Below are 241,795 nucleotides of genomic sequence, written 5' to 3' on the forward strand. Positions count from 1 at the left end.
TTCTACATTATAAACCTGAACAATTCAACCAGGGGTGAAATGTACAATTTGTTACTACCTGTTCTGTGGGCGTGGCTTGGTGGGGTGGGGTAATGTGACTGGGTGGGCGTGGCCAATTTTTTTTTTTTTTAACTTTTCAAAGCAATTTTTCTAATGCTTTGAAAAGCCTCTGCTGATCAGGCAACTCAGCTGGGATCGTCAGAGACTTTTCAAAGCATTTTTTTTACCACCTCTTCGGCCAAGAGGTTGCAGAAAAAAATGCTTTGAAAAGCCTCTGACTATCCCAGCTGAGCCACGCGATCATCAGAGGCTTTTTTTTTTACTTTTAAAAGCATTTTTTCATCAGAAGAGGTTGTAGAAAAAATGCTTTTGAAAGTAAAAAAAAAAAAAAAAGCCTCTGATGATCGTGCGACTCAGCTGGGCATGGTGGGATGGGTGCAGGGATTTTTGCTACCCGTTCTCTGAACCACCCGCCACCATCACTACCGGATCGGGCGAACCCGGAGCATTTCACCCCTGAATTCAACCCTGTGTGATGACCTTCGAGTGAGTGTGATGAAAGCAATGATCAGTTGCTCATTCCTCGTCAACGCTGAGCAGGGGAAGTTGGCTGGGGAATTCTGGGAGTTGAAGTCCAAACACCTTAGCACAGCCAAGGTTGAGAAATACAGGGCTAGCTTAAGCTGTAGGATTTCAAGGGGCCTCCCATACCCATTCTTTGCCAAGTCCAACATTGCTTACCTTTTTCGACATTTGGAAAGTCTTGCAGTGGTGGGTTACTACTGGTTCGCACAGGATTGGGTAAACTGGTAGTGGCAGTGGCGGCAGGCTCTGCCCACCTGCCCGGACACATCAGCGCAGAAGCACCCCGTGCGCACGCACAAGGAAACCAGTAGTAATGGGATTTCAAACCCACCCCTGAAGTCTTGATTGCACCAGACTACACATTAGTAGCCAGATATAAACAGAGGCATAGAGTCAAAATCACGTGAAGTATTAGTAAAGCCTTAGTAAGGCCCACCTGGAATACTGCATCCAGTTTTGGCCACCCCATTACAAAAAAGATGTTGAGACTTTGGAAAAAGTGCAGAGAAGAGCAACCAAGATGATTTTTTTTTTTTTTGCTTTAATTTATATGCTGCCCTTCTCCGGAGACTCAGGGCAGCTTACAATGCGTTAAGCAATAGCCTTCATACTGTTGTATATTTATACAAAGTCAGCTTATTGCCCCCACAATCTGGGTCCTCATTTCACCTACCTTTGAAAGGATGGAAGGCTGAGTCAACCTTGAGCCTGGTGAGATTTGAACTTGCAGTAATTGCAGGCAGCAGATGTTAATAACAGTGCTTTAGTCCACTGTACTACAGGCTCTGTATTACAGGCTCTGATTAAGGGCCTGGAGAATAAAACATATGAAGAACAATTGCAGGATTTGGGTTTGGCAAATCTAGAGAAAAGATGGACTGGGGGGGGGGACAGGATAGCAGTGTTCCAGTATTTGAGGGGCTGTCACAAAAAGAGGGGGTCAATTTATTTTCCAAAGTACCAGAAGGCAAGACAAGAAACCATGGATGGAAACTAATCAAGGAGAGAAGCAACCTAGAATTAAGGAGAAACTTCCTGACAGTGAGGACAATTAACCAGTGGAACAGTTTTGCCTTCAGAAGTTGTAGGTGTTTCATCACTGGAGGTTTTTAAGATGAGATTGGTCTGTAGGGCCGTGATGGCGAACCTATGGCACGCGTGCCCGAAGTGGCACACGCAGCTATGTCGCCTGGCACGCCAGCCATTACCCCAGCTCAGCTCCACCGCCCGTGTGGAAAACCTGCCAGCCAGCTGGTTTTCGGGTCTCTGTCGCACATGCGTGGGGGAGGGTGGAGTGCATGTGCAGGGGGCACTTGCATTGCATTTTGGGGGTTCACACATGTGCACCCACACCCCACCCCATGTTTTGGGCCTGGAAGACTTCCTGTACCAACCTGGAAGCCAAAACAGGGCGCAGGGGGTCCTGGGGCGCATGCACAGGGAGAGCGGGGCACATGTGCAGGGGGTCATGTGCGGGGATGCGTGTGCATATGCGGGGGTGGGGCGCATGCGTGTGGGGCACTCGCATTGGATTTGGGGAGGGGTCTGGGCATGCACGCGTGCATTTGCGTGCACGCATGCGCGCTTTGGGCACTCGGCACCAAAAAGGTTAACCATCACTGGTATAGGGTCTCCTGCTTGAGCAGGGGGTTGGACTAGATGACCAACAAGGTCCCTTCCAACTCTGTTATTCTATTCTATTCTATTCTATTCTCATTCTCTTTTAATTCTTATTCTATTCTCATTCTATTCTCATACTTCTCTTCTCTTCTCATTCTATTCTATTCTATTTTATTTCTATTCTATTCTATCCTAATTCTATTCTATTCTCATTATTTTTTCTCTTCTAATTCTTCTTCTCCTCATTCTCTTCTCATTCTTCTTCTCTTTCTCTTATTCTATTCTCATTCTATTCTCTTCTAATTCTTATTATATTCTCATTCTCTTCTCATTTTTCTTCTCTTTCTATTCTATTCTAATCGATTCTCATTCTTTCTTTCTCTTCTCTTCTAATTCTTATTCTCTTCTCATTCTCTTCTCATTCTTCTCTTCTCTTCTCTATTCTATTCTATTCTATTCTCATTCTCTTCTCTTCTAATCTATTCTCATTCTCTTCTAATTTTTATTCTATTCTCATTCTATTCTCATTCTTCTTCTCTTCTCATTCTCATTCTCTTCTAATTCTATTCTCATTCTATTCTCTTCTAATTCTTATTCTATTCTCATTCTATTCTCATTCTTTTCTTCTTTACTTTACTTTACTTTTATTGGATTTGTATACCGCCCTACTCCCGAAGGACTCAGGGCGGTGAACAGCCACAAAATAAAACACATAAATACAAAATTTAAAAACAGAATAAAACCGAATTAAACAATTTGGCCGAGACAAATTAAAAACACCCAATAATTTTAAAAACAAATTAAAATTTACATTTTTAAAGGGGAAAGATTTAGGCCAGGCCGGCTTGATGGAATAAAAAAGTCTTAAGAGCGCGACAGAAGGTGTGCAGATCTTCTCTCCTCTCCTTTTCTTATTCTATCTCTCCTCTCCTCTCCCTCTTATCCTATCCTATGATTCCATTCCATTCCATTTCCATTTTGTATATTGGAAGTGCTCCCCCTTTTTGAGAGCTGTATGCAACGAAATTTCCTTTTAATCTATGCCGATTGGCGTGCATTTAAAGGGACAGTAAAGTTATTCTCTTATTCTCTTATTCTCCTACTAATAAGAGAACAGATCTAGGGGGAAATCTCCGATTGCTTTCCCAGGGCAGACCAGAATTGGGGAGGGGTGGGGTGGGGTGGGGAGACAGAAAGAGAGGGAGGGAGGGAGGGAGGGAGGCACCCTCCCCTCTCTCCCTCTTGCACAGTTTCCTCCCCTTTTGCAGGAAGTGACACACACGTTCGCAACCGGGTCAGGCTGGGATTCCGCTTTCCTCGCCGCCCACCCTTCGCAACTTCGCAAAAACCCTGGGCTATCAGGAGGGCGCATGGGATTCCTGCAATGGGAAGGTGGAGGGCGTTGTGGCGGCCTTGGGGCTGCGGCCAGAGCAACCACTCGGCGCCTACGGTCAGTACAAAAAACATTCTCCTCCGTTGCCCCTTCTCTTTTCTTGTTGGTTTTTTGTTTGTTGTTGTTGTTTTTTGCAAAGGTTTGCAGTGCAAAAGTTAAGGCGGGGTTTGTTTTTGCAACAATTGCCACTCTGCGCGCGGACGTGCAGAAGGCGGCAACGCTTGCCCGTAGAGGCTGGGGTCGAACCTGCGATTTGGGAGGGGGGTGGGGGTGGGAATCCCCCAAAGGAGTTTAAAGGGGAAACGGGGGAGTCGCGTGCAAGACCGTCCTGGAAAGCGATCCCGTGCAAAAAGCAGCCGGGATCGCGTGCAAGAGGCTTTTGCGTGCAGAGAGCGCAGCGCAGCCACCTCACCTCCCCCTACCGGTTCGCTTTGCTGAAGCGCGAAACCTCTGAAGATCCAGATGGCTGGCAGGCAGGCAGGCAAGCAAATGGCTTTGTCCATTGCGTGGGGAAGAGAAGTGGTTCCTTTCCCCCACCCCCACCCCCTTTGAAGGTGGTAGTAGCTCCCGTTTTATAAAATTAAAACGCATTTAATGCCATTATCTTTCCGATTATGGTATCTGGAAGAGCCTTTGATTTCGCCGCGCGGTCTGGAAGGGCGAAGTTTGCTCTCGGGGGTTTTCCGCATTATAAGGTGTTGTATTCTTCTTTCCCCTTAACGTCTTTAGTTAATTTAATTAATTAACTAAAGTTAGTCAGTTAATTTAGTTAATTTATCTAATTCTGCGCGTTCCAGAATTTTCTTAAATTAAATCCTTAATTAAATCCTTTGAAGAATCAAAGTACTATAAGGCATGGAGTAGATGGTATGAATGGTTGAAAAAATAAGGAAACACGGTAAATGAATGAAGAAAGGAGGGGGGAAATGTGTACGATCAATTGATAGGATCCGATAGAAGGATTGATAGAAAGCAGAAAATGAACGTCAAATAAGTTAATACTAAATTATCTGTAAATATTGATGTGTAGAAAGAATGGACCGCTGCACCTAACTGAAAAGAAAAATAATATTAATTTTTTTTATTATTATTCTATAAATGTATGTCTATGTTTGGTTTTTAATGTGTTTAAAATAAAAAAACTTTTTATAAAAAAAAAGAATTGAAAAAAAAATAAGGCATTGTATTATTTGCACATTATTATTCTGGTCCTTAGAACCATATTATAAATAATGCAGTTCTAATAATAGAGTGGCATATGGCCGTGCTCTGTTTGTATTCAATCGTGGGTTTAAGTTACCTTTCGGGAAGCAGATCAAACCCGTTTTAAATACAGGTTTGCTGCTGGAGATCGCGTTAAAATGAGATCTGCTGGGGAAAAAGAAAACGAATGCGGGGGGGGGGGGAGGAGAGATAAAAGTCAAATAATCGGCATAAAATTTTTGTGGTTTGGATGTTGAAGATCAAGGTACAAAATAGACGAAATAAAGAAAGATGGTAAACAAGGTAGAGTAAGATAAGGTTACAATATGTGTAAATATGTATAAAGAGTAAGAAAGGATCACTTTGAAAGAGCTGTAAAAAAAAGCGATATGCCTATAAATGTTGTATATTTGCGTCTTGTTTTAATGTATTCATAATAAAAAACTTTTTAAAAAGTAAAAAAAAAAAACTTCAGTGGTTTGGTAAAAAAAGGTTTGTTAAGTTTTCCTTAATAGACGTAGAGATGCCTCCATTCGCCACCGGACTTTAAATCTTTTTCATTCCAATTTCCCCTCTTATAACCAAATTAGAGTCTGCTAAATAAGCAATGATGCCCTCTCGATTTGTGTCTGGGATGTGGATAGGTACAGAAAAACAAATTTCGGGAAGTAGGTGGGAGGGTGGGTGGGGAGGCTGCTTCTCTGAAGTCTTTGAAATTTTAGTTGTCTCTCTAGTTCTTGAGACTTGGGAGGTGTACAACTTTAATAGATGTATCTAATATACAGTAATAATTTTATCTCATATGTATTGTAAGAGATCTCTCGGCCTCTGTGTACAAGCAATTTAAGGATCTTTCCTCCCCCCCCATTAAGAAAACATGTAATAGTCAAAGTTTTAGTTGAGGATAGTTGAAGTCGTAGGTGTTGTGCTAAGCCATGGTTTTAATCATGGTTTATTGAACTTTATTGAGTCCACATATAATATTAAGCCCTTAGCCACCCATTAATGAGAAATTCCCTCACTAAACCAGAGGAGCCAAATTCTATATTTAAAAAAAAAGTTTATTGGGGAAATACAGGAACAAGGAAAAGGATGGTTACATAAAAACTCAATAAAATCAATATAATCTGTTTAAATAAACATTTTTTTTACCTCCTTGAATTAAGATGTTGGATTCCCAAACATGTTGGAGGTTCATTGACCAGAATACAGTTGGAAAAATGTCATCAGGGCCTCCTGCGTGTGGAAGTTGATAGGCAGGCAGGGACGTCTTTCCTGGTTCTTCTTTGGAGTGCTTCTCTGTTTTACGGAAGGTGGGCAGGTAGATCAGAGCCAACCTCTTTGGGCAGAGTGACTTGTGTTTTGTCCAATCAAAGCCAGTCCTCTTTCTCTGATGCCTTAGATCTAGCTAGCAAATCAGAAATTACCTTAATGGTTAGACCTACCTTCATAGCAAGGTGGAATGTGAAGACATAGTTTAGTGTTTAGTTTGTACTATATCAGTGGAAATCTCATTTGAGGAAACAAAGTCTGAATCCAGAAGAGAAGAGAAGAGAGAAAAATAACAGAGTTAGAAGCAGGGTGGATTTGATTTAAATCGAGTCGATTTAAATCATGATTTAAATCATGATTTAAATCACTAGTAAAAAGACTTGATTTAAATCAACTCGATTTAAATCATAATTTTTAAACAGCAACTGTCATCTCTGCTACTCCTTTGATCTGCTGTTGACTCACCGATAGTCCCAGTGTTGCAGAATATACAGCCTTGTGCTACATAACTAAGCTCCATTTCATGCGGAATAAACTAAATTATTTATGTATCTTAAATAGAAAACTATCTTACGATAGATTTTTACCCCAAAAGTTTTTTATTAAAAGAAATTCAATAAAAATCAAAAAAATCTGATTTAAATAAAAAATCTGATTTAAATTTAAAAAATCCAATTTGATTTTTATCCACCCTGGTTGGAAGGGACCTTGGAGGTCTTCTAGCCCAACCCCTTGCTCAGGCAGGAACCTATACCTGAGATGGCGAACCTATGGCACGCGTGCCACAGGTGGCACGCAGAGTCATATTGATGGGCATGCAAACTCAGTTCTGGTGCACATGTGCATGCCAGTCAGCTGATTTTTGGGCCTTCTGGGCCCACTGGAAGTTGGCAAACAGCCATTTCCAGCCTTTGGAGGGCCTCTGGAGGGGTGGGGAAGGCAGTTTTCGCCCTCCCAGGCTCCTAGAAAGGCTCTGGAGCCTGGGGAGGATGAAAAACGGGCCTGCCGGGCCCACTGTGCCATCACAGTGAAGCACCGGGGGGGGGGGGTCGTGCAGACATGCATGGGGGCGGGGCGCATAGAATTATGGGTGTGGGCATGCGTGCGCCCGCTCCCCCCACTTTTGGCACGCAATGGCAAAAAGGTTAACCATCACTGATCTATACCATTTCAGACAAATGGTAGTCCAATCTTTTCTTAACTGTTGGGCAGTTAAGATAGCATAGTATCTAATGCCTAAAGAGTTTAATCAGTTACATGTTTAAAAAAAATGACGAATGTTTCCCTTTCACTCAGCAGAGGAGCCATTGTTTTTCCATGATTTTGTGACTTTTCTTCCATCATTATCCTGTGGGAAATCCAAGTTGGGATAAAGGGGGAGGTATCTCTCCAAACATTAGCTCAACCCTGAACTCTGTCCATTTCATCAAGATGGCTGCGTCGTGGGCCTTATTTCATGATGCCTCTTTCTCCAGGCCCGTCTCTTACACCCTGCTCTTTAATGGTAGTTCAGAGCAAGGTAGATGGGGCAGTCGTTTTAATGAATTGATACTGAGAAAGCATCGCCTGCTATTCCTAGAGCAGGGCTCCAGCCATCTCCGATCAATGGCGAGGGGTATGAGAGTTGTAGACAGAAAATATCTGGAGAGAGCGTAGAGAACAAGCTTGAACGACAGAAGGGTTGAGCTGCTAAGGTCAGATAAGAAGGGCCTGAACCCAGGCCAAGAATGTAAGGTGAGTAAACATTTCAAAGAAGCCCCTCCCAAATTCACATGAAGATAAAGTGAGGGAGGTGGAAGCACGTTGAGACTTGGGAAGGTTCTGTTAACTACAGCTATTATAATAACTGATTCTGATCTACATGGCTATAGGACAGGGGTCCTCAAACTACGGCCTGTGGGCTGGATATGGCCCGCCGAAGCCATTAATCCGGCTTGCGTGGGAACACGAGGCTGCCTTGTCCACATCACCCCCGCTGGCCGCCACCTGCCTTCTGGAGGCCAAGGTGGCCAAAAACGGGCCTGTTTTTGGCCTCCAGAGAGAGGGAGGGAGGGACACTCACCCACACACAGAGAGAAGTCCCTCACACACACATCAAGGCAGCCACATCCCTTCACTAATCTGCTTTCCACCCCCAGGAGCATAACAAAATTTAATTTGTGTGTATTGTTTAATGGACTGCTAAATTGGCCACACCCACCCAGTCACAAGACCACCTAGCCAAACCTATCCAGCCAGTCTGGGCCCCCCAACAGCCTGAGGGACCGTGAATTGGCCCCCTGTTTAAAAAGTTTGAGGACTCCTGCTATAGGATTTGACCAAGACGAGCCTGAGGGTGGGATCAAATACATCATTAGTTTAGAGTCTCTAATGCCCCTGTAAGAGACCTAAGTCCCCCTTGAAATCCGTTGACTCTTACCTAATGCCAATTTGCCTTGACTAGATTCTTAACGTATTGGTACCCTGTTTCCCCAAAAATAAGACATCCCCTGATAATAAGCCCAATCAAGCTTTTGAGCGCATGCGCTAAAATAAGCCTCCCCCCGGAAATAAACCCTCCCCAAAAATATTTAAACGCAGAGCTGGAAATCAGGTGAGATGGCAAGAGGAGCCCCATCTTGCTCCACACACCCCAAAATAATAAGACCTCCCGAAAAGAAGGCCAAGCGCTTATTTCAGGGTTCAGAAAAATATAAGACAGGGTCTTATTTTCGGGGAAACACGGTAGGATGAAATAAACCTGTAGTACGTTTGAACTCTTATCTTGGCTTCTGACTTCTTGCACCTGACAATGGCCTTGGTTTCTTAATCTGGTCTACCTGGTAGAGCTGACACTAGGTTTCCTACACAAATCGGTACAAGATAAGTCTATACAGGTTGTCCTTGGCTTACGACCATAAACTGAGCCTGCAATTTTGGGCAGAAGTCGTCATGTTCCTTAAGCGGATTGCCAAGTGACTGTTTTTTGCAATCTTTTTGTGGCAGTTGTTTAGCAATGATGTTACAACCCTTTTTTGTGTGTGTGTGGTGGTCATTAAGTGAACACTGTTAGGACTATGACTATTACCTAATTGGTTGGGTTGGCAATATAATAACCATCAATATATGTTCGCAGTGAAAATGTATGTATGTATTGTATAGCTTTAAGATTGCTGTATTGCATCATACTATGTCCTGATTGGTTAGCTCTGTTGTCAATGTCCTTAAGAGGGAGCTAGAAACATGGTTTGTTCTCTTTGTTGTTCTTGCTCTCTGATATCTCTGTCTGGTACTGTTTGCAAATCCAGAAGAACTGTTTACTGTGAATGACTTTGACGACTGGTAAGAAGACTTTGTTATTGGATTATCCCTGTCATTTTGGCTGTCTCCTGATTTATATATGTATGATCTGGACTGTTTATTGGACTGTGTTTTACTGTTTCCTGAAAAGTAAACTAGAACACAACTCGGTGTATCTGTGTGGTGACTGTGCTTATTCATAACTATTCTCAATCGTTTTCATGTGCACACCCTTGCTACTCAAGGGTTACTCTGCAAATTCCTTAACAAACACTACAATCTTTAATCCAATCCATTGTATCCTATGGGATTTTTCCTTTTTTGCCAGAAACCAGACATAAACACCAGTTTCCAGCAAAAAAACCCATCATGAAATGCGGTCACATGACTGCAGGATGCCACAAACAGTAGTAAATGCGGGCCAGTTGCCCACCCTCTGAATTTTGATCATGTGACCGCGGGAATGCTGCGACGGTCATAAGTATGAAAAATGAGTCATTTAAAAAAAAATAAAAAAAAAACTTTTTAACTAAAGGAATGGTTGTAAATCCAGGACTACCTGTGATTGGGTGTTGTGGGTATGGATCGATGGGTTATGAGAACCCAGCTTCAAGGAAGAAAAAGTGTTGATTAAGCAAATATGCTAAGTTCTCTCTTGCCTCCTTTTGATTTTCTAGGTATTCCACTACCGAAATGCCTCTTCCCTTGCCCTCCCGCGTCAACCTGTGCCATCATTGGCTCAAACCATGAACCAATACCTGCGCTCCCTGGAGCCCCTGGTGAACCCCAAAGACCTGGAGCAGACGCGGCAGCTAGTGGCAGCCTTCGAGGCCCCAGGCGGAGAAGGCGAGAGGCTCCAGGTGCGGCTGAAATGCAGGGCTGCCCGCATGGAGAACTGGGTAAGGAAGGGGACTCTGGAGGGCAGAGGGAAACCACGGAGCCCTGGTTGGTGGTGGGGTGGGGTGCAGTGGCTGGAATGCAGTATTGCAGGCAAACTTTGCCTACAGCCTGGAGTTCGATCCTGACGGAACTCAAAGTTGACTCAGTCTTCTAAACTGAGGAGATGAAGGGATGACTTGTCTTCTTAATGTTGAAGAGATTTGGACCACTTTCTTCTTTTCAGTCCTTCCTCCAGAGCAGCAGGTGACCTGGGAAATTTTTTGTCCTTCACATTTTTTGTGCTTCATTTTTTGTGCTGCTTAGGAGAAGCTGGAGAAAGTTGCTAGAAGATGAAAAGGTTTCTCCCTAAACAAGGTCTTTCCCATCCCCTCTTTTGAGCGTCATCAAAGCATTAGAAAAGCAGTGGTTGCGCAGTGGTTAGAGTGCAGTATTGCAGGCTAACTGCCCACTGCCAGCAGTTCGATCCTGACGGAACTCAAAGTTGACTCAGTCTTCTATCCTTCTGAGGTTGGTAAAATGAGGACCCAGATGGTTGGGGGCAATGTGCTGACGTTGTAAACTGCCCAGAGAGTGATGTAAACCAGGAGTCTCCAACCCCTGTTGGAGAGACGTGGAGAGGAACTCCAGGGTAATGGTGCAACATAAGCTCCCATTTTGCTTTCCTGGGAATGGCTCCTTTCTCCCATTTGGTGCCTACCAGATGTATTCCAACTGCAGCCCCCCCCCCAAATTCTACAACCACATAATGGCCTGTGAACCAGATGTTCCCAAAGATGCTAAATTCTAGATTCCCAAAGATGTCTATGGAGTTTCTCAGTCATCCAGGTCCTGTCCCAAAGGTGTTTTTCAAGAGGCAACTGGACTTTCTTGGTTTTTCTTTGAAGACGTTTCGCTTCTCATCCAAGAAGCTTCTTCAGCTTCAATCCTTCCATTCCCCACTATACTGTCAGAGCTGAAGGAGTTTCTTTTTTTCTTTCAGTGCCAAAGAATTTGAAAGAATACAAAAATTTTTGTAAATAAAAATGGTGACAAAACAAGAGCCTGGTGGCCTGGGCCTGGTGGCTCAGCAGACTGATAGCATTGTGATTAACACCAGCTGTCTGCAATTACTGTAAGTTCAAATCTCACCAGGCTCAAGGTTGACTCAGCCTTCCATCCTTTCTAAGGTAGGTAAATTGAGGACCCAGATTGTGGGGGCAATAAGCTGACTTTGTATAAATATACAAAAGTATGAAGGCTATTGCTTAACGCACTGTAAGCCGCCCTGAGTCTCCGGAGAAGGGTGGCATATAAATCAAATTTAAAAAAAAAAAAAAGAGTCCTCTCCATGCCAAAACCTTAATGGTTTGTTCAGCTAATTCGTACTAATGGGGAAAGCGGTGAGGGAACTACTGGGCACTGCTGCTCCAAGTTGTTTATTTGATGGTATGGGAACTAAAGAGCTTGCTCTGTACTTACCTTGTCACAGAAATGAGCCACCAAGTGGATGCCAAGTTCGTAATGATCAATATAGGATCTACTTAGGAGCATTTGCTGGGGAAAAGGGGAGAACAGATAAAATGGATGTGACAAGTGTCACAACTCAGATACTTGTACCCAATGTTGTACCTCAGGTACACAGTGGCAGTGTTTGCACGACGATTCATTGCATGGGATTCACTGCATAACCTAAGAATCATTTGTAGTTTGCGCTAGATTCTGTCGGGTCTTCCCACAGCACCTGGTGACCTCCAGATGTATTGGACCAATCTCTGCACATCTGGAGGACATTAAGCAGGGGAAGGCTGCCATAACTATATACTACTAAAACCCTCATGTCTGTTTGATTGTAACCTTCAATTGGGTGAAACTCTGCATCATAGGGCAACAATTTTTGAATCAACCTTGACCTCAGATTGAATCAACCAATCAAAATCGACCTCAGATAGGTTAACTTATAAAAGGCACCCACAATCCAGGATCAGTGATACTTGGCTAAGTTGTGACTAATTCAGTGCTGCCACTCTGTCCCACCATCGCAGTAAGCTGCAGTCATACCTTCATCATTTTCAGTGCTCCCTGCCAGCTTCCCACAAGGAAAGTCAGTGGGGAAGCCAGCAGGAAGTCCAAAGTTTGTTTCTTTGTTATATTTATATGCTAACCATCACACTGTGGAATGAATCTATGGGTGGCTTACAACACCATAAAACAGAAATATAATTCAATTTCAATTTAATTCAATTTATATGCCGCCCCTCTCCGAAGACTCAGGGCCGCTCACAATACATTTAAAATCCTAACAAAAAACATTTAAAAATTTAAAACATTAAAACATTAAAACTCATTCATACCATTCATGGACGGATCTCGCCAGATCGCAAGAGCGAGATCAGCGGCACGAGGCCTGCCGGAAAAGCCAGGTCTTCACCGCTTTTCGGAAGGCCAATAGGGTGGGAATGGTCCGGACCTCAGGAGGTAACTGGTTCCAGAGAGCCGGGACAACCACAGAGAAGGCCCTCCCCCGCGGGCCCCCCAGCCGGCATTGTTTAGCTGACGGGGCCCGGAGGAGACCAATTCTGTGGGATCTTACCGGTCGCTGGGAGCTATGCGGTAGAAGGCAGTCTCGAAGATAACCTGGCCCTGAGCCATGTAGGGCTTTAAAGGTAATAACCAACACCTTGAATTGTGCCCGGAGACCAATAGGGAGCCAGTGCACCTCGCGGAGAATTGGTGTAATGTGGATGTACCTAGGTGCACCCACGACAGCTCACACGGCTGCATTCTAGACCAACTAGTCTCTGAACACTTTTCAAGGGTAGCCCCATGTAGAGCGCGTTGCAATAATCTAACCGTGAGGTGACAAGGGCATGAGTGACCGTGAGGAGAGCCTCCCGATCCAAGTAGGGTCGCAATTGGTGCACCAGGCGAACCTGTGCAAAGGTCCCCCTAGCCACAGCTGTCAGATGTTGCTCTAATCTTAGCTGTGAGTCTAGGAGGACACCCAAATTGCGAGCCGGTTCTGAAGGGGACAATTTCTCCTTCCCCCAGAACCAAGGATGGACAGTCAACATAGTGAACATAGTCAATATAGTCTTTAAGAGGCAATACCCACAGCCATTCGGTCTTGTCTGGGTTAAGTCTGAGCCTGTTGACTCCCATCCAGACCCTCAGAGCTTCCAGGCACTGGCACATCACATCCACTGCATCACTGTTCTAAAGCAATTAGAACATTAAAACATTAAAAACATTGAATGTTAAAAGTTGCTTCCTACTCCTAGCAGTGTTCCAATATCTCAGGGGTTGCCACAAAGAAGAGGGAGTTAAGCTAGTCTCCAAAACACCTGAGGGCAGGACAAGAAGCAGTAGGTGGGAACTAATCAAGGAGAGAAGCAGCCTAGAACTAAGGAGAAATTCAGTGGAACAACTTGCCTCCAGAAGTTGTGAATGCTCCAACACTGGAAGTTTATAAGAAGAGATTGGACAACCATTTCTCTGAAATGGCATTGGGTTTCCTGCATAAGCAGGGAGTTGGACTAGATGACCTCCAAGGTCCCTTCCAACTCTGTTACTCTATTCCTATTCCTATTCCTATTCTTATTCCTATTCCACCCTACCCTACCCTACTTTACTCTCTATTCTATTCTACTCTACTCTCCTCTCCTCTCCTCTCCTCTCTCTGTTCTGTTCTGTTCTGTTCTATTCTATTCTATTCTATTCTATTCTATTCTATTCTATTCTATTCTATTCTATTCTATTCTATTCTATTCTACTCTACTCTACTCAACTCTCTCTTTACTCTACACTCTACTCTACTCTACTCTACTCTACTCTTTTGCCTAGCTGTGGTCATTCAGTTTCTATGTTTAAATAAGGAAATATTTCTGAAACAATGACCCAGTGGGTCACGGGTTGTCTAGCTTGAATTAGACAATCGAACCTCTAACACATCCAAGTGTGCAAACAAGCAAACATGATAAATCTTACTAGACTTTGTCTTCAGTGCTCACCACACAGTGTTCTTGTCCTTGTTGTTTTAAGGATCCTTTGCGTCAGTGGGGAGCTGATAATTAATAGTTTGGAGAAAAAATATTAAAGCTTTCTCTGTTTTGGTTCACTGAAGCTGGACTTTCCTTTCAGGCAGAAAGTAGAATGTTTCAATCCATGCCTGACCGACTTTATTAATGATCCCAGCTGGACGTGGCACTAACGCAAAAATTCAGCTGATGCAATTTATATAACTTCTTTTTGTTGCTATATAAAATTTTATTATTTTTTAATCCTAAAAAGATGGCATGTTCCCTCCGCCCTTGGAATTTACAAATATAAATTCCTTGATGCAGAAACTTAACAGTCTGCAAAAACGGTTTTATGTATTGCTTGAAAAGTTTTCACATATTTTAAATTTCTTCTTGCTCTGGGGGTTTTTGGCTTTATTTATCTACTAACAGCATTTATTGGCTGCCCCCATGTGGCCAGTTCAGGGCAGTGCACATCGGAATATCTCTCGATAATTAAAAACAACTGAAAACTCATTAACAAAACAATAAACAAGCACAAAATGAGATGAGCTATTCTAATCACCCTGAAATAAGAACGTTTTTTAACAGCCATCCTGAGCACAAGGAATTATTCCTTAATTATGGGGCTGTCAGCATGAAAGCCCACCTCTTGTCTTCTTATGGAAAAAGCACTGATATTAGAAATGAATTTTTCTTCATTACAACCAAAAGTCAAAATCCTATTTGGTAAGTCAGTTCCTAATATATCTGTGTGCATAGTATTTTGGTCTGTTAAAAAAAAACATGTTTGCTATCATTGTAAATGGAATAGGAATAATTTCAACAATATAAATAGCAATAATGAATTTCCCTGGGTCTATTGATCTATTTAATTAATTTATTTAAGGGACGCGGTGGCTCAGTGGCTAAGACGCTGAGCTTCTCGAGTGAAAGGTCGGCAGTTCAGCGGTTCGAATCCCTAAGTGCCGCGTAACAGGGTGAGCTCCCATTACTTGTCCCAGCTTCTGCCAACCTAGCAGTTTGAAAGCACGTAAAAAATGCAAGTAGAAAAAATAGGGACCACCTTTGGTGGGAAGGTAACAGCGTTTCATGCACCTTTGGCATTTAGTCATGCCGGCCACATGACCACGGAGACGTCTTCTGACAGCGCTGGCTCTTCGGCTTTGAAACTGAGATGAGCACCATCCCCTAGAGCACATATGTGCCAGGGGAACCTTTACCTTTATCTATTGATCTATTTAAGCTTACAGAAATACTTATGAGACTTAATAAAACTGTCCAATTCCAGAGGCTGTAGGGTTTTTTTTGTAGTTTCATATATTTTTTACTTATTAGAAGGACGACCGCAATTGACCCCAAAATTTCTGTTGCTAAGCAAGACAGTCGTTAAGTGAATTTTGCCCCATTTTACAACCTTTCTTGTTATGAAGTGTATCACTGCAGTTTAGTTAGGAACATGTCTGTTAAGTGAACGTGGCTTTCCATTGACTTTGCCAGAAGCTCACAAAAGGAGATCACATGACCCTGGGACACTGCAGCCATCATAAATAGGAGTCAGTTGCCAAGCGTCTGAATTTTGATGATTTAGGGATGCTGCAACAGTCATCAGTGTGAAAAATAATCATATATCATTTTTTTTCCCCATTGCCATTGTAACTTTGAATGGTCACTAAAGGAATTGTTGTAAGTCAAGGACTACCCCTATGTCCTTTTACCTAATGGCAACAGGATAGAAATCGGGATCAGGGTAGGGTAGGGATGTATACCAGAGGCCTCAATGGAGGTGGGACAGGGAGCAGATTGCAAATTTACCAGGTTTCCCAGAAAATAAGACCGGGTCTTATATTAATTTTGGCTCCAAAAGATGCATTAGGGCTTATTTTCTGGTTAGGTCTTATTTTGGGGAGAAATACGGCACTAAATCTATCCATCTGGCTGACAATCTTAACACGGGCTTATTTTGTGAGTAGGGCTTATATTACGAACATCCTGAAAAATCATGCTAGGATTTATTTTCCGGTTGGGTCTTATTTTCGGGGAAACAGAGTAGTTACGTGTTGCATCCTGATGCAGTTGATGCAAGTTCTATAATCTGGGGTTTGTGTGATGACATCTTGAGAGAGGTATCTTCACTGTGGCTTCTACCATGTTTCCCCGAAAATAAGACCCTGTCTTATATTTTTTTGAAATAAGCACTTGGCCTTATCGCCATGCACTCAAAAGCCCGATTGGGCTTATTATCTTAGGACGATTGGGCTTATTGGCTTAGGACCTGTTTATCTACGGGACCGCCTGCTACCACCAATAGCCTCCCACCGGCCAGTACGCTCCCATAGAGAGGGGCTCCTCCGGGTGACGTCGGCCAAACAATGTCAACTGGCGGCCCCTAGGGGGAGAGCTTTCTCTGTGGGGGCACCTACGATCTGGAACGAGCTCCCCCCGCAGATACGGAGGATCCCAGATCTGCGCACCTTCCGTCGCGCGATTAAGACTTTTTTATTTCATCAAGCCGGCCTGGCCTAAATCTTCTCCCCCTTTTTAAATGAAAATTTTAAATTTTAATTTGTTTTTAAATTATGGGGTATTTTAAATTTGTTCAGCCAAATTATTTAATTCGTTTTTATTCTATTTTAAAGTTTTGTACTTATGTATTTTATCCTGTGGCTGTTCACTGCCCTGAGTCCTTTAGGGAGTAGGGCGGTATAGAAATTTAAATAAAATAAAATAAAAATAAAAAATTATCAGGGGATGTCTTATTTTGGGGGAAACAAGGTAACAATTGCCTATACATCCCATAGACCTTCCTCCTTCACACATTCTGACGATTGATTGATGACACCTATTCTAACCTTATCCAATTCATCCTAGGTCAGAGATTGGTGGATTCAGACAGCCTACTTGGAGAATCACCTTCCCTTGGTAGTTCACTCAAGCCCAGCTGTTGTCCTGCCCAAGCAGGATTTCAATGACTGGAGAGGACAATTGAGGTGAGACATCTGGTGTGGGATTTAAAAAAAAATGGCTTGGGTTAAGAAGTGGAGGTGTCGTGGCTGTTGAAGGAAGAATCAAGCCTTTGGGAAGAAAAGGGAATGACGAAGACAATGATTGAATTGATAGATGGGATTCAATCATGGTTTAAGCAGTGTCCCAAAGGCGCTTTTTCAAGAGGCTTCCTTGTTTTTCTTTGAAGACGTTTCGCTTCTCATCCAAGAAGCTTCTTCTGCTCTGACTGGATGTTGGGCGATGGAAGGATTTATACTCCTTGCAGACGGCTGGTCATTTGCATTCTTTTTAGAGGATCATTGAGGCCCCTTGGAGGTTTACCAGTGTCCTCAGGGTCATCTGAGTGGTGCAAATGGGTGTGGAGCCTTCTTGGAACTTCAAGGACTGTGTTGTAGACTGGAGATAGATGATATTGTATCCTTCCCCCTCTGTTGATAGAGGACTGATCGATTTTGACATAGATGGCCCCTTTGACCCCTCTTTCAAACCAGCGATCCTCTCTGTCCAAAATGTGGACTTTGCTGCCTTCCAAATAAACCTCCAGGTGGCCTCAACGACTCGCTGAAAGAATGCAAATGACCAGCTGTCTGCAAGGAACATAAATCCTTCCATTCCCCACCATCCAGTCAGAGCCGAAGAAGCTTCTTGGATGAGAAGCGAAACGTCTTCAAAGAAAAAAAAAAAAGAAAGTTTAGTTGCATCTTGAAAAAAAAAAAAACACCTTTGGGACAACTATTTGTTGTCCTATTTGGATGACGGAGAATCTCCATAGATGTTTAACCAATGTTTTTGGAATAAACCGTAATTTGCTTAGATTTGTTTTGTTTAACATGCTGAACATAAGCATAATGTTTTACATATTCCCGTGCCTGGGCTTTCAAGAATATATTATCCCACAAACAAAATATGGGACATTTTGGAAATGCATTGACCTATTTTTAAGATCTCCAGGATCGCCTTATTTTATGTTAGGGGCTCTGTTGTGTAACATGACTTGGATGTGGTTTAGCAAATTGGGTGAGCTAGCCAATTAGGTTTCCAAACTATGGTTGATGGTTTAGCGTGTGGCAAAAAACTTAGCCAGTTGTGGCTCCCATCAGTCCATTTGCAGCATGTCAACATCTCAAGATAAGGTCGTGAATTTTTTTTTTTTATTGAGCTGGTTTCAAGAATACAAATGGGAGATTCCTGCTCTATCCCATCATTAAAATGAAAAGTGATCAAAGAATGGACTGAGAAAAATGTCCATAAGTCCTCCAGGGACATCAAGGCATCTGTAGAGCGGAATGGGACAATGTGCCACAGCCAACTGAATAGAGTAGGATAGGGTAGGGTAGGGTAGGGTAGGGTAGGGTAGGGTAGGGTGGAATAGGAATAATTTAATTTAATTTAATTTAATTTAATTTAATTTAATTTAATTTAATTTAATTTAATTTAATTTAATTTAATTTAATTTAATTTAATTTAATTTAATTTAATTTAATTTATCATATTTCTATGCCGCCCAACTCCCAAGGGACTCTGGGAATAGGAATAGGAATAGGAATAGGAATAGAACACAACACAACACAACAGAATAGAATCATAGGGTAGGATAGGATAGGATAGGGTAGGATAAGAATAAGGATAGGATAGGATAGGGTAACAGAACAGAACAGAATAGAATAGTAGCGTTGGAAGGGACCTTATAGGTCATCTAGTCCAACCCCCCGCCCAAGCAGGAGACCCTACACCATTTCTGACAGATGGCAGTCCAGTCTCTTCTTGAAAGCTTCCAGTGATGAAGCTCCCACAACTTACGAAAGCAACTTCTGTTCCACTGGTTGATTGCTCTCACTGTAGGACAACTTAACAATTTATTTAATTATTATATATATATATATATATATATATATATATATATATATATATATATATATATATATATATATATATATATATATATATATATATTTCATTCACATTTCATTCTGTCCCTCCTTTTGCATCCTTTCCTTCATTATCCTGTTCCGCCATTTCTTTAATATTAGTGGAACTCTCGTCCTGCAATGAGTTGGTGGCAGTGAGTTGGCCGTGGCAAGTTGTCCTGCGGCCAGTTGGCCATGGCAAGTTGTCATAGACCCCTATAGAGGCCCTCTGAGGTCCTCAAAGGACGGGGTTGAAGCCCCAACCTCTAAAAACCGAGGTCCTCATTATTAAGGCAACGCACTAATCCAGACTGAAGGCTGAACCGGCACTGGCAAATCACCAGCAGGAATGCTAAGAGGGACAATAGGTCTGCAGTGCGCGCTGAACACAAATTGCTTTGAAGCTGGGAGCATTGTTTGAAGAGCTCTTTATCCAAAGACACATCGAGCTGAGTCTGGCGTAAAATGAAGTGTAATTAAAACTTGCATGGGTAGCCAGTCAAACAGGGATCACTTCACATAAGTACACCTCTGGCTGGCAGCTGCTGGAAAGGGGTGTGGCTTAATGAGTATCCTTAACCAGATTGCTGGAGAGGAACAAGTGTGGGGGTATAGCTCAGCGGTAGAGCATTTGACTGCAGATCAAGAGGTCCCTGGTTCAAGTCCGGGTGCCCCCTTATTTTAGGGGAAAAAAACCTTTTGGGCACTATCCCAAAGGTGCTTTTTCAGGAAGCAACTGGACTTTCTGTTGTTGTTGTTGTTTTTTTCATTTGAAGACGTTTCACTTCTCATCCAAGAAGCTTCTTCAGCTCTGACAGGATAGTGGGGAATGGAAGGATTTATACTCCTTGCAGACAGCTGGTCATTTGAATCTTTTTAGAGCAGGGGTATCAGACTCGATTTCATTGAGGGCTGCATCAGGGTTGTGTTTGACCTTGGAGGCCCGGGGTGGGTGTGGCCAGCTCGACGTCACTTATGTCAGGGGTGCCTGTGGTGGCCCAAGTGCTCTGCCAGTGAAAATGGGTTTCTGAGCTCCATTTTTGGCTGCGACGGCCTCCTGCAATCCTCTTCCGGCAAAGACGGAGCTCAGGAGGGCCACATGCAGCCCTCCCGAGCTTTGCTGGCAGAGGCACCGTGAGCCGGTCCTTGGCTGTTTCCAGAGTTGGCCCCACAGGCCAGATCTAAACACTCTGTGGGCCGAATCTGGCCCCTGGGCCTTGAGTTTGATACTCCTGCTTTAGAGGGTCGTTGAAGCACCTTTGGGACAACGCTGACCTGGACGACTAAGAATCTACAGATTTTTAGCTATACAATTTGGGATGAGCACCCTTTGAATGGTGTGGGAGTAGGAATGGATTTCCAGAGGAGGAAAAATAGCAGACTACAGGAACCATTTGCACTCCTCAGGTGACCCTGAGGACACAGATAAACCTCCAAGTGGCCTCAACGACTCTCTAAAAGGCTGCAAATGACCAGTTTTGTCTGCAAGGAGTATAAACCCTTCCATTCCCCACTATCCTGTGAGAGCTGAAGAAGCTTCTTGGATGAGAAGCGAAAAGTCTTCAAAAGAAAAAACAAGAAAATCCAGTTGGCTCCTAAAAAAGGACCTTTGGGACTATCATGACCTGGATGACTGAGAATCTCTATAGGCCTTTTGAGCATTAGGGACCAGTTCCATGGAGAGAGGGCGTGGTCTCGTGTGCTGTCTACATCCCATGGATGGGGCTTTGCTTGTTTGTGTGGTCCGGTTTCTGGCATGCTGTGGCCTGGTGCCAGTCCATGGACCGGAGGTTGGGGACCCATTTTCTATGCCACCAAAATGAGTGGAAAATAAGTATTGAGACAGTTCCCCGAGACCAAGTTCTGAATTTGTCATTCTTAGTTATTGGGGGTAGACGTTGGTTGCTTTCCAAGCAAGTGATATCATTCTCGGCTACACCACTTCTTGGGCAAGAAGGAATATATTTCTAATTTAAACTATTTGGATGTAAGGGTTTGTTGTTGTTAGTTGTGAAGTCATGTCTGACCCATCGAGACCCCATGGACAACGTTCCTCCAGGCCTTCTTGTCCTCTACCATCCTCTGGAGTCCATTTAAGCTCACGCCGATGGCTTCAGTGACTCCATCCAGCCACCTCATTCTCTGCCATCTCCTTCTTTTGCCCTCACTCTTTCCCAGCATTAGGCTCTTCTCCAGTGAGCCCTTCCTTCTCATTAGATGGCCAAAGTATTTGAGTTTCATCTTCAGGATCTGGCCTTCTAAAGAGCAGTCAGGGTTGATCTCCTCTAGGACTGACCGGTTTGATCGCCTTGCAGTCCAAGGGACTCGCAGGAGTCTTCTCCAGCACCAGAGTTCAAAGGCCTCAATTCTTTGGCGCTCAGCCTTCCTTATGGTCCAACTTTAACAGCTATATATTGCAACTGGGAAAACCATAGCCTTGACTATATGCACTTTTGTTGGCAGGGTGATGTCTCTGCTTTTTAGAATGCTGCCTAGATTTGCCATAGTTTTCCTCCCCAGGAGCAAGCGTCTTTTAATTTCTTGGCTGCAGTCCCCATCTGCGGTGATCTTGGAGCCCAGGAAAATAAAATCTGTCACTACCTCCATTTCTTCTCCATCTATTTGCCAGGAATTGAGAGGGACGGATGCCATGATCTTAGTTTTCTTAATATTGAGTTTCAAGCCAACTTTTGCACTCTCCTTCTTCACCCCCATTAAGAGGCTCTTCAGTTCCTCTTCGCTTTCTGCCATTAGAGTGGTATCATCTGCATATCTGAGGTTGTTGATACTTCTCCCGGCAATCTTAATTCCAACTTTTGATTCATCTAGCCCCGCCTTTCTCATGATGTAAGGGTTGGTACTTGGTAAAACCTGGAGGACTTTAAACAGCAGGGAATGTGTTGTGAAATTTATTTTCCTCAATCTACATGGAGAAACAAGAACGGCCTGTTTATTTTTTAAAAGAAAGAGGCCCATCATTTATTATAGGCAGTCCTCGACTTACAACCACAGCTGAGGTTTCCATTCCATTCCAATTTCCGTTGCTAAGCAAGAGGGCTGTTAAGTAAGCTTTGCCCCCCTTTTATGACCTTTCTTGCCACAGTTTTCTTAACTGAATCACCACAGCTGTTAAGGTAGCAAATACGGTGATTAAGTGAACCTGGTTTCCTCCTTGACTTTACTTAGAGTCAGAAGATACCAAAAGGGGATCACATGACCCCATCATAAATACATGCCAGTTGCCAAACATCCAGATTTTGATCATGTGACCACAGAGATGCTGCAATGGTCGTAAGTGTGAAAAATGGTCATAGGTCACTTTTTCCAGTGATATTGTGTAGAAAATCAATGTCCAGTCATTTGCTCTGATCAAAGATGTTTTTCTCGCTCTCGCAGAAAGCTTTATTTTTTATACAGTTTTTACAGGCAGACAAAAAGGCAGGCAAGCAACAGCATCCTAATTGGTAGAAACTATTCACCCCCCTCTCAAGATGCCATCCTCTGAAGGCAAGGTGAGATAATGCAGATCAGAGCCAAAATGAGATCATATAAGCAAGCAAGATCCACAGCGCATGAGCTAAGGCAGTATGCTGCTCTCAGCCTGGCACAATTATTATTATTATTATTATTATACTCCCGAAGGACTCAGGGCGGTGAACAGCCATGAAATAAAACACATACATATACAAAATTTAAAATCGAATAAAATGAATTAAATAAATTTGGCTGAATTGATACCCATAATTTAAAATACCCATATTTTAAAATACAGTAAAAATTTAAAATTTACACTTAAAAGTGAGAAGATTTAGGCGAGGCCAGCTTGATGAAATAAAAGAGTCTTCAGCTCATGGCGGAAGGTGCGCAGATCCGGAATCCTCCGTATCTCTGGGGGGAGCTCATTCCAGATCGTCGGTGCCCCCGACATTGTTTGGCCGACGGCACCTGGAGGAGCCCCTCTCTGTGGGAGCTTACTGGTCGGTGGGAGGCTATTGATGGTAGTAGGCGGTCCCGTAAGTAACCAGGTCCTAAGCCATGGAGCACTTTAAAGGTGGTAACCAGAACCTTGAAGCGCACCCGGAAGACCACCGGGAGCCAGTGCAGCTCGCTCAGGAGAGGTGTTACATGGGAGCTCCACGCTGCTCCCATAACCACCTTTGACCTACCTCTATAACATTGTAACTTCGAATGATCACTAAGTGAATAGATGTAAGTCGAGGACTACCTGTACTAGGTGGGGTTAAGGTGGGGAGTCTTACAAAAAATATAAATTTTTTAAATGGCCTGGGTATCCCACCAGATGTCACCTTGATTTCTCCAAGGCAGAAAGGAAATTGATGCTAAACTAAAAGAGACAGCTGGAAATTCTTCCTGCTCAGGGAAAGATCCTGGATTTTCCCCAGTTCTAAACTGAGGAGATGAAGGGATGACTTGTCTTCTTAATGTTGAAGAGATTTGGACCACTTTCTTCTTTTCAGTCCTTCCTCCAGAGCAGCAGGTGACCTGGGAAATTTTTTGTCCTTCACATTTTTTGTGCTTCATTTTTTGTGCTGCTTAGGAGAAAGTTGCTAGAAGATGAAAAGATTTCTCCCTAAGCAAGGTCTTTCCCATCTCCTCTTTTGAACGTCATCAAAGCATTAGAAAAGCAGTGGTTGCGCAGTGGTTAGAGTGCAGTATTGCAGGCTAACTCTGCCCACTGCCAGCAGTTCGATCCTAATGGATTCAAGGTTGACTCAGCCTTCCATCCTTCCGAGGTCGGTAAAATGAGGACCCAGGTTGTTGGGGGGCAATATGCTGACTCTGTAAACCGCTTAGAGAGAGCTGTAAAGCACGGTGAAGCGGTATATAAGTCTATGTGCTATTGCTGTTATTTTCTTTACTTAAGACCAGGATGGGAAATGCCATTCTCCAGACACTGATGAATGTCCTATCTTGGTGATGCTCACTATTGAGGATCTTGGTTGCAGGTGTCATTCAGCAAACGCCAGCCAGGCTTTTCAGTGTATATCTGAAGACATATTATTGGCAGAAGTGATGCTCGCCATCCTTCCCCCAGAGAGACCATCCATTGAAAGTTAGGACCTTTTTTGAAGATTAGAAGGTCTGATGGAAAAGACAGTGCTTTTCAGACTGTCTCCCAGACTAGATCTCAGAAGGTTGTTCTGCTCCGGGAAAATTGTTGTGGAATTATAGGTGTAACATTTGAAAACGATTACTCATAAATTTAGGGAAGAGAAACATGCAGTAAAACCAGTACTCAAAAGTAGACCTCAGGTGAGGCTTACCTATGTGCTGGGGGTATAGCTCAGCGGTAGAGCATTTGACTGCAGATCAAGAGGTCCCTGGTTCAAGTCCGGGTGCCCCCTTATTTTTTTCCCCTCCTCCACTAAAAGGCTTGTTCCTTACTCCTTTTTCCAGAGGTGTTCTGGGGTCATGTGACCCGCTTTTGCGACTTTCTGACAAGCAAGGTCAAGGGGGAAACTAGATTCACTTAACAACCAGGTTACTAACTTACAAACTGCAGTGATTTACCAATGTTGGTCCATAGATTGGGGGTTGGGGACCCCTGCGCTAAGGGACAAAGGAAATCAATGTTAAACTAACGGAGGCAGCCTGAAGTCCTTCCTGATGAAGCCAAGACCAGAAGTGGTATTCAGGCGGTTCGCACCGGTTCGGATGAGCCGGTAACGGTGATTGTGGGCTCCAAGCCATGCTATTTAGACATGTTTTTGAGGCCAGGTGCATGCGCGGAAGGCACGCGAGCGAGCAAAGCACATGCACGGAAGGCCAGGCGCATGCATGGACTGCTCGTGAAGCGAGCGGGCATGCGTGCGGCGAACCGATGGTAAAGGTAAGCAAAACCCACCCCTGGCCAAGAGCATGGATTCCTCCCAGTTCTAAAGGTGACGAAGAGAAGACTCACCTTCTCAATGTTGAAGGGAATTGGACCACTTGCTCCTCACTGCCCCTTTCTCCAGAGTGGCAGGAAACCTTGGGAGATGTTTTGAGCCTCACAACAGTCACTCATGCTCTCGTCACTTCTCGCCTGGACTACGGCAACGCTCTCTACATGGGGCTCCCCTTGAGGAGCACCTGGAGGCTCCAACTGGTCCAGAATGTGGCCGCGCGGGTGATTACAGGAGCGACATGGCGCTCCCATATAACACCTCTCCTGCGCGAGCTGCACTGGCTCCTGGTGGTCTTCCGGGTGCGCTTCAAGGTGTTGGTTCTCACCTTTAAAGCACTCCATGGCTTAGGGCCAGGGTATTTACGAGACCGCCTTCTGCTACCGATAACCTCCCACCGGCCAATATGCTCTCACAGAGAGGGCCTCCTCAGGGTGCCATCGGTCAAGCAATGTCGGCTGGCGGCCCCCAAGGGGAGAGCCTTCTCTGTGGGAGCACCCGCCCTCTGGAACGAACTACCTCCCGGAATATGGCTGATTCCGGATCTCCGCACTTTCCCTAAGGCCCTGAAGACGTTTTTATTTCAGCAAGCCGGCCTGGCCTGAATAGGTTTTATGGGTTAGTTTTTTAATTGTATAGCTAGGGGTTTTAAATTGGGAGGCCGATTAATTTAATTTATTTTTAATTATCTTAACTTTTATATTGTATTTTATTTTAATTCTCGGCTGTTCACCGCCCTGAGTCCCTTCGGGGAGAAGGGCGGGATATAAATTCAATAAATCATCATCATCATCATCATCATCATCATCATCATCAGGAGAAGCTAGACAAAGTTGCCAGAAGATTAAAATGTTTCTCCATAAGCAAATGAACAAGAGTCCTTCCCAGGCTTCTCTCTGAGCATCAATTATTCTATTCTATTTTATTTTATTTTATAATTGGATTTATATACCGCCCTATTCCCGAAGGACTCAGGTGGTGATCATCAAAGAGTTATCCTCTTTCTTTTAAGACCAAGATGGGAAATGCCATTCTCCAGTCACTGCATTGATGAATGGCCAATCTTGATGGTGCTTGCTATTCGGTGGTTTAGTTGCAAGTCTAATTCAGCATTATCACCCAGGTTTTTCTGTTTATGTCTGAAGAAAGGCATTGATGGCAGACATGGTGCTCACCGTCCTTATCCCAAAAGTGCTTTTTTGAGAGGCAACTGGACTTCCTGGTTTTTCTTTGAAGACGTTTTGCTTCTCATTCAAGAAGCTTCTTCAGCTCAAGAGCTGAAGCTGAACCAGGACCTGGATGACTGAGAATCTCCATAGACATTTAGTGATCACCAGGGGTGGATTTCATTTACCTTCACCACCGTTTCACCACGTGTGTGCACACTCGCTTCGTACACATGTGCGCTGTCCGTGCATGTGCTTTGCTTGCTCACTGTTGTGGCCCGTCAGTGGCCTGTGCAGTTAGTAGCTGATTCCGACAGCGAGGAGGCTGGTGTGGTGCTGCGCCAGCAGCCTGTGCAGTTGATGCTCGAGTCAGACAATGAGGAGGCTGGAGAAGATGTGGTGCCAGAGGCAGGGATTCAGCCAGGGCTTTCAGAACCTCCAGAAGCTCCCATAAGTGAAGAGGAAGAAGAGGAGGAGCCTCTTCTCAATGCATGAGCGCGCAGAGCTGTTAAAAGGCAGGAGTGGCTCCTCAGAAGGAGGTCTCCTCGAGAGTAAGGCTTGGGGCTTATTGGCCACTCCCCTAGCCTATTTAAGGAAGGACGACAACTGATGCAATTTGCAGGAAACAACTTCGTTCATATTCCTTTGCGTTTTGATTCTAGAAACATTTGATTCGGCTCTTGTTTCTCGTCAGTTTTTCTGCAAATTGCTTCTGGGCATTCTGCCAACCACAGTAAGATTACGGTTATCTGAAATACTGTGCCTCAGAATTGAGTTATTATTCTTTGGATTCTTGTTGGTTGTTAATGAAGTTAAATTAACAGCCCTTGTTCAGAAAAGACTGATTTACACCGTACTTGTGTTCAAACTACTATTAAGAAAGCTCATTAGTAGTCCTTAATTAGTAAACTAAGGTTTGTACGGACTTTGTGTGTGCTGCGTTCTTTGGGGTCCGTAGCTGGGGCAGAACACTCGCCTTCCGTGCATGCGCCTGCCATCGAAAACATGCCCAAATAGCACAACTTGGAGCCAGGGCAGGTGGGTGGCCACCCATGATCGGTGCTACCGGTTCGCCTGAACTGGTGCAAACCGGCTGAATACCACCTCTGGCGATCACAATCCTTATCTTCCTGTAGAGAGCGCTTCCATGGAATTTTAGCATCCTTTTTTTCAGACAGCCTTGAAGGTCCGATGGATAAAATTTTGTTGCCATTCAGACTGTATCCCAGAATTATAAAGAGGATTGTTCTACTCCAGGGAACTTGTTACGGAATTACAGGTGTAACATTTGAATGTGATTACTCATAAATTTAGGGAACAAAAATTTCCAGTAAAACCAGTATCCAAAACAGAGCTTAGGTGAGGCCTTCCTAGGTGTTGGGGGTATAGCTCAGCGGTAGAGCATTTGACTGCAGATCAAGAGGTCCCTGGTTCAAGTCCGGGTGCCCCCTCCTTTTTGTTTTATTTTTCCAAACAATTTATATTTTGAAATCCCTGTGGATGTCATGTAGGAAGAAATAACTCCTACTGAAAGCTTGAAGGAATAATAGAAATTATTAGGAGAATAATTTCAAGTCCTTTATGAAAAAAAATGGATTACCATGTTGGATTACCCCCCAAAATAAGACCTCCCTGGATAATAAGACCTCCCCCGAAAATAAGCCCTCCCCAAAATATTTAAGCACATGCGCAGCGGGTTCCCACCATTTCCTCTGGTTAGGGTTAGGGAGACAGAGCTGGAAATCAGGTAAGACAGCAAGAAGAGCCCCGTCTTGCTCCATGCACCCCCAAATAATAAGACCTCCCCAAAATAAGGCCAAGTGCTTATTTCGGGGTGCAGAAAAATATAAGACAGGGTCTTATTTTTGCGGAAACACAGTACTTTTTTATTTCTAAACTACATACATAGCTTTTACTAGAATGACTGGAAAATAAATATGGAGACATATCCCATATCCAAAACTTAAGGTTTTAATTCTATATTCCTGTCTTTTAGGAGTGGAGGTCAATTGCTTGCCAATCAAGAGATACCACTCTCAGCTACACCTGCTTTGAGGAATATGGAATATTTTTTTCTAATTTAAACTATTTGGATCTAAGGATTGGTTGTTGGTCACACTTCGAAGAGCTTAAACAATAGCTAACGTGCTTTGAAATGTATTTTCTCATCCATGTGTGAGAAAAAGGAATGGTTTCTTTCTTTTTAAAATAAGGTAGTTCATTGTTTATACCAGATTGGAGTGGGATGGGAAGTCTTGTAGAATGGAATGGAATGGAATAGAATAGAGAGTAGAGTATAATAGAGTAGAGTAGAGTAGAGTAGAGTAGAGTAGAGTAGAGTAGAGTAGAGTAGAGTAGAATAGAATAGAATAGAATAGAATAGAATAGAATAGAATAGAATAGAATAGAATAGAATAGAATAGAATAGAATACTTTATTGGCCAAGTGTGATTGGACACACAAGGAATTTGTCTTTGGTGCATATGCTCTCAGTGTACATAAAGAAAAATAAAATACATTCATCAAGAATCGTAAGATACAACACTTAGTGATAATCATCAGTTACTAATAAGCAATCAAATCACACTAGGAAACAAACAGAACAATATAAATCGTAAAAATACAAGCAACATGGTTACAGTCATTAAGTGGGAGGAGGTAGGTAATAGGAAGGATGAAAAAAATAATAGTAATACAGTCTTAGTAAATGGACAGTGTTGTGGGAATTAGTTGTTTAGCAGAGTGATGGCATTTGGGGGGGGGAAGTTGTCCTTGTGTCTAGTTGTTCTAGTGTGCAGTGCCCTATAGCTTCCTTTTTTGAGGGTAGAAGTTGAAACAATTTATGTTGAAACTATTTATTTAAGTTGAAAGTTGAAACAATTTCTTTAACTGGGTATCTTGCCAGAAGTCAGCCTGATCTCCCAAGGAGAATGAAAATTGATGCTAGGCTAGAAGCAACCGGAAGTTCTTGTTGAGCAGGGCGAGATCCTGGATTTTCCCCAGTTCTATACTGAGGGGATGAAGGGATGATTTGTCTTCTCAATGTTGAAGAGATTTGGATCACTTGCTCCTCAAGGCCCTTTCTCCAGAGTGGTGGGAAGCCTGGGAGATCTTGTATGTTTCATGACCCTCAGGAGAAGGTTAAAAGGTTTCCCCACACACACAAGCAAGGGGTAGAGTCCTCTCCAACCCCTCTTGTAGCATCATCAAAGCATTATCCTTTTTCCTTAAGACCAGGGTGGAAAATGACATTCTCCAGGCCCCGAGGAAGACCTTACTTGGTGCTTGCTATTTAGGATCTTGGTTGCACGTGTAGTTCAGCATCCTCTGGAGGGCCAAGAGTTTTCCGTTTATGTCTGAAGAAGGGCGTTGATGGAAAAATAATTATGCTCCCTATCCCAATCTTCCCTTGAAGAGGACCTCCATAGAAAGTTAGGATATTTTTTCCAGCTTAGAAGGTTCGATGTAGATGTAGTCGCCGTACAGGCTGTCCTCCTGATGGTGTCCCAAAATAATAGACAGACATTTTGCTCCGGGAAAGTTGTTGTTGAATTATAGGTGTAACATTTGAAAATTACTCATAGATTCAAGGAACAGAAATAACCAGTCAAACCAACACCCACAACTAGACCTTAGGTGAGCATAATTTATGTGCTGGGGGTATAGCTCAGTGGTAGAGCATTTGACTGCAGATCAAGAGGTCCCTGGTTCAAGTCCGGGTGCCCCCTCCTTTTAATTTTAAGGGTGGGAAAACAACCATTTTTATTATTTGGGGCAGGGGGGGGGGCGGGAGAGAATCATTTACATTATTCCCAAACTAGATATTTTGTTAGAATAAGTAGAAAATAGATATTGAGCAGATTCCATATCTGAAGCTAAGGTTTTCATCCCATACTCCTCTGTCTTCGGAATAGAGATTAGTTGCTTGCCAATCAAGAGGTAACATTTTCAGCTATATTCCCCCTTTTGGGGAAGAAGGAATATCTCTGTAATTTAAATTTTTGGGTGGGTCTGAGGGTTGGTAGACGGTGAAATCTGGAAGAATTTCAAAACCATTTTTCCCATCCATGCAGATAAATATGAATGGCTTCCCTTCGTTTTAAAAGACAGCTGTTCGTTTGAACTAGATTGGAGTAGGGTGGGGGAATGTATTTTAATTGGCCTGGATATCCCACCAGAAAAACCAAATGCACAGGTACAGTATAAGTGGTACCTCGCTCAATAGTAGCAACTCTGAGAGGGATCTTGGGAGTCCTGGTGGACAGTCACTTAAATATGAGCCAGCGGTGTGCTGCAGCTGCCAAAAAAGCCAACACAGTTCTAGGCTGTATTAATAGACAGAATCAAGATCACGTGAAGTGTTAATACCGCTTTGTAATGCTTTAGTAAGGCCACACTCGGAATACGGCATCCAGTTTTGGTTGCCAGGATGTAAAAAAGATGTTGAGATTCTAGAACATGGGTGTCAAACTCAAGGCCCCTGGGCCAAATTCGGCCCGCAGGGTGCTTGGATCTGGCCCGTGGGGCCGCCCTGGAAACGGCAAAGGACCAACCTGTGATACCTCTGCCAGTGAAAATGGAGCTCCATTTTCCTCCCTAAACAAGGGGACAAGGCCCTTCTCAGTTCCTCTTTCTGAGCATTGTCAAAGAGTTATCCTCTTTCCTTAAGACTGGGATGGAAAATGCTGTTCTCCAATGCCGATAAATTCCATCTTTTGGTGGTGCTCACTGTTCATGAAGTTGATTGCCTGTAGTTGGTGGCGCAGCAGACTAAAGTACTGTTAAGTAACAGCAGCTGCCTGCAATTACTGCTAGTTCAAATCTCACCAGGCTCAAGGTTGACTCAGCCTTCCATCCTTTTGAGGTAGGTAAAATAAGGACCCGGATTGTGGGGGCAATAAGCTGACTTTGTATAAAAAAGAACACCGCTTAGGGGGGGCCTAAAGCCCTACTAAGCAGGTATATACAAAAGTATGAAAGCTATTGCTTAACGCATTGTAAGCCGCCCTGAGTCTCCGGAGAAGGGCGGCATATAAATCGAACCAATAAATAAATAAATAAGTCAGCATCACCTGGATCATCTTCTCTGGGTCTTGATTCTAGGAAGGAAAGCTTGCTTACTATGCTAATTGTACTCTCTGCTTTCCAACCATGAAATATTTAGAATCTATTTTCGGCTAAGAAGGGCTTCATTGTGAAGAAACCATAGCCCTTCAGATTGCATCCCAGAATAATACGGAGATCATTGTTCTCTTCCACAAAAGGCGTCGTGAAATCCTGGGTGCCATATTTGGAAACTGGTGCGCATACATTTATAAATCAGTGTGTTTGTTGGCAACTTTAAAATGCGTAGACTTCAAACCTGACCCCTGTAAGATGTGTTGACTTTTAACACCTACACAACTTGCTTTTTTCAAACTTGGTGTTACGCTCTGGCTGGGGAATTCTGGGAGTTGAAGTTGACACATCTTAAAAGTTTGGAAAACACTGGTCTAGGGCACCTTTTCAGACTGATTTAATGATAAGGCCTACTCTTTTGGGAGCTGAAGGAGAAGCCATGCAGAGGCCTGGATAGTTATGCAAATGAAGGTCTGGGATGGAGAAGGGCAGGGGTGGGTTCTAAATTTTTTTACTACCGGTTCTGTGGGCGTGGCTTATTTTGTGGGTGTGGCTTGGAGGTCATGTGACTAGGTGGGCCTGGCTAGCTGGTCAGAGTCATTTCTGGAAGGTCCTCGCACTTACGACCAGTCCTCGCACTTACGACCCGACTCATTTGTTTGCTTTTAACACTGATCAGCTGTAGGACGGCCCTTTGAAGCCCGTGGCAAGAGTTTAAACAGTTTTTTTCCCTCTAGTCTTCAGCTGGGACTCAGGAGGCACCAATAGATTGGGGGTGGGACCAAATAAAAGGTAAGAATAACGGACTATTGCAATGCTCTCTACATGGGGCTCCCCTTGAGGAGCACCCGGAGGCTCCAACTGGCGCAGAGTGCGGCCGCGCGGGTGGTAATGGGAGCGACATGGCGTTCCCATGTAACACCTCTCCTGCGCGAGCTGCACTGGCTCCCAGTGGTCTTCCGGGTGCGCTTCAAGGTTTTGATTACCACCTTTAAAGGGCTCCATGGCTTAGGACCTGGGTACTTGCGGGACCACCTACTACCACCAATAGCCTCCCACCGGCCGGTACGCTCCCATAGAGAGGGGCTCCTCCGGGTGCCGTCGGCCAAACAATGTCGACTGGCGGCCCCCAGGGGGAGAGCCTTCTCTGTGGGGGCACCTACTATCTGGAACGAGCTCCCCCCGGAGATACGGAGGATCCTGGATCTGCGCACCTTCCGCCGCGCTTTAAAGACCTTATTATTTCACCAGGTGGGCCTGGCCTAATTTTCTTCCTCTTTCATAAAAGATTTTTAATTTTTAAATATCTTTTAGTATTTTATACATTCAATTTTTAAATTGGTTTTAAATAGTTCGGGGTTTTAAATTTGTCGGAGGCAAAATTATTTAATTTGATTTTATTCTACTTTTAAATTTTGTATGGATGTGTTTTATTGTTTGGCTGTGCACCGCCCTGAGTCCTTCGGGAGTAGGGCGGTATAGAAATTGAATAAAATAAAATAAAATAAAATAAAATAAATAAAATAATAAAATAAAATAAATAAAATAATAAAATAAAATAAAATAAAATAAAATAAAATAATAAAATAAATAAAATAAAATAAAATAAAATAAAATAATAAAATAAAATAAAATAAAATAAATAAAATAAAATAAAATAAAATAAATAAAATAAATAAAATAATAAAATAATAAAATAAAATAAATAAAATAAATAAAATAAATAAAATAAAATAAAATAAAATAAAATAAAATAAAATAAAATAAAATAAAATAAAATAAAATAAATAAATAACGTACGTGGGAGGGAGGGAGGGAGGGCGGGGGGGGAGAACCGGTTCGGTGACATCATATCGTCACTGCTACTGGCTCTGCCGAACCAGACCGAACCGGGAGGAACCCACCACTGGAGAAGGGGAGATTAGAGGTATCCTATCAGTTAACAACACTAAGTTTGTTAAAAGCCCATTGTGTTTGTTCAAACCTTTTGAGATAAGCCTGACCTCTTTTGATAGATGTGAGTTCAGTTACCTCCCACTCAATTGTGCTGCTGAAGTTTCTTTGTTCCAAAATTGTTACCTGAGATCTATAATGGAAGGTCCTAGGAGTTTAAAACACATTTGATCAAGTGACCTTCAGTTTGCAGAGATTTATTCATTGCCTTATAATAAAATTTGCTAGGATTGAAATGGCTACCAGACTTTCTAATTTTGGCCTACCAAAAATTAAATACACCCTCTTCCTGCCTTGTCATTAATTTATGGGAGGAAACTAGGCAGTAAAACCAGTATCCAAAACTAGATATTAAGGGAGGCATACTTGTGTGCTGGGGGTATAGCTCAGTGGTAGAGCATTTGACTGCAGATCAAGAGGTCCCTGGTTCAAGTCCGGGTGCCCCCTTATTTTGTTTTATTTTTCCAAACAATTTATATTTTAAAATCCCTGAAGACACACAGTGGATGTTATGTAGGAAGAAATCTACTGACAGCTTGAAGGAATAATAGTAATTATTATTATGAGAACAAGTGTGATACAAGCTATTTAAATTACAGATAATCTTGATTTACGGCTAGAATTGGGACCAGAGTTTCCATTTCTAAGCAAGGCAGTTGTTAAGTGAGTCGCATCTGATTTCATGACCCTTTTTTTGCCACAATTGTTCAGCGAATTGCTGCAGTTGTTAAGTGAATCGTCTCATTAAGTGAAACCAGCTTCCCCCATTGACTTCACTTGTTGGAAGCTGTCCAGGAAGGTCCTAAATGGGGATTACATGATCCCGGGATGCCTGCAGCCATTGGAAATACTGGCAGGTTGCCAAGCGCCCAAATTTTGATCGCATGAGCTTGCGGATGCTGCAAAGATTGTAAGTGCGGGGTGACTGACCAGTTGTCAGTCACTTTTCACTGCTGTTGTAACTTGGAACATTTGTTAAATGAATGGTTGTAAGTCAAGGATTACCTGTATTTAAGTTTCCCCACATAGCTGGGGTTCTCTATTCGTAGATGGATAATAGAAGAAGAATAATAGAATAGAGCTGGAAGGGACTTTGGAGGTCTTCTAGTCCAACCCCCTGCTCAAGCAGGAGAGCCTATACCAGTGATGGCTAACCTTTTTGCTGTCTCGTGCCAAAAATGGGGGGAGTGCGGGGGGGTCGCACGTGTGTGCCCAGATCCATAATTCAATGCGCCCTGCCCCCCCCCACGTATATGTGTGTGACCCCCTGCGCTCCCCTGCTTTTGGCATGTGATGGCCCGGTAGGACTGTTTTTTGCTCTCCCCAGGATCCAGAGCCTTTCTAGGAGCCTGGGGAGGGCAAAAACGGCCTTCCCCATCCCCCCGGAGACAGGAAACAGCCCGTTTCCCGACTTCTGGTGGGCCCGGAAGGCCCGAAAATCAGCTGGCCGGTGTGCGCATGTGCGCTGGAGCTTAGCTTGGGCAACACTCGTGTGCCCACAGGTATGGCTCCACGTGCCACCTGTGGCACGCGTGCCATAGGTTTGCCATCACGGCCCTATACCATTTCAGACAATTGGCTGTCCAGTCTCTTCTCAAAAACCTCCAGTGATGTATAGTCCAATTTGTGGCAGCCCCTCAAATATTGGAATACTGCTATCATGTCACCCATAATTCTTCTTTTCTCTAGACTGGCCATACCCAATTCTTGCAACCGTTCTTCATATGTTTTAGTCTCCAGGCCTTTAATCGTTTTAGTAGCTCTTCTTTGCACTTTTTCCCAAAGTCTCAACATCTTTTATATATAGATAAAAACCAGTGGTGAAATGTAAAATTCGTTACTACCGGTTCTGTGGGCGTGCTTGGGGGGGGGGAATTTGACTGGGTGGGCGTGGCCAACTTTTTTTTTTTTTAACTTTTCAAAGCATTTTTTCTGCAAATGCAAAAAAATGCTTTGAAAAGCCTCTGCCGATCAGGCAACACAGCTGGGATTGTCAGAGCCTTTTCAAAGCAATTTTTTAACCACCTCTTCCCCTGGGATCTCAGAGGCTTTTCAAAAATGCTTTGAAAAGCCTCTGAGATCCCAGCTGAGCCGCGCGATCATCAGAGGCTTTTTTTTACTTTTAAAAGCATTTTTTCGGCGGAAGAAGTTGTAGAAAAAATGCTTTTAAAAGTAAAAAAAAAAGCCTCTGATGATCGTGCGGCTCAGCTGGGCATGAGGGGGGGGGCGCAGGGATTTTTGCTACCGGTTCTCCAAACTACCCGCCTCCATCGCTACCGGATCTGGTGATCCGGTCCGAACCGGGAGCATTTCACCCCTGATAAAAACATCTGGAAACATAGGAGATGGGATGTCTATGAATATCCTCAGTTATCCAGGTCATGGTTGTCTCAGAGATTCTTTTTCAAGAGGCAACTTGATTTCCATTGTTTTCCTTTGAAGATGTTTCACTTCTCATCCAAGAAATTTTTTCAGAAGAGGGGATGCTGGGATAATCCTTTTAAATAAAATTCTTAGAGGTAGGATAATTCGGGTTTTAAGTACAGGTAGTCCTCGACTTATGACCACAATTGGTCCTAAAATTTCTGTTACTAAGCGAGGCACTTGTTAAGTGAGTTTTGCCCCATTTAACAACTTTTCTTGCCACGGTTGTTAAGTGAATCACTGCAGTTCTTCAGGTAGTATCCCAGTTGTAAAGTGAATCTGGCTTCCCCATTGATGTTGCTTGTCAGAAGGCCGCAAAAGGTGATCTCATTGACCCAAGGGCATTGCAGCCGTCATAATCAGCCGTCATTGCAGCCGTATTTTAAAATTCAGCCTAAATTATTTAATTTGTTTTAATCTATTTTAAATTTTGTATCTCTGTGTTTTATCCTCTGGCTGTTCACCGCCCTGAGTCCTTCGGGAGAAGGGCAGTATAGAAATTTAATAAAATAAATAATAAATAAATAAATAAATATGAGTCAGTTGCCAAGCGTCTTGAGTTTTGATCGCATGGGGATGCAGCAACGGTCATAAGTGTGGAGAACGGTCATATGTCGCTTTTTTTTCAGTGCCTTTGTAACTTTGAGCGGTCGCTAAATGAGCAGTTGAAAGTCAAGGATTACCTGTAATTATGGTAATGTCAGGGTTCCAAGTAACATCCCCAACGAAAAAAGACTCCGAGGCTTGAAGTTCCTCAAAGTTCCATTTTATTAGAGATGTCATATTGGCACATCTGGGAAAACCCGAATCTGAAAGCTTCCAGGTTTTCCCCACCCAAAGGAAAGTCCAAGTCCCTTCCCCTGCACCCACATGGTCCTCACATGGTCCAATCAAAGCACCTTCCCAACTGGAGATGTCTCCCACTCACACCACTCCAGGCGCAGGGCAAGATGTCCTTGACTTTATGAGAAAAGAATGTTATTATGACTACATATCACCCTGGCTCCATACAATCCCCCCTCCCAGCACTAAATGTGGCAGGCCTGAAGATCCAATGCAAAAGATGGCTTCCAGGCCTATCCTCCCTTCCTGATTGGAGGAAGAAGAATTGATTGAATAAATGTCTGTTTCTAGTCCTCCCAAGCCTCCAAATGTTCTTGGTTGGGAACATTAAAAGAATCCTATTTGGTGACATCAAATATCCATTGTCGTCCTCGCCCTACATGGACAACAATATGCCTCCAGGTTACGCCCAAGAAAGACGAAGAAAGAAAGAACAGTTTTATGCCTCTACTCATGTTCCTCTTAAACTGGTACAGGCAGTCCTCGATTTACGACCACAGTCGAGCCCAAAATCTCTTGTTGTTAAGCGAGATGTTTTTTAAGGGGGGGTTTGCCCCGTTTTACGACTTTCCTTGCCACCGTTGTTAAGTGGATCTGGTTTCCCCATTGACTTTGCTCGTCAGAAGGTCCCAGAAGGGGATCACATGACCCGGGGACACTGCGACCGTCATAATAAATATGAAATGACTGACAAGCGATTGAATTTTGATCACCTGATCATGGGGACGCTACAAAGGTCGTAACTATGAAACGTTACGGTCATAAGTCACATTTTTCAGTGCTGTTGTAACTTTGAACAAACTAAACAAATTACTGTACCTCAAGAACCACCTGCATTACCTTTGACTCCGGAAGCAATATACATGACCTGGTGAGATTGTCTGTGAGCGCTTGATGGCCTCTTTTTCCTTAAATCTGGCTGATGCCTTCTTTAAAAAGTCAAGAGTTGGCTGCCTTTTTTTTCCATGGTCCAAAAACTTTGCAACGTGAATGCATATGCAAAAATTTGTTCCTGGGCTGACACCTGGAAGAGGAGAAGTTTGCTTTGGGAGGAAGGCTTAAAACTCATTTTGTTTGTGGTAGGCAAATATGTAACCAAACCAGTATACATGAGTAAACTTCCTGGAGCCACATAGGATGTGCTGGGGGTATAGCTCAGCGGTAGAGCATTTGACTGCAGATCAAGAGGTCCCTGGTTCAAGTCCGGGTGCCCCCTCTTTTTTTTTGTTTTTTCCCCAAAAAGGATTTTAACTTGATTTGTTTCCTTTTTAGAATTGGTTTAATCCTAGCAACATAGTAAAATTAGGAAAGCCAACTTGTAACCAAAAACGTGGCTTTTCCTATATACCTCATGGGCCAATATCATGGTTAGTAATTATGGCGTTTAAGCACGACCTGTCTATGTATCGTTTCATGAAAAGAGATGTATCAATTCCATAAGAAATATTCAGTAGCAATAAAAAAAATAATTCGGATTGTGAGTGGAAAGGACTGAAATACCAATTGACTTCTTTTTTCAACGAAGCCAAAAAGAAAGCTAGATTTTGAAAATCAATTTTACCAAAACAATATTAAACCTTTCCCCAACCTTTTTACCGCCGTTGGTAAATGATCAAAACATTGTTAATAGGGTACTTTAATTCAGTTTCCAAATTTTAAAAGAGTTGGCAGGATTGTGTTTTATTTAGTTGAGCTTTAAACTGCATTGCTAAATCATTTTCTATTAGGAAAGAGTCCGTGAAATTGTGAAATTGCACTGTTTAGAATAGTCCCATCCCTTATAGGTATTCTTGCCTTAAATTCCTCTAATTTCTAGGCTTGTGAGCACCCAGAAGGGGGGTACAGGTAGTCCTCAACTTAACAACCACAATTGATCCTAACATTTTTGTTGCTAAGCGAGACATTTGTTAAATGAGTTTTGACCCATTTTACGATCTTCCTCAACACAGTTGTTAAGTGAATCGCTGCGGTTCTTAAGTTAGTCACACCGTTGTTAAGTGAATCTGGCTTCCCGATCAGAAGGTCGCAGAAAGGGGATGACATGACCCCTAGGACACTGCAACCGTCATAAGTATGAGCCAGTTGCTAAGCGTCTGAGCTTTGATCAGGGACCATGGGGATGCGGCAATGGTCGTAAGTGTGAAAAATGGTCACAAGTCAAGTTCGAATGGTCACTAAATGAACTGTTGTAACTTGAGGACTACCTGTACAATGCTGTCTGAGTTATAACTCTGTTCTCTGTTGGCCTTGTATTTTAGCTTGGATTTTTTTTCAGTCCTTATGTTCCCATGTATAAGGGCAATAATCAGGTATTGAAGCGATTGGTTCTTATGGATCCAATAAGCACACCAGTAAATAAAGAGATTTTAAGCTTTATTTAAGCTAAAAGAAACAGATTGAAAGGCATAATATACAAAGCATACATACCAACCAAAATAATACTCAAATTTCTTACAAACTTCCAGGAACTCCTTAATAAAAACAACTATAGAGATTTTATTATTAATATTTTTGGAGGGTGACCAGTTTATACAATTCAGGTAATCCTCAAGTTCCAACAGTTTGTTTAGTGACTGTTCAAAGTTATAACAGCACTGAAAAATAGGACTTATGACCGGTTTTTGACACAACCATTGCAGTGTCCCCGTGATCATTTGATCAAAATTCAGACGCTTGGTGACTGACTCATATTTATGACGGCTGCAGGGGTCCTGTGATCCCCTTTTGCGACATTTTGACAATCAGAATCAATGGGGAAGCTGTGAGTAACTTAACAACTGCAATGATTCACTCAGCAACTGTGGCAAGGAAGGCCGTGAAATGGGGCAAAACTTACTTAAGAAATTTTTCACTTCGTAACAGACATTTGGGGCTCGATTGTGGTCGTATGTCAAGAACTACCCGTACTCAAATGTCTTAAAAACTGCCAGGATCTCCTTAATAACAAAAACAGAAATTTATTTTATTTTTTGGGGGGGGGCACTCAGTTTGCACAGTATCTATTGCTAGATTTCATGCAGAAACTCCCCGCAAACAACAGAATTCCTACTGTTTTGATCATGACCTGGCACCAGAATGTCATGGCCCTGTTACGGAGACTAGAAGACCTGACCTTCACTGATTGGCACCTGGCTCCAGGTGGAAATTGAAAGCCTGAGACTTTCACAGCTTTGAAGTTACATGATATTTACACACACACACACACACACACAGCCTTCTCTTTTGTTCAGCAACCAACCAAGAGTGTAAACAAGCAGGCTAGCTCAGAATGAGCTCTAAACTTCTAGACCCATGATGGCGAATCTATGGCACGCGTGCCACAGGTGGCACATGGAGCCATATCTGTGCGCACACGAACTTTGCCCTAGCTCAGCTCCAGTGTGCGTGCGCGTGCCAGCCAGCTGATTTTTGGGCCTTCCGGGCCCACCGGAAGTCGGGAAGCGGGCCATTTCTGGCCTCCGAAGAGCCTCCAGGGGGGTGGGGGAGGCCGTTTTCGCCCTCCCCAGGCTCCAAGAAAGCCTCTGGAGCCTGGGGAGGGCGAAAAAAGGGCCTACCGGGCCCACCGGCAACCTTTATGCCATCGCGTGCCAAAAGCGGGGGGAGCACAGGGGGCAGGGTGGAGAGGGCATTGAATAATGGGTGAGTGCACGCACGCGATACCCCCGCACTCCCGCGCTTTTGGCACGCGACGGCAAAAAGATTAGCCATTACTGTTCTAGACTTTTCTTAATATGAAGGAGTAATCAAAATAGGCCATCGACTCCTCACAGTAACTATGGCCTTTCTGCATTGCCATATTGTAATCGTCTTGCCTCTTTTGGTTTTTTTACTAAATCACCAAAATCTTGCCTGATGTAAGATTTATAACATGTGAAAAGAAGCTTTATCCCCCACAAAAACTTGGATATCTATATTTGGGGAATTGGTAACAAACACCAGGCAGAAGAACAGAGGCCAGATTGCATTAAAATGTCTTGAAGAATATAATTAACCTTTCTCTCCTTGATTAGTTTCCATCCATTGCTTCTTGTCCTGCCTTCAAGTGCTTTGGAGAATAGGTTGACCCCCTCTTCTTCTTCTTCTTTTTTTGAATTTTTTTTAATTTAAAACAAAAACAAAACATAAAACCACCATCATTCAAATACAATCACAGACAGTGTGTCGATCGGTTAAAATTCTTTTGTGCACAATCCCATATCCAAAATTACCAATTATTTAATTTCTCTTATTTTACAGTTTTATATATCCCTTCATATTATTATATTCATTTAACCATTATTTTACAAAGGCTTAACTCCCAGAAGAAAACACTTCATATATTTTATCATTACATTAATTTCATTTTTCATATTCATATTTTATTACCTAGCCATTGGTAGAACAAATCCCAAATCAAATAATATTGTTTATCTTCCTGTTCTCTAATTTCAAATGTCAATTTACTCATTTCAGCACAGTCCATAATTTTCTTAATAACTTCATCATCAGTAGGTATCTTCTCGCCTTTCCAATTTTTAGCAAAAACAATTCTAGCCGCTGTTAAAACATTCACAATTAAATATCTCAGTTCTTTGTTATACATTTCTGGTAAAATCCCTAATAAAAATATCTCTGGTTTAAAGTCAATGTGTTTGTCATTTTTTCCAACCATGTGTGGATTTTAGTCCAATATCTTTTAGCTTCTGCACATGTCCACTACATATGGTAATGTGATCCTGGAGTCTGATGACATTTCCAACATTTCTCCGATTTGTTGACCCCCTCTTCTTTTGTGGCAGTCCTTCAAATACTGGAACACTGCTATCATGCCACCCCTAGTCGTTCTTTTCATTAGACTTCACATACCCCAATCCCTGCAACCATGCTTCAAATGTTTTAGACTCCAGCCCCCTAATCATCTTTGTTATTCTTTGCACTTTTTCCCGAGTCACGGCATCTTTTTAATATTGTGTTGACCAAAACTGGATGCAGGATTCCAAATACGGTCTTACCAAGGCATTATAAAGCACTACTAACTTGTTTTTCATTTCTCCTCATCCTCTCACAGATTTGCAGCTAAGCTCATTGCGGGTGTGCTGGATTTCAAGGCAAAGATTGACCGGTGAGTAAGTTCCTTTGGATCTACTGGCCCAGTACGTGGGGTATCCATGCAAATTGAAACCCACTGGGCAAATCTGGAAGACAAATTCTATCTCCAGTGGAAATTAGAAGAGGAAGTTGGTTGCGGTGGCACAGTGGTTAGAATGCAGTATTGCAGGCTAACTCTGCCCATTGACAGGAGTTTGATTCTCACCAGGCTCAAGGTTGACTTAGCCTTCCATCCTTCTGAGGTTGGTAAAATGAGGATCCAGATTGTTGGGGGCAAATATGCTGACTCTGTAAACCACTTAGAGAGCGCTGTCAAGCACTGTGAAGCGGTATATAAGTCTAAGTGCTATTGCTGTTTTGCCTGGGAAGAGCATGGGACCCTTCTTGGGGAAGCCTGAATGGGTCAAAAATGGTAAATGGCTCCAGATGTGCCTGTGATTCCCAGGGACAAGGAGACTTTGGGTGTTGCTGCTCCTGGGTGAAGAACAGAGTGGACTGGGAAGAGGGTGGCAGCTGGCAGAGTCAGAAAGTTATAGTTCCCTTTTTTTTTCTGTACTGCCAAATGGACTATTTCAGGGGTTGGGGGCAGGGGTGAAATTCTACCGGTTCACTCCAATTCGGGCGAACCAGTAGTGATAAAAACTACCAGTTCGGGAGAAGCAGTAGTAAAAAAATGCTTTAAAAAGTAAAAAAAAAAAAAAGATTCCAACGATCACAGCTGTGCTGCGCGATCGTGGGAACCTTTTTTTTTTTACTTTTTAAAAGCATTTTTTACTACCTATTCACCTAAACAGGTAGTAAAAAAAATGCTTTAAAAAAGTAAAAAAAAAAAAAAAAAAGAGGTTCCAATGATCACGCAGCACAGCTGGTAGGTAGTAGAAAAATGCTTTAAAAAAGTTAAAAAAAAAAAAAGGTTCGGACGATCAGCTGTGCCGCAGGATGGTGGGAACCTTTTCATTACTTTTTTAAAGCATTTTTTTACTACCTGTTCGGGCAAATAGGTAGTAAAAATGCTTTAAAAAGTTTTTTTTTAAATTGGCCATGCCCACCCAGTCACATGACCTCCCCCATCAAGCCACACCCACAGAACCTGTAGCAAAAATTTTTGCATTTCACCACTGGTTGGGGGTTCTCGTGTTCCCCAAACTTTTATCTTCTGGCTTACCTGTGCAAGTGGAGAACAATCAAACCTTCCAGACCAGATATGTTTCTCCTCCTTTCACGACTGCCCAGAGGGCCAGAGTGCACAGAGATGAAGGTCACCCCCAAGCAAAATAAACCTGTGCTTTGGACCCCAAGGGGAAAGGGGGCACCCTAGAGTTCTCCCCCTTCCCCAGCTATCATACACTTAACTCTTTCCTTTCCACACTGCATTTATAGCCAATTGTTTTGGAAGCGGTCTTCAACTTTAACCGGCCTTGTTCAAAATATCTTCTTTGGCACAGTAAAAGTTTGGTTTGCAGGTTTTGGCAACGTCACTTTTTTTTCTGTCTGATGGCATCCCAAATTTTGCTTCTGTGCTAGACTAGAAGTGGGAAGACCTGGGTTCTTGTTCTCCTCTGAGCCACAGAAGCTCTCTGGGAGAAGTACCATATTTTTCAGAGTATAAGACGCACTTCCCCCCCCTAAAAGAGCGTGAAAATTTGGGTGCGTCTTATACATCGAATGTAGCTAAAACACAAGGCATAAAGGAGGCGATGGTCGATGGCAATACCAGGGGGTATTGCAGGGGGTATTCCAGGAGGCCGATTCACCCGCCAATCAGCTGCTCATGCTGAATCAGGCTGCAATAATATGTTGAAGCTGACCTGGCTGTTCGCTATTTGTTGCAAGGACTGTCAGAGTTTGCAGAGCAAGCAAAACACAAGCAGAGGAGAGGAGTTTCAGTTTTAGTTTCAGAGATCAGCACAGCATGCAGCTTTAGAATACGCCCAGGCTCCTTGCTGTCTCCTTCCTTGTTGCTCACACAGCAAATACTGTTTCAGTTTCCAAACAGTCTCACACACTGACAGGACACTAGCCAGATGAATACTGATGGATGCTGGTAGGCCGAGGCAGAATTTTTTTTCTTATTTTCCTCCTCCAAAAGTAAGGTGCGTCTTATACTCTGGAGCGTCTTACATCTGAAAAATATGGTAATTCATTCATTTTATTTGAACCAGAATAACAGAGTTGGAAGGGACCTTATAGGTCTTCTAGTACAAGCCCCTGCTCAAGCAGGAGACTATACCAGGCCTGTCAAACTGGTGGCCTGTGGACCGGATACAACCCGCAGAGGCCACACCGGCCCCAGCTCCGCAAAGGCAAAAAACATCCCGATACGGCCTGCAATGCGATCGGGTTTGACACCCCTGCTCTATACCATTTCAGACAAGTGGTTGTCCAGTCTCTTTTTAAAAACCTCCAGTCTTGGATCACCGACAACTTCCCGAGGCAAGTCGTTCCACTGATAAATTGTTCTCACTTTTAGGAAATTCCTCCTTAGTTCTAGGCTGCTCTCCTCAATTAGTTTCCACCCATTGCTTCTTGTCCGGCCTTCAGGTGCTTTGGAGAATAGATTGACTCCCTCTTCTTTGTGGCATCCCCTTAGATATTGGAACCCTGCTATCCTGTTACCCCAGTCCTTCTTTTCATTAAACTAGACAGACCCAATTCCTGCAACTGTTCTTCATATGTTTTAGCCCCTAGTTCCCTAATCCTATTTATGACAGGCCTGGAAACCATCTTGGGCATTGGATCTTCAGGCCTGCCACATTTAATGCAGTGGGAAATTGGGAGGGGGGATTGTATAGAACTGGGGAGTTACGTAGTCAAAATAACATTCTTTTCTCCGAGAGTCAAGGCCACTCTTCCCTGCACCTCGAGGGGTGTGACTGGGAGTCATCTCCAGTTGGGATGGTGCATTGACTGGACAATGTGATGGACATCTGGGTGCTGGGGCAGGAACTTGGGCTTTCTTTTGGGTGGGGAAAACCCGGAAGGTTTCAGATTCGGGTTTTCCCAGATGTGCCAATATGACATCTCTAATGAAATGGAACTTTGAGGAAACTCGAGCCTCGGAGTTTTCTTTCATTGGGGGTGTTACTTGGAACCCTGACATTTTGTTGCTCTTCTCTGCACTCTTTGCAGCCTTTATATAGACTTTGGGCCACTCCATCCTTCCTAGCCAACCTAGTTCAAAGGGGGGGAAATTGAATTCTAAGGCCTGTCTTCAACTTCTGGATGAAAAGGGGGGCAAAAGACTGTCAGAAATTCATATGCAGGTATGCCCACGGCTTTCTTGTGGACTGACATTGAGAGAGAAAGCTGATTTGTTACCTATTTCTTTCCATCCACCATGGCAGCCAGACCCTGCTAGTTGAGTATTCCCACGGTCACCCTCTCAGCATGGACTGCTATTCTCGCCTCTTTGCCTCTTGCCGACTTCCTGGACGAAAACGTGACACTATTTTACTGCCTCCACCTGGACGGAAACCCCCAAATTATATTACCGTTGTTCGCAACTTCCAGGTAAAATACCTTCATGTTGGTCCAACCTTTGATCCCTGGATCTGTTGGGAGCAATTCTTGGGGGGGCCTGAATAGAAGACCCCATATTTCTTTACTACTACATAAGAAAAAGAGATAAAATACTATTTTAATATTTTAAAAGTGCAATGTTCTAGTTCAGTGTTGACGCGTAATTGGAGACATCCAGATTCTAGTCTCCTTTCAACCACGGAAATTCCCTGGATTACTTTGGATCAGTCACGTGACATCTTAATCCTCTTAATCCACTGTACCCCATAGAATTGTTTTTGGATACCATGGAGTGCAGTTTGGATGCCCCCTTAAGCTCCCAAATGAAGAGGGGTATATAAATCTAATGCAGTCATTAAGGTATATCATGGTTATAGGATTGGAGGCAGTGTGCTAAGGTCCAGGAATGTGAAGCTCCTGTGAGGCCCCCCCTCTCCTTTCAGAAACCGCTGTGGTAGGTGATCTTAGAGTAAGGGTCTCCAAACTTGGCAACTTTAAGACATGTGGATTTCAATTCCCAGAATTCCCCAGCCACCATGGCTGGCTGGGGAATTCTGGGAGTTGAAGTCCACAAGTCTTAAAAGTGTGGACTTCAGACATGTGGGCTCACTTAAAGATGTGTGGACTTCAGTTCCCAGAATTCCCATGCTGGCTGGGGAATTCTGGGAGTTGAAGTCCACAAGTCTTATAGTTGCCAAGTTTGGAGACCCCTGCCTTAGAGGAAGGATACAGGTTGTTCTGGATTTACAACTGCAATAGAGACTGGAAAATTCATTAAGTGATGCAATCATTAAGTTGAGGTATCACATGACAGTACCCAACTTTATGACCTGTTTGCCGTGGCTGTTAACTGAGATGCCAGGCGACCATGACTTATGACCTTCACTGCCTGCTTCCCCATTGACACTGCTTGTCGGAAGCCAGCTGGGAAAATTGCAAATGATGATCACCTAGGACATTGGGACCATCATATATGTACAACGGTTGCCAAGCACCCAAATTGTAATTATATGACTGATGCGACAGTTATCAACGCAAGTTGGTTTTTTCCAGTTGTTAAATGAATTGCCATAACTCAAAGACTACCTATATAGCAGTACTCAGGGCCTTTGGATGATAGAGGGTCGTTCTAGGTTCTTAGGTCCCTGGATGGGTGTGAACCCCAAAACATTTGGGGACTTTCTCAAAGAAACCAGAAGTGAACAGCTCCTTGGTGTGATGGGGTACCCCTCACTTCTCTGCTTAAGATAGCCTTTATTGTCATTTTTGTGCGTGGGCACCTTAGCACAAATTAAAAGTGAAATTCTGTTGCCTGCTCTCAAAAGTGTACGCATACATAATACCCATAGAGACATGCTATATACATACATATCAGTGGTGGGTTGCTCCCGGTTCGCAAGAACCGGTAGTAATAATTTGTAATAGTTCGGAGAACCGGTAATAACATTGGCTGGCTACACTCCCGGACCGGTCCCCGGCCTGGTTGCTGCTCGCTTACCCCGCCCACCTCATCAGAGGCTTTTTTTTTTTTTAACTTTTAAAAGCATTTTTTCTACAACCTCTTCGGCTGAAAAAATGCTTTTAAAAGTAAAAAAAAAAAAGCCTCTGATGATCGCGCGGCTCAGCTGAGATCGTCAGAGGCTTTTAAAAGCATTTTTTTCTACAACCTCTTAAGGTTGTAGAAAAAATGCTTTTAAAAGTAAAAAAAAAAAGTTGGTCACGCCCCTCCTCTCCCACCAAGCCATGCCCACAAAAGAAGCCACGCCCACAGAACCGGTAGTAAAAACTTTTAGAACCCACCCCTGATACATATGTATATACCTACACCCTAACTAATACATAGTTAGAGCTCTATCAAGAGCCTTGATAGTACAGTGGTTTACGCACCCTGTTATTAACACAGCTGCCTGCAATTTCTGCTGGTTCGAATCTCTCCAAGGCTCAAGGTTGACTCAGCCTTCTATCCTTTCTAAGGTAGGTGAAATGAGGACCCAGTTTGTGGGGGCAATAAGCTGACTTTGTATAAAATATACAAAAGTATGAAGGCTATTGCTTAACATATTGTAAGCCGCCCTGAGTCTCCGGAGAAGGGCGGCATATAAATCAAATTTTATATATATATATATATATATATATATATATATATATATAAAAAAATATTGATCACTGTCCATCTTGAATACATAGCGGAAAAAGGAAAGTTGAGAGTTCACGAGGTTGATATTGTATGGAACAAAACACTGGCTGAATCTGGATGTTCTGCTTCGGATACCATGAAGCTTCCTCCCAGGAGGTTATCTGCTATGTCCTGGATAGCAGCCAATAATCTTTTCTGCTGTCCTCGCCACTCTCTGCATCGCCTTCCTGTCTGAAGCTGTAATGCTTCCAAACCAGACTGTCATGCTATAGGACAGGTTGTTCTCGATCATCCCTCTATAGAAGGTGGTAAGGACAGGGGAAGGAAGATGAACTTTTCTTAGGTGACACAGAAAATGCAAGCTCTGCTGTGTCCGCTTCACCACTGTCTCGCTGTTGAGCGACCAAGCTAACCTACTTGTTAGCTGCACCCCCAGAAATTGGATGCTGCTAATCATCTCCACAGGTGAATCATTAATACACAAGAGGTGTGTGGCTGTGCCTGCCTTTTCTGAAATCGACAATGATCTCTTGAGTTTTTCCAATGTTTAAAACAAGGCTGCTTAAGAAAAACACTAGCAAACTCTCAACCTCAGGGGTCAGCAACCTGTGGTTCTGGAGCCGCATGTGGCTCTTTCACCCCTCTGCTGTAGCTCCCTGTCACTCAAAATATGCGTCGCAACTGCCAATGTGTGACACCCGCTGGCACACGATTTATTGAGCTTTTCAACCCCCGGTAGGCCAACCATGGATAAATCCAAGAAAAGTTTCAGAAGAAAACAGAACGTTTAATTCAACTACATATGCTAGTTTTGTGGCCGCTCCAGAAATAGTCAGGCATGGGAAGGGTTTTGTGGCTCCCGGTGTTTTCTTTTCCGTGGGAAATGGATCCAAATGGCTCTTTGAATGTTTTAAGGTTGCAGACTCCTGCTCTACCTCCTTGCGATAAGCATCCTTATTGTCATTCTTTGTTCCTTTCTCAGTTCTTCCAGCTTGAAGTATACAACAGTGATGGGACACCGCTGACCATCGACCAGCTCTATCTCCAGCTCCTAAAAATCCGCTCCTTTTCTTGGAAGTTGGATAAAGAGCCCTTGGGAGTCCTCACCAGTGACCACCGACATACCTGGGGAGAAGCCTTCACTAGTCTCATGAAAGGTATGGGGAGCCACGTTTTGGTAGGTAGAAGTTATGGGCCTTCGATCATCAAGCCTCCATGCAGGAATCCAGATTAAAGTATCCATGTTAGATGGCTGTTCATTCTCCATTTTGAGGGAAGGGGAGCCCTGCCTCTCAAGGTCCTCTGTCAAAGTGCTCCTAATTTTATTATCTTGCCATTCCCCAGTGACTGGATCGAGATGTAACAAATGGCTTCTTTAAAACACATTAAGGCAGGGGTGTCAAACACGATTTCATTGAGAGTCGTATCAGGGATGTGTTTGACCATGGATGGTCAGGGGTGGTGGTGGCCGGAGTTGGGCATGACCATGGTGGCCGTTTGACTTTCTTTCCACAGTTCTTTACTATAAAGAACTACTCTCTCTTCTATCAGATATTACTGGCAAACATTTATTACTTATTCTTCATATTCCACTAAACTTTCTATTTCTAAATTTATACCCCATTGTTTAAAAGTAAATTGCTTTTCCAGGCAGAAAAGCTATTTATACAATTGTATTTTTATTATTCAACTAATAATAAAAATACAATAGCATAAATAACATAATATAAACTCTTAACAGCAGAGGTAAATTTCCAGGACAGTAAATAGAAATGGCTGTCAATTATAGATAGACAATAGAATACAGAATAGATTGCTGATTGTAGATTAAATGGACCTACAGTATGTAAAATCTGGCATTAAACTATAGTATTACCATAGGATGTTGCTTGTTTTCAATCCAGATCAGACGCTTACTTGAGGCCACATACCGTATTTTTCAGAGTGTAAGACACACCTTTTTCCCCCCTAAAAGGGGGTGAAAATTTAGGTGTGTTTTATACACCAAATGTAGCCCCGCCCACCCACTGGCCCCCACCCTTTGGCCTCTGCCTCCCAACAATTTAACTCCTTGCAGCAAGAAGAAACAGCTCGTTTCAGCTTCAGCACAGTCTAATTAGTACAAGTTGATTGGATTGGCCTCCCGACTCAGCTGTTTTGTGCGGGCCTCTGCTGCTTGCTGCAAGGAGGTAAATTGCTGGGAGCAGATTTTTTTTTCTTGTGCTAATCAAGCTATGCTGAAAACAAAAATGAAAGTAAAGCAAGCTATTTGCTGTTTGCTGCAACGAGACAAAATTGCTGGGAGGCAGAGGCAGATTTCTTTTTCTTGTTTTCCTCACCAAAAAAGGTAGGTGCGTCTTATAGTCCGGAGCGTCTTATAAAACTATATGTTTTTATGCCAAGAATTCAAACCTGCTGTTTATTTTTTGGAACTGTACGACGTTTAGCTTAGTAAATCCACGTCTGATCATACACCCCGCAAAAATCTCTTGTAACCCAAACGCTGTTAATTTTATCTCCTCAAAATTACACCTTGTGCTACAAAAATTAAAGTTTATTTTCCTGAATGAATCTTACCTAGCTAAGCAAAATAATAATAATAATAATAATCCATGCAATCCATAAACTAACATCAGAAAGCAATGATCTGAGTTACAAAATTGTTTAAGGGACTTTCGTCAAGTCTTGGTTTGATTCGACATCAGTCGCCAACTTGCTTCTTGGCCTTTGATATGACCCTCACGTTTCTCATCGGCTTGTTACTTCTGTGACCTGTTTCACACCTCTCTCTATTGATTGGGAATGACAGGGCCACTGTGGTACTTGCATTTTTCCCTCAGTGAACTTCTTTATTTCTGCTGTAGTCAGTTTGCATGTCAAACGTGGCTCATATACATCTTCAGACCAGTCAATCAGGATTAAACATTTGATGGGAGGGTACAGTGTAGTCATATTAAATATACCATATTTTTTGGACGATAAAACCCACTGGAGTATAACACGCACCAAGATTTCGAAGAGGTAAACAAGAAAAAAAAAGTTTTTGCCCTCACCGGCTCCCAGGAGCACTCTGCAGGCCTCCCAAACCCTCTGCGCCAGTGGTGGGTTGCCCCCGGTTCAGACCGGTTTGCAAGAACTGGTAGTAAAACCAGCCAGAGGCTCCACCCACTGACCCCGACGTCATCAGGAAGCTTCTGTGTATGCGCAGAAGTGCGAGCGAAGCGAGCCCACGAGCGCGGCCCCGTTGCAAACCGGTAGTAAAGGTAAGTAGAACCCACCCCTGCTTTGCGCGTCCCATTTTTGCAAAAAATGGGATGTGTAGAGGGTTTAGGAGGCCTGCAGAGTGCTCCTAGGGGCTGGGGAGGGCAAAAACGTGCATGGGGGGTTTGGGAGGCCAAAAGCGGGTTTGTTTTTTGCAAGAACGGGGCCTGCAGAGGGTTTGGGAGGCCTGTAGAGTGCTCCTGGGGGCTGGGGAGGGCCCCCGTTTCTGAAAAAAATGGACCCGTTTTTGTGAAAAACGGACCTATTTTTGGCTTACCACACGTGTCATGTTTTTGCCCTCCCCAGCCACCAGGAGCACTCCTTCTACGCATCCCGTTATTGCAAAAAACGGGCCTGTTTTTGACGAAAACGGGACACAAGGGGCGGGGGTTCAGGAGGCCAAAAATGGCTGTATTTGGTATATAAGACGCACCAACATTTTCACCCTCTCTTAGTGGGCGGGGGGCAAGGTGCGTCTTATACTCCAAAAAGTACGGCATGTTCAGTTTACTTTAATTTTAACTATATGTAAATGAAAAAAGGAATGAAGTCAGGTTAAATTTTTTTAAGGTTGCCCCCTGTTTTCTGACCCCCTTTCCCCCTCCAGAGAATGAATTTGAGCTCTGTCCTGTGCTACAACACAACTATGTCGGGAATTAAATCTGGCGTTTCTTGTTCCAGACAAGCTGAACCAGGAATCGGCTCTCAAGATCCAACGTAGCCTCTTTACCGTCTGTCTGGATGCCCCTATCTTGAAGGTGTCCGATGCCCACGTCCAAAGCCGTTTAGCAGCTCAGATGTTGCATGGTGGAGGAAGCTACTCCAACAGTGGCAATCGCTGGTTTGACAAGACGCTGCAGGTGAGAATCAAAGCAGGACTTAGGAAGCAGGAATTAGGCTTCAGTTTGGAAGCCTAAAGACATATGATCCTCAGTTGTACAGTAATAAATAAAAGTAAGGTTAAAAAGATATAGATAAAAGTAAGGTTCTACACTTAGGTAAGAAAAAAACAACAACTATACAAGTATAGATTAGGTGAAACTAGGCTCAATGCCAGTAACTGTGAGAAGGATCTTGGAGTCTTAGTGGACAACCACTTAAATATGAGCCAACAGTGTGCGGCGGCAGCCAAAAAAGCCAATGCATTCCTAGGCTGCATCAATTGTGGGATAGAATCAAAATCTTGTGAAGTTCTAGTAGTTCTACGAAGCCTTAGTAAGACCACACTCTGGTCATCACAATGCAAAAAGATGTTGAGACTTTGGAAAGCGTGCAGAGAAGAGCAGCAAAACTGATTAGAGGGCTGGAGGCTAAAATGTACGAAAAAACAGAGGAATTGGGTATGTCTAATCTAATGGAAAGGGACACGGTGGCTCAGCGGCTAAGATGCTGAGCTTGTCAATCAGAAGGTTCGAATCCGTAGTGCCGCGTAACGGGGTGAGCTCCCGTTACTTGTCCCAGCTTCTGCCAACCTAGCAGTTCGAAAGCATGTAAAAAATGCAAGTAGAAAAATAGGGAGCACTTTGGTGGGAAGGTAACAGCTCTCCGTGCGCCTTCGACGTTTAGTCATGCCGGCCACAGAGACGTCTTTAGACAGCGCTGGCTCTTCGGCTTTGAAACGGAGATGAGCACTGCCCCCTAGAGCTGGAAACAAGTAGCACGCATCTGTGAGGGGACCTTTACCCTTACCTTAGTCTAATGGAAAGAAGCATTAGGGAGGACATGATAGCACTGTTCCAATATTTGAGGGGTTCCTACAAAGATGTTGGGGGTCAAACTATTTTCCAAAGCACCAGAAGGCAAAACAAGAAACAATGGTTGGAAACTAACCAAGGAGAGAAGCAACCTTAGAACTAAGGAAAAATTTCCTAACGGTGAGAGCAATCAACCAATGAAACAACTTGCCTTCAGAAGTTGTGGGTGCTCCATCACTGAAGGCTTTCAAAAAGAGACTGGACAACCATTTGTCTGAAAGGATATAGGGCAGTGATGGCTAACCTTCTTGCTGTTGCGTGCCAAAAGTGGGCAGAGCATGGGGGGGGGTCACATGTGCGTATGCCCACACCCATAATTCAATGACCCCACCCACCCCCGCGCATGCGTGTGCAACCCCCCCGCACTCCCCGCGCTTTTGACATGTGATGGCACAGTAGGCCCGGTACGCCCATTTTTCACCCTCCCCATGCTCCAGAGGCTTTCTTGGAGCCTGGGGAGGGCGAAAACGGCCTTCCCCACCCCCCTGGAGGACCTCCGGAGACCAGAAATTGCCTGTTCCCCAACTTCCAGTGGGACTGGAAGGCCGGTTTTTTGCCCTCCCCAGGTTTCAGAGCCTTTCTAGGAGCCTGCGGAGGGCAAAAGCGGCCTTTCCCCCCCACCCGGAGGCCGGAAACAGCCCGTTTCTCAATTTCCAGTGGGCATAGAAGGCCCGAAAATCAGCTGGCAGAGCTGACGTAAGGCAACGCTCGCGTGCCCACAGATATGACTCCACGTGCCACCTGTGGCACGCGTGCCATAGGTTCGCCATCACAGATATAGGGTCTCCTGCTTGAGCAAGGGGTTGGATTAGAAGACCTCCGAGGTCCCTTCCAACTATTATTCTATGTTCTCGGTAATCAATAATGTGCCATTAAGAAGGAAGCATCTCAAAAAGCTTCCAAGTTTCAGTTACATCATAACCGTTTTGAACATTTTTAGAATTATATTTTTAAAAAGATGGGATGGCTTCCGCAGGCCAAATCCTAGATCAAAATTTAGGCATTTAGAGTTTTGTCCATTTCTCTTGATACGAACAGAACGAGACTTGGCCTGTGTGCTGTGTCGATCTCTATTTAATGGCACAGTTTTTTAAAAAAATGATTTAAGAAAGCTACATGGCTACCTAACAAACACTAACTTGGGTTGGTAAGCAGTCAGCCAGTGACAAGTAAAGAATACATTTAAAAATTGTATTTGGGAATACACATTATTTTATTCTGCTTTTTTCATCATCCAAAATAAAAAAGATGAGAAAAGCTCAGCAGTCCCCAACCTTAATGGCTTGGCAGCCTGGCGGGGACGAGAAAAGGGAACTGACCTGTGTAAGCAATGCACTGGTGCGTGCATGTGTCTGCCAGCCCGCCTCGCGTAAATAGAGCTGCATGCACCGGCCCACCACTTGCACGGCCCACTTCTGAACTGGCCATGGACCAGTAATGGGCCACGTCCTGGGGTGGGCTGCTGGGGGTTCACAGGGGTTCGGGAGAACCTCTAGCTAAGATTCTGTGCAGTTTGGAGAACCCCCAAATCTGACTCCTGGCTGGCCCCGCCCACCCCACCCCTCCCAGTAGTCCCCACGTGGCCCGTTTTGGATGCAGGTAAGTGAAGAGTGCGCATGGAGGCTCGGGGAGGGCGAAAAACAAAAAAAAAAAGGAGCCTTGGTGGCGCAGCAGACTAAAGTGCTGTTAAGTAGCACCAGCTGCCTGCAATTACTACAAGTTCAAATCTCACCAGGCTCAAGGTTGACTCAGCCTTCCATCCTTCTGAGGTAGGTAAAATGAGGACCCGGATTGTGGGGGCAATAAGCTGACTTTGTATAAAAAAGAACACCGCTTAGGGGGGCCCGAAAGCCCTACTAAGCAGGTATATACAAAAGTATGAAGGCTATTGCTTAACGCCCTGAGTCTCCGGAAAAGGGCAGCATATAAATCAAACCAATAAATAAATAAATAAACAAACAAATAAATACGGGTTTCCGGCCTGAGGAGACCGTTTTTGCCCTCCCAGAGGCTCGAGGAAAGCCTCCAGAGCCAGGGAGGCCCCCTCCCATGGTGCAGGAGGCAGACATGGCCATGCCCACCCAGCAACTGGGCAGAGAACCCCTTGATAAAATTTTTAAAATCCAACCCTGGCCACGGCCTAGGAGTTGTGGTTCCCTGCTGTAGCTGGAACCAGCTTTTTAATTGTATCTTTTCCGTGCCTAACAAACCATTTCTATTCCTTCTTTCCACTCGTTCTTTTTCCCTGGCCTTCAGTTCATCATCGGAGAAGATGGCACCTGTGGAGTCCTTTACGAACAAGCCATCGCTGAGGGGCCACTGATTGCCACAGTCATCGATTACGTCATGGATTATTGGTAATGTCCCTTATTGGGGGAAGAAGATGAAGCTGTGGGGATAGATAGCCTGACTTGACTCCCGTGAGCAGATTTCGAACCGGTGCTACAAAAAGCGTTCAGAAAACCATAGTCCTTGAGATGCAGCTTTGAACTCAATAGCCAGTGACCAGGAATGGTAAACTCCACCCATAACTGCATGGCAGAATGAAATTTATTTATTTTTATTTATTTAATTGAATTTGTATACCGCCCTACTCCCGAAGGACTCAGGGCGGTGAACAGCCATAGAATAAAACATATAAATACAAAATTTAAAATAAACTAAAACGAATTAAATAATTTGGCTGAACAAATTTTAAACCCCAATAATTTAAAACCAAATTTAAAATTTCCATTTAAAAAGGGGAAAGACAGGTCAGGCCAGCTTGATGAAATAGGAAAGTCTTGAGCGCGTGACGGAAGGTACGCAGATCCGGGATCCTCTGTATCTCCAGGGGGAGCTCGTTCCAGATAGTAGGTGCCCCTACAGAGAAGGCTCTCCCCCTGGGGGCCGCCAGTCGACATTGTTTGGCCAACGGCACCCGGAGGAGCCCCTCTCTATGGGAGCGTACTGGTCGGTGGGAGGCTATTGGTGGTAGCAGGCGGTTCCGTAAATAACCAGTCCTAAGTATATAACATGGTCCATAAACCATGTTAAGGCTTAGTTCATGGGTATGAACCTGGCTAGAGGGATGTTGCTTTCATATAACAGAGTAGTCCTTTTTTTAAAAAAAAAAACAATCTTTATTAAGTATAAAAAGATAAAATATCACATTAACTACATACATTATAAAATATGAAATAAAGAAAGATAAAAGAACAATAAAAACAAAAGAAAAAGACATAAAAAGGGAGAGACACACAAAAGAAAGAAAAAGAAAAAAAAAGAAAAATAGAAAATACAATATAATAATACAAACTACAATATATAAATATCTATATACGTATACGTTGTTGACAGTGTCTAGTTGTTAATTTTGTTATCTTACAAACTTTGTTTTTGATTTATCCATTCATGCTATTTGTTCCATACCATAAAATATTTCGAGTCTACCTTATCCTTTAATTCCAGTGTTAGCCTGTCCATTTCAACGCAATTGTAATTTTTTTGAATTACTAATTAGTAATTAGTTACAATTACAATTAGTAATTAGTAGTCCTAAAGGTGCTTTTTCAGGTGGCAACTGGATTTCCTTGGTTTTTTTTTTTCTTTTGAAAAAAAAATTCTTTTGATGTTTCGCTTCTCATCCAAGAAGCTTTTTCAGCTGCTTAAGAAGCAAAACGTCTTCAAAAGAAAAACCAGAAAGCCCAGCGGCCTTTTGCAAAAAGCACCTTTGGGGAGAATTTTAATTAGGTGCCTGTTTGTTTTAGTTTTATTAATCACATTTATATGGCCACAACTGGGAAACCTTGACCTCCGAATGTTCAGCTTGGAGGCTAAAGACACAGCGTGGCCTTCTCCAATTCGAAGAGACACTTGTTCGGCAGGCTGAGGCATAGAGGCAGTCCCGGAACCAGTGAAATCTGGGGGCTGGGCAGGGGACAGAATGTATCTGCCCTCAGTGTGGAAGGGGTTGCCACTCTCAAATTGGCCTTTTTAGTCACAATAGATGCTGTTTTAGGATCTCTTTCCAGAGCACGACACCATAGTCTCTTGAGACTGAAGGATGCCAATATGGCCACCTATCTCACGAGAAGCGACTCTGGGCATCGTGCAATCATCAGCAAAAGCAGGCCCTATATAAAAACTTATAAAAATATAAAAAGTCATTATTAAAAATGAAAACATTAAAAAAAAACTTAAAACGTGATGCATCTTTCCTCCCTTTCTTTTCCCTCAGCAAAGATCCAGTCATGACACGCAGCCCAATGATCCCTCTACAGTTACCCCAAAAACTGTATTTTTCCATCACTCCAGAAGTCAAGCGGGACCTGGAGCGTGCAAAGCAGAATCTGGATGTGTGAGTAAGCAGGGCGTGTGCTCCGGGGTGGCCGTGGCCTGTTTTGGTAGCGCACCTTGTCAGCCCCACTGAAGGGGTGGAAAACACCAGTAGTCCTCGACGTACAACAGTTCATTTAGTGACCATTCAAGGCTACAACGCCACTGAAAAAAGTGACTCTTTTTCACCCTTATGACCATTGCAGCATCCCCCAAGGTCACGTGATCAAAATTCAGACTCATATTTATGACGGTTGCAGTGTCCCGGGGTCCAGGGGTGGGTTCTACTTACCTTTACTACCGGTTCGCAGCAGGGCTGCGCGCTCTTCTGCGCATGCGCAGAGGCATTTTGATGATGTCGGGGTTGGTGGGCGGAGCCTCCTGCCAGTTTTACTACCGGTTCTATAGAACCGGTGCGAACCAGGGGCAACCCACCACTGCTGGGGTCACGTGATCCCCTTTTGGGGCCTTCTGACAAGCAAAGCCAATGGGGAAACCAGATTCACTTAACAACCGGGTTACTAACATAACAACTGCAGTGGTTCACTTAACAATTGTGACAATGAAAGATTGGGCAAAATTCACTTTAAAAATGTTTCACTTAGCAACAGAAATTTTAGGCTCAATTGTGGCTGTAAGTCGAGGACTCCCTGGTTCTTTTGTTTCTTGCTCTGGAACTTTTTTTTTTCTTGATTGATTATGCACCATTAAGTCATCTTATCAATCATATAGAACAGGGGTGAAATGCTCCCGGTTCGGACCAGATTGCCTGATCCAGTAGCGATGGAGGCAGGTGGTTCAGAGAACCGGTAGCAAAAATCCCTGCCCCTCCCCATTGCCCAGCTGAGCCGCGCAATCATCAGAGGCTTTTATTTTAATTTTTAAAAGCATTTTTTCTACAACCTCTTCGGCCGAAGAGGTTATAGAAAAAATGTTTTTAAAGGGAAAAAAAGCCTCTGCTGATCAGGCAAGTCAGCTGGGATCGTCAGAGGCTTTAAAAGCATGCCCACTCAGTCATATTACCCCACCACCAAGCCACGCCCACAGAACCGGTAGTAACAAATTTTACATTTCACCACTGATATAGAGAGAGTTTTTTTCCCCAGTCCTTCAGCTCTTCCGATAGTGCCTCCACCACCACTCTAACAACAGAGTCCATCCATCTTGCTGGTCATCTTCTCTTTTCTTCTGCCTTTCCCAAAATAACCTTTGGCTCTTTTCTAGATAAATTAACAGAGTTGGAAGGGACCTTGTAGGTCATCTAGTCCAACCCCCCCCTGCCCAAGCAGGAGAACGTACCCCATTTCTGACAGATGGCAGTCCAGGGTAACCCTATCTCCCAAAAGGGTTAATTTTAGTTTTCCCTCATTTGATGGTGTTTTATTTTGTGGCTGCAGACTTCCCTCTATAATAGTTGTTTTTAATTAAAATACTGTAATGTCAAACAAATGTAATACATCTATGGGGCAGGGAGCAGGGTGGGCCTCAGGAGACGACACCATACAGTAGTGGTCAAAATTGTGGAAACCTTTTGGGAAAAGTGTATTTTCTAAAACTAGCTAATAACACCATTTTTTGGGGGGGAGTAGTACCATAAAATTATATATCAATGGAAAGATAATTTAATCAAGAATGTAATGCAATAACTTTTATGAAGGATTTGCTATTAGAATAGCAGTTACAGAATAAAGAAGAAAAGTGAAACACGTAGAAAAAATGAGATATACAAAAATTATAACCATGTCAGTTAATACTTAGTTGGGGAACCTTTAAGCATGAATTACAGCCTTACAGCGTCTTCCCATGGAGTGAACCAAGTCTTTTAGTTCTGCAGCTGTTCTAATGTGAAACCAAGATTGAAGGATTGCTTCTATTAACTGAGTTTTATTGCTGGGTCGCTTCTGACTACCAAGTTTCTTTAGTTGGCTCCATAGATTTTCAATTGGGTTAAAGTCTGGGCTATTCCCAGGCCATTCTAGCAGCGGAATAGGATTATCTTGAAACACCCCCCCCCCCAAAAGTAGTGTTATTAGCCATCAAACCTCAAAAATACACTTTTCCCAAAAGGTTTCCACAATTTTGGCCACTACTGTAGGTATCCCATCAAGGGCCTACAGGAGAAAATTGTTTCTCTGCATCTGACACTGCATCTGCCTGAGCTCTGAGTCTCTCTCTCTTTCTCTTTCAGCCTGATCAGCGATCTGGACATCCGTTGTTTCACCTATGACGGCTTTGGGAAGGAGTTTCTCAAAAGCCAAAACTTGAGGCCTGACTCGGTCATGCAGGTAGTGCTGCAGCTGGCGCATTACAGGTGAGCTGGCAGGTGAAGTCAAAGGATGACTTGGAGAAGCGGGAGGACGAGGGTAGGATCCAGAATTTGAAACAGAAGCGTCCAATCTCGGGTGCCTGCAGATGGATTTTCAGGGGCTGCGACTAAGAGTGGTTTTGGGTATCCCTTAATCAGGGGTGGGCTTCAAAAATTTTAGCAAGGGGTTCTCTGCCCGGTTGCTGGGTGGATGTGGCCATGGTGGCATTGGCCTAGCCGGCCTTCTGCATCATGGGGAGGGGGAAGCATTTTTGCCCTCCCCAGGCTCCAGAGGCTTTCCTTGAGTCTCCGGGAGGGTGAAAACGGCCTCCCCAGGCTCTGGAAGCCCACAGGAGGCCAGAAACAGGCCCGTTTCTGGCCAACCTGAACTTCCGGTAGGCCCGTTTTTTGCCCTCCCCGAGCCTCTGCACACACCCTGCACTTACCTACATCCAAAACAGGCCGCTTGGGGACTCCTGGGAGGAGCAGAATGGTATGGGGGGGTCAGCCAGGAGTGGGATTTGGGGGTTTTCCAAACTGCACAAAATCTTAACTAGAGTTTCTCCCGAAATGCTTTTAAAAGCCTCTGACGATCAGGCAACTCAGCTGGGATCGTCAGAGGCTTTTAAAAGCATTTTTTCTACAACCTCTTCAGCCGATCAATCCCAGCTGAGCCGCGCGATCATCAGAGGCTTTTTTTTTTACTTTTAAAAGCATTTTTTCAGCCGAAGAGGTTGTAGAAAAAAATGCTTTTAAAATTTTTTAAAAAAGACTCTGATGATTGCGTGCCTCAGCTGGGCATGGGGGGGAGGCAGGGATTTTTGCTACCGGTTCTCCGAACCACTGGCCGCCATCGCTACCGAATCGGGCTATCTGGTCCGAACCGGGAGCATTTCACCCCTGGACTGAAGGGATGGGTTTCTAATTCCTTTATCTTAACTGTATTGCCTGAGGGAATTCAGAGTTTGCTTTTCTTTTGTCTTGTTGTCACTCCAGTTCAATAAAAGCTTCCTTTTGAAATGCTAAAGTTTCAAGAGCCTTTGCTTTCTTGAACGAGGAGGAGAGGCTGGACCTTACGGTCACCTTCTCAGCTCAAAATTCTCACAACAACTTCACACCTGTGGATTGGCTTACCTCCGACTGGACAGAGGGAAGGGATTTCTACAACTTTTAACCTAACGGTTTTGAGTGGGAACTTCAGATCCTGCCTGTCCTCCTTGCTATCACTGTCTCCCCATAAAAGTTCCTTTTGAAATGCTGCCAGTTTCAAGAGTTCCGCTTTCTTGAGGGGACAGGAGAGACAAGTCCTTACAGAACCTTTTCACTGCGTGTGTGGGGGGGAAATCTCCTTTTGTACCCGTAAGGTTTCTCACCTAAGAGGCATAGTTCTGATGGTGCACGTAGAGTGTGTATTACAACTGACCTTTTTCCCTTTTCTAGAGCACACGGGCAATTGTGTCCCACCGCAGAGACAGCTTCGCTTCGTCGCTTCCATCAGGGCCGGTCAGAAATCATACGCTCTGCTACCTCAGCTGTGCTGGCCTTTGCCCAGGCAATGGGTGATGAGAACTGCCAGGTATTCAGCTTTCCACCTTGATGCCTTGGTGGTCTTTTTTTTTTTTTTTTTTTTAAGTTTGGGGTGACAACCCACTTCATCAAGTCCCCATTTTATTTCAACCAGAATAACAGAGTTGGAAAGGACCTTGGAGGTCTTCTAGTCCAACCCCTTGCTCAGGCAGGAAACCCTATACCAGTGATGGTTAACCTTTTTGGCACCAAGTGCCGAAACTGGAGTGCATGCACGCGTGTGCAGGCCAGAGCGCCAGAAACCGGAAGAGCAGTTAGTGATGGTGCTCCTGCCCACAAAGAGGGCTCTGTGTGCCACCATCACCATCATGGCGAATAGTACCGCCAATTATTGAAAGAAATTCTACCGTGTTCCCCCGAAAATAAGACCTCCCCGGATAATAAGCCCTCCCCCCAAAATAAACCCTTTCTGGAAAATAAGCCCTCCCCGAAAATATTTAAACGCATGCACTGCCATTTCCTCTGGTTAGGGTTAGGGAGACAGAGCTGGAAATCAGATAGATGGCAAGGGGAGCCCTATCTTGCTCCACGCGCCCCAAACTAATAAGACCTCCTCAAAAAATAAGGCCTAGCGCTTATTTCGGGGTTCAACAAAATATAAGAGAGGGTCTTATTTTCGGGGAAACACGGTACCTCATCATATTTGAGGGCCTTCAGATTCATTTCTGGATTAGTCATATGGGGTGGAATTTGATTCTGCCAATCCTGCTAGTTTCTGTATGTGGAGAAGTCCATTTTTCTCTTCAAGTAGTCTTGGCCTTGTTCTGGCCTTGGTCTTGGGACAAGTAGGAAAGTCTCTGTTACCGACAACAATCTCTTTTCCATGCATCTTGAAATTAAGAGTACAGATAGTCCTCGATTTATAACAGTAACTGGACCCAGAATTAGGGACACAAGTCATGCTAGTCATTAAACGAGTCACTACACGACCATGCCTGTTTTTACAACCTTTTTTTGTGGCGGTTATTAAGCAACTGCAGTGGTTATTAAGCGAACACAGCAGTCATTAAGTAAATCCATTGTCTGCAATGGGTGTTCTTTGCCAGAAACCAGAAGTAAACAACCATTTCCAGCAAAAAAAATGTTGTAAATCATGGTTCCATGATTACGGGATGCTGTAAATCAGCGGTCACCAACTGGTGGTCCGTGGACCACTGGTGGTCCGCGAGAAAATTTTGGTGATCCACAGAAAAATTACTTGCATTTTTTATATTGTACTAAATCAGGGCTCCTACGGCCCCTGGGCCGGATATGTGCAATGAACGCTTGTGTTACTGCAGAGAGTCTCCACCTTCTGGGTGTTTTGGTGTGGGTTGAAGGGGGGCAGAAATTCCAACTTGGGGTCTGCTTCAGCCTCTTGGTGTGGAGCTTTGGGTGAAGGCCGCTGGTGGCAAAGAGCCGGAGGGCCTTGTTCCAGTGGGACAGCATCATGGCCTGGAACTGGCTGACCATCTCAGCCCGCTGAGCCTCCAGGTGCCTATACCTGGCCTTGCACTCCCGCAGGTCTTCCCTCTGCTTGGAAAGCCTATGCTCCTAGTCCTCAGTGAGGTGCTTCTGCTGAGCCTCCTTCTTGTTCAGATCCAATTTGAACTGAGCTGTTTTGCCAACTCTTTCTCATGGGTGGCTGCTTAGCTCCAACAACTGCTTCCTATTGGGGCCCTAAGGAGCCCGGGCGGGCAGGTTAATAGTAGCGAGTAGAGGCTGGCAAGGCGCCCCTCAATGTGATTGACATTGAGTCGGCCACGCCCACTCAGTCACATGACCACCTTGCCACGCCCACCCAGCTGGTCATTAGGCAGATCATATTGGTGGTCTGCGGGATTTAAAATTATGAATTTAGTGGTCCCTGAGGTCCGAAAGGTTGGTGACCCCTGCTGTAAATGACCACAAATGTGGGTTGGTTGCTCAGTGTCCTAAATATGATCATGTGACCACAGGGTGGTGGCAGCAACCATCAGAACTTCGAATTTTGATCGTAACTCAACGCTCGAGAGGTTCATCATAACTTTGAACGGGCGCTAAACCAGTTGTAAGTCAAGGACTGCCTCTATCCATGTCAACATTTAGATTTCTCTACATACAGGTAGTCCACGACTTACGGCAGTTCATTTAGCGACCGTTCAAAGTTACGACGGCACTGAAAAAAGTGACTTATGACCATTTTTCACACTTACGACCTTTGCAGCATCCCCCATAATCACGTGATCAAAATCCAAATGCCTGTCACCTGCTTCCTATTTAGGTCCGTTGCTGTGTGCCAAGGCCCTGTGGTCACCTTTTGTGATCCTTTGACAAGCAAAGTCAATTGGGGAGCAGATTCACTTAACAACCGGTTACTAACTTATCAACTGCGGTGATTCACTTAGCAACTGTGCCAAGAAATGGAGCAGAATTCACTTAACAAATGCCTCACTTACCAACCAAAATGTCTACCTGCATTGTGGTCATAAGTTGAGGACTACCTGTATGTTAGTAGTGAGACTTTCAATGAGTTCTTGGAACGTTCTTCAGAGTGTATGGTCTGAAGGTTCCTGTGTCTTGCAGGCCTCTTCTGGTATCTAAAATCCACGTCTCTTTTTTTTCACTAGGCCCCTGAAAGATTATCTCTCCTGAGACAAGCAGTTGAATTCCACAGCACCCTGACAGAGCAGGTAACTTGTCTCCCGGGAGGGAGTGTTGGGTAGGAATATTTATTTTTAATGTCTTCAAGTCAGCCTTGAAGTTGGCAACGTTTTCCTTGACAACATTTTCAAAAATGGTTTGCCATTGCTGGCTTCTTATGGCTGAGAAAAAGTGACTGGCCCAAATTCAACAAGTTGGTTTCACACGTAAAGTTTTCCCCCTCCGGGTTTTACCCTGGTAGTTGCGACCGACTTTTTTGGGGGGGGGGTGATCTCTGTTTCTTAAGCCAAAGAGCCAGCACTGTAACCAGCATAATAACATGCTGCAGTGGACAGCATATGGCGAAACATGGAACGCTGTTACCTTCCCGCATACTTAGATGTGGTACCTATTCATCTACTCGCGTTTGCATGTTTTCGAACTGTTAGGTAGGCAGGAGCTGGGACAAGTGACAGGAACTCACTTTGTCTTGCGGCACTCGGGTCTTGAACTGCTAAACTATAGACCTTTAACAGTCGTAAGACTCGGCATCCTAACCACTGAGCCACCCACCACGTCTCTTATTTCATGCACAAGGCAAGACTAGAATGTAAAGTTTTCCCTATTTTTAGCCCAACACCTTTAACCACCACGCAACTCTCCAATATGAATTGCTGACCCTCAAATCTTCAGAGTTCGCCTTGTTCTGCAGAAATAATTTTAGAACCTTAGAAATGTGAGATGTCACCTTCTTTAGGACAATGAAGGACAGCAATATTTTTTGGGGCAAGGAAAATGGAATAAATGTTGGGAGGTTTATTTATTTATTAATGAAGTATTTGTTTACTAGTTTAGAGCTGTGTTTCTCAACTTTAGCAACTTTTAACACATGTGGATTTCAAGTCCCAGAATTCCCCCCTCCCCCCGGTCAGCCATGTTGGCTAGAGAATTCTGGGAATTGAAGTCCATCCATCTTAAAGTTGCCAAGGATAAGGAGCACTGGTTCAGAGGGTGCCAACTCTAAATAACTGGGTGGCTCATATTGAAGAAAAGCAAGAACAAGAAAAATAAGCAACAAATATCAAAATGTTCCACATGAGTTCAATCAGCACTGTGCCCCAAGCCCTGAGAAAAAAACCATGGTTTTTAAAGACTTTTGGAACACCATCAGTGTAGGAGCCATATACATATCAGAGGATGCTGTTCCAGAAGGCAGGTGCCGCAACAGAGGGAGTGTACTTCTTATGTCTGGATCAGGGGTGTCAAACTCAAGGCCCAGAGGCCGGATTTGGCCTGTGGGGTGCTTAGATCTGGCCCACAGGGCCGCTCTGGAAACAGTGAAGGACTGGCCCATGGTGCTTCTGCCAGCGAAAACAGGCTGCTGATCTCCGTTTTCAGCTGGGACTGCCTCCTGCAACTCTCTGCCAGTGAAAACGGAGCTCGGGAGGACTGTAAGTTCCATTTTTACAGGCTGAGGGTTGCAGGAGGCCATCCCAGCCGAAAACAGAGATCGGCAGCCCGTTTTTGCTGGCAGAGGCACCACAGGCCACCAGAGGCGCCCTCGACACAAGTGACGTCAAGCTGGCCATACCCACTCCAGTACCCTGAGGTCAAATACAACCCTGATGCGGCCCTCAACGAAATCGAGTTTGACACCCCTGGTCTAGATGAATCACAGTGTTTTCTTGAAGGGGTACCAAAGACACCCAGCCTGCTGAATTTCACTGAAAGAACAGAGGCTATAGGTAGTCCTTCCTTAATGACAGATTGCTTAGTGTCCATTCAGAATTTGCATTCGTGGCTGTTTGCAATGTTCTGTGGCCATGTGATTGTGATTTTCAGTGTTTTTTGTTGTTGTTGTTGTTGTTGTTGTTTTGCAGTTTCTGGTGTTTACTTTCAGTTTCTGGCAAAAAAAAAGCCCATTTCCCTTTGGCTTAACATACTGTATAAAACATCAGGTTATTAATAAACATGGTTTAAACCAGGGATCTCCAAACTTGGCGACTTTTAAGACTTGTGGTCTTCAACTCCCAGCATTCCTCAGCCAGCCATGAAAGTTGGATTCTGGGAGTTGAAGTCCACAAATCTTTAAAGTTGCCAAGTTTGGAGACCCCCGATTTAATGTGTGGAGCATATATGAGTTCACTCCATCTTCCAGGGATAGCTGATTTTGTGCAATGTCTTGCAGGCTCTGGATGGACAAGGCATCGACTGCCATTTGCTTGGGCTGAAAATGGAGGCCATCGCGGATGGTTTCCATGTGCCCGAGCTTTTTATGGATATTTCCTACACCATGGCTTCATACTGGAAACTCTCCACAGGACAGGTACAAACAGCCTGCTCCAAATTTGTACTTCTTTGCTATATTCCTGTATTACTCAGGTTATGATATCTCCGTATAGGTAGTCCCTGTTTGTTGACTGTCTTTGATAGCAACCATTGGCAAATACAATGATAATAAATGCTAATAAAACATTCATTTTCCCCACAACAAAAGCCAATGCGAAACTGATTAAGGCCCAGTCAGTTTCAGGAAGCAATTGTGAGACAAGGCTGCTGAAAAAAACAGCTCAGGAAGAGATTCCTTGTTTTTAACAGGATTGGGGGGGGGGAAATGATTTATGACCATTTTTCACACTTATGACCATTGCAGCATCCCCTTGGTCACCTAATCAAAAATTCAGACTTTTGGCACCTGAACTCATATTTATGACAGTTGCAATCATGTGATCACTTTTTGGGACCTTCTGACCAGCAAAGTCGATGGGGAAGCCAGATTCATTGAACAACAGTGTTTCTAACTTAACAACGCAATGATTCACTTAGCAACTGTGGCAAGAAAAGTCGTAAAACAAGGCAAAACTCTCTTAATGAATGTTTCACTTTTTTTTTTACAGTCAAGTTTTTTATTTATATATAAATATTTTGAAGGCAGTGTATTGTCCAGGCATTTTGTTTTACAAAAAAAGAAAATAACAGATATACTGATAGTGATAATAATAATATGCATAATAATTATAACAATATTTATAATTATATTAATTTATGATCATAGTAATTGTACTATTATGCTTATAATTATAATAATTGTAATTATATTTTACATACATATAACAATAATCTTTCTTCGTCTAACTTCTACCTCTTATCTTATCCAACCATTGATAAAACCTATTCCCACATTGAATAGTACTCTGTATCTCCTTTATCTTTCATTTTCAATGTTACTCTATCCATCTCTGCACAATCCAATATTTTCCGAATTATATTTTCATCTGGTGGGGTGTTCTCATTTTTCCAATATTGTACGAATACAATTCTCGCTGCTGTCAATACATGTAGCATCAAGTATATAGTCCCTTTATCATAGGTTTCATATACCGTATTTTTCAGAGAATAGGTCGCACTGGAGTATAAGATGCATCTTAGTTTTTGGGGAGGAAAGTAGGAGGGGAAATTCTCTCTACCAGGTATTCATCTGGCTAGTATCCTTAGTCTGGTCAGCTTCAGCACATTAGTTCACTGGTTTTGAGCGTGCATACTCAAAATTTTATCCCCTGGTAGGGGATAAAAACCAGGTTCTAAAGCACAGCTGATCATCGGAGGGAGCAGCAATGAGAAAAGCAGGCGAAGCTCGGAAGATCGCTTCACTTGCTAACGCCTCGTTAGGGCTGAAAAAAAGCTTCGAAAAAGCTACATTCGGAGTATAAGACGCACCCAAATTTTCAGCCTCTTTTAGGGTGGGAAAAAGTGCGTCTTATACTCCTAAAAATATTTCACTTAAAAACAGAAATTGTTGGGCTCAATTGTGGCTGTAAATTGGAGGACTACCTGTGTTCAGATGTGTTTTTTTGACCCCACTTTCCTTTGTCTTTCAGGTCGCTTCCCGCACGGACTGCATCATGTGTTACGGGCCCCTCGTGCCTGACGGCTACGCTGTTTGCTATAACCCTTTGCCTACCCACGTTAATTTTGCCATCACCGCCTTCAACTGCTGTGAGGAAACCAATGCCACTTACTTAGCCGGAAACATCCAGAACGCCCTGGCTGATGTGAGGGCCTTGTTGGGGAACTTTGGAGAGGGCCAGCCTGAAAGACTCTGAGAAATATTTTGAACTTCACTTCAGACTTCAACGTGACTGAGGGCGTCTCTCTAGTTTGGCCAACAGATGACCCGTCGTCGTTGCTGAGAAATCCCCAATCTCTCCCTTGCTTTCCTTTGGGCCAAAATTTGGGATGCGGCATCCATCAGCACTCCTAATCCATAATGTCCTTTGCTAGCCCTTAACAGGGTTTGTGGGGAAGTGGCTGTCTTTATATAAATATATATATACATACATCTTCTAAATGCAAGATCAGATCCTAATTTATTTCCAGAATAAAGACATTTAAAATATATATATATCTCTCTCACAGGAAAGGTGCTGAGTTAATTTCTTGTTTAGATCAGTGAAAGATTTTTTTAAAAAAAAACAAAAATTATGACTGAGTTGCCAGTCCATTCCAAACTGACCTTTACAGCATGGTGAACTTTGATTGTGATTCATGTTCACATTGTGCCTTACTTTAGCTGTCCCCAATTTTTTGAGCACCTAGGACCGCTACTGGGGGTGGGTGGGGGGGCGGGGTATAATTTCCTGAGCTACCTATCTCCTGCGCATGCGCAGATGAAACTTCACTCACTTGTGTGGCCTAGTTTCTAATGGGCCATGGCCTGGTACTGGTTTACAGCCTGGGGTTTGGGGATCCCTGCCTTACATGCTTTTTCCCCAGGGGTTCTCAAACGTTTGGGGTAGGATGACCTTCTGAAACGATGAATTGATTTCTGGGTCTTCCACCCCTTAAAAGAAATTGCTTTCATTTGGGATGAGGTTTGGCAAAAGAAATAAAAGGCATCACGGTTAAAAATCTAATCTGTATCCAAAAGGGATTCTTAAACTTTGCAGGGTTACAAAAGGCGGACGTGAGGAGCAATGACTTGTGGCATCTTCCATTCTGTCAACCTAGCTCTGTTTTTTGTTTGTTTGTTTGTTTTAAAAAAGTCAATCACTGTCAAGTTTCTATTCAGGATTGCAAGATCCAGGAAGAAAGATTTCCATTGACATTTTAATTTTATTTCAGATTTAATGCTGGCAAAATCAATGATGGTAAAGGTGTGTGTGTGTGACTGATTACCAAAAACTGAAGAAGGAAAACTTCAGCTGTCATTCATTAGCAAATTCATTAAAACAGGATCTCTATGAATTACGTGAACTTCTTCCTGCCAATATTGCATAACTCTATGTTTCCTAAACTTTCCCCTTTGTTTGTTTTTTGCAAAAAGTTTTTTTTTATTTTTCTCAACACACAAATTACATCTTTTTGGAACAGAGCCCTCATCCGGTCATCAATTTATACAATTTTTTATCATCTTTTAACAAGATTTCATATATTCTATTTTGCCATAATACTTATTTCTTAATCTTAAATCACCTATCTCAACTAATACCATCTTAAAAAGATTTATTCAAATTTACTTAATCAAAACAATTACCCTTCTATTAATCCCCCTTAAATCTTAATTCAATTAATACCTCATAGTACATTTCACAATTCTTACCCTAAATCCTCACTATTAACAATACTTAATCTTAAATCACCTATCTCCCCTATTACCATTTTATAAAAAGTTTACTCTTATTTATTTAATCAAAACGATTACCCTTCTATTAACCCACTTTAGATCTCAATTCAATTAATAACTCATAATACATTTCACAATACTTAGCCTAAATCCTCACAATTAACAATACAGGTCACACATGTTTATATTCCAAAATCTTATTTCAGTTTCTAAAACTTCCCCATATTTATTATTACTTCATATAATGCTCATTAAATCTTTATTTCCTTATTACTTCACCAAATTTAGATCCTATCTCTAATCCCAAAAATATAGCAATTTAACATTGAAACATAGTTCTTAATTCAAATAAAACTACAATACAATTTCAATCATTTCCCACAATTCTATCTCTTTAACCATATCATTTATATAAAAACTTTCCCCTTTGTTATCCAAAACCACTTTGGATACAGATTTTGGGGACTGGTCCTAAGCCCTTCCTTTCAGCACCATCATAACTTCAAACAGTCGCTGAACGAATGGTCAAGTCCTCGAAGACTATGCAGGTAGTCCTTGACTTACGACCACAATTGAGCCCAGAATTTATGTTGCTAAGTGGGAAATTCGTTAAGTGAGTTTTGCCCCATTTTACGATTTTTCTTGCCACGGTTGCTAAGTGAATCACTGCACTGTGTTAACTTAGTAACATGGTTGTTAAGTGAATCTGGCTTCCCCATTGTCAGAACGTCATAAAAGATGATCACATAAGACACTGCAACGGTCATAAATATGAATAGGTTGTCAAGCATGTCAATTGCGTGACCGTGGGGATGCTGCAACGGTCATAAGTGTGAAAAATGATCATGTCGCTTTTTTCAGTGCCGTTGTAACTTCAAACGGTCACTAAATGAACTTTGTAAGTCGAGGACTAAGACTCCTGGTGGTGCAGTTGTTAAAGTGCAGTACAGATAGTCCTCAACATACAACTGTTCATTTAGTGACTGAGCGGACACTAAATGAACTGGTGTAAGTCGAGGACTATCAGTATTATACAAGAAAAATATCACTGATTTTCATGTCATTTCAATCGCCATTGGTAATTTCATCCATTTTCCCTTGAGAGGAAAAGTTCGGCATTTTCAAATATACACGTGTACATATATACAAAATATACAAAAGTACATGTGGCAAATGTCCCTGTTGCAATTGGGCAATATGGTTTGTGTGTTCTTACCCAAAGAAAAGTCACTTTTATCCAATATACCCCACTTTGGGAAGCATTAGTTTAACTGAAAAGCTTTACCAGATAATACATCAATTTGTTCTTCATTTGCCATATTTTGAAGCACTTTCCCCCCTCCCCTTTATATTTTCTCTGGCACCTCCCTTATAAATAATTTGGGGTTCCTATTGGGATCTAGATTTCCGGTTTGTGAACTAGATTAATTGGGTAGAAATGCCCATGGAAGCATCAACAGAGCCGCGGTGGCGCAGTGGTTCGAATGCAGTACTGCAGGCAAATTCTGCCCAGTGTCAGGCGTTCGATTCTGACCAGCTCAAGGTTGACTCAGTCTCCCATCCTTCCAGGTTGGTAAACTGAGGAGCCAAATTGTTGGGAGCAATAGGCTGACTCTGTAAACCTCTTAGAGAGGGCTGTAAGGGAGCAGCCCCCAACCTGTTGAGCACCAGAGACCAGTTCCACGGACTGGAGGGGGCATGGTTGCTGCCTGCATCCTGCAGATGTGGCTTTGCTTGCTTGTGCGGCCTAGTTTCTGGCATGCCACGACTCAGTGCCAGTCCACGGTGGTTTGGGGACTCCCGCTGTAAAGCACTATGAAGCGGTATATATGTCTTAAGTGCTATCGCTATCTGGGATACGAGTGTGTAGTTCTGACCCCTCACAGGACGGTAATTAGGAGCTGGGTTATAATAACAATATCCTGTCCGTCATCTGATGTAAATTGTGACTTGGCAAAGCTTTTCTCGGATTTCTCGGCCCTGCTGCTTGAGATTCTGCAAGATTTGATTACTTTCGTCTTTTTTTTTTTTAATTTGATTTATATGCCGCCCTTCTCCGAAGACTCAAGGCGGCTTACAATGCGTTAAGCAATAGCCTTCATACTTTTGTATATTTATACAAAGCTTATTGCCCCCACAAATTGGGTCCTCAATTTACCTACCTTAGAAAGGATGGAAGGCTGAGTCAACCTTGAGCCTGGTGAGATTTGAACTTACAGTAATTGCAGACAGCTGGTGTTAATCACAATGCTTTAGTCTGCTGCGCTACCAGGGCTCTCTGAAGGAGAGAAAGGGCTCCAGTGAGGGCAAAGAAATTGCATGAGATTTGGCAACATTTTAAATGATGTTAAATGTTTCCTCACCCCGCCCCCAAAAATATTATTTTAGAAGTCCATAGGCAACACCTAGAGATGTTTGAGGGGAACTGGCATTTGGGGTTCCTGCTCTCTGCTCTGATCAACGGAGCCACAGTCCAACTTCTCCCAAGGCGTCCTGTTCTGACATTTTCTGTCCTGTTCTGACATTTTCTGCTGCCTTTCTCAGAAGAAGAAAAACAAACAAGAAGCCATCTTTGGAGTAACCCCCAAGCTCTTGTAGGGACATTGAGCCTGTCTGTTCAGCTGCAATCTATTGGGGAGAACCTGCTAAAACGTATCTTGGTTAACAGCCTGGAATTGAGATGGTGATAGATGTAGAATCAAAAAAAATAAAAATAAAATAGAATTTTTATTTTTTATTTTTTTTGTCTGCCTTCAAGTCAAATCTTGATTCTTGGCAACTTGGCATGGAGAGGTTCATGCCGTTTCCTAGGTAACGTTGCAGAAGTGATTTGCCACTTCCTTCTGGGATATAGATAGATAGATAGATAGATAGATAGATAGATAGATAGATGGATGGATGGATAGATAGATAGATAGATAGATAGATAGATAGATAGATAGATAGATAGATATAGATAGATAGATTCTTCAATTAGGACTGAGAGTGGGTGAATGCCCAGAGTCCCCTAGCTCAGGGGTGGGCAACTGTGGCCCTTTTACAACCTGTGGACTTCAACTCCCAGTGTTGCAGGAAAAGAAACGGGACCAGGCCAAGCTCTTCAATGCAGGAAAGAGTTTATTGTGCACTGTTCAAACAGCCCAAAGGCAAACAAAAGTTTGAACCCCGATGGCTTCTTCGGGCCATGTATTTATACAATTTAAAGGCAGAGTCATTACAGAGAGTGATACATTTCACACGTAGAAGCTGCCCTTTCATCTATCTCTAAGAAAGGAAATAACAATCCTCTTCTCACATACTCAGGTTTTCTGCTCCGGAGCTCAAGACATAACAAAGGGAGATAAGAGGCTTGGGGACGCCTCAAGAGCAGTAAAGGAAGCAGCACTTCTTATCTAGGGATATACATGACATTTGGGATGCAATAAACAGTAAACAGCAGAATATATCTGTTTAGGGTCAGTTTGCCCTTTTACAATTCTGTACCTACGTCAAATACCTTTTGCCAGCTTAGCACCTTGGCACGGAAGAGGCACTTCTGTCTTGACCAAAGATTTATGAATTATAATATTTGAATTTTGTCCCAATATCGGATCTTAGCCTAGCTCACCAGAATTTCTGAGATAGCTCAGGAATTCTGGGAGTTGAAGTCCACAGGTTGTAAAAGGGCCACAGTTGCCCACCTCTGCCTTAGCTGTCTATGTCCAGAGTCCCCTAGTCCCCTAACTTCCACAGCTGAGAGAGGTCTAGATCAGTGATGGCGAACCTATGGCATGTGTGCCGGAAATGGCACGCAGAGCCATCTCTCCAGGCATGCCAGCCGTTTCCCGTTGCTCTTCCAGGTTCGGTCAGCTGGTTAATGTGTGTGTGGGAACGCCAGAAACCGGAACAGAAGCGAATGCGAATGCACACGCCGGGAAGCTGGTCTTCCGGTTTTTGGTGTGCGCATGTGCGCTGGCCAGCTGGTCTTTGCATGCACACACGCATGCGTACCAGAAACGGGAAGACATTTAGCAACTGATTCATATTTATGATGGTTGCGGTGTCCTGTGACCTTCTGACAAGCCAAGTCAATGGGGAAGCCAGATTCACTTCACAAAAGATATTACTAACTTCACAACTGCAGTGATTCACTTAACGACTGTGGCAGGAAAGGTCGTAAAAGGGGGCAAAATTCACTTAACAACTGTCTCGCTTAGCAGCAGAAAATTGGGGCTCAATTGTGGTCGTACGTCGAGGATACTACCCGTCTTGTCATAAATCAAGGACTATCTGTAGACCATTCTGGGTCTTGGGATGAGAGGTTGGCTTAAGAGTTTCCCAGGGAGTTTCTGTGCTCTCGGGGACAACTATGATCTGGGTCTCCCCACTCCTCCTTCAGCAACTTCACTCCTACCACACCCTGATTCTCATGAACAAAGTTAAAGTGGAGAGAATCGGAGCTTCCACTAGCCAATTAAGGAAGTAGAACATTTCTCAAAGAACGAAACAAGACAATGCCGTAGGTCCAGTGTTGGTGAACCTTTTCGGCACCGAGTACCGAAACGGGTGTGTGCGCACAGGGGAGCACTGGAAAGGAGAAGAGCAGCTCCCTGGCGCGCATGCACGGGAGTGCCGGAAACTAGAACAGTTCCCCCTTGTGCATACATGCGCCAGGAAGCTGATCTTCCAGTGTCTGGTGCGCGCATGCGTTCTAGTCACCTGATCTTCCGGTTTCTGGTGTGCATGCACATGCGAAGACCAGCTGACCAGCATGCATGCATGCACCGGAAACCGGAAGACCAGCTTCCCAGCGCGAGCATGCACACTAGGGAGCTTCTCTTCCGGTTTCTGGTGCTCCACGCATGTTGACCAGCTGGCCTGCGTGCATGTGCCTGCCAGAACCCGGAAGAGCAACAGGCAACAGCTGGCGTGCCCAGAGAGATGGCTTTGCGTGCCACTTCCAGCACACATGCCATAGGTTCACCATCACTGCCGTAGGAGTTAAGAGCACAAGAGGGATGACAAAACAGTAGCAGTCTGAATCCAGATAGCAGGCAAAGCAGCTAATGTTAAAGTGGCTTGTTCATCTGAGCCTGCATTTAAAATGTCTCATTGGCCGTTAGATCCCCTAGCACCCACCCCCCAAAAAAAACCAAAAGGAAAAGGAAGGACAGAATGCAACGCATCTGAGAGCCAAGAAAGAGAACATTTCTTTGTACTGACAATAAATTATATTAAACCATGATGTCAGATGGACGACCCTTTGCTGCTCTATTTCAGATGGGAGTGAAAGTTGGAGGGTGGTTATTTTTTGTGGTGGTTATTTTCGTTTTTATGGTTATGTGGTGCTCCGGTTGTTTGGCTCATGAGATCTCAAAGGGCATCATGACTTCTGTAGATTACCTCGAGCATAAATGACCAGACTCAAAATTATCCTATTTTGGACACATTCTGTGAAGACTCAGCTGTCTGGAGAAGGCTCCTAATGTTGGGAAAGGTGGAAGCAGGAGAAGACCAGTAGCAAGAGGAGTGAGTTGTCGTCCGGCGAGTTGACCTCAGCAAGTTGGTTATGGCGAGTTGGCCATGGTGTGCTGGAGTAGATCAACATTAAGAAAATCTATTTATGTGGTTGCTAGGAGTTGAGAAGGGATGCGGTGGCTCAGTGGCTAAGATGCTGAGCTTGTCGATCGAAAGGTTGGCAGTTCAGCGGTTCGAATCCCTAGTGCCGCATAACAGAGTGAGCTCCCGTTACTTGTCCCAGCTTCTGCCAACCTAGCAGTTCGAAAGCCCGTAAAAAAATGCAAGTTGGTGCATTTTCCCCCTTTGGTGGGAAGGTAACAGCGTTCGTTGTGCCTTTGGCGTTTAGTCATCTTCGGACAACACTGGCTCCTCGGCTTTGAAAAGGAGATGAGCACCACCCCCTAGAGTTGGTTACGACTAGCACATACGCGCGAGGGGAACCTTTACCTTTTAGGAGTTGAGAATGACTTGATGGCACATAATCATCATTTGTCCCCAAATAGGACAAAAATATAGGGGCATAGGCAGGGTGGATTTGATTTAAATCGAGTTGATTTAAATCACAATTTAAATTATGATTTAAATCACTAGAAAAAAGGCTTGATTTAAATCAACTCGATTTAAATCATAATTTTTAAAGGGCAACTGTCATCTCTGCTACTCCTTTGACCCGCTGTTGACTCACCGATAGTCCCAGTGTTGCAGAATATACAGCCTCATGCTACATAACTAAGCTCCATTTCATGCTGAATAAACTAAATTATTTCTGTATCTTAAATAGAAAACTATCTTACGATAGATTTTTACCCTAAAAGTTTTTTATTAAAATAAATTCGATAAAAATAAAAAAAATCCGATTTAAATTAAAAAAATCTGATTTTTTGATTTTTTTAAAAAAATAATTGATTTTTATCCACCCTGGGCATAGGGAGAACAGCCCAGCCTCCCATAATGGCAACTAGTTCCATGGCAGCCACTTTTTAAAGAAAGGAAATCTCCCCACAGATAGTCCCAAATGTGCTTTTTTAGGACGCAACTGTACTTTGTTTTTTCGTTGAAGGCAGGATAGTGGGGAATGGAAGGGTTTATATTCTTTTCAGACAGCTGGTCATTTGCATCCTTTTAAAGGGTCCTTGAAACACTTGGGAGGTTTTTCTGTATCTCCAGGGTCATCTGAGTAATGCAAACGGTTCCTGTAGTCCGCTATTTTTCCTCCTCTGGAAATCCATTCCTACTCACCATTCGAAGGGTGCTCATCCCAAATTGTATAGCTCAGGGATGGTGAACCTATGGCACGCGTGCCGGAAGTAGCATGCAGAGCCATCTCTCCAGGCATGTCAGCCATCACCCGTTGCTCTTCCGGGTTCTTGGCATGTATATGTGCGCAGGCCAGCTGGTCAACACGCACGCGGGAGTGCCAGGAACCGGAAGCTGGTCTTCCGGTTTCTGGTGCTTGCATAGACGCCGGCCGGCTGATCTTCGCATGCACACAAAAAACTGGAAGACCAGGTGATTAGTGTGCAGGCATACACCGGAAACTGGAAGCTCAGCTTCCTGGCATGTGTATGCACACCGGGAAGCTGCTCCTCCGGTTTCCAGTACTCCCCCTTGCGCATGCTCCCGTTTCGGCACTGGGTGCCAAAAAAGTTCGCCAATACTAGTAGAGCTAAAATTCTTTTGCTTCTCATGAATGATGTGGGAGTAGGAATGGATTTCCAGAAGGGAAAAAAAACTGCAGACTACACAGGGCCGGATTTAGATGAAAAGAGGCCCTAGGCTATTCCACTTATGAGGCCCTTTCACCTATAGTGAAAGTGTAATTTTAATTTTGCTAACAATTTGAATGTAGGCCCCTCTTGATCTTGAGGCCCTAGGCTGAAGCCTAGTTAGCCTATAGGAAAATCCGGCCCTGAGTCTACAGGAACCAGGAGCACTACTGAGGACACAGATAAACCACAAGCGCTTCAACGACACTCTAAAAAGATGCAAATGACCAGCTGTCTGCAAGGAATATAAATCCTTCCATTCCCTACCCCCCAGTCAGAGCTGAAGAAGCTTCTTAGATGAGAAGTGAAATGTCTTCAAAAGAAAAAAACAAAGTCCAATTGCCTCCTGAAATAGCACCTTTGGGACAACCATGACCTGGGTGACTGAGAATCTCTACAGACTCCCCACAGATATTTCGCACAAGTGTCTGAAGACTTGTCCAGAATTGCTACCTTGGCCCCCAGCATCTACACTCCATACATCTGTGGCAGGGGTGAAATCTACTTACCTTCCCAACCGGTTCGGAAGTGCCCGCTTGGGCCCCCTGTGCATGCACAAACCCTTCTGTGCATGTGCAGAGGGTAAAAAAAGGTTACTTCCTAGTTTTAACCAGGAAGTAAAAACGACCGGATGGGTGGGCGGAGCCTCGTGCCACCATCGCTACTGTTTCAAACCACCAGTCGCCATCACTACCGGTTCGGCCGAACTGGTCCAAATGGGAGCATTTCACCCCTGATCTGTGGAGTGTACATGCGCTTCTGTGTCTGAAGGAGGACCAGAGTCGAGGTCACCCTACTACAGTGGTGAGTTGCCCCCGGTTCACACCGGTTCTATAGAACCGGTAGTAAAATTGGCGGGAGGCTCCGCCCACTGGCCCCGACATAATCTAAACGCTTCTGCGCTTGCGCAGAAGAGCGCGCGTGCAGCCCTGCAGCGAACCGGTAGTAAAGGTAAGTAGAACCCACCCCTTCCCTATTATTACAGTAACGTCATCACCACCCACCTTTGGGCTAAGAGGGGGACTGATCATACATCATCCAGTAGGTTTATGAAACATACAAAGAATGGTTGAAGGAATTGGGTATGTCCAGTCTAGTAAAAAAAAGGACTAGGGGTGATATGATAGCAGTGTTCCATTATCTCAGGGGTTGCGACAAAGATCAACCTATTTTCCAAAACACCAGAGGGAAAGATAAGAAACAATGGATGGAAACTAATCAAGGAGAGAAGCAACCTAGGACTAAGGAGAGATTTCCTAAAAGAGAGAACAATCAGCCAGTGGAACGCCTTGCCTTCAGAGGTTATAGGTGCTCCATCACCGGAAACTTTTTAAGAAGAGATTGGACAGCCACTTGTCTGGAATGATATTGGCCTCCTGCTTGAGCAAGGTCCCTTCCCAACTCTGTTATTCTGTTTCCAGTGGTTGAAAGTGGACTAGAAGCTGGGTCTCCCAATCCAGCTCCTTCAGGATCACTTCAGGCTGGTATGTTTAAATTCAGCACGTGGAGGAAATTCTTACATACACAGGAAGCAGAGGTGGGTTTCAGCAGGTTCTGACCAGTTCTGGAGAACCGGTAGCAGATATTTTGAGTAGTTCGGAGAACCAGTAGTAAAAATTCTGACTGGCCCCGCCCCCATCTATTCTCTGCCTTCCAAGTCCCAGCTGATCAGGAGGAAATGGAGATTTTACAGTATCCTTCCCCTGCCACGCCCACCAAGCCACAGAACCGGTAGTAAAAATTTTTGTAACCCACCACTGATAGGAAGTAAATAAACTAACACCATTCCATTAATTATAGCCACGTTTCAATGGAAATAAAATGAATTTGCCATCTTGGCGCCCCTGCTTCTCTGCCTACCCTCAGCTTAGAGGTTGTCAGCCCCCTGGGACAAAGATGGATCCTCTTGGCTACTGATTACAGCTTTCTTTGCAATATGTTAGCTTCCCATTCATTATCACTGTTTTAATTGAAGCAATGTTTTTTTTTTTTTTTTTTTAAAAACAAATCAAATCAAGTGGGGACAGAGAGTCCCGTGAAGACTTAAGGAATTATCTGTGACTAATTGGTGCCTGGAGACAAACACCATGGGGAATCAGGCCATTCAAAAGGAAATTGGACTGCATTTCTTAAGTACAGCCAGTCCTCGACTTACGACCCCAAGTGAGCCCAAAATTTATGTTGCTAAGTGAAAAATTTGTTAAGTGAGTTTTGCCCCATTTTCTCACCACTTTTGTTAAGCGAACCACTGCAGTTCTTAAATTAGTTAACAAGGTTGGTAAGTGATTCTGGATTCCCCAATTGAAAAAGGAATCAAATTGAATCGAATAGAATAGAATAAAATAGGAATAAAACAGAATAGCGATAGGGATAGGGATAGGGATAGGGATAGGGATAGGATAGGATAGGATAGGATAGGATAGGATAGGATAGGATAGAATAGAATAGAATAGAATAGAATAGAATAGAATAGAATAGAATAGAATAGGAATAGGAATAGGAATAGGAATAGGGTAGGGTAGGGTAGGGTAGAGTAGAGTAGAATAGAATAGGAATAGGAATAGGAATAGGAATAGGATAGAATAGAATAAGGGATAGGATAGAATAGAATAGAATAGAATAGGAATAGGAATACGAATAGGATAGAATAGAATAGAATAGAATACGAATAGCAATAAGATAGGGATAGGACAGGATAGGATGGAATAGAATAGAATAGAATAGAATAGAATAGAATAGAATAGAATAGAATAGAAATAGAAATAGAAATAGAAATAGAAATAGAAATAGAAATAGAAATAGGGAATAGGGAATAGGGAATAGGACAGGACAGGACAGAACAGAACAGAACAGAACAGAACAGGAATAGAATAGAATAGAATAGAATAGAATAGAATAGAACAGAACAGAACAGAATAGGAATAGGAATAGGAATAGGATAGGATAGGATAGGATAGGATAGGATGGAATAGGGAATAGGATAGGATAGAATAGAATAGAATAGAATAGAATAGAATAGAATAGAATAGAATAGGAATAGAATAGGAATAGGAATAGGAATAGGGTAGGGTAGGGTAGGGTAGAGTAGAGTAGAATAGAATAGGAATAGGAATAGGAATAGGAATAGGAATAGGATAGAATAGAATAAGGGATAGGATAGAATAGAATAGAATAGAATAGGAATAGGAATACGAATAGGATAGAATAGAATAGAATACGAATAGCAATAAGATAGGGATAGGACAGGATAGGATGGAATAGAATAGAATAGAATAGAATAGAATAGAATAGAATAGAATAGAATAGAATAGAAATAGAAATAGAAATAGAAATAGAAATAGGGAATAGGGAATAGGGAATAGGACAGGACAGGACAGGACAGAACAGAACAGAACAGAACAGAACAGAACAGGAATAGAATAGAATAGAATAGAATAGAATAGAATAGAATAGAACAGAACAGAATAGGAATAGGAATAGGAATAGGAATAGGATAGGATAGGATAGGATAGGATAGGATAGGATGGAATAGGGAATAGGATAGAATAGAATAGAATAGAATAGAATAGAATAGAATAGAATAGAATAGAAATAGAAATAGAAATAGAAATAGAAATAGAAATAGGGAATAGGGAATAGGGAATAGGGAATAGGATAGGACAGGACAGGACAGGACAGAACAGAACAGGAATAGAATAGAATAGAATAGAATAGAATAGAATAGAATAGAATAGAATAGAATAGAATAGAATAGAATCTGGAAGGGACCTTGGAGATCTTCTATCGAGCCCCTGCTCGAGAAGGAGGACCTATACCATTTCCGATAAGTAACTTCTTAAAAAACCTCCAGTGATGGACCACCCACAATTTCTGAAGGCAAAGCTGTCCCGCTGGTTAATTGTCCTCCCTCTCAGGAAGTTTCTCCTCAATTCCAGGTTGCTTCTCTCTCTGATTGGTTTCCATCCATTGTTTCTTGTCCTGCCCTCTGATTCAGTTGTCAAGCATCCAAATATAAACCATGTGACCATGGAGATGCTGCAACAGTCATAAGCATCCCTGCGTTCAGGTGATTTCCATTCAGATGCTTGACAACTGGTTCCTATTTATGACGGCTGCAGTGTCCCAGGGTCACATGATCACTTTTTGAGACCTTCTGACAAGCAAAGCCAATGGGGAAACCAGATTCACTTAACAACGGTGTTACTAACTTAACAACTGCAGCAATTCCCTTAAAGAGCGTTGGCAAGGAAAGTCGTACAATGGGGCCTAACTCACTTAACAATTTTCTCACTTAACGACATAAATATTGGGCTCCATTGTGGTCCTATGTTGAGAATTACCCCTACAGGATCCTTCCTTCCTAGCCGCCAGTTAATTGAGATAATATTGATCCATTTCTTTTCAGGAAGCATGAATTGGAAGCCTAACCACCACAAGATCAGCGTCGTGATGACGCCGTGGTGGCGCAGTGGTTAGAATGCAGTACTGCAGGCTACTTCTGGCAACTGCCGGCTGCCAGGAATTCGAGTCTCACCAGGCTCAAGGTTGACTCAGCCTTCCATCCTTCCGAGGTCGGTAAAATGAGGACCCAGATTTGTTGGGGGACAATATGCTGACTCTGTAAACTGTTTAGAGAGGGCTGTAAAAGCACTGTGAAGCGGTATACAAGTCTAAATGCTAGCGCTATTGCTATCATATCAGCCGCAGCAGCCTCTCCTACAATCCCGGAGCGCCAGTGGTGGGTTTCAAAAATTTTTACTACTGGTTCTGTGGGTGTGGCTTGCTGGGTGTCGCATGGCTTGATGCAGAGGTGGGTTTCAGCAGGTTCTGACCAGTTCTGGAGAACCGGTAGCGGACATTTTGAGTAGTTCAGAGAACCGGTAGTAAAAATTCTGACTGGCCCCACCCCCATCTATTTTCTGCCTGCCAAGTCCCAGCTAATCGGGAGGAATTAGGGATTTTGCAGTAACCTTCCCCTGGATTGGGAAGGGAATAGAGATTTTACAGTATTCTTCCCTGCCACGCCCACCAAACCATGCCACGCCCACCAAGCCACACCCACCAAGCCAAGCAACGCCCAGTAAGCCACACCCACAGAACCGGTAGTAAAAAATGTTGAAACCCACCACTGGCTCGGTGGGCATGGCTTGGTGGGCGTAGCAGGGGAAAGATACTGTAAAATCTCCATTCCCTCCCCATTCCATGGGAAGGTTACTGCCAAATCCCCATTTCCTCCCAATCAGCTGGGACTTGGGAGACAGAATAGATGGGGGTGGGGCCAGTCAGAGATGGTATTTACCGGTTCTCCAAACTACTCAAAATTTCCACTACCGGTTCTCCAGAACTGGTCAGGACCTGCTGAAACCCACCTCTGTGGAGCCCCCCAGGCAAAGACAGGTGGAGAAATCCCAAAGTTGGAAAGGGTCCTTTGAAGGTCATCTAGTCCACCCCCGCCCGATGCAAGGATCCTGAACATCCTTCTGGACCAACAAGCCGTCCCTGTCTTTTTCCCTTGCTGCATTGTCCTTACCCACGGACACCCGGGAGCACGGGCTTGTTGAGTTTGCCAATGGTGTGGGTGTGTCGTGTCGGGGCAGGGCAGGGCCAAACGCAGAGTGTGACCCTCCGGCGACCTAGCTGGTGGGGGTGGGAGGAAAAAAAAAAAGAAGAGGAAAAACAAGAGACGGGTTGAGCCCAGGGGTGAAATCCAAAATTTTTCCCTACCGGTTCTGTGGGCGTGGCTTAGTGGGCGTGGCAGGGGAAGGATATTGGAAAATCTCCATTCCCACCCCACTCCAGGGGAAAGGATACTGCAAAATCCCCATCCCTCCCCACTCCTGGGGGAAGGATATTATAAAATCTCCATTCCCACCCCACTCCAGGGAAAGGATACTGCACTATCCCCATCCCTCCCCACTCCTGGGTGAAGGATATTGCAAAATCTCCATTCCCACCCCACTCCAGGGGAAAGGAAGGATATTGTAAAATCTCCATTCCCACCCCACTCCAGGGAAAGGATACTGCACTATCCCCATCCCTCCCCACTCCTGGGTGAAGGATATTGTAAAATCTCCATTCCCACCCCACTCCAGGGAAAGGATACTGCACTATCCCCATCCCACCCCACTCCAGGGAAAGGATACTGCACTATCCCCATCCTTCCCCACTCCTGGGTGAAGGATATTGCAAAATCTCCATTTCCACCCCACTCTGGGGCCAGCCAGAGGGGGGTATTTGCCAGTTCTCCAAACTACTCCAAATTTCTGCTACCGGTTCGTCAGAACCTGTCGGAACCTGCTGGATTTCACCCCTGGTTGAGCCCAATCTAACCGGTTGGGGTGGCCGAGTTGAGCCGCCTGTTCCTTTAATTTGCTCCGTTCCTCCCCGTTCCATAATTGGGCAACCGCATCCTCGCAAGCCAGGACCGCGTGGTTCTCTCGGGGGAGGAGGGCGCGCTTGGAAAAGGGGGGCTGACGCAGAAATTCTCCCTCCCTCCCATCTCAGGTCTCTCTCTCTCTTTCTCTCTTCCCCACCCCACCCCTCCGCTCCCCAAATCCACCCGCCAAAGCCTCGCCAAAGCCGCCGCGATGTCCTCGGAGAAAACAGGTGAAGAAAAGCGCCCTGGAAGGCATTGGAGTGGAGGGGAGTTGGGGGGGGGGGGAGAGAGAAAAAAAAAACACGCGGGGGAAGGGAATCGCGCGTGCGTGCGTGCGTGTGTGCCACGGAGGACCCTCCCCATCCCCCCCACCCTCCCCAAACCCGGGCGGGGGGGGAGGAGAAAACCAGCCGGAGCGCGCGGGGCTTAGCAAAATGCCACGCGTGTTTTCCCACGCGAGGCCGGAGGTGCATTGGCGAGGGAGGGGAGGAGAGAGAGAGAGAGAGAGAGCATGCACCGGGAAGAGGGGGGGCGGGTGCATTTTAAAAGGGTGCATTTTAAAGTGTGGTTGGGAAGAGGGCCCGCTGCTAATGCCCCGTAAGGGAAAGGGCTCTGCTCCCGGTCCGCAGACGGTCTGGGATGCAGCTACCGACCCAAAATCTAATATGTGTATATTTGTGTGTGTGTGTGTGTGTGTGTGCGCGGTTGCATCCTCTGCAAGGAAGTGCCGCACGTGGCGTGCAGGGATGTCGCCCCAGGGAAAGCGGTTTGGGGTGGGTGGAGTGCAGAATATCGGCCGCCACTTACCGCTTCCCCTCACCCGCTCCAAAAAAAAAAAAAAAAGCGTCCTTAACCGGGATCTGCGAAATGGATAAGGCCCGCTCTTGCGACCTGCGGGGGTTTTATTTACCTCACGTCGCTTTTGTCTCGCAAAGCGGCGGGAGATCAAAGGAGCCCAAAGGTGTGCTTGGAGGCGAGAGGTGGCAGCCTGAGGAGATGTTGGCGTGGATGTCATGGATACAAGGGGGCTGGCACATGTATTGTGTGCCCGTCCGTGGCACACACACACAGAGAGAGAGAGAGAGAGATGCGACGTTGTGTGTATGTGTGAGAGAGAGAGGTGAAACTCTGTGACAAAAACAAAACAAACTCATGTTTTTACTACCTGGGTGGATCCCAAGCTGTGACTCTTACCGTCCAGATGAATGGGAGTGGTGCGGGGTTTAACTTGGGATGTGCCTTGAAGGGTGTGAAATTGTGTGTGTGTGAAATTGTGCAGGTAGGGGAGAGCCACACAATGGGGATGATGTCATGATTAGGCAGAGACCTGGGGAAAAAAACACACACAAAAAAAACAAAACCCCGGAGCATTGGGTTTAAGATATCATAGGAAATTGTCATATGCTTGATTGTCGTCCGTCCGGGTACCCAAATAATGCGGGAAGCAGACAAGGCTATGGTGTTTTTTTTTGGTGTGGGAAGCAGATGGCATTTGGCCGGGCCTATGTGTGTGTGTGAGGAATTGGGTAGGACCATCTGTTTGTGCAGGATTTGGGATTTCGAGCAAGTGGGCGCTGAGGTTGTCCTGGGTGTGTGTTGTGTTTTGGATGTTGTTGTGAGCATGTGGACGCTGAAGGGGCTGGGGGGGAGCGAGGGGTTTGTGAAAGACATCTGGCAGCCTGGAAACATTTGTGGATAGTTGGCCCCGGGCGTTTGCAAACATGATAAATGAAAACATAGTTGGCGAATTCTCGGTTTAGTGCGTATGCAGGCTCGGACTGTATGGGTAAGGCATGGTTTTGATATATTGTGAGAACCTAGACAACGGGGGCTGAGTGAACAAGCCAATCTTGTTCAATGTTTGGCACACATCTGGGTCCACGTGGGCGTTTGGGATGTGCAAATGGATGTGCACCTTAAGAAGGGAGTGAGGGAGAGGACCTTAGGTCAGCCTAAAGAATTGGGAATCCATGCATCTTAAGTGCCTTATGAGGAGATGTTGTTGAAGAGAGTGCAAAACCTGTAAATGTCGGGAAGAATCTTGCTGGATCAGGCTAAGACTTAGCTTAGTCCATATCTTGTTTTTCCTTGGGCAGAGGTTCCCACTTCCAGACTTGTCTTCCTGCAAGTTGATATTTGGAGGTATGCTCTCCCCAAGCCTGGATCTAATCACCCCAAATCTCCATCCTATAGAACAGAGGTTCCAAACTTTTTCTATACCCCGCACCCCTAGAACGCTTCTGATATATTCTCACACTCTGCGGCCTGTTTTCAGCTGGGAGAGTGCTGCAGGAAGACTGGCTTGGACTGGGTTACAACTACCGTATTTTTTGGAGTATAAGACGCTCCGGACTATAAGGTGCACGCACCTACCTTTTTTAGTGAGGAAAACAAGAAAAAGAAATCTAAATCTGCCTCTGCCTCCCAGCAATTTTGCCTCGTTGCAGCAAACAGCCTGCTTTACTTACATTTTCGTTTTCGGCATAGCTTGATAAGCACAAGAAGAAAAAAAAAATCTGCTCCCAGCAATTTACCTCCTTGCAGCAAGCAGCAGAGGCCCGTGCAAAACAGCTGGGGACAAAAGAGCTGAAAGTCTGGAGGCCGATCCAATCAACTTGTGCTAATTAGGCTCTGCTGAAGCTGAAACCAGCTGTTTCTTCTTGCTGCTTGCTGCAAGGAGGTAAACTGCTGGGAGGCAGAGGCCAAAGGGTGGGGGCCAGTAGGTGGGCGGGGTTACATTCGGTGTATAAGACACACCTAAATTTTCACCCACTTTTAGGGGGAGAAAAGATGCGTCTTATACTCCAAAAAATACGGTATATGCATATAATTATACATATACACTGTAGTTTTGAAACTTCTAAACCCATGTTTTCGTACCCCCTGGAATATCGTCTTGCACCCCCAGGGGGTGTGAGCACCCCCGGTTGGGAACCCCTGCTATAGACCAATGTTTCTCAACCTTGGTAACTTTAAGATCTGTGGATTTCAAATTCCATAGGAGAAGTTTTCTGACAGTTAGAACAATTAACCAGTGGAACGAATTGCCTCCAGAAGTTGGAGGCTTTTAAACTCCAAAAGCATTGGAGGCTTTTAAGAAAATATTGGATAGCCATTTGTCCAGAATAATATATGGTTTCCTACCATTTGTAAGGGGACGTGGTGGCTCAGTGGCTAAGACGCTGAGCTTGTCGATCAGAAAGGTTGGCAGTTCGGCGGTTCGAATCCCTAGCGCCGCATAACGGAGTGAGCTCCCGTTACTTGCCCCAGCTTCTGCCAACCTAGCAGTTTGAAAGCATGTAAAAATGCAAGTAAAAAAATAGGGACCACTTTTGGTGGGAAGGTAACAGCGTTCCGTGCGCCTTCGGCGTTTAGTCATGCCGGCCACATGGCCACGGAATTGTCATCAGACAGCGCTGGCTCTTCGGCTTAGAAACGGAGATGAGCACCGCCCTCTAGAGTCGGGAATGACTAGCACGTATGTGTGAGGGGAACCTTTACCTTTTAACATTTGTAGTACAGAGAGTTGGGCTAGAAGACTGGGCTAGATCCCTTCCAACTCTTGTTATTCTGTTAATTCCCCAGCCAGCTATGGAATGCTGGGAGTTGAAGTCCATATGTCTTAAAATTGCCAATGTTGAGAAATATTGCTGTAGGCCCTTGGTTGTCCCGTTATCCATGAATTTATCCAAGATCTTTTTCAAAGAGATCCAATTTAAATGGCCACCATCAAGCCTTGTAATGATTGCCACAAATTAATTATGTTCTGTGTGAAGATGTCCTGCTTCCTTTGGTCCCTCTTCTGAATCTCCTTCCAACCCTCTGCCTCTCCTGTTTTAAGAGACTGAAAACCTTCTCCAAACTAGAGGTGATTTTGTACATCTTGGCCAGGTTCTAGCCTTGGTCATCTTCCTTTCCCCAATCAAATTGTCCCATACATTCAAGATATTTTCTCATTAGAAGATATATTTCAACTCCCCCAATAGTTTTGGTTGCCCTTTCCTGAAATTCTTCCAGCTCTGTTACATTCTTTTATTAAGGAAGCGACCAGTGGTGGGTTCTGCCCGGTTCTGCCGAGCCGGTAGTGGTGATGATATGATGTCACCGAACCGGTTCTCTTTGTTAGGGAGCTGCCCGCCACCGCGTTATTCTTACCTTTTATTTGGCCCTGCCCCCAATCTATTTGCTGCCTCCCGAGCCCCAGCTGATTGGCTAGAAGGAAAAAAAACTGTTTAAACTCTTGCCGCGGGGCTTCAAAGGGCCGCCCTATGGCTGATCAGTGTTAAAAGGCAGTATGGTGGTAGACCGGTGCCTCAAAAAACAAATAGGTAGACCAGTGCCTCCAAAAACAAATGAGTAGACCAGTGCCTCCAAAAACAAATGGGTAGACCGGTGCCTCCAAAAACAAATGAGTAGACCAGTGCCTCCAAAAACAAATGGGTAGACCAGTGCCTCCAAAAACAAATAGGTAGACCAGTGCCTCCAAAAACAAATGAGTAGACCAGTGCCTCCAAAAACAAATGGGTAGACCGGTGCCTCCAAAAACAAATGAGTAGACCAGTGCCTCCAAAAACAAATGAGTAGACCAGTGCCTGGTAATCCGGTGCCTCCAAAAATAAATGAGTAGACTGGTGCCTCCAAAAACAAATGAGTAGACCAGTGCCTGTTAGATCAGTGCCTCCAAAAACAAATGAGTAGACCAGTACCTCCAAAAACAAATGAGTAGACCAGTGCCTGGTAATCCGGTGCCTCCAAAAATAAATGAGTAGACTGGTGCCTCCAAAAACAAATGAGTAGACCAATGCCTGTTAGACTGGTGCCTCCAAAAACAAATGGGTAGACCAGTACAGCTCTGCAAGCAGTTAAAAGCCTGGTAGACCAGTACCTCTGCTAAATCCTAAAGAATTGTCACATGACCATCAAACCACACCCACAAAATAAGCCACGCCCACAGAACCGGTAGTAAAAAATTTTAGAACCCACCCCTGGAAGTGACCCTATATTTGCATAACATAAGATTCACCTTATCGGTCAGATGGGTGGCATATAAATTTAATACATTATTTAGATAGGGGGATTTGACATTATCACTGTGCTGTCCTCTGTGACTTCCAAGATTCTTTTCCTAGTTCATTATAGACCACACAGTGTGGATTAGGATTTAGGGGCCCATTTTCCTGAAACTAATTGGCAGTTGTCATTTGCTGGTCCATTCACTTAGTTTATAGATAATTTTTGCAATTGCTTGTGAGCTTTACTGCCCAAAATAGTTTAGTGTGTGTCTGTCTTGAAATTGTCAGAGGCAAGAAACCATGAGCCAAGATAGAGTTCAAAAACACAGCGAGTTTGTTCGGTGCAACCTGTTCACAAAAAATCTGATCTACCAATAGACTAGACTAGACTAGACTAGACTAGACTAGACTAGACTAGACTAGACTAGAATAGACTAGAATAGAATAGAATAGAATAGAATAGAATACTTTATTGGCCAAGTGTGATTGGACATACAAGGAATTTGTCTTGGTGCATAGGCTCTCAGTCAATAGTCAATGCAAATTGGCGCCAGATAAGAGTCTATGGACTTCAAGGGGAGATGGACTTAGGTCTCGTTCAGGGGCATAGCGATGCTAGACTGATGATGTGTTTGACCCCGCTCTCTAGCTCAGCCTCTGTTCATCACCTATAGAAATAGGTCTACTCACTAATCATCCGCAGTGGTTGGAATGCAGTATTGCAGGCTGACTCTGCCCACTGCCAGCAGTTCAATTCTCACTGATTCAAGGTTAACTCAGCCTTCCACTTTTCTTTTCAAATCTTTTATGGTCAGTGCACAACATATGTACAATGAGATTGGTTGAGCTCCCTCGGTGCACCCCCCCTTCTGAAGACAGAAAATCCCTAACCCAATAAATCATATTAACAAAATACCCAGTCCTATTGCACCAGTGTGAACATGTTTACACGTTGCACCGGCCCTGCAAGTCCATCATACTACGTAGTTATGATGTTATTTTGCATTCAGGGGTCTGACAGCCCATGGATAAAAACTGTTCTTCAGCCTCTTTGTGCGGCTGGCTATGCTTCAGTATCTCCTTCCCGATGGTAGGAAGGTAAAGAAGTGGTGACCAGGGTGGTCCCTGAGTCGTCCACTACCAGCAGTTCGATTCTCACTGGCTCAAGGTTAACTCAGCCTTCCATCCTTCCAAGGTCAGTAAAACGAGACCCAGATTGTTGGGGGGGGGCAATATGCTGACTCTATAAACCACTTAGAGAGGGCTGTAAAGCACTATGAAGCAATACAAGTAGTCCTGGACTTACGACAGTTCGTTTAGTGACTGTTTGAAGTTACAACAGCGCTGAAAAAAGTGACTTATGACCATTTTTTCACATGTATGACCGTTGCAGCATCCCCATTATCATATGATTTACATTCGGATGCTTGACAGCCAGTTCACATTTATGATGGTTGTAATGTCCCGGGGTCATGTGATCACCTTTTGCAAACGTCCAACAAGCAAAATCAGCGGGGAAACCAGATTCATTTAACAATCGTGTGACTAATTTAACAACTGCAGTGATTTACTCAGCAACTTGTGGCAAGAAAAGTCGTGAAATAGGACAAAATTCACTTAACGTATTTCACACTTAGCAAGAGATTTTGGGCTCAATTGTGGTCGTAAGTTGAGGACTACCTGTATATAAGTCTAAGTGCTATTGCTATTGCTGAGTCAAGATGGTTTTTGAATAATCACACGTGAAGTTCAGGATATACACAAACAATACACTACTCTGCAACTCAACGTCCTTGAACTTCTACCCTGTTTCCCCCCAAATAAGACATTCCCTGATAATAAGCTCAATTGGGCTTTTGCGCGCATGGCAATAAGGCCAAGTGCTTATTTCAGGGTTAAAAAAAACATAAGACAGGGTCTTATTTTGGGGGAAACACGGTATCTCGTACATAAGGGTGACACTTGCACAACATCATAAAAAGATTTGAGTGTGTGTAATCTGTAGCACTTTGAACTGTCCTTAGTATTTCTCATCATAGGATTAAATGTTTTGACACTTGAAAAAAACGGAAGCAATCCATGGTTAGCCATCACCCTAAGAAGCTCCGGATGCATTTTCTAGAAGCCAGACATAGCATGCAAGAAACCTATTAAAAAGTTTGCAAGGCTGATCCGTTATTGGAATCCTGTACCTTCCAAAGACATATTCAGAATCTCAGAGAATCAACTAGAGATCATTTGTACTGGAGAGGAAGGAAAAGGGATCACATCATTAAATACAAAAGCCCAGTTTAGCAGTAGCCCTTAGACTGATATACCGCTTCGTAGTGCTTTACAGCTCTCTCTGAGAGGTTTACAGAGTTAACCTATTGCTCCCCCAACAATCTGGGTCCTCATTTTACTGACCTCGGAAAGATGGAAGGCTGAGTCAACTTTGAGCCGGTTAGGATCGAACTCCTGTCAATGGACAGAGTTAGCCTGCAATACTGCATTCCAACCACTGCACCACTCCGGCTCTTTAGTTTGGTGTAGGGGTTAAAGCACAAGGCTAGAAACCATGACTTTTAGTCCTACCTTAGCCATCAAACTCTGTTGGATAACTTTGGACCAAACATAAGGAGACTCTGAGTTCTAATCTTACCTTAGCCATAAAAGCAATTGAGTGACTTTGGGCCAGTCCTTCTCTCTCAGCCCAACTCACCTCACAGGGTTGTTGTTATGCGGAAAAGCAGGCGGGAGGAGTATTGGGTATGTTCATTTGGGTTAGTTATAAAAAATAATAAATATGAGATGATTAGATAGATAGATAGATAGATAGATAGATAGATAGATATGGATGGATAGATAGATAGATAGATAGATAGATATTGATTGGTAGATGATGGATGGATGGATGGATGGATGATAGATATGGATGATAGATATGGATGATAGATAGATAGATAGATAGATAGATAAATAGATAGAGATTAGTAGATGATAGATGGATGGATAGATAGATATGGAAGATAGATAGGTAGGTAGATAGATAGATATTGATTGGTAGATGATGGATGGAAGAATGGATGGATGATAGATATGGATGATAGATAGATAGATAGATAGATAGATAGATAGATAGATAGATAGAGATTGGTAGATGATGGATGGATGGATAGATATGGAAGATAGATAGATAGATAGATAGATAGATAGATGATAGATATGGATGGATAGATAGATAGATATGGATGGATAGATAGATAGATTGATAGATAAATATTGATTGGCAGATGATGGATGGATGGATGGATGATAGATATGGATGATAGATAGATAGATAGATAGATAGATAGATAGATAGATAGATAGATAGATAGATTATGGATGGATAGATAGATAGATATGGATTGGTAGATGATGGATGGATGGATGGATAGATAGATATGGATGTTAGATAGATATGGATTGGTAGATGATGGATGGATGGATGGATAGATATGGATGATAGATATGGATGATAGATATGGATGATGGATGGATGGATGGATAGATAGATAGATAGATAGATGATAGATAGATGATAGATGGATGGATGGTTGAATGAATGGATGGATGGGATATATAGATGTAGAGGATGGATGGATGAGATAGATAGATAGATAGATAGATAGGCCTAGTTAAGTAGCTTATTGAATACAAGAGATTTAAGCCCAAACTTATGATTCTGTTTAAATGGATGGGATATATAAAGAGCTTTACTTTTCTTGGATTGCGCCTTATAAACTATAACAGTTTTTCGCGTGGTAGCAGAGGAGAAATGAGAAAAGGGAGAGGATGGGAAACAACAGGGACCTCGTAAGTGTTGGCTCTGTATTGAGTCATCTTTCATTTATTTATCCACTGCATCATTTTAATACTTTTGAGATAAGACCAGTGGTGAAATCCAAATTTTTTTACTACCGGTTCTGTGGGAGTGGCATGGTATGGCTTGGTGGGCGTGGCAGGGGAAGGATACTGAAAAATCTCCATTCCCTCCCCATTCCTGAGGGAAGGATACGGCAAAATCCCCATTCCCTCCCCATTCCTGAGGGAAGGATATTGCAAAATCTCCATTCCCACCCCACTTGGGGGCCAGCCAGAGGTGGTATTTGCCAGTTCTCCGAACTACTAAAAATTTCCGCTACCGGTTCTCCAGAACCTGTCAGAACCTGCTGGATTTCACCCCTGGATAAGACCATTCTATTCCGGAACAGGTTTCCACAAAGGGGCCTGTTTTAATCACTGGAATCCTTATGGCTTTTGTATTTGCTAGATCTCACACATACCCTCTTCCCCCTCCGCCACTATCACCAGTCTCCTTGTATTATATGTAACTTTTTAAAAAATGAGCTGATCCATTTACACGTCTCTTCCCCTTCCCTCCCCTCCCTTTCTCCCGCAGGACACTTTTCCTTTTCCTCTAGAAATAGAAAGCAGGCAGAATCAAATAGGATGACCTAAAAAAAAAAAAAAAGTATCAAACTAGTTGACCAAAATGAATTCACTCTCTAGAGGGGTGTCCTATTTTGGCGAAAAAGGGGGTGCAACTGTCTTGGGAATGTGGGTTGCCATATAGCAGCTCCTATGATCTGTGTGTATGAGAGAGAGAGAGAATATGAATTAGAAATGTGGTTTTTCTTTTCTCTAGTTACATCCCAGAAGCTTAATTTAGACGATGTGCATTTGTTGTTTGCAGAAACTGGCAATGTAGAAGAGAGGGCTCCCCAGCGATGTTAATTTGTCCGTGCGATATTTATATATATCAAGCCTCCTATCGTTAATTAATATTTTAACACAAAATACAAAGTCTAGCTTGAGTTGAGCTCAGCTGCTGCTGATTTCATGGACGTGACCGTGTTGTGTTTGGGAAGCAGCGAGGGAATTCTCTGGCAGACATTGTTAATAGCAAGCGACAACGGATGGTATTATTTAGGATTAACCGTTCACCGAAAATTCAACTTAAATTTCGACATGAGGAGGGGGAAACAGTTGACCTGGAGATGACTGGAAGCAAACTGCATGTAATCCTCGACTTACGACCACAGTGGAGCCTGAAATTTCTCTTGCTCAACAGACATTTTTTAAGTGAACTTTACCCCATTTTACGACTTTTGCTGTGACATAGTTATTAAGTGAATCGTTGCAGTTCTTACGTTAGTTACAGGGTCGTTAAGTGAATCTGGCTTCCCCATGGACTTTTGCTTGTCAGAAGGTTGCAAAAGGAGATCCCATGACCCCGGGATACTGCCACCATCATAAATATGTGTCAGTTGCCAAGCGTCTGAATTTTAATCATGTGATCATGGGGATACTGCCTTGGTCGTAAGTGTGAAAAACGGTCATAAGTCACTTTTTTCAGTGCCGTCGTAACTTTGGACAGTCACTAAATGAATTGTTGTAATTGAGGACTACCTGTAGTGATATCTCTAGCACAAATGATGATTAACTGTCACAGAACTGGGATGGGTAGATGGGTCCTTATAGCCTGTAATAATGACTGAGGCAAAATACATGGTTTGACATAGTATGTTCAACCTATAAATTCCTCCCTTGATATTTGAGATTTTGCAACTTACCTGGAGCTACACATGAGCATTCCTCGGCCCAGAAAGAATTCACAACCCATGAAAGTTTGAGTTTCTCAGTGCATTGATGAGAATAAATTTTCCATAGAATCTCTGCAGCTCAGGATTGAACTGTGGAAGTGTGCTCTGAGCTTGGTAGTTTCTTGCCAAGGTTTCATTACACAACTACAGTAAGTAACACTATCAGTGTGAAGGACCACGGGGTTTGCTTCCTGTTTGTGTACAGTAGTTTGCCCTGCCAGCGTTGTTCCAGATGTGATTTCAGACAACTCGGCCATCAGTAGATACATGGAGATAAATCACGTTTACACACCATTCAAAAGAGGCGATCAAAAGCTTAGAAGGAAACCGAAAGACCAAAACAAATCCTCTCCTGCAACTGATACCCAGATAAGCGAGGATTAACACCAGACAAACAATCAAGTCAAAAAAATACCCAAAACAAGGAACTACCGAGGAGAAAAATCACACCCCCACTTAAGTGAATCACTGTAGTTGTTCAGTTAGTAACGCGGTTGTTAAGTGAGTCTGGCTTCCCCATTGTGTGTCAGAAAGTTGCAAAAGTGGTCACATGACCCTGGGATACTACAACTCTCATAAATACATGTCAGTTGCCAAACGGTTGTATTTTGATCATGTGACTATGGGGATACTGCGATGGTCGTAAGTGCGAGGCCTGGTCACAAATAACTTTTTTCAGTGCCATTGTAATTTCAAACGGTCGGTAAATGAATGGTTGTAAGTCGAGGACTACCTGAGGTAGGTTTTATCTACCTGTTTTGCTTGCATCTGCCCAGCATCTGGTGTGTCTTTTCATTTTCATCAGGCTGAAAAATGAGATTGAAACGGCTGCACAATAAGCCATGATAACTCCAGTTCCAGGTCATGAAAATGAAATGAAAATTCACCTGTGAGACAAATTGATCGCGTTGATCTGAGGCAGGTCCTTCTATCACAGGAATGTGACAGGAAAGAGAGCTTCACGGTGGAAGATTACAAGCTCGCTTAGTCCAGCATTCAGAGGTCTGGCCTTTAAAAACAGCAAACTCCACTGTTGTGAGTTCCTTTATCTTTGTCACCTCTCCGTGACGGTATTAAATGCCCTGCTGCTTTGAAGCTGAAGGATTTGGCTTAGTCACCATGGCCCATCGTTTATTATTACCCATCTGCAGCAAATATTGCCTTACATTGGAAGTAGTACAGTATGGGATTGGTTCCATGTTTCTGGGTGATTAATCACGCTATTTCCCTAAGGGCTGCCACAAGTGCAGAGAAGAGCAACTAAGACGATTAAAGGCCTGGAGACTAAAACACACAAAGAACCATTGCAGGATTTGGGTTTGGCTAGTCTAGAGAAAAGAAGGATCAGGGGGGACACGATACAGTGTTCCAATATTTGAAAAAAGGGCTGCCACAAAGAAGAGGGGGTCGACTTATTTTCCGAAGCACCAGAAAGCAGGACAAGGAACAATGGATGGAAACTAATCAAGGAGAGAAGCAACCTGGAATTAAGGAGAAACTTACTAACAGTGAGGAAAATTAACCAGTGGAACAGCTTTACCTTCAGAAGTTGGGGGTGCTTCATCACTGGAGGTTTTTTAAGAAGAGACTGGACAATCACTTGTCTGAAATGGTATCGGGCAGAGATGAGTTTCAGCAGGCTCTGACTAGTTCTGGAGAACCGGCAGCGGAAATTCTGAGTAGTTCGGAGAACGGGTAGTAAAAATGCTGACTGGACCCCGCCCCCATCTATTCTCTGCCTCCCAAGTCCCAGCTGATCAGGAGGAAGTAGAGATTTTGCAGTATCCTTCCCCTGGAGTGAGGAGGGAATGGAGATTTTACAGTATCCTTCCCCTGGAGTGGGTTGGGAATGGAGATTTTACAGTATCCTTCCCCTGGAGTGGGGAGGGAATGGAGATTTTACAGTATCCTTCCCCTGGAGTGGGGAGGGAATGGAGATTTTACAGTATCCTGCCACGCCCACCAAGTAATGCCACGCCCACAGAACCGGTAGTAAAAAAAATTGAAACCCACTACTGGTATAGGGTCTCCTGCTTGAGCAATGGGTTTTGTAGAAGACCTCCAAAGCCCCTTTCAGCTCTATTCTGATTGAGATTGAGTTGAGGTTCCTCAATCATTGTCACCTCTCAGTAACAATAATTTAATATTCTGCTGCATTAAAGCTGGAGGGTTTAGTGTAGTCATTATGGGACATCATTTATTATTGCCCATCTGCAACCCAACGTGGCCTCAAGTATCGCCTTACATTGGAAATAGTACAGTACAAGTTACAACCATTCGCTTAATGGTTACAATGGCACTGAAAAAAAGTGACAGCCATTTTCACACTTACGGTCATTGCAGCATGGCCATGGTCACATGATCAAAATTAAGATGCTTGGCAACTGACTCATATTTATGACGGTTAGAGTGTCCCGGAGATATGTGAACACGTTTTGAGTCCTGCTGAGACGCAAAGTCAATGGGGAAGCCAGATTCACTTAACAATCATGTTACTAACTTAAAACAACTGCAGTGATTCACTTAACAACTGTGGCAAGAAAAACCATCAAATGGAGCAAAATTCACTTAACAGCTGTCTCGCTTAGCAACAGAAATTTGGGGCTCAATTTTGGTTGTAAGTTCAGGACTACTTGTATGGGATAGGTTCCGTGTTTTGGGTGCTCAATCACACTATTGCCTCAAACCCAAACTTGGCCCAAACTCAACAATGACAGGTGACATTTTTTCCAAACTGGGTTTCATATCTATCTTGCCAAACTGAGGAATCTACTATCTGTATCTAGAATAGAATAATAGAATAGGAGTAGGAGTAGGAGTAGGAATAGAATGGAATTGAACAGAGAATAGAATAGAATAGAATGGAATGGAATGGAATAGAAAAGAATGAATAGAAAATAAAAAAGAATGAATAGAATAGAATAGAATAGAATAGAATAGAATAGAATAGAATAGAATAGAATAGAATAGAATAGCAGAGTTGGAAGGGACCTTGGAGGTCTTATAGTACAACCTCCTGCTCAGGCAGAAAACCCTATACCAGTGACAGCGAACCTTTTCGGCACCAAGTGCGCAAACCAGAACGTGTATGCATGTGTGTGCATGCACATGCGCTGGAGCGCTAGAAACCCAGAGACCAGCTGGCCGGCGTGTGTGTGCCTGTTTTTAGGCCATTTTTGGCTGTTTTTCGGGCTTTTTTCAGGCTGTTTTTCGGGCCATTTCAGGCCATTTTTCGAGTTAAAAACAGCCCGAAAAATGGCTTGAAAACGGCCCAAAAATGGCCAGAAAACAGCCCTCAAAACAGCCAGAAAACGCCCCCAAAACAGCTTGAAAATGGCCCCAAAATTGGCCAGAAAACAGCCCAGAAAACAACCTGAAAATGGCCTCAAAAACAGCCTGAAAACAACCCCAAAACAGCCTGAAAATGGCCTGAAAATGGCCTAGAATATGGCTCAAAAACAGCCTGAAAATGGCTCAAAAATGGCTGGAAAACAACCCCAAAACAACCTGAAAATGGCCCTCACAATGGCCCAGAAAATGGCTCAAAAGACAGTGTGAAAATGGCCCAAAAAAGGCTGGAAAGCAACCCAAAAAACAGCCTGAAAATGGCCAGAAAATGGCCCAGAAAACAGCTTGGAAATGGCCCCAAAATTGGCCAAAAAACGGCCTGGAAAACAGCCCAAAACAGCCTGAAAATGGGTGAAAAAATGGCCTGAAAATGGCCCGAAAATGGCTGAAAAAACAGCCAGAAAATGGCCCAAGAAAAACCCCAAATATGGCTGGAAAACAGCCTGGAGAGTGGCCTGAAAATGCCCAGAAAATGGCCCGAAAAATACCCCGAAAATGGCTGGAAAACAGCCCGGAGAGTGGCCTGAAAACAGCCTGAAAAACGGCCTAAAAATGGCCCAGAAAACAGTCCAAAAACGGCCAGAAAATGGCCTGTTTTTTTGCCGTTTTGGGCCATTTTTGGGGGCCATTTTCAGGCCATTTTCCAGCACCCTGGTGCCCACAAGGACCAGCTGGCTAGCACGCATGCGTGCCGGAAACCAGAAGAGCAGGTGGCGACGGAGTGCATGCCCACAGAGAGGGCTCTGCGTGCCACCTCTGGCATGTGTGCCATAGATTCGCCATCATGGCCCTATACCTTATCAGAGAAATGGTTGTCCAATCTCTTCTTAAAAACTTCCAGTGTTGGAGCATTTACAACTTCCAGAGGCAAGTTGTTCCACTGATTCATTGTTCTCACCCTCAGGAAATTTCTTTTCAGTTCTAGGTTGCTTCTCTCCTTGATTAGTTTCCATCCATTTCTTTTCGTCCTGCCTTCAGGTGCTTTGTAGATAATAGGTTGACCTCCTCCTCTCTGTGGCAGCCCCTAAAGATATTGGAATTACCATAGTTTCCATCGCAACTCGGTGCAGTTGTAAAGTGAGTCACCCCATGACCGGATTGAATTTTACAACTTTTTTTTTTTTTTACTGTGGTTGTGTCTTGAATCACATGGCCATTAAACAAATCCAACTTCCCCAATTGAAGTTTTTTTTTTTTGTCAGAAACTGGCTGGAAAGGCCCCAAATGGTGATCATGTGACCGCAAAATGCTGCAGCCCGTCATAAATGCGAGCTGGTTGCCAAGCGTCCAAATTGCAATCATGTGACCTTTAGGGATAGTGCAATGGTTGTAAGCATGAAAAGAGGTCATAAATCACTTTTCCTGAAGCTGTTAAAACTTTAAACCAGGGGTGTTAAACTGAAGGCCAGATCCGGCCCATGGGGTACTTAGATCTGGCCTGTGGGGCCACCCTGGAAACCGCGAAGGACTGGCCCACAGTGCTTCTGCCAGCAAAAATGGGGCTTAGGAGGGCTGCACACAGCCCTCCCAAGCTCAGTTTTCCCTGGCGGAGGATTGCAGGAGGCCGTGGCAGCCAAAAACAGAACTCAGTAGCCCGTTTTTGCTGGCAGAGCACTCAGGCCACCAGAGGCGCCCCCAACACAAGTGATGGTTATGCCCACCTTGGCCACCCCCCCCCCGGAGGTCAAACACAACCCTGATGTGGCCCTCAATGAAATCGAGTTGGATGCCCCTCCTTTGAACCATTCTTAAACAGTGGTACATTGCGGACTCTGTATAAGCAACAGCGCCTCCTGGTGCACGTTGCGAGCATAGCTTTTAATAAGAGTTATACAGGTAGTCATTGACTTACAACCGTTCACTTAGTGACCCTTCAAAGTTACTACGGCACTGAAAAAAGTGACACTTACGACCTTTGTAGCATCCCCACGATCATGTGATCAAAATCAAGGCGCTTGGCAACTGGCTCATATTTACGACCGTTTGCCGTCTCCCGAGGTTGTGTGTTCATCTTTTGCAACTTTTCGACAAGCAAAATCAACGGGGGAAGCCCGAATCCCTTAACCACCGTGTTACTAATTTAAGAACTGCAGCGATTCACTTAGCAACGGTGACAAAAAAAGGTTGTCAAATCTCTTCTTTAAAAAAACCCTGTCAAGCGCCTGGGAAATCAGCAGATTCAGGCAGTTCAAATGAGTATAAAGATTTATCGCAAGCTTAAGCTTTCTACAAGAATGTGGCCAACTAGCAGTCAAGGGAAATGCACGGGAGATAAGATAAGAAAGGCATTCAGTGTGAGCTGGACTTAGATCTCTTGTGGGTGCGCAGGGACTCGTGGCTTATGACTTGTTTGACCCCTCCCTCTGACTCCTACAAAACCTCCAGTGATGGCGCACCCACAATTTCTGAAGGCAATTCGTAAGTCCTCGAATGGTGACCATTCATTCAGCAATTTCTTTAAAAATATGACCTACGGCCCAGTGGTGGGTTTCAACATTTTTTACTACCGGTTCTGTGGGTGTGGCTTGGTGGGTGTGGCTTGGCTTGGTGGGCGTCGCAGGGGAAGGATACTGTAAAATCTCCATTCCCACCTCACTCCAGGGGAAGGATACTGCAAAATCCCCATTTCCTCCCAATCAGCTGGGAGGAAACTTGGGGGGCAGAGAATAGATGGGGGCGGGACCAGTAGTGAAATCTAAAATTTGTTACTACCGGTTCTGTGGATGTGGCTTGGTGGGGGGGTAATGTGACTCTGTGAGCGTAGCCAATTTTTTTTTTTTTTTACTTTTAAAACCATTTTTTCTACAACCTCTTTGTGAAGAGGTTGTAAAAGAATGCTTTGAAAAGGCTCTGACGATTGCAGCTGACTTGCCTGATCGGCAGAGGCTTTTTTTCTTTTAAATGCCTCTGACGATCCAAGCTGAGTTGCCTGATCGGCAGAGGCTTTTTTTCTTTTAAATGCCTCTGACGATCCAAGCTGAGTTGCCTGATCGGCAGAGGCTTTTTTTCTTTTAAAAGCCTTTGACAATCCCAGTTGAGCCGCACAATCATCAGAGTTTTTTTTTTTTTAACTTTTAAAAGGATTTTTTTGGCCAAAGAGGTTGTAGACAAAATGCTTTTAAAAGTTAAAAAAAAGCCTCTGATGATTGTGCGGCTCAGCTGGGCATGGGGGGGGGTGGGGCAGAGATGTTTGCTACCGGTTCTCCGAACCACTGGCCTCCATTGCTACTGGATCGGGCGATCTGGTGTGAACTGGGAGCAATTCACCCCTGGGCGGGACCAATCAGATGTGTTATTTACCGGTTCTACGAACTACTCAGAATTTCCGCTACCAGTTCTCCAGAACTGGTTAGAACCTGCTGAAACCCACGTTTGCTACAGCCTGTCCTTGAATTTATGAAGATTGCAGAGTCCTTCCCAGTTATGTGATCAAAATTCGAGTGCTTGGCAACTAGCATATATTATGTTGCAGCATCCGGGGGTCACATTTGCAACCTTCCCAGGGGGCTTCCTACAAGCAAAGTCAATGAGGAAAGACAGGTTTGCTTAAAGAGCTCATGATTCACTTAACAATTGTGGCAAAAAAAAGTTCGTAAAACTGAGCATAACTCAATGATTGCATTGCTTAGCAACCGAAGTTCCAGTCCCAATTTGTGCTTGTAAGTCAAGGACTATCTGTGTTTTAGAATAGTGATCCACAACCTTTCTGGCTTTGTGGACCGGGGGTGGGGGTGGGGAAAGGAAAGAGAATAGTTACGTGCGCGAAGCTCCATTTGCTCAATTGGTGGGCTCATATGCACGCCGCTCGCACAACTGGAGTTTCGCATGCACATTTTCCTGCTGTTCACACAAGTAGAGCTTCTGCGTGCGTACTCACTCACCCTTTCTGCGGTCCAGTTCCGAATGGGCCATGGCCCGGGAGTTGGAGATCCCTGTTTCAGAACACTGATTTTCAAATTTTAATTTAATCTGCCTGCTTGGTTGCAGTAAGAGAGAACTGTAAAGGAACAAATATGGATGAAGCCGAACGATGTTTTTGGCTCAGCAAATTGGATTCAGCCTGCATGAGGTGATGATAATAAACCTTTCCCAGGTTTATTACCATACCTAATACATTCGTTGCACAAAGTGAGTTTTGATAGAAGACGTCTCGTTATTTTCTTGGTTTTATGTTTTGTGTTTTTTTCTGGCTGGGTATCTCTCTGGCCTTGTCTGACCTCTGAAAGATTTTTTTCAAAAAATGTCTGATCAGCCTCTTACCCGTTTCCAGGAAGCTCTTAACAGGCCTATATGTGCTTTTTAAAGGTTTTTTCTTCTTCTGAGAATAGCAGAATAACAGCATTGGAAGGGACCGTGGAGGTCTTCTAGTCCAACCCTCTGCTCAGGCAGGAAACTGTATACCATTTCAGACAAATTTATTTATTTATTTATTTATTTATTGTTCGATTTATATGCCGCCCTTCTCCGGAGACTCAGGGCGGCTTACAATGCTTTTAAGCAATAGCCTTCATACTTTTGTATATACCTGCTTAGTAGGGCTTTCGCCCCCCCCTAAGTGGTGTTCTTTTTTATACAAAGTCAGCTTATTGCCCCCACAAACCGGGTCCTCATTTTACCTACCTCGGAAGGATGGAAGGCTGAGTCAACCTTGAGCCTGGTGAGATTTGAACTCGCAGTAATTGCAGGCAGCCGGTGCTACTTAACAGCACTTTAGTCTGCTGCGCCACCAAGGCCCTTATCTTATCTCTTATCCAAATGTCCAATCTCTTTTTAAATACTTCCAGTGTTGGAGCATTTACAACTTCTGGAGGCAAGTTGTTCCACTGATTAATTGTTCTAACAGTCATGAAATTTCTCCTTAGTTCTAGGTTGCTTCTCTCCTTGATCAGTTTCCACCCGTGGTTTCTTGTCCTGCCTTCAGGTGCTTTGGAGAATAGTTTGACTCCCTCTTCTTTGTGGTAGCCCCTTAGATATCGGAACACTGCTGTCATGTCAATCCTAGTCCTTCTTTTAATTAAACTAGACATACTCAATTCCTGCAACTGTTCTTCGTATGTTTTATCCTCCAGTCCCCTAATCATCTTTGATGCTCTTCTCTGCACTCTTTTTAGAATCTCAACATCTTTTTATAGTGTGATGACCAAAACTGGATGCAGTATTCCAAGTGTGGCCTTACCAAGGCATTATAAAGTGGTATTAACACTTCACGTGATCTTGATTCTATCCCTCTGTTAATGTAGCCTAGAACTGTGTTGGCTTTTTTGGCAGCTGTTGCACACTGCTGGCTCATGATTGTCCACTAGGACTTCAAGAGCCCTCTCACAGTTACTGCTATTGAGCAAGGTACCACATATACTATACCTGTGCATTTGGTTTTTCTTGCTTAAATGTAGAACAGGAAGACTTGCTGCTATTGGGCTCAGCCGAAAGGCAAAGAGAATCTGAAGGCACAATTAAGGTCTCCTGTTTGCAATGTTAAGCTGAATCCGATTAACCTTCTCATTAAGTAAAACTATGTAATGGCACTCTCAGGTATGCGGTTGCCCTCGCATCAATGGCATTGTTAGCTGGCAACTAAGCTGTGTTTGACACACAATGGCTTAAAGTGTTGAGCTGAGAATCGAAAAGGGGAAAGGAATGAATTAATTCAACACAGGCTGCGAATCCCGGGATTCATTGTCGGAATGGAAGGGAATAAAATTATCTTCTGCTTTATAAGAGGTGAAGTAAATGTAGGCAGGAGCTGACAAAAAAAAAAGGGGGGGGGGAAATGCACAAAGCTACTTTCTATTGCCAGCAAAGCAACCCAGCATTCATTTCAGAACATGCCACCCACACCCAGTGCAGTGCCAACCTCTCTGCATTGATCGAGCACTTAAGAACTGATGCCTCAGTGCCCTTTAACTCATGAAGTTTTGTTTTCCAGCAAGTGGATGTTTGGAGAAACGGGTATTTAGGAAAACCATTTTTGGCTCAGGAAGTCCCTCTCCTTTTGCAATATTGAGCCCCTTTGGGGTTTAGAAGGAAATTAACGTGAAGTATTCGATCAAACCGAAACCACCTGAAGTATTAATACTGCTTTATAAAGCCTTAGCAAGGCCACACCTGGAATGCAGCCTACAGTTTTGGATCACCACATTACAAAAAAGAGGTTGAGGCTTTGGAGAAAGTGCAGAGAATAGCAACCAAAATGATCAAAGAAGATTAAAACATGAAGAACGGTTGCAGGATTTGGCTTTGGCTGCTTGAGAAAAGAAGGACTAGGGATGATGACATGATAGCAGTGTTCCAGTATTTCAGGGGCTGCCACAAAGAAGAGGGAGTCAACTTATTCTCCAAAGCACCAGAGGGCAGGACAAGAAACAATGGATGGAAACTAACCAAGAAGAGAAGCAATCTGAAATTAAGGAGAATATTCCTAACAGTGAGGACAATTAGCCAGCGGAACTGCTTGCCTCCAGAAGTTGTGGGTGCTTTATCACTGGAGGTTTTTGAGACGAGACTGGACAGCCACTTGTCTGAAATGGTATAGGGCCTCCTGCTTGAGCAGGGGGTTGGACTAGATGACCTCCAAGGTCCTTTCCAGCTCTATTCTGAGTGATTGAACTCCACTGTGAAAACGGATTCCTGAGTTTTGCTCCTATTTCAGTGACTAACAACCAGGGTCTAAAAAGCTCCTGTGATCAGAAATTCACCTTGGTCCAGAGAAGTTAGCTTGCACAGATTGTCCTCAACATATGACCACAATTGTGCCTGAAATATCTGTTGTGAAGCGAGACAGTTGTTAAGTGAGTTTTTGCCCCGTTTTATAAGGGACTAGAAGACCTTCAAGGTTCCTTCCAACTCTGTTATTCTGTTAGGACCTTTCTTGCCATGGTTTTTAAGCGAATCAATGCAGTTGTTAAGTTAGTAACACGGTTGTTAAGTAAAACTTGGTTTCCCCATTGATGGTGATTGTCAGAAGGTCGCAAAAGGTGATCACATGACCCCGGGACACTACAACCCTCATAAATACACGCCAGTTACCCAGAATCTGATATTTGATCACATGACCATGGGATCCACGGGGATGCTGCAACTGTCGTTGGGTGACAAAAACGGTCAAAAGTCTCTTTTTCCAGTGCTGTTGCAATGTCAAACGGTCACTAAGTGAATGGTTGTAAGTCGAGGACTACCGGTAATTAAGGGGCCAGTGCACGAATATATTCATGGGGGCTGACAATTGCACACTGAATAACCATGAATCGGAGTCTTGATTTGGTTTGATTATTTTCAGTCATTTATGTCTTATTATTTTGGGGCCTTCAAGTCAGTCTTCTCCTGCCGGCTGCCTGGATTAGTCCTTCCTGTTTTATTGGTAAAGTTTTTCAGAAGTGGTTCACCATTGTGGTACTTTGCTCAGTAGTAATAACTGTGAGAGGGATCTTGGAGTCCTAGTGGACAACCATTTAGATATGAGTCAGCAGTGTGCAGCAGCTGCCAAAAAAGCCAACACAGTTCTAGGCTGCATTAACAGAGGGATAAAATAAAGATCACGTGAAGTGTTAATACCACTTCATAATCCCTTGGTAAGGCCACACTTGGAATACTGCATCCAGTTTTGGTCACCACGGTGTAAAAAAGATGTTGAGCCTCTAGAAAGAGTGCAGAGAAGAGCAACAAAGATGATTAGGGAACTTGAGGCTGAAACATTTGAAGAACGGTTGCAGGAACTGGGTATGTCTAGTTTAATGAAAAGAAGGACCAGGGGAGACATGAGAGCAGTGTTCCAATATCTCAGGGGCTGCCACAAAGAAGAGGGAGTCAAACTATTCTCCAAAGCTCCTGAGGGTAGAACAAGAAGCAATGAGCGGAAATTAATCAAGGAGAGAAGCAATTTAGAACTAAGGAGAAATTTCCTGACAATTAGAACAATTAAATCAGTGGAACAACTTGCCTGCAGAAGTTGTGAATGCTCCAACACTGGAGGTTTTTAAGAAGATGTTGGATAACCATTTGTCTGAAGTGGTGTAGGGTTTCCTGCCTAAGCAGGGGGTTGGACTAGAAGACCTCCAAGGTCCCTTCCAACTCTGTTATTCTATTCTATTGCCTCCTTCCGAGGGCTGAGAGAAAATGACTGGCCTAAGATCACCCAGTTGCCTTTATCCCTAATATTGCATGCAGTTTTGGTCACCCTAAGGTGGGACAAGAGGCTCACCGTCTCTTAACCGTGACAATCAAATTGGCTCTCGTATTTATTAAGGAAGTGCTAATAGGCTGAAATGAAATGAGGTTCCTGGGAGATCAAACTCCCTGAGAGAAAGAGGTTGCATAACTGCATTTGTACTGGAGTAATTCTGTGTCCTCTCTGCCCTGTCTGCATCTGAATTATTTATTTAATGATTCCCTTATGCAGAGAGGAAAACCACAGGCCTGTATCACCGCACCGTATGCCAACGGGAAGAGCTTTGTCCTTTTCAGAGCTCGGAAAGCCTGCCTCAGGCAGGTAGTCCTCGACTTAGGACCACAATTTTGAGCCCTGAAATTTCTGTTGCTAAGTGAGAGGTCTGATAAGTGAGTGCTGCCCCATTTTATGACCTTTCATGCCACAGTTGTTTAAGTGAATCGCTGCAGCTGTTAAATTAACAACTCACTTAACAAATGTCTCGCTTAGCAACAGAAGTTTGGGGCTCCATTGTGGTCATAAATCGAGGACTACCTGTACTTACAAAAACTGCAGTGTCCCTGGGTCATGTGATTGCCATTTGTGACCTTTTCAGTGGGCTCCTGACAAGCAAACTCAATGCGGGAAGCCAGATACGCTTAATGACCACATGATTCATTTAACAACTACAGTGATTTGCTTAACAATTATAAAACCAGACACGACTCGCTTAACAACCACCTTGCTTAGCAATGGAAATTCTGATCCCAATTGTGGTCTTAAGGACTATAAGAAAGTCCCAAATTAATACAGGTAGTCCTCGACCTACGACCACAATTGAGCCCAAAATTTCCATTGCTAACTGAGACATTTGTTAAGTGAGTCATATCGTCACCACTACCGGCTCGGGAGAACCGGGCCGAACCGGGAGGAACCCACCACTGCCAGCAACTGCTTCCTGTTGGGGCCCTAAGAAGCCCGGGCGGGCAGGCAAGGAGTGGGTGGGAGGGGAGGGGCAAGTAGAGGCCGGCGAGGCATCCCTCCACATGAGTGACATTGAGTTGGCCATGCCCACCCAGTCACATGACCACCTACCAACGCCCACCCAGCCGGTCATTAGGCAGATCATATTAGTGGTCCGCGGAATTTTGGGACCTCTGCTCCAAAGCATCTGCAGGCAAAACAGGAAGCAATGGATGGAAACTAATCAAAGAGAGAAGCAATCTAGAAGTAAGGACCAGTCAATCAATCAACCAATGGAATAGCTTGCCTTCTGAAGTTGTAGGTGCTCCATCACTGGAAGAGATTGGACAGCCATTTGCCTGAAATGTTATAAGATCTTCTGCCTGAGCAGGGGGTTGGAGTAGAGGACCTCTAAGGTACCAATAACCTACCTCACAGCTCTGTAATTGTGTTTCCAGTGGTTTAAAGTGGATTAGAAGCTGGGTCACCCAAACCAGTTCTTTCAGTATCACCCTATATTTAAATACAACCATTTGTCTGAAATAATACAAGTAGTCCTCAACTTATGACCACAATTGAGCCCAAAATTTCTGTTGTTAAGGGAAACGTTTGGGTTTTGCCCCACTTTACGACTTTTCTTGCCACGTTTGTTAAGTGAATCGCCACAACTGGTAAGTTAGTAACCCGGTTGTTAAGTGAACCTGTCTTCCCCGTTGATTTTGCTGGCCAAAAGGTTGCAAAAGGGGATCGCAGGACCTTGGGACACAGTGACGGTCATAAGTATGAGTCAGTTGCCAAGCGTCTGAATATTGATCACGGGATCATGGGGACGCTACTGTAGGAAGTTAGCACCCACCCCTTTCCTGGAGGAATGAAATATTTTAGGAAATATTAAAAAGGCAGAATATTATATTTCCTGGATGAGAAATGGAGAAACATGTTTTAAAGACAAAGCAGCTTCCTACCTCCCCCCCCCTTTGTTAATGTGTCAGAGGCAGAAACTCAATCCTTTTGTCAAAGGACCATCATCTGCAACACAATAGGACCCATCTAGGACAGAAACTCACCACATGGCACCTGGGAAGATTACATCAGCTGGCAAGGCTAGCTAAGACCCCCACCCCCTGGGAGTCTGACAACCAATCAGGATACTCTTTCGGGGCCCCAGGAAGTTCAAAGCCAGGGAGAGCATAAAAACCCGGGGACTCGCTGTATCTCGCCCCTTTTTCTGTTCAGGAACTCAAACCATGTGATCCTGTCCACCATTAAACCATCTTTCCAAGCAGTCTCCATGTTTCCAGTGTCTTTTTCCCCACTTGGAGCTGAACCCAGAAGGATATTTCTTCCAACACTACAAAGGCCATAATTGTGAAACAACAGTCATAAGTCCCTTTTTTTCAAAGTTGCCGTTGTAACTTTGAACAGTCACTAACTGAACTGTTGTAAGTCGAGGGTCTTCTGCCTGAGGAGGGGTTTTATTAGAATATCTCCAAGGTCCTTGTTGTCTTTCTTATTCTGTAAATCAAGATGGCAGCAATCAAATCTCTGATTCGGTTTTTCCTGTGTAGGAAAAGACATAGGAAAGGATAAGGAATTGAATCACATAATTGGGAATGCTGTGTTGACCAGAGGTGGGTTTCAGCAGGTTCTGACCAGTTCTGGAGAACCGGTAGCGGAAATCTTGAGTAGTTCGGAGAACCGGTAGTAAAAATTCTGACTGGCCCTGCCCCCATCTATTCTCTGCCTCCGGAATCCCAGCTGATCAGGAGGAAATGGGGATTTTGCAGTATCCTTCCCCTGGAGTGGAGAGGGAATGGAGATTTTACAGTATCCTTTCCCTGCCACGCCCACCAAGCCACACCCACAGAACCGGTAGTAAAAATTTTTGAAAACCACCACTAGTGTTGCCCCCCCCCAAACACAGCTGAGTGAAGAAGCCATGTACCCCTGTTTCTTTGCACTGGCCTGCTTAATTGATGTTGCACGCATGTGTGGACCGCGCGCATGAGCGAATTGCCGTGTTTTGTGACGCTACACGCATGTGCGGATGCGTGCTCATATTTCCGGTGCTGGGCGAACCGGTGAAGCCTACCTCTGGTTGTAGGGCTTTAAAGACCGAGAAAGAATGCTGTATTGGGGCCAGGCTGTGTAAAAGTGTGGGCCTTTATCACAATTGAGCAATTGTCTTCTGGATTGCCATCAAAGGGCAGTGAGTGATGCATGGTGCCGGCGGTAACTGGTTGTGGCAGAAGGGAGAAATACTGATTTACAGGAAGGCCGAAAGACTGAACAGTATTCTGTTTTATTAATTGGAGTAAAATGAAAGCAGGCTTCTGAGTTCCTGCTCAGCCAAATTGGAGGTCCTTGACCTTTTCAAACTTCACCCAGGAGTTGTAGCCAGAGGTGGTATCCAGCCAGGCAAATCAGTAGTGGCGACCTGCGGATGGGCACTACCCGCCCCGCCCCGCCCCGCCACAATCCCGTCCTATATCGCTGTGGTTTTGATGCCACACACATGCGCAGATGACGCGCATGAGCGAATTGCCATGTTTTGTGACGCTACGCGCATGTGCGGATGCGTGCTCACATTTCCGGTGCTGGGCGAACCGGTGAAGCCCACCTCTGGTTGTAGGGCTGTAAAGCACTGTGAAGCGGTATATAAGTCTAGTACTATTGCTATAAATTTTATTGATTTTGTGCGGCGTGTGGCATCTACGAAGGTCATACAATCACTGGTATACAAATTTAGTTTAAAAGAAGCGTCATATATATGTGGACAATACAATACAGGAAATAATATATTCAATTAAGAGTAATAAAATCACCATAATATTGAGCCATAGAATTGCAATGGGTTAGAGGTCGTAATTCGATATCTAAGGAAGCTAATCAACTGCTTCTGGTGTGGCGGCAGTGAGATCATCCCAGGTGGTTTGAAATATGCATAAATAAAAAGATATTAATCTACCTTTCCAACTCAGGTGCTATTTTGGCCAGGGGCACACTCAGGGGTGGGCTGCTGGGGGTTCGCAGGGGTTCGGGAGAACCTCTAGCTAAGATTCTGTGCAGTTCGGAGAACCCTCAAATCCCACTCCTGGCTGGCCCCGCCCACGCCACTCCTCCCAGAGTCCCCATGTGGCCCGTTTTGGATGCAGGTAAGTGAGGGCGCAGAAGAAGGCTTGGGGAGGGCGAAAAACGGGTCTTCCAGCCTCCAGAGGGCCTCTGGAGCCTGGGGAGGCCATTTTCACCCTCCCAGAGGCTCAAGGAAAGCCTCTAGAGCTGGGGGAGGGCAAAAATGCCTCCCTCCCCCGCTGTGGTGCAGGAGGCTGACATGGCCACGCCCATCCAGCAACCGGGCAGAGAACCCCTTGCTAAATTTTTTGAAGCCCACCTCTGGGCACACTCGGCTAGGAACCTTATCATGATTTATGGCTAACAGCACCGGAACCGAGTCCATTCATCTGGCTGATGGTCATCTTTTCTTTCTTTTCATCTTTTTAAGTCTCAGAGTCTTGTCTAAAGAGCTGGGTCTTCACATCGTGTGTCTAAAATAGGATAATTTAAGCCTGGCGATTTGTCTCTCAAGTGAGAATTCTAGGTTGATTTATTTGATGAGCCATCGGTTTGTTTTCTTGGCCGGCTACAGTAGAACAGGATACTTTATTTGGCCAAGTGTGATTGGACACGCAAGGAATTTGTCTCCGGTGCATAAGCTTTCAATGTAGTACATACAAACAACACAGTGATATAATCATAAGATACCAATAGGAGAAGGTAGTCGGAAAGATAAGAAGGATAATAGCAATACGTCTGTAGAGATTCTCAGTCATCCAGGTCATGGTTGTCCTTTTTTCAGGAGGCAACTGGACTTTCTGGTTTTTCCTTTTGAAGACATTTCGCTTCTCATCCAAGAAGCTCCTTCAGCTCTGACAGGATAGTGGGGAATGGAAGGATTGTCTGCAAGGAATATTAAATCCTTCCATTCCCCAATATCCTGTCAGAGCTGAAGGAGTTTCTTGGATGAGAAGCGAAACGTCTTCAAAAGGAAAAACAAGGAAATCCAGTTGCCTCCTGAAAAAAGCACCTTTACAATAATAGCAATCAGGGTGGATTTGATTTAAATCGAGTTGATTTAAATCACAATTTAAATCATGATTTAAATCACTAGTAAAAAGACTTGATTTAAATCAACTCCATTTAAATCATAATTTTTAAAGAGCAGCTGTCATCTCTGCTACTCCTTTCACCCACTGTTGACTCACGGATAGTCCCAGTGTTGCACAATATACAGCCTCATGCTACATAACTAAGCTCCATTTCATGCTGAATAAACTAAATTATTTATGTATCTTAAATAGAAAACTATCTTACAATAGATTTTTACCCCAAAAGTTTTTTATTAAAATAAATTTGATAAAAATAAAAAAAATCCAATTTAAATTAAAAAAATCCGATTTAAATAAAAAAAATCTGATTTTTTTGATTTTTTTTAAAAAAACCATTGATTTTTATCCACCCTGATAGCAATGCAGGCCTACTAAATGGGTAAATATCCTTAGACATAAATCAGTGCTGTAGGAATTAGTTGTTCAGCAGAGTGACGGCACAAGGGGAAAAAAACCCGTCTCCGGCACAAGGGGAAAAAAACCCGTCTCCGTGTCTAATTGTTTTGGCATGCGGCATCCTGAGGGAAGGACTTGAAACAATTTTTGTCCAGGATGTGAGAGGGTATATACTGTAGATACTTTTTCAGCCTTTTTTCTCAGGAGTCTTCTGCAACAAGGAAGAAGGCAGGGCCAAAGCACTTCCAAAAAATCTTGCCAAGAAAATTGGGCAGTTTGGGTATGTCAAGAATCAGCCAAAAAAGCCAACACAGTTCTAGGCTGCATAAACAGAGGGATAGACTCAAGATCTCGTGCAGTGTTAATACCACTTTATAATGCCTTGGTAAGGCCACACTTGGAATACTGCATCCAGTTTTGGTCGCCACGATGTAAAAAAGATGTTGAGACTCTAGAAAGAGTGCAGAGAAGAGCAACAAAGATGATTAGGGAACTGGAGGCTAAAACATATGAAGAACGGTTGCGGGAACTGGGTATGTCTAGTTTAATGAAAGGAAGGACTAGAGGGAGACATGAGAGCAGTGTTCCAATATCTCAGGGGTTTCCACAAAGAAGAGGGAGTCAAACTATTCTTCAAAGCACCTGAGGGCAGGACAAGAAGCAATGGGTGGAAACTAATCAAGGAGAGAAGCAACCTAGAACTAAGGAGACATTACTGATAGTTAGAACAATTAATCAGTGGAACAACTTGCCTCCAGAAGTTGTGAATGCTCCAATACCGGAAGTTTTTAAGAAGAGATTAGATAACCATTTGTCTGAAGTGGTATAGGGTTTCCTGCCTAGGCAGGGGGTTGGACTAGAAGACCTCCAAGGTCCCTTCCAACTCTGTTATTGTTAAAAAAAAGACTGATTTAAAGGGAAGCGTAGGTGCATAGTATCGACTGAAGAAAGATAAACCACAACCACAAGTATTTCAGCTCATTGGTACCATGGAGAAGCTGCCTTTCAGCCATCTTGGATTGTGCGTTTTAGTGGGATGAGGGACACCCGTGTATTACATTAAGGGACCGTCTCCTCTCAAGCCAAGGCTGGGACATTGGTGTTTCAGCTCAATGTCTTTTGTTGTTGTTGACACTTTTATGCTTCATTTGCTCTCCAGAAATCAATTTGCTATGTTCAGACTGGAAGGGAAATAGTTTATGTAACCAAAATCACACCACATGCCTCCCAACTCAGAAATAATTCAATAGGGCTTCCTGGACCATGTGATTAACAGAGTCCATGCTAAGAAACCTACCAGAACAACTAGACACAAGGACAGTTTTTTCCCTGAATGCCATCACCCTACTTAACAACTAATTCCCACAACACTGTCAAATAATTCACTAAGACTGTACTACTTATTATTCTTCTCTTCCTTCCTAGTATCTATCTCTTCCCACTTATAACTATAACCATGTTGCTTGTATCTTTCAATTTATATTGGTTTTATTTGTTTCCTAGTACAATTTGATAAGTTTATTAGTAACCTTGACTATGACTAAGTGTTGTATCTTTTTATTCTTGATGAATGTATTTTATTCTTCTTATGTACACTGAGAGCTTATGCACCAAAGACAAAATTCCTTGTGTGTCCAATCACACTTGGCCAATAAAGAATTCTGTTCTGTTCTGTTCTGTTCTGTTCTGTTCTGTTCTGTTCATACAACAATTGTGCAATTAAAACAGATTAGCTACCTTATCATTCATATGTTGATCGCTTCTTAAAAAATAAGGATGTTTGGCTACAAAGTAATGTTCTCATTTTTCAACCCTAACCCTAACCCCAATCTCCTCAGAATAAAATATTCTACAGAATATTATTGCTAACATTATGAGCCGAGGTGGCGCAGTGGTTAGAATGCAGTACTGCAGGCTACTTCTGCTGACTGCCTGCAATTTGGCAGTTCGAATCTCACCAGGCTCAAGGTTGACTCAGCCTTCCATCCTTCTGAGGTCGGTAAAAGGGGGACCCAGATTGTTGGGGGCAATATGCTGGCTCTGTAAACCGCTTAGAGAGGGCTGTAAAAAGCACTGTAAAGCGGTATATAAGTCTAAGTGCTATTGCTATAATAACTGCAGTGATTCACTTAGCAAGTGTGGCAGGAAAGGTCGTAAAATGGAGCAAAATTCACTTAACAACAGTCTTGCTTAGCAACAGAAAGTTTGGGTTCAATTGTAAGTCGAGGACTAACCTGTGTTCTTGGTCACCCGGCTCTTTCCTGACCTGATCTATCTTGAAGGGCTGATATCAAACCCCATATAGGAGAAATCGGTGTTAATGCCACATTCTTGTTTTACGCAGGCAAACTTTTTTCTAGTGGGCATTTCAGACTTATGAGAGAACCAGAAAGACTGAACATCCATTTCTCTGCAGTTGTTCAGTGTGACAGAATTAGGTCTTTTTGTTTCTGGACCGTTGGTCTGTCAGAAAGCAACACGGGGCGGTTGGTGTCACGTTGCATTTCTCCTGACAAACTTTGAGGCTTGTTCCACCCCGATTAGATCTTGCTTTGGCAAAATAACCTAAACCGAGAAGAAAATGTGGGCTGAGCTAACCTTGGTACAGCTATCTGTCTCGGTTGCTGTTTTTAATCTGTATTTTGAACGCCGGAGCGGTGTAGCAGATTGCAAGCCGGCTGCGTAGTCTGCTGCTCATGTTGGGGAGTTGGGTTTTTAAAATATCTATTTTGAATGGGTACATTTGTGTTTTGGATGCAGGCAGGGAAACCGAGTGTTGATAGAACGGGAATAAATATAACCACATGGCTTTTCACCAAGTTTTCACCGGGTTTTCCTTTGCCGAGAGCTTTTTCCGCGCTAACGTGTAATTTTTGGTGGTTTCTTTTATCTTTACTCCTTTCTCTCTTTTTCCTCTCCCCCCCCACACCTTTAGGACTTCCTGATTCCGCCCCACACACTTCTCCCCCACCTTACAACACCCCTTTGCAACCTCCCCCTCCGCCTTCCCAGGATGCCCCCATCCCGGGATACAGCGATTCCTCTGCTACGGTTGTGCATTCGGGAACAGCCACTTTGCCCCGGCTTGGAGGGGCTGCTACTCTCCCCAGGCCTCCCCCCACGTCAGCCACCCTCCCGCGCCCGCCCCGCCACCATTCTGCCACCCTCCCCCGCCTCCCCCCTGACCCCTACATGCAGGAAACTCAATTCAACGGAGCTGCCCAGGGCTACGTAGTCCAGACGCATCCGCCTGTCGGGACCCTTCCCATCGGAGGCTACATGCACCCAGGGTATCCGGTTCAGCTGCAGCCTTGTACGGCGTATGTGCCGGTCTACCCTGTAGGGACGGTGAGTATTTATGCTCAGTTGGGTAACCGGAGAAGTTCTTGGGGTTGTATTAGTTTGGGACTTTCTTATAGGTAGTCCTTGATTTACAATAGTTCATTTAGTTACAACGGCACTGAAAAAAGTGACTTATGCCCATTTTTCATACTTATGATGTTTGCATCATCCCTATGATGAGCATCATCATCTTCATTTAACAACCCCATAAATCCCTTGCGGGGTGGAGTCTGGACAACTGAATGGAGCTAGCAGAGTGTTTTTTAATGGCCGGATGCCCTTCCTGTTGCCAATGTGGAATTTTGTTCAGTAGACATAACCTCATTGTGTCCAGAGAGAGAAATATCTGCCTCTACCTAGGATCGAACTCACAGCCTCCTGACTGTGAGGCGAGAGCTCCACCTTTAGGCCACTGCACCACTCATCATCCCTGTGATCATATGATCAGAATTCAGATGCTTGGCAACTGGTTTGTACTTATGACCGTTGCTGTGTCTCAAGGTCACGTGATCCCGTTTTGCGACCTTCGGATAAGCAAAGTCAATGGGGAAGCCAGATTCACTTAACAAGCGTATCACTTACTTAATAATTGCAATGGTTCATTTAACAACGGTGGCAAGAAAGGTTGTAAAATGGGACAAAACCCATTTAACAAATGTCTTAGTTAGCAACGGAAATTTTGGGCTCAATTGTGGTCGTAGGTCGAGGACTACCTGTATTAGTTTGGGACTTTCTTACAGTCCTTAAGACCACAATTGGGATCAGAATTTCCATTGCTAAGGAAGGTGGTTGTTAAGCGAGTCGTGTCTGGTTTTATAATCATTAAGCAAATCACTGCAGTTGTTAAGTGAATCATGTGGTCATTAAGCGAATCTGGCTTCCCACATTGATTTTGCTTGTCAGGAGCCAATTCAGAAGATCACAAATGGCAGTCATGTGTCCCAGGGACACCGCAGTGGTTGTAAATACAGGTAGTCCTTGACTTATGACCACAGTGGAGCCCCAAGTTTCTGTTGCTAAGCGAGACATTTGTTAAGTGAGTCTTGTCCCGTTTTACGACTTTTCCTGCCATGGTTGTTAAGTGAATCGCTGCAGTTCTTAACTTAGTAACACGGTTGTTGAGTGAATCCGGCTTCCCCATTGACTTTGCTTGTCCGAAGGTCACAAAAGGGGATTAGGTGACACTGCAATTGTCATAAATATTAATTGGTTGTAAGGGTGAAAAATGGTCTCAAGTCTCTGTTTTTTCAGAGCTGTTGTAATTTCAAACGGTCACTAAATGAACTGACGTATGTTGAGGACTACCTGTACTTGCCAGTTGCCAAGTCCCTGAATTTTGATTATATGACCCTGGAGATGCTGCAATGGTTGTAAATGTGGGGACTGGTTGTAAGTGAGCTTTTTTTAATGCCTTTGTAAAGTCGTTAAATGAATCGTTTCAAGTCGAGGACTGTCTCCTTATCCTGCAGATACGAGTTAATCCAGAAATAACAAGAATCATGATTCCTTGAGGTATCACTCTGGTGATTGTATGCTCTTTATTATGAAGGACAGGGAGAAAGGAAAGGGAAGAACCATACAAATTAAAAGTGACAGGATGCCACAAACACATTTATAAGAAAGATGACCTACAAAGTTCTTTTATGCCACAGAAAATAACCGTACAGCAACCTCTCTCTAAATTTAAATAGCTAATAAACTTAAAATCCTAACAATCAGCACCCTAAAATGCCAATATTCCTAAAACATTCTTCTCTTAACTTTAATCTGGTATTAAATCATTAAATACAAATAACCTTATGTTTTAAAAAGCTATAATATTTCTCTAATCCAATCCAAACTAATCTTCACATTCCAAAGTCAAAAGTTGATTTCTCTTCTTATCGTCTAAGACAGGGGTCTCCAAACTTGGTAACTTGAAGACTTGTGGACTTCAACTCCCAGAATTCTCCATGCTGGCTTAAAGTTACCAAGGTTGGAGACCCCTGGTCTATGAAATCAAACCATGGTCTTCACATCTCAAGAAATTTAGTTCAATTATTGTCTCTAAGCCAAGCAGTCAGTTTTGCTATCTCGGTTAGCTTCATTAGTTTCAAAATGGAACAACTTGCCTCCAGAAGTTGTGAATGCTCCAACATTGGAAGTTTTTAAGATGACGTTGGATCATCATTTGTCTGAAGTGGTGTAGGGTTTCCTGCCTAAGCAGGGGGTTAGAATAGAATAGAATAGAATAGAATAACAGAGTTGGAAGGGACCTTGGAGGTCTTCTAGTCCAACCCCCTGCTGAAGCAGGAAAACATCTACCATTTCAGACAAATGGTTGTCCAATCTCTTCTTAAAAACTTCCAGTGTTGGAGCATTCACAACTTCTGGAGGCAAGTCGTTCCACTGATTAATTGTTCTAACTTTTCAGAAAATTTCTCCTTTGGAATTTTTCCTTAATTCTAGGTTGGTCCTCTCTTTGATTAGTTTCCACTTTGTCTTCTTTCCATTTTTGGGCATCTTAACAACACAAGGCAATATGATTTTTATATTTCGCAGCAGTTTGATTAGGAAAGGACAAACTTCCTCTAAAATACAGCAAACGGTGTTTTAGAGAAATCGCCTGACCCTCTTACTAACTTTAGCTTAAAGGAACCATAATTTGTCCTTTTATGCCAAGCCATTGTTTCTTTCAACCGTCTTCCTTGGGCTATAATTAAAAGTGACTTGTTTGATGCACAACATTAAACCCTAAGCTAACGTTTCCTTTAGAAACCCCTGCGGCTGGAGGCAGGCATCCTGCTAAGTCAAACAGCCTGTGTGCAAAATGTGAATCCATCTATTATTGTTTAAAAAGAAAGAAAGAAAAAAGGACGCCGCTAAAACGTGTGGACATAGGCAGTGTGTAGGCTGGGGTTTGCTTGGGAGCACAAATCCAGCTTTTCATCCCCTCCTCTAGGTGCAATTTAGGAGAAGGGCATCTGAGCATCCATCTACTCTAATAAGAACGAAACCATGTTAATCTCGTTTATGCGGCTAGGGGCCTTTGTAATGCTCCTGACACGTATTAATTATGTGCTCTTTGGAGGTGGTGTTTTGTCTTTTTTGTATGCAGGGCAAACAAGCTTCCTTAAAAGAACAGCTAATTTGTCTTTTTTATCAGGCCCACAGTCAGAAATGGGTGGAGGGAGGGAGGGGTGGGGGAGCCATGGAGGCCTTGCCAGACAGCCAGAGAATAAATGCAGGCAGCTGGATTGCACTGGAAAGTTGATGGGACAATTTGTACTACTAATACTTAAAATGCCACTCATTGCTTGCCTTTCATTGACCAGAATTTTAGAAGGCGGGGGAGCATATCCCCATTAGCAACAAAGTACCACTTGATTTCTTTTTCCACTATCCTAGAATAGAATAGAATAGAATAGAATAGAATAGAATGGAATGGAATAGAATAGAATAGAATGGAATAGAATAGAATAGAATAGAATGGAATGGAATGGAATGGAATGGAATGGAATGGAATATAGATGGAGTGGAGTGGAGTGGAGTGGAGTGGAGTGGAGTGGAGTGGAGTGGAGTGGAGTAGAGTAGAGTAGAGTAGAGTAGAGTAGAGTAGAGTAGAGTAGAGTAGAGTAGAGTAGAGTAGAGTAGAGTAGAGTAGAATAGAGTAGAGTAGAGTAGAGTAGAGTAGAATAGTCCAACCCCCTGCATAGGCAGGAAACCCTATACCATTTTAGACAAATGGTTATCCAATTTCTTCTTAAAAACGTCCAGTGTTGGAGCATTCACAACTTCTGGAAGCAAAGTTGTTCCACTGATTAATTGTTCTCACTGTCAGAAAATTTCTCCTTAGTTCTAGGTTGCTTCTCTCCTTGATTCATTTCCATCCATTGTTCCCCCCCTTTTTTTTGTTTCATCCATTGTTGGATGAAAACCTCTAGGAGTTTTTCCTTCTTCTCTTTTATTCCTTTGGAATTTTTCTTTCTTCACTCTGGTCTTCCTTCCAATTTCTCCCTCACAGCCATTGTCCTAGCTATGAACTTCCCATTTTGCTATGTCATTCAGAGGCCAAGATTGACAGAGTTGAGCCGATATATTTCATAATATTTGTTTTCTAATATCCTTCCCCACCTTAACAGATATCAGAATTGGAAGCTGCAGATCTTTTCCCTGCAGAATCTACCACTGAGCTATTTTGGCTGTGTGTGCAAACTCTTAAGATTGCAGCACTCCACCTGCAGCTTCAAGTGGTACATTCCATAAAGTATTCTTCTACTTGATAGTGCTGAAAATTGTTTTCCTTGGTATTAAGTGTGAATGAATGAATGAATGAATGAATGATGGTTTCTTCAGCTTTTCGATTGTTGTTTCCAGCCCTACTCTCAGGCCAACCCACCTCCACCACCAGCTCTCTCCCCAACACAGATGACGCCTGGCATCGCCATCTTGGAACCCCGGCGCCCACCACACGATTACCTTCCCATCGCTGTCCTCACCACCATCTGCTGCTTCTGGCCCACAGGCATCATTGCTATCATCAAGGCTGTGCAGGTGAGTGGTGTATGCCTCAATCCAGCAGGTGGGGTACAGGAGATGGGTTTCCGAGTGCAGCAACTGTATTTATTTGTCAGGATGGGCATTCAAAGCTGTTTGCTTTTCAGGAAGAGCACTGTCTAGGACAGGGGTGTCAAACTTGCGGCCCGCGGTCCGGATGTGCCACGTGCTGGCTCCGCCCCCGTCCAATTTAGTGAAGGGGAAAAAAATCACGATACATCATGTGACGCCATGATGACGCGAGTTTGACACCTGTGGTCTAGGACATCAGAGGGAATGTAATAGGGATTCTGGAAGCTATATCTTTTTTTGTTTTTGATAGTTGGTCTTGTTGGATGAGTATCCAACAAACCAGGACGTGTGAGCAATGGGCAAGTGCACACACATGCAAAGCTCCACTCGTGTGAGCGGAGGGCACTTGTCCTCTTTTTCGTCATCAGTAGAGAGGACACAAGTACTTTTAAGTCAATCCCATAAATTGTTTATGTGATCAGCTTAAAACACTTGATTTTGTGGTTTGTTTTGGTGGCCCAATCTTGCAGGTTCTAGGTGACTAAAAAGAGGGATGGAAACCAGCTACGGTGTGACCCTAATCAGGTTTCTCACTGCTGCTTTACAGGAATGTACATTGCAAACATCTGGATTGCTGTTTTTTCAACCTTAGTCACATTATGATGCATGGACTTCAACTCCCAGAATTCCTCAGCCCAGCATACTGACTAGGGAATTCTGGGAGTTGATGGCCACACATCATAATGTGGCTAAGGGTTGAGAAACACTGATCTGGACTGAGGCTTTGGTGCCGTAGCTGCCTGTGATGATGGTGTAGTGAGCAGGACTACAACCTAAATAATACTGTACTGCAGCTGCACTGGGATCCCAGCATCTTTGTTGCCAAGCACCTATAAAGTACCAAAGCGATTGAGGAAATCCTTCTGGAGTAGGGAGCCCCCTTTCCAGATCTAGAAACGTCACGAGATGGAAAGAATCTACAGCACAGAAAAGGAAATGGATTGAACATATGCCGCGTGCACTCCCTTGTTCACGTCTGGCTGGCAATCCTCACCTCCCACACATGTACAGTACTGAACACATTTGGTAGAGCCAAGCGGCTTCATTCTGAAAATAATCCAGGGCTTTGAGGAGCCAGGCAACCATTTTGTCACAGTCGAAGGCCACAATGTGCCCGCCTCCATCTGAAGTGTCGCATTCACCTCTTTGTTTGTCTGCCCAAAGGATGAGTAAAATGTCAAACTGGTGCTTGACAGCCGCCGAGAACACTTACTCAGAGGACATGGAGAAGCCATGTGAAAAGATGGTAATGCTAAAAAAATACATTTGAGTATCAGATGAAAAGAAAAATGATTTCAAAGGGCATCAGCAAATGAAAGACTGGCTTAGGCTGCCCTCTTAAACATGCAGTCCTTAATATAGGTAGTCTTTGACTTACGACTACAATTGAGCCCAAAATGTCTGCTGTTAAGTGAGACAAAAGTTGTTACATGAATTTTGCCTCGTTTTGCGACCTTTCTTGCCAGTTGTTGTTAAGTGAATCAGTGCAGCAGTTTTTTTTTTTTTTTAATTTGATTTATATGCCGCCCTTCTCCGAAGACTCAGGGCGGCTTACAGTGCGTTAAGCAATAGCCTTCATCCTTTTGTATATTTATACAAAGTCAGCTTATTGCCCCCACAAACTGGGTCCTCATTTAACCTACCTTAGAAAGGATGGAAGGCTGAGTCAACCTTGAGCCTTGGAGAGATTCGAACCAGCAGTAAATTGCAGGCAGCTGTGTTAATAACAGGGTGCTTTAAACCACTGTAGTACCAAGGCTCTTAGTTAACTTAGTAATAGCAATAGGACTTATATACACCGCTTTACAGTGCTTTAAAGCCTTCTCTAAGCGGTTTACAGAGTCAGCATATTGCCCCCAACAACGGTTGTTAAGTGAATCTGGCTTCCCCATTGAATTTGCTTGTCAGAACGTTGCAAAAGCGGATCAAATGTCCCTGGGACGTGGCAACCGTCATAAACACGAATCCGGTTGCCAAGCGTCTGAATTTTCATCACATGACCATGGGGATGCCGCAAAGGTCGTAAGTGCGGCAAAACGGTCCTAAGTCACTTTTTTCAGTGCCATTGTAACTTCGAACGGTCACTAAATGAGCTGCTGTAAGTCGAGGACTACCTGTAGCTACTCGTCAATTAAACACCACAAACTTTGATTCTCATAACAAAGGCATAGAACTGAGGCCTTAGGAGAAAGTCCAGGGCTGCCCATATGACAACTGGACACTTTCATACAACTGTGTGAGGAAGTGGTGAAGGCCTAAGATTGGGAAGTCACAGTTTCTAGTTCATCTTTGATGTTAACTGGGGATTTTTAGGCAGTTCCTTTCTCCCAGACCTGGAGCTGAAAAAGATGAAGGTGCTAGATTAGAAATGGGGAGAGCCAGTGGTGAAATCTAAAATTTGTTACTACCGGTTCTGTGGGCGTGGCTTGGTGGGAGGGGGGGTAATGTGACTGGGTGGGTGTGGCCAATTATTTTTTTTTAACTGTTAAAACCATTTTTTCTACAACCTCTTCGGCGAAAAAAAATGTAAAAAAATGCTTTCAAAAGGCTTTTTTAAAAGAGCCTCTGACGATCAGGCAACTCGGCTTGGATCGTCAGAGGCATTTAATAGAAAAAAAGGGTTTTTTTCTTTTAAAAGCCTTTGATGATCCCAGCTGAGCCATGCGATCATCAGAGGCTTTTTTTTTTTACTTTTAAAAGCATTTTTTCGGCCGAAGAGGTTGTAGAAAAAATGCTTTTAAAAGTAAAAAAAAAAGCCTCTGATGATTGTGCGGCTCAGCTGGGCATGGGGGAGGTGGCAGGGATTTTTGCTATCAGTTCTCCGAACCACCCGCCTCCATCGCTACCGGATCGGGTGATCCGGTCCGAACTGGGAGCATTTCACCCCTGGGGAGAGCCATCAAACTTCCCTGAGCGGCTTTGGGCCAGTCCCTCCTCATCCCCAGTAATCAAGGTGTTAGTGCTGGAGTAGGGAAACCCAAGTTCTGGTCCTTCTCTTTCAGCTGAACTTATTTTACAACTTATTTCTCAATCTTGTCAGCATGAAGATGTGTGGACTTCAATTCCCAGAATTCCCCCAAGCCATCATGTCAGCTGAGGAATTCTGGGAGTTGAAGTCACACAGCTTTTAAATCACCATGGCTGAGAAAGATTGCTTTACAAGTTTGCGGTAGGGGGAAAAAAAGTAGGAGGGAGGGTTATGCACAGGTAGTCCTCAAATTACGAGTTCGTTTAGCGACTGTTCAAAGTTACAACATCGCTGAAAAAAGTGACATCACTGAAAGACCATTTTTCACACTTAACGACCGTTGCAGCATCAGGTGATCAAAATTTGGATGCTTGGCAACAGACTCGTATTTATGACGGTTGCAGTGTTCCAGAGTCACCTGATCCCCTTTGGCGAACTTCTGACAAGCAAAGTCAATGGGGAAGCCAGGTCCATTTAAGAACTGTATACTAAGTCAACAGCTGCAGTGATTCATTTGACGACTGTGGCAAGAAAGGGCCTGATGGCTCAGCAGACTAAAAGCATTGTGATTAACACCAGCTTTCTGCAATTACTGTAAGTTCGAATCTCCCCAGGCTCAAGGTTGAGTCAGCCTTCCATCCTTTCTAACTTGGTAAATTGAGGACCCGGTTTGTGGGGGCAATAAGCTGACTTTGTATAAATATACAAAAAGTATGAAGGCTATTGCTTAGCACATTGTAAGCCGCCCTGAGTCTCCGGAGAAGGGCGGCATATAAATCAAATTAAAAAAAAAAAAAGGTCATAAAAATGGGGCAAAATTTGCTTAACAGCTGTCTCGCTTAGCAATGCTATCAAGAGCCTTGATAGCACAGTGGTCTAAGCACCCTGTTATTAACACAGCTGCCTGCAATTACTGCTGGTTCGAATCTCTCCAAGGCTCAAGGTTGACTCAGCCTTCCATCCTTTCTAAGGTAGGTGAAATGAGGACCCAGTTTGTGGGGGCAATAAGCTGACTTTGTATAAATATACAAAAAGTATGAAGGCTATTGCTTAACGCATTGTAAGCCGCCCTGAGTCTCCGGAGAAGGGCGGCATATAAATCAAATTTAATATATATATATATATATATATATATATAAATTTTGGGCTCAATTGTGGTCATACGTTGAGGACTACCTGTATGCTGCTAAAATAAAGAAAAGGAACATATATCCAGTAGATAAACAGTCAAGAAACTGTCCTCTTCCCTCACGAGCTTCCTCACAAGGCAGGAAGAATTTCCAGAGTAGACGATTCATTCATGTGATTAAGTGAGATTAATACACCAGTTTGCTCTAGTGCTTAAGGCACCAGGCTAGAACTGGGAGATTGCGAGTTCTAGTCCTGTTTTAGACATTGAAAGCCAACTGGGTGACTTTGGGCCCTGTCATCCTCTCCCAGCCCAACCCACCTCATAGATTTTTTTTTTATTATGGAAAAAAAAAATAGGAGGAGGAAGGCGTATTAGATATGTCTGCTGCCTTGAGTTATTTATAAAAAGAATCAATAAAATAGATAAAAATTAATTTGTATAAGAGGGGAGTCTCACACTTAGAGGAAGGTACAGAAGAGCATATTCCTCTCACTGCAGTCTATAAATGATTCTTCATCTCTTACACTTTAGCTTTTTTTATTTGTTGAAGAGTGTGTGTTAAGATACAGTTAACAGGGAGGCGTGTATTGTGCCATGTGCCCAACGTGCTTTGCAGCTGCTGCGCCTGTGTTCTCCTCCTGTTCCCACGCTCTTTGTTCTCTCCGTCAGGTGCGGACTGCAGTTGCCCGCGGCGACATCGTATCGGCTGAAATTGCCTCTCGGGAGGCCCGCAACTTCTCCTTCATCAGCCTGGCGGTGGGCATCGCCGCCATGGTCCTGTGCACCATCCTTACAGTGGTGATCATCATTGCCGCTCAGCACCATGACAACGACTGGGACCCCTAGCGACCAATCGGCTCACTTCGGCCTACTCCTGCACCCTGACAAATGGTCACAACCGCCCTGGCAACAGCCACCCCCGGGGATGGTCCTTGGCAACCGCCTCCCCTCCTTCTCCCCTGTCTTCGCCCTTGCCGACGACACTCGGAATGCTTGGCAACCCTTCTCTGCCCACTCTCCGCCCACTCCCATCGTCCTTGGCTGTTGTTGGCCTTGCTAGCCATACCGACTCAGCAAAATGACTTCCAGGTGACGCCATTCAGACGTGCTCCATAAGCTAAGGCTCCTAGCAAAATTGCTTGTCCTCCGCCCGTTCCTTTCCCAGAATACGTTGCTTGCTTCTTTCTTTCCTGAGGAGTAGGCTCCGCCTTCTGTGACCAAGACATAACCATCTTCCTCCCGCTGTGTTTGCATGCCTAGTGCTGCCCTTGTATGGACTGGGGCGCCAGCGCAGTCTTGGTTAAAGCCCTGTCTCTCTGCCCCCATCATTCTTTCCATCGGCTGCTTCCCTTTCTCCATTTTTTGCAATAGCTAGAGGCACCCAGTATTTGGAGAGCCCGATCGGCTGTCCCACCGTTTTATCCGAGGCGAGAAAGGAACCATTGCTTTCAAGCCGAGTGAAACAAATCACCATCTGTAATTAGGAAGGCATATATTTTCATACGCTTTTTGGCGATGTTGCATTTGGTAAGCATGCGAGGTATAATCCACAGCCTGTTTTTTGTTTTTAAGTTCTATTTTGCAGGGCTTAAGCATCGTTCTTTTGATACCTTTCATTTCGCACCACCGTTCTAACATTTCTTCCTTGGAGAAGATTGTGCAAGATTTTTTTTTTTTAAACTCTGTACTAAGTTCAATTTCTTCCCAGCTGGTTCTACATTCTGCAATTCACATTTTACGTTATCCTCACCATTTTCTTAACAGCGGGGCTTAGAGAGTTTCGGTGATTTTTACTCTAGCCAGCCAACTCTTTTTGTTACTGGCTGATATCCAGGGTCAATTAGGCAAGGCACATTACAGTAAACTTCCAACCATGAAAGATAGATAGATAGATAAAGGGGCGTAATAAGAACTGCTAGAACAATTCTTTGACAGTATCAATATTTTGATAGCAGCCAGCACAATAGTGTCAGAAAACATCGCAAGATCTAGCCGATCGAGAAGACAGAAGGGGCGAGGAGGACATGAAAAGTAACTGGAGGAGGAAAGTGGCAGCAAAAGATCCAACTGTCCGTCAGTGGGGGAGGGGTCCAATTCCAGGACCAGGTAATGTCCAACCTAGAGGAAAATCCAGAGAAGGGTTCCAGAGAAGATGCTTTTATAGCATCATTTTCTAAATAAAAGAGTAAATTCTACTCTGAATGTGGTGGCGAGACAATAGGATGGACTACACCCTTACAGATCAAAAAAAGTGGGAATAATATATTTTTTGTTCCCTGGCTTTTAAATATTAACCAGCAAGTAGCGCCAAGGTAGCACATTAGACGACCAGATTTAGACAAAGTTTAAACCCTTATTTGGCTTACCACACTTACTTGTCTGATCATTTATCACCCTAACCTACCTCAGGCTTACTTAAAAAAAAAATATGATCCACAGAACAGCCTAATACAGATAGTCCTCAACTTACGACTTACAAAAAAAAGTTCATAAAATTGAGTTGGTCGTGTGACTGATCTGCTTTATGGCCATGATGAGTAGGGTCCATTACGGTCATAACTTGAGGACTCCTTGTAGCAAGCCAAGAGAAGGGGCGAGCTATTCCGGCTATTGCTACTAACTAGTTTTTCAGGGAGGATTTGGGGAAAATTGCTTAATGCATTGTAAGCCGCCCTGAGTCTCCGGAGAAGGGCGGCATATAAATCAAATTTAAAAAAAAATACTCAAAATTGCAACCCACGCCTATGGTCTGTAATCAAACAATGGTCTGTAATCCACCACTTTTGGGACATGCAAATGGATTCTTGGAGACGTTTTATATGATGCCACTAGAAATGGTGGCAGAATCTTTTACCTTATTTCCGTCTGGAAGTGAATGATATCGATAGGTGATATTTTTTTGGAATACTTTTTTCTATGAATGACCCTGCAGGTAGTAAATTAGCATAGAAGAAAGACCAATACTGTTCTTTTTGAGGTGCCAGTTTATTACATGCACGTAGTTTGATATAAACAGGGGAGAACAATTTACAGAAACAGCTCCTTTAATTTAACAAATGGTACATGAGACAATTGAGACTTTTGACACCACGCCTCATTCTGATTAATAAAAGTAGATCATTTCTAAGTTGCATCGGCCAAAATTGGTTGGCTGGTTTAATGGGCACTCAACATGGTGCGTTTTCAGGGATAAGGCATGGGGAGGCTTCAACATAGAAAAAATTTGCATTCTTTTGTATTTTTAAGGCCTCCTGTCATCTCCAATCTGTGCCAAATCTCGTGTTGTCATACGAACTTCCCATTCATTCCTCCTTTCTCTCCCCCCCCCCACCCTTTCAGTGTTGAACTCTATACTCTTATCTCTGTTTGCAAGTGACATGGTTACAGAATCTCTGTTAATAAAGACATTTGATTGATTCCCGGCATCTGATGTAATTGTATTTACAAGTGGAAGGGTCAATATCCTTTCTCTCACCCCGGTCAATCGTTTCTCACCTCTCCGCACCCCCATTGGCTTACCATCCCCAAGTTCTGCAGTCTCTTAGGAGATGGTTGCTTAGAAACAGCAAAAAGGGATATGTATGGATTTAAAGCGATGGCTGGGCATGTGACAGCCCTCGAAGAGCAAGGAGAGAACTGGAGAAACCTATAATAATAGCAAGAAGGGTGGGAGATTTTGGCTTCGCTCCACCACAGCAGAATCTCTAGCTGAGTAACACACCTGCAAGGTTATGTTTTTTTTTAAAAAAAAATTAAGATTCTGCAATATTCATATTCCTTCCTCGCCTTGCAAGCAAGCACCACTCCCAAAATTCTGCCTATGGCAGTGATGGCTAACCTTTTCGCCATCACGTGCTGAAAGCGGGGGGGGGGCGCACGCATGCCCACACCCATAATTCTATGCACCCCGCCCCCCCGTGCATGTGCCCCCCTGTGCCCCCCCGCTTTTCGCACGCAATGGCACGGTGGACCCAGTAGGCCCGTTTTTCACTCTCCCCAGGCTCCAGAACCTTTCTAGGAGCCTGAGGAGGGTGAAAACGGCCTTCCCCACCCACTCCCCGGAGGCCGGAAACAGCATGCTTCCTGACTCCCAGTGGGCTGGGAAGGCCCGAAAATCAGCTGGCCGGTGCACGCATGCGTGCCGGTGCTGAGCTCACATGCCCATCGATATGGCTCCGCCTGCCACCTGTGGCACCCATGCCATAAGTTCGCCATTACGGGCCTATGGTATAAATGCGCATAAGGTTTACTACTTTTGTTTCCAAGATGCAAGTTTTCAAAATAGCATCCTTCCTTCTCCTTCAAACTGCATGAAGACCATGCTCTTCTAATGGGCCATTTTGCTTAAAAAAAAAAAGGAGTAATTTAATTCAATTTATCTAACTGGGAGGCCCCCAAATCCCCATCAAACATTTAAACCTTATCTGCTCTTTCTGTGATTTTTATCAAAGCAATGTGTTTTCTTGCTAATCTTCACAACTGAAATGGTTAGAAATTTGTCTGGGAAAAAACCCCACACCTCTGCATTAAAATAAAGGCTAATGCTTTGAGGACTGTGGCTTCTATACAAAGTCTCCCATAAAATTCCTCGTTTCTACTTGTGCAGTGTGAACCTAGAGTCACAACGTACTGCACGTAAAGCTTTGAACATGAGTTGTGTAGAGAAGGAATAGGGGAAATGTCATTGATCTTCCCTGACTTAACTTCCAATGGTCTTATAAAAGCAGAGGAAGGCCTTGACAGATTAGGCCTATTTTTTAAAAAAAAAAATCCAGAAGCTCTGAATATTTTGTATTTTTCATTACATATTTTTTATTGGTTCTAGAGCAGGGGTGTCAAACTCAAGGCCCGTGGGCCGCAGCCGACCCGCGATGTGGTCAGATCCTGTCCTAGAAAAGGTAAGGCAGTGCTGGGCCATTTCGTTTTGGCCCAGTCTACCCAATGTGAAGAGGAAACATTGGGTCAGCATGGCTTTGGCTAAGATGCTGAGCTTGTCAATCGAAAGGTCGACAGTTCAGGGGTTCGAATCCCTAGTGCTGCGTAATGGGGTGAGCTCCCGTTACTTGTCCCAGCTTCTGCCAACCTAGCAGTTCGAAAGCGCGTAAAAAATGCAAGTAGAAAAATAGGGGCCACCTTTGGTGGGAAGGTAAAGGGCGTTCCGTGCGTCTTTGGCGTTTAGTCATGCCGGCCGCATGACCACGGAGACGTCTTCGGATAGCGCTGGCTCTTCGGCTTTGAAACGGAGATGAGCACCGCCCCCTAGAGTCAGGAACGACTAGCACATATGCGCGAGGAGAACCTTTACTTTTACCCAGTGCAAAGAGGAAACATGTCAGCAGTTTGGGGAGTGGTGTCAAGCTGGCCACACCCACCCTATTTGGCCACACCCCCGAGGTCAACCACAGCCCTGATGCGGCCCTCAATGAAATTGAGTTTGACACCCCTGTTCTAGAGGAATCAAAACCGTGCCTGGCGTATCTCCACTGGTAGCGAGGCAGTTCGTTCAGTGTACCTTCCTTGCCTTTCCATGATAAAAAGTCCTCCTTGAAATGCCTTCCTTCCTTCTCAGATACAAAGCTTTGCCATCTCAGGAATATATCTGACAATCCACCTTCATGTTATCAATTCCAGGATTCAGTTCCCTTGTATAAACAAAGGTAGTCCTGACTTAATGACCCTAATTGGGACCGACAAGTCTGCTGCTCAGCAAAGCAAGTTGCTAAATGGGAAAATCACACGATCGGGACTGCTTTCTGGCTGGGAAGAGACAAAACTACACGTTTCCCCACCTTCGGATTTTTGTGTGCCTCCTAATGCTTCCTGTCTTGTGCACATTGAAAGCAAAGCCATTGCGCTGCAGTAGGGCTGGGGGTGAGGAGGGAGGGAGGGAGCCATGGGGCTTGCCTGTAGTTAGGAAAATCACTCCATTCTTCCTCCGCTAATTGCAACTCGCTTATTTCTCATGAGGGTTAAAGATGTGCTAATTTTAAAATTAGAGGAACTGGAACGCCAAGGGCCAATGTCATACTTACATAGCAAAGTATGTGTGTGACATTCTGTGATATACAGGTGGTCCTTGACTTACAACATTTCATTTAGTGACCGTTCAAAGAAGTGGTGGGTTTCAAAAATCGTAAAGTGGGGCAAAACTCACTTAACAAATGTTTCACTTAGCAACATAAATTTTGGCCTCCGTTGTGGTCGTAAGTCAAGGACTACCTGTATTCAGTCTTATTTTTTTTCGTCGGTAATAAAATCAGAGTGATAAAGGCAAACGGTGTTCGATTTGGGGCAAAGACACCAAAGTATCATCCTGCCCAGCCATTAAAATTCATAGCAATAGCACTTAGACTTATATACCGCTTCGTGGTGCTTTACAGCCCTCTCTTGAGGGCTTTAAAGAGCCAGCGTATTGCTTCCAACAATCTGGGTCCTTATTTTACAGACCCCAGAAGGATGGAAGGCTGAGTCAACCTTGAGCAGGTCAGGATCGAACTCCTGGCAGTCAGTGGAGTTAGCCTGCAATACTACATTCCAACCACTGCACCATCACAGCTCATAGCGTCAAGCACCAGCTCCTCTTTCCAGTCGCTCACCTGAATCACAAAGAAAATGCAACTCCCAAACCTGACGCGGTCAAACGGTTTTATTCAAGCAAACATTTTCTGCATGGCTTGAGCCAGTCTAGCATCCCGGGCCCGAATCCTCTCAGTAACCCTTTCTAATTCCCGGCGAGCTGCTCGGTTTCCTGGCTCTACTCGCAAAACCCCCTTGAGGTCTTGCGCCGCTCCTTCCAGGTCATTCATCGCATCGTAGGCCAAGCCGCGACGAAACAAGGCCTTGGGGTTGGCCGGTTGGAGCACAAGAGTCTTGGAGCAGTTTTGAGCGGCGTTGGCCGGCTGGTGCAACCGTAGCTGACAGGCCGCCAAGTTGGTGTGAAGCTCCGCCTTGATCTGGTCATAATCTGGGGGTGGAGCAGCCACCACGAGCAAGTGTAAGGCTCTAGCGTAGCGCCTGGCAGCTGCGGCAATGGCTCCCGCCCTGTACAGCTCACTCCCGCGGTCTTTATTGCTGAGGACCAAGTCCCACTTCTCGCTTGCGCTCATCTCCCAAGAGTCTTTGGCCTCCGTGAAGCTCGCCAACTGGACGGTGATGGTGCCGCCCTCGGACAACTTCAGCTCGGCCTGTTCCCCTGCCAGCATGGTTTCCAAACCACGGTCCACCACACCGTCCCATTCGGCATCTCCGCCGCCCAGCTCCACCTCGGCCCACTCGGAGGACGGGTAACTCAAGGGCCCTTTGTGACTGGCCTCGATGAAGACTTGGCAGATGGACCCTTCCTTCGGTTTATCTAAACCTGTCCCGGCCTTGAGGATCAGCTTGACAAAGGTGCCGTCTGGGCAAGGCCAGCAGACCCCTGGCTGGGACTGGATGGGAAGCAGTTGGTTCTCTTTTACCTTGTCCCCAAGATCCTTTTTTTCATCCCCAAAGGAAGCGCCTTGGACGTTTTTGTCACAGATGGGGGTTCTCTGGTCCGGCTTCTTGCCTGCTTCCCGTTCTCCAGCAGTCTGGCTCTTCAGACAAGCTTTCTCTGAGCTTGCCATCCCTTTCTCCTGCAACCTGAGGTGCCACGTCGAGTGATGAGAAAGTCCTGGGTCCCATCAAGAGAGAGAATGGGAGTTATTCTAATGTTGAATTGCTAAGAAGACCTTGGAGAGAATAACAGAATAACAAGAGTTGGAAGCAGGGGTGGGCTTCAAAAATTTTAGCAAGGGGTTCTTTGCCTGGTTGCTGGGTGGGCGTGGCCATGGTGGGTGTCTCCTAGTCAGCCTCCTGCACCACAGCGGGGAGGGCAAAAATGGCCTCCCCAGGCTCCAGAGGCCTTCTGGAGGCCAGAAACAGGGCCGTTCCTGAACTTTCAGTAGGCCTGTTTTTCACCCTTCCCAAGCCTCTGTGCACGCCCTGCACTTACCTGCATCCAAAACGGGCCGCATGGGGACTATCCTGTGAGGTACGGGGCAGAGTGGGCGGGGCCAGCCAGGAGTGGGATTTGGGGGGTTCTCCAAACTGCATAGAATCTTAACTAGAGGTTCTCCCGAACCTCTGCGAACCCCCAGCAGCCCACCCCTGGAAGTTGACAGATAGAAATTGTATTCCCTGCCACCCGACAACAACCTTAATCCTTCTGCGACTCAGTCCTTTGTATCATACTAACTAAACCATAGTTTGTGGAATAAATCAACTGGATTTGTAAAACATACTAATCCAGAAAACATGGTTCGTGAATTGCCAAAGTTACATTTACACAACATTATACCCAAACAAAACAAACCACATTTTAAATTTGTGTAACGTGAGAATCAAACCAAATAGTTTGGTGGCTAGAGGGGTGGATGCAAATCCAGTTGCTTTCCCCCCCCCCCCAAAAAAACCCCATCTTAAGGTAAAGTTTCACTGTATGATGTCAAAACTATAAAACAATTCTTGTCATTTGGTCCATGCCTGTAAAACAGGAATAACAGAAGTTTAAATTCATAACAATTGAAGATTGTTATGAAGATTGAAGAAAAACAAAAATGATTAAGCCTCCGAACAGATTATTTTTTTTAAAAAAACCCTAGCAACGATAAAGAAATCTAGTCTTTATGGGGTTCCCTACTTGTCTTCTCCATTTTATTAAAGCATTTGTCTCTCTGGGGATCTGTTAACATTTGCTGCAGTTTCTCCCAAGCAACCAACTCCCCACCCCCACCCAAAAGATCCTCGAAGCAACACTATCACATTCACCAACAGCTTTGTAATATTGGTATTTAATAGCTAGATTTTAGCTTAGCTTCTCTGTCTTTTCTACATCGTACACACAGACATTTTACACACCCAGTAAAAGACAGTCTCCATTCATCCTCTACCCACTTGCCTTGCATGTGCTTTTCCAACGGATCACTCCTACACCCATAGTACTGAGTGTGTGAAAGTCTGATCAACCCTAAATCCCACCGTCCACCCACCACTAAGATTTACCGTCACATCTCCTTTCTTTTAGGCTTCTTCCTCGGTCCCCATTCTCAGGGCAGGATGGAGAAGACCGCCGTGGCGAGACACGGGGGGTGCAATTTAGCTTCTGGCTCCCTTACGTTCTCTAATTTCATTCCACCTTCCCCCCTTCTTTCTCCCTGAAACGTCATTTCCTCAGCAACCACCTGTCTTAGCAACTATTGTATGTTGAGACTGTCCCTCAAAAGAAGACAGGTTAGAGGCAGGCAGGCAGGCAGGCAAGCAGGAAGAAAAACCTGGAAAAGTAGGGAAACCCTTTCCGGTCCTTCCCTCTCCTCCCTCATTTTGAAGATTCCTCCATCATTTATGGTCTTCTCTTGACCCTAGGCAGCTCCTGACCAAGGGGTCCAGCAACTGAGGTTTAGCAACGACTTTTAAGAGAGCATGGCTCTGAAAGATGAGTTCAAAAAGTCCTTGAGATTCCCATCATTTTGTGATTTGTTTAAATTCGGAGGCATTAACCCTGTCTAACAGACAACAAGTGGTCAAAATAGGAAGCGCTCTATCAAATCCTGTACCTGTTAATAGTGGTGTTCCCCAAGGCAGTGTTTTAGGTCCAACACTCTTCATACTTTACATGAATGACCTTTGCGATCATATTAAAAGCAACTGTGTTCTCTTCGCTGATGATGTTAAACTATTCAACACCACCGACAATGCAACTACCCTTCAAAAAGACCTTGACTATGTGTCAGATTGGTCTAACAAGTGGCAACTTCAAATCTCAACCAACAAATGCTGTCTTGCACATTGGCAAAAAAATCAAAACATAAAATACAAATTAGATGGACATGACCTTGTAGATGACCTTCACTCTGTCAAGGACCTTGGACTACTCATTTCTAAAGATCTAAGTGCCGGAGCCCACTGTAACAACATTGCCAAAAAGGCATTAAGAGTTGTTAACCTAATCTTGCGTAGCTTCTTCTGTGGTAATGTTGTACTACTAACTAGAGCATACAAAACATTTGCTAGACCAATTCTCGAATACAGCTCATCTGTCTGGAACCTGCACTTCATATCGGACATAAATACAATCGAGAGAGTCCAGAGATATTTCACGAGAAGAGTCCTCCATTCCTCTACCCGCAATAAAATACCTTATGCCCACCAGACTTGAAATTTTAGGCTTAAGACAACTTAGAACTACGCCAACTTCGGTCTGACCTAAGCATAGTACATAAAATTATCTGCCACAATGTCCTACCTGTCAATGACTACTTCAGCTTCAACCACAACAATACTTGAGCAAATAATAGATACAAACTCAAGGTAAACCGCTCCAAACTCGATTGCAGAAAATATGACTTCAGTAACAGAGTGGTCAATGCCTGGAATGCACTGCCTGACTCTGTGGTTTCTTCCCCAAAGCCCCAAAACTTTAACCTTAAACTGTCTACTGTTGACCTTACCCCATTCCTAAGAGGTCTGTAAGGGGTGTGCATAAGTGCACCAGCGTGCCTACTGTCCCTGTCTTAATATTCCTTTTTACTTACTCTTTTCATGTATTCAAATTATGTTTATACTTTTACCTGATATTTTATATATGCTTGACAAAATAAATAAATAAAATAAATAAATTGTTATCCAGGAGAAAGGTCTGATGAAGATAACAGAGTAAACTTAAGTAGCTGGTTGATAAGTAAGACGTTAAGGGTTGGGAGTGATCTATGATCTGAACAAGGAGCTTCTTCACAACTTCAATCCATCTTCAGTGATAATCTGTAACTCTTTCAAGGAAATTTCAGCCATCTCTTTTCCTCTATTCTTTTATTTTCTACTCAGCCTTGACAAGAACAGCAATATTTCTAATCCTTCATCTACTCACATCACACCCACAAAGTATATGAATTTCAGCTTCCTGATTGTTGTCTTAAAACAACAGTCAATCTTTATTTTATCCAGGAATAAATAATGGATTCTTACTATCGTATATATCTCTAGGTCTCTATCTCTATCGTCTCTATCTCTATCTCTATCATATCCATCCATCCATATCTATCTATCTATCTATCTATCTATCTATCTATCTATCTATCTATCTATCCCAAAGACAAATTCCTTGTGTGTCCAATCACACTTGGCCAATAAAGAATTCTATTCTATTCTATTCTATTCTATTCTATTCTATTCTATTCTATTCTATTCTATTCTATTCTATTCCATTCCATTCCATTCCATTCCATTCCATTCCATTCCATTCCATTCTATATATCCATCCATCCATCCATCGATCCATCCATCCATCTGAACATTTGTGAACATACAGCAGGTGTGTATACACATAAGTTTATAAATATATTCAAGTAAATATATTGCATAACCCAAACTGGTTAGATCAGTTAATTGATCTTCATTTTTCATAGGGGTGGGACAGCCTTTTCCTAAGCACATTACATTCTCTATTAAATATTTTATTTTTGTTTGTTATCTGTATCGTATCTGCCTGAATATGAAATTAAATAATTTCATGCCATCTTTCCAGACAAACCTTTTCCAAAGCTCAGCTGACAGCTATTCGAAGCTATCTCAGACTGAATGCTGCTTTTGTCCTCTCTCAGATATCAGTTTATTATGTATTGTATTTAGCTGCTTGGAATATTTATGTATTAGAATTTAGTCAAGGCGACTGTAGAATAAAATCAAGACAAATTTGACAGCACGTTATAGGTGTCAATGGTCTTATTATGTGCAATTGGCAGAAAGGTTGGAATATACCGGTAGTCCTTGGTTTACAACTATTCATTTAGCGACTGTTTGAAGTTACAACAACAAAAAAAATATTTAAAGCTGTCACAACATCCCCCCAGTCACATAAACAAAATTCAATCACATGGTAACTGGAATATATTTATAACACCTGCAGCATCCTGAAGTCCTTTGAGCACCATTTGTGACCTTCCTAGCCAGCTTCTAATAGGCAAAATCAGTGGGGGAAGTCAGACCCGTTTAATGACTGTGTGATTCAATTAACCGCAGTGATTTATTTAACAACTGCATAAAATAGGGTGAGACTCACTTAACAACCATCTCACTTAGCGATGCAAATTCTGGTCCCGATTGTGGCTGTAAATCAAGGACTAGCCCAATACTTACCGCCCAAATTGGCCATTTCCTTCCTCCCTAGGCTTCATAATCTTCGTATTTCTCCAGTACAGTTTAGATTTATCTATATTTGAACCATAGAAATCAAATTGGCCTTCCTTCTTTACCATCATCCATTTGAAGTTCACTAAGTACGGTGGATGAAATTGTCCTAATTCTTTTCTCTTTCTCTTTTTGTAAGAGAAAAGTTTTCTAAGCCGCTAAGCCTTCTCTGCTTTCAGCCAGCAAAGTGATTATGCCTGCACATTTCAGACTGGAAGCATTTCAATCTCAATATAATTTCAGCGGTCATCTCTTTCAATCCTTCCCCAATCTTGCCATAATAAATTCACTGTGGATGTTAAACAGAGACAATGTCTCTGTTTGTTTGTTTGTTTATTTATTTATTTATTTTAATTTGATTTATATGCCGCCCTTCTCCGGAGACTCAGGGCGGCTTACAATGTGCTAAGCTAAGCAATAACCTTCATCCTTTTGTATATTTATACAAAGTCAGCTTATTGCCCCCACAACTGGGTCCTCAATTTACCTACCTTAGAAAGGATGGAAGGCTGAGTCAACCTTGACTTTAATGATTTATGTTTAACAAATCTGTTTAATGATGGAAACTAATCAAGGAAGAGAAGCAACCTAGAACTAAGGATTAATTTCCTGACAGTGAGACCAATCAACCAGTTGGAACGCCTTGCCTTCAGAAGTTGTGAGTGCTCCATCACTGGAGATTTTTAAGAAGAGACTGGACAGTTACTTGTCTGGAATGATATAGAGTCTCCTGCTTGTACAGTGGGTTGAACTAGAACAGAGGTCTTCAAACTTGTCAGCTTTAAGACTTGTGGACTTCAGCTCCCAGAATTCTCTAGCCAGCTGCTCTGTCCCCGTCTCACACACGCACACCAGCAGTCGACCAAGAGTTAAAATAAACCAGCAGACAAGAATTTCCTTTGATAACAGAATTGGCAGCAACCCGGTGGCTGCTTGCCAACAGTTTTTTACTTACAAAGGGAGGTTTATCTCCTCCGACCGAAAACATCAAAGTCCACAAAAGCCAAAGAATAGTCAAGTCCAGTCCAAAAAATCAGTCCAAGCAGAGCATATAACAAAGTTCCAGAAATGCAGAATGACTTGCTAGCTTTCAGTTTTTGTCCATCACAAAGCCTGAATGGCCACCACACCCCCTTTTATCCCCTGTGGGGTGTGGTCCAGTGACTCATCTTAATCTCTGGCATGCCTCCTTCTCTGCTGCGTGTGCTTGTCTTTCCGATGCTGTCGGGGATCCAGCCAAGACTTATCTCCGTCGCTGTCTAACTGCGGCTGCTCGGAAATGCCTGGCTCCTGGCCTATCTCTTCTCCTTCAGAAGACACCTGAGGCATTGCCAGAGAGGAGGGTCCTGGAGAGGGAGGCCTTGCCAACTCCTCTCCTTCACTTTCGGAGTCTTCTCCCTCCGATAAGACGGGCTCGGGAGTCGGAGTCATAACACCAGCATAGCTGGCTGGAGAATTCCGGGAGTTGAAGTCCACAAGTCTTAAAGCTGACAGGTTTGAAGACCTCTGGACTAGAAGATCTCCAAGATCCCTCCCAACTCTGTTATTCTGAAATTTTAGTACAATGTGGAAACTATGTGGATTTCTCTCTTATTCTTTTCTTATTATGAGTTACACTGTTTCTCTAGGACAGGGTGTCAAACTCAAGGGTGCTTAGATCTGGCCTGCAGTGGGCCCTGTCTTTGCCCAGCAAAGGACCAGCCCACGGTGCTTCTGCCAGAAAAAACAGAGCCTGGGGAGGAGGCTGCGCGTGGCCTGCCCGGGCTCTGTTTTCGGCCACAAAGGTCTCCTGCAGCCCTCTGCCAGCAAAAATGAAGCTCGGGGAGAGGGCTGGCAGAGGGCTCCAGGAGGCCTTTGTGGCCAAAAATGGAGCCGGGCGGGAGGCCATGCACAGCCCCCCAGGCTCTATTTTTGCTGGCAGAGACCTGCAGAGGCCATCGAGGCCGAAACGGCACCTCGAAGAATGACATCGAGCTGGCCATGCCCATCCCGGCCACACACCCCTAGGTCAAACAACACCCTGATGTGGCCCTTAATTAAATCGAGTTTGACACCCCTGCTGTAGGAGCTTTTTGTCCTACGTTCTGTGGTTTCCATGTTAGAGTATAACTATCAATCAAAACTAGAATAATTAACAAGAGGCTACTGATCAGATGCAACCTTAAGTTAAATAAAGCATTATGTTTCTTCAGTTGTGGTTCGTAAAAGATCTGGATGTTCTAACAGATCACAGGTTGAACATAAACCAACAGTGCAATGCAGTTGCAAAAAAATAAATGCTATTTTGGGATGTATTAACAGGAACAGAAGTGCGGTTCACAGAATAAATAGGCTTTGCATGGAATTTGATATTTGAAGAGTTCTTGTCATATAAAGGAGGGATTAAATTTGCTTTTTTTGGCCACAGAGGGAAGGAATAGAACATGGGTTGTGACTGCAGGGAAGCAGATTCAGGCTGGATACAAGGAAAATCTTCCTGACATAAGACCTGTCAACCAATGGAATATAGTACATCAGTGTTCCTCAACTCAGTTGCTGACTGGGGAATTCTGGGAGTTGAAGTCCACCCATCTGAAAATGGCCAAGATTGAGAAGCACTGTAATAGGTTGCCTCTTGAACTGGTATAGTCACCTTCACTGGAAGCTTTTAAACATCTGTTCAAAATACTTTAGCAAATCTTGTGCTGAACAGTATTTGGAGCAGATGACTTCCAAGGTCCCTTCCATTTCTTTGTTTTTTCCTCAAGTTTTATTTATTTATATAACATTCAATTTTCATCAAACAGTGTGTGTTCTGGGTATAATTATGTTTAAATAGTCACATTTATACATCTTTGTTGTGGTAATGTTAATAATATAAGAATATAATAATTAATATAATAACATTAATACATAACATTTAACCTCCTCATCTTTAGGTCCCTTCTATTTCTGATGCTGATTTTACTCCCCTTCAGCCATATCCTGTGATTTTCCTTGAGTTAAGCTTTCTTGTTTCTGGTTAGCAGGAAACCAAGGTAATTGCATTATTTTATTTATTTTTATTTATTAAATTTCTATACCACCCTACTCCCGAAGGACTCAGGGCGGTGAACAGCCAGGAAATAAAACACATACATAGAAGCTGTCCTCGACATACGGCCACAAGTGAGCACAAATTTTCCGTTGCTAAGCAGGACAGTTGTTAAGTGAGTTTTGCCCCATCTTACGACCTTTCTTCCCACAGTTGTTAAGTGAATCACTGCAGTGGTTAAGTTAGCAACACGGTTGTTAAGTGAATCTGGCTTCCCCTGCTTGTCAGAAGGGTTTTTAAAAGTGATCACATGACCCCGGGACACTCCGACTCTGTAGAAAGAGAAGACAGAACTCTCCTAACATAGAAACTTTTTTTCCAGTCTTAAACTGGGGTGCAATGGCATGAATTCCAGGAAGCAGCAAAATTAAAATCTTGCAGATGAGGTCAAGATTTGTTGTATATGAAGGATGAACTGGTTTCATTCTTCCTTTTTTGCACGCATGGTTTTTGTTTTCTTGCTTTTCAACCCTTATTTTATATTCGTTGTTAGTTTTTAAACTCCTTTTAATTTTTTTTAAAAAATCATATGCATAATTAGCACAACGTTATTAAAGACAAAAGCACCAGGCTGGGCGGGGCTGCTGCCTACAATATTCCAAGTGTGTCATCTCTGGATCTGAAACTGCAAGGATAGTAAAACTACATCTCCCAGAATGCTTCTCTCCATTCTCCACATCTGCTTCCTCCTTTCCTTTTGACAAAGCCATTTCTGACGCACAGAGTAGAAGAGCTTTTCAGGCTGACCGGGCGCCCCGTTTATTCAAGAAGATGGTGTGACTCATAATTGGTGGTAGGTGAAGAGTTGCAAAAGGAAAAGAAAGTGGGCCAGCATTTGCTTTCTGGGAGGGAGGGAGGGAGGGAGGGAGGAGGAGGAGCAGGGGACCCCGGTAGGTGACAGCAGAAAGCTGGCAAGGAATGGGTTTAACCTAAACAGCATTTGAAAATAAAATTCACCAAATTAACTGTACAGTAATGCCCGTATGGTCCAGATCTCAGAGGACATTCCTGATTTTTCACCCCCCTTTCCAATTTAGCCTGCCGTTATGTGGCTAGGAAAATAGCATCGTTCCTGCGCCATGAGGATGTGGGAGAGACCATGTTGGCTTGCAAGAACCGGACAACTCTAGCTGGTGAGACCGAGATACCCTCTCTCCCAATAGCCAGCTTCAGTTACTTGGCAAAGTCTCCTTGGGGGAAAAGGGTTCAAGAAAAAAAAAAAAGGGGGGGGGGGAAAACTAGGCTAGGAGCTGGATGGCCCTGATATATCTCACTGCTGTTTTGTTTTTGTTTTTTCTTTTGCAGGTATCTCCAAAAAGCCAGCAGGGTCTGAATCCACTCCTTGTTCAGGCAGCGAAAAATATCCTCATGCAGCTATTTCGGAAGTCAGAACCCAGGAACCAAACTCCTGATGAAATAAAATAGGAAGGACGGCAGAGTGGAAAATGACGGTTTGTTTGACAAAATCCTGCAGGAAGTGAACAGACCTGAGCATCCCTTATTCTGCCCTCCTCTCGTTGTTCCGCTATGAAAATAAATTTAAATAAAAGAAGCGTTTCATGCATTTTTTTTAAAAAAAGAGTGAGCATTTAACAAAAGGTGATTTGGGCGCTGATGAGGGGGGTGATCTTGCAATGTAGAATTCACATTGATTTCTTTTTGACAGTAATAGGAAGCAATCTGAGATTGGTAGTTTCAGAGATAAGATTTAGAGCCTATAGTACAGTGGACTAAAGTACTGTTATTAACATCTGCTGCTTACAATTACTGCAAGTTCAAATCTCACCAAGCTCAAGGTTGACTCAGCCTTCCATCCTTTCAAAGGTAGGTAAAATGAGGACCCAGATTGTGGGGGCAATAAGCTGACTTGTATAAATATACAAAAGTATGAAGGCTATTGCTTAACGCATTGTAAGCCGCCATGAGTCTCCGGAGAAGGGTAGCATATAAATTAAAGCAAAAAAAAAAAAAAAAAAAAGGTTTGGCAAATTGCAGTGATGGAATGGAAACACAATACACTACCTCAGTTTCTCTCCCTCAGAAAATTAAAAAAATTGTTAGGGTTCTTGCAAAAAAAAAAAAAAAAAAAAAGAATTACAAGTTTAAGAGATTTACTTTCTTATTTAATAAAGCTCAAGATTTACCAAGCAGGCTTGATGAAAAATAGAAGCGGACTGACATATACAAGATTCTTAAAGTTTTCATATTCGTTTTTGTTTTAAAGATTTTAAATGCTGTTACAATCAATTTAATCTACATTATAGCATACATTTAGGCTATTTTTGTTATTTATTTTACTTATTTAATAACCTGTTATTTACTAATAGCATATTGTCCTTTTTTTACATATAGACACACCCATACATACATACACAGTATAGTCCTCTATCACTTTAATGCCCCAGGACAAAGAGAAAAAAAAAAGAACAAAAAACCATTACAACAAAATTCTCCTTTAACAGTTTTGTTGCAATTTTGTCATAACTGCCGTCATACGTATGACATATTTGGTCATACTGTTTTCTTTTTAACGTATTTTGCTAAACAGTGCTTGACGTGTTGTTTTCCATTCAAAAATCCTCGGTTACTAGGCAGATCTTTCCTTTTAAAATGTTCCTTTTTAAATGCTTAAGAAAAAGAAAAAGCTGTTTCTTATTGCTCTGGGGTCAAGATCTTAATAATGTACAGTAATCATTCACCATCCCACCTACTCAGCACCTGAGGAAAGTAAGTAAATAGATCAATACGGTTAAAACAATATGAGAAATTGAAGAAGCTGCTTGGATGAGAAGCGAAATGTCTTCAAACTAAAACCAGAAAGTCCAGTTGCCTCTTGAAAAAGCACCTTTGGGATAAATATGAGAAACTGTTTATATTTTTTCCTGTTAGGCAATATATGCTCACCCACTATACCCCATTTTAAAAAATTCATATATATATAATAAAATACAGTCTCCTGCTAAAGAAAATTGTTACATAAATATAGAAGAAAGGCCTATACAGGAGCCAGGAAAAAGGTAGCAAAGATTTCATTATATAAAAAGATGGAAGAGTGATAGCTAAGATTTAAACCTTGAAGTCTCACGTATAGACACAATGGAGTCCTGTATCCTGCAGTTGCTGATCTTCGGCATACGTAACACTTAATTTGTTTAAAATATTGTATTAACTGAGCCCTTCAAGGTTCTGCTGTGAGCCAGATACTGAGATGGTTGCAGTGTCCGTGTGGTCAGGCACTTGGCAACCAGGATGTATATACAATCATTACAGCAATCCAGGGGTCACCTGTGACCTTCCCAGCCAGCTTTCAACAAGCAAAGTCAATGGGGGGCAACTGATTTTGCTTAATGACCACAAGCTTAACAACAGCAGCGAGTTGCTTAACAACCTTGGCAAAAAAGGTCATAAAATAGGGTGCGACTCACTTAACAACCATCTCACTTAGCAATGAAAAGGTTGGTCCTGATTGTGATTGCAAGTTGAGGACTACCTGTACTTATTCTTTAAGTACAGATCTAAATCTGCCATTTCCTCCCTCCCTAGAATTAACCTTTTTATTCAATCACTCAATCAGAACAGAGTTGGAAGGGACCTTGGAGGTCTTCTAGTCCAGCCCCCTGCTAAATCATTTCAGACAAGTGACTGTCCAGTCTCTCCTTAAAAACCTCCAGTGATGAAGCATCTATAACTTCTGAAGGCAAGCTATTCCATTGGTTAATTGTCCTCACTGTTAGGAAGTTTCTCCTTAATTCCAGGCTGCTTCTCTCCTTGGTTAGATTCCATCCATTGTTTCTTGTCCTGCCTACAGGTGCATTGACAAATACATAAATACTCTTTGTGGTAACCTCTCAAATACTGGAATATTGCTATCATGTCACCCCTAGTCCTTCTTTTCTCTAGACTGGCCATACCCAGTTCCTGCAACCGTTCTTCATATATATGTTTTAGTGTCTAGGCCTTTAATCATCTTAGTTGCTCTTTGTACTTTTTCCAGAGTCTCAACATCTTTTTTGTAATGTGGTGTCCAAAACTAATGAGGTGCAGCCTTACTAAGGCTTTATAAAACGGTACTAATACTTCACGTGATTTTGATTCTATGCCCGTTTATACAACCAAGGATTGTATTCCTCCAGCATGCTAGCTTTAATCTGTTTTTGAGCACCTTGAAATCAAAATGGCCTTTCTTGCTTCTTGACCATTAGGTTGAAATTCACTAAGTACAATGGATGGTGTGGCCCCAATACTTTTCTCTTTTTTCTTTTTATAACTCTAAGCCTTCTCTGCTTTCAGCCAATAAAGTGATTATGCCTGCACATTTCAGACTGGAAGCATTTCAACCTCAATATAATTTCAGCGGTCATCTCTTCCAATCCTTCCCTAATCCTTCCTTAATAGATTCACTGCAGAGTTAAACAGGGACAGTGTCAAAACTATGCGGGGATTACTGTCAGCTTTCCTTTCTTATTGTGAGTCACTCTGTTTCTCCAGAGCTTCTCGTCCTATATGCTATGGTTTCTATGCGAAGAGTACAAATATCAAACCACCCTAGAATAATTAGCAAGCAAGACTTATGATCAGATCAGGGTGGATTTGATTTAAATTGAGTTGATTTAAATCACAATTTAAATCATGATTTAAATCACTAGTAAAAAGGCTTGATTTAAATTAATTCGATTTAAATCATAATTTTTAAAGAGCAACTGTCATCTCTGCTACTCCTTTGACCCGCTGTTGACTCACCGATAGTCCCAGTGTTGCAGAATATACAGCCTCATGCTACATAACTAAGCTCCATTTCATGCTGAATAAACTAAATTATTTATGTATCTTAAATAGAAAACTATCTTACAATAGATTTTTACCCCAAGTTTTTTATTAAAATAAATTCGATAAAAATCAAAAAAATCCGATTTAAATCAAAAAAATCTGATTTTTTTTATTTTTTTTAAAAAAATCATTGATTTTTATCCACCCTGGATCAGATGCAATCTTACGTTAAGGCATTACGTTTCCTCAATTATGGTTCGTAAAAGATCCGGATGTTCTAATACATCGCAAGTTGAACATGCACCAACAGTGTCGTGCAGTTGTAAAAAGGTAAATGTTATTTGGGGATGTATTAATAGGAACAGAAGTGCAGTTCCCAGAAATAAATAGACTTTGCATTGATGACTGTGTGACAAAGCAGACTTCAGATATTTGGAGTTGTTGTTATATAAAGGAGGGACTAAATTTGCTTTTTTTTTTGGCCACACAGGGCAGGAGTAGAACATGGGTTGGGCCTGCAGGGAAGCAGATTCAGGTTGGAAGAATTTCTTGACAGTAACATCTATCAACCAACAGAATACAGTAGATTGCCCCTTGAACTGGTAATAGTCACCTTCACTGGAAGCTTTTAAACATCTGTTCAAAATGCTTTAGTTTAGCAGATCTTGCACTGAATGGTATTAGGAACAGATGACCTCCAAAGTCCCTTCCATTTCTGATGCTTCTGATTTTACTCCCCTTCAACCATGCTCCATAATTTTCCTTGGATTAAGCATTCTTCATTATCATGTAACCAAGGTTAACTGGGGATTCCATATTAAAATCTCTGCTAGCTGGAAATGGCAACCCACCCAGGTTTAGAGGACACTTTTAGCTCGAGAGGAGCCTCGGATCACTGTTAAAATTTTGCGTGATTCTGAAAGAGATTGGAGAAGACACTTAGTTGCCTTAATTTGCTCCATGTAGTATATATGCTTTCTGGCAGAGAAAAGTAAGAGTAGATCAGGGGTGCCAAAATTTCAACTCACTGAACCCTTTATGAAATTTCATATTGTTCATCATCCCAACATTATATGAAAATAATTCAATAAATACCATTTTAACTAAATGTACTATGAAAACGATTACTACCACTGCTAATAATGATGGTTAGTCTCATCAACCCTTGTAGATGGAGGAAAGAAAAGAAATCCAGAAATATGGCATAAATTTTCCCGAACGCCATCACTCTGCTAAAACAAATAATTCCCTCAACACTGTCAAACTATTTACTAAGGCTGCACTACTATTAATCTTCTCATCGTTCCCATCACCCATCTCCTTCCACTTATTTATTTATTATTTATTTATTGGTTCGATTTATATGCCGCCCTTCTCCGGAGACTCAGGGCGGCTTACAATGCGTTAAGCAATAGCCTTCATACTTTTGTATATACTTGCTCAGTAGGGTTTTCGGGCCCCCCTAAGCGGTGTTCTTTTTTATACAAAATCAGCTTATTGCCCCCACAATCTGGGTCCTCACTTATGACTGTATGACTGTAATTTTGTTGCTTGTATCCTTACGATTTATATTGATATTGTTTCCTGATTGCTTATTTGTACCCTATGGCTATCGTTAAGTGTTGTACCTTATGATTCTTGATGAACATATCTTTTATGTACACTGAGAGCATATGCACCAAGACAAATTCCTTGTGTGTCCAATCACACTTGGCCAATAAAATATTTTATTCTATTCTAAATACACACACAAACTACATTATCTAGAGAGAAAGATCTCTAGAAAGAGAAAGCCAGAACATTAATAACACATAATTTTTTTCCCCAGTCTTAAACTGAATTCCAGGAAGGAGCAAAATTAAAACCTTATATATGAGATTAATATCTGTTGTACTTGAAGAACAGGCTTCATTCTTTCTTTTCGCACCTTTGGCTCTTCCTTTGGTTTCTTTATATTAGTTGTTAGTTTTTAATCTCCTTTTAAAAAAAATTAACTACACACTCACTCACTCACGCAGACGATACGATTAAAGATTAGCAGCACTAATCTGGGCGGCTGCTGCTGCATACACTAATCAAAGCTTGCCGTCTTCGGATTCAGAAGCTGCAGGGATAATAAAACTACATCTCCCACAATGCTTCTCTCTTAACCTTCGCGTCTGCTTCCTCCCTATACCTATTGACAAAGCTATTTCTGCCGCACGAAGTGGAGCTCTCCAGGCTGACCGGCTCCCCATTTCTTCAAATAGATGGCGTGACGCATAATTGGTGGTAGGTAAAAGGGTTGCAGAAAAGAAAAGCAAGCAAGCAAGCAAGCCATCACTTTGGGGTTGGGGAGGGAGCCTGGCAGGTGAAAGCAGAAAGCTGGGAAGATGAATCTCTAAGGCTGGAAGGAACAACAGGAGGTTTAACTCAAACAGCATCTAGAGATCAGATTCCCCCCCCCCAAATAAATACACAGAGGTGTCCCTATAGTCCAGATCTTGGAGGATATTCTTGATTTCTTTTTTTTTCCTTTCCAATTTCAGCCTGTCGCTATGCGGCTAGCAGAATAGCATCGCTCCTGCGCCAAAGGGATCTGGCCGAGAGCATGTTGGCTTCCAAGAACAGGGCATGACAAACTGGTAAGACAGAGATACCCCGCTTTCCAATGGCCAGCCAAGTTTCCTTAAGGGGAAAAGGGTTGGGAATAGTAGGAAATGCAGGAGAGATATTAAAAATGGTGTGAATGGGTTTTAATGTCTTTAATGTTTTTAATTTTAAGTGTTTTTAGAGTGATTTTTTGAGTGTATTGTGAGCCGCCCTGGGTCTTCGGAGAGGGACGGCATATAAATTGAATGAATGAATGAATGAATGAATGAATGAATGAATGAATGGATAGATAGATAGATAGATAGATAGATAGATAGATAGAAAGAAAGAAAGAAAGAAAGAAAGAAAGAAAGAAAGAAAGAAAGAAAGAAAGAAAAGGCTATGCTAGGAGCAGGATGGCCCCGATGTATCTCACTGCCGTCTTTTCTTGTAGGCATCCCCAAAAAGCCAGCAGGGTCTCCATCCGTTCCTGACTCAGCCAGCGAAAAATATCCTCCTGCGGCTACTTCCAAAGATGGGACTCAGGAACCAAAGTCTTGATGAAATAAAATAAAAAAGGACAGGAAAGCAGAAAATGACGGTTTGTTTGACAAAATCCTGCGGATGCGGGAAGTGAACAGACCTGAGAATCTCTTATTCTGTCCTCCTCTCGTTGTTCCATTATGAAAATAAACTTAAATAAAGAAGTGTTTCATGCGTTTAAAAGAAAGAGTGAGTGTTTAACAAAAGGTGATTTGGCGGCTGATGAGGGGGTGAGTGTGATCTTGCAATATAGAATTCACATCGATTCCTTTTTGACAGTAATACGGAGCAATCTGAGATTGGGGTGTACAGAGATTTCATTGGGCAAATTGTGGTAATGGAATGGAATACAGTATTGTACATTTTGTCTCCCTCAGAAGAGAAAAAAGTTCTGACTTGCATAAAAGAATCACAAGTTTAAGGGATCTACTTTGTTATTTAATAAAACTTGAGATTTACCAAGCAGGTTTGATGAAAAATATTGGGGACTGAAATTACTACAGTTTCTTAAAGTTTTTATATTCAGATTTGTTATAAGTACTGCTTTATACTGTTATAGTGAATTTTGTCTTTATGAAGCAAACAAAAATTTATTTTTTGTTACTTGTTATTTAATAATCTGTTATAAATAGCATATTGTTATTTTTACATTTACAAATACCCATGAACATACATTCCTCTATTTAATGCAACAAGGGTTTGTTGCCTTTTTGTCATAAACCTTTACTGTGTTTTTAAAATATTTTCCAGAGCTTTAGTTTTTAATTATGCTTTTTCTCATTGTTGTGGGATCAAATGCTTAGTAATATATAGTAATCATTCAACATCCCACCTACTCAGCACCTGACAAAAGGAAGTAAATATATAAATATGGCTGCAACAAACTGAGAAACTATCTTTCCTGTAAGGCAATACATGTTCACCCACTATAAAATCATGTATCTACAATAAAATAGTTTCCAACTAAAGAAGCTTGTTACATAAATGCAGGACAAATACTGTACAGTATTGCAACCAGGAAAAGGATAGCAAAAACTTCATTCATAAAAAGATGGAAGAAAAATATCTAAGACCCATACAGACACGGAAGGATCCCTGTATTCTGCAGCTGCTGATTTTCTGCATAGATACCATTTCTAATTTGCTTTAAACAATTTTAAAACACAGTTTTATCTAACTGTGCTGAACTCATGAAGGTTCTGTTATTAGCCAGACACTGAATACTAAGAGTTGGGTATTTTAAAAAAATCAAGTTTTAACCTTCACAACGGCTGATAATTTTAGAAATGAGCAAAAATTTTTTTTAGACTTTTTAATATATATATAATGCCTGGAAGGAATCTGTGGTTTGAATGACCCACAAACCAGCCACATCATGGTTTTTTTTCAAGATTTATGAAGAAATATGAAAGAGTCTCCTTGGATGAACTATTTTAAGGAACAGCAACATTGAATTGGCTGGAATCTTAATTAAAGGCTGCAAATTTGTTGCATTTTTGAATGCTTGTGCATGTGATGGCAGATAGATTCATTTTACGCCTTCCATTATTTTGTGCAATCCAAGGTGGAGTGAAAGGATAAAAAAAACTAAATTTCTTCCTCAGGGAGAAAAAAAGTCTAGTTGCCTTTTGAAAAAGCACCTTTGAGACAACTATGACCTGGATGACTGAGAATATCCACAAACATTTTACCCATCCTTATCTATAAAATTAGATTTTGCAACTGTACAAAAGTGGGTCTATAACGATTAGTTTTTTATTCTCAGAAAGCTCATTCGCTGTAAATCTGAGGTTTGGTTACAGTACTGAATGGATTGAAATTAAGAAATAATGCTAATTCATTCAGTTTTATAGATAAGAATATTCAAACTATTGATTTCCTCAGAATGACCACTAGTAGAATGTATACTTTTTGAACGGCACGATTTTTTAAAAAGATAACCCATTTAAAAAGGCAGCCCATTCAACACCGTAAAAAAAATCTTAATGTGAAAACAAAAAAACTACAATTCCCAGGAGCACAGCGAACGAAGCAAGAGGACGCATGCGCTGCTCATCAGCGTTTTTTTAAAAAAAAGGGTTTTCGTACGCATGCGCTTGTCACGTTTAAATACTCCAACGCACGTGGTCGGGATAGGGCTTACCTGGTTCCCCCACCCTCACAGAATTCCTTGGCGCACAGCGAAGCAAGATCCGTCCGTCGTGCTTAAGAATTCAACGCATGACGAGAAGCGCCTAGCCACCCGTCGGGCCTACGCACGCGCACTTCCGTCCAACGTTTGACAACCCCCCCCCTTATAAACTGCCCGCCTCGAGGCGCTCGTTTGCCGCATGACGGGACCTACGCATGCGCGCTTCTTTTCCCATGCGCTTCCGCTATACCCTTCCGTTCCGTTGGTGGGTATGCCGGTCGGGTCCCGCCTCGTCTCTCTCATGGTTGGGCAGAAGAGGAAAGAAGAGGAATGCCATTGGGCGGTGGTGTTGCTACGGCAACAATCGACTTGGGTGGAAGTCGGTGCTGGTAATAGTATATAGGAAAGGCGGAAGGAAGATGGCGGCGCTGGCTTCGGAGTTGCTGCTTTTGAGCGATTCAAGCCGCTTCCGAGCAGACAACCTGCTGAGCAGCGAGGACTGGGGTGAATGGAAGAAGGAGGGGCAGTACTGGGCCGAAGGAGGGGGCAGGGCCTACAGGCCTGGGCTATGCACGGGTTTCAAGGCTTGGGGTTGCAGGGGGGCCCTAATGCTAATACATAAGAACACTCTGTGGAAAACTCTATGGCTTTTAACAGGTGATATCAGGCCGGTGTGCAACGGGGTGTATATAACTTTTCCGCCAAGGAGAAGCTTCACCTGTTGCATTTCTGCCTGTCAGGCTCTGAATTGGAGTCTGACAGGCAGAACGATAACGGTCTTGGTCCTTAAAGGTTGTAGCAGAAGGAATTGGCTGTTTATTTAGCTGGAAGGTCTTCCGATGGGCTTTACCATTCGTCTTTCAGGTGTTGCACTATATAGGTGTTGGGGTGTTTTTATATATATATATATATATAAAATATATATATATCCAATTTTACGCGGGAGAAAACCCGAATAACCAAAGACCTGTATTTTATATATATATATATATATAACCTTGGCTGATATATATATATATGTGTGTGTGTGTGTGTGTAGTATATGTATATGTGTGTGTGTGTATATATATATATATATATATGTGTGTGTGTGTGTGTGTGTGTAATACCAGGGTTATATATATATTTTATTATGTGTGTGTGTGTGTGTTTATATATATATTTGTTTTCTTTTCGTAGGCCTTTATGTGTATTTCTCTTTAGCCAGGTTCTTCCTACGTAAACCAAGATTTTTATGCAGCCCTAGTTCAGTGAAATCACAATCCACTAGTTTCTAGGTTTTTTTCAGGCAGCCAGCAAGCACCCTGCTGCCCATTGGGAGACTAAGGAGACTAAGATAGAAATAGAAATAAGTCCGAAATAGATCTATCTTAGTCTCCTTAGTCTCCCAAAGGGCAGCAGGGTGCTTGCTAGCTGCCTGAAAAAAGCCTAGAAACTAGTGGATTGTGATTTCACTGAACTAGGGCTGCATAAAAATCTTGGTTTACGTAGGAAGAACCTGGCTAAAGAGAAATACACACACACACACATATATATATTATATTATATGTGTGTGTGTGTGTGTGTGTGTGTATGTTTTTTATATAGTAAGAAAATAGATACATATCTATAGCTATATATCTATATAATACCAGACTAGCGTTATCAAAATTGAAGAGATCTGATATGGAAGAAGGAAGAAGCGTTTGGTGTTTTTTATGATACGCAGTTCATAGGGTGTGTTGTGTAAACGATAGGGAAAACTTTATGGCCTGCAAAATAAAAAAGAGATTCACATGACGTTATAAGGAATTATTAACCTGGCATATGCACGTTTTTTTTTAATGTAGCATGAGTACTTTAGGCAGCAACATATGGTTCTCTGTAACTGGCTTAGATAAGCGGTATTTCCAGTTTTGTTCTGGTTTGGGTGGCAGCCTAATAGTTAAGCTATTAAGTACCAGGAAATAAAGTTAGAGGAAGCGCATAACTGTGTAATATGTACAACTGTTAGTGGTTAGATGTTTAGGCTGGATTTGACATTTTTATCCACTATTGCAGGGGATCTCCAAACTTGGCAACTTTAAGACTTGTGGACTTCAACTCCCAGAATTCCCCAGCCAGAGTTGAAGTCCACAAGTCTTAAAGTTGCCAGGTTTGGAGACCCCTGCACTACTGGGTCCTTCCCAAGGATCTGCGATAAGCAGATGTTGTTTGATGATTATTATTTAGAGATAATAATTGAGTCAGCTAATTCTTCATTCAATTGCATTTTGCTGCTCTCCCTCCAGATGCAGGTCTCTACAGCTGCTTGGATAATGATGGAGATGTGGCAGCTGAACTTTTCCCTTGTCTTGAACACAGCATTATGGACAGTAATGGTACCCGTTCTGCGGTGAGAATATCTTTGCTTTTAGAAGAATTTTTTTTTGCTTCCCAGTATGCCTCTGTGGCAGGACACACTTCTCAGCAATTTGAAGTCTTTCTTTCTCTTTCCCACTCTATAACTTTATAAAAAGTTGAATTTGATAGACCTTAGCATCTTGATCACTTCCATCCCTGCCACTTGGGCCTTTTTTATTTCTTCTAATGTGGCTTACACATTAAAATGTAAGTTAAAATGGGGTCTGGCAGATATGTGGTGGTGATAATTTCCCCAGTTATAATGGCTGACATGTCATGTATACAATTTTGGATTGCATTCCAAGAATATTATGTTTGGCCCTGAAAGTCTTATTGAATTGGAACTCCAAATTACAGTAGTCCTCGATGTATGACCACAATTGAGCCCAAAATTTATGTTGCTAAGTGAGACATTTGTTAAATGAATTTTGCCCCATTTTACAACCTTGCTGCAGTTGTTAGGTGAATCAATGCTGTTGTTAAGTTAATAACACGGTGGTTAAGTGAATCTGGTTTTCTCATTGACTCTTCTTCTCAGAAGGTTATAAAAGGTGATCACATGATCCCAGGACATGCAACTGTCATAAATATGAGCCAGTTGCCAACTGTCTGAATTTTGATTATGTGACCATGGGGATGCTGCAATGGTCATAAATGTGAAAATTGTCTTAAGTTACTTTTTTCAATGACATAACTGAACAATCACTAAATGAACTGTTGTAAGTTGAGGACTACCTGTATACCTCCAGTTACACATCCACTCACTGCAAACACACCCTGTTCCTTAGATAGAAAGAGTCAGACTTATTGTTTCCCATAGATGAAAAGCTTTATTTTCTATATCGTCCTTTCTATACCAGCAGTTCAGTGATGGCTTTGATCTGGACATGGAAACTATGCCTCCAGACCCACCTTGGGATCCTTTGCAAGAATCTCTATTCCCAGGTGAGTATTTTCATGAAGATGTGAGGTAGGCAGGTTATTGAGAACCTGTTGTAGAACTGAGGATACTATGATGGATCTGTGATTCAGAAACATTTTTATAAGGCCATTGATTTTTAAGCTGTTGGAAGATTGTGTTTTCTGCAAAAAAAATTAAGACAATATCATTCTGGAAATGATAAGAGGAGGATGATATTCATAAGGAAGAGATTTACATTAGGCTATCCTACCATCTCAGCTTAATACAAATGTATGTATAACCTGCCTACTCACTGTTATTTGGCAAACATGATCAGAGACAAGTATTTTGCATGTTAGAAATCCTAGATTTTATCTCTAGTACCTCCTGTTAAAAATATATACCTTTAGGAAGTTTTTGGTGAGTCATTGACAGCAGGAGTAGACAGTGATGGACAAGGTATCTATATTTAGTAGCAAAATTCTTTTGAGTGGGAGAAAAATGAAATTTGTTTTTGTGGCCTGCTGCCTTCCCAGAAGCACCTACCTGATCGTTGCCCACATGAGCCTTTGATCTGATCCAGCAAATAGCTTTTATTTCTGCTTCCTAAAATTGTTTTGGGCTGTGCAGAAATTTGTGTGGGAGTAGTTTTGTGCAGTAAGAGTTTAATGAGCAAAGTTTGTGTCTGTCCTGCATGAAAAAACTGGAGCAAGCTTTTCTAACTGATTGACAATTAATTTTTTTCTTGAAGACTGAGCAGAGGAGATAAGAGATTCACTTGCTTGCTTTTTCCTCTTTCCTGTCCTGTCCCCACCTCCCCATTTCTGACTTCCTTTTTGATTGAGGCTGAAAATTGCATGCAGTTTGTGGCTTGACAGTTTATCCTGTTGTTTGGATATTATCTTGGCTGCAATATATTGCTTAAAAAGTAGATGTGCTGCAGACCCAGTTAAAAGTCCATGAACTGCAAGTCACTTTCCTCTTAATTAGAATTCTGTACCTATCCAAATTTAATTATTTGTGCAAATCTATGGAGGCATATCCCTAACAGTTCTTTAAGTGGCATAGTTAAACCGCAAAATCATATTTAGATTAGATTAGAATTCTTTATTGGCCAAGTGTGATTGGACACATGAAGAATTTGTCTTTGGTGCATATGCTGTCAATGTACATAAAAAGACAAGATACATTTGTCAAGAATCATAAGGTACAACACTTAATGATAGTCACAGGGAACAGATAAGCAATCAAATCATACTAGGAAACAATCAATATAAATCGTGAGGATACAGCAACAAGTTACAATCAAACAGTCATAAGTGGGAGGAGATGGGTGATAGGAACAATGAGAAAATTAATAGTAATAGTAATGCTATAAAGGAGTGATAGGAACTGTTCTGGAAGAGAATTAGTTGGGCAAGGTCTATTGAAGACAGTACTTGTGGTAGGTAGGTAGCATGTAGCTGTAGTATTAGCAACCCTGCAGAGTGGTTAATTTCTGATCACAAGGTTACTTGTTGGTTTCTTCCATACCTTGATTTTTTAATCAAGGCAGAAGAAACATGAATCTATGGATAATCAGATTCTTTTATCATTCATGGTGGGGGGGGGGGAATGCCATGGCATTGGGGAGAAGGCAGTTTTTGAACCTGATAACTCTTCAGTTATCTGTTTCTCCTATTTGGGTTTGCTGTTGTAGAGTTTTACTTCTCCTTTAGGTGTTATAAGCAGGAAGTATAGCTGCCTCTTTATGCCTTCAGAGAGTTATAGAGCCTTTCAGCTGACAAGAATGAGAGATCTGCTGCTTCTGCTGGCCCAGGTGGAGGGAACTGGTGGCATGGCAGTTGAAGCTGAATGGGATTAGAGGCCCACAAAAATGGCTTCCTTGGGATTCAGCACTTAGGGCTGACTGTAGAAATTGCAGGTGGGGAGGACAGGCTTGTATCTTACGATTTATATTTTATTTAGTATCCTAGTATGATTCATGTTGATTATTTAGTATCCTGTGACTATCACTGAGTGTTGTAATTTATGATTTATGATGAATGTATTTTTATGATGACTATGATCATGATTTATCACGTTGCTTGCATATACACTGAGAGCTTGTATGTACACTGGAGACAAATTCCTGGTGTGTCCAATCACACTTAGCCAATAAAGAATTTTATTTTCCTATTCCTATTCCTATTCTATTCCATTCCATTCCATTCCATTCCATTCCATTCCATTCCATTCCATTCCATTCCATTCCATTCCATTCAGGATAATGGGGGTGAGAGGCAAAGAGGGAGTACTTAACAATCAGTTTCCTTTTGTCTTGGATCAGCAGGCTGGTGGTGAAAGTAATTCTCATTTTTTTTTAGAGTTGCAAGTAAAGTCTGAGCCGGTCTCCCCTGCCTCATCTCATTGCTCCGATTCATCTGTGGCCTCCTCCGATTCTTCTGGGGCAGGCTCCTCTTCTGCCGAACTCTCAGAGCAGGTAGGTTTTCTGAGAGACTTCTTTGTAGACAACCCCAGTGCCCGGATGGTAATACACTTAATGGTAGTTCTCAATACACAACCATAATTGGGACTGTCGTGTTGAGACACTCGTTTTTCTTTCAGATCGCTGGACCAGGTGATGTGATTGGAGTGAAGACAGAGCATCCTCCAACCCCTCCGTGCATGTTTGGAGATGTCCTTTTACCTCCCTTTGGAACAGTACACATAAACGTAGTCCCAGCTTCCGAGACAGGTATGTTGGGGAGAATCGTGTAGCAGCAAGTATTTATTTCTCGCTTCTGTACTGAATTTAGTAACAATAGATAGACTTCAAAGCTTGCATTGGTGCTCATAACCAATGAAGAAGACACAAATTCTGGTGCTGGAGTGTCCTGTGCATTAAAAAATAAGTCTTTCTACGTGGAATAGGTGGTATAACTTGCTGGAAAAGAAGTCTAAAATCAATGTATAGTGAATGTTAAGATAATATAATGAAAAAAATATATATTTAGTGTATAGTAGATATGTATATATTATATATATTATATAAATTAGTACTTAAGATATAAGAATGTACATGTACACAATAAGCCAAAGGATAAGTTGAAATTAAGAAAAAATTCCGATAACGGAAAGCTGTAAATGTGATTTTAAAGGTGAAAAATGTTGAATAAAAATATAAAATATATTTAAAAAATCTTCCTGAATATCAGGGGATGGGTGAGTGGGTTGGAAGGTAAATTAAATCTAACGAACTAACCTGTCTGTTAGTGACAATATGACATTTTCTTTTTGTCTCTCGGCACATTCTGTCCAGATATTATTTATCCTCCCCTTCTCTCTAACTTTCCTTTCTGGGTGGGGATGAGACCTTTGAGGAGCTCACAAAAAGTGTCTCTCGATGGACACTTTTTGTGAGCTCCGTTAGTATGTGAACTGCCCATGTCCCTGACATCCATTCATAACAGTTTAGAAAGAATTTGGTTAATTGCTTTTGCATGAACAAAAGAGACTGCCAGAAAATATTCCAGATCTGTAGAGCTCATCAGGGGGAAAAAATTGGGAAAAATGTCCAAGAAAAAGTCAAAGGAAAATCCTTTCCATATTATTCCAAAAAATTGAATTCAAATTTTTTTTACAGAGATGTACAGATTAACAGAGTTGGAAGGGACCTTGTAGGTCATCTAGTCCAACCCTCTGCCCAAGCAAACTCTACACCATTTTTGACAGATGGCAGTCCAATCTTTTCTTGAAAGCTTCCAGTGATGAAGCTCCCCCAACTTCTGAAGGCAACTTCTGTTCCATTGGTCGATTGTTCTCATTGTCAGAAAATGTATCCTTGTTTCCAGGTTTAATCTCTCCTTGTTCAGTTTCCATCCATTATTCCTTATCTGGATTTAAGGTGCCTTGGAAAATAGCTTGACCCCCTCCTCTCTGTGGCAGCCCCTCAAATATTGGAACACTACATTTTTTTCCCCAAAAGCTTCTCTTAGTTTATTTTTGGAAAGGAAGTGACATACAAACAAGCACAAATGTTAATGTATTTTCTTTAAATAGAAAGAAACATCATAGAGATATTATAACATGTTCTGTTCTTTCTTACTGTACAAGGTGAGCCTTGACGTCCCCTACAGATTTTTCAGATTTTCTGTGTTGCTCTTCCAGTTCTTGGCTTTGTGTTTAGTTTTCTGAGCCAAGCCAACATTTCATATTTGCACATCAGCTTTTGTAATTTAAATCCTAACAGTTGGCACCTCACCCACACTAGTTAGAATGTTAGTGAATGTTCATGACTTGTTAGCAAGGGTCTAATTTTCAATGGAGACTATGATTTTTTTTTACTTACCAGGTTAAGTACTTCTGATAACATATTGAATAAATGTTATATTGTCCGTACATAAATATTTTATATGTTTTCTTTCCTTTTTAATGTTTCTTTTATAAGTTTGTGCATTATAGAATTATAGAATTTATAGAATTTTAGAATAACAGAGTTGGAAGGGACCTTGGAGGTCTTCTAGTCCAACCCCCTGCTTAGGTAGGAAACCCTACACCACTTCAGACAAATAGTTATCCAAAATCTTCTTAAAAATTTCCAGTGTTGGAGCATTCATAACTTCTGGAGGCAAGTTGTTCCACTGATTAATTGTTCTAACTGTCAGGAAATGTCTCCTTAGTTCTAAGTTGCTTTTCTCCTTGATAAGTTTCCACCCATTGCTTCTTGTCCTGCCCTCAGGTGCTTTGGAGAATAGCTTGACCTCCTTTTCTTTGTGGCAGCCCCTGAGTTATTGGAACACTGCTCTCATGTCTCCCCCTAGTCCTTCTTTTCATTAAACTAGACATTTCTTAAATTAAACTTATACAGAAAGTCTATGGAGATTCTCAGTCATCTAAGTCATGGTTGTCCCAAATGTGCTTTTTCCAAGAGGCAATTGGACTTCCTGTTTTTTCTTTGAAGATGTTTCGCTTCTCATCCAAGAAGCTGCTTCAGTTCAGAGCTGAAAAAAACCCGGAAAGTCCAGTTGCCTCTTGAAAAAGCATTGAAGAAAGGAAGCAATAAATATATGATCTCTCGTTTATTTCCTGTTCTGTTTTTTTTTCCTCCTTCACGATGATAATAGCTGCGTGTTTCCCAACTCAAGGTGGCTCCATCGGTACAATTGATTAAGACTGTAATAGATTCTTACAGGTTGTTTTGACTATTCAATTCTCTTTTAGGGAAACCAGCAGCTCCCAATAAAACAGAGAGCATCCTTAGTCGGAAGCCCCCCATTCAACCAAAGCCTGTCGTGGTGACCGCTCTCCCAGGACAGCCAGCATCCTCTTCCAATAAGACCATCTTGTTGCAGCCAGTACCTGTAACCCAATCACAGACCGTCAATCCTGGAATCTCAGGTAAGCTGACCAGAAGGACTTTATTTTTGGACATGAATGGAGCAGTTTCCAGTAGCGGAATGTGTACAGACTGGAAACGTCCTATGGGATGGTGCACGGGTTTCTTCGCTTTTGGGGAGGGGGGGGTAGGATATTTTGAGGAAAGAACTTTTGTTTTCTTATCTGAAGATTACAGTGTATGTGAAGCAGGGTTGTGGGTTTTTGTTTTTTTTTTGCCTCAGTTCCAGCACAGAGTGTTGTGATTTCCCAGTCTGAGCTGTTGCATCTCCCAGTGTCTGGTTTGATCAAGGTTCAGTCTCCGGTGAAGGAAGTTCTCTCACCTAAACCAGCCCCCTCAGTCCCCAAGCCAGAAGCTAAAACGATCATCCCTGCACCAGCGCAGATAGGATCCTGCAACCAAGAGATTGATGTAAGTTTGAAGTCCTTAGTTCCAGAATGTTTTCTCTTCCAATGACATCAAATCCTGGGCAGATTCCAATAGAAGAGAATCTCTTTAGCTCAGCGATGAAACGTGAGATTCTTGGTGCTTTATGAGTTTGGTTTGTTTGCTTCCAGATGTTAGGTAACATCGGTGTTAGAAGGGGAGTGAAGTTTGTTGTCTGTTGATAAGCATTGTTTTGCCCTGCCAATGTTGGTGGAGATGTGGTGGCTTTTTTCCCCCCTTGGCAGTTCTTTGATTAGAATATTGTTTTCTGCTTGAAACAGAAAACAGAAACAAAAAAGCAAACCCTACATTCACTAATGCTGATGATGTTACCTAGTCAGGTACTGAAATGTCTGCAAACAACCAAGCTCACGGAGCACCAAAGACTCCACATGGGCAGATTTAAAGGCAGCTCACATCCGGAGTAGGTACACTGTTCTGTTAAGCTACTACATTTTAACGATCTCCAAAAAGGGAGATAAGTACAATAGCAACAGTTTGTAAATTTATAGCACATAACTGTTGCCAATTGTTGTGGCAGAAGAGAAAATAAGATAAACAGGACAAGTTTCACCTAGTGAACAAATCAGAATATTGAACTAAAGTCAGCAGAGGATCTAGAGGATGCAAAGAGCTCTATGTGACCTACCTTTGATGCGAAATGTAGAACTGAATTTCAGAAAACAAGCACAGAAAAGAAAATGTGTCCTTTCTTTTATACTATGGATATGAATATTATTTTCCTTTCTGTTTTGTTCAAGATCAAGGTCCTGAAAAGGCAGCAGCGGATGATAAAAAACCGTGAATCGGCTTGTCAGTCCCGCCGAAAAAAGAAGGAATACCTCCAAGGATTGGAATCCCGTCTGCGAGAGGCCCTTGCAGAGAATGAGCGGCTACGGCGGGAGAATGCTATCCTTCGGCGCCGGCTAGATGGTGTCCTGGATGAGGTGAGCCCCTTCTACCAGGAAGGAGACTTGTGGCTTTCTTACAAAAAGCACCTTGTCATGATTAGCCCCCACATCATGGGGATGATAGCTGAGAACTTTTTCGATTTTCAAATGGGATATGTAACAGAAGATGGCTATGTTTGCTTACATCGACTTCCCAGTTGAAATGCCACAGTTCAGAATATCCATATATCTCTGGGACAATCCATTTAGATTCATTCTCCACCTTTCATTTTCCCCTGGGCTAGGGAGCTTTCCTTACAGGTAGATCTCGAGTTATGACCCTAAGTCAGTGGTCCACATCTTTTCCAGCTAGGGGGCCTGGTGGGGGGAATGCGGGGGAATGATTCTGTGCGAGTGGCAGGTGCGTGCATGAACAGGCACAGCTTCATTTGCACAAGCAGTGGAGCCTGTGCCCACCGCTCACACAAATGGAGCTTTGCATGCAAGCAAGAGGGCCTGCCATTCGCGTAAGTGGAGCTGCATGTGCACACGCGCACTCACCACTTGCGTGGCCCAGTTCAGAAGTGCGGCCTGAGGGTTGGGACCTCTATCCTAAGTGAGCCCAGAATTACAGTTGTAACTCGTGCTGGTCGTTAAGCAGGTCATCATAGGAATGACCGAATTTTATAACATTTTTTGTTGTGATAGTTAAGCGAATCTGCCGTCATTTACCACAGCGTTATTAAGTGAACCCATTGTCTGCAATGGATGTTTTTTGGCTGGAAATTGTTTATGAGGTAAATTGTGGTCATGTCACCATGGGACACCACAAATGGCCGTAATGTAGGCTGGTTTGCTGAGTGTCCAATATATGATCAGGTGCCTGAGGGGGAGGAATGGGGCTCGGTTGTCAGAACTTTGAATCCGGATCATAAGTATCTTTTTTGCAGTCCATTCAACCGGTCCTAAGCAACTGGCCGAAAATTGAAGATTACCTGTATTTTTGACTTCTGAATATAATACCATTTACAAAATTAACATAGCACATTAAGCCACAATGAAACAAACCATTGTATGCTTCAATATTATATATGAGCGCAGTCAATTCCTCATTTTTTCCTCTACTGATATAAGATATAGTGTAATATTCTAACACTTTTGGAATACTTTTTCTAACCCTTTTACTATTGAGCTGGCCAGTTCCTAGTAAGCTGGAATGTCAGCTGATGGTGTCTTCATGTTTTGAAATATTTCCTATATTTTTGGAGACCTTAGGGTCCTGTTGTGAATGCTGGTATGACCCTTTTGTTCTGGCAGGTTTCATTTATCCAATTCTGATGGCTGTTAGCAGGATAATTTAGTTGCACTATTGGAAGACCTGAAAAACCAGGCTGGGGACAGATTGTCCTGGAGAAAATCTATCCATGTGGTCACTAAGAGCCGATATCAACTTGATGGTCCAATATTAGTCAGGATAACTTAGCAATTAGTTGCTCTAGTTCAGCATTTCAGCCAGGAGTTGGGAAAAGCCAAAACATTCAATCATACCATTCCGTTAGAAGGAGCTGTAAATTATGAATGCGGTGTGCTGGGATGCCTGATGACTCGCCTGTCTTCCCATATAGAACAGCGACCTGAAGTTTGGCTCCGGGAACCGAAAAGTGATTTGTGTTATGGTTGTGCTGCTCTTCGTAGCCTTCAATTTTGGCTCTGTCAGGTGAGACTTCCTGGCGCTTTTGGGGTTTCCATGCTCAGCTTGAGTTGTGAGATTGTGTCGCTTATCATTCTCCGTCTGGAAGTCCTTTGAAGTTGTCGAATTGCTGGGACAGTTCAGCTTCATCTGTTGTAGCTGTGGACGGAAAATGGTCCCTCAGTCATGTTACTATTTGTTCAATAAAATGGCTGTAAAGGATTTCTTTTTGTGTGAACCTTCTGAGAAGAATGTTGCCTGTCTGTTGAATTCACTTTTACAGAGCTGCATAGGAGACTATATAGGAGATGAGCAAGTACACATGAGGGTGGGGTTAAAGTTTAGAGTCCTAACATTCCCACAAGAGACCTAAGTCCAGCCCCCTATGAATTCCATTGACCCTTATCTAGCACCAATTCAGCCTGTCTGTTAGTAAATCAGATTCATATCAGGTGCAGGAAATCAGGAATAGTAGTAGAATTCAGTTTATATCATGCTACCCATATACACAAATCTAATAGTCAAGCCAAATTGGTGCTATCAAAAGCATCAACGGAATTCATGGCAGCTGGACTTCGGTTTCTTGTGGGAACGTAAGGACTCTAAACTGATAACATGTTTAACCCTCCTTGTCCATCTCCTATAGCCTACAGTATATTACTGACTGATTTTTTTAAGCTTTTTAGTTTTCATTCATTTTTTTAAGCTTTTTAATTTTCATTCATTTTCTAAATTAAAAGCTGCTTAATTTTTTTGTTTTTAAAAATATTTTTCTCATATTAGAGAATCCTGTGTTGAATTGCTGTTCATGCCTTTGGAGTCTGTAAACCCAGTTTGTTTCAAACTTGGTAACTAAGATGTGCGGACTTCAACTTCCAGAATTTCCGAGTCAGCATGCTTGCTAGGGAATTCTGGGAGTTGACATCCGCCCATCTTAAAAGTTGTCAGGATTGAAAAGCACCGCTATAAATTTAAAGTCTGTATTTTAAAAAATGTACCTTAGCCTTGTTAATAATTCATTGTCCCCCTCTGGCTTCTTCCCCCTGCTCACTTTATGTTCTGGCAAATGGACTCTCGTCCACAAAAGCTCAGTCTTTAAAGTGGTACATAATTTTTTCACTTTTATTAGTGGCTTTATAAGAGTTTGCTTTGCCCTCTGTATCCATGCGTATCCCTGCTGCAATCCATAGACACTGTTTTCCTGCTTTGCTACCTTTTTGTTGATAGTTATGAGAATACTGGGCAAACTTATTCACCATCTTCTTCACATGATCTTGTCCCCACTGTTGGGACAGATTCAGGAAGAATTGGAGTGACACAGTTACTACTCTAGCCCATTCTTGCATTTGATTTTTACAAAAGGATGGTAGTTTGGAGGCAGTTTACTAGACTATGTAGGCCAGAAGTAATTCTGTATAGTGAGAGGCTAAGACCTGATTCCATTTTTTAAATCTCTCCAGCATCACCACCAAGCACAAAGTTGCAGATGTGTCTCAGCCCAAGCAGGAACCCGAGTCTGGCCCAGGCCAGAGGCATCTTCTAAGCATTACACAAGAAGCTCTTGAAATACCAGAAGAGGAGCAGGAAGAACAGCAGGAGGAGACCCTGGCAAGGCCAGGCAAGCCCCAATTCCGGTAATTTGGATGCAGAAAGTGTAAAATGAAATAATGTGCCAAGAGAAGCAGCTGGCCGCCATTTCCCTATATTGTTTCTGAACTTCAGCAACTTTAATTCTGGGAGTTGAAGTCTAAAGTTGCTGAGGTTGAGAAACATTGATTTAGAGTACCATTGTTGCCGAATGATCCTGTATTGGTTGTTTTTTTTTTTTAATTTGATTTTATATGCCGCCCTTCTCCGGAGACTCAGGGCGGCTTACAATGCGTTAAACAATAGCCTTGTTTTGTTTTTTAAGCTGCAGCATCTTCCTACCCAATCACACGAAAGACATCTAAGTAATTGTAATGATATGTGGGAAGGAAAGGAATGCAGTGGCTTAGCGGTTAAAGATGCTGAGCTTGTCAGCTGGAAAGCTAACAGCATGGGTTTGAGACCCGAACGCTGCATGATGGGCTGTTACTTGCCCCAGCTCCTGCCCACTTAGCAAATTGAAAACCTGCAGATGAAAGTAGATAAATAGGTACCCCTTGATGGGAAGGTACCAGCATTGTGTTCGCCTTGGCGTATAGTATAGAGTAGACCATGGAAGTGTCTGCAGACAATGCTGACTCCCTTTGCTAAGAAACTGAGATGAGCAAAGTCCCCTAGAGTCAGACACAACTGGACAGGGGAAACCTTTACTTTTATGACGGAAGGAGGATTGAGGATGGAGAAAGCATCATAGGTGACCATCTCCAGTTTTGAGGAAAGTAAAAATAAGGGAGGGAAAAAGGTACTTTCAGGTCAGCAAGATTCTGTTCTCGTAACCTTACAATAAAGGTAGTGTTAATACTCAACAGTTGGTGCTTCTTATCTGGACTACCTTGAAGGGCTGACAGTGGTGCATTTGTATTTATATTTTTTTAAAAGGATGATTTACATGTAGGACAGAATGCTCCAAGGGCTGCTTGCGTATTGTGATACTGATGCGGTCATGCTTTGCGGCTAGTGGTTCTTGTTTGCAAATGAGGGATGTGGGGTTTCTTTCTGCCCAGAGTTACCTGTTCAATGGCTGAGAATTTTGACTACACGGGTGGTCCTTGACTTACGAACACAATGAAGCCCAACATTTTTATTGTTGAGACATTTGTTAAGTGCGTTTTGCCCCATTTTATGACCTTTCTGCCACGGTTGTTAAGTGAATCGCTGCAGTTGATAAATTAGAAACCCAGCAGGTTTCCCCATTGACTTGGCTTGTCAAAAGGTCGCAAAAGAGGGTCCCGTGACCTTGAGACACAGCAATGGTCATAAGTATGAACCAGTTGCCAAGCATCTGAATTTTGATCCCATGATCATGGGGATGCTAGAAAGGTGGCAACTGTGAAAAATGGTCGTAAGTCACCTTTTTCAGTGCCGTAGTAACTTTGAATGGTCACTAAATGAACTGTTGTAAGTTGAGGGCTACCTGTAATTTTCTCCCTTTCCCATGCTCAGGAACCTGTCAACTCCCTTCTCAGAGATGAAGGACCTCATGTTGAGGGACCTGGACGAGCTGTTCCTCGCTTCAGATTGCCGCCAATTTAATCGCACTGAATCGCTCCGGTAGGTCCTGTGGAGAGGAAATAGTTGATACTCCTTAACTATTAGTTTCAAGCAGTGTTTCTCAATCCTGGCAAGTTGAAGACGTGTGGACTTCAACTCCCAGAATTCCCCAGCCAACATGTCTGGCTGGGGAATTTTAGGAATTGAAATCCACACATCTTCAAATGGGTTGGATTTTCAACCAGGGTTGAAAAACACTGGTTTAGAAGCTTGCAGATTGATAGATAATCCTCCATTACTTCCTCTCCCACCTCTAGGTTGGCAGATGAGCTCAGCGGCTGGGTCCGACGACATCAGATCAACCGGAGGAAACCTTTACAAACTCGCAAAGCAGCTCAGGGAAGCCAGGTGGGACATGACAACATCTTGAGGGAAAGGAAAACAGGCCCTGAGCAAGACCAGTATCCAGTAGCTTGTGAATAAGAAAAAAAAAGGGGTACCATACTTTTTGGAGTATAAGACACACTTCCCCTCCCCCCCAAAAGAGGGTGGAAATGTTGGTGCGTCTTATACACCAAATACAGCCATTTTTGGCCTCACAAAACCCCACCCCACATGTCCTGTTTTTGGCAAAAATGGGATGCGCAGAGGGTTTGGGAGGCCTGCAGAGTGTTCCTGGGGGCTGGGGAGGGCAAAAACATGAAGTGTGGGGGGGTTGGGAGGCCAAAAATGGGCCCATTTTTCACAAAAATGGGGGCGTTTTCGCCCTCCCCAGCCCCCAGGAGCACTCTACAGGCCTCCCAAACCCTCTGCAGGCCCCGTTTTTGCAGAAAATGGGACCGTTTTTCGCAAAAAAGGGACACACACAGGGTTTCGGAGGCCTGCAGAGTGTTCCAGGGCGCCATAGAGGGCAAAAACTTTTTTTCGTGTTTACCCCTTCAAAATCTTGGTGCGTCTTATACTCCGGTGCGTCTTATAGTCCGAAAAATACGGTAATTAAAATGTAAGAAATCCTGGTGCCTCTCCTAGGCATCTCTCCCATCCTTACCTACAACCCATGTATTTCGGATTTCAGGAGAAGCCGCAAAAGAAGCCTCCGAGCCCTTCCCACTATGTTCCAGCCACCCCTCCCAAATACCCTGAGGGGTAAGTTGCTCTTGTGGCAGATTCTCTTGCCTTCTCTCTGAGAATTTTGTCTGGAGTCTTCATCCCAACAGGAATATTGTGGTTTCTTCTACTCTTTCCTGCCCACTTGTGGGTTTTCCTCTTAGTTGAAACCAGTAATGTTTCCTTATGGTAGTATCGGAGTTGCTCGTTTCAAATTATTGCAGTGATCCATAGCGTGGGAAATCCTATCTCCTCTTTTCCAGTTATTTCAAGGAGGGAATAATTATGGTTCTTGTTTAGTTGGATTATGGCACCAATGGCCTCCTGAACCTTTCCTGGGACACCTGCCAGGATAGCTATAGCACTTAGACTTACATACCACTTCACAGTGCTTTACAGCCCTCTGTAAGAGTTTGCAGAGTCCGCATTTTGCCCCCAACAATCTGGGTCCTCATTTTATCTACCTCGGAAGGATGGAAGGCTGAGTCAACCTTGAGCTGGTGAGAATCAAGCTACCAAACTGCTGGAAGTCAGCAGAAGTAGCCTGCAGTACTGCACTCTAACCACTGCGTCACCGCAGCTCTGTATGAAGTAGTTGTCAAGTGCAGAAAATCAGGAAATCCCGGCAGTTGGAATGAACATAGAGATTTATTACGAGGTTTAGCTCTCTTCAAGAATCTGAACTACTAACAGTCAAAGCAAATTAACGGTAGATAACAGAATCAATGGAATTCAAGGTGGGCTGAATTTAGATCTCCTGCGGGTGTGAAGGGACTCGAGACTGATGACGCATTTGCCCTCTCTCAGGCTTAGCCTGATCATCTTCTACAATAATTATCAGTTGCTCCCTTCTCTAAGTTGTGTATCGTTGAGCCTCTTTTTCTCTCTCCATCTCCATTTCAGACTCCAATGCAGTATCCTACGGCTTTGTGAAGTGCATGTGTCAGGATAGGGGAAAAAATGCTTTGTATCTTGTTTTTTTCCTCCCCTCTTAGGGATTCTCTGAGACAGTTACAGGTGTATCAGCATCCCGACCATACAGAACATGACTTCATGGATGCCATTGACCGCCGAGAGGATACTTTTTACGTTGTGTCCTTCCGCAGGGTGAGTGAAGAGCCTCCCAAGTAAACCAGACCAAGAAACCCAGGATGAGCTAATTCTACATAATTGTATAGCTACATTAACAGAATCTTGCAAGCGTGAAATTACAAATCTCCAGCTGTCTTTTTTCACCGCTTGATTGGGTTCCTGACCAAGTTTCTTTCTCTGCCCCTTATTCAGTTGTTGGCTCCCTCCACTTTTATCTGATTGTTCTCTAGGCCAGAGGTCTCCAATCTTGACAACTTTAAGACTTGTGGACTTCAACTCCCAGGATTCCCTAGGCAGCATGGGAATTCTGGGAGTTGAAGTCCACAAGTCTTAAAGTTGGAGACGCCTGCTTCTAGGCAGCATCTCTTCCCTTCATTTCTCAAGGTTCTTCCCACGTACCATTACAGCAGTGCTGTTGAACCACAAATAAAGGTTTGTAAACAATAGCTATTTTATTAGGTTTATGGGTTGATTTTATGAAGACCAGGCCAGTGTGTTCAAATGTGTGTGGGGGTCCAGCTTTTGCTAAAACCCTTGCAAGGGAAAATTAAGTTAGCAATAGAGGAAACCTTCACGTACTGAAGAGGTAGGCCAGAACTCTTGTGCTGAAAAACAGACAATAGAAAGCATGCAGAGGGAGAGAAGCAAATAGGGAATTCCTTTTGAAATGTGAGAATATGCAAATGTCTCTGTCTCTAGATAAAAAATAAATTATAAATCGAATCGAATAGAATAGAATAGAATAGAATAGAATAGAATTATTTATTGGCCAATTGTGATTGGACACACAAGGAATTTGTTTTGGATATGCTCTCAGTGTACATAAAAGAAAAGATACGTTCATCAAGAATCATAAGGTACAACATTTAATGATAGTCATAGGGTACAAATAAGCAATCAAATATTAGGAAACAGTCAATATAAATCATAAGGATACAAACAACAAAGTTACAGTCATACAGTCATAAGCGGAAGGAGATGGGTGATGGGAACAATGAGAAGATTAATAGTAGTGCAGACGTAGTAAATAGTCTGACAGTGTTGAGGGAATTATTTGTTTAGCAGAGGCCAAGAACTTAAATGAAGGAAAGTGAGGTAAGCCTGTTGGTAAATTTGAAGTCTCCAGTGAGAAGTGGTGGTTCCTTTTAAGAAAATCTGGTCTGTTTAGTGGTGAAGGATCTGGGTTATACAATGTATTGTTTAGATCCTTCTCTCCCTTTCTTGCTGCAAATGGCAGAAGTTGCTGTTTTGGGAAGCACCACAATTGTCTCCTCATGCTGAAGGAAGCTTCCATTTTACAAGCTCTCTGGTGCAAGGAGACCAATGGTACTGGGTCAGTGATAAAGCTAAGTCTCATTTGATGGGGTGGAATCAGGAGCTGAAGTGTGGAGAGGGGAGGAGTTAAGAGATTGGCTAGCCTGGAATCCCTGAAGGGGAGGAAGTGACAGAGAATCCCGTAAACCCTGGAGGGCTTATCAAGTTCTAGAGAGCGCAGTTAGTCTTGTGAGATTCCTGTAAACAGGCAAATAGCAATAAATACACTGCCCTGATTAATTATCAGTATTTTGGATCCTTCCTTCAGGGGTCCCCAACCCCCAGTCCGCAGCGTGCCTGAAACCAGTCTGCACAAACAAGCAAAGCCCCATCGGTGGGATGCAGATAGCACGCAAAACCACGCCCCTCCCCCCCCCCCCGGTCCATGGGAAAACCTCTTTCCACGGAACTGGTCCCTGATGCCCAAAAAGTTGGGGGCCACTGCCTTACCTGATACAGGTCTCCTTTTCTCTTAGGACCACCTGCTGCTGCCTGCCATCAGCCACAACAAAACCTCTCGCCCTAAAATGTCCCTGGTGATGCCGGCCATGGCTCTGAACGGTAAAAGAAACCGAACCTCTCGGGAGAGGCTGGGCTGCGGCCACCCTCTTTCCAAAAGGCGGCTGCATTTCAATGTCTTTTTTTCTTTTCTCCAGAGAGCCTCTACGGCTCCTCCCTGGGCTACGAAGTCATGATGCAGGTCGACTGCGAGGTCATGGACACCCGCGTCATCCACATCAAGAGCTCCACGGTGCCCCCTTTCCTGAGACGCCAAGGCACCACCCCATCCGACAACCGCACCCAGCCGTCCCCGCCTGCCTTTTCTGGGAAAACCCCCCGCACAACGTTGCGGTCTCATCGCTCTACTCTGTCCACGGCTCGGCGGCATTCCCATCGCACCCTCTACTTCGGGGAACACGGAGGGGGCTAGTTGGAATCGGGAAAAGGAAGTGACATTCCTGGAAGTGACATTCTTCCAACCAGGGACTTGGATGTCCCGTCCCGTCCCCCCGCTCCTCGGGGCTATCCCTGCCCGAAAGACGGATGGGTATACCGTACGCTGGTTGGACAGATCTGGGGGCCGTTACTCTCTCTCCCACCCCTCAAGCCTCTTTCTCAAGAAGTTCCTTGGTCCATGCCCAACTGCTGCTTCCAAGAAGGCTTAATGGAGTTTTCTCCTGCAAAGGAGGGGTGGGGTGCTGAGCTGCTGCTGCTGCGGAGGCCTGGGCCCGAGCATTGCCCCAAAGAAACCTCTGGCTCATCTCCTTGGGGTGGGGGGAGGCCGAGATAGCGCTGGGTGAAAATAAGGGACGGACACTAGAGGTGTCCACAACTACTGTCTGGAAGCTGGGAAGTGTGAGAGTGTAAAGAAGGATGAATGTTCTCTTTTCCACAAAAGAGGGAGAGACCGAAAGTGTGAGTCGGTTGAGTGTGTGTTGAAGTGTGTATGCTGTCCTCTTCAAAATTGCTCTGGTGGCACTTAGGCCTGCTGTCCTGGGTCTTTTTTTGTGTGTGTGTTTGTAATTTCCCTAATTGTGGTTTTTTTTAAAATAAAGAATAGCTACAAACAAACTTCATACTTAATTCCTGTTTTTTTTGTTCTAATGTCAAAACAGAATAACCCAACAGCAAAATGACACAAACCAAAAAAGCAAAAGTGCTGCATTTGGTGGGTTTGTGGGTGGGTTTTTTTGTTTTGCTATGAATCAGCCCTGCAACATCACACGTGCAATAAACGTTTGTTGGAACAGCCAATAAATGATTCTGGATTAAGACTCCGCTCCAATAAGATTAGGGAAAGCATTTTTTTATCAATTAAATAGAATAATAGGTAAATTTATTTGGTTGGGGGGGGAAAAGCCCAAATAAAACACAAACTTCTTCAGGACTCCAGAACCAAAGGGGGCTTCGGCTTACCCAATTGGGAACTATATTATCAAGCGGCGGCAATAACGTGACTAAAGGATTGGGTTCAATTAAGAAATAAGAGTGTATTAACATTAGAAGGCCACGATCTTCAATTGGGATGGCACACATTTTTATGGAAAATGTGCCATCCCTTTCCTTATAGAAGGAAAAAATAAAACCCATAGATATTTCCAGAAACATCTAGTGCGAAATGCTTTGATAAATATTTAGGATAATATAAGGAAAAATCATTAAATGAAAGTTCCAGTTTGGATATCAAGAATGGAGGCCATAATTTATCCCAACATATTGGACATAAACAAAGTAGTAAGATACTCGGAACTTTTAGACGGATTTGGAAATTTAAAATAAGAGCAGGATTTAAGAAACCAGGGGATAAAAATTGATTGGTGGCCATACCTGCAAATTAGAACAAAATATAAAAAAGATCGGGAACAACATGGTATATATACAGAACAATTGGAACTTGACAAGATACTATTAGGAAAAAATGATTACAAAAACGTACAATTTTTTGTTAAAATTTAAAATGGAAAAAAACTGTGAAAGAGACAATTATTAGTTAGGCGAGAAATTTTGGACACAATATTCAATTAAATCAATGGGATAAATTATGGGAGAGAAACTACAAACTAACCATGTCAGCTGCTTATAAGGAGAACCTCTACAGAATGTTTTATTGATGGCATCTGCCACCAGCGAGATTTGCCAAGATGTTCTTGAACAGGTCCCCAGAATATTGGAGGTGTGGTCATAAACAAGGAACGTTCTACCACATGTGGTGGACCTGCCCTAAGATTAGAAAATAGTGGTGTAAGATAAGAAAGTGGTTGGAGGGGATAACAGAACAGAGAATAGAGATGAAACCGGAACTTTTTCTTTTGGACATTTTTGAAGGGAAAATAGAGAAAAAAATACAATATATAACAATACACATATTAACCGCAAGTAGAATTGTCCTAGCACAGAACTGGAAACAACCAGATATTCCTCCAAATCAAATTATAATTAAAAAAAATTATGATTGTGCAGAAATGGACAGACTAGCCATGGAAATGAAGGAGAGGAAGGAAACTATCAAATTTGGAACAAATGGTATTCCTGACTTGAGAGGAGACGAAAAAAATAAGGGATAATTTATTAAATATAATATGTAGAAGGTAAAATTGTTGAAGAAATATAGGATATGAAATTGAATTATGAATAGAGCATATTATAAGCTCAACCCTTCCAAGACTGAGTGGCTGTGGCTCCCGGCATCCCGATATAGTCAGTTGACTCCATCACTGACTATTGGGGGCGAGTCGTTGGCCCCCACAGAAAGGGCTCGCAATCAGGGAGTCCTCCTGGATAGGCAGCTGTCCTTGGAGGAACATCTGACGGCTGTAACCAGGGGGACCTTTTATCAGGTTCGCCTGATTCGCCAGTTGCGGCCCTTTCTTGATCGGGATTCCCTGTGCACAGTCACTCACGCCCTCGTCACCTCTTGCCTTGACTACTGCAATGCTCTCTACATGGGGCTCCCCTTGAGGGGCACCCGGAGGCTCCAGCTGGTCCAGAACGCAGCAGCGCGGGTAGTGATGGGAGCAGCATGGCGCTCCCATGTAACACCGCTCCTGCGCGAGCTGCACTGGCTCCCGGTGGTCTTCCGGGTGCGCTTCAAGGTGTTGGTTATCACCTTTAAAGCGCTCCATGGCATAGGGCCTAGCTATCTGCGAGACCGCCTGCTGCTACCGACGACCTCCCACCGACCTGTGCGCTCCCACAGAGAGGGCCTCCTCAGGGTGCCATCAGCCAAACAATGTAGGCTGGCGACCCCCAGGGGGAGGGCCTTCTCTGTGGGGGCACCCACCCTCTGGAATCAGCTGCCCCCAGAGATAAGGAGAATCCAAGACCCCAGTGCCTTCCGCTGTGCCCTTAAAACCCACTTTTTCCAGCAAGCCGGGCTGGCTTAGGAAGAAATTTTTTAAATTTTTAATTGGTTTGTTGTTTTTTAAATTTTTGGGCCAAATTTATATAGATTTTAATTGTTTTTAATATTTGTATTTCATGTTTTTAATTCTGGCTGTGCACCGCCCTGAGTCCTCAGGGAGAAGGGCGGTATATAAATTGAAAATAAATAAATAAATAAAATAAATAAATAATCTAAATTTAATTTAAGATAGAGATTTATAGAATTAGAATTTTTGTAAATATGCTTGTTATGATAGATATACCTATATAGACAAGCTGTCATTAGTGGAAAAATGTTGCTGTTTTTTTTTTTCTGTGTTGTACTTTTGTACTGTGTTTTATATGTTGGAATTTCAATAAATACTATTTTTTTAAAAAAAGGAAGTGTCTCCTCAATTCCAGGTTGCTTCTCTCCTTTGATTAGTTTCCATCCATTGTTTCCTGCCCTGCCTTCAGGTGCTGTGAAAAATAAATTTGACACCCCTCTTCTTTTGTGGCAGCCTCTCAAATACCGGAATACTGTATTGGATAATGGGAAAGGGGTATAAATCCTTCCATTCCTCACCACCATCCTGTCAGAGCCGAAGAAGCTTCTTGGATGAGAAGCAAAACGTCTTCAAAAGAAAAACCAGAAAGTCCTTTTGAAAAGAAAAACACTTTGGGGAACACAAAGTTTGATCATCGGAAATTCAACTGCTCAGTTGCAGATGTGACAGGGTTAATAAGGGCGGCGACTGTCAATTAATTTGCTTATGGCTTTAACTCCAGGCCACCAGATAAAATATTGCCGCTGATGCGTAAAAATGGGTGGGTGGGTGAGATGATTACAGCTCCCAGGATCCCGCGTGTGAGTGGGTCGGATTTTGGCCGGCAAGCAAAATAAATAAATAAAAATACAAAACACCCGTGTAGAAGGACTACACGTCCCAGCAGCCAGATGGCTCCTTGAACGCTCCCGGAGCCAGCGATCTGGCGGCGGAGATTGCGCGATCGCGCATGGAGGAGACGTGGATCTCCGCGGCGGTGGAGACGGAGGAATCGCACTGAGCGGTGGGAAACCCACCCGAGTGTGGGGGAGCCGCCGTCGTAGCGTCGGCCGATGCGGGTGAGGATCGGAGGCGGGATCGAGGGATTGAGGGATCCCCCTAGAAAGCGGCGGCGGCGGCGGCGGGCGGTGGGGGCTGGGCAGACCGTCCATCCCTTTGTCTGGGCTTTTTTTTCTCAGCCAATCTGTGCGCTCCGATCCCTCGGAGGGAGACAAAAAGGGGGATCGGGCGAACGAGGGGTTCAGGAAATTGGGGGGGGGGGACCCCTTTGTTTTCCTCCACGGGGAGAACCGTGGCTCCGTAGGGATCCAAGCTAGGAGCTCTTTCTCTGCAAGGGGATCGTCCGATCCGCTATGTTTGGCAGCTGCAAAGTTGCTCTTAGGGAAGTTGACAAATCCGAAGGCCTTCCCGTTTTGGAGTGGGTGGGTGGGTGGGTGCCTGGAAAGGGGGTCCCTGGGTTGTTGAGGAATGATAAATGCAACCGGGGCCATTTTCCGAAAGGATTTCTATACGTCTGTGGTCTTACACTCCGTTCTTCTTTCACTCAATATGCGTTGAAGATCATTATTAAAGGTCCCCCCCACCCCAGCCCCGGTGATGAATTGAGTTGCAGGTATCTCAACTTTGGGAACCGAGAAAGGAAATAAAAGCCAGGGCCTTAAGAGACCACTGTTTGCACTTTTGAATACCCTCATCCAAAAAGGGAAGCTTTGGGTTGGCATTTATTTATTTATTTTATTTATTTAGTGTATGGCTGGTCACACACAATATTAAAACACTTCATTTTTACAGGTTAAAACAATTAAAACAATTTTTTAAAAAAGCAGTAAGAAAACCTAAGAGGAAAAACAGAAATAACATTTCAGAGTTTAATGTCGAGTTTGGAGATCCAGTCAGTAGCTGTCGTTGTTACGCAGAGGAAGTCCCTAAAATCTCCTGGATACCTTCTGTTAGAGCAGTGTTTCTCAACCTTGGTAGCTTGAAGATGGGTGGACTTCAACTCCCAGCTGCTGGCTGGGGGACTCTGGGAGTTGAAGTCCACCCATCTTCAAGCTTCCAAGGTTGAGAAACACTGTGTTAGAGCATTCCCTTACTATATGTTGGATAGTCTCTCTGGGGGGCCCCCGCAATCACATTGTGCTGAAGGTGTCTTTCCCCATTTATACAAGGAGTTGGCACACACCCCATGAGTCGTTCTAATTCTATTGTATGTCACCCATATGTGTGGGGGTAGATTAAATCCTGGAGGTATACTATTAGGATTAATATGCTCAGAGATATCTTGAGGGAAATAGCTACTCCACGCTTCCATCCACTTTTGTGTGGTGTTCTGATGATCAGCCAGCAACTTAAGCACTGTCAAGAGTGGCAGGTTTCTTGACTTTAATCGGCATCTTAAGAGATCAGGAATGTAGCCATAAATGGGTAGAGAGGAATTTAAAAGGATCTTACTATACTCCCGAATGAGAGCTTCTTGTCGTCGTAAGTGCGGGGGAAGTATGTGACTAAGAACTGGTAACCAGTAACTAGGTGTAGGTTTTATGCACCCAGTAATTAGCCTCATCGTATGGTTAAGTTGAACATCAATAAGTCCTGTATGTGAGCTGTTTATCCATACAGGTGCATAGTATTCCACTGCAGATTAGCAAAGCCCGAGGGCTGCACATCGAAGAGTTGGGGCTGAAGCTCCCCAAGGATTGGTATTAAGCCGATGTCAAGCCATCTCTTGGATCATTATCCTGCAACAAGCGACTTTTTTCTTTGAAGAGACGTTTCACTTCTCATCCAAGAAGCTTCTTCGGCTCTGATTGGATGGTAGGGGAATGGAAGGATTTCTATTTCTTGCAGACAGCAGGTCATTTGCATACTTTTGGCGGGTCTCTAAGGTCACCTGGAGGTTTATCTGTGTCCTCAGGATCACCTGAGTGGTGCAAATGGGTGTGAAGCCTTCTTGGAACTGTTGAAAGGACTGTGTTGTAGATTGGAGATAGATGATGTCGTGTCCTTCCCCCTCTGTTGAGAGAGGGCTGTTCAGTTTTGACCTAGATGGCCTCTTATGACTCCTCTTTCAAACCAGCTGTCCTCTCTGTCCAAAATGTGGACTTTGCTGTCTTCAAAAGAGTGGCCTTTGTCTTTTAAATGCTGGTGGATTGCTGAATCTTGTCCTGATGGGTTTGTTCTCCTATGTTGTGCCATGTGTTTATGAAGTGGTTGTTTTGTTTCCCCAATGTACAGATCTGCACATGGCTCACTGCATTGTACTGCATATATCACGTTGCTCAGTATAGGAGCAAATTGTATTTATTTATTGTACAGGTAATCTTGACTTACGGCCATAACTGAGCCCAGAATTTTTGTTGCTAAGTGAGAATTGAGTGTTGCCACGTTTTGCGATATTTATTGCCACGTTTGTTATGTGAATTTAGCTTCCTCGCTGACTTTGCTTGTCAGAAGATCGAAAAATATGATCACATGACCTCCGGGATGCTACAACTATCATAAATAAGAACCGGTTGTCAAGCATCTGAATGTAAATCATATGGCCATGGGGACGTTGCAACGGTCATAAGTGTGAAAAATGGTCATAAGTCACTTTTTTCAGTGCCGTTGCAACTTTGAATGGTCACTAAATGAACTGTTGTAAGTCGAGGACTCCCTGTATTCACCCATATTTATTCTACCATATCATAATTTATTCTTTACCATATCATTTTTGCTCATTATAAAAAGAAGGGCTCAGAAAAATGGGGTGCTTAATGGTTTATGTTAGGGAATTGCTCTTTATTCATTTCTAAATCTTTAGCTGTTAGGTATTGTCTGCATTAAAAAAAAAAGCAAGTTTATGGAAATATTAAACTTATTAAAAACAAAGTTGGCTTGAATACAAAAATTAATCCAATGTGACATTACAGGATCTTTAGCATTGCTAAATCAGAAAGGATCTCTTAACTTAAATTTATGCAAGTCAGTTTCATAAAAGTGGGTGTTGCTTTTAGAAACCATTTTGAGAGACTTATGACGGTTACCATAGTGAGGAATATTTTGAGCACCTGAATTCTAGTTGAAAACAAAGGAATGGTCGCCACGATGTAAAAAAGATGTTGAGACTCTGGAAAGAGTGCAGAGAAGAGCAACAAAGATAATTAGGGGACTTGAGGCTGAAATATATGAAGAACGGTTGCAGGAACTGGGTATATGTCTAGTTTAATGAAAAGAAGGACCAGGGGAGACATGATAGCAGTCTTCCAATATCTCAGGGGCTGCCACAAAGAAGAGGGAGTCAAGCTATTCTCCAAAGCACCTGAAGGCCGGACAAGAAACAATGGGTGGAAACTAATCAAGGAGAGAAGCAACTTAGAACTTAAGGAGAAATTTCCTGACAGTGAGGACAATTAATCAGTGGAACAACTAGCCTCCAGAAGTTGTGAATGCCCCAACACTGGAAGTTTTAAAGAAGAGATTGGGCAGCCATTTGTCTGAAATGGTATAGGGTTTCCTGCCTGAGCAAGGGGTTGGACTAGAAGACCTCCAAAGTCCCTTCCAAAACTGTTATTCTATTCTACTCTGTTCTGAAATAGAAGATAGCTTCTCTCATTGGATGTTTTTAGTACAGGTAGTCCTTGATTTACAACCAGTGACCATTCAAAGTTAAAACAGCACTGAAAAAGGTGACATGACTGTTTCTTGCCCTTGCAACTACTGCAGCTTCCCCATGGTCATGTGATCAAAATTCAGATGCTTGCCAACTGATTCATATTTATGACGGCTGCAGTGTCCCGGGGTCATATGATCCTCTTTTGTGTCTTTCGGACAAGCAAAGTCAATGGGGAAGCCAGATTCACTTAACAACCGTGTTACTAACTTAACACGGGATCGGGACTCCCTGCGCACGGTCACTCATGCCCTCGTCACTTCCCGACTGGACTACTGCAATGCTCTCTACATGGGGCTCCCCTTGAAGAGCATCCGGAGGTTCCAGCTGGTCCAAAATGCGGCCGCGCGGGTGATTATGGGAGCAGCGGGGCGCTCCCATGTAACTCCTCTCCTGCGTGAGCTGCATTAGTTCCCAGTTGTTTTCCGGGTGCGATTCAAGGTTAAAGATTAAAGAGCGCTTTAAAGATTAACATCTTTAAAGCGCTCCATGGCTTAGGACTTGGGTACTTATGGGACTGCCTTCTGCTACCGACAGCCTCCCACCAGCCAGTACGCTTCCATAGGGCGGGGCTCCTCGGGGTGCCGTCGGTCAGACAATGTCGACTGGCGACCCCCCGGGGGAGAGCCTTCTCGGTGGGGGCTCCTGCCCTCTGGAACGAGCTGCCCCCTTAAGTACGGAGGATCCCGGACTTGCGCACCTTCCGCCATGCCCTGAAGACTTCGTTATTCCAGCAAGCCGGGCTAGCCTAATTTTAACGGTTTTAAATTTTAAATTGGATTTTAATGGGATGACTTTAATGGTGGGCCAAAGTATTTAATCTGGTTTTAAATTGTTTTTAATTTTTATATTTATGTATTTGATCATGGCTGTTCACCGCCCTGAGTCTTTCGGGAGAAGGGCGGTATATAAATTAATTAATTAATTAATTAATTAATTAAATAAATAAATAAATAAATAAATAAATAAATAAATAAATAAAATAACAACTGCAGGGATTCACTTAACAACTGTGGCTTGTAAGGTCGTAAAATGGGGCAAAACTCACTTAACAGCTCTCTTGTTTTTCAATGGAACTTTGGGGCTTAATTGTGGTTATAAGTTGAGGACTACCTGTAAACCAATGTTTCTCAGCTTTGGCAATTTTAAGATACGTGTACTTCAGCTCATGGCTGGCTAGGGAATTCTGTAAATTTAAGCCCACATACGGTTGAGGAACACTGCTATAAACCGGCAGTGCGTATTCCACAATGTTCAAACTATGTAATAATTCAATAGGTTGATAAAAGCATGGAATTTTTTTTATAAAAATAATAACCCCAAGAGTCTTACTGTTATCCTCCCCTTCAAATACTTGCCATGTTGGAGATATTTACAGTAAAGGAAACAGGAATTATTATGCAGATATGAGTCACTCAGATCCATGAATAGATTAAGGACAAAGTAATAATAATAGTTCAAAAGGCTGGAATGTATCGGGGTAAGATGTTCTTACAAATGGTTGGAAGGATAAAATCTGAATTTAAGAATGAAGGAGAGACATTAAGAAAAGTGACAGAATTTGAAACACATCCTATACAAAATTAACACCATCTGTTAGGGCGCATATATCAACTCCTACTCCGATACGACATGGAGATAGACTTGAGTACAAAAAAGTATGATAAAATGGATGCAGAACTTTAAAGAAAAAGCCACAACTCAGCAGTGGGAAAAACTATGGACCAAATCCATTAAATTAACTTTTAAGTTATAATTGGTATAAAATCTTTTACAGGTGGTTCTCAGCTCCAATATAGATAAATTATTCAGTAACAAATGTTGGAAATGCCATGAAACAGAAGGGATATTTCACCACATGCAGTGCATACATGCTGGAAAAATATATATAGTACCATCCCTGAATTTTAGAGATTCAATTTCAAATGAAATCACATTCAACTTGGTATAATTCCAGAATATGTTAACAAGAAACAAGAATTTACCGAGATACTATATGCTCATAGCTGCAAGGATAAAGTTTGCCATGCATAGGGAGAAAGATACAGCACCAAAAATATCTGATTGTGAACTTAAATTTGAAAAATGCAGGTGATCCTTACGACCACAGTTGATCCCAAAATTTGTGTTGTTAAGTGAGAAATTTGTTAAGTGAGTTTTGCCCCATTTTACAACTTTTCTTACCACATTTCTTAAATGAGTAGCTTGGTTGTTAAGTGAATCCGGCTTCCCCATTGACTTTGCTTGTCAGAAGGTCACAAAGTGGGATCATGTATAAATCATCATAAATACATGCCAGTTGCCAAGTGTTCAAATTTTGATCATGTGATAATGGGGATGCTTGCAAGCGGTCGTAAATATGAAAAACGATCACTAAACAAATAGTTGTAAATTGAGGACTACCTATATAGTATTGAAAAAAGCTTAAACTATTGGGTATAATGGCGTTGGTCTGACTGTGTACATTTCATTTCTGGGCCAATTATGGGTACCAATTTATTTATTTATTTATTTAGCGTATGGCTGGTCACACACAGTATTAAAACACTTCATTTTTACAGGTTAAAAACAATTAAAACAATAAAAAAGCAGTAAGAAAACCTAAAAGGAAAACAGAAATAACATTTCAAAGTTTAATGTCGAGTTTGGAGATCCAGTCAGTAGCTGCTGTTGTTATGCAGAGGAAGTCCCTGCAATTTCCTGGATACCTTCTGTTAGGGCATTCCCTCACTATGTGCTGGATAGTCTGTCGAGGGATCCCGCAATCACATTGTGCTGAAGGTGTCTTTCCCCATTTATACAGGGAGTCAGCACACACCCCAGTTTCTTTAATCAATCAGAATACAGCTGGAAGGGACCTTGGAGGTCTTCTAGTCCAACCCCCTGATCAAGCAGGAGACCCTATACCAGTGATGGCTAACCTTTTTGCCATCACGTGCCAGGAGGGGGTGGTGGGGGTGGTGTCACGTGTGCGCATGCCCACACCCATAATTCTATGCGCCCTGTGCATGTGTGTGCGACACCCCACTGCTCCCAGTACGCAATGGCCCAGTAGGCCCATTTTTCTCTCTCACCTGGCTCCAGAGCTTTTCTAGGAGTCTGGGGAGGGCAAAAACGGTCTTCCCCACCCCCCGGAGGCCGAAAACGGCCCGTTTGCCAACTTCCTGTCCTACCAGAAGTTGGCAAATGGGCCATTTCTGGTCTCCAGGGGGTGGGGAAGGCCATTTTCGCCCTCCCCAGACTCCTAGAAAGGCTCTGGAGGCTGGGGACAGCAAAAAACGGGCCTTCCCACCACCCACCAAGGCCCTCTGGAGGCAGGAAACAGCCTTTTTTCTACTTCTGGTAGGCCCAGAAGGCCGCGTTGGAGCTGAGCTCGCGTGCCCACCTGTGGCACGCGTGCCATAGGTTCGCCATCACGGCCCTATACCATTTCAGACAAATGGCTGTGATGGCCAGTGATGGAGCACCCACAACTTCTGAAGGCAAAGTTGTTCCACTGGTTAATTAGTCTCACTTTTAGGAAGTTTCTCCTCAATTCCAGGTTACTTCTCTCCTTGTTTAGTTTCCATCCATTGTTTCTTGTCTGGCCTTCTGGTGCTTTGAAAAATAACTTGACCCCCTCTTCTTTGTGGCAGCTTCTCAAATACTGGAATACTGCTATCATGTCACCCCTAATCCTTCTTTTCTCTAGACTAGCCGTACCCAGTTCCTGCCATCGTTCTTCACGTTTTTGTCTCCAGGCCTTTAATCATCTTAGTTGTTCTTCTTTGCACTTTTTCCAAAGTCTCAACATTTTTTTAACAATGTGGGGACCAAAACTGGATGTGGTATTCCAGGTGTGGCCTTACTAAGGCTTTATAAAGCGGTACTAATACTTCATATGATTTTGATCCTATGCCTCCGTTTATACAATCAAGGATTGTATTGGATTTTTTTGGCTGCTGCTGCACACTGCTGGCTCATATTTAAGTGATTGTCCACTAGGACTCCAAGGTCCCTCTGCCAGGTACTGACCAGTGGCCAGGTACTGACCGCCACAGCGACCAGTAGTAGCTGTGGCGGGAGGCTCCACCCACCCGCCCTGATGTCATCAAATACGCTCTGCGCATGTGTATGTACGAGCGTGAGCAAACCGGTAGCAAAGGTAAGCGAAACCCACCACTGGTATTGACCCAGGAAGAGGGTTTGGAGAGGCAAGGAAGCTGAATCCCTTTTCTTTGTCCTTTCAGAGGCTGGTGTCGTTTAAAGATGTGGCCGTGTATTTCACCGCGGGTCAGGGGGCTCTCCTGGATCCCGCCCAGAGAGCTTTATACAAAGAAGTCATGGTGGAGAATTACGAAAACGTGGCCTCCTTAGGTATGACTCTCCCTTCTTTCTTTGAGCTAAACAGATTTAAAGGGCTGTGATCTATATCTGCTTCTCCCTTGCATTTTCAGGACAGTGATTTTTACTTTGATTTTCTGTCAAGGGTTTCCTGTTCCGAAGCCAAATCTCATATCTCGTCTGGAACGAGGAGAACCACCTTGGCTGTTAGATTCTCAAGGGGTGGATGCCAACAGCTCAGGTGAGAGATGAAAAAAATATCATCATCATTATCATTTAATGACCCCATAATCCTTTGCGGGGTGGAGTCTGGGCAACTGAATAGAGCTAGTAGAACATATTATGGGCAGATGCCCTTCCTGTCGCCAATCCTGAGCTTTGTTCAGCAGATATATTTTCATTGTTCCCAGAGAAATATCTGCCTCTACCTAGGATCGAACTCACAGCCTCCTCAAGTGAATTACAGTAATGGAAAACCAGAACTGAAAAGTGCACGCCAAACCCTGCCAAGTCTAACTTTTCCCTCTCTTAGGGAAAAGTAACTTCTGTTGATTGTTACTGGTTCCCCCAATGTCCAATCAAATTCAAAGATGTTTTTAGAACGGTCACTTCAAGCGTGGGTTGGTTCTATAGCTGAGTTCCATTCCTAGCAGGCGGACTTTGGAGCCGCATCTTGAAGCCGTATCTCAGGCAATGGTGGGTTCCTCCCGGTTCAGCCCGGTTCTCCCGAGCCGGTAGCGGTGACAATATGACATCACCGAACCAATTCTGCCCCCTCCACGCCCCCCGCGCCCCCCACCCCCTGCGTTATTCTTACCTTTTATTTGCCCCAACCCCCAATCTATTGCTGCCTCCTGAGTCCCACCCAGCTGATGGCTAGAGGGAAAAAAACTGTTTAACCTCTTGCTGCAGGGCTTCAAAGGGCCACCCTACAGCTGATCAGTGTTAAAAGAAAACAAATGAGTAGACCAGTGCCTGCAAAAATACATGAGTAGATCAGTGCCTGCAAAAATACATGAGTAGACCAGTGCCTGCAAAAATACATGAGTAGACCAGTGCCTGCAAAAATACATGAGTAGATCAGTGCCTGCAAAAAATAAATGGGTAGACCAGTGCCTGCAAAAAATAAATGGGTAGATCGGTACAGCTCTGTAAGCAGTTAAAAGCCTGGTAGACCAGTACCTCTGCTAAATCCTAAATAATTGTCACATGACCATCAAGCCACGCCCACAAAATAAGCCACACCCACAGAACTGGAAGTAAAAAAATTTAGAACTCACCCCTGATCTCAGGGAGTATGGTCAACTTTTTGTTTCCCTTGAATCCTTCCCCCTCCAATCCACTTCCACTAGAGTTCTTGGCAGACTGGCACTAAGCAGTAGCAAAATACAAGGGTGAGGTGGCAGCCGACCCCTGGATTCTAGCCTGGTTCCTTAACCATTAGACCAAACTGGCTCTTATACTGATACCATTACATCTTTTGTCTTTAAATCTGCAAATTTAATGAGTATACCACATGGTAAGATTTTTCTATATGCTGTTCATGAGTTATTCTGCAGATTTCTTGATTTTTTTTAAAAATTTGATTTATATGCTACCCTTCTCCGGAGACCCAGGGCGACTTACAATGCGTTAAGCAATAGCCTTCATACTTTTGTATATTTATACAAAGTCAGCTTATTGCCCCCACAAACTGGGTCCTCAATTTACCTACCTTAGAAAGGATGGAAGGCTGAGTCAACCTTGAGCCTTGGAGAGATTCGAACCAGCAAGTAATTGCAGGCAGCTGTGTTAATAACAGGGTGCTTAGACCACTGTACTATCAAGGCTCTTGGATGGATTTGTAACAATCCATCTTTGTTTAAGATTCAGATATTATTTATTTACATGTTCCTTTTTTCTTTCTAAACCATCTATGCCCAGATTGTCTGATTTCTCTTTGACCTTGGTTTCAGCCCAATTCTGTTTCTGTTATGTGAAACAGAGCCACCATCTCCATTTCCTTTTATTTCTGACTTTATTCCAAGCATAATTTTTGGAATATATTTAGTAGGTTTATCCAGCCATTCTAGTTTATGGGCTGTACTGTAACATATTTATCACTGGAATCAATCTTAAACAATGTTTTAAACACACAACTTCCATATTGCATTGTTGAAACGAATTAATTATGTTCTATTCTGAATGTTTATATTTTAAATCACATTTTTGTTGAAACTTACTCAATTTACATGCAGATAAATATCTCATTTGTGATAGGATAGAGGAAGTAACTTTTGTTGATTGTTACTGCTTTTCTCCCCTTTTTATCATTTTTTAAATTCTGTTAGTTATTTGTAACAAATAAGAATTTTATCCCAAATTTTCATCAAACATATCCAGAACGTATTATGACGTTAAACATAAAGTGAATTCAATGCCACAAATTTCTTTAGAATCACATGCAATGCAATATAAAGAAACTGTCAAACACCGTAAATTTTATAATAAACTCTGAATAATATTTAGATTATTCAGTTTTATAATAAACTTCAGTCTTTTGTGTTGGAATTAACTGTAATAGTGCCAATTAAGAATGAATACTAAACTATACTAGCCCAAACAAATTTAAAAATAAAGGTAAGAATTAAAGTGCAGAAAATCAGTGGAATTAAAAAAGGTCAAAAATAAAATAAAACTAAGGACAGCCACAATAGAAGTAAAGTTTCTCTGTGAAGTTAAATTCATTTAATTAATATCTTCTAATTAATTGATTAAGTGCCACCAAGTCCATTTTGACTCTAAATGACCACATGAAATGGCTTCAAATAATGATTCCTTATTTAGGAGCTCCCTCTTATGGTAACAAGTATAATATCTTCATAGAATTTGACTGGACACAATTTGCCATTATAGAAATATGGAGTTAGACATAATTAATTGATTAATATGTAGAAACAGTAAAATGAGTAGTTAATTAATATGTAGAAGCAGTGAAATGATCTTAAATGAAGCTAGCAGAATAATTCTGTGCTCAATTACCCTCAAGCTAGAAACAGTCAGGTGTAATTTGCATCCTTAACAGTATTTAAAATCAGAAAAAAAGGAAAATATTATGGCTAACTGATGCAGCCATTGCTAATCAGTCACAATTTCTCACTTGGGCTTCTTCCATAAAGATAAGAAATTCAGTTTCTATTCAAAATATCTCCTGAGCGGTATGGACAGTTTTGTGCCACAAAAAGCCAAATTAAACAGCAAGGAAGGAAAATTGAACATTGTGAAATTATAAAGTCCATAAGCTCACTCTAGGCTGTAAATCATAAATCTCAAACCAGTAAATTCCAAAGTTATCGGAAAAAACATGAAATGTAGAAGCAGATTATAATACAGCTAAGAAAATATAATAACCTAGGAAAAAAGGTAACAAAAGCTTAAATGTTTTAGTTGATCTGAAATCAGCTGAAATCTCTGAAGAGGCATAACTCCATTACATTTTCTTGATTCCAGACTGCTCTAAATCAATAAATATGTCCTTTAGCCTCTAATTCTTTACTCTTGCTTAAAAACACACACTTGATTACAGGCAATCTTCCTGTATACGACACTCGGGATCAGAAAATTCATAGTCATCACAATTACAATTATTTTTGCCACAATTGTTAAGGAAACCACTGCAGACCATAAGTGAATCAACCAATTCCCCATTGATTAACTACGTTATTAAACTCCTGGCCAAGGTTTATATGATATTGGCAAGGCCTTCAGTTAATCACAAAGGCCTTCATGGATTGATTTATTTTTAAGATTTATAAACCTATACAGATCAAACAATGAGGCTCTGGGTTGTGTAAAGCCTGGAAAAAAAACCCCAAACCCACTGTATATACTGGTATATATATTTAAAAATAATATTTATTACAACATATCAGTATCAATTTGGCTATTGCTTTCCGATAGATAGATAGATAGACAGACAGACAGACAGACAGACAGACAGACAGATAGATACGTTAAGGATATTGTTGTTGTGTTACCAACCAGCAGAGTGTAGAGCACAGAGAAACATTGCTGAGAGCAATGAATAAGAGATGTGCAAACTGGTTTATCAAAAGTTTACTTTATAGTGAAAAAACAATCTCATAGTCTTTAAATCAATCCAAGTCTTTGCCAGTTAAATCAGTCCAAAGTTACAGATATCTTCTTACCACACAAACAGTAGTTGGTTAGAATAACAAACTCACTCTGGTTCACAAACCACGATGGTAGCAGATCCATCCAACAATGATAGCACAATGATAGCAACTCCACACACTATGGTAGCTTATCATCAACTGAATACTTACAGTACCTTTCTTAAATATGTTCACAGCTAATTATAGCATGACTCAGCATTACAATGAATCAGCAGGAAAACCTTAAAGTCACACAATATATATATTCATATTAAAGTCACAGAACACATATATTGCTTGGACAACTTGTTAGGCTCAAACCATATCCTAACCCACTGTATATACTGGTGTATATATATTTAAAAATATTATTTATTACAACATATCAGTATCAATTTGGCTATCGCTTTCCGATAGATAGATAGATCGATCGATCGATCGATCGATCGATCGATAGATAGATAGATAGATAAATGCTCATTCAGGAATTCTTAAAATGTGTTGTCCAGGGGTGGGTTCCACTTACCTTCACTACCGGTTCTCAACGGGAGCACACACTCACTTCGCCTGCGCACAGTGCTTCTGCACATGCGCAGAGCATCCGTGATGACATCCGGGTGGGTGGGCGGAGCCTCCTGCCACCGCTACTACCAGTTCGTATGATCCGGACTGAACCAGTAGCAACCCACCACTGGTATTGTCCCTTCTATTTTCAAGATTTGTTTTTCTCTCCTCAGGGGCACTGTGGAAAAAGAATTCCTGTCGTAAATGTGGAAAATGCTTCATTCAGAAATCGGACCTTGCTATGCACCGACTAGTTCACAAGGGAGAGAAACCTTTTAAATGCCAGGAATGTTCAAAATATTTTGTTCATCGCTCGGAGCTCGTGAAACACCAGCGCGTCCATACAGGAGAGAGGCCCTTTAAATGCTTCGAGTGTGGAAAGTGTTTTTCACGGCAGTCCGTGCTTGCCAACCATCACCGGATCCACACAGGAGAAAAACCTTATGAGTGCCTGGAGTGTGTGAAACGTTTTACTCAGAGGTCACAACTCATCCGACACCGAAGAGTCCACACGGGGGAGAAACCTTATAAATGTCTGGAGTGCGGGAAGTGTTTTGCCCGTCACTCGGTCCTCATCAATCACCAGAGAGTCCACACCGGAGAAAAACCATACAAATGCTTACAGTGTACCAAATGTTTTGCCCGTCAGTCTGTCCTGGTGAGCCATCAAAGAGTTCACACGGGGGAGAAACCCTACAAGTGTCAGGAGTGTGGCAAACACTTTGCTCATCAGTCAAACCTGGTCAACCACCAGAGAATTCACACGGGAGAGAAACCCTACAAATGCTTGAACTGTGGAAAAAGTTTTGCCCAACAATCCGATCTCGTGAAACACAGGAGAATCCACACAGGGGAGAGACCTTATAAATGCCCACAGTGTGGGAAATCTTTTATGATCCATTCAGATGTGGTGAATCACCAGAGGGTCCACACGGGGGAGAAGCCCCACAAATGCCCCACCTGTGGGAAGTGTTTTGCTCAACGCTCGGCTCTCGTGAGTCACCAACGCATCCACACGGGAGAAAAACCGTACAACTGCCTGGCATGTAAGAAATGTTTCGCTCAGCTATCCAATCTTGTGAAACACCAGCGAATCCACACAGGAGAGAAACCCTACAAATGCTTAGAGTGTGGGAAATGTTTTAGGCGGCGTTACCATCTCAAGGTCCACCATCAAGTTCATTCGAGGAGTTAGGCCCGGTGACGACCTTAAATGTAATGATGGCTTCGAAGGCCAAGGAAATATTACTCAGTATAGATCGGCAGACTCAAATGGAATACATTCTGAATAATTTACATTTAGGTTTTTTTAAAAAAAAAGGTTCTTATAAATAACGTTTCATTGATGCTGATGGAGGAACGCAGATATACTGATGGCAGAAGTAATGTTAAGACAAATGTACAACTAAATTGTAGGAAGGACTGAGTTTTAATGGCAGTTGCCCGTGGGGCTCGGTGGTTAAAGTGCAGTATCGTAGGCTATCACTGCCCACAGCCAGGAATTCGATCCTGATGGGGCTCAAGGTTGACTCAGCCTTCCATCCTTTTGAGGTCGGTAAGATGAGGAGCGAGATAGTTGGGGCCAATATGCAAATAATGTTTATATTGTAAATCACCCAGACACTGCTATAAAACACTATGTTTTAGGGTTCACAGAATTCCCCAATCTTTCTGGGTTGGTGGCCTGGAAGGGGGGAGGAGCAGGCGAATGCACATGCGCATTCGCACAAATGGATGGGGCTGCATGCACGAACAATGCTGCGAGTGTGCGGGTGATGCTCGTGGCAATGGTAGCGTCTATGTGGCGCTCGCAACGACATTAGCACGAGTGTGGGGGAGTGGTGTGTACCAGCCACTCACGCAGCCCTGGTGGCCAATAGATCACACCCCGGTAGTGGGCTGTAGCCCACAGGTTGGGGACTCCCGTATATCAGACTAAATGCTACTGCTAGTGCTATGTAGAGCAACTGGTTCAGCTGTCCATGTTGTTCCTCCCACAACATTTTGGGTTCATCAGTTCGTCCGTTGTTTATCTTTCATCATACAGAAATAAGAACTTCCCAAGTGTTTCAAAACAGCAGCAAGCTAGCCACAGAGAAGAGTGTAAATGCTTGCGTGGGCTCTACTGAAGTGGTGCTTCCTATGGCTTTTTTCCTGGTTCAAATTGCAACCAAGTTTTTTTGGGAGGGAAGGAGACTTTCTATGAAGGAAACGATGGTTGGCACAGGAAGACAGCGGGGGAAGGCCTTCCAAACCACTGCCTCATTGCTCTAAGGATCCTTATGATTGCTAGTCTAGAAATGATCGGGGTAAAATTAATGCTGTATTCATCCTATAACTTTCTGATGTGATAAGACTGCGGTTCCCAGAATGCCCGTTAGCATGCTCCCAAATTCTAGGCATCATGCCTCCAGCATAAACTTTGCTTATGTAATTATGTATTTTTATTGCTATTGTTGAAAGGGACGTGGTGGCTCAGTGGCTAAGACGCTGAGCTATTGTTGAAAGGGACGCAGTGGCTCAGTGGCTAAGATCGAAAGGTTGGCAGTTCAGCTGTTTGAATCCCTAGTGCCGCGTAATGGGGTGAGCTCCCGTTACTTGTCCCAGCTTCTGCCAACCTAGCAGTTTGAAAGCACGTAAAAAATGCAAGTAGAAAAATAGGGACCACCTTTGGTGGGAAGGTAACAGTGTTCCGTGCACCTTTGGCGTTTAGTCATGCTGGCCACATGACCACGGAGACGTCTTCGGACAGTGTTGGCTCTTCGGCTATGAAACAGAGATCAGCACCGCCCCCTAGAGTCGAGAACGACTAGCACATATGTGCGAGGGGAACCTTTACCTTATAGCTATTGTTGTTTTTTAATGTATTTTGGGCTGCACCTAGTGGTCAAACATGAATCTTTATTGGGACCCGGCCCTTTAAGGGTCATCTTCTCAACATCCCTCACTCCAAAAAGTGCATCCTGCCGGACTTTTCCTTTAGGATTTGGAGGAAGCGGAAGCACCAAGAAGTATCCAGCCGCATCCTATACACACAGCATTGCTGTTTCACCATCCTGTTCCGTTGACAAAGCATCCCGACCTATGCATATGGTCTGTTTAGCTGCATGTCAAAATGTACACAGTAACATGAAGCAGGGACAGGGTTGATTGTTTCCAGCTCACCTGAAAAGTGCTTGCTTGGAGATTCTTTAGAGCAGTGTTTTTCAAACTTGGCCATTTGAAGACTTGAATTCTGAAAATACCTGGTGCAAGTTTTAAGGTATTTATGGTATTGTGTAATTAAATAATTAAATTGTGGGACAAGGAGGAGGGATGAATTGAAATTGAAATTGTCCTGATTTGAGAAGTTTGTGATGTACAACTCTATATAACCTATGTCTAAAAAAAAAATTCAATTTTTTTGCATTAGTAATTTATAAAGCAGTTATTGTCATCAATTAAATATACACATAAAACAACCCTCTGCCCAGTTTCATTTTCCTTCCTTTTAAACAGGTCCTGGCTTTTAATTTAACCTTTATATGCTATAAGTTTTGCTGTTGTTAGTTGCAAAGTTGTGTCCGACCCATTGCAACTCCATGGACAACGTTCCTCCAGGCCTTCCTGTCCTCTACCATCCTCTGGAGTCCATTTAAGCTCACACTGACTGCTTCAGTGACTCCATCCAGCCACCTTGTTCTCTGTCGTCCCTTTCTTCTTTTGCCCTCAATCTTCCCAGCATTAGGCTCTTCTCCAGTGAGTCCTTCCTTCTCATTCGGTGGCCAAAGTATTTGAGTTTCATCTTCAGGATCTGGCCTTCTAAAGAGCAGTCAGAGTTGATCTCCTCTAGGAGTGACCGGTTTGATCGCCTTGCAGTCCAAGGGACTTGCAGGAGTCTTCTCCAGCACCATAGTTCAAAGGTCTCAATTCTTTGGCATTCAGCCTTCCTTATGGTCCAACTTTCACAGCCATACATTGCAACTGGGAAAACCGTAGCCTTGACTATACGCACTTTTGTTGGCAGGGTGATGTCTCTGCTTTTTAGTATGCTATAAGTTTATTTGCACAGAAATCACAAAAGATACAACAGCCACTACCATCATCATCACTGAATATACAATTTTATTTACACCGGTACATAGTAAGCTCCAGTACTTTAGTTAGAAAAGTTAAACATGATGCTGTAATGTAGGAAAAAAATAAAAAAATTGGCTAGACCATTTCAGAATTATGAAAGATACTTCAGTTTATACATGGAAGGCAACTGATTACACATTTTTGCAAAAGTAAGTAACATTGTTATGTCCCAAAGTTGCTTTTTCAAAAGGCAACTTGACTTCCTTGTTTTTTTCCTTGAAGACATTTTGCTTCTCAGCCAAGAAACTGCTTTAGTTCTTGGATAAGAAGCGAAATGTCTTCAAGGAAAAAACAAGAAAATCCAGATGCCTTTTGAAAAAGCACCTTTGAGACAACCATGACCTGGATGATTGAGAATTTCCATAGACATTCCATTGTATGAAAAATATAACTGTCGAGCCATGATGCTTAAACTGAGCCTCCAGATTCAGGAACAGCATATCTGAACAACTGCAAAATAAATAAATAAAAATGGTGGAGGAGGTCTTGCTTTGTTGGGTCTCCCAAAACGGAATGGCTGCAGATCTGCTGGAAGTTTTTGGCTGCAGATCATACTACCGTTTTCCCCCGATAATAAGATCCTATCTTATATTTTTTTGAACCCTGAAATAAGCACTTGGCCTTATTGCCATGCGCTCAAAAGCCCATTATCAGGGGATGTCTTATTTTGGGGGAAACAGGGTAATTGGCATGGGCCCAGGGTACTTGAAGGAGCACCTACTGCCTGCCTCTCACCGACAAGTGCGCTCACATAGGCAGCTCTCCTTGGGGTGCTGTCAACCAAGCAATGTCAGCTGATGGCGCCCAGGATGAGGGTGTTCTCAGTGAGCGCGCCGACCCTCTGGAATGCCTTACCCACCGAGCTCCAAATGGCTCCTGACCTCCGCTCCTTCCGCAAGGACCTAAAGATGTGGCTTTTTAAACAACTCATCTGATCTGCGGGGTGTTTTTAGTTGGTTTTAATATGGGTTTTAAATTGTGGGATTTTAATTATGCTAAATTAATAAATTAATTAATAAATAATAAATAAATGGGAGACTCAAAGGTGCTTTTTCAAGAGGCAACTAGATTTATTTATTTATTTTCTTTGAAGACGTTTCGCTTCTCATCCAAGAAGATTCTTCAGCTTCTTGGATGAGAAGAATCCTAGCTGGGAGAATTCTGGGAGTTGAAGTCCACCCATCTTGCCGCGCCTGACATCGAGAAACACTTTTTTGAGTCGTGAAAGGAAAGGAAGACTACGAGTCCCAGAAGCGCCTCTGGGTTCCATTGGTGAGGGAAGCAAATCGGACCACAAATCCCAGCGGCCATTGGGCTTCCTGATTCCAGATTCGAAAGGCTGGATTGGCTGAGGCCGACAAGACGGGGTGGAATTGTCAAAAGAATGGAGGCAGCGGAGGCGACCGGGCAGGTAAGGAAGCACATGAGCGGGCGGTGGAAGGCAGCCAAAGGCGGGGATCCCGTGCGCGATCCCTCGATCTATTGCAGGTGGGATCCTCTGACGTTCTCCGTGCTTTTGGAAGGGTGCAAAAACTTTGCATCACGGAGCTGCGGGGCGGGGGAGGAGAAGAGAAAAGATGCATCCTGGATTCCTTCTTTTGCTATGGATCGCATAGTTCTTTTGCACGGGAGAGTTCGCAAAGTTCTTGCGATCTGGGAAAAGGGATGGGAGGGAGACGTGGAAGCAAGCAAAAGCGAGGCGATCTCCTTTTTTTTTTTTTTTTTGGCGTGTGTTTAAGGGCATCGCAGGGCTTTCCCCCCAATCTATGCTTTCCAGATGTGTTGGGTTGCATCAGCCCCTTCGCTTGGCTGCTTAGTAGTGGTGGTGATGGGGTTTGTAGTCCGATGCATTTGGCAGGTGGCACATGGGAGGGAGAGGAGTTAAGGGAGTAGGCAAGGGAGAGTTTCAGGATTATGGAAGAAGAGAGGAGACCGTAAGAATTTTTGCCTAAATTTCAGCCTCCTTCCACAAATGGGCCGTTCGCCCTCACCGAGTCCTGCAAAAATAATAATTAAAAATGCAACGGTTTATTTCATTTCTGGGTTGCTTCTTGTTTTTCACGCCGTATGTTGTTCCAGTTTTAGGAAGGTACCCAGCAACGGTTATGGTGTCACAAGCTGGGGTTGCTCTGAAAAACACTATTTTTCAAACAATAATGTGTTGTCTTGAAGTCACCAGAGATTAATTAGTTAGATAATGTGTTTATGTTGTTATATTTTAAATGACTGGGAATGGAGGGAAAACACTTCTCACATATAATAACTTGGTGGCCTTTGGCTATTGAATGTCCAGGCTGGGGTGAAGGTGTGTTTTCGTTCAGGCAGTAAAATGCCTTTGTTGGACTTGTGTAGAAAATAAGCAATGATATGACAAAAAGTAGACATAAACTACTCCAGGTCTTTCATTGCTTAGCTTGAAGCCTGTATATGTTGCACGGTCGAAACAACTGAGTCACTAACAAACAAATCTTTATGTCCCCACACAGATAAATAACCATACAGAGGACTGAGCTCCAAATGCTATGATAATTTTCTCCAGTAATAAACTTGGCTGGGATAATGGAATATGACTTCACTCCACTGACCACAATTCCTGAGAGTCACATTAAGGTGAGAAAGTTGGCTTCCTTTTCACAAAATGGACAAAAGTGCTGTTCAGAAAGTGAGCAATCTGCAGACTGATGGGCTGGCTCCCAAAATTCTTTTGCTAGCAGGGATGTTGCTGAGAATTCTGGGAGTTGAAGTCCACACAGTTGGGGAAAACTTGTCGGGGAGCAATGCTGTTTTAGCTGGGAGATCTCATGTCAGGAAATGGACCGTTTTTGAATGCAGCGTGGAAGTCTACTTAGAGCAACCTTGGCAAATTTAAGATGTGGAGATTTCAACTTTAATTCTGGGTTTTATTTAATTGACCAAACTAAGTAATAATTTTAATTAGCAATTTTATGATGTTTGTGTGTCTATATTTTTCTTGACTGTACACCGCCTTGAGTCCTACGGGAGAAAGGCGGTATAGAAATATAATAAATAAATAAATAAATAAATAAATAAATAAATAAATAAATAAATAAATAAATACATACATACATACATACATACATACATACATACATACATACATACATAAACAAACTCCCAGGATTTTTCAGCCAGCGATGCTTGCTGGGGAATTCTGAGAGTTGAAATTCACACATTTTAAAGTTGGTAAGGCTGAGAAACTACAGAATCTACAAAGTACATTAAGTCTGGATTGGATAAAAATAGATTTGGATCAGAGGTGGGTTTCAGCAGGTTCTGACCAGTTCTGGAGAACTGGTAGTGGAAATTTTGAATAGTTCAGAGAACTGGTAATAAAAATTCTGACTCGCCCCGCCCCCATCTCTTCTCTGCCTCCCAAATCCCAGCTGATCAGGAGGAAATGGGGATTTTGCAGTATCCTTCCCCTGGATTGGGGAGGGAATGGAGATTTTACAGTATCCTTTCCCTGGAGTGGGGTGGGAATGGAGATTTTACAGTATCCTTCCTCTGCCATGCCCACCAAACCACACCCACAGAACCGATAGTAAAAAATTTTGAAACCCACCACTGATTTGGATCTATTGTAATACCGCTGAGTGACTTAAAAGAGCTTGGAAGGATTTCTGACTTCCACTTAGTACAGCATTTCATACAGGATTACTGTTTTTCAGAAGCTCCATAAATGAGATTTCTATCCTGTTTTTCCTGTTTCTGTTTTAAATGTATTGAAAATCATGTTGAGGAACATAAAGGGGAAATGCTCAAATCACACTTGAAAAGTTCCCTGAAAAATCTAGTTGTGCAAAGGGATAATGGATCAGGTAGTTCTTTTGCACTATCTCACTTCCAGAATTGCATAATTTAGTAACCGCAGCTAGCCCTTAATGACTAAGTGCCAATTTGTTTATCTGTAGATTTGCTTTTTGTAGTCCATTTGGCCTACAGCAGGCCAGAGTTTGCAGTGAGAAAACTCAATCTCTGCCCCCATCAAATGTTGTGCCAGGCTGAAGGTATGGAATGGAACACGTAGCCCGCAATTTGGATTTTTGAAACAGTAAACTGCTTATAACCTAAGGATACACCTGTATGTATAAGATCTTGACTGGTGAATCATTTTGCTTTCTACCGATTATCATCAGACTATTTTAATTTGATGCATGGCTTCATAGGTTGCACCAGAATTCCACTGGTTAGCTATCCAGCCATATAAATGTAATAAATAAATACATTTTAAAAAATTAATTAATAAGCTGGCTAGCTACATATGCACGCATAGGTATCTGTGAATGTTATTTTTCTTACAGAATTCAGTGACATTTGAAGATGTGGCTGTGTATTTCACAGAGGACCAGGGGGCTCTGCTGGATCGAAAACAGAGAACTTTGTATGAAGATGTCATGGTGGAAAATTATGGGATTGTGGCCTCGCTGGGTAAGGGGCTAGATGAAAAGCCGATATGTATCCTCTATGGCCAGTGAGAGACAGAAATAGTGGGATTGTAGAATGCTTTCTGTCCCATGGGAAATGAGAGCAATCGCAAGGGAATCCTTCATTAAGCTTTTAGGATGTTGCAGAAAAAGTTTGAACCATTGTATTTACAGTGATCACCCTTGATTATACATTTAATATAATATGTAATATAATAACAGAGTTGGAAGGGATCTTGGAGGTCTTCTAGTCCAACCCCCTGCTTAGGCAGGATACCTTACACCATTTCAGACAAATGGTTATCCAACATCTTAAAAACTTCCAGTGTTGGAACATTCAGATCTTCTGAAGGCAAGTTGTTCCACTGATTAATTGTTCTGTCAGGAAATTTCTCAGTTCTAAGTTGCTCCTTGATTAGTTTCCACCCATTGCTTCTTGTCCTACTCTCAGGTGTTTTCGCTCCCTCTTGTTTGTGGCAGCCCCTGAGATATTGGAAAACTGCTATCATGTCTCCCCCTAGTCCTTCTTTTCATTAAACTAGACATTTCTTAAATTAAACTTTTACAGAAAGTCTATGGAGATTCTCACTCATCTAAGTGATGGTTGTCCCAATGATGTTTTTTCAAGAGGCGATTGGATTTTCTGGTTTTTCTTTGAAGACGTTTCGCTTCTCATCCAAGAAGCTTCTTCAGCTCTAAGCTGAAGAAAAACCAGAAAGTCCAGATGCCTCTTGAAAAAAAGAGAGATTTGAGATACAGTTTGAGAGAGATGAGTCTGGACCCAGGACCCAGGGAAGGAGGAAAAGATCCAGCAAAGGCGAAACATCCTTATTATTTTTTCGGTCTCCTCCCTCAATTCAAATAATATTTGGTTACAACATCTGTTGCATTTCTAATTCAAGTGCATTTCAGCAAATTCCTAGGAAACCGGGCCTAGTATTATAATTGCAGCAAAGATTTTTGCTATTTGTGCTACGATTTAGGTTGAGGTTGTACATTTTGTATGTTTTCCTTGTTACCTTCTGGGATTGGTATCCGAAACAGAACATGTAGATTCAATCTCAGTTTTGGTCCATATAGCATCAACCTCGTGAACTTTCAAGTTTCCTCTTTCCATTACATATTCAAAATGACAGTGATTAAGATAGATAGGTAGATGGATGGATGGATGATAGAGATAGAGATAGAGATGGTGCAGGTATATATTTATGTATGTATATTGAGTGTGTATATGTGTGTTACGTAGGTGTTTGGGTAAATATACACTTTCTCTTGAGAGGAGGCAATAGAATTTCATTTTTAATGTGGGCCAGTGTACTTGCAGTAAAAAAAATGACAATAAAGTTATCTCTTATTTTATCATATTGCCATGTTTTGCTTTGCATGGAGTGGCTTCAGGATATGGTAGAAAAAAGTCAAGATGGCAGCCACAATGGTGTGAGGGAAGCTCCACCTGCTTTTTAGCAGTCACCATCTTAATTTTTTTGGACTATGCTCAGCAGGCACACCTGCTCCTGAGCTTCAAAACTGACCTGCTGATCACATTCTTCCATATCTACTTTGCCTTCAGGTTTTCTAACCCTCAAGCCTGCCCTTATCTCTCAGATAGAATGTGGGGAAGAGCCGTGGCTGCCCGAAACACCCAAATTGGATGATACAAAGATATCTAACGCCGATGCAGGTAAAGGTTTAGTAATCAGACAATTGAGCCTGTTTAGTAGTTATTTATTTTATTTATTTATTTTATTTTAGAAAATTGATATTGCTGCCTACTCACCCATGGTGACTCAAGGTGGCTTAGACAATATAGAAGCATCGTATTAAAAATAAGAATAATAAAAGAAAATAATAAAGTAATAGCCTACCCCCGTCCCGGCGACAGCACATATTTATACGAACCATTTAATGGGCTTCATCCCTGTCTGGGTTCCCCAGGCCTGCTGGAGAGAACCATATCTTCAGTGCCTTTTGGAAGAGTGCTAGAGTGGGGGCATGCTAACCTCTGGGGGAATGATACTAAGCTGGCAGGAATAGCTAACACCCTAGATCAGTGATGGCTAACCTTTTTGCCATCACATGCCGGGAAAGGGGGGGCACATGCGTGTGTGCCCACACCCATAATTCTATGCGCCCTGACCCCGCACGCACGACCCCCCCACTCCTGGCGCTGCTGGCACGAGATGGCCCAGTAGGCCCATTTTTCTTTCTCACTTGGCTCCAGGGCCTCTCTAGGAATCTGGGAAGGGCGAAAATGGCCTTCCCCATCCCCCTGGAGGTTCTCCGGAGGCTGAAAACAGCCCGTTTCTCTACTTCTGATGGGCCCAGAAGACCCAAAAATAGGCTGGCGGAGCTGAGCTCGCGTGCCCACTGATATGCCTATGCGTGCCACCTGTGGCACGCGTGCCATAGGTTCACCATCACGGCCCTAGATGATAGGCTCAAGATCCAGATGGATCTTGATGGACTTGAACACTGGGCCCCATCTAACAAAATGAAATTCAATGTAGAGAAAAGTAAAGTCTTACACTTAAGCAAGAAAAACCAAAAGTACACATATAGACTGGGTAAAACCAGGCTTAATAGCAGTGACTGTGAGAGGGATCCAGGAGTCTTAGTGGACAACCAATTAAATATGAGGCAGCAGTGTGCAGTGGCAGCCAAAAAAGCTAATGCAATCCTAAATTGCATTAACAGAGGGATTCAATCAAGATCAAGTGAGGTACTAATGCCACTCTATAAAGCCTTAGTAAGACCACACCTAGAATACTGCACCCAGTTTTGGTCATCAAACTATAAAAAAGATGTTGAGACTCTAGAAAAAGTGCAGAGAAGAGCAACCAAGATGATCAGGGGACTGGAGACTAAAACATATGAAGAACAGTTGCAGGATCTGGGCATGGCTAGTCTAGTGAAGAGAAAGAGCAGGGGAGACACGATAGCAGTCTTCCAATATTTGAGGGGCTGCCACAGAGAGGCACAATAGGGAAGCCAGGTTCATTTAACAATTGTGTAACTAACAATTGCTGTGATTCACTTAACAGCTGTGACAAGAAAGATTGTAAAATGGGGCAAAATTCACTTAACAAGTGTTTCACTTAGCAACATAAATTTTGGGCTCAGTTATGGTCGTAAGTCAACTACCTGTAATTAAAGTGGGATAAAAATCTAATAAATATATTCTCCCCAATAAATTCTGCTCTTAGAAATGTCTGGAATACGCTTTGTTTCTTGTGAACTGAGGGTTGTGGTTTTTTTTTTTTTTTTTGGTGGATTTGGAGATTTCTTGACCTTTCATTTTAAGGATATAAATAGTTATTTTGCAGCAAAGGAGAAAAAAACACTTTAAAAAGTGTTTTTTAAGTGGAAGCATGGGGCATAATTATTAGTTATTGATTTAAGTGTATTAATATGATCTGCCATCTCAGAAATGCAACCTTGGGCACCTTACACAGGATAGGACTTAAAGGCAATATATAAAAATATATATGAAATTATACCAGCTGTACTAATTTGCAGGTTGTACATTTTAATCATGCAACATCAGCAAAACGAACACAAGCTTTGCTAAAGCTATTTGGCCTCTGATTCAGCTGCCGCCGTTCAAAGATGAAGTTATGGCCTAAGCCCGGGATACCTGTCGGGCCCCCTGCAGCCAGCGACAATCCCCAATCGCCCGGTGCGTTTCCATAGACAGGGCCTCCTCAGGGTGCCGTTAGCCAGGCAGTGTCGGCTGGCGACCCCCAGGAGGAGAGCTTTCTCTGTGGGCGCACCCACCCTTTGGAACCAACTTCCTTTGGAGCTCCGGATGGCCCCTGACCTTCGCTCGTTCCGCCGCGAGTTGAAGACCTGGTTGTTCCGTAGCCTGGACTGATGGGGGTGGTGGTTAATGAATTTTAAACTGTTTTTAAACTGGGTTTTAATTCTATATCGTTTTTAATAGGAATTATGCATTTTACTGTTGTGAGCTGCCCTGAGTCCTCGGAGATAGGGCAGCATATAAATTGCATAAAATAAATAAAATAAATAAATAATTTTGCCTTTGAAAAGGATCAAATAAGGCTTTATTTACAGTGAGACATTATGTTTTTGCTGTGTATATTTGCAAAGAGTTTCTACCAAGAGCAGTGTCAGTTTATGGCAGTGTTTTTCAATCTTGGCCACTTTAAGATGTGTGGACTTGTGAGAACAAGATGTGAGAACTCCCAGAATTCTCAAACTGGCTGGGGAATTCTGGGAGTTGAAAACCATAGGCCTTAAATTTGCCAGGTTTCAAGAACACCGAGTTAGACTGTAATGTTTTCTTACATTACTGATGGCTTTTTCAAGCTATTCTAAGCCTAGCAATGACCATTGTACCGGTAGTTCTTGACTTACAACTACTCATTTAGTGACAAGGTTACAGCAGCACTAGAAAAAGTGACTTACGACCATTTTTCACACTTACGACTGTTGTAGCATCCCTATGGTCACATAATCAAAATTCAGTTGCTTGGCAACTGGCATGTATTTATAACAGTTGCAATGTCTTGGGATCATGTAATCACCTTTTTTTATATATATATAAAGTTTTTTATTATTTTTTTTAAAACAGACAAACATTTAAAACATCAATCAGCCCTCCCCTGTGACATTTCAGTGTTGAATTCTTCAGTTCATTTTATTCTTCTTGTTCCAACAGTTTCTTCTCTCTTAGTCGTCTTCAAAACCACTGTATAAATTCATTACTATAATCATATTCTTACTATCAGGTTTTTTATACATATTTATAGAATTAATCATTTATATCTCTTTTGCAACCAAGAATAAAAATAATTCCATATTTTAAAGTATTCTGATTCTTCCCTATTTTTAATCAATAAAGTTAATTGATTCATTTCAGTGCAATCTAAGATCTTTCTTATTACTTTATCTTCTGAGTATTTTCTCTAATTTCCAATTTTGAGCATAGACAGTTCTTGCAGCTGTTAGGGTCATGCAATCACCTTGTGCAACCTTCTGACAAGTGAAGTCAATGGGGAAAGCCAGATTCACTTAACAACCATGTTACTAGCAATAGCAATAGCACTTAGACTTATATACCACTTCATAGTGCTTTTACAACCCTCTTTAAGCAGTTTATAGAGTCAGCATATGGCCCCCAACAATTTGGGTCCTCATTTTACCCACCTCAGAAGGATGGAAGGCTACGTCGACCTTGAGCCTGGTGAGATTTGAACTGCCAAACTGCAAGCAGCCAGCAGAAGTAGCCTGCAGTACTGTACTCTAACCACTGTGCCACCTCGGCTCATTATAACCTAACATCTGCAGTGATTCACTTAACAACTGTGACTAGAACGGTCATAAATGGGGAAGAACTCACGTAACAGCTGTCTCGCTTAGCAACAGAAATTTTGGGCTCAACCGTGGTCATAAGACAAACTATTTGTTTTTTATTCCACCAGATGATTCTGTGGAAAACAGCTTGTGTCCTCCACTGCACGACAAATACTACAATGAGGCGCACCAGAAACACCTTGTGGGAAAGGAGTCCTTCCTGTGTGAGACCTGTGGGAACTCTTTTACTTGCTGGTCGGGCCCTGTAACACCACAGAGAAGGCACACCGCAGAGAGACCTTATGCATGCATGGAGTGTGAGGAACAGGCTCAGCGATCTTCTACCTTCATAGACCACTGGAGGATGAACCCAGAAGAAGAGGCCTATGAGTGCCTAGACTGCAGGGGGAGTTTCCCATGGTCCTCTGCTCTTGTCACGCACTGTCAGGGCAGGGTTGCCGATGGGCACCACCACGTGTGTCTGGAATGCGGGAAGTGTTTTCCTCACGTGTTGGGCCTTTTGAGCCACCAGAAGGTTCACCTCCAAGAGAAACAACACAAATGTTTGCAGTGCGGGGAACATTTTGCCGACCACCCGGCCTTCGTGAGGCACCAGAGAGCCCACACGGGCAAGAAACCCTACAAGTGCCTCCAGTGTGGGAAGTGTTTCGCGGACAGGTCCCACGTGGTGGCTCACCAGAGGATTCACAGAGGGATGAACCCGTTCAAATGCTCCGAGTGCGGGGAGTGTTTCGACCAGCATTCGACCCTCGTGAGTCACTGGATCGTCCACACGGGAGAACAACCCTATGAGTGCCTGGAGTGTGGCAAATGTTTTCCTCGGCCTTCGTCTCTCGTGAAGCACTGCCGCATCCACACAGCCGAGAAACCCTACACCTGCTTGGAGTGTGGGAAATTCTTTGCCCAGAGGTCTGGCCTGGTCAAACATCAGCGCATCCACACGGGAGAGAAGCCATACGTGTGCTCGGAGTGTGGGAAATGCTTTGCGGACAGCTCCTCCCTCGCCAGGCACAAAAGAGTTCACACGGGGGAGAAACCTTACATGTGCTCCGAGTGTGGGAAACGCTTTTCAGACCGATCCAACGTCTTGGCTCACAAGAGAGTCCACACGGGAGAGAAACCTTACAAATGCCTGGAGTGCGGGAAGTGCTTCACTCACCGGTCGCACATAGTGAAACACCAGAAATTTCACATGAAGGAGAAAGCCTCAAAGTACCAGCCGCCTCTGGGAAAAACCACATAAATGTCACCGCGTCCTAAAACGGTCAAACATGAACTACTCTGAGCCGTCTGAAGGACATTTATGTTTCCTGAACAGGGGTTTGGTATCGATTACTCATAACCAGAGATACAAAATTGTAGTTCTGTACTGGTGTTTTAACATGTATGACCCACCCATTCTGCGTTTTGGGGATAGGTTTTAAGGGGCCAAATGGATGCCTTAATTTTTGCAGAGGCTGTATGCTCTTGACTAAAACCTTTGCTATAATGCCAGGTGTGGAAATAAAATCAGTGCTGGCTTTTTTGCATCGTAATATTTAATTTCCATTGAAAAGCCCTTGGATTTGACAAAATATTACAGTCACTCGATGGCAAATAGGTTGACTGAATTTGTGGCTCCCAGATCTCAAATTACAGATAGTCCTTGCTTAGTGACTTAGCGACTGTCTCGATACAAAACTAAAAGACATAAATAAAACACTATGAAGAACCTATTTATTTAAGTAAATGTAATTTGTTTGCTGCCTATCTTGCTGCAAAATGACTCTGGGTAGTTTAAAACATTAAAATAAAACATATATATATATATGGCAGTGCAGTGGCAGTGGTAGGTAGGTAGGTAGGTAGGTAGGTAGGTAGGTAGGTAGGTAGGTAGGTAGGTAGCTAGCTAGCTAGCTAGCTAGCTAGCTAGATAGATAGATAGATAGATAGATAGATAGATAGATAGATAGATAGATAGATAGATAGATAGATACCATGTCTCCCCAAAAATAAGACCCTGTTATATTTTTTTGAACCCTGAAATAAGCACTTGGCTTTATTGCCATGCGCTCAAAAGCCTGATTGGGCTGTCTTATTTTGGGGGAAACAGGGTATCCGATAGATAGATAGATAGATAGATAGATAGATAGATAGATAGATAGATAGATAGATAGATAGATAGATAGGTAGATAGGTAGGTAGAGAGAGAGAGAGAGAGAGAGAGAGAGAGAGAGAGAGAGAGAGAGAGAGAGAGATAGATGATAGATAGATGATGGATGGATGGATGGATGGATGGATGGATGGATGGATGGATGAATAGTTGGTCCTCATATCTTGATTTCTTGCACTGCCATATCTTCCCAGTTCCTCAAAAAACAGAATGAAAACATATAGCAATCATCTTCTGGCTCTCTAGGTGCTGAGAACAAGGAGCAAAAATTTTAGTCAATTTCTTCCCCTCCTGAATCCAGGAGTAAGAAAAATCCTCTCTGTTCACATTCTTGGAACTCTCAGTGCTGGGTGTTGTCATTAAATAAGTGGTATTTATTAGGATTTTTGTTGTACAAGTGCCTTGTCTATTTCATAGATTTTTACCCAGGATGTAGATGGCAAATTGATCTGATTTAACAAACCATTCTAACTAAGCCTGTCAGCTGCCACCTTATGCTTGTTTGGGCTTTACTGTTCTGCAATGACAGACTGCCATGGGGAGAGGGAACGAAGGGGGGAATTCTTGGGGAGATGAAAGTAAGGGCTGTATCTCCTGGAGATGCTGCCTCAAGGTCACTTGGCTGGAAGAAGGAGAGAGCTGCATGCCAAAGCTCGGACTGATCTTATTGAAAACATCTTTGCCTGAACCATGGGGGTGGGCAATGAGAGACAGTTAAAGGAGGAAAAAATTGAACCTAGGGGATTTGGGCCCGCGATTCTCAGTTCTGGCTTTGCACTACTGCAGTACATTCGATCTCTAATAAAACTATATACCTTTCTCAACAGATGGAACCAAGGATTGTTTCTATTAAGTTGTGGCAGGTCTGACAAAGCCTTTTTAAAGCCCGCAAAACTTTGACTGGATTTATTTGGCCATGATTGCTCTAACACTGGAGGTTTTTAAGAAGAGATTGGACAACCATTTGTCCGAAATGGTATAAAGCAGGGGTGTCAAACTCACTGCCCGCGTGTTGGATGCGTCGTACACTGGCCACGCCCACCTCCGGTTTAGTGAAGGGGGGAAAGTTGTGATATGTCACATGACAACGTGATGCCGCAAGTTTGACACCCTTGGTCTAGCGGTTCCTGCTTGAGCGGGGGGGGTCAGACTAGAAGACCTCCAAGGTCCCTTCTAACTCCACATTCTTTCCTGACATGATGGCATCCATTCCAGACCTATTTAAACTACAACTCTCAGAACTGGCCACACTTGCTTGGAATTCTGGTAGTTGTAGTCCCAAAACACCAATAAAGCGATGTCAGGCTGGGCAACACTGCCCTAGGCCAGGGGTCTCCAACCTTGGGGAATTCTGGGAGTTGAAGTCCACCAGGCTTAAAGTTGTCAAGGTTGGAGACCCCTGGTCTACACTTCCAACCTCAAGCATCCTCTCACCTGCCTTTAACTTTCCTTTTCCCTTTCTTCGCTCCAAAGAAAACATAACTCTGGATCCTGACCAGGGGTGGGTTCTAATTTTTTTTACTACTGGTTCTGTGGGCGTGGCTTATTTTGTGGGTGTGGCTTGGAGGTCATGTGACTAGGTGGGCGTGGCTAGGTGGTCAGAGTCATTTCTGGAAGGTCCTCGCGCTTACGACCAGTCCTCGCACTTACGACCCGACTCATTTGTTTGCTTTTAACACTGATCAGCTGTAGGACGGCCCTTTGAAGCCCCGCGGCAAGAGTTTAAACAGTTTTTTTCCCTCTAGTCATCAGCTGGGACTCAGGAGGCAGCAATAGATTGGGGGTGGGACCAAATAAAAGGTAAGAATAACGTGGGGGGGGTGGGGGGTGGGGGGGAGGGCGGGGGGGAGAACCGGTTCGGTGACGTCATATCGTGACCGCTACCGGCTCGGCTGAACCGGACCGAACCGGGAGGAACCCACCACTGATCCTGACACAGCGAATGTTTGGCTAGTCTTCTGCAAAGACTGCAGAAGTGTGAAAAGGGAAGGAGATGTCCAGGATTTGCCCAGGAACACTGAGCGATTCGATCCCTGTTTCTACATCCTGGGAAAGGAAGGTTTTGCAAGTGGGACACACATCTGGGATGTCAGCGTGGGAAGAGGGGAAGGCTGGAGTATTGGGGTGGCTAAAAGATCCGTGAGGAGGAAGAAGGAGAAAGTTGAATATGGCCCAGAGCTTGGCATCTGGTGCATTGGGAACTGGGGAGGGGGTTACTGTATCTCATAACCCCGACTACCCTCCTCTGGTCCAGAAGGAGGAACCCAAGAAGATTGAGTGTCTCTGAACTGTGAAGGCTCCATATATACAGGTAGTCCTCGACTTACAACAGTTCATTTAGTGACTGTTCAAAGTTACAACAGGACTGAAAAAAGTGACGTGACCATTTTTCACAGTTCCGACCTTTCCAGCGTCCCACGATCATGTGATCAAAATTCAGGCGCTTGGCAACTAGGTTCATATTTACGATGGTCGTAGCATCCCAAGATGATGCGATCCCCTTTTACGACCTTCTGACAAGCAAACTCGATGGGGAAGCCAGATTCACTTAACAACCAGGATACTTACATGTCAACTGCAGTGATTCACTTAACAACTGAGGCAAGGGGTGTGTGTCCCATTTGCCCCGTAAAATGGGGCAAAACTCACTTAACAAGTGTCTCTCTTTAACAGCAGAAATTTTGGGCTCAATTGTGGTCGTAAGTCGAGGACTACCTGTACTCGGAGGCCCACTTCTCTGGACAAGCTCTCCCACCCTACTTCTACATGGATGATAGAGATAATTTCTCCTAAGGGCAATTAAAAGGGGGTGATAGCCTTGAGTCACATATATGGCTGTTACCTCAGGATAGGACTCTAACGCTACTTTCCCTCACTGATTTATTTGGAAAATGGCAATTGAGCTGAGCTCCAGACGAGCAGAAAAGGCAGCACAATATTACCTTTCTGTGTTTCTCTGGTGGCATCTAGTGGACTTCAAGAATCCATATATGATAGTCCTAGGCCCGCGATGGCAAACCTATGGCACGCCTGCCAGAGGTGGCACGCAGCACCCTCACTGTGGGCACACGAGCCATTGCCCCAATTCAGGTCTGCCACACATGCATGCACACCTCCCGCCGGCCAGCTGGTCTTCGGGTCTCCGCCGTGCATGCGCTGGCGGCAGGGCATGTGTGAGGGGGAGTGTAAGTGCGTGGCGGGCGGGGGCGAGTGCGGGGGGCCACACGACATGCACAGGGTGCATGTGGGGGCGGGACGCATGCACAGGAGTGGACGGGCATTGCATTTTGGGGGTTCGGGCGCGTGCACGCAAATTGGGCACTCGGTCCGGAAAAGATAAGCCATCATTGTTCTAGGCTATCTTCATAAATGACTTAGATGAGGGAATAGAAGGAAAACTTACCAAATTTGCAGATGATACTAAGCTGCCAGGAATAGCTAACACCCTAGATAGGATGTCAAGATCCAGATGGATTTGACAGTCACTCATTTCACTCATGCCCTCATCACTTCCCGCCTGGACTACTGTAATGCTCTCTACATGGGGCTCCCCTTGAGGAGCACCCGGAGGCTCCAACTGGTCCAGAATGCGGCCGCGCGGGTGGTTATGGGAGCGACATGGCGCTCCCATGTAACACCTCTCCTGCGCGAGCTGCACTGGCTCCCGGTGGTCTTCCGGGTGCACTTCAAGGTATTGATTACCACCTTTAGAGCGCTCCATAGCTTAGGACCTGGGTACCTACGAGACCGCCTTCTGCCACCGGTAGCCTCTCACCGGCCAGTACACTCCCACAGAGAGGGGCTCCTCAGGGTGCCGTCGGTCAAACAGTGTTGACTGACGGCCCCCAGGGGGAGAGCCTTCTCTGTGGGGTCACCTGCCCTTTGGAACGAGCTCCCCCCGGAGATATGGAGGATCCCGGATTTCCGCACTTTCCACCGTGCCCTCAAGACTTTTCTATTCCAATAAGCTGGGCTGGCCTAACTCTTTTTAATTGTTTAATTTTAATTTGCTTTTAAAAATGGGGTGTTTTAATTAGTATGGGCCAAATTTATGTAACATGTTTTAACTTGTTTTTAAACTTTATATTGTATGTGTTTTATCTTTGGCTGTTCACCGCCCTGAGTCCTTCGGGAGAAGGGTGGTATATAAATCCAAATAAACATAAACATAAACAAACATAAACAGACTTGAGCACTGGGCCCTATCTAACAAAATAAAATTCAACGTAGAGAAAAGTAAAGTCCTACACTTAGGTAAGAAAAACCAAAAGTACACATACTGTATTTCAACTGGTGAAACCTGGCTTAATAGCAGTGACACTGAGAGGGATCTTGGAGTCTTAGTGGACAATCAACTAAATATGAGCCAGCAGTGTGCAGCGGCAGCCAAAAAAGCCAATACAATACAATTGCATTAACAGAGGGATACAATCAAGATCAAGTGAGGTACTAATACCACTCTGTAAAGTCTTAGTAAGACCACATCTAGACTACTGCATCCAGTTTTGGTCACCACACTATAAAAAATGATGTTGTGAGCAGAGGTGGGTTTCAGCAGGTTCTGATCAGTTCTGGAGAACCGGTTGCGGAAATTTTGAGTAGTTCAGAGAATCGGTAAATGCCACCTCTGACTGGCCCCACCCCCATTTATTGGGCTTTTATCAAGGGCTTCTATGGGTCTGTTTCAGTCCAGGTTTACTCCCTCTGGTCCCATAAATGTTTCCTTTTTCCTATTTTTTTAAAAAAACATTTTCCCCTTTAACAAGCTGATTGGTCCAATAATAATTTTTTGGCAATTGGTCCCATGGATATTTCTTTCTCCCCAGGATTTTTCAATATCTTTCCCTTTAGCAAATGGGGGGACGGGCGGACGGACAATGGCCCTTTTATAGTTTGCAGACTTCAACTCTCAAAATTCCTGAGCCAGCTAGCTCACCAATTCTGGGAGTTGAAGTCAATCAATCAATCAGAATAGAGCTGGAAGGAGCCTTGGAGGTCTTCTAGTCTAGCCCCCTGCTCAAACAGGAGACCCGATATACCACTTGAAACCCACAAGTCATAAAGGGGCCATGGTTCCCCACCTCTCCTTTCGCAGAACGTTTGGATCAATAATTGATATGGGGAGGGGGGGCATCCCATGAATGTTGGCTTCTCCCCCTTTTTTTAAACTTTCTTTTTCTCTTTACAGGATGCTAGGATCAATTGTAATCGATCCGGGGTTCATCGCAGGGATGTTTGCTTCTCTCCAGTTTTTAAAACAATTTTCCCTTTAACGAGCTGCTTGGGCCAAGAATAACCGATCAGGGGTCCGTCCCGTGAATTTTTCCTCCTCCCAATTTATTCTTTTTAAAATACTGCACTTTTTCTTTAAGAAGCCAGCGAAGCTGACCGCAAGACCAACAATTCATTTCGGTTTCCTGTCTGGGCAGAGTCCAAAGGCGGCCACCTGATTTGGAGGAAAAGAAGCGAAACTAACTTTCTCTTTCCTTTCCCTGCGGAGGAGGCGGCGATGGCGGCCGAAGCGCCCTTGCAGGATTTCTTGGTAGAAGCCACCTGCTCCATCTGCCTGGACTTTTTCCACGACCCCGTGTTCATCCCCAAGTGCGGCCACAACTTCTGCCGGGGCTGCCTGACCCGCAGTTGGGGGACGTCGGAATCGGAGGCTTCCTGCCCCCAATGCAGACAGACCTTCGCGCCCCGCAGCGTCCTCCGCAACAGGCAGCTGGCGCGGGTGGCTGAAGTGGCCAGGCAATGCGGCGGCCATCCGGGCGAGGAAGGAGGGAGCCTCTGCCCGAAGCACCGGGAGCCCCTCAAGCTCTTCTGTAAGGACCACGAGACCCTCATCTGCGTGGTCTGCGACCGATCCAAAGAGCACAAGGGCCACTCGGTGATCCCTGCGGAGGAGGCTTTCCAGGAATACCAGGTAGGAGTCAGCCAGGAGGAATCGCTGCGGAGGGGCAGCCAGGTGGCAATCTGGCAATCCTTGGACCAATTTACTTGTTTCCTCTGTTGTCAGCAAACTGGGTTTAGCCTGGTGCAGATACCAATCAGAACCAGACTGGAGACCCTGTTCAGGGGACTTTTATTGAAATGCTTCAAAAGGGTCTCACCAGTTAAAGGAGCCAAGACCACGAACCATATACCAATACAAATTTTATACACTGAAGATCAAGGAAGTTAACACCCTAAGAATCACTCATTGGTTCTTTGAGAGGTGTTTCTTTTGATCTCTTATCCTGGACTACTTTACCCTCCTCTTTCATAAATTGCATATTTTATGCTAATAATCTTTGTTATCAAAAGTAGTTTGTGTTTTATTATTATAATAAAGTAGAAGTTACCAAAGTTTATGTCTATGTGCCTCAGCTAACATTTTTCTAATCGGAGTCCTTCTAACTTTCTTTAATTTTCTTGTTGCTAGGTAGTAGTGTCCCACCCACCATTCATTACTGGTCTTATTACATCATGTGCAACTTTCTGCCTCGGCCATTCCTTTAACAATCTTCCCTAATTCCAACCTGAGACCTTCACCTCCTGCTTTATCTTCTGAGGTTGCAATTCTTTGAAGACAGATTTACCATAGTCCTCAATTTACAACCACTTGTTTAGTAACTGTTCAAAGTTACAACACCATCGAAAAAAGTGACTTATGACTGTTATCACACATATGACCATTGTAGCATCCCTGTGGTCACTGATCAAAATTGGGACGCCTGGCAACCGGCATGTATTTATGACGATTGCAGCGTCCCTGTCTTGCTTAGTAAAGGAAATTGCCTGTAGGGAGAAATAGGCTCCCTTTGCCAGCTCCCTTTCCGCATTTGCTCTAGAGCAAAATTGTCATGGAGTCCTCCAAAATCTTGAGTCCAGATGCCGAAAATCACTCCTGCTGGATCAGCCCAAACTATAATTTCTCAGTGATGTTTCTGGGATGACTGCAACCAGGAGACTCAGGCAGCTCACTTTAATGCCCTTCCAGGGAGTCCTCGACTAAGAGCCATTCGTTTAATGACTATCCAAAGTTACAAGGACAATGGAAAAAGTAACATAAGGCTTTTCACCCTTATGATCATTGCAGGCATTCCATGGTCACATGATCAAAATTCAGACATTTTCCAATTGTCATGTATTTATGACGATTGAATATATATTCTAACTAGGTCTTCCCTCCGATGTAATCCTTTACCGAAAAAAAACTAAAAACTTTGTATTTTCTCTTCAGATCAAGGTTGAGGATTGCCTGAAGGCTCAGAAGGAGCAGAAAGAAAAAATAGCTACATACAAAGGAGATACAGAGCAAAAATTGCAGGAGAGGCTTGTAAGTATTGATCCAATGGTTAGGAGCTTCTGAGCTAATAGAAAGATTAGATTAGATTAGATTTATTAAATTTCTATACCGCCCTTCACCCGAAGGACTTGGTGTACAGCCATCATAAAACAATATGAAAATACAAAATTTAAAACAATTTAAAAATAGATTAAATATTTCAGCCGTTACATTAAAACCCTCAAATTTAAAACACCCCATTCCAATTTCATTACGCCAGTCCAGCCTGTTGAAATAGCAGGGTCTTAAGGGCACGGCGAAAGGTACACAGGTCGGGAATCATACGTATCCCAGGGGGTAGTTCATTCCAGAGGGCGGGTGCCCCCACAGAGAAAGCTCTCCCCCTGGGGGTCGCCAGTCTACATTGTTTAGCTGACAGCACCCTGAGGAGTCCCTCTCTGTGGGAGCGTATTGGTCGGTGGGAGGCTATCGGTGGGAGGTGTCATGTGGGTGCGTCGGGTCGCACCCATAATCACCCGTGCGGCCGCATTCTGGACCAGTTGGAACCTCCGAGTGCTCTTCAAGGGGAGCCCCATGTAGAGAGTGTCGCAGTAGTCCAGACGGGACGTGACGAGGCGTGAGTGATTGTGCGCAGGGCATCCCGGTCCAAAAAGGGACGCAACTGGTGGATCAGGCGATAAAAAGCCCCCCTGGCCACAGCCGTCATATGGTTGTCTAGACAGCCGTGCATCCAGGAGGACACCCAGATTGCGAGCCCTCTCTGAGGGGGCCAGAGTTTCACCCCCAATAGCCAGCGATGGTACCAGCTGGCTATACTGGGAAGCCGGGAGCCATAGTCTTTGAGGGGTTGAGTCAGAGTCTGTTTCCCCCCATCCAGATCCACACGGCCTCCAGACATCGGGACATCACGTTAAGGGCATCATTGGGGTGGTCTGGGGTGGAGATGTACAGCTGGGTATCATCAGCGTACATATGACACTTCACCCCAAAACCACGGATGATCTCCCCCAGCGGCTTCACATAAATGTTGAACAGAAGAGGCAAGAGGACCAACCCTTGTGGCACCCCACACATGAGGCGCCTCGAGGTCGACCTCTGACCTCCTGCCAACACAGATTGCGTCCGGTCGGAGGAGAACCACCGCAGCACGGTGTCCCCCACTCCCAGCCCCTCCAGTCGGTGCAGCATGATATCATGGTTGATGGTATCAAAAGCCGCTGAGAGGTCCAATAGGATTAGGACAGAGGAGCACCTCTTGTCCCGAGCCCTCCAGAGATCATCAACCAAAGCGATCAATGCCGTTTCCGTGCTGTATCCCGGCCTGAAGCCCGACTGGAACAGATCCAGATAGACAGCTTCATCCAGGTACCAAGGAAGTTGTTGCGCCACCACACTCAACAACCTTCGCCACAAAGCGGAGGTTGGAGACTGGATGATAGTTCGCTAATACAGCCGGGTCCAGAGCAGGCTTCTTGAGGGGGGGCCTCACCACTGCCTTTTTCAAGGCGGGGGGGGGGGGGAGGAAACCCTCACTCAAAGAAGCGTTAATAATCATCTGGAGCCAGCCTCGTGTGACCTCCTGGGAGGCCAGCACCAACCAGGAGGGACACGGGTCCAATAAACATGTGGGAGAGCTCAGCCTCCCCAGAATCCTGTCCATGTTCTCGGGAGTCACAGAGTCAAACTCCTCCCAGATAACACTCTCAAGACCCGCTTCCGTCACCCCCCCTGAACCCATCCAATCGGAGTCCAGACCTTCCCGAATCTGAGCGATTTTATCATGCAGGAATTGCACAAAATCCTCAGCCCTCTCCTGCAAGGGATCTTCCCGCACTTTCATATGGAGGAGGGAGTGGGTCACCCTAAACAGGGCGGCTGGGCGGTTCTCTGCAGATGCAATAAGAGTGGAGAAATAATTAGATTTCGCCGCTTTTATCGCCACTAGGTAGGTCTTAATGTAAGACCTCACCAGTGTTCGGTCGGATTCGGAACGGCTGGCCCTCCAATCACTCTCTAGGCGTCTTCTCTGGCGCTTCATCTCCCTCAGCTCCTCCGAAAACCAGGGAGCCAGACGGGATCAGCATCGGGTCAGAGGCCGCAGAGACATGACTTGGTCCAAAGCTCCGGCGGCCGCCCTTTCCCAGGCTGCCACCAGTTCTTCAGTCGGGTCATGAGCCAGAGTCTCAGGGAATGGCCCAAGCTCCGTCAGGAACCTATCAGGATCCATCAGGAGAACCCCATCCGCCATCTTTAATAATAGGCAGCCTGTTTGTAAATACAAGTTCTGACTTAAATGAAATTGAAGCTAAAGACGGTGTAGGACACAGAACTTATTCTTAACCTGGGAACTGAGATGTCACCATTGGCTGAATGAGTCACGGGTTAAGTGCCCCTATCCCATGAGCCATCTTTTATACAATGGGTTTGTTTTGTTTAATAATTGAATGCAAACCATATATTATCTTATTGAAAAAATTGTGAATTCAAACATTTTTCTGTCTCCTTTTTTGGAATCCCAGATTGCCAAGAAAATTTTAATGAAAGATCTTTTTTTTTTTAAATTTGATTTATATGCCGCCCTTCTCCGGAGACTCAGGGCGGCTTACAATGCGTTAAGCAATAGCCTTCATACTTTTGTATATTTTATACAAAGTCAGCTTATTGCCCCCACAAACTGGGTCCTCAATTTACCTACCTTAGAAAGGCTGAGTCAACCTTGAGCCTGGTGAGATTCGAATTTACAGTAATTGCAGACAGCTGGAGTTAAATACAATGCATTAGTCTGCTGAGCTACCCAGGCTCCTTTAAACTGGAGCCATTTACTTTTAGAAACCTTTCCTCCCTGCATGTTTTAATGTCAAAAGGGGTTTTTCCCCATCTCACTTCTGGATTCTTCAAGGGATCTGTTTAATTATTATAACAATTAAAATAAAAATTATTAAGTAAAATAATTAAAATAAAATCAAAATAAAATAAAAGTATGCCTTTTGCTTTTTCTCTTTCTTGTTCTAGGAAATCATCAAACAAGTGAAAAAAAAGATGGTGGCTGAATTCAGAGAGCTACAACTCTGGTTAGAAGCACAGGAGAAGCTTCTATTGACTGAAATGGAAGAGATGGAGGAGGATATTATGGCAAGAAAGGAGAAGGGTTTGGCCAAGCACATGGAGGAACTGGGCTCTCTTGACCATCTCATCCAGGAGATAGAAGAGAAGCTTCAGCAGCCAGCCAGCAAACTCTTACAGGTCAGGTTGGATCATAGAGATCATAGAATCCTAGGGCTGGAAAGGACCTTGGAGGTCTTCTCTGCCCAAGGCAGAGTCCTTATTCCATCCGGAACAAATCTATTATTGGAATCCTCCAGTGATGGAGCACCCAGAATTCTGGGAGGGAAGCTGTTCCATTGATTAATAATTCTCACTGTCAGGAAATTCTTGGAGGTCATTTTATTTTTGCATATTTACTCATTATTAGCCATGTCTATAAAAACAGATTAATCTAATAAGCAAAATCAAACATCAAAAATTCATTTTTTTCTATCTTGAGCACAAAGTTCAAAAGCAGCTTCCAAGTAGAAACAATGGTATTGTCTGGGTCAATTTACTTTATACACAATACTAATAATAATAATGCTGTTTATGTATACATGGTAATAATTTTTCAATTTCTAACATTTACATATACCTACCGGTAGTATTTGTAATATATTATGTAGCAGTATACATATTTTCTCAATTTCTAATTTCTACCTCTATTTTCTAACCCTTATTAAAGTAATCCCATATTAAGAAGTATACTGTATGTATCCATTATCTCTTGCCCTTTTTAGTATTTCAACTCTTACTGACTTTTTGACTTCATACTCTTCCCTTGGGATCTTGTATCCCCCTTACATCACTCATATTTAGTCTAAATATTTCATCTGCCTCTACATCTACCTCTCGCTGTTCAATCTCTAGAGCACCCATCAATAACTCTTTCATTACTTCTGGGAGATCATTCTCTTTGTCCTCTTTTATGTTTTGACCTCTTAAAGAGTAATCTACTTGTTCCATTTCAAAAAATAATTTACTATCTCTTCTGTATCTTTATCTGTTTGTGTCATTTGTTGATTTATCTTCTCTATTCTTTCCTCTTCTTCTAGTTTGTCCTCTATTTTCTGAATTTGTTGTTCATTTTTCATTGTCTTTTTGCTGAGAATTTCCTAGTCTCACATTTGTATCATGCATCAGTGTCTTCATCTCCTTATGATTCCACGTCATAGCTTCCTGAGTACATTGAAGCTTCAATAGTATTTCTTTTTGAAGTGTATTTATTTTTCTGTGTTGTAACATTTTGCTTTAATTTAATGGGCTAAAAGTCACTCAATGATCCACCAAAATCCCAATGTCCCAATGGTCCAGAACCCCAAAAAGCCAATATTAAAAGAATTTCTCAGTCCTGGTATTGTTCCTCAGAATCCACAATTTTTATAGTCCTCAAAATCTGACAATTTACTCCCTCTGAGTTATCCAGATTTGTAAAGAACTTTTCTTCTTTCACCTCGTAAGATGATCTATCAAACAGTATTTATAATCCAGATTAGCCCACCAAATTTCCCCATGTCTCATTAATCCACAGAGTCAAATATTCAGTTTCGAGGGCAATTCCTATTGTTTATAATCCACACTACTTTGAAGATCTTCAAAAGGCTCACCAGTTACTCCCAAACAGCCAGAAAGCAAATAGAAGTAGAACACAAAACAAATAGACGGCTTCCAGGTGTTGTTTACCTTTCACTTTGTTTCTCTTCTTTTTATCAATTCTGGCTTCCTGTCAAGGTTTTTTCCAACCATGTAGTACAGGGGTGTCAAACTCAAGGCTCAGATGCAGCCTGCAATGTGGTCAGATCCGGCCTGTGGGGCCGTCCTGGTCTACCCAGTGCGAAGAGAAAAGATCAGGCCAGTGTAACTTCGGCTCAGTCTCTACCCAGTGCGAAGAGGAAACATGCCAGCAGTTTGGAGGGTGGCATCAAGTGAGCCACACCCACCGAGTTGGCCACACCCACCCAGTTTCCCCCCCCCCATCAACCACAGCCCTGATGCGGCCCTCAGTGAAATTGAGTTTGACATCCCTGATGTAGTAGTATAGTATCTTTTTTCACCCATAGGTGGTATCCCAGCTCTAGGTTCCAGCATTAAAAGGAAGCAGAAGATATAACAGCTGATTTGTCAAATGATCAAAACATCCATTTTTCTTTATATGCTTTCTTCTAATAGTCAGACAATATTATCAGCAAATTAAAATCAATTTTCACAGTATTCTAAGTTCCAGTCCTGGTCTTTCCATATTTTAAAACTTCATAGTCTTCCATTAAAATTTCATTTCTCTTTTGGGTCTGTAATCTATCTCCATCTGTTAATTTGCTGCTTTCTCAGCGCTTTGGAGAGATATATCTTTCCATGTCTGCAAGTAAGATTCTGGCTGTACTCGACAAAGTTCAAAATCTTTTTTTCAACTCCTTATTTATTAATGTTTTTTTACTTTTTCTATCTCTATGGAAAGGAAACTGGAAGGTATGAAGGCTACCAGTAGTCCTCACCTTGGGCCCGAAATTTCTGTGGCTAAGTGAAACTTGTTAAGTGAATTTAATTCTTAAGTGAATCGCTGCAGTGGTAAAATTAGTAACACGGTTGTTAAATGAATCCGGCTTCCCTATTGACTTGTCAGAAGGTCACTAATGGTGATCCCATGACCCCCAGGACACTTGAACCGTCATAAATATTTATTTATTTATTTATTTATTACATGTATTTATATGCCGCCCTTCTCCCGAAGGACTCAGGGCGGCGAACACAAGTTAAGAAACATGTACAATAAAATCCCATTTTAAACCAAATAACTAATTAATTATAAATTATAAAACCCAGAATCAGAGTCAGCCTAAATATGACTAAATAATAGTCAGTTCATAAATATGAACCAGTTGCCATGAATTTGAACATGTGACTATGAGGATGCTGCAACTTTCTTAAGTGTGAAAAATGGTCATAATTCAGTTTTTTTCGGTGCTGGGGTAACTTTGAATGCTCACTAAGGAGTACCTGTAATGGCCAATATTAGGGATACATAGTGTAATACAGAAACAGCAGGCCATGCGAAAAGCAAGGATTCTAAGTTCTAGGCACTGTCTCTATATTCCTCACCATTTGAGGTTCCTATGCCCTATTAGGGGATGTGGTGGTGGGTGTTCTTTGTAGGGTCTCCCCCTCCCCTTAAATCTCCAGGCCAAGGAGAAACCCAACACTGATCACCTTCTCCAAAGTATTATCACCACCTGGATTTTCAAAAGTGCCTTCATTCTGGAAGCATAAATGCAGGGGATTTTTTAATCCTATTGACGCACTATTTTGTCTTTCAAATGGTCTTTTCTTGTTGCTATTATGTATGTTTGTGTGTGTGTGTGTGTGTATGTATGTATGTGTGTATGTATGTATGTATGTTTATGTATTTCTCCTTAGCCAGGTTCTTCCTACGTAAACCAAGATTTTTATGCAGCCCTAGTTCATTGAAATCACAATCCACTTTACAGGGAGGATACATGGGATGAGGGTGTGGCTAACTGATGAGGGCTTATAAGCCTGAAATAGATCTATCTTAGTCTCCTTAGTCTAAGAAAAAAAGCCTAGAAACTACTGGATTGTGATTTCACTGAACTAGGGCTGCATAAAAATCTTGGTTTACGTAGGAAGAACCTGGCTAAAGAGAAATAGACCTAAAGCCTATGAAAAGGAAAGAAAACATATATATATATATATATATATATATATATATATATATATATATATATATATGTATGTATGTATGTATGTATGTATGTATGTATGTATGTATGTCTGTATGTCTGTCTGTCTGTCTGTCTGTCTGTCTGTCTGTCTGTCTGTCTGTCTGTGTGTGTGTGTGTGTGTGTGTGTAGGTCTTTGGTTATTCGGGTCTTCTCCCACGTAAAATTGGAAGTGTCATTTTCAGGCTGGTGTTCTCGGCTTCGTGCTTCCAGGAGCAATGTGAGATCGCAGCTGTCTCTTCCTTTTAACTGCTAGTGGGTATGTGAGCTGATTGGGTGGGAACTTGGCTGTGTTCTGATTGGGTGGAGGTGTGTTCTGATTGGTTAGGGGCTTGGCTGTGCTCTGATTGGATGGGGGGGTTGGTTGTGCTCTGATTGGCTGGGGGTGTGTTCTGTTTGGGTGGGGGTTTGGTTGTGCTCAGCTTAGTCTGAGTTGCAGGGGGATTTGAGCTGGTGAGCTGCATTGTTGTTTGGCTTCGTGTTTGTGGCCATGCGAGCTCTTCATGGTGGGTGTCAGTCTGCTTCATGTATGGATTGGAGGGGTTTAAAGTGGCTAATGATGCAGCTGCGGTCTGGCTTCGGGTCCTTGGTCGTGGCTCATTATCAGTGTGGGTTTGAGTCTGCTTTTTGCGTGGAAGTGTGGTGGTGACATCCTGTGTGGCTCTCGTGAGTGTGGGTCTGGTGTCATTCGTCGTGTTAGGGACTCATTTGTCAATAAGGGCGGGTTTCCAAATGGCTGGTAGGCGGGAGGTATCGTCTCGTTTGTCCATGCTGTGTGGGCGTTTTTCTATCTCGATGGCTTCTCTGATTATTCTGTTGTTAAAGTGTTCAGTTTTGGCGATAGTTCTGGTCTTTTTAAAGTCAATATCATGTCCTGTGGCTTTAAGGTGTTGGACCAGGGAAGAAGTTGGTTCCTCTTTTCTGACTGAGTTCTTGTGTTCTTCTATGCGTGCACTTATTTGTCTGTTGGAAATGGCTCTTTTCAGTGCTTTGTCTCTTTATTTTTCAGGACATCGGAAGCATCTTGAAGAAGTAAGTAAATCCACCCCTTTCTTTACAGACTCAGAGATCAGCAGCTCCGCCAGCAGTTTTCCTATTTTGGAAAGGTCTTTCTTTATTTCACAGTATTTTAATGTAAGGATAACGTACTGTATTTCACGGCTTTTTAGACATTTCCTCAGATAACTGAGGAACACAATATAATTTCAATTTTTGATATGATCAATTTTTATAGTTGGTTGCATAGTCAGCCAGATGTTTAGAATGAATTTGCCTTTTTATCCACCTATTGAGTCCTTCCCAAGAAGAGACAGATGTTTGATGGTTTTAAAAATATCATTGTGGGATGTGGGCTGTTCCAAGTAATGCAACTATCATAAATACATGCCAAGCACCCGAACTGTGACAAATGTTAAGTGGAAAAATGGTTGTAAGTCAGTTTTTTGAGAGCCGTTGTAACTGGTTGCTAACAAATAGTCATAAATTGAAGGTTACTTGTAACTGCATCCATCTCTATTAAATTTCATTGCATTACCTTTAATCCATCAAGATCAATTTGAATGTGACATCCATCTTCTTTTTGATTACCTATCTCACCCATATTAGTCATCAGTCATTTGGTAAGACACAATCCTGTCAGTGTATAAGAAATTATGAGCTGGGATAGCCATAACAACAAGTCAGCCAATGGGAACTGTTTGGTGACTAACAAACAGGATCTATTGTGAGCCTGGGCGGGGCTTAGCTTGACTGATCTGTATATATATAAAAGAGTTACTTTGTCCTTGCAATATAGCTTCTGTGTGTCTGAGTTCTGGTTATTCTGGTCCTGGCTTCTACTGCATGGGTATTGTATACATGCATCATGCTCTATATTATTGTATATAAAGAAGTTTCTTCTATAAATGAATCCTGCTGAATTATTTACTGGTGTGCTGGTTGGATTGCTGCAAACTCTGACAAATCCATTGTTTTGGCCAAGAGATTCACAAGAATTTTGAAGATTAGGGAGCCCAAAACTGGAACTTAGTTGCCTCTACTAGATCTCTTCTTTAAGTTGATGAAGGTGGATGAGTGCAGTTCTGGGTCAGGATCCACTGAGTCGCCATGGTGCCCATATTTGAATAGCTAGCCAGAGAAATGACTGAAGCCTGGGAAACAGGGGCCCTTGTCAGTCAACAGGAGTGCTGATTTACCACCAGCTTACCAGGTACTTAGGATCCGAGGACGGGGCAACACAAGGAAAGGACAGTCAATGACTTAATAGCTGTCCATCAACACCCCACTTAACAACTAAAAACCACATACAACCAGGCACCACATAAATACAATGCGTAGAAAAGCCGAGTGCACACATTCTGGAGAGAGAGAGAGAAGTTCCCTGAGGATGGGCTCCAGGACCAGTCCGAAAGCTCAGAAGACAAAACCTCTGGTGACCAATCCAGACTGGATCCTGTCGCTAGCCAATCCTCAAGCACCATCTGATGGTTTAGAAAGTTTCTTCTATTGGCAGGTTGATAAAGGTTACAGGAAATGGGCATGGCTCGTCTAGTGAAGAGAAGGGCCAGGGTGGACATGATAGTAATAGTGTTCCAATATTTGAGGGTCTGACAGAGAGGAGGGGGACAACCTGTTTCCCAAAGCACCTGAAGGCCAGACAAGGAATAATGGATGGAAACTGATCAAGGAGAGTTTCAACCTAGAAATAAGGAGAAATTTTCTGACTGAGGAGAATGAACCACTGGAACAGCTTTGCCCTCAGACATTGTGGGACCTTCAACACTAGAAGTTTTCAAGAATAGGCTGGACTGCCATCTGTCAGAAATGGTGTAGGGTCTCCTGCTTGGGCGGTGGTGGTGGGTGCTGGACTAGATGACCTCCAAGGTCCCTTCCAACTCTGTAATTCTGTTATTTTGTCTTGCCAGATACCAGGCAAAGGAAACATGTGAAAATCCAGTGGATTTACTTCTAGAACAGAAGTGGACAATCTGGGATTACAGTTATATCCCTGGGCTTCTGAAAAGCACCATGAAAAAACTGAGAGGTAAAAAACAGCCGCTGGGGTTTTACACTGGATGACATTTTGAGCATCCAAGAGAGATTCTGGGTCAATGTCACATGGATCAAAGAGGGACCAATTTCAGGATCAGTGTCTCAGTTATAATTGTAAGACAATACAACCTGTATTCTTCGTAGCCCAAACCCAAATGCCCTGATCACTGGGGAAGCAGAATAAGTTTCCACTAAGTATAATGGAATATATGCAGGTAGTTCTTGACTTATGACCTCAGTTGAGCTGAAAATTTCTGTTGCTAAGCAAGGCAGTTGTTAAGTGATCTGTGCCCCATTTTACGAACTTTTTTGCCACAGTTATTCAGAAAATCACAGCAGCTAAATTAATCATGGTTGATAAATGAATCTGGATTCATGCATTGATTTTGCGTGTCAGAAGCTCCCCAGGAAGGTTGAAGAGGACAATCCCAGAACCATGGGATGCTGCAACCATCATAAATAAAAGCTGGTCCCCAAGTATCCAAATTTTGAACAAGTGACTGGGGAGGCTGCAACAGTCATAAGTGTGAGAATCAGTCCTAAAGCACTTTTGTGAGTGCTGTTATAACTTCACTAAAGAAATAGTTGTAAATTGAGGACTACCTGTATATGGAATGTATAGTAGTATATATTTATACCTGATGGAATATATATAGCCACCAATGACATTCTGGCTTGTAGCTTTCCCTATTCCTTATTTCCTGATCTGAGGCCAAGGAAAGCAAACCAGGGAATCTGAGGGAGGCCCTTCTGTTGCTCCAATTCCAGGGATGAGATGCTGAATCCCTCCCTTTTCTTCCCCAGATACTCTGGAAAGTGGACTTCAAGTACAGGAAGGTAAATATGAGTTATAGGAATTGGAATTCCTTGCTATTTTAAGCTCTGATGCCAGTAACGTGAAGAGAAACATAATAGATCAAAAACAAAAATATAGGTTTAATTACTATATAAAACTATGATGATCCAGTAAACTTTAATGATTATATGATTTATGAACTATTACTTGCCATTTATATGTACAATATTAGCTAATGCAGTGGAGAAAAATTCCTTGTGTGTCTGATCACATTTGGCCAAATAAAGCTGTTGTTCTGTTCTGTTCTGTTCTGTTCTGTTCTTTTCTACTTCTACTCCACTCCGTTCTGTTCCGTTCCGTTCTATACATACCATATTTTTTGGAGTGTAAGACGAACCTTTCCCCCCCTAAAAGAGGCTGAAAATTTGGGTGCAACTTATACTCCGTATGTAGTTTTTAGGAAGCTTTTTTCAGCCCCACTGAGGCACTAATGAAGCACTAGCAAGCAATCTTCCCAGCTTTGCCTGCTCCCTCAACTCCCTGAGTGAAGCGGTCTCCCTGCTTTGCTCCGACTCTCAGCTGTTCTTTAGAAGCTTTTTTCTGCCCTAACCAGGTACCAGCCGAGTGAAGCTTTGCCTGCTTTTCTCATTGCTGCTTCCTCTCAGCTGTGCCTTAGAAGCTGTTTTTTATCCCCAAGCAGGGGATAAAAAACCAGCAAACTAATGTGCTGAAGCTGACCAGACTAAGGACGATAGCCAGATGAATACCTGGTAGGCAGATTTTTTTCCCCTATTTTCCTCCCCAAAAACTAAGCTGTGTCTTATACTCTGGTGCGTCTTATACTCTGAAAAATACGGTAATCTAAAAAACTGAAGCCAATCTTGGTGTAGAATGAAATACCTGGACAAATGGGAAAATATGACCTGGGAGTGAAAGGAATCTTGAATTCCTACCAAGCTAATAACATCCTGTTGATTTTACTGCCTGACTATAAGTTGGTGAGAGACCAGGTCTTTGGGAGCAGAAATTAGGTCCTTTGGGTCAAAGCAAATAGCAAAGTTGGAGCATCAGGGTTGCATCCACTCTGTGGGCCATTGGACTGGTGAAAGCAGAGGTTTCCTGTATAAGATCCTCCCCTTTTGTACATCCCTGTGAAACCCTGATGCTCGTAGAGAAAAAGACGGAGCCTCCTCACATCCCATCATGTGTCCTAAGTTACCTGTGGGGGATCCTTCTGACTTTTCCCAGTTCAGAATTGAAACATGGCAGCCTCTTGCTCTGCCTGATGATCTGGAAAAGGTGGAGCGCTATGAAGTGTTTGAAGGACTTGGCCATTGTGAGACTTGTGGACTTCAGTTCCCAGAATTCCCCATCCAGGATGGCGAAGCTGGACGGTAATCAGCAGAGTGGCGGCCACATGGGAGACTAGAGACTAGGGGAATTGACCAGTGGAGCCAAGAGACGAAGAGCTGAGGGGAGGAGCCAAAAGCTGTACAGGTAGTCAATGTATCCTGAAGGCGTGCAGCTTAGTGGCAGATGGAGCGGAGGCAGATGGACTGGAAGATGGCGAAGGCAACCTAAGTGAATGGAACGAGAAGGCCAGAGGAGCGCTGAACAGGCCGGCAGTTAACAGAGGATGGGACTAAGACAGTGGGAGAGCCCGAGTGCTTGGAGAAAAGGGAGCAGAGGGACCTGGACAATAGCAGCCCCATCAGCCATTGGAATTCTGTTAGTTGAAGTCTACAAGTCTTACAGTTGCCAAAGTTGGAGCACTCTTGACCAGGCAATGCTTAGGTGTTGTTTAAGAAAACAATGAGTCTTCCAGTCCTGGGGGGGTGTTTGGAAGCTGAACTCCATTCACACAAGAGGGTTAAACTCTTGGGGGTGAAGACACAAACCAGGCCTGCAGCTGAAGCTCTTGTTTTCTTCCTTCCTTCCTTCTCTTCCCCCTTACAGAGAATGTAACTCTGGATCCAGACACAGCCAATCCTGGCCGCCTTGAAGTCTCGGAAGATCGAAAAAGTGTCAAAAGAGTTAAGCCAGTTGAAAGAAAATATCTTCTCTCAGACCTCGTGAGACTTTTATATACGCCTTGTGTCCTTGGCTGTCAGAAGTTCTCAACAGGGAGACATTTCTGGGAAGTTATTGTAGGAGGATCAGGAGAATGGGGTGTAGGGGTTGCCAACAAACTAGTGAACGTAAGAAATCACGATAAGCAGACCATGCTTTGGGAGTTTCAGAAATGCCTAGGGAACTACAGAGCCGTATCTCCATCAAAACGCTCTGACCTGGTCCTGACTGAGGAGCCCACGAGGATCCGCATCTCCCTCAACTGCGAAGAGGGACAAGTGAGCTTTTTTGATGCCAGCACAGCAGCTCTGCTCCATACATTCTCAGACGCTTCCTTGGTTGGAGAGACCCTTCTGCCCTATTTCTTTTTGGGTGAGGGCACCTGCATGACACTCCCCTAAAAGAAGGGACATCCATAGACAACTCTTTGGAAAACTCCCTATTTGCCAAGCAGGGATCTCCGAAAGCCTTTAAAGCAGAGATTCCTTAGCTTTTTGCTACTTCGGCTTCCTTTATTGTTCTATGCCACCCTGGTCAGTCAATCAGTCATTATAAAGGAATAACCTGATCATCATTTCTATTTGTTTGGATAAAAAAAAAATGAAGTGTCCTAGGAGCTTTATCGGCTTTAGCATCATGTGTTCAGGTGTATCAGTATTAAAGATACCTTACAGCTAAGCCTGTCAATCATGATTTTATATGTCTGTCACAGCTCTTCATCCCATTTATGGATCATGCTTGTTTGTTTAGTGTTAGTTGCAATCAATGATTGTGTAGGTGTCCATAACTCCATATATTCTATAATCATCCCCTTCTTTTTTTCTTTCCTTCCCCCTTTTATTTTCCTCCCGTTTCCTTTTAAGACATAATTGTCATAATCCAATGAACCCTAGCAGGGCTTCAGCAAGTATTACACTCGATATAAGCTTTATAGCCTCACAGGTATAGGAGGAGGAAGATGCGTTGGATATGTTTGCCACCTTGAGTTATTTGTAAAAGTAATAAAGGCGAGATAAAAATAAATAAGGGGAGTGAAACTTAACTGATATGGTGACTTTGAATGCTGACAGCAGATCTCTGGAACCCCTCAAAGCATCTAAAGAAGTGAAGATTGACAAAACTGGACCTGGCCCAGGCTTACCAGCAACTGCCAGTGGACGAAAAGACAGCAGAGGCACAAACTATTGTCACCCACAGGGGCGCATTTAAATGTAACCGCCTCCAATTTGGAGTCAGCGCAGCCCCAGGAATTTTTCAATCCATGATGGAACGCCTCTTGCAAGGCATTCCATGGGTGGTGCCGTACTTCGATGATGTCTTAATCTCCGGGCACTCTAAAACCCAACTACTTAAGCGACTGAGGCTGGTTCTGCAGCGCTTTAAGGAGAAGGGTTTAAGAGTCAGGAGAGATAAGTGCATCATTGGAGTCCAGGAGGTCGAGTTCCTGGGCTAGCTCATTGATGGGACTGGCATCCACCCCACCAAAGCAAAAGTAAAGGCTATTCACGAAGCTCCAGCCCCCAAAATAAAGCAGAGCTTCAGGCTTTCTTAGGACTACTGAATTTTTACAGTGTCTTTTTGAAACAGAAAGCCACAGCTGCTGAACCACTCCATCGCCTTTTGGGGATGTATGTCCCCTCAGAGACCCTGTTGTGATTAAAGAAGCCTCCCCAAAAAGCCCTTGAACAAAGGACAAAGGTGTATAAGATGTTCTCCACCCACCAGATCCCCCCACCTCTCCCCATGGGTCCCCCTGTCCTAAGTTGGCCTGAGACTCCTAATGCCTCTTTCTATCCACCTTTTGCCTTAAGAGGCATTTCATTGGTCAAATGTGAAGATTTCCATTCAGCAAATGATCCTATCCCACATTCTACATATTCCATATTCTACATCTACAAGATAGTCTTCTCTGTCTCCCTTCCACAGAGTGATCCAGGCTGCCTCCTCGGGTTGACTTTTGCCCAGTTTTAGAGCTTTTCCTGATCCATTTCCTGATTGGATGGCTGGGAAGGGGGCAGTCCAGGCAGTTCTTTCTCTGTAGGATATTCCTATTAAAAGTGACCAAAAAGAGTTTAATTTCCCGTTTATCTCTGAGACATCCCATTAATTGCAGAATTAGTTTTGGGCTTTTATCAAGGGCTTCTTACTGTCTCTTTCAGTCCAGGTTTACTCCCTCTGGTCCCATAAATGTTTCCTTCTTCCTATTGAAAAAAAAAAGCATTTTCCCCTTTAACAAGCTGGTTGGATCAATAATAATTGTTTGGCAATCTGTACAATGGATGTTTCTTTCTCCCCGGGATTTTTCAAAATCTTTCCGTTTAGCAAGTGGGGTGGTGGTAACCAATGGCCCTTTTATAATTTGCAGACTTCAACTCCCAAAATTCCTGAGCCAGCTGGCTCACAAGTTCTGGGAGTTGAAGTCAATCAATCAATCAGAATAGAGCTGGAAGGGGTCTTGGAGGTCTTCTAGTCTAGCCCCCTGCTCAAACAGGGTGCCCTATATACCATTTGAAACCCACAACTCATAAGGGGCCGTGATTCCCCACCTCTCCTTTAGCAGAACGTTTGGATCAATAATTGATCGGTGGGGGGGCATCCAATGAATGTTGGCTTCTCCCCAATATTCTAAACTTGTTTTCCTCTTTAACAGGATGCTGGGATCCATTCTAATCGACAGGGCATTTCTCCCAGGGATGTTTGCTTCTCTCCAGTTTTTAAAACAAGTTCCCCATTAACGAGCTGATTAGGAGAATAATAATCGATCAAGGGTCCGTTCCCGCGAATATCTGCTCCTCTCCTATTTGTTCTTTTTAAAATACTGTAAGTCCTTAAGAAGCCAACGAAGCTGATTGCAACAGCAACAGTTTATTTCGGCTTCTCGCCTGCGCAGAGCCCAAAGGCGGTCGCCTGACTAGCAGGGAAAGGCCCGGAGCTGAATTTTCTCTTTCCTTCTCCCGGCGGAGGAGGTGGCTATGGCGGCCGAAGCGTCCTTGCAGGATTTGGTGGAAGAAGCCATCTGCTCCATCTGCCTGGACTTTTTCCGGGACCCCGTACTCGTCCCGGAGTGTGGCCACAACTTCTGCCGGGACTGCCTGACCCTCAGTTGGGGGATGACAGAAACAAAGGCTTCCTGCCCCCAATGCAGACAGACCTTCGGGATCCTCAGCCTCCTCCCCAACCAGCAGCTGGCGCGGATGGTGGAAGAGGCCAGGCGATGTGGCGGCCATCCGGGCGAGGAAGGAGGGAGCCTCTGCCCGAAGCACCGGGAGCCCCTCAAGCTCTTCTGTAAGGACCACCAGACCCTCATCTGCATGGTCTGCGATCGATCCAGAGAGCACAAGGGCCACTCGGTGATCCCTGCAGAGGAGGCTTTCCAGGAATACCAGGTAGGAGTCAGCCAGGAGGAATCGCTGCAGAGGAACATCCAGATCCTTGGCCTTCCTGGAAATCCTTAGATCACTTTAATTTGCTTTCTCTGTTGTCTGCCAATAGAATAGAATAGAATAATACAGTTGGAAGGGACCTTGGAGGTCTTCTAGTCCAACCCCCTGCCCAGGCAGGAAACCCTACACCACTTCAGACAAATGGTTACCCAACATCTACTTAAAAATGTCCAGTGCTGGAGCATTCACAACTTCTGGAGGCAAGTAGTTCCACTGGTTAATTGTTCTGTCAGGAAATTTCTCCTTAGTTCTAAATTGCTTCTCTCCTTGATTAGTTTCCACCCATTGCTTCTTGTTCTACCCTCAGGTGCTTTGGAGAATAGTTTGACTCCCTCTTCTTTGTGGAAACCCCTGAGATATTGGAAGACTGCTATCATGTCTCCCCTAGTCCTTCTCTTCATTAAACTAGACCTACCCAGTTCCTGCAACCGTTCTTCATATGTTTTAGCCTCCAGTCCCCTAATCATCTTTGTTGCTCTTCTCTGCACTTTCTAGAGTCTCAACATCTTTTGGGTTTAGCCTGGTGCAGATGCCAATGAGAACCGGACTGGATAGGTGGTTCAAGAAACTTTTATTGAAGTACTCCAAAAGGCTCTCATCACCTAAAAGAGCTGAGACCCTGAACCACATACAAATACAAATTTTATACACTTAAGATTAAGGAAGTTAACACTCTAAGAATCACTCATTGGTTCCTTCATAGGTTACTTTTTATTGGATTCTTCTACTTTACCCTCATCCTTCATACATTGCACATTTATGTTAATAAGATTTCTAATCAAAATGGGTGTGTGTTTTATTTTTATAATAGGCTAGAAGTTACCAAGGTTTAAGTCTATGTGCCTTAGCTAGCATCCTTCTAATGAAGTCCTGCTAACTTTCTTGTTGAGGTAGTAGTGTCTCACCATTCGTTACACTCTTATTACTCTCAACTGCAACTTTCTGCCTCGGCCGTTCCTTTCACAAACTTCCCTAATTCCAACCTGAGACCTTCACTTCCTGCTTTATGATCTGTGCCTGCAATTCTTTTGAAGAGAGATTTACCATAGTCCTCGATTTTCAACCATTCGTTTAGTAGCTGTTCCAAGTTTTAACAGCAATGAAAAAGTGACTTACAACCATTCTTTACATTTATGACCATCATGGTTGCAAAAATTTGGACGCTTGCCAACTGTCATGTATTTATGACTGTTGAATGTGTCATCTAGGTCTTCCCTCTGATGTAATTCTTTACGGAAAAGAAACTCAAAATTTTCTCTTCAGATCAAGGTTGGGGATTGCCTGAAGGCTCGGAAGGAGGAGAAATTAAAAATAGCTACATACAAAAGAGGTTAGGACTCGAGCTGCTGAGCTATTAACCAGACTCAAAGGCTGTGAATCTCACTAAAGATTAACCAATAATGATGATGATGATGATGATGATTTGGATACGAAATCCAGCATGGCTATCTTGTTTGCTGTGTATACTGTCAAGTTTGTGAATAATAATAGTAGTAATAATAATAATAATAATAATAATAATAATAATAATAATAATAATTATTTTATTGTCATTGTACATGTATACACAGTATACCCGTACAACGAAATTCACTTAACACCCAAAGATCAGGTCCAACACACGTAACAATCCCCAAACACACCCCCACCCACCACAAATTCCCCACCCCTAAACCACCCAAACATCCACACAACAGACCAAGTAATACTGTCCAACAGCTCACTGATGGTTGCCCTTTAGTTCATTATTGAGTGCAATTATAGCTCTGGGATAAAAACTATTCAGAAAACGTGTGGTCCGAGTTTTAATTGTTCTGTATCTTCTGCCAGAAGGCAACAGCCCAAAAAGATTGTAAGCAGGATGGGAAGAGTCTCTGAGAATGTTATGCAACTTTCTCAAACAGCGAGATTAGAAGATGTCGTCCAGGGCTGGTAGCTGGAGTCCGATGATATTCTGGGCAGTTTTAATGATTCTCTGTAGAGCTTTTTTGTCCGCTACAGAGCTGCTCCCATAACATGCAAGAATGCCGTATGTCAGGACACTCTCAATGGTAGTAGGACAATAGTAGGACAGAAGTAGATGCTGAGATAGATTTATCTTCCTGAGCATTCTCAGGAAGTACAGCCTCTTCTGTGCCTTCTTCACAAGCATGTTAGCATTCATAGTCCATGAGAGGTCCTTCGAGATATAAATGCCCAGAAATTTAAAACTACCCACCCTCTCCACCTCCTCACCATTTATGTACAATGGTAAATGTACATCTCTCTTCCTCCTGAAGTCAATTATAAGTTCTTTAGTTTTGGTGGTGTTAAGTGTGAGATTATTTTCATTACATCACAGTGTCAGCCCTTGTACTTCCTGTAAGCAGACTCATTGTTCTTATTAATGAGCCCCATCACTGTTGTGTCATCCGCAAATTTAATAATTGCGTTGGTGTTATACAATGGGGTGCAGTCCTGTGTGTACAAGGAATAAAGGAAAGGGCTTAACACACAACCCTGGGGGGCTCCTGTGCTTTTTTAGAAAGCTTCTTCCATTGGCATGTTGATAAGCAATGTTCTTTTGTCTTGCCAGATATCAGGCAAAGAAAACATACCAGAATCTGTTGGATTTACGTATCGACCCAAAGAGGACAATCTGGGATTACCGTGATATGACTGTGCTTCTGAAAAGAGGCATGAAAAAACTGAGAGGTAAAAAACAGCCGCTGGGGTTTTACGCTGGATGACATTTTGATCCCAGAGTCTCCAAGAGAGATTCTGGGCCGGTGTCACGTGGATCAAAGAGGGATCGATTTCAGGATCAGCGGAAGAGACACCCTCATTTCTTTCTGGGGAAAGTTTTATGTCTTGGCACCAGGAGGGAAAGAGGAGCTTTCCGGTTTCTCCCATTAAAGATGTGCCACCTAAAAACGGGAACCATTAGCTAGGCATAATTGACCATTTACAGGTAGTCCTTGACTTACTACAGTTTATTTAGTGACTGTTTGAAGTGACACAAAAGTAACCTATAACCATTTTTCACACTTTATGACCGCTGCAGGAACCCCATGGTCACATGATTTAAGTCAGACGCTTGGCCACGGACTCATATTTATGACGGTTGCAGTGTCCCGGGGTCATGTGATCATTTTTTGTAACATTCTCACAAGCAACGGGGAAGCCAGATTCATTTAATAATGGTGTTACTAACTTTACCACTGCAGTGATTCACTTAACAACAGTGGCAAGAAAGGTCGTAAAATGAGGCAAAACTCACTTAACAAATTTCTCACTTAGCAACATAAATTCTGGACTCAATTGTCATCATAAGTCAAGGACAACCTGTATTGTTCATTTCCCAAATCCATATGCACTGATCACTGGGGAAGCAGAAAAAGCTTCCACTCAATATAATGGAATGTGGTCACAAATCACTTTTTTCAGTGCCGCTTTGAGTTAGAATGGTCACTAAATGAAAGGTTGTAAATCAAGGAGTACCTGAATATGGAATATACACTAGAATATATTTATACCTGATGGAATATATATATAGCCACCAATGACATTCTGGCTTGTAGCTTTCCCTATTCCTTATTTCCTGATCTGAGGCCAAGGAAAGCAAACCAGGGAATCTGAGGGAGGCCCTTCTGTTGCCCCAATTCCAGTGATGAGATGCTGAATTCCTCCCTTTTCTTCCCCAGATACTCTGGAAAGTGGACTTCAACTACAGGAAGGTAAATATGAGTTATAGGAATTGGATTTCCTTGCTATTTTAAGCTCTGATGCCAGTAATTTTAAGAGAAACATAATAGATTAACAAAAAAGAAAAATATAGGATTAATTACTATATAAGACTATGATGATTCAGTAAACTTTAGTGATTTTATGATTCATGAACTATTACTTGCCATTTATATGTACAATATTAGCTAATGCAGCAGAGACAAATTCCTTTTGTGACTGATCACATTTGGCCAAATCAAGCGGTTGTTCTGTTCTGTTCTGTTCTGTTCTGTTCTACTCCTCTACTCGTACTCTGCTCCACTCTGTTCCGTTCTATACATACCATATTTTTTGGAGTGTAAGATGAACCTTTTCCCCACTAAAAGAGGCTGAAAATTAGGGTGCAACTTATACTCCGTATGTAGCTTTTTGGAAGCTTTTTTCAGCCCCACCGAGGCACTAATGAAGCACTAGCAAGCAATCTTCCCAGCTTTGCCTGCTCCCTCAACTCCCTGAGTGAAGCGGTCTCCCTGCTTTGCTCCGATTCTCAGCTGTTCTTTAGAAGCTTTTTTCAGCCCTAACCAGGTACCAGCCGAGTGAAGCTTTGCCTGCTTTTCTCATTGCTGCTTCCTCTCAGCTGTGCCTTAGAAGCTGTTTTTTATCCCCAAGCAGGGGATAAAAAACCAGCAAACTAATGTGCTGAAGCTGACCAGACTAAGGACGATAGCCAGATGAATACCTGGCAGGCAGATTTTTTTTCCTATTTTGCTCCCCAAAAACTAAGCTGTGTCTTTTATTCCGGTGCGTCTTATTCTCCAAAAAATACGGTAATCTAAAAAACTGAAGTCAATCTTGGTGTAGAATGAAATACCTGGACAAATGGGAAAATATTGACTGGTATTGAAAGGAATATTGAACTTCTACCAAGCTAATAACATCCTCTTGATTTTACTGCCTGACTATAAGTTGGTGAGAGACCAGGTCTTTGGGAGCAGAGAAATTAGGTCCTTTGGGTCAAAGCAAATAGCAAAGTTGGAGCATCAGGGTTGTGTCCACCATGTGGGCCATCAGACTGATGAAAGTAGAGGTTTCCTGTATAACATCATCCCCTTTTGTACATCCCTGTGATACATTGATGCTTGTAGAGAAAAGGACGAAGCTTCCTCACATCCCATCATGTGTCCTAAATTACCTCTGGGGGATCCTTCTGACTTTTACCAGTTCAGAATTGAAACACGTCAGCCTCTTGCTCTGCCTGATCTCTGGATTAATTCTCCAGATAGAGTCCCTGTTCAACCTGGGCCCTCCCAGCAACTCACTGAAGGCAAAGCTAACCACTCTTCCCTCCCAATCCCATCACTCTCGTCTGCAAGACGGAAGCTAAAGAGAATTGTGCAGGGAGCTAGAAGAGATGGAGCACTATGCAGTGTTTGAAGGACTTGGCCAGTTGTCTTCATCCTTGGCCACTGTAAGACCTGTGGACTTCAGTTCCCAGAATTCCCCATCCAGCATGGTGAAGGTGGACGGTAATCAGCAGAGTGGCGGCCACATGGGAGACTAGAGACTAGGGGAATTGACCAGTGGAGCCAAGAGACGAAGAGCTGAGGGGAGGAGCCAAAAGCTGTACAGGTAGTCAACGTATCCTGAAGGTGTGCAGCTTAGTAGCAGCTGGAGGGGAGGCAGATGGACTGGAAGATGGCAAAGGCAACCTAAGTGAATGGAAGGAGAAGGCCAGAGGAGTGCTGAACAGGCCGGCAGTTAACAGAGGATGGGACTAAGACAGTGGGAGAGCCCGAGTGCTTAGAGAAAAGGGAGCAGAGGGACCTGGACAATAGCAGCCCCATCAGCCATTGGAATTCTATTAGTTGAAGTCTACAAGTCTTACAGTTGCCAAAGTTGGAGGACTCTTGACCAGGCAATGCTTAGGTGTTGTTTAAAAGAACAATGAGTCTTCCAGTCCTGGGGAGGTGTTTGGAAGCTGAACTCCATTCACACAAGAGGGTTAAACTCTTGGGGGTGAAGACACAAACCAGGCCTGCAGCTGAAATTCTTGTTCTTCCTTCCTTCTTCTCTTCCCCCTTACAGAGAATGTAACTCTGGATCCAGACACAGCCAATCCTGACTTCCTTGAAGTTTCCCAAGATCGAAAAAGTGTCAAAGGAGTTAAGCCAGTTAAAGGAAAATATCCTGTCCCAGACCCCATGCGATCTGTATATTATCCTTGTGTCCTTGGCTGTCAGAAGTTCTCAACAGGGATACATTTCTGGGAAGTTATTGTAGGAGGTACAGGAGGATGGGGTGTAAGGGTTGCCAGTAAGCCACTGAACTTAACAAATCTTGATAAGCAGACCATGTTCTGGAAGTTTCAGAAATGCGGAGGGGAATACGAGGCCATGTCTCGGTCAGAATTCTATGACCTGGTCCTGACTGAGGAGCCCACGAGGATCCGCATCTCCCTCAACTGCGAAGAGGGACAAGTGAGCTTTTTTGATGCCAGCACAGCAACTCTGCTCCATACATTCTCTGATGCTTCCTTGGTTGGAGAGACCCTTCTGCCCTATTTCTTTTTGTTCAAAGGGGCCTGCATGACACTCCCCTAAAAGAAGAGATAACCATAGACAAAAATTTGGAAAAATCCCTATTTACCAAGCTGGGATCTCCGAAAGCCTTTAAAGCAGAGATTCCTTAGCTTTTTACTACTTCAGCTTCCTTTATTGTTCTATGCCACCCTGGTCAGTCAATCAGTCATTATAAAGGAATAACCTGATCAGCATTTCTATTTGTCTGGATAAAAAAAAAAATGAAGTGTCCTAGGATCTTTATCGGCTTTAGCATCATGTGTTCAGGTGTATCAGTATTAAAGATACCTTACAGCTAAGCCTGTCAATCGTGATTTTATATGTCTGTCACAGCTCTTCATCCCATTTATGGATCATGCTTGTTTGTTTAGTGTTAGTTGCAATCAATGATTGTGTACGTGTCCATAACTCTGTATATTCTATAATCATCCCCTTCTTTTTTTCTTTCCTTCCCTCTTTTTTCCTCCAGTTTCCTTTTAACACATAATTGTCATAATCCAAGGAACCCTAGCAGGGCTTCAGCAAGTATTACACTCGATATAAGCTTTATAGCCTCACAGGTATAGGAGGAGGAAGATGCGTTGGATATGTTTGCCACCTTGAGTTATTTGTAAAAATAATAAAGGTGAGATAAAAATAAATAAGGGGAGTGAAACTTAACTGATATGGTGACTTTGAATGCTGACAGCAGATCTCTGGAACCCCTCAAAGCATCTAAAGAACTGAAGATTGACAAGCTGCTCTTGGCAAAGGAGCAAATGAGGAATCCTAATGAACATACCTAATACAGGTAGTCCTGGACTTACAATTGAGCCCCAAATTTCTGCTCCCAAGTGAGACAGCAGTTAAGTGAGCTTTGCCCCATTTTAACTCTCACGGGGGAAGAAGGGAATGAAAAGGAGGAGGTTTTGGCAGGAAAAAGGAGGGGCGCAGTGGATAGAGAGAGAGGGCGAGAGGGACAGGTGGGTCTCTTTGGGGGCAAACCTGAGGGAGAAGGGAGAGAAGGGAAGTGGGGCCTCCTGGCTCACCTGGCCTCCACCCCACCAAGTGAGGGGGGGAAGCGACACATGAGGACGGGTTGAGGAAAGGGAGAGAAAGGAGTGGGGGGAAAGGAGGGAAAAGTGTGTGAGGAAAGGTTGAGAAAGGAGATGGAGAGAAAGGGAGGCAGGCAGGGGAATCACGGGAGGAGCAGAGGCAGTGGCAGGAGAGACCAGCAAGCAGGAGGGGGCGGGGGAGAGAGGAGAGAGAGCAAGAACTGGCTGAATAGCCATCTGACCCCCACCCAACCATGTGAGGGAGCTGAGTGGAGGCTGTTCCTCTATCCTGGTCCTATTAGATCTCTCAGCGGCTTTTGATACCATCGACCATGGTATCATGCTGCACCGGTTGGAAGAGTTGGGGGTGGGAGGCACCGTACTATGGTGGTTCTCCTCCGTTCTCTCCGACCGGTCGCAGTCTGTGTTGACAGGGGGGCAGAGGTCGACCCCGAGGCCCCTTATATGTGGGGTGCCACAAGGATCGGTCCTCTCGCCCCTTTTGTTCAACATTTATGTGAAGCCGCTGGGCGAGATCATCCGTGGTTTCGGGGTGGAGTACCATCAGTACGCTGACGACACCCAGCTGTACATCTCCACCCCAGACCACCCCAATGATGCCCTTGAAGTGATGTCCCGGTGCCTGGAGGCCGTATGGATCTGGATGGGGAGAAACAGGCTCAGACTCAACCCATCCAAGACCGAGTGGCTGTGGTTTCCGACGTCCCGATATAGTCAGCTGGTGCCATCGCTGACTATTGGGGGCGAAGCATTGGCCCCCACGGAGAGGGCTCGCAACTTGGGTGTCCTCCTGGATTCACGGCTGTCTTTAGAAGAGCACTTGACGGCCGTGACCGGGAGGATTTTTCATCAGGTTCACCTGATCCGCCAGTTGCGTCCCTTTCTGGATCGGGACTCGTTACGTACAGTCACTCATGCCCTCGTCACCTCCCGTCTGGACTACTGTAACGCTCTCTACATGGGGCTCCCCTTGAGGAGCACTCGGAGGCTCCAACTGGCGCAGAGTGCAGCCGCGCGGGTGGTGATGGGAGCGACGTGGCGCTCCCATGTAACGCCCCTCCTGCGCGAGCTGCACTGGCTCCCGGTGGTCTTCCGAGTGCGCTTCAAGGTTTTGGTTATCACCTTTAGAGCGCTCCATGGCTTAGGACCTGGTTATCTACGGGACCGCCTGCTACCACCAATAGCCTCCCACCGACCAGTACGCTCCCATAGAGAGGGGCTCCTCCGGGTGCCGTCGGCCAAACAATGTCGACTGGCAGCCCCCAGGGGGAGAGCCTTCTCTGTGGGGGCACCTACTATCTGGAACGAGCTCCCCCCCGAGATACGGAGGATTCCGGATCTGCGTACCTTCCGTCGCACGCTTAAGACGTTCCTATTCCAGCAAGCCGGCCTGACCTAAGCTTCTCCGCTTTTAAATGGGAATTTTAAATTTGGTTTTAAATTATTGGGGTTTTAAATATGGTTCAGCCAAATTTATTTAATTTGTTTTATCTCTATTTTAAATTTTGTACTTCCATGTTTTATTTTTATGGCTGTTCACCGCCCTGAGTCCTTCGGGAGTAGGGCGGTATACAAATTCAATAAATACAAATACAAATACAAATAGGGTGTCCCAAGGCATGTCAACAAACTCAAGATGGCAGCCAGCTCCGCCTTTTCCCTATATGTAAATAAGGGGTGGGGCTTCCCTCCCTTAGGTCTTTGTTGACTCCCTCTAGGGTTGTTTCTGCCTTGAATCTCCCCACTTCTGGGGAATATTTAAAAGAGATTTAGATGTGAATGTTCTGTAAATTAGGTCCCACTTCCCTTCTCCCCCCCCCAAAGAGACTCACCTATCCCTCTCACCCCCCCTCTCTCTATCCCCTTCCTTCCTTCCTTCTTTCCTTCCTTCCAGAGAATGGTCTTCACCTGGTGCCAAACTGAGGCCACTGTGGGTGCCAATTAAGGGACTCTGGGGAGGTCATTCCATAAACGAGGTGCCACCAACAAAAAGGCAAGATAAAGGAGGGGGCTTGGGACTATCTATGTCCCCTCAGAGACCCTGTTGGGATTAAAGAAGCATCCCCAAAAAGCCCTTGAACAAAGAACAAAGGTTAGGGTTAGATGTTCTCCACCCACCAGATCCCCCCACCTCTCCCCATGTGTCCCCCTGTCCTAAGTTGGCCTGAGACTCCTAATGCCTCTTTCTATCCACCTTTTGCCTTAAGAGGCATTTCATTGGTCAAACGTGAAGATTTCCATTCAACAAATGATCCTATCCCACATTCTACATATTCCATATTCTACATCTACAAGATAGTCTTCTCTGTCTCCCTTCCACAGAGTGATCCAGGCTGCCTCCTCGGGTTGACTTTTGCCCAATTTTCCAGCTTTTCCTGATCCGTTTCCTGATTGGATGGCTGGGAAGGGGGCAGTCCAGGCAGTTCTTTCTCTGAAGGATATTCCAATTAAAAGTGACTGAAAAGAGTTTAATTTTCCCTTTATCCCTGAGACAACCCATCAGTTGCAGCATTAGTTTTGGGCTTTTATCAAGGGCTTCTTACTGTCCCTTTCAGTCCAAGGTTACTCCCTCTGGTCCCATAAATGTTTCCTTCTTCCTATTGAAAAAAAAAGCATTTTCCCCTTTAACAAGCTGGTTGGATCAATAATAATTGCCCTACGCACAGTTACTCATGCGCTGGTCACCTCACAGATTGACTACTGCAATGCTCTCTACATGGGGCTGCCCTTGAGGACCACCCAGAGGCTTCAGCTGGTGCAGAATGCAGCCGCGCGGGTTGTGATGGGAGAATCCCGATACTCCCATGTTACACCCCTCCTACGCAGTTTGCATTGGGTACCGGTTGCCCTCCGGGTGAGATTCAAGGTGCTGGTGATGACCTATAAAGCCCAACATGGCTTAGGACCAGGATATTTGGCGGACCACTTACAGCCAGCAACGATATCCCATCGTCCGGTTCGCGCCCATAGAGAGGGCCTACTCAGGGTGCCGTCGGCTAGACAGTGGCGGCTGGCGGCCCCCAGGGGTAGAGCCTTCTCGGTCGGTGCGCCCACCCTCTGGAATCAACTTCCCTTGGAGCTCCGATTAGCGCCTGACCTTCGCACCTTCCGCCGTGAATTAAAAACTTGGCTTTTTAATTCCCTTGACCTGGACTGACGATGGGGTTTTAATGGTTTTAAGGGTTAATTTTAAATTTTTTAGATTTTAATTTTAATTTTATATTGTGGCTTGTGTTTTATTGTTGTGAGCTGCCCTGAGTCCATTGTGAGATAGGGCGGCATATAAGCCGAATAAAATAAAATAAAATAAAATAAATAATTGTTTGACAATCTGTACAATGGATGTTTCTTTCTCCCCGGGATTTTTCAAAATCTTTTCCTTTAGCAATTGGGGTGGGGGGAACTGATGGCCTTTTTATAATTTGCAGACTTCAGCTCCAAAAACTCCTGAGCCAGCTGGCTCACAAATTCTGGAAGTCAATCAATCAATCAATCAGAATAGAACTGGAAGGGGCCTTGGAGGTCTTCTAGTCTAGCCCCCTGCTCAAACGCTTCTCCTCTTCTCCTCCTGCACATTCTTGTATCCCGGTTGCCGCGGTCTCAGGGCAGCCGCCATGGCTGCCATTCCACCGTTGCCGGCGCAGAAGGCAATCCTTCGGCTGTCTGAGGGGTCCCTCTCTTTCCCCCTGTCCCTACAGGACAGGGTAGTCCAAAGACCTACCGGCGGGGGCTTGGCAGACGGGTAGACTTGTGATCAGTCGATCCCAAATGCTGACTGTGAATTGTTGTGTTCGGTGGCCCCGGCAACTGGGGACGCCACCCCGTGATTGGCCAAGAGGCGTGGCCTCCCTAAAGCGGGAGTATCTGTGGTTGCTGATTGGTTATCGTTTGACAAGCTAAGGAGTATAAATAGGCTGTCAGTTCTCCTCAGCCTTGTTCGTGTTTTCTCAATGCCTGTTGCTGTTTAATAAAGTGTCCTGTTTAAACGCAACCTCGGCCTAATTCATGCCTGAACAAACTATTTAACACTGGCGACGAGGAAGAGGAAGAATTCCAATGGCTCCACCGACTTTTGCCCCTTTTGACCCATCCACTGAGGTCTGGGAAGCTTATATGGAACGCTTCGAATGTTTCTTAGAGGCAAATGACTTCACCGACCTTTCTGGAGGTAAAAAGAGAGCTCATTTCTTGAATTCTTGTGGCCCTGAGGTTTTCGCGACCACTCGGGCTTTGTTTGTCCCTACCCCGGTGCACACAGTTGCCTGGGATGTCCTGCGCCTTAAGTTAAAAGACCACTACTCCCCTGCACCTTCCCGATTTGCCCGTCGGTTTCAACTGCGACAGGTGTTACAAGAGGAGGGGGAGTCTATCAATCGTTATGTGGCTCGTTTGAGGACAGCTGCCCTCGATTGTGAATACCGCGACCTTGATGATGCGCTGGTGGAACAACTTGTGTGTGGCGTTAAAGACATCCGTCTGCAAAGACGTTTACTGGCCAAAAAGAATTTAGATCTCCCGACTGCGATCGAGGAGGCACAGGTGGCTGAAATGTCGGACAAATCTACTGCCGACATTAGAAAGTTCTACCCTTCCAGGGGGTTGTCATCTACTACTGTTAACCTGCAAGACATTGCCTCTGACGAGTCTATGGATGAGGAGGCTGATATTAGTCGTCTACAAGCTTCTAAGCCTAGACCGAAGAACAAACGGCCAATTAAACCTCAGCCCTCTCTATGCTTCAGCTGCGGTGAACAGCATCCAAGGGCGACCTGTCGATTTAGATCTGCAACTTGCCGCCATTGTGGGAAACTGGGCCACATTGCTCGAGCATGCCGATCTCTGCCCAAACCTGCTGTTTTGCCGAAGTCTCACCGTCCTAAAAAGGAGGAATGTTTCTCGATTTCGCGCGACTGCCGTATCACTGAGTTGACTTCCCTTTCCAGACTACCCAGTAACAACAAACTTTCAATGACAGTGCTCATCGAAGGCGCCTCCTGTCCGATGGAGGTGGACACTGGTTCGGCAAAGTCAATCGTGTCATGGGGGGTGTTAAAGCGGCTAATTCCAACGATTCAGAAGAGACGTTTGAAACCCTGCCCTGTCAGATTGAGAGACTACCAGGGGAACTTCATTCCTATTTTAGGACAGGATTCCTTTTTAATTGAAACTGAGGGGTTTGTGGGACTTCTTCCATTGATCGTAGTCAAGGGTTTCCTTCCCAGCCTACTGGGAATGGATTGGTTTCGGGCATTGGGGTTACAGGTATCAGGGATTCACTCCACACACGTGGACAGTTTTGGGGGCCTGTTTAATGAGTTTTCTGACATTTTTGATGGGGGCCTGGGTCAGTATGTGGGCTCCCCCATCTCCCTCAATCTGGACCCCCAGGTTGCCCCGATTAGGCTTAAACCGCGCCGTGTCCCTTTTGCTCTTAGGCCAAAGGTGGACGCGGAATTAGATAAACTCTTAGCACAAGGTGTCCTTGAGCCAACCGATCACTCTAAGTGGGAGACCCCCATCGTGGTTCCCATCAAATCTGATGGGTCTATTAGGATTTGTGGTGACTTTAAATGCACCCTAAATAAGGCGTTGACAGCTAATCTTTACCCTGTTCCTGTAGTTCAACATCTACTACATTCCCTAGGCCCAGGGTCCATTTTTGGCAAATTAGATTTGGCCCAGGCATATCAACAGCTCCCGGTGGATGATGCTGAGGCTCAAACCATCGTGACCCACCGTGGAGCTTTTAAGTGTCGGCGCCTCCAGTTTGGTGTGAACGTAGCCCCGGGCCGCTTTCAAAATTTAATGGAGCGTCTTTTGCAGGGCCTGCCGGGGGTAGTGCCTTACTTTGATGATGTGCTTGTCTCCGCTTCGTGTCGGGGCGAGCTCATCGAACGAGTAAGGGCTGTCCTCCTCCGTTTCCGTGAATCAGGCTTAAAATTAAACAAGAGCAAGTGCAAAATTGGTGTTTCCCAAATTGAATTCTTAGGCTACTTAGTGGATGGTAAGGGGATCCGTCCCACCCCATCTAAGGTCACTGCCATTAAGCATGCACCGGTGCCCACCTGCCGGGCTGAGTTGCAATCCTTTTTGGGTCTCTTAAATTTTTATAATGTATTTTTACCCCACAAAGCCACGGTAGCCGAACCCCTCCACCGGTTGCTGTCCAAAGCAACTCCCTGGGTTTGGACAAAAGTACATGACCGCGCATTCCAGGCGGTTAAAGACCTGTTATCTTCGTCAGCTGTGTTAGTCCAATACAGCTCAGATTTACCCCTCACTCTGACAGCTGATGCGTCCCCATTCGGAATTGGGGCAGTGTTGAGTCACCGTTTTCCGAATGGGTTAGAAGCACAGATAGCGTTCTACTCGAGGACTTTGTCCTCCGCAGAACGTAACTACAGTCAGCTTGACCGGGAGGCTCTCATGGCTGTTGCTTCTATCAAACGCTTTCACGAATATGTGTATGGCAGGCCGTTTGAATTAGTAACAGATCATAAACCCCTGTTAGGGTTACTGGATGGTTGCCGCCAAACGCCTCTGGTCATGTCCCCTCGCATGTCCCGGTGGTCAGTATTCCTGGCCGCTTATAACTACTCATTAGTCTACAGACCGGGTAAGCTCATTCCCCACACGGACGCACTGAGTCGTTTCCCTTTGCCGGCCCCTGTGCTGGATCCATCTCCGGCCCTGCCTGTCCTTCTGGTGGACGAGTTGTCATTACCACTGACCTCCACTGACATAGCAGCCCACTCCCTCTGTGACCCGATCCTCTCTCAGGTTCTCCACTGGGTTACTAAGGGGTGGCCTTTAGGGCAGGTGCCTCCTGCTTTTGCTCCTTACCGTACCCACCAAAATGAGTTATCGGTCCACCTAGGGTGTCTACTGTGGGGAAACAGGGTTGTGGTTTCTCCCTCCCTCCAGCCTGAGGTTCTTAGATGTTTACATACAGGCCACCCAGGCATCGTACGTATGAAAGAGTTAGGGCGTAGTTATGTGTGGTGGCCCTTATTCAACCACGATGTCTCTGCATGGGTCTCCGGGTGTCAGCCTTGTCAGCTCTCCCGGCCAGCCCCTCCGTCCACCCCATCCAGGGATTGGGAAACTCCCCGCGGCCCCTGGTTGAGGCTGCACCTGGATTTTCTTAATCGTAGTGGATGCCCTATCAAAATGGGTGGAACTGGAACTCATGCCTTCCACAACCGCCGAGGCCACTGTTAGGGTATTACGATGCCTTTTTACCACCCATGGGATCCCGGAAGTGATCGTTACTGATAATGGACCTCAGTTCATCTCTGCCACTTTCCAGTCTTTCCTCGCGAGTTTAGGAACCCGTCACGCCCAGATTGCCCCTTACTGGCCGTCAGGGAATGGTTTGGCTGAACGGGCTGTGCGGTCTGCCAAGGATGCGTTGGCCCAGTTTACCTCGGGGAGCTGGCAGGACAAGATTGACACTTATCTGTTTGCTCAACATGTGACTCCTTGCCCGCTCACCCATCGCAGTCCCGCGGAGGTTTTGATGGGGCGGCGGCTGCGAACGGTGATGGATCGTTTGCACCCTACCTATGCTCCAGAGGGCTATCAGGGTGTTAGTGTGGGGCTCAGGGCATTTAAGGAAGGAGACCTGGTGTTTGCCAGAAACTATGGGGGCGAACCTCGTTGGTTACCGGGACGGGTGATAGATGTAACCGGCCCCTGTTCTTACAGGATTCAACTGACTGATGGTCGATCGTGGCACCGCGGACCAACTGAGGGGCCGACAAGATACCCCATCAGACGCTGGGGACAGAAGAGACCCAAGCGTAGTCCTACAAGATGTAACACCACCCAATATGCCCTGGTGGCCGTCACACTTCCTCCTACCCCCCCCCCCGGGGGCCGAGTCTCACCCAAGACTTACCAGCACTTCCGGATGTCCCCATTGGCTATGACAGCTCGCCAGCCATGCCAGCTCCTGACACTGATCTGCCCCCCTCCGCCGCTGCAGCCGCGCTGGCGCTGAGACGTTCATCTCGTCTGCGCAGGCGCCCAGAGTACCTTAAAGACTACGTCTGTTCAAGCCAGGGGTGAAGGAGTGTTGTGTTCGGCAGCCCCGGCAACTGGGGACGCCACCCCGTGATTGGCCAAGAGGCGTGGCCTCCCTAAAGCGGGAGTATCTGTGGTTGCTGATTGGTTATCGTTTGACAAGCTAAGGAGTATAAATAGGCTGTCAGTTCTCCTCAGCCTTGTTCGTGTTTTCTCAATGCCTGTTGCTGTTTAATAAAGTGTTCTGTTTAAACGCAACCTCGGCCTAATTCATGCCTGAACAAACTATTTAACAGAATGGTGGTAGCTTTATGGTAGAAGGCCAGAGAAAGGCAGGATATGCAGTGGTGACAGATGGGAAGTTGGAGAAGTCAACCCATTACCAGTAAACATTTCTGCCCAACTGGCTGAACTGGTCACTCTAACTAGAGCCTTACAGCTGGCTGTGGGACAAACATTAATAGCAAATATACCTTTGGAGCCTTGCGTGCCCATGGAGGAAAGAGGATTATTAAATGCAAGAGAATCAACCGTTAAACATAGCCCACAAATTTTAAAATTATTGGAGGCTGCTTGGCAAACAAAACAAGTAGGAGTCTTACATGTCAAAGGACATTCTAAGATTCCCCTTTACACAAAAGGAAATTGGGCTGCAGATGGAGCTGCTAAGGAAGCCTCCCTACCACACTTAGAATGAACAGCCTACCTCATTCCTATTTCTCCCTACCCACTTCTCCACTCTCTTGGACTCCCAAGGGCAGGACATGGGCCACATCAGTTGGAGGCAGGGAGAGGAAGGATGGGTGGTGGAAGGTAGAGGGCAGACCTATTCTACCAAATATACCTCAGAGGATTCATTTATAACAAATACATGCCAGCACACAATGGGGGGTCAAAGGGACTGGTAGACTAAGTGACATGCTGTGTAGTAGACAAGGGTCTCTATTCCGCAGCCTCCCAAGCTGTAGCAGTTTGTCTGATCTATGCCAGAAATAATCCAAAAGTAGCCAGGCGCCCACCCCTTAGGAGTCCAACTTAAAGGCAACTACCCAGGGACAATTTGGGAAATAGACTTCACTGAATTACCTAGAAAGCAAGCTTTTGAGTATGTTGTGGGACTAGCATGGACCTTCACAGGATGGCCTGAGGCTTTTGCTTGCAGGACTAATAGAGAGCATGAAGTAGTAAACGTCCTACTGGAAGAAATCATTCCTGGGTTTGGGCTGCCAAATAGTATATCCTTTGATTGTGACCCATATTTCACAGCTAAGGTTTGTGTGAACAGTTAAAGATCACTCGGAAGCTTTACTCAGTCTACCACCTGGCAAGTAGTCCTATGGCAGAAAAAGGTAATGACTGAAAAAAAACAACAGCTAGCTCACTTATGCCAGGAGGCTCACCTGTCCTCATCGCAAACTTTGCCACTCACGTTGTAAGGGCTGCACATTGCAACTTGACAGCGAGTGGGCTTGAGCCTCTTTTGAGGCCCTTTTTGGGCGACCACATCCCTCCCTAAAGGCAGAGGAGACCTCCATCCCACTGGTGGGAGAACTGACCTTGTACCAATATGTAAGACAACTCGCTGGGGTTATGAATTTTTTTCCCTGTTATCTGCAGGAAAATCAATACCCTGGACTAGATCATCCAGTACATCCGTTTCAGCCTGCAGACTGGGTGCTTGTAAAGACATGGGGATTAACAACCTCCTTGGATCAGAAGTGGAAGGGACCGTTTCAAGTGCTTCTGACCACCCATGTGGCACTAAAAGTGGAAGGCCTGGCATCTTGGATAGATCCCTTCCTGAGTGACGAAAAACCCACCATCTGACTCTTGGACTGCGTAGCCTGTGACTTCCTCAGTAGAAGAACTGGGACTTAAGTTATTGTTCTGGAAAGAAAAGCCTCCGGAACCATCGTTGCGTGAGAGGAGAACTACCATCTCCCATAGGTCTTCTCTCAATTAGGAAATTTCCCCAAAACTTATTTGTAGCTCCCCACACTAGAATTAGGAGAGTTAGCCAATTATTACCACTAGCTGATTGGGGTGTGTGTATGTGAAGGCTGAGATATTAAGCCAAGTAGACTTAACTACTGTCAGGATGAGACCATATGATTTGTTATGTAACTGTGCTCCTCCCACCCACCTATATTATACCCACTTTACCTGAAAGGAAGATTAGAAACCAGAGGGACCTTGAACAATCCAGAAAGTACCTGAAGAACTACCAACTCTTACTTTGTTCAGTGGGCTCTGGACCCTCAATAATGCCATGCAATGTATACAGGCAGTGGAGGAAATCCTAGCTAATGAGACTGGGGAGTTTCTTTATTGCTGCAGCAGAAGATCAAGAAGCCATTCAGAGAATGACAGTTCAGTTCAGAATAGGATGGCTCTAGGTATATGGCATCCTAAGGAGGTTTGTGTGCCCTACTTGGACAACAATGCTGTGTGCAGATTCTGGACAAATCGGAGGAATTCCACAGCCGAACTACACACATCACAAACATAGCTGCAACTCCTCCCCCCACCTCCCATGGACGAATGGAAAGGTTGGTGGCATTGACTGACAGGATGGTTGCCTGATTCCAACTGGTTAAGAACCAGATATTGATGTTGGGTGAATCTTGGAAAATTAAATCGTTTTCAGATTCAAAGGGGGGGGGATGGGATGATGGGCTGGCTGCTAAAATAAAGCCAGGTCTTGCACCCACTTGAAAGTAAATCAGGAAGCCTGTAATTGTGGAGTCTGACTGGCAAGAACAAAGGCTGCTTATTCACAGGAAATATGCATGTGTAAAGCTTGTAACAATTCTGGGTAGTTAGAAAGCTTATACAAGTAACTAGAGTTAGGCAAATTACAGACCTCAGCTAAAAGTTAGGAATAGAGATGGCCTGCAGCAAATCAAAGGGGTATTAGATAACTCCTGGGGCATTCATTAGCCAAGGTTTAGGAATAGGGACAGCTAGAGACCAATAGAACAAATTGTAGAATTATTAGTAAAATGTTTATTAGATGATATTTCTTACTATCCCGCCTTGTCCTGCCTTCTTCTTTAGTGAAAATGTATGAAGCTTTCTTCATCCCTTGTTCTTGGCTCTCTTGGCATTTTGGCCAGGAGCCCTCTTCCTTGGGGTACCCCAATAAAAAGCAATCAAAACCTGCACCTCGTTTCTGACATTCTTCATTGGCCTCAGCACCAGACTCAGACCCCAATTGGGGACAACAATTAGTTAGGAACAGAATTGTTACCTAAGAGTGTCCATTAGTGTAAAAAAGAATGGTACAGCAAGATATAGAGAAATGTTTTCAGTGATTTTACTAGTAAGAATACGGACTTAAAAAACCAGATAGGATTTTGCTATACAGTACTTCCCTTTAACACACTAGATGATAAAATGTTAAACTTCCTAGGTTGAAGGTTTTCCTCCAACATAAATATGGGATATCAAAAAGAGATTTAGATGTGAATGTTATGGAAATTAGGTCTCTATAGTTTCCAGGCCCCAAATCTGTTTAATAGTACTATAGTAGCCTCAGTCATATTAGTAATTCCTTCCTTCCTTCCTTCCTTCCTTCCTT

The 241,795-nt window shown here is 43.6% G+C and overlaps 8 protein-coding genes, 2 long non-coding RNA genes and 6 other non-coding genes across 21 annotated transcripts; 15 read left to right on the top strand and 1 right to left on the bottom strand.

The window, feature by feature from the left end:
• The first annotated feature begins 3,457 nt into the window (after positions 1-3,457).
• On the top strand, positions 3,458-68,383 carry LOC117667840 (carnitine O-acetyltransferase-like). The gene is made up of 14 exons (XM_034421451.3): positions 3,458-3,655; positions 10,030-10,251; positions 17,119-17,237; positions 41,618-41,671; positions 45,003-45,168; positions 48,297-48,471; positions 51,257-51,435; positions 54,586-54,686; positions 56,549-56,668; positions 58,835-58,957; positions 60,392-60,527; positions 63,127-63,189; positions 65,328-65,465; positions 67,018-68,383. Exons 1-14 carry the CDS (start codon positions 3,590-3,592, stop codon positions 67,240-67,242), a joined length of 1,887 nt encoding a protein of 628 aa, XP_034277342.2. The 5' UTR covers positions 3,458-3,589; the 3' UTR covers positions 67,243-68,383.
• Positions 19,766-19,837, top strand: TRNAC-GCA (transfer RNA cysteine (anticodon GCA)). The gene has a single exon. It is a non-coding gene; the product is annotated as a tRNA-Cys (tRNA).
• TRNAC-GCA (transfer RNA cysteine (anticodon GCA)) lies at positions 24,455-24,526 on the top strand. Its single transcript has one exon. It is a non-coding gene; the product is annotated as a tRNA-Cys (tRNA).
• Positions 27,612-27,683, top strand: TRNAC-GCA (transfer RNA cysteine (anticodon GCA)). The gene has a single exon. It is a non-coding gene; the product is annotated as a tRNA-Cys (tRNA).
• Positions 29,889-29,960, top strand: TRNAC-GCA (transfer RNA cysteine (anticodon GCA)). The gene has a single exon. It is a non-coding gene; the product is annotated as a tRNA-Cys (tRNA).
• Positions 33,679-33,750, top strand: TRNAC-GCA (transfer RNA cysteine (anticodon GCA)). Its single transcript has one exon. It is a non-coding gene; the product is annotated as a tRNA-Cys (tRNA).
• On the top strand, positions 37,715-37,786 carry TRNAC-GCA (transfer RNA cysteine (anticodon GCA)). The gene has a single exon. It is a non-coding gene; the product is annotated as a tRNA-Cys (tRNA).
• Positions 68,384-82,395: 14,012 nt separating the features above from the next.
• Positions 82,396-125,525, top strand: PRRT1 (proline rich transmembrane protein 1). The gene is made up of 4 exons (XM_034421463.3): positions 82,396-82,633; positions 112,994-113,406; positions 117,757-117,933; positions 122,778-125,525. The coding sequence occupies exons 1-4, from the start codon at positions 82,615-82,617 to the stop codon at positions 122,952-122,954; spliced, it is 786 nt and encodes a 261-aa protein (XP_034277354.1). The 5' UTR covers positions 82,396-82,614; the 3' UTR covers positions 122,955-125,525.
• FKBPL (FKBP prolyl isomerase like) lies at positions 125,075-147,620 on the bottom strand. 3 transcript variants are annotated; one of them, XM_034421456.3, is made up of 2 exons: positions 147,407-147,620; positions 125,075-129,759 (listed from the first exon to the last, which is right to left on the bottom strand). In XM_034421456.3, exon 2 carries the CDS (start codon positions 129,710-129,712, stop codon positions 128,759-128,761), a length of 954 nt encoding a protein of 317 aa, XP_034277347.2. In that variant the 5' UTR covers positions 129,713-129,759; positions 147,407-147,620; the 3' UTR covers positions 125,075-128,758. The 3 variants fall into 3 exon arrangements, with proteins under 3 accessions (XP_034277347.2, XP_087740069.1, XP_034277346.2); XM_087883943.1 differs by lacking the exon at positions 147,407-147,620 and adding an exon at positions 144,156-144,176 and having other exon boundaries at positions 128,737-129,759; XM_034421455.3 differs by lacking the exon at positions 147,407-147,620 and adding an exon at positions 131,130-131,398 and having other exon boundaries at positions 128,737-129,759.
• On the top strand, positions 138,047-138,934 carry LOC117667851 (uncharacterized). Its single transcript, XR_004592155.3, has 3 exons — positions 138,047-138,175; positions 138,420-138,515; positions 138,688-138,934. It is a non-coding gene; the product is annotated as an uncharacterized LOC117667851 (long non-coding RNA).
• LOC117667852 (uncharacterized) lies at positions 144,297-145,430 on the top strand. The gene is made up of 3 exons (XR_004592156.3): positions 144,297-144,420; positions 144,678-144,773; positions 145,175-145,430. It is a non-coding gene; the product is annotated as an uncharacterized LOC117667852 (long non-coding RNA).
• A 25-nt stretch (positions 147,621-147,645) lies between the features above and the next one.
• Positions 147,646-167,283, top strand: ATF6B (activating transcription factor 6 beta). 2 transcript variants are annotated; one of them, XM_034421448.3, is made up of 16 exons: positions 147,646-147,898; positions 149,665-149,768; positions 150,637-150,721; positions 153,044-153,159; positions 153,285-153,414; positions 155,880-156,056; positions 156,278-156,465; positions 157,242-157,427; positions 158,996-159,087; positions 160,521-160,694; positions 162,151-162,258; positions 162,516-162,606; positions 163,274-163,344; positions 164,301-164,412; positions 166,188-166,272; positions 166,368-167,283. In XM_034421448.3, the coding sequence occupies exons 1-16, from the start codon at positions 147,814-147,816 to the stop codon at positions 166,640-166,642; spliced, it is 2,079 nt and encodes a 692-aa protein (XP_034277339.2). In that variant the 5' UTR covers positions 147,646-147,813; the 3' UTR covers positions 166,643-167,283. The 2 variants fall into 2 exon arrangements, with proteins under 2 accessions (XP_034277339.2, XP_034277340.2); XM_034421449.3 differs by having other exon boundaries at positions 147,727-147,898; positions 150,640-150,721.
• Positions 167,284-170,296: 3,013 nt separating this feature from the next.
• LOC117667849 (uncharacterized) lies at positions 170,297-186,793 on the top strand. Its single transcript, XM_087888148.1, has 4 exons — positions 170,297-170,698; positions 178,521-178,647; positions 178,760-178,855; positions 183,506-186,793. The coding sequence occupies exons 1-4, from the start codon at positions 170,693-170,695 to the stop codon at positions 184,525-184,527; spliced, it is 1,251 nt and encodes a 416-aa protein (XP_087744274.1). The 5' UTR covers positions 170,297-170,692; the 3' UTR covers positions 184,528-186,793.
• Positions 186,794-188,744: 1,951 nt separating this feature from the next.
• LOC117667848 (uncharacterized) lies at positions 188,745-198,945 on the top strand. Of its 2 annotated transcripts, none has more exons than XM_060693338.2 (5): positions 188,745-188,862; positions 189,938-190,061; positions 191,774-191,900; positions 193,467-193,577; positions 197,338-198,945. In XM_060693338.2, exons 2-5 carry the CDS (start codon positions 190,011-190,013, stop codon positions 198,471-198,473), a joined length of 1,425 nt encoding a protein of 474 aa, XP_060549321.2. In that variant the 5' UTR covers positions 188,745-188,862; positions 189,938-190,010; the 3' UTR covers positions 198,474-198,945. The 2 variants fall into 2 exon arrangements, with proteins under 2 accessions (XP_060549321.2, XP_060549322.2); XM_060693339.2 differs by having other exon boundaries at positions 188,830-188,939.
• A 5,693-nt stretch (positions 198,946-204,638) lies between these two features.
• Positions 204,639-220,086, top strand: LOC117658318 (E3 ubiquitin-protein ligase TRIM39-like). 2 transcript variants are annotated; one of them, XM_087888150.1, is made up of 7 exons: positions 204,642-205,305; positions 206,605-206,700; positions 209,683-209,913; positions 214,501-214,523; positions 216,416-216,534; positions 217,347-217,379; positions 219,295-220,086. In XM_087888150.1, exons 1-7 carry the CDS (start codon positions 204,892-204,894, stop codon positions 219,807-219,809), a joined length of 1,431 nt encoding a protein of 476 aa, XP_087744276.1. In that variant the 5' UTR covers positions 204,642-204,891; the 3' UTR covers positions 219,810-220,086. The 2 variants fall into 2 exon arrangements, with proteins under 2 accessions (XP_087744277.1, XP_087744276.1); XM_087888151.1 differs by lacking the exon at positions 217,347-217,379 and having other exon boundaries at positions 204,639-205,305.
• Positions 220,087-222,150: 2,064 nt separating this feature from the next.
• On the top strand, positions 222,151-229,434 carry LOC148115664 (E3 ubiquitin-protein ligase TRIM39-like). The gene is made up of 5 exons (XM_087885218.1): positions 222,151-222,794; positions 224,060-224,073; positions 225,427-225,545; positions 226,535-226,567; positions 228,642-229,434. Exons 1-5 carry the CDS (start codon positions 222,381-222,383, stop codon positions 229,154-229,156), a joined length of 1,095 nt encoding a protein of 364 aa, XP_087741344.1. The 5' UTR covers positions 222,151-222,380; the 3' UTR covers positions 229,157-229,434.
• Positions 229,435-241,795: the final 12,361 nt, after the last annotated feature.

Source organism: Pantherophis guttatus, chromosome 2, assembly GCF_059756535.1.
Source record: "Pantherophis guttatus breed Tessera chromosome 2, ASM5975653v1, whole genome shotgun sequence".
Classification (NCBI taxonomy): Eukaryota; Metazoa; Chordata; class Lepidosauria; order Squamata; family Colubridae; genus Pantherophis; species Pantherophis guttatus.

Bases quoted from the DNA above. Each gene is read 5' to 3' on its own strand.
- LOC117667840 (XM_034421451.3), top strand. From the start codon at position 3,590: ATGGGAAGGTGGAGGGCGTTGTGGCGGCCTTGGGGCTGCGGCCAGAGC. The intron at 45,169-48,296 runs GTAAAATACCTT...TTCCTTTCTCAG, and splicing joins CCGTTGTTCGCAACTTCCAG to TTCTTCCAGCTTGAAGTATA. The intron at 48,472-51,256 runs GTATGGGGAGCC...TTCTTGTTCCAG, and splicing joins CTTCACTAGTCTCATGAAAG to ACAAGCTGAACCAGGAATCG.
- PRRT1 (XM_034421463.3), top strand. The intron at 113,407-117,756 runs GTGAGTATTTAT...TGTTGTTTCCAG, and splicing joins CGGTCTACCCTGTAGGGACG to CCCTACTCTCAGGCCAACCC. The intron at 117,934-122,777 runs GTGAGTGGTGTA...TCTCTCCGTCAG, and splicing joins CTATCATCAAGGCTGTGCAG to GTGCGGACTGCAGTTGCCCG.
- FKBPL (XM_034421456.3), bottom strand. From the start codon at position 129,712: ATGGCAAGCTCAGAGAAAGCTTGTCTGAAGAGCCAGACTGCTGGAGAA.
- ATF6B (XM_034421448.3), top strand. From the start codon at position 147,814: ATGGCGGCGCTGGCTTCGGAGTTGCTGCTTTTGAGCGATTCAAGCCGC. The intron at 150,722-153,043 runs GTGAGTATTTTC...ATTTTTTTTTAG, and splicing joins GCAAGAATCTCTATTCCCAG to AGTTGCAAGTAAAGTCTGAG. The intron at 159,088-160,520 runs GTGAGACTTCCT...AAATCTCTCCAG, and splicing joins TTCAATTTTGGCTCTGTCAG to CATCACCACCAAGCACAAAG.
- LOC117667849 (XM_087888148.1), top strand. The intron at 178,648-178,759 runs GTATGACTCTCC...TTTTCTGTCAAG, and splicing joins CGAAAACGTGGCCTCCTTAG to GGTTTCCTGTTCCGAAGCCA. The intron at 178,856-183,505 runs GTGAGAGATGAA...TTCTCTCCTCAG, and splicing joins GGTGGATGCCAACAGCTCAG to GGGCACTGTGGAAAAAGAAT.
- LOC117667848 (XM_060693338.2), top strand. From the start codon at position 190,011: ATGGAATATGACTTCACTCCACTGACCACAATTCCTGAGAGTCACATT. The intron at 191,901-193,466 runs GTAAGGGGCTAG...CTTTGCCTTCAG, and splicing joins TGGGATTGTGGCCTCGCTGG to GTTTTCTAACCCTCAAGCCT. The intron at 193,578-197,337 runs GTAAAGGTTTAG...TTATTCCACCAG, and splicing joins GATATCTAACGCCGATGCAG to ATGATTCTGTGGAAAACAGC.
- LOC117658318 (XM_087888150.1), top strand. From the start codon at position 204,892: ATGGCGGCCGAAGCGCCCTTGCAGGATTTCTTGGTAGAAGCCACCTGC. The intron at 205,306-206,604 runs GTAGGAGTCAGC...TTTTCTCTTCAG, and splicing joins AGGCTTTCCAGGAATACCAG to ATCAAGGTTGAGGATTGCCT. The intron at 206,701-209,682 runs GTAAGTATTGAT...TTCTTGTTCTAG, and splicing joins AAAAATTGCAGGAGAGGCTT to GAAATCATCAAACAAGTGAA.
- LOC148115664 (XM_087885218.1), top strand. From the start codon at position 222,381: ATGGCGGCCGAAGCGTCCTTGCAGGATTTGGTGGAAGAAGCCATCTGC. The intron at 225,546-226,534 runs GTAAAAAACAGC...TTTCTTCCCCAG, and splicing joins AGGCATGAAAAAACTGAGAG to ATACTCTGGAAAGTGGACTT. The intron at 226,568-228,641 runs GTAAATATGAGT...TCCCCCTTACAG, and splicing joins TGGACTTCAACTACAGGAAG to AGAATGTAACTCTGGATCCA.